At 42.5% G+C, this 286009-nt stretch overlaps 18 protein-coding genes and 1 long non-coding RNA gene across 21 annotated transcripts in view; 11 read left to right on the forward strand and 8 right to left on the reverse strand.

Moving 5' to 3' along the window:
* Window positions 1–20356: 20356 nt before the first annotated feature.
* On the forward strand, window positions 20357–23502 carry rag2 (recombination activating gene 2). Its single transcript, XM_053427383.1, has 2 exons — window positions 20357–20556; window positions 21749–23502. Exon 2 carries the CDS (start codon window positions 21763–21765, stop codon window positions 23359–23361), a length of 1599 nt encoding a protein of 532 aa, XP_053283358.1. The 5' UTR covers window positions 20357–20556; window positions 21749–21762; the 3' UTR covers window positions 23362–23502.
* A 2882-nt stretch (window positions 23503–26384) lies between these two features.
* On the reverse strand, window positions 26385–30523 carry rag1 (recombination activating 1). The gene is made up of 3 exons (XM_053426406.1): window positions 30192–30523; window positions 28969–30101; window positions 26385–28126 (listed from the first exon to the last, which is right to left on the reverse strand). The coding sequence occupies exons 1-3, from the start codon at window positions 30521–30523 to the stop codon at window positions 26385–26387; spliced, it is 3207 nt and encodes a 1068-aa protein (XP_053282381.1).
* An 11357-nt stretch (window positions 30524–41880) lies between these two features.
* si:ch211-256a21.4 (uncharacterized) lies at window positions 41881–46273 on the reverse strand. The gene is made up of 4 exons (XM_053427060.1): window positions 46013–46273; window positions 45661–45883; window positions 43443–43634; window positions 41881–43067 (listed from the first exon to the last, which is right to left on the reverse strand). Exons 1-4 carry the CDS (start codon window positions 46118–46120, stop codon window positions 42811–42813), a joined length of 780 nt encoding a protein of 259 aa, XP_053283035.1. The 5' UTR covers window positions 46121–46273; the 3' UTR covers window positions 41881–42810.
* A 478-nt stretch (window positions 46274–46751) lies between these two features.
* Window positions 46752–54818, reverse strand: accs (1-aminocyclopropane-1-carboxylate synthase homolog (Arabidopsis)(non-functional)). The gene is made up of 16 exons (XM_053427730.1): window positions 54390–54818; window positions 53629–54279; window positions 52340–53094; window positions 52188–52247; window positions 51994–52064; window positions 51834–51903; window positions 51396–51462; window positions 51093–51190; window positions 50831–50908; window positions 50533–50633; window positions 49970–50059; window positions 49815–49860; window positions 49543–49684; window positions 48554–48696; window positions 48281–48434; window positions 46752–47651 (listed from the first exon to the last, which is right to left on the reverse strand). Exons 2-16 carry the CDS (start codon window positions 54257–54259, stop codon window positions 47236–47238), a joined length of 2922 nt encoding a protein of 973 aa, XP_053283705.1. The 5' UTR covers window positions 54260–54279; window positions 54390–54818; the 3' UTR covers window positions 46752–47235.
* A 1319-nt stretch (window positions 54819–56137) lies between these two features.
* Window positions 56138–151755, forward strand: furinb (furin (paired basic amino acid cleaving enzyme) b). The gene is given in 22 exon segments (XM_053427822.1): window positions 56138–56668; window positions 64100–64387; window positions 99218–99316; window positions 105952–106047; window positions 107844–107972; window positions 108651–108727; window positions 132797–132885; window positions 136764–136936; window positions 141586–141798; window positions 144359–144459; window positions 146068–146171; window positions 146948–147065; window positions 147316–147495; window positions 147687–147814; window positions 148346–148428; window positions 148430–148475; window positions 148682–148684; window positions 149439–149503; window positions 149505–149594; window positions 149597–150049; window positions 150051–150119; window positions 150121–151755. Coding segments are annotated over 21 exon segments (2526 nt in total). The 5' UTR covers window positions 56138–56668; window positions 64100–64210; the 3' UTR covers window positions 150154–151755.
* LOC128445062 (uncharacterized) lies at window positions 110731–112905 on the forward strand. The gene is made up of 4 exons (XR_008339239.1): window positions 110731–110837; window positions 111721–111774; window positions 112026–112161; window positions 112722–112905. It is a non-coding gene; the product is annotated as an uncharacterized LOC128445062 (long non-coding RNA).
* A 5747-nt stretch (window positions 151756–157502) lies between the features above and the next one.
* On the reverse strand, window positions 157503–174278 carry man2a2 (mannosidase, alpha, class 2A, member 2). Of its 3 annotated transcripts, XM_053426222.1 has the most exons (24): window positions 174153–174278; window positions 172005–172932; window positions 171407–171664; window positions 170311–170455; window positions 169075–169246; window positions 168723–168850; window positions 168402–168575; window positions 167778–167964; window positions 166863–167040; window positions 166349–166551; window positions 165980–166162; window positions 165649–165763; window positions 165453–165523; window positions 165190–165355; window positions 163962–164198; window positions 163615–163737; window positions 163217–163331; window positions 162613–162746; window positions 162366–162507; window positions 161897–162030; window positions 161550–161627; window positions 160868–161062; window positions 160651–160764; window positions 157503–160234 (listed from the first exon to the last, which is right to left on the reverse strand). In XM_053426222.1, exons 2-24 carry the CDS (start codon window positions 172134–172136, stop codon window positions 160082–160084), a joined length of 3537 nt encoding a protein of 1178 aa, XP_053282197.1. In that variant the 5' UTR covers window positions 172137–172932; window positions 174153–174278; the 3' UTR covers window positions 157503–160081. The 3 variants fall into 3 exon arrangements, with proteins under 3 accessions (XP_053282197.1, XP_053282194.1, XP_053282196.1); XM_053426219.1 differs by lacking the exon at window positions 161550–161627; XM_053426221.1 differs by lacking the exon at window positions 161550–161627 and having other exon boundaries at window positions 174096–174226.
* A 2940-nt stretch (window positions 174279–177218) lies between these two features.
* Window positions 177219–184086, forward strand: unc45a (unc-45 myosin chaperone A). Its single transcript, XM_053426223.1, has 19 exons — window positions 177219–177379; window positions 177504–177696; window positions 178566–178741; window positions 178850–178939; window positions 179031–179198; window positions 179512–179680; window positions 179779–179949; window positions 180194–180365; window positions 180492–180792; window positions 180874–180968; window positions 181130–181271; window positions 181380–181520; window positions 181710–181837; window positions 181918–181984; window positions 182089–182202; window positions 182286–182401; window positions 182748–182865; window positions 182954–183109; window positions 183229–184086. The coding sequence occupies exons 1-19, from the start codon at window positions 177356–177358 to the stop codon at window positions 183499–183501; spliced, it is 2814 nt and encodes a 937-aa protein (XP_053282198.1). The 5' UTR covers window positions 177219–177355; the 3' UTR covers window positions 183502–184086.
* A 454-nt stretch (window positions 184087–184540) lies between these two features.
* LOC128444229 (RCC1 domain-containing protein 1) lies at window positions 184541–186963 on the forward strand. Its single transcript, XM_053426569.1, has 8 exons — window positions 184541–184826; window positions 184969–185184; window positions 185276–185441; window positions 185543–185664; window positions 185758–185862; window positions 186283–186453; window positions 186538–186567; window positions 186686–186963. The coding sequence occupies exons 1-8, from the start codon at window positions 184634–184636 to the stop codon at window positions 186841–186843; spliced, it is 1161 nt and encodes a 386-aa protein (XP_053282544.1). The 5' UTR covers window positions 184541–184633; the 3' UTR covers window positions 186844–186963.
* A 37-nt stretch (window positions 186964–187000) lies between these two features.
* LOC128444230 (calcium and integrin-binding protein 1) lies at window positions 187001–189392 on the reverse strand. Its single transcript, XM_053426571.1, has 7 exons — window positions 189225–189392; window positions 188792–188826; window positions 188580–188679; window positions 188256–188409; window positions 188051–188169; window positions 187311–187399; window positions 187001–187211 (listed from the first exon to the last, which is right to left on the reverse strand). Exons 1-7 carry the CDS (start codon window positions 189273–189275, stop codon window positions 187190–187192), a joined length of 570 nt encoding a protein of 189 aa, XP_053282546.1. The 5' UTR covers window positions 189276–189392; the 3' UTR covers window positions 187001–187189.
* Window positions 189393–191323: 1931 nt separating this feature from the next.
* On the forward strand, window positions 191324–199613 carry terb1 (telomere repeat binding bouquet formation protein 1). The gene is made up of 20 exons (XM_053426407.1): window positions 191324–191360; window positions 191461–191601; window positions 191764–191895; window positions 192331–192462; window positions 192704–192764; window positions 193000–193118; window positions 193281–193409; window positions 193507–193659; window positions 193745–193876; window positions 194007–194132; window positions 194341–194480; window positions 194564–194943; window positions 195039–195106; window positions 195191–195259; window positions 195646–195882; window positions 196822–196908; window positions 197595–197660; window positions 198601–198677; window positions 199074–199229; window positions 199338–199613. The coding sequence occupies exons 1-20, from the start codon at window positions 191324–191326 to the stop codon at window positions 199371–199373; spliced, it is 2478 nt and encodes an 825-aa protein (XP_053282382.1). The 3' UTR covers window positions 199374–199613.
* A 2017-nt stretch (window positions 199614–201630) lies between these two features.
* LOC128444512 (nematocyst expressed protein 3-like) lies at window positions 201631–204862 on the reverse strand. Its single transcript, XM_053427035.1, has 2 exons — window positions 204705–204862; window positions 201631–203274 (listed from the first exon to the last, which is right to left on the reverse strand). Exon 2 carries the CDS (start codon window positions 203265–203267, stop codon window positions 202335–202337), a length of 933 nt encoding a protein of 310 aa, XP_053283010.1. The 5' UTR covers window positions 203268–203274; window positions 204705–204862; the 3' UTR covers window positions 201631–202334.
* Window positions 204863–219242: 14380 nt separating this feature from the next.
* On the forward strand, window positions 219243–224689 carry neto2b (neuropilin (NRP) and tolloid (TLL)-like 2b). The gene is made up of 12 exons (XM_053426409.1): window positions 219243–219267; window positions 220179–220235; window positions 220346–220504; window positions 221052–221300; window positions 221401–221448; window positions 221566–221693; window positions 222554–222655; window positions 222847–222973; window positions 223238–223351; window positions 223850–223980; window positions 224061–224153; window positions 224243–224689. The coding sequence occupies exons 1-12, from the start codon at window positions 219243–219245 to the stop codon at window positions 224687–224689; spliced, it is 1680 nt and encodes a 559-aa protein (XP_053282384.1).
* A 1201-nt stretch (window positions 224690–225890) lies between these two features.
* si:dkey-30c15.2 (uncharacterized protein LOC558938 homolog) lies at window positions 225891–231529 on the reverse strand. The gene is made up of 12 exons (XM_053426988.1): window positions 231369–231529; window positions 231203–231246; window positions 230827–230890; window positions 230345–230476; window positions 228614–228718; window positions 228304–228353; window positions 228089–228208; window positions 227938–227983; window positions 227726–227797; window positions 227425–227578; window positions 227217–227299; window positions 225891–227132 (listed from the first exon to the last, which is right to left on the reverse strand). The coding sequence occupies exons 1-12, from the start codon at window positions 231399–231401 to the stop codon at window positions 226977–226979; spliced, it is 1059 nt and encodes a 352-aa protein (XP_053282963.1). The 5' UTR covers window positions 231402–231529; the 3' UTR covers window positions 225891–226976.
* Window positions 231530–233107: 1578 nt separating this feature from the next.
* Window positions 233108–238315, forward strand: LOC128444482 (ADP-ribosylation factor 4). The gene is made up of 6 exons (XM_053426989.1): window positions 233108–233321; window positions 234145–234225; window positions 234327–234436; window positions 235632–235703; window positions 236651–236776; window positions 236899–238315. The coding sequence occupies exons 1-6, from the start codon at window positions 233255–233257 to the stop codon at window positions 236977–236979; spliced, it is 537 nt and encodes a 178-aa protein (XP_053282964.1). The 5' UTR covers window positions 233108–233254; the 3' UTR covers window positions 236980–238315.
* Window positions 238316–240060: 1745 nt separating this feature from the next.
* zgc:77752 (uncharacterized protein LOC393862 homolog) lies at window positions 240061–243801 on the forward strand. The gene is made up of 12 exons (XM_053426987.1): window positions 240061–240251; window positions 240355–240435; window positions 240625–240743; window positions 241054–241191; window positions 241284–241555; window positions 241664–241966; window positions 242066–242311; window positions 242389–242505; window positions 242600–242701; window positions 242802–242882; window positions 242954–243064; window positions 243167–243801. The coding sequence occupies exons 1-12, from the start codon at window positions 240061–240063 to the stop codon at window positions 243287–243289; spliced, it is 1884 nt and encodes a 627-aa protein (XP_053282962.1). The 3' UTR covers window positions 243290–243801.
* Window positions 243802–244187: 386 nt separating this feature from the next.
* Window positions 244188–249579, forward strand: odf3b (outer dense fiber of sperm tails 3B). Its single transcript, XM_053427430.1, has 8 exons — window positions 244188–244319; window positions 246362–246504; window positions 247977–248091; window positions 248184–248387; window positions 248553–248654; window positions 248745–248866; window positions 248954–249094; window positions 249171–249579. Exons 2-8 carry the CDS (start codon window positions 246490–246492, stop codon window positions 249261–249263), a joined length of 792 nt encoding a protein of 263 aa, XP_053283405.1. The 5' UTR covers window positions 244188–244319; window positions 246362–246489; the 3' UTR covers window positions 249264–249579.
* Window positions 249580–253514: 3935 nt separating this feature from the next.
* On the forward strand, window positions 253515–258258 carry rabl2 (RAB, member of RAS oncogene family-like 2). Its single transcript, XM_053427034.1, has 8 exons — window positions 253515–254137; window positions 254226–254255; window positions 255118–255197; window positions 255352–255431; window positions 255705–255816; window positions 256250–256347; window positions 256554–256637; window positions 256931–258258. The coding sequence occupies exons 1-8, from the start codon at window positions 254031–254033 to the stop codon at window positions 257009–257011; spliced, it is 672 nt and encodes a 223-aa protein (XP_053283009.1). The 5' UTR covers window positions 253515–254030; the 3' UTR covers window positions 257012–258258.
* A 49-nt stretch (window positions 258259–258307) lies between these two features.
* Window positions 258308–286009, reverse strand: part of shank3a (SH3 and multiple ankyrin repeat domains 3a) — a 162175-nt gene continuing 134473 nt past the window's right edge. The window contains exons 16-26 of the mRNA XM_053427020.1: window positions 281199–281274; window positions 279960–280013; window positions 278425–278507; window positions 276994–277118; window positions 276559–276694; window positions 272647–272727; window positions 271930–272057; window positions 271623–271728; window positions 270366–270892; window positions 267924–270010; window positions 258308–263316 (exon numbers count right to left, since the gene is read on the reverse strand). Coding sequence (XP_053282995.1) covers window positions 262746–263316; window positions 267924–270010; window positions 270366–270892; window positions 271623–271728; window positions 271930–272057; window positions 272647–272727; window positions 276559–276694; window positions 276994–277118; window positions 278425–278507; window positions 279960–280013; window positions 281199–281274 — 3974 coding nt within the window. The 3' untranslated portion in view covers window positions 258308–262745. The remainder of the gene's footprint in view (window positions 263317–267923; window positions 270011–270365; window positions 270893–271622; window positions 271729–271929; window positions 272058–272646; window positions 272728–276558; window positions 276695–276993; window positions 277119–278424; window positions 278508–279959; window positions 280014–281198; window positions 281275–286009) is intronic.

The raw sequence follows: 286009 nt of genomic DNA on the forward strand, positions 1-286009 counted from the left end.
TAAAAATTCATCTAATGTACATTTTGCTAGCACCAAAGAGGCGTTTTTTTCCCTACCTATAATACAGCCAGCCACTAGGGGGCTATCAGGATGTTTTGGCTTCACTTTTGGGGTCTGTTATTTCCTCCATCCTTATTTAGAGTCCATGGCGCATACATATATATTTATAATCAAAATATGTGCCATATCAATATCACAGTATCAGAGCTTTTTACCTTATACAGCAACGCTTTGGCTAAGTCATTTTACAGTTCCATAATAAAGCTTTGACAATATTATCCACTATACAAGATAAGATAATCGACAGTCACCTCCCTTTCGATGATTTTGTGCACCAGCGGATTCACATCTAGTAACGTAGGTGTAGTAAGTGCAGCTGCTTTGCCGCCGCAAATAAACATACAGGAGAGTCAAAAATATAAATCAGCGTTGAAGAAGGACAATGAGCCAGGTAACCTTTTCATAGTCTTCTAAAAGGTTAACAAGCAGCCAATAAAGCCCGGGGCGAGGCCACTGTAGGCTCATTTGGAGAAGACCAGGAACATGCAGCGTGTTGATCAGCTACACTGTTCTACCTACACCTATAAAACCCTAACAGCTGCCTGTCTCTCCCTTTCACGCACAAATTGTTCTAATCTTGTTTCACAGCAGTGTTTCCGAGACTGGGGATTTTCTAAGGAATAATAGGCTCTTATCTTTAAATGTGCTATAATATCATTTGAATTTATGCAGATGACCGTGTTTATCGCAGCGGTGGGACTCCACGGCCCCTGCCGGGTTCCACTTTACCCTTGTGCAGCTGACTCGGATGGTGGGCAGAATTCCTGTGGTAAAATGTGTGAGTGTGGACAGTGGGGGTGTGTCCGGGAGACAGAGCCCATTGATTTCCATGCGGATGGATGAATAGATCAAATGCTTTTGCTTTCTCTCCTCAATTCCCCCAGCCTTCGTGAAGGCTAAGGCCAATCAAATAGCCACCAATTGTGTTGGTTTTTCAGTGAAATAGGGGACCAAGCGGGAGCAGGTTTTATATTAATCAGAGAGACAAATGGTAGAGGGCATGCGGGGGGGACTCCTGGGGGAGAACCTCTGCCTCTATAAAGAGTAAGTGGAAGGAAAAGCCTGCAAAAAAAACGAGGAATAAAGAGGAGGAGTAAATATTGAAAACCTAAACGGCACATGATAGATGCAGGTTTTACTGTTTAGGATACCAAATGCATAAAAAAGCTGCACACAGGTAAAATAATAATAATAAGAGGAAGAAGAACGATGGAAAGAAAAGGTAAGAAACCACGTGCATGCACAGATTTGGAGAAATGAAACTGAAAACAGAGATGTTACAAGCAGAGAAAGTGGGAGATTACTTGGTGTGAAGAGATGTGCAATTTGCCCGTGTAGCAGCCGCAACATAATAAGAAGGTGATAACATCGGGCAGCTTTGCTTGTTGCTTCAGCAATAACATCTATCCATCATTCAACATGCTTCCTTCACAGTTTACCAATGTGTCAATCACTCACCCATCTCACCAGAAAGTGAAATCAATTATCTTACCAGTGCCCCTCCCCCCCCCCCCCCCCCCCCGAAGCCATTGACCCTGTTGCTTTTCCGCATTTACCATGAATATGAAATTCATGATGCAGATTACATTCCTGATTACAGACCTGCTGTGTTCCTTTTACATTGTGAATAGTAGGTAGATGTAATCAGGGCCCTGTGGCAAAGGGCCCCCATTTAGTTTGTGCAAGAAGATAGCGACAGGGAAATGAAAAACTCTGTCTCATTTCCTGTCTGCTGCGGCCGCTATGAGGTTTCAAAGCACAAAATGTTCTGCTGATGATACATATCGCTCAGCCTTTGCACTCCAACCGTAAAACCCAAGCACAAAATTGCTTTTTTCCCGCTTTCTCTGTCGGCCACCATGAAGGCCAGTGAAGAGGAGGGCTTGTTGGGGGGGCCATTATGCAAGAAGCTGAATGCATCTTACAATTTCCTTTTGCCCGCAGCTCGTGGCCCAGGCCTGGGAGTGTTGCCCACCAGGGTCACAGTAAAAGCCATAACTGAAGGCCTAATTAGACCAGGGGATATATGGTTGTGTTTGTTCCATGTCTGCCACAGGCTTCATAAATATTGTAAGTTTGAGATACCCAGGCACCAGACGGTTATTAAAAATGAAAGCATTGTTTGACCTCCAAACGCAGCATGCACTTCCTCTCATTGTGCCTTGCACTACACCTGCATGGGGGCCTCCCTACAAAGAGAAGGATGGGTCCACCTCGAGGAGCCCCAGCATCATGTCAAAGATCCCCGCTCATCACTTTGGCCTGACAGGAACAAGTGTTGATTGTGCAGAGCCTGCAGAGAGGCACCAGGGAGAGGAGCAAGCGATTAAGGCTGACAAATCAGCCTCCAACTGTGAGAGAAAACACGATACGAGTATATGGCCGACTGCCAGACTAAAGTTCTGGATTATAGCCCTGTTTTTCCAGTTTTTATCAGAGTTTAAGCAGTGTATGTGAGTAATCTTTAATGGTTAACAGGTGAGAAGACAACTTCTCAAGGTACAAATGTGTTGTAAAATATTTCTTAATGTAAAAAGTCCAAAAAACAACAGACTAGCGAATAAGTTTTGTTGCCTTTTGTTGACTTGTGTCAACAAGACTCATGAAGCCTTGGGCCGCCAATGTTACCCACAGTATTGTACATGTGTTCAGCTGCTGGACTCGTCTAAATTAACATTTAATATTAATGTATTTTAGGAGGAAGGCTCCATTTGTTTTATAGTTTAATTTCAGAAATATTGAGTTATTGAATATAAATTCATGCTAATGTTTCACATGTCATTAAGTTGCATTTTGCTTGAGCAAAAGTATCTGAAAACTCCTCAGTTCAAACTGTAGAATTTTGAATCTGTGGTGTATTTACTCCAAGTCCCATTTTTGAAAGTACACAATGGTAAATAGCTGAATATAAATGTGCCCGTACAGGTTTTTTCGATAGTATTTTGTGTTACTTAGCAGAAACTCATGTAGTTTTTCTCTGACTGACAGAAAGAATGACTGAGAGCCTTGGAATATAATTAAGAATCAATAGGACAAATATGAGGGTGTTTAAAAATGCCTCCCAAGAAACTGCGGAGAAACCAATTAACCCAAAATGTTTTTGTCCATAAAAGACATGTGAATGTGCAGAGAGTCCTTAACGACCGGCAGCAGAAGCTCCTGCTCTATTTACCTGTTGTTGTTTGGATCAGTGTGAGATTCCTGGATAATGTGAATTATTGGTCTTTGTGCAGGGTTTGGTTGTGTTTATGGTTTGATGGAGGCAGTAACAGTGAGCCAGGAGTTGTGTTGTGAGTCTAATTCAATACCGTGATTGGAGCCGTCTACTTTATTACCTCAGTGAATGACCTGCTCTCTCCCTGTTCCTCTAACATTCAATCTAGGGTTTTATATAGGTGTTATCTCACCCTGGCACAATAGCACGGAGGATACTGGATACTCTGGGATGTGCAACAATAATATGAACAAATGATGTACTCCAAACAGAAGGGAATCGAATCCAAATTAAAGTGTCTTGTTTGTGTCATTGTGTGGACACTCACACACAGTCCACGTCCACAAACTCTATTGTGTCCATTGTGTCCCTGACTTTAGGGACATTGCATTGACTTCCGTTCATTTCCTGGAGAAAAGTTCAAACTAAACTTAATCATGACTACTAATTGCATCAGTTGTTCTACATTAGGGACATCGACACAGAGAGCTTGGGACTCCACAGACACACAGTTGTTTGAATTAAAGTCCACTTGAAGGACATGCTCCATAAATTCACAGCAATGAAGATGATGGCATACATGTATCTCATACTTTCATTGGGTCAAGAACTATCCGATTTTAAGATAATCACCCAAAATGTATTTAAATGGAGTAGCACACACACGCAAGATTGAGCAGCTATCCTTGTTAGGACTTTACATTGACTACCATTCATTGTGGACAGCTTAACCAAAACTATATCCCTCACCTTAACCCAACCACAATTTACACCTTAACTCTGAACTTAACCAGGACAAGAGAAATGACGTGTTGCCTCATTAAGACCGAGCTTTGGTCCTCATGAGGTCTACTGGTCCTGACAAGGTCTGTGATTATATTGGGAAAGGTCCCTGAAGAGGTGACAAAAGACGAGTGCACACACAAATCTCCGAATGGAAACAGTTTAACAAATCATAGTCAAGTGCAAATAAGACCTCATCTAATCAACACCACCGGCTGCTATAAATACTGCATACCTGTAAATTGACATCATCTGTTATGAGGGATGCGTGCAAAACTGTCTTCATCAAAGTTCACCTCAAACTTCTTTGACTCCTGTGCTGCAGTGCTGCCTTCCAGTGAGTCATCAGGTGCATTTGTATTCCATTCACTGACTTTTGAATCCAATGGTGAACTGCTTTTTGTCGATCTATAACATTTTACTGATTTGTATGATTAATTGAGATTTTAGCCATGCTAGCACCGTCCCTCTGGGAATGAAAATGTTGCTTCTTTAGTCAGTCGGTCAGTCCACCACTTTTCAGACTGAAATATCTCCACAACTACAGAATGGTTTGCCTTTAACTTAATACAGATATATCTGTGGGGCACACAGGATGAATCTTAATATCTGTTAGTGATCCCCAAACTTTTCAACGAGCACTTCCAGCAGGTCGAAGTTTTCATTCATCGTGTGAAATATCTCAACACCTGCGGGATAGATCAGCAAAATATTTTGTAAAGACATTCAGAGGTTTTCAGGCGGTGAATCCTAATGACTTTTGTGATCCTCTGACTTTCCCTCCAGGCTGACATTTGCAGTTGTGAGTGAAATGTCTTGGCGTCTAGCGAGTGCACCGCAGTAAAACTTTGTACGGACATGTTCCACCTCAGGATGGATTGTAGTAGCTTTGGTGGTCCCTTAAATTCCCATCTAGTGTCGTCCTCAGGGTAAGATACTTTGTAGCAACTACTGTAAAGAATTTGTTATCAATTTCCCTTAAAAGATTGCAGATGTTAAGGTTTCAAACATCAGCTCGTTAGCATGTTACTGAGCTGATAATAGTAGTAAGGTTTACTATGGTTAGCCTCTGGGGGCAATTGCTCGATATCTTGGGGCTTTTGGAGTAGTGGATATCTGATCCAATACATCACACAAGTCGAATGTCTTTAGATACAAATCACAGATGACAGTATAGCTAATCTCTACTAAAAATATCAATGCAGTTAAATTATAGAATAATAATGATGCATTTTGGTCAATGTTTGTTTCTGGAGGCTACAAAAGCCTGGTAAAGCATCATTGGTCAAACAAGTGATGGCAACCAGGCCGTACATTTGACATCTATGGGTTGTTGTTGTGGGGGGGGGGGGCAGACGCAGATTCTTATGTAGCTTTGCCTCACACAACTGTCTTCTGAAAAATACATGCATGGCTGCACAAGGTCAAGTAAAGGTTGTGTCACAAGTCGTTGCAACAACTGTCATCTAATCCACTTTGATTCACGTTAATGACCAAATCATTTGCTTCGTATGTAAAGGTCAAATTTATTAGTTATTAGTTATTAGTTATAGTTATATGTTTTTGTAGCCATCAGTCGTTTGATAGTATTAAGTGGGAGAGAGAGGCATTCTGAATTCCGATGAAACTTTGTGAAGGGTTGGGGCATGACCAAAGGGCTACCGAATAAATTTAAGAGTGGATCTAGAAACCCCCCCCCCTTCCCTTTCTTTAACATGGTGAGGCATGGCATTAGCCTTGGTGGAGGTATGTGTGTATATCCCACATAATACAAGCTGCCATTAAAATAAATATTGAATTTCATATCTCATTAAAATCCTGCTTTATAAATCACCTTTCAAGGGAAAGAACCATTTTTTAGCGAGAAAGTGCTGAGTAAAATCACTGCCGATGTTGACTGGAATTTAAAATACTCTCCCTCTGTTGCTTATCTGCCGTCTCCCTCCTGTCTCCCTACTGTTCAAACAGGTAAAGTAGAGATGGGGAGCTGTACAACCAAATTGAGTTTTCAGCAGCAGACATGGACGACTACAGTGGCAGTCTGTTTGTCCCCTAAATCCCACTGATCCGCCACAAAATCCAGCCTCGACCGCAGAGGGCTCCGTCTAGGGCCCAAGGCAAGCCCTGACAGGTGGTGTCGTCCTGAGCATTGGCAAGGTGACTGTCTGCCACTGAAGGACAGTGGGGGTAACTCCTAAAATATTGCTTTAGAGAACCACAATCTGCCGACTGAGCCACGTTTCTCTCTCCGTATTTCTCTCTCTCTGTATTTGTGCTTTACTATTATGTTTTTATAACCGTATTAATACATTTCAACAAAGATCAAAGTTTCCTGATCTTGAATATGTGAATGTGTTTTAGTGGGGAGGAAATCAAATTACAAAAGCTACATTCAAACAAGAGTAAAAGGACTTTTCCATGTATCACAATCACCACAGTCCATTTATCTAAAGCTTTGCATAACATGACAGGCCAGATCGGTCCATTATGACAATAATGCAAAGCTCATTTACACCAGTGGGGCTTCTTCCCCATTTTCAAAGTGATGAAATGGATTTCCCATTGAAACTATTTTAGGCCAATTGCTTGGTTGTCTTCCTCTGTTTGTCTAACAACGTTTCCTCCCTCAGTCCTCACTGCTGGGAGTGTGGATGCTCACACATGTGCAGGGGTGTGTGCGTGTGTGTATAAGTGTGTCCAGGCCATGTGTCTGGCGGTGTGCGTGTGTTCAGTGTTGCAGAATTATGGTGGTCTTTGTGCAGCAGCCACCATAACTCATTAGTGCAGTGGGACCACTGGATGAGGCTCAGTGCTTCAGATGTGGTAACAGTGACACCCACAGGACGAGAAATGTTTTGACCTTCCCGCCAGAGGGAAACAAATTCCTGCTTCCCTCACTGATTATACCCCGGGTGCAAACAGTTCATGGAGACACATTGAGCAAGGTCGAAATAATAAAATATTAATGGGACCAATTTCCTCATCCCCATCTTAAATAGGCCAGGAGGAAACTTCCTTAGCAGGAGTGGCCTATCACTAATGACATGATATGGTTTGTATACTCCACAGTAACTTCCAGTATAGTCCCACTCGCATAAAGCAACTCTGTTCTTTTATCTGGCATCGGGGTAACTCTTGAAGAGGGTGAGCCCGGTGCTCTCTGCCATCCTTTTTACGACCAGATACATAATCTGGGGAACTATTAAAGTGATCATCAGCTATAAAATATTTTTGGCTTATGGGGGACAAGTGGGATATGAGAAGTGTGCTTACTAACATAAGTTGGCTGTAAACATGACAAGCCAGGTCCTGGAAGGCAGGAGGCTCTGTGATTTGTGCCTTGGGGGAGGAAATGGTTCTCTGGAAGCCTGATTGCTATGTGTAATTTCCTCTGTTCAAATGAGTGTTTTTAATTATTTTATTGCACACATAAGATCTGGTAAGTTTGCTTCCTGATGGCAGTGGTGGAGAGTAACTAGGTACATTTGCACAAAATGTGTACTTTTACACCAATAAAACATTACATTGAAAGCTATATTACATATTCAAATAATATATTCATATACAATATTATGTATTACTTGCTATTAAAGAACCTCTTTCACAATACATCATTAATTATAGTCAATTAATATACAATGCAATAATACACTAACCAGGGCCAGGCTGCTGCATAATGAGTACTTATGATATTTTGTACATTTTTGCACTAGAACAAGTTTGAGTTTCTGAGGGTTTTTTTTCATAGTGAGATTGTTGTTTTTGTTAAAGTAAATGAGCTGAATATCTGTCAACACCATGAGAACACAAAGGCACCGTACAGCATTTGTCCTTGTTTGTTGGAGTCGCTCTAGACATCAACAGCGGATCTGGGATGGGATTAGGCACATTACGGCATCGGGAAGATGAAGTAAAGTGAATCATCTGTCACTCTGGTTTCCATCTGCCTATGAACTGGACAAATTACTGTGTCTATCATCCAGACCTGACATCAAACCAGGCACGTAACGTCTCCTGTCGCCTCCTCGGTTTCCGCATGTCATCGGACACATCCCTCTCTTACCTATTACAACAATCCTCATCAATTACCCATCTGGCTGAGCTAAAAGTTTGTTTGCTGTGAATGTCCTGTGAATGCCAAATGTCGCCTGCACCATTTCGGCTGTGCGTTCTCCAGCTGCTGTCTGCTTGGCAGTACATCCAGCTTAACTGGCTAAATGGCCGTGTGGCTTGTTGAATTAGGCTGGTAAATGTAGTATTGCCATAAGCCAAGGCCCAGTGTTTGTCAGTGGCAGGGTATTTAGCTGCTGAGCTATTTAGAAATGCATTCCAGCAGATCCAGGCCATCATGGAAACACTGCTGAATGCAAAAACATTTTTATGTGTATAGTGCATCTGTGTTGCTCTGTCTTACACTGATGGCACTTTAATCTGACCATTATCCAAAAGGGCCAAATATACTGTACGTTATAAAACAATCGAATGGATCTGGTGGGGAACAGTTACTGAAGTGTGAGTGTGAGGGTTTGGAAACGGCAGGAACAGCTGTGCCAGATGGAGGCCCCTGTTTCTGCTCCCCTGTTTGATTTGCTGTCTCGCTGCCTCATCACCTGGCTGTTACTGTTGGTGCCCCACAAACAGTGCACCTGCACAGGGCATAGGGCTCGGGGGGTGCCCTTTTATCTCCATCCTCAATCTCTCCTGTCGGGGTAGCACCAACTGAAAGGCTGTGGTCACAACCCTTAGTTCTTTGCCACCACAGGCAGCGGCACCACCTGGGGGGAGAATGAGCCTCTGTGACCGTTCCGCAGGGAAGCAGCAGCACTCGGGTCTATTCGTCCGTGTAGAGTCACTTTCTCACCCGAACAAAACAGTGGCACACAAATTCATGACAGTATAACACTGGGATTAATCGGATCAGAATATCTTGTTAATTAGAACATTTTTAGAATCTCTCTAAATAAGTTGTATCACCTTTGAGAGTTAAGTGGGAGTAGGAATTAAACAATGTCGCGTGGGTGTATGATCCATAGAATGTGTCCCTGTGCAGTTCAGATAGATTTACACGTATAACGCCTTAAAGCGTATAAAAAATGTTACCAAGGAAGCGTGTCAATAAGGTCACTTTATACTTCTCCTCTGAAGGTTTAAATTAAACCTGAAAAGCTCTTGTGCTTTTGGTCTCGCTGCACTTTGCTGTCCACTAATTGAATGTCAGGTGGGTTCTGAGTAGGCTAATGTGAACACACTCCACTTCATGTCTTAAAGTAACATAAAGGCAACATGCGTGTTTCACCTCTTGCAAACTTAGTTTTTCTTTAACACCACAGAAAATTGACTTTACAGGAAAACCAACTTCCATGTTCATGCAGGCGCATAAATCTGATGACACAGAACCCAACACCCTTTATATCATAAAGCAAACTAAGATAAAACCAAAAAAAAACCGTGTCAGGTCCCTGCAATGTAACATCATTAGTGAGGTGCTAACACAGACTTCTACCCTACATTCATTTAGCTTACACATCCTATTTGCCTTCACCTCCCAGGTTCCCAGCCATTGTAAGTCATTAGTTTCTACAGAGAAGCACATGGATACAGACTAGGGTGACATGAAATTAATTACACTGCTGCATGTTCACCCAGTGGGCTGGGTATCATTTATTTAACTAATTTAACAAATATCTTCACAATTTACCAATAAATAGCATATTTCTCTTGTAAGGACAGTTTTGATTGTATTTTTCTTACAACTAAAATAATGATTGAATGGTTTTATCATGAGCACATGTGTGTTCACACTAGAAAGGGCCACAACAAAATGAACCAGTGAGCGGTTACATGTTCAAGAGGCTTTTTGGTGGAGTGACTGCCCTTAGTCGGTAAAATACAGTAGCTTACCGCTAACACACTAGCCAGCTATAGAACATGCTAGTAGTAGTCAGTCCCTTGAGATTAATGCAATTTTCTCTCTAACATGAACTCTCTAAAGGCATTTTTTTCTCAGTATTTTATTTCACTCAAAAAAAAAATTTTTATTGAAGAGGTTAAAAAGCTCTCCGGATTAAAGACTTTACCAACTGCTCACAAGGTCGGTACTAACTTTGCCAACTGCTTGGTTACTAACTGCATAACAAGTTCACACAATTTATTCTAAAGATCCATTCATGCATCATTCTTTGAGTCATGTGTGTACTCCACTCCTCTTTGTTTTCAGTTTTATTAAAGATTTATTCTGGATGCTGCAGTTTGCCACTCTGCTGATGCTAAAACAATAAACAACATAGATTTACTTGACAAATTCATTTAATTGCAGCAAAATTATCTAATTCCTGTAAACCAAGCCATTATTCTGAAGTGCTGACACATTTTTTGAATGTGGCTTTTGTATTTTTGAGTGACAGGTGGTGGGCACACACTCGCTATCTGCAGTGAACATGAGTTGAGTTGTTAGAAATCCATTCTCAAAAGGAGCTAAACTTAATTACCTTGAAGAATAAAAAAAAAATCTCTAGTCTATCAGCATTCTTTTTTCATATTTTTTTTCAAAGTTAGCTGAAACAACAAAACAAACATTGTTTTTATAGCTTTTTTTATCGTCATAATCTTTGGAGGTTGCCAGGTTTCATTACTGCAGTCGGTCGTGCTGAGACATTTCGTCTCTGTCCTCAGGCCTCTGGCAGCGAGGGTCAGCTGCAGCTGCGTCAGGTGGCAGAAGCTGGTGAGTCGGTGCATCATCGTTCTCACCTTCCCAGTAGGACACCGGCAAACGGAGCACAACAGAATGACAAACAGAGGACAGGTCATCCCGGCTCCTTCCTCCAACTCTCATTTGACATGACAGATAAGCCATTATAGGTACATAACGTGTGCATAGAAATGTAAATGTTATCACCTCGAGTCACTTCAGATACAGTGACATAGTAATGAATGCTGCCACCAGAGGACACTTAATTTCATCCAGACACACATTGCACATTCAGACGTGGAAAGTCAAAATCATTAAAGGCCTTTTCCAGAATCCCAGATTTGGAGTGACAGCTCCTCTCACCTGGCGAAGCTGTTGAATTCCTTCAGATTGAAACAAGCACAGCGTTATACAGCAAATGATTATCTCATTGCCTTTGTTCCGTGTGATTATCAAACGCAATTCAGGAGTGTGACAATCAAATTAGTGGAAGTGAGAGCTGACTCACTGTTCAATTAAAATCAGGCTCCAGTTGTTTCTGAGAGGGTTGCTTGTCAGTGTAATTGAATTGTATCACCGGGAAACCATGCGTGTAAATGATAATTTTGCAAATTCATTATTTTTTACCTTCTCAGATTCTCAACCAGTGGACGATGCGGGCGGTGTGTTTTTTTAACCTTTAGGAGATGGAACGAGCGCGAGCGGAGCAGCCTGCCAGACACGACACTGTTGTTTGACTCAATCTGTCTCTCGGCTCCGCCCAGAGACCGAGCAAACAGCTCTGTCTCGCCGGGAGAAATCACCGGCCTCTGCCAGCACGGCCGCGCTGAGAGAGAGAAGATTCCATCAAAATGAAAAGGCCTTATTAGTCGCGTCAAATACGAATATTCACCATGGTAAAGCGCACAGAACACAGATAGCATTACAGGAGGGGCATACAGCAGGCCATATCAACAGCTCAAAGTAAAGGGCCCCAGACAATAACTCGAGGGATAGCGTGATGACAGACGTGTGAAAGGCTTCACAGATGACGTCTAATCTGTATTAAAAGACCTGTGCCGGCTGTAATCACCTCTCTTGTCACCGCGCTAATGGAATCCAAAAGCAGATAACAGACACGAGAGAGCGAGGAGGGTCAAACGCGGCGCAACACACAATAAAGCAAAGAAAAGACAAACTTCTGATAATAGCCGGCTGACAAAAATACCGCGAGAAGTGTGAAGGCCCAGACAGAGGAGGCTGAAAGCAGAAGGCATCTGTCAAAGGCAGGGATGGGCTATACCATCATGTTCTCCCCTGTGTTCATAAAAAGGAATTTCAATCAATCTGACGGAGCCAACACTATTAAATATTGACACTCTCCTCCTCCTGCTCGCCTGCTAAGTCCTCCTCCTCCTTGGTTTGGCAATCCCAGACATGATGTTGATCATAATTAAGGAGCCCGCCCCCCCCCCCCCCCCCTCTTTCTCTTTCACTCATTTGTGCCATTATAGGCTGCCAGCATTTTCCTCCTCACAAGTTAAATGAGGCTGCTCACTGGAAACATCACTGGTAGACCACAGGCTGAAATAAACAACTCCAAACCGCCTCATTCCGATGTTCAAACTATTCTCTTAGTATCAAACCACCAACACCATCCCTTGGACATCATACTCACACATTTAGAGATTCTAGTCACAATCAAATCTGTGAAATCATGAAGGTTTTGAGCAGAAAGCTGGGGGAACTGTTGGTCTTCTCATCCATTTTTATGGTCTCAACCTTACTCTGTGGCTGAGGGGGTGGAGCGGTCGTCCTCCAACCTGAAGGTCGGCAGTTCAATCCCCAGTCTTCCCCATCTGCATGCTGAAGTGTCCTTGGGCGAGGAGATGCTGAACCCTGAATGGCCCCCCCATAGATCAACTAATCGCTGCTAATAGATGCACCGTATGAATGTGTGTGTGAATGGGTGAATATAAAACTGTTCTGTAAAGAGCTTTGAGTGGTCGTCAAGACTAGAAAAGCGCTTTATAAATGCAAAGCTATTTACCATTTACTATGTATAGTGCCTTGAGATAATAGCATTCATTATTTGGCGCTGTACAAATAAAGTTTAATTGAATATAAGAGTTTTTTCTCACTTAGGCTTAATGAAAAGCAACGCATAGACGCAAGAAACTCTATACATTTAAGAAGACAACACCACTACTCACCAGTAACAGTGGTGGTTCACACATTTTTTGGAACTTATTGAAAAAAATTGTGTAAAACCTATATCTTATTGAAGGAGAATACATTTATCATGACTCTTTTCCGAGGAGAAGAGGAGCTCGTTCAATAACTGCTAACGGGGAGAAGACCCAGGAAGCACTGCAGTTCATCTTCCATCTGCAACACCTGAAGTTTCCCACAAAGCACGGGAGGAAAATGACTATGGAAACGCACGCTTGGGTTCCTGCGTCTAGATGGATGGATGAATGAATGCTTGGGTGGATTGTGTCATGATAAGCTCCGGGTATATGCACCTCTTCACCTTGAAATATGAAGTGTATTCTTAGCCTCCCTTGTCACTCCTCCTGATGAGCTGTCTACTTTAAAAATGGCTTCCGCAGCGTTGACAGAGCAAACGCACACAGAAGCAGCACAGACACACACGTAGAATAACTAACGCTGTCGTTTGTTTAGTTTGGCTGTCCTTTAAATTCGTGTGGCTTTTCTGTGCTTGCAGGCAAAATCCATCAGCTCAACATGTTTTGGTCCACAGGTAGCGGCTCCACATGTTTGACACGGCTGCAGATGGGGAGTCGGTAAACTGACAGCGGGTCGGGGGGGGGGGGGCTTAGAGGGTTTAACAGTGTCACAGAGGAGGGACGAGTGTCACACTGAGCTAACTCTGACATGCTTGTCCATGTGTCAGAGTGTCACGGGGCATCTTTCCCTCAGTGCTGCTTTGTCATCCACCGTGGTCATACTAAATTGAATATCAGAAGCTTATTTTTTATTCTCAGCATGTCATGGTGCACTCACGCGCCCTCGGCTGTCAGCTCAGGCCGTTATTGAGCAGAAATAGCACCGGTAGAACCTGAGACGTTTGCAGGACAGCACCGCAGTCACGTACAACTACTGAGGTTTGGACATTTCCCAGAATTGTGGGTGTGTTGATGACTTCAAGCACCAAATGGACGTAAAATAAGGTAGAATAAACAATCACTGTGGTTGTCCTCTACCCAGAAGGTCGGCGGTTCGATCCCTGTCTTCCCCATTCACAAAATTGCCTCTTCTCATGGATAAAAGCCGCTGCACATATGCACTTTATGAATGTGTGTGATGGAGTGAATGTAAAGTGCTTAAAGTGGCCATCAAAACCAGAAAAGTGCAACATAAATACAGACAATTTGCAACTCTTCAAATGTGTTACATCCAAACCACATTTCCGAACATCTATCTGAAAACAGCTTTGTTCATATATTTATTAAAGTGTGTTCTTTGTTGCATTATCACGTTTTGCTTTGACAATGTCAAGTGTAAATCCCCCAAAATGGCCCGAATCTGAAATGATCCACACAAGCTGAACTATCCAGGTGCCAAATGCTGAGCAGCCATTGATTGTGAGGTGGAGGCAATTACTCTGTGTCAAAGAGACACAGGCACTTTCCAGAATGCCTTCTTTCCCTCTGCTTTTACGCTTACAGCAGCGTATTCATAATTACACATGCTAATCAAGGTGGGACTTCACAGTAAGCCATTCTATTAAGTCAGCATGTCTGAGAGGCAACGCAGTCAACAGCCAAATCGCTTGGCAGACATTACAGAGACGACCCTCGCCGCTCCACAATCCTCGCCCGCGGTCGACATCAAATCACACGCGTACCCTTGATTTAGAAGGTCTACGTTACACAGAGCATGTTCTGTAGGAGCTATTAAAAACCCACCTGCCATCACAATTAATGAGTATTGCCAGGTTTTTAAGTCGATGATCAGGATTGGAGCTTTGTAATTGAAGATGCAGCGAGACTGAAAAACAGGTCAGGATGAACCTTTAATGCTAATAACAGGGCAGCTACTCAATCTGCATGTTGATAATGAATAAAAATGGTAAAACCGTCTATTTAAAAGTAATTGACTGCAGCAATCACACACATAATATGCATCTTGTACTTTCTCCAAGCAAATCAAACGACTCATTTCCAAGGCTCACTGCGGAACTATGGCCTATACTTTCATGGATTAAGAAGTATTTGACTCATATCGAGTTTTCCATTGCTTTCAGTGCAAATTGTTAAAACTCAGCGAATGTAATTTGCTGTCGGAGCCTCGATTAAAGGAACCATTCTCCGTGAAATAGCATTGTGGCCGTCTCAAGGCTCATATCAATACAGCACGGCAAAAAAAGGCTACCTCTCTTATTTCAGCATGAGCACAAAAAAGTGAATATAAATTGATAATAATGAAGATTCATACGCACATTAAACAACACTGTTGTCAAATAACAAGAATGCAATTTCTATGCCCTTCCCAAAGGGCACCTCCCCCAACATGCAAATCTGAATTCTAACCAAGGTTGTGATATTATACAGGTTAAAACTTACCTCAGTGAGTGTTGATGCCTGAAATCAGGCCTGTGATCAGCAGTGTGTTAACATGCTCACTGGGACAATGATAAAATGCTGATGAGTAGCAGGTAGGCCTTTATCAACCAGTGTTATAAGTTTAGCATGTTAGCCTGCTGCCACTTCCACTGAATAGAAAATACAACTGAGGTTGTTAGGATTGTTGTGTAATTTGCATTCAGTCTTGACTTTAATTAAAATGTTAGCCAGATGGTATCACTTAAATATAAATGATGTGATCATTACATATATCCTCTGGTGACGATGAATGTGTGTAATCAAAACTTTAACTTCAGCTATCAATTTCTAGTTTTGTCTCTTATAAAAAATATGTTGAATAATCCTGTTCCTTTTTGAGATGTTTTGGTCTCCACCCTGTGGGGATGGAGGATGCAACGCCCCAACTTGTGAGGGACTAAAATAGATTAAAGAAACTTTTATTTTATTTTCTAGTTTGACAAGAGTTGCAAAGAAGTAGACCTGGCATGAATACATTTTTTAAATATAATATTTCATTGTACGATCAATTTATTTCCCAAGCACTTTTTGATGCACCACTGTCATAGAGGCACAAACTGAGAGGGTTGTGGATGTCAGCGGTAATAAATCATTTGATATATCATTGGTATTCAAATCGATACTCAAGTGTAAAATTAAGAATTAAATAAAATGAATTGTTATTATTGTTGATAATAAAAGTATTGCCTCGGATTTGTGCAGATTTATGATAAAACACTTTAACTTAAGATCAGTTTATTTCAGGGCCAGTTTTAAAATAAATGAAACTGTTTTAATCCCTCCAAATTTAAAAGCTCTGTCAGACTCCCAACGTCCACAAACCATCTAACAAAAAAGGAAACAATTATATACTTCATTTAATAGATCCACAAGCACAATTTGAATTTCCTTCAAATGAATTGCTTCACAATTCAAGCAAATAATGTGCTATTAATTAAACCGCCTGTTGAGCGTTAACTATATTTAACCCTGTAAATAACACCAGGTGCAGGATCAGGACTTGCAGCCTCGCCTCCAGTGCTGTAGCATTCATTTCCACAGCTGCTACCTGTCAAACCATCATTCATTACAATAACATAATAAGACACTCAGTGAGGGAGAGTTGTAGGAGAGGAACAATCCTTCATCATCCTCTTGTCGTGCTGTGTACAGTGTCTAGCAGCCCATAACATTTAATCATCATGATCAAGCGTCGTTATTGACTGGAGTTGTTACATCCAGTGTCCGATGTGTTTGGACGCTCGGCAGCCTCTCGCGCAGAACTGCTTCTAACGCTGAGGGATCTAGTGCTCACTCAAGTGCCTTTTAATCTTAAAAATAATCAACAGTGAGATTAATTGGAAACCAAATACGGGATCCTATCCGGGACCATCGGTTTCACTGTGCAGTTTACTGATGTATGGTATCGATTGCAACAGGGAGCCCTCTAATCAGAATCATGGTAAAATCTATAGCTGGCGTAGCCTGAGGTCCTGTTCCTGCTTCAGTGAACACGTCTGAGGTAAACTCCCCTGTGCTGAAACTCTCCGGCGCTCCGCTTAAGGAAAATTGAGACTCACCGCAATGAGGAGGACTGCGGAGATAAAGCGGAGGAGACAGAGGGAGTTAAGCAGGAAAGCACCGGGACAGGTGATGAGGTGGAGATGAGGGTTTCTCCGGTGAACTAACGTTGCTTTAGTGTGAATGAACACTGCTAGATGCAGGCTTTTCTCTCGCTCAGAGTTTCAATCCATCAAGCTTCCATGAAGCAATGGAGGATCAATAAGGTGCTGACCCCAACTGATCCACAGGCACGATCAAGTCACACAGCTGTCCCACTGTGGAGACCTCGCACTCGCTTCTCGCTTTGTTCCTCCACGGCGTCTTGATCCCACTGTGGCCCTATGGCAGGGCCGCAGCATTTCTTGTGGGCAGAAGGCAGTTGCAGGGTGAGGGTAGATCTAAGCATATGAGCTTCATGCTTTTGGTTGGCTGTTCAGCGACTGCCCCAACCTGTGAACCGTGACACTGTCCTGACTACAGCTAAATGAAGACCTTTAAAAAGTCAAAGGGTCTCCAGAAAGACTCCGTGGTTTCCACCAGCACCTGGTCTGGTGCCAGTATATCCGAGGCAGTCTGTAACCCTGGCACCCTGCCACGTACCAAGGCAATCAAACCGTGCCGCTCACCTACACACAGAGAGAGGAGAAACACATTTAGTGGAGCAAGGAATCGAGAACAATAGCAACAAGAAGAGAGAATAAAAGGGATTTGGAGCAAAGGGACACTTAGGGACACCAAGGATTCAACAGCACTTTTTCTGAATAAATTCCTTTATATTACAGAAAATTGCTTTGCCAATATGTTTTTTTTTAGCTTTGTCCAATCCAGGATGTAAGACAGAGCTAATGGGATGATCGTTCAGGCTTAAGTGCTTGTACAAGTGGAAGTTCAAGGCCCCGGACTTTGGCATAAAGGATTTGTGTGATGTGTCGTGTTTCTTCAATTGCTCTCCTTTTAGCTCTGTTTTAGTCTCCACCTAAAATAGTTGCCTGCTCATCAACATAATAAGCTGAAAGATGCTAAAAAGCTCTGCCGGGCTGGGAGGAGCTGCGGCATTTCATGCAATCCTGGAGCCCATCTGCCATTGTCTCATGGTCAGTTAGCGTCTGAAGGCACCAGCCAATATTTTGGAGCTTACGGTGTAGAATGTGAAGATTTGGGTCAAGGCTCTTTTTGCCGTTCACTGGAACTTGTACAGTTTTAGCTCCAGACGGTTGCTTGGCTCATCTAGAGAAACAGCTTTCTGCATCTGAATGCAAATGGACTAAAAAGCTGATATATTTCGACCATTGTGTGTTCGACCAAAATTACCTGTGGGCAACCAAAGCCTGCTCAAACGTGATTGGTCAAAGTAGAAACGGTAACCAGACGGCTTCCAGCCACAAACTCTTTTTGATCACCTACAGATTCCGTCTGTTCACATTCACATGCAGAATGTGTTCACATGTAATGTTCATCATCACTGCAAAAATATTGATTATTGCAGCTTTATCTATGAGCTTGACTTCGCCAAGAACATCTAGATTCCTCAGCATATGCATTAATCTGAAAGCTAGTTGCAGGTTGCCAGGAGCAAATAGTTTAAGAAAATTAAATCTCAACAGTTGTTATGCTGCTTGGTACATTCAGTTAGATACAGTCAATAGAAAAAACACACGTTTTGTCATTATGTTAGGACGTGACAGGAGGTAGCAACAAGACGATAGACCAGAGTGAGGTGGAAGTACACCACCGGCACCACTCACCACAAGGGGAGCAATTACCGTAGCATTAAATAGTGATAAACACTGCTGCACCGTGAACGTCAGGACATCAGAGCTGTCACCGCATCATCCGTCAAGCCCACGCTTCAGGGTAGACGCAGCCAGGTAGTGATACATGACAAGGGACAGAAACAGGTGCTGCCGTAGATTCTAATTACTTTGTTCTATCAATTATGTACAAATCCTTGCATGGCCCGGGGTCTGCCGCACGCTGCTGCGCCCCCCCCCCCCCCCCCCCTCACTCTCTGCACCACACCAGCTGCGGCTACAGAAACTTTTCATCCGTGCTTTGTGTGGATGCCTTGAGGTGAATCAAAAGGTTCATTTTTTTATCCAAAGCTGGATTCATGCAGATGGACCGGTTCTCAAAAACTAAAGGAGGACAAAATAAAACAAAACAAAATCCATTCTGCATATATCCCACTGACATCAGCATTTATGCAGCGTATTCTCTCCAGCAACAGGAGTGCCATTCTTCTCCCCTCCACCCTGTAAGAATCGGTTTAGACACACAGGTGCTCTGCTGTTTTGTGTTTTCAAGCTGTAACGGTCTTACAGGCACTTGTGGTTTCTCGCCTTTGTTTTCGCACACTCCTCGAGTTTTCTCTCTGCGCTGCTCAGGCACAAAAACATTATGCTAATGAGCTGATAGACATCTGCTTCCAAGCCCAGCTTTTCTCCGGGTGTTTAGGCGTGTGCGTGTGACTCATATAGGTGGATGCGCCTTTACCCTACGATGGGTCAACTCTTTTAAAACAGACGCATACACGCGGGAGTGTCAGACTGAGCCAGCTGCTCATTGTTGAAGAATGATGTTTTTGCTTCTCCATTCAACATCATGCTATAATAATGACTTCTGTTCCGTGTGCTGCGGGAAATAATGACTGTAGTACACCCTGTACAGTCTGTCATTCAGCCGGGAAGTCAAAGGCTTCACTGGAAGAGACAGTGTTGCCTCTTAAGCTCGAGGTTTACTGGGTATTACAGTGATGTGTCCAGTGAGGGTATGGATCTGTGTTTGTGTGTGTAAGGAAGGCTCTGTGTATCAGGCTTTTTCAGCAAGGTGTTAGAGCCTGACAGTGTTTAAAGGATCAGATCAAGGATCTTTCCAAAAATAATCAATACCATCAGGGGGGAAAGAGAAGGATATAAATCAATAAAAAAGAAAGGAACACACATCTAATATCTGCATAAATGTAGAAATCTTTGTCTGACTGTGGAAGGTACATGTTGAGAACCGTTCCTCTTATCTGCTTCACACTTGCGTTGTGAATTATTAAGAGCCAAAGGAAGAGCAGTGTCGAATTTGGTTCAATTTCTGCACGTAATACGTCAAATATTAATAAAAGTTTGAATAAACAGGGAACAAGCGCTTTGTAGCAGTGGCTGATTTTCATAATTTTAATTATTTATTATTTGTCTTTAATACTTAATGGAAGCCACTTTTAGACAAATAAGAAATTGTTTAAATTAAATGTTCATTTTGAGAAAAATAAAGGTTTATTAGTTCATAATTACTGGAGAGAAAATATGTCTAATGTAGCCATATAGGTTTAAAATTCTCATGGTTTTATATATGTTAGTTGTCAAGAGACAAATCTCTCTCAATAGCCTGTTATATATCTTCCTTGGTGTACCTTCAATGAAATCCAGCATTATCAGTGGAGTGACTCACATAAACGCATTCAAGCAGCACAGCTGTGAGAGAGCAGCAGTCACACACCGTTAACCTCGAGCTGTGGAAGTGTTTGTGAGTCAACGGAGCCTCACAAACTCCGTCGGCGTCGACTTTTTGTCAAAGTTTGTCTGCGTAAAGAGTCGTTTAGTTTCATTTTGGCGATCTCAAGATTCACATCCAAGTGAGAGAGCTCGAGCGCTGCGTCAGGTCGTGGTCGTAAGGTAAGAAAACTAAAGATTATGATTGAATCACTCTTGTGCTATTGCTACTTTGGGATCACTTCAAAAGACTGTAGACTGTGCAGCCATCCTGTTGACCAGAAGATTTACCTGTAGTCACTGAAGTTACCACAGCAGTCATGACAGAGCTGGTAAATAAAAAACCTAATTACATTATGTAGTTGTACAAGTCAACTGATGTTATGTGAGTGAGGCTCAGCAGCTGCTCCAGCTACTTTCAGAATAACCTCTAAAACCTATGAATAATTCTGAGATATAATCTCATTCATTAAATGGGAAAACATATTCGGTAATTTTATTTTGATCCATCTTCCTTTCAAAGGTGCCAATACCTAATGCAAAAAAGAAAATCCATGCTGAGCTGTCGTCCAATAATATCATACTTGTACCAAAAGATAATGAAATCCATTTTCCAGTAGAATCAGGCTGAGTGCTGTGACACTTTACAAACATTCACACAAAGTTACAGTGTGTTTGCTCCCGGCTCGCGGTGTCAATTCAGGCTCTGACTCGGAGATGGAGAGAGTTTTTGATACGAGGTTGTGTTTGTGGTTGAAAATAAGTAAAGTGAACGTCAGAGGAGGTAATTACGTATTGTGATCTTATCTTGATGCTTCTGTTTGACGTTGGTAATAAAAAAAAAAAAAGTCAGCATAACTTTCTGTTGTCAAACCACAGGAGCAGCAGTTGCATTAAGTAACTTAACCTGTGTGTGTGTAACTTAGCTTCATTTAAAAAGCTTGGCTTTGATAAGCTCTCCATCCCCAATATGATAGAATGTGTCATAACAATAATAATAATAACTATATTTACATATAACTTATCTTTAAAATGTCGTCAAGGGTTTTACAAGGAAGAAACAACAGGAATAAAAACATTTAGCTGAGAAAATAGAGTAATACAATAGATGTAATTGTATAAATTAATTAATCAATAAATAAAAGTCAGCGTCAAAAGTTTTAGGATGAGATTTAAAAGAATCTAGAGAATTGAGACTGAAATTCCAGTTTAGATTCCTCATTTTGTTTTACAAAGTTGTTCTATAAATGTAATAGGTAGATCTCCCACATGATGCTGTAATAAACAGGAAGTAAAACTCTCAAACCCCTGAATGAAAACAAGCAACAGCTGAGTGACAGATCGTGTTTGTGCTGTTGTTTTTTTTTTTATGCAGGCACCTGTTGGAAAATGACTCTGCAGCCACTGACTCCAGTGAACTGTGCAGGCCTCCTCCAGCCTGGCTGCTCTCTGCTGCAGCTGGACGGTGAACTCCTCCTGTTTGGCCAGAAGGGCTGGCCCAAGCGCACGTGTCCAACAGGAGTGTTCGGCATTCGGTTTAAAAATGGCGAGATCAAGCTCAGGCCCATCTCCTTCTCCAATGATTCCACCTACCTCCCCCCACTGCGCTGTCCGGCCGTCTGCCGGCTCGACCCGTACGACGGGCTTCCGGAGAGTTATCTCATCCACGGCGGTCGCACTCCAAACAATGAGATCTCATCGAGCTTGTACCTGCTGACCATGGACAGCCGCGGCTCCAACCGCAAACTGACAGTATGCTGCAAAGAGAAAGAGCTGGTGGGAGAGGTGCCGGGGGGCAGATACGGCCACTCGCTGAGCATGGTTCAGAGCCGGGGGAAGACAGCTTGTGTTTTATTTGGGGGTCGATCGTACATACCTGCAGGGGAGCGCACCACAGAGAGCTGGAACAGCGTCGTGGACTGTCCTCCTCAGGTGTTCCTGTTCGACCTGGAGTTCGGATGCTCCTCCGCTCACACTTTCCCTGAGCTCAGTGAGGGGCTCTCGTTTCACGTGGCCCTTGCACGCGAGGACTGTGTCTACTTCATTGGAGGTCACTCGTTCGCCTCCGACTCCCGCCCCCCTCGGCTCTTCCGTCTGCATGTCGAGCTCTTGCAGGGCAGCCCCCTGGTCTCCTGTGAGACCCTAGACACTGGCATATCCATCTCCAGTGCCATAATCACCCGCACAGGTCCCACTCACACGTACATCATCTCAGGGGGTTATAAGGCGGACTCAGAGAAGAGGACGCAGTGCACCACAGTGAGTCTGGACGAGAGAGGGATCCACTTTGAGGCGTTAGAATCCCCCACCTGGACCCCAGATATCGTCCACAGTCGCACTTGGTTCGGGGGCAGCGCAGGGGATGGAAACATCCTTCTTGCAGTACCTACCGAGGGCAGGGCGTCCCAAACAGATATGCATTACTTCTATCTGGCAAGATTCCAAACAGAGGGGGATGGAAAAGGAGAAGCAGGAACCCAGGGCTGCAGCCAGGAGTCCACAGATTACGAGGACTCCACTCCTCTTGAGGACTCTGAGGAGCTCTACTTCGGCCGTGAGCCGCACGAGCTGGAAGACAGCAGCGGCGAAGAGGACACCTACAACGAAGAGGACGAGGAAGACGAGTCCCAGGCGGGCTACTGGATCAAATGTTGCCTGGGCTGTCAGGCGGACCCCAACACCTGGGAGCCGTACTACTCCACCGAGCTCCACCGGCCTGCCATGATCTTCTGCTCCAGAGGGGAGGAGGGACACTGGGTCCACGCTCAGTGCATGGAGCTGACTGAGACCCTGCTGGTCACCCTCTCTCAGGGCAGCAAGAAGTATTTCTGCCAGGACCACGGAGGCCTGCCCCTCCAGGAGATGACCCCCACTCGACAAGTCATGCCCCTGAAGCGCACCCCCATGAAAGTAAAGGACAAGAAAACTCCTCCAACAATCCAGATGTCCCCGACCAAAAAGAGCTTTTTCAGAAGACTTTTTCACTGACTCAATCTTCACATATATGTTTTCTGTGTTTAGGAATATTTTCCTACTAAACTCAAGAGATTAAAGGATGCATGTAAAACATTGAATATGCCGTTTGTCAGAAATATGAAGACAGAGGAAGTGAAATAACTGTATTCATATACAACGTCAGTATGTTTCATTTTATTTTACATGGTTTCAATAAATAAAAAATGAACATTTAGCAAATGTACTGCATTACAACTACCTCGTTTTATTCTGTCTCACATTAAACTGATGATTTGTGAATGGAAAATGCACTCTGTGACAATAAAAAAAAAACATCAACCTCATTTTGTGTGAAGTGTTTTTATGTGTCAGTGTTTCTACTATGCAGATTTAATAATTCATTAATTTATATTCAATAAGAACCACAGTGAAAATAAGTGATTGAATGAGACCTTCCAAACTTTTCCAGGAATAAATTAAATTTATTAAATTTTTGTTAATATTTTTTATTGTTGCATCATTCATAAATCAGTACAACCACAAAATATAATATTTATTTCCATGCCCTATCATTTTTATGTTATTTTTATAGGATAAACAGAAGATAATAAAATAAAAAAGTTAATAAAAATTAATTTACACTATAAATGCATGTACACATATGGATGAGTGTGCACTGAGTGTGTTTGTGTACCCAATATCCACCACTTCTTCTTTTCAATTGATGTCATATTCTAAATAAACCTCTTCTTCTTAGAAGAACATTTCTAACTCAGTAAGTATTTCTCTTCATTTCTGAGATTTCCTGTTTCTTTAATGGGTTCCATGCAGAAACATCAGGCCAGACGGTGGACTGCCCCTGTCTGGTTCCCTTACGTATTTTTAGACCTTTTAGGTTAACATTGACCTTGTGTCTGGATTTTTTTTTTTTTTACAGTTTTGTAACCATAAAATCAAATTTTAGGATGAAAACCAAAGGCTTTTCTTGTATTAAAGATGTGGAGCCAAAGTAAATGTATTTTCTGATTCAACTGTGTCACAAAGCTTTTACATTTAGACATTTAGGGTTGACAGATAAATGGAAAAGGAATCAAATTGACTTTCATCTACTTTTCAAAGGAATAATAATGGATTGATTAATACCTATTGAGCTGTATGAGGTTAAATCTGTGATAAAAATAAATAATTTAAATTCTCACTAAAATGAAAAATGCATAGTTTTTTCCTAGAGATTTCAAAATCTTTATGTGTGGGCGTAAATTTAAATACTGTAGTTTGTCTAGCAGCAGTGGGACCATGTTGTGTTATCGCTCTCTGTATAATGCTGTGATAATAATGCAATAGTAAAGCAGACGATCAATTATAAATTGTTTAATAAAAAACAAACCAGAAGATTTATTCAGATTCTGTCTTTATTTGTTTCATTCTTGTGGTGAAAAAGACAAAAGTAAAAACAATAAAAATCAAGCTCCTTCCTCCACAACGGTGATTCATCAAAACAATGGTAAATTAATTGTGTGGTTCAGAGGAAATACAGCGGAATAATGTGAATACTATAAAACATGTTAAACCAAATAACATGTGAAAAAGTAGTGGACTTTCAGTGTGATACTGCACCATATGCAAAATAATCCTGCAGTGAAGATAAACAGTAGCTGATATTTAGTGTAGAATGAAAAAATGAGGAAGTACATGGCAAAAAAATGAACACTCAGAATTTTATGAATCATCCATCATCCGCTACTTTAGAAATGCAATTCATTACGGCAGAAAAAAAACAAATAAGAGACAAGATGCAATATCATCCACTCAAAACACGATGCCACTGCACAAGTCTGACAACGATCCAATGAAATGTGAATATTTCACAGCTGTCACACGGTTGGGGCCAGGACAGTGAAACAAAATCAAACATTCAATCAAGTAAGAAAACCAAATTGCCTGTCACGATTCCAAATGGTGAGGGCAGAAGAAGACAATATAATCAATCAATCAAACAAATAAAGTTGCCAACAAATCCGTTTAAATCTGCTCTGTGTGGCTGCGGCACATCCCTCTCCTCTGTCAACCGTGGCAATGAAGAAATATCAGCAGGAAAAGACAGAGCTAGGTCATAAACCAAACTTAAGAAAAATCCCTGCCTGCTGCAGAGTCCATGGGGTATTAGGCTCCGTAATGGACCACACTGTATTTTTATGGTATCAACAAAAAGGTCAGTATATGCTTTATTTTATGGGAAGAATACGTATAAGAATCATCTATCCTCCACTGTGAAAAAACTAAAGGAGATAAAAATTGGTTTCAAAGTGACCTGGCGTCTCTTCCTCCCCTACGGGATCCCACGATAAAGCGCTAAAGTAATCTTTTTCAGAGGGCACTCACGAAACAAAGAACATTTGGGTCTCAGTGATTGCATTTTACTCCAGCTCAAATGATATATTAATACAGTGGCCACAAATGTGGTCTTTTTAACACGATTTCCCTCCATGACTTACAGTGCTTTCATCTGTTTCCATAAATATCACTACTATATAAATTCATAATGTATCATACCCTTGAAATTCAATAAACTGGACCATATTTCACAGATGGTGGGGATAAAGACAAGAACCTCCCCGCTCGGAGCGAGCAAAGAGAAACCTGTGTGTTATTTCTATATTCCTCTGCTGTACCATCTTTGCTAACAAACCAAAGGCAAAACAGATTGCTGTGAATAGAACCTTCTTAAATGCAGCTCAAATAAACACATATTCAAAATGTGATGTGAGAGTATCATTACTTCCCAAGTTCTTGAAATGACTCTTTTCCAAAGCAAGAAATTGGTTATTTAATGAAAAGGTATTTTCTTGTCAAATCCAGAAATAAATGATACTCCACGATTTCATCACTAAAACATCGGAAAATGTCAGAAACTTGTGGCTTTAAGTCCAACTTCTACTCAAAGTATAAACATCAATCAACAAGCCTTTTTTACTGACGGAGGTAATTCACGGACTAGACAACTATTGCAAAATCAAAACAAATGTCAGTACTTCAGGTTCACATTCAAAGAAAATTCAGAAATCATTCACTCTCAAATTCTCATCATCCTGTGTCTCCACTGGGTTGATGCAACCCTGCAGAGCTTTGGCTGAGTTTTTGTGCGCCTCCATGAACTTCTGCAGGTACTTGGAGGTGTAGAGCCAGTGATGTTTCAGCACGTCCTCCAGTTCAAAGGTCTTCGACTGACGTGCGTTCATCTTCCGGAAACGCCTGAACAGTTTGTTTCCCGACTCGTTCCCCTCGCTGGCCCACGCTCCGATGGATCCGTCTCTCTCTATGATCTCAGGCACGTGGGCCAGGGTCTTGTGGAGGTAGTTGGTTATCTTGCCGTTGTACCTGTATTTGAAGGTAGAGGACAGGAGGTCGGCAAAGCGCTGGGAGTTGAAGCTGTAGCGGCACAGCTGGTCGGGGCATTCCTTGGCTGGACAGGTGGCGCGCCACACAGGCTTCATCTGGAGGTAGAGCCTCATCAGCTCCCTCAGGGGCTCCCGCCTCTCCTCTGAGGGCACCAGATCACACACCACCTCCACAGCCTCCATGCTCATTAGCTTTCGGGCATAGTTCCCATTCATCCTCATTACTGGTTTGAGCTTCATCTTCTTCCTCAGCTGTTTATCCAGGGCTGCCCTCCAGCTGCGCCGCTCCTCCCGGCTGGGCTTGACCTTGTCGTACACCTCCCCGATCTCGTCCTGGAAGATTTTGTAGAACTCAGTGGCATTGCCAATGTCACAGTGTAACGCATCCATTGTGGGCTGGGTCTCCAAGAAGGGCTTGGCCGAGACGCCTTTGACTCTGTCCCGCAGCTCGTCTGCAGACTCAGAGAAAGGGTTCGTTCTCCATATTTCGTAACGGTCCAGGTTCTCCTCGTGACAGCGGGTGATGGAATGCAGCACCATGTTTTGAGAAGCCTCGGCTCGGCTTGAGTCACACAAAGTGCAGATGTACGTGGAGCCCGAGGCCTCCAGGCCCTCCAGCTCTCGCACCATCTTCTCATCGTATCCCGTGCCTCGGAAGTGGAAGCGGAAAAAGCGAGGCAGGCCACCGATGGATAGGATGAGCCTGCTCTCTTTCATTGCATTACGCTCGGCGACGATAGGCCTCAGGACAGCTGTGAGTGTCTCGTGGTCGGACTCATCCACAAACATCAGGCAAAGGGGCTTACAGGACAGCTCTGAGTTTGGCTTTGGCTCGGTGAAGATGGTGACCTCCCTGTCTTCATCGTCGGCCAGGACAGAGACAGACATAACAGTGAAAGAGAAACGTACAACCTTCTCGGGAACAGCCGGTCCTCCGCCATGCTTCTCGCTGACATCGCCCATTCCGTCACAGCATTCCTTGATCATGACACTAAAACCTGAGGTGCAAGCGCTGTCTTCCATCCCAGCCTCTCTCAGCCCCTCCATGATGTCCTCCTCCAGGTCCTTTAATGCTGACACCAGTGACACATCATAGCGAAACCGCCGAGTGATGGTCTCAATCGGGGAGTCGTCCACTGAGGATGTCCATCCAGAGGTCCCGTTAATAATACCAACATGGCAAGAGGTGGACACGTTTGAAAGAGCCGGCTGCCATTCAAACTCGTGAAAGCCAGGGAGAAGCTCCTTCTCTGCAGCGCGGAGGGTGTGCAGCGGCTGAAATATCTGGCGGCCACTGGTCGCTTTGACAGTCCGGTACATCTTGTGATACTGGCTGCAGCTCAGGAAAGTGTTGACCCGAATGGCCAAGCACACAGCAGGATGCAACCCCAAACCTCTGCCTGCAGAGAGGGAAACAGACAGAAAATACATTTTCAAAAAATAAAATAGAACCATGAAAGGGAAGCAAGAGGAAAGGACTAGAAAACGAAGAGAATTATTTAACACCGAACTGTTGAAGCCCATTTCGAGTGCTTTGAAACGAACTGCAGTATCGAACATTTCCTCGTTCGATATCTTGCATTTGGAGCCATTTATACCATGAGACAGAATGAATCAGGGATTTAACACCCAGATGTGAATGCATCATTGTCAAAAGCCCACAAGCCCATGATTACAAAATCCAATATTTCCTAATTTCCAAATGTTATAAGGGGACAGAGAGTTGAATCAGTGAAGATGGCGAAAGTGATGTATTGGCTGAAGATGAAAACAGACACCAGCTGGCTTCTGTTCCCCAGAGAGGGGCACGGTGCTGCCTGTGTAATTTGCAGATACAAGAGCCGCTGATGTTGTTTTGATTCTAACAGCCCCCTTCACAAGAGTTGTTATTGTGCATTAAAGAGAGTGTGAGAATGAGAGACTGACAGGCAGGCAGACGGAGAGTGAGAGTGGGAGAGGATCGGGGAGGGAGGGATGGGCGTGTAGCCGCCGTGGTTCAATAGACAGAGATGGACAATAATGAAATGCTTTTCAATCGAAAAAAATTGAGGACAACTTTCTCCCCTCTTCTCAACAGTAAACTTTTTGTCTCATTGTTATTTATGCGATGACTGTATTCCTCAGGGGTAGGCGGAGATATTAATGAGCAAACACCATCATCATTTTTATTGGTTGGCGGCCCCTGGGTGTTAGCTCTGCAGGGTTATATTGATTGGACAAAAGGCTCATAATGCCTGCTTACCTTGCAACATGGCCTCCAGCTCATCTGCCTGCCGGTGCTCGTTTATGGATCTCAGCGTGAGCAGGAACAGGGTCTGACACACGGACTTCAGGTCGCCACCTTCCTCTTTGTCTGTGAACACCCTCACCTGGTTCTTCAGGTCCCTCAGCCGATGCTTCTGGGCGCGCCGGGTTAGCGACAGCAGGTGCTGACGGGGCCGTCCCCCTTTATTGGCAAGCAGGAACTTATCAACTTCTGGTGACTGCTTGTTTGCGTTGTTCTTATTTAGCTCATGGTCCAGAGAGTGAGCGTTGAACGAGTCGAGCCTAACGCGCTCGCCACAGCCGCCCCTGGGGCAGAGCAGAGGCAGAGAATGCAGAGCTGATAAGAAGGCTTTGGCGGGCGGGGTGAGCTCATAAGGGGCACAGGGCAAGTTGCAGGCCGGGCACTGAGGTCCCAGAGCGTGGTTGTATTTTGCAATACAGCTGCGGCAGAACAGGTGTCCACAGGGGGATTGAACCGGATCAAAGAGCAGGTGGTCACACACCATGCAGGTGAAAGAATACAGGAAGTCCACAGGGAGCTTCTCAGAGATCAGCTTGGTACTCAGGTGGTGTTTCTGGCAGTGGGAGATATTCTCCACCCACAGCTCTCTCTGGATGCTGGATTTCCTCCAGCCCCTCAGCACGGGGCGGGGATGACGCTCTCCGAATGGTTTCAGAACCTTCCGCTCTCCGACAGCGATGTGGTCGATGGGCTCCCACCTGCTCCTTTTTGTGAGGCTCTGGACTCTGGGAATAGTCTTCCTCCTCTTCCTCCCAGTCCGCTGGAATGAGCATTTCTTGGGTGAGCAAAGGTGGCAGGAGGAGGAGTGGGGATTCCACTCGGGGACTCTTGTTCTGGAGAAGCAGCAGAAGCCCCCTCCTCTGATGGCAGCCGTCCAGCAGCGATGGCAGAAGGACAGAGGGTGGACGGACTCCGTGTCCTCCGTCACGTCCACTTTGAAGACTTTGAGGATGACCTCTGGCCAGCTTGTGAACTTGCAGCCCATTTGCCGCAGGGCACCTTTACTCGCATCCTCCAGATCATCATGAACTTCATGCGCTGGACCTTTAACTTTCCTCAAGGCAATTCCACAGAGACGGCAGAGACCCCTTCACAGATAAAAGCAAATGTTGTGAATTTCTTGAAAAGCACTGTATATAATTTGCTGTGGATGATATAGTACAGTGACATTTGATTACCTGAGGTGGTTCATGTGGGTTTCCATTTCCTCCAGCTTCTTATCTACCCTCCGACCTGGGCCCTCCACATTTTCCTGGCTTTTTCCCCCAAGGCACAATTTCATAAGACTCCCTGGACCCACACCATTATCTAACTCTATTTCTGGAGCTGCTGGAGGTGAGATCTCTGACAAGACTTCTTTCTCCGGCTGTATCTCACTGGGCATAGGGGCCTTCTCCATGGACTTCATCCTAAACAGCTTAAACTTCCACTGAGAGAACTTGAGCTGGGGATGTTGAAGCTCAGCCGGCATGGAGGATCTGGGGCCATCCGTCTCCATCTTCTCCTCCATCATAGCGCAACTTAGTTCTTGGACCCTGGAGAGGAGAAAAGAGATTAGTGTGATGTATTACAGAGGTGTGAAAATAATTTTAGCAGTCCACGAGAAGCCATTTAATGGATGTAGAGGAGAGATGTAAAGGCGTAGATCTTCTTTAGATATCCCAAGTGGCCTCTCAGCATCAAGCCCATGACACCATCTAACAGCTTTATTTGATTCCTGCTGAATTTATACACTGAGTGCCCTGAAATCGCACTAAACAGAGAGTAGTGAGCCCTGACCCAGACTGCTGTATTATACCGTGAGTGACATTTAGATCTTGTGTAAAATGCATGAGACAAGCACTAGGAGATCGATACAGCCCTAAATCTTCATTTCTCTCATCTCCAATCCCATCGCTCTGGGAGCATTTGTGACTTTCTTCTTTTGACACAGCGAGTTTGCTAAATGGGCAACCTTATCCGCGCAACGCTGTCAATCATTTCGAGGTCGTTCCCTTGGCTGGAGAGAGAATTGGAGCCTCGGGAGCCTCCGGCTGGCATTTTAGATGTGGAGGAAAAAATCAGAGACACTGGCAACATGTTTCATAATGCATGGACACTGACCGAACAGGAGTGGAAACACAACAAGAAATCAGAAAGGATTATTCCAAACACAGCGCGGTTCAATCTAGTATTTGTACTTCAACAGCCAAGTGCTCTTATTTCATCTCCTCCCGTACCATCTAGGCTCCATTACCAGCTCACACAATAAAGCAGTCACTCTTAGAAACGATCACGTCTATAGTTGAGTCTTACCATTGCACACCTGTAGTGCACACACTGCAGGATCCAGAGTCTAGCCATCCTTTTAGTCTTCTCACTACATTTTCTCCCTGGGAGGCTCCAATCTGGCAGTCTCCTTCATTTCCCCCCTGCTCTCTGTGTGTACTTCACTTGCTGAACTCTCCTTTGAGACAAACAGCTGAGGCTGTGTGCATGCGTGTCAGCTGGGCTCTTACCTTGTTTTTCAGTCTCAGCTGGCGTCGGCTCCCCTGGGGGTTCTCTCTGCATGGGAGCACAAGGGAAGCCCTGGAGCCGGGGCCCTGCGCGTCGCCTATACAACCGTATACGTTGGAGTCAGTCTCAGTTTGCAGCATCTGTTTGCAGGAGAATTCGTGGCTGTGAACGGTGGGATTGCTCCTGTGCGTCTTGTATTTATACCCTTCCATTGACGGGATCCCAACAGTCGATTCCTGCCAGCTGATGCAGGCAGCTGATTTGAGAAAAAAAAACAAGGTCGACCCCAAAGCACAGTTGCAAACATGTGCACGTACAGAATCCAACAGCACACCCCAAAACAAACAACTGTCTACCAAACCACAGTTATCATCAGCTGGAAGCACTTCTTTGTCACCTTCATCTCCCCCCTTTCTCATATCCATCTGCAGGCTCACCTCACCCAGGTGGCCTCGCAACCGACAAAAAAGGGAGACACTCATGAAAACGGCTTCTAGTGCAGAGCTCACAAAAACAGACAACACAGAATAAATGCTTATCCCACAGGCAAACAAGAAGTGTGCCAGATACTGTGTTAAAGTATTTTCATAACTGACGTTGTGAATTTAGGATGTTTAAAGCACCAAACCTTTAAACACAGGCAAAAAAAACATCCAGTGCATTAGCTTCTTGTTAAAGTGGGTGATGATCTTTGTTATTTTTGTTTGTATGAGTCACTGTCAAGCGTCTAATTGAGGCCACATTTTAAGGGCAGTGTTCCCTCGATCAACAACAACATCACCGACTAAAAGCATCTTTTAGTTATTTTCTGTTCTTGTGATCTGTCAACATACTAAAGAAATGATGGTAATGTCTCAAACAGACATGGTGGCGTTGTGCCCGTGGGTACGTGAGAAATACAGAGAAGATGTTTAGAAGACTGACTATGGATGTGAGTGTGAAAGGATCCACACTAAAGATAAAGGATGGATAGACTAAATGAAAAATAGAGAACATGTAACTACAGTAACTGTGGGGATGAATGAACAATTAATTAATTAACTTCAAATTATCGTCATTACTGTATTAGTGAGACCTTACACCCTCTTTCAGTGTCTGTAAATGATTCACAAGTTATTCATGTGTTGGCTGCCATGAATAAAAATCCCAAAGGCTGGGACTGAAGTGAGTCGTATCAGGTTCAAAACCTATTAGCACTGTGTGTGTTTTCATTTGTGTGTGTGTGTGTGTGTAGCTGCGGGAGTGTGAGCATTCATGTGGCAATTTCTGTTTTGATAAGTGAGTCTTCAAAGCAACATGAGGCAACTGCAAAGAGGCCACGCACTTCCTGAACAGCTGAGGCATGGGTCAAACCAGATGATACAAACACGGAATGTGTCATATTGTGTCGCTGTCATGTTGTCGTCTCCTCCGAGTTTTCTGCTCTCTTGTCTTCACATTTCATTCTTTTCTCCCCAACACATCCTCTGAGTGAGTTTTAATCAGACGGCATCCTCCGATATAATGTCTCAGTAGGTACGGGGAGTATTTGCCCAAGATCTATCGTGTTTGTAATTATCCGGGGGATTAATCTGGTGTATTCGCCACAGGAGCCTGTTGCTGTTGTGCTGGAATTGCCAGCCAAGTCATTAGATGCACAGTCAGTGGGAACCAAACAACAGTTGGATGTCTCCCACTCTTGTCAGCTTAACAGGGGAGCTGGATGGATACTGTCAGGCCTTGCTGCCAATATTTGTTTCATGGTCAAGTGTGGCCTTTAAAAGTGAAAATAGCTATTTGAGCTTCTTTTTTTTTAAATTTTGCAACATGAAAACTTACTTAAAAGAAATTCTTCAGAGCAAAAGTTAAGACAAAAAAGTTTCTACTTTTCTAGCTATTTATCCATCAGACCCATCTGGGAGCTGGGCAACGCTTGATACATTACATATCCAAAAACAAGCAAATGATGGATTGTAGCAAGATTTTCCAAGTCTATTTATAGTTGATATTTAGATTTATGACGGCCAGGTATCCTGGACGTGTTTCCAAGGTAAGCGGCACACCTAGCTCCACGGTCGGGGACGGAGAGCTGCAGATGTCTGCGTGACAAACAAGCAGTGACCCCCCGAGACCCTCGCCGCTCCGCACCTTCTAATTGACTTGTTATTGATCAACTCAAAGACAGTCTGATTTATGGGGGAGAGGACTTGTGGAGACAGCCACCTGGCATGGAGCGAGGTGTTATGAATGTGTGGAGCGGGCCCCTGGGGACTATAGGGGGCTTCAGTTGAGGGAGGACATACAAGTATACAAGTTTGCAATGCACCAACAAACCAAACCGACAACTTGCACTATAGGTTGGTGCTGTGTTTTTTTTCCTTCTTACAGGTTGGATCCAAACAACATGTGCATGTGTGCTGGTGCGTGTGCAGGGGCAGGGTTGACTGGAAATGGGACAGTGCATGTCTTTTGAAAGGGGGGGGGGGGGGGGGGGGTTGGAGTGAAAAGAAAGATAGGCTGGGCTGCATGATTGTGTGACAACAAGCAAGAACCAAGACCAAAAAAATATAAGGTATTCCCACTAATCCATCCTTCGGGCCTGTGTGTGTGAACCGCAAAGTGACAGACAGACGGAGAGAGGGAATGAGAGGTGAAAGACAGAGAAGGGGGATATAGTTGTGATCTCGTGTAAAGAAGTTGCACAGGATAACAGGCTTAGCTCCGAGGGGAGAACACAGAAGGGCTTAGGGCTGATTGCAGGCTGTGACAAGGAAAGGAGGAGAGGGATCAGACCTTCGGGGCAGAACTTTGTGAGCTAAAGGTCCCCAAAAAAAAAAAAAGATACTCCGACAACTCAAATCACACAGCAGCTTAACGAAAAGTGTCAATAACAGACACGGACAATAAAGTGGGTTCCATAGCAGCATTGGTATGTTCCTCGTGGGGAATGAAATGTCACCGTCGTCCACATTTGAATAAAATGATGAGATTTCCAAATGTCATGAAGAATGCTATCTTCGTGACTGTACAGTATATCAAGATAGAGGGGGCCCTTCGCTGTCACATTTCCACGAGTGTTATGAAATATATTGAGCATTTGGTATGCACAATTTAATTACTCCCAAAAGTGAAGCCAAGTAAAGTTAATCGCCCCCTGGTGGCTGCAGTAGAGGTCATAGCACTTCATGTGGGGGGAATGGGGCATCGAACAAACTAAAAAGTCCACATCAAATATATATTTTTTCAAAGATGATTTCTGTTTCATCGATGCTCAATTTTTTTAAAATTATTCCAGTAAGTTTGGTTATACTTTGGGAATTGGATTCTATAACTATGGGGGGGAAACATTATGATTGACAGCTGAGACGTTGAGCACGTGTCTGTGGAACCTTCACACTGCTACTCCTCGTCACAGTGACCACTGTGCAGACTCTGGCTCCAAATGAGAAACTGAAGGTTTGAAATTACAGCTTCACAATGCGAGGAAGTGGAGACGCATCATCCATCTTTATGAACAGTCTGTGCTTGTGAATACGCTCACAATGATAAGCTGATTTTTAATGTTTAAGCTTCGTTTAGCTCGTTAGCATGCTAATTAGCACACATTATAACCAATAGAGAAGTGAAGTTTGCCGGCATTTGGAGTTAAAAAAACGTGGTTGATTTTAAAGCCTGATCTTATGACCTGAATCTGACCAGTGATGAATAGATAAGCGATCACCAAAGATATTAGTCTGAGGAGATTTCCACCGAGTGTTACACAATATTCAAAGCATTTTGATATGCAAATCTTAATGAGGCTTTCATAGCATGTTCGAGAACTCCTGCGGGCTCGCCCTGCCGATTGTCAGCGAGTGGCTCCCCTCTGTCCGGCTCCACCATCCCTCACCTGGAGACATGATTTGGCAGATTACAACTCAAAGAGGTAGACTTCAATTCGTGGCTATCCGTCAAAGCTAACTGCCAGAACAAAGCCCTCAGCCCACTACTCAAATCCCCCCTCGTTCATCTTCCCTCCCCCCCCGTCTCTCCCTTTCAAAGTCTCGTTTCGCTCCCCTCTCACCTTCACCTCCAGTTTTGTTAATAATCAATTACGTGATTATTCCAATGAGGTGATTAATAACCGCCTCTCCCTCCCTCCGTGCCGCAGGTTTGCCTGCTCATAATCACACAGTGACAGCCGGGGAGGGGGGGGGCGGGTTCCATCTTGTGGCCCGGCGTGACCCCGGCGTGACTCGGGTGCTTCGTGTTGTCGGCTCATCCTGACTGATGGAGCTTTAACAGAGAGTGGAGATGCCCCATAACAGCATCAGGGCGCTGACAGCCTGACACCGCAGTATCTCCCGTATCCAGCTATCCAAATATTCATTTTATTGGATAGTCTTGTCTCGGGGCCGCATTAATTCATTCCAAGTCTTGCATTAAAACTTTCCCTGAGGCGACGCAGAGTTATTTTCGGTTTTGAACAGGTTCCATTTATCTCCTCTGTTCGGGCGAGTTAGACAATATGGAGAACAACTTAAGCTACAGCGACTGTGAGTGTCCATTTTTAAGAACCTCCTTCTGGAAGAAAAAATTAAAAAACAAATCCTATTACCATAGCGAGATAGGCCGTATAAAAGTCGATAAAATGCAGAGATTGCAGTGTGCGTACATTGTAAGACTGTGCTGCAGTGTACAGTACAGCCCCGTGGAAAAGTGAGACCTGTAACGGAGCCCGACGATCCAGACGGATGTTGATCCACTCGCGGTAAACCAAATGAAATTAAACCCTAAGCTGGATTCAGGAGCAGTGGAGTGGGGAGACGGGAGAATCAGTGTCTTTAATCAAAAAACTATGCTCTTTAATTCTGTGTTAATTAAATGCAGATCTCCCTGATTGAGGAGCGGTCCTCCTGACGCCAGCAGACCTCCAGTCGCATAGAACACCCACTCACTGGATTTGTCTTGTGCTTAACCACGAATTAGTCCTCTTCTCTCACACTGTCTGGTGCTGGTTTACACAGAAGGCCCGTCAGCTAGGGGATAGTGGCTCGCAAACAGATTTTAAACATTCAGCATCCTGGCGGGGAGGATTGTTTTGTAACACCTTAATAAGTGGGCGACATCCGCACAGTTCTCAAGTGGAATCCGAGCAAAATATTGGATTCTCTGTGCCGAATTTCTATTTGTCTCCTCGGTGGTCATTCTCCCACTCACCCTCCCCTCTCTTCCCTTCCGCAGCCCCCCTCCATCAATGTAATGAGCGAATCATGGCCACTAGGGAGGGATGTAGAGAGAAAAATTGGTCCCATTATGTGTCAAGGAGTGTGAAAAGAGCAGCGCTGTTGTCTGTCAACTCTGCCCCCCCCCCGAACTATCCCTGGTCTTAACTTCCAAGCGAACACAAAGAGCTCCTCTACGCACACATATATATCAGCTTATTAATTCTCTGTCTTTTAACCAAAAAGTCCATTATGGGAAATGCCAGGACAGCCGTGCCCTCCTCTGCACCAGCTCTGCCAGAGCACAGACAAGAGAACAATGGCCACAGTAACACGCGCTGATCCGAGGCTGATTCAGAATGACTGGTCATAGAGCCGACTTACAGAGTACAGTAATTATAGTGAGGCGATGGCACGGGATGCTCTGGGCAGGTGAGGGGGGGGGCACCGCGGAGGGAGGTTGTTGTCATTTGGCCGGCAGTCCACTTGGAGAGAGGGATGGGTATCGATGTCAGAGCCAGGACGGCGAAGCATCTTTCAACCAGCCACCGCAGCCGCTCACACCCACCAGCAGGCAGCGGTTATTATAGCACCCCCGCCTCCCACAGCAACGTGATGATAACTGCAGGCTTTACGAGCGCAGGTATAAACATGTGCTGGAAAGGTTTCAGGAGGACAGCTTGGAAAGGTGAGTCACATGTAGTCTGTGGACACTGACAGAGAGAGGAGTCCGACTCAGGGGAACTGGGGGGGCGGGGGGGAGGTTTGTTCACTGCAGCAGAATACAGAGGTGCCTCAGGACGCGACTGACAAGCATGTGGTCCCTGTGGTTCGGAGGGGGAACGTAACTGGCCCTGAATAAATAAAGATCACAAATAAATACAGCACCCGCCTGCTCGGCGAGTGCCCGGGGACCCCGCGCAGATCCGAAGGTATTGATACTGCTTTGCATTGGCTGGCCCGTCTGAACAAGCAAGTGCAACAGTCTCTGCATAAGCAAATACATCTCTTACCGATCAGGGAGTAAGGGAACGAGGCGAGGGAGCTCCGCCACGGCCTCCTCATAATAACAATGATAAAAATGCTATCCTTCAATTCATAACTCCCTTTCACTCTCCCGTTACCGACTTTCCCACCGGCTCCCGCAGGAAACACATCATTCTAATATACACATGTTTTTTCATCCCATCACTTCTTTTTTTTTTTTATTGTGAGAGACCTGCAGGAGAGACAGTGAGGGAGACGCAGACGGAGAGAGGCAGAGAGGACGGGACTGTTTATTCACTCAGATGGTCCAACGTGCGTGGAATAGATTTCGAGCTGAAGAGACAGCGGGCCACACAATAGTTGGAGTCAGTGGGTGAGAGGAGGGTGATGCTGTGGAAACCACTTCCTCGCTGTTTCCTCCAGGGGCCAACGCAGGAGAAGAGTACAGTGAGACTTTGGACACTGATGAGTTCACTGCCATCAGTGACCGGTGCAGCGTCGCTAGTGGCAAGGACACATCTATTAAAATTAAATAGTATATTGTACATTCAGCAGGACGGCCGAGGAGGTGCAGTCTGGCTAGCGGCTATGAGAGGATGTACTTAGGCAGCGGTTTCTGAGGGTTGACAGCTTCGTCCAAAATCAGCAGCCTCGTCCGTCGGGGGCTGCATTGGAAGATCGATCCCAGTGGCGTTGTTAGACTTTGGCTCCTGAACTGGATAAAAGCCATAGATTGTCCATAAAAATGCACATTATGACAGCTCACCAGAAGGGAAGCCAAATACTCTTGATCGCCCTCTGGTGGCTACGTCATGAACCTGCCTCCTCCATGTTAATGGATGGGACTTACACGTTAAATACATTATCCTCAAAGATTGTGTCTGACCTGAATCTGGCCGATCTCAGATGAAGACAGGGGATCATCAAAGATATCAGAGTTCAGTCTCCACCAAATTTAATAGCAAATTATACGGAACCATGATCATGTATGTACCAGAATATCTTTAAAATGTTGTTTCATCTATTGAGTTAATATGGCGAGATATTTAACACAAGAGAAAAGTGTCAAACTTTCATTACTATGTTACAACCATCTTTGCTCCATGCAAGGTCACGATGTAGTGCCAACACTTCTGCTGTTTGAATTCAATGGTAAAAGTGCTACACTAAGTAGTCTAGAAGGAGTGATTTTGGATCCAGCCTGAGTGAATGAGCGCCTCATCTTCCCAGATCTCATTGCTTTTGAGATTACTCTTTTCCCAGGGTGACTCACGTGTGCTCTTTTCTCTCCCCAGCCTCCTCTCGCTTCACTTCCTCGTGCCATTCACTGTCATTGTGAAAATGCGCGTCTCCACTGACTCCACTGGTAGACTAAAACCCATTATCATAAATATGCCAATAAGTAACTTCACACAACGTGTCTTCCAAAAGCAAGCGCACTCTGTATGCAAAGCAGCGGCACGCTGTTAAAGAAGCTGGCGCCAAGTGATTATATTTGTAATTTAATTTCCTTGGTCACGCAGAGATAAGAGAAGGGAGCGGCTACATTTGGCCGGGAATGAATAGGGTGACAAGAATGGGACTACGGCTTCATTGTCTGGACTGAGATGTCCGAGACGACACCACTTATGAAGAAGGGAAGCGGCTGGCAGATATGGCTGCACACAGCGGGGGGTTTTCATAATTCGACACTGAAAGACACAGACCTCTCTCTGCTGTCTCTCGTGACGTTCTGTCAGGCAAAACCACCTGCACTCTCGAACCCAGTGGATGAATCTAAGTGCAGGATAATCAAGAAACTCTGCAAGCAACGTCTCTCCCCCTCTCCGTCTGTCTCCTTCGCACTCGACGAAATGTAATCAGCCGGGTGGTCTGGGTGAGATGTCAGTCACAAAGAGCGACGGCTCAGTGCAGATTCCACAGGCAAGAGGAACTGGGTCACTGGGAGAGAAGCAAGTGAAGGACACAAGGTGTACTCTCCCCTTGTCCCCCCCCCCCCCCCCCCACAGTGCACGTCCCGTCTTCTTCTCCCTCCCTCTGTCTGCTTTTCCTGAGATTGTGCAACTGCAGACCACAAATTTCCTGACTTGAGAGTTTCCACTTATACTGATGACAACGCCGCGGCGAGCGCCATGGAGGACGATGGAGGAAAAAGAGTGCGATGCAAAGTTCATCCAAAACATCTGACACCGCACAGCATTCAGGGAAAGTGTGAAAGTATTTTGTCGCATCTCTCTCCCTCTTATCTTTATGTGTGTCGCCCCCCCCCCCCCCCCCCCCCCCCCGCTGTCTTGTCTTTCTGCGTATTTCCTCAGTGTTTTCACTTTGTACCCAAAAGCATTAACGTGGTCAGGAAAGTTACAAATACTACTACAGTGAATTATGTAAACCACAGAGAAACAAAGCTGTGAAAAAAAGATCTCTGATGTCTTTATATCATAAGTCATCATGCTCCCACAGCGAGCCACATAAAACTTGATTTCCTAAGTAGTCGTTTGTTTAGTGGTACACATTCTGGCTCAAAACTTCTCTTCTCAAATATGCTCCACAATATTCATCTCACTTTGTCTCGCAAATAAAAGACAAACACATGCACATACATGCAGAGAGCTCCTAATAGATTTATTTACTCTGATTTCATTACTTAAATGAAAAGCATTTCCCCGGGTTTCACTGCAAGAGGTGAAGTGATAAATGTAACACCAGCACCACCAAAAGGTAAAAGGAGGAAACAGCAGTTTTTTTTTTTTGGTTTGTTCTCGTTTCATACTAAATACCAACTTACAGCTCTGAACATCAGATTAAAGACGCCTCGCCTTGGCAGTCGGCTCGTTTTCTTATTTATCCTAATGAACACGACCGCAGACACACAGGAGCGCGGAGAAACACACACTTCACGGGGAGGGGCGACAAAGTGGCTGCGCGGCATAATTAGTAGGACATGGCTGCATAATTGGTCTCTAATTGATATGAAGAGCGCTGGTGTAGCCCAGGCTGTGTTGAACACATGCGGGCAGGAAACGCCGGCGGTCTCTTGGGTATCTCTGTGCCATCTTCTGACTGATGTCTCTGTAGCAAATGCCCTTCAACAATCAGCGCCCACCATCTCTCTGTGTCTATCAGGCCACCTGTCTATCGCCGCGTAGCATCTTCCACCATTCATCTGTCACCCCCCCCCCCCCCCCCCCCCCCCCCTTTGTGCCTAAACATCTCAAAATCTCTCTATCGCCACGTTGACTCTGGGTTGCCGTCCTCTGAAGGCATTCGCGACCTCGAGGTCTGTGTCGCTCAGGAAGGGGAAAGAGCAGCGTTTGTGCTTTTGGGTGGTGGAGAGAAAAGAAAGCAAGGGGGGGGCTTTAAGAGAGGCAGGCAGCCATAAAAGAGTGTTTGCTTTCCAGAGGCCCAGACAGTGGATGCCAGGGGAAATAAAAGCCACTTTAGATGGAGAGGAAATCAATTTTAAAAGTGCTATTATTTACAAAGGTTAGTGGGTTACCTGCGCTCTTAATTTAGCAAATGAGGTTTGAAGAGGGTTCTGTTTAAAAAGGAGAGACGCACGAAAGGTCCCCACACCGTGGAGGGAGTGGAGTTGAAGTTCTGATGGGGATGCTCTCCAGAACATTTGTGTTCATGGATCGCGTGCTGATGCAAGACGACCTTCAAGGACATTCTCCTCATTTACACAGCAATTAAGCGCTACCCTCTTGGTAAATTGAAAAAGAGACAAAAATCCTCTGTGGATTTAATAACAAACTCATTACCAGGGCCCAACAGGGCGGAACTGCCTTTTAATTAGAGCAACACCTGATTAACGCCCAATTAACAGAGCCAGGGCCACTTAATTCTCCCCCACTTTGGCAGGTTGAGAACATAAACATAAGCAGTCCAGCGTCAGAGTGCTTCCTTTCCTCCTGGGAGCGTGTGAGAGAAAAAGTAAATAACGACTTTGGAGGCAATCTGTTGTCTGGTGGTCCACACGCTCTGCAGAGCTGGCAACTGAACACTGGAAATGCACGAGGTAAGCGTTTCAAAAAGGAGTCAGGTGACACGTGGAACCCCTGGTGGGCAGATGTAGGACAAGTGTCCGGGCGGTGAACCATTTTCAGCCTCAAAACCACACTGTCACAAAGTCAAGGATGTAAAAGTTTGAAAACGTTGATTTCCTGCAGCGGTGGAAGGATTTGTAGAGCACAGTCAGATAGAGGACAGTACATTCAGGTCTCAATATGACTGCTAATTTTATTATAGAAAAAACTAGTTATAAACAGGTTACAAATGGTCACAAACACATTTGTACAGTGCATCTGTGTGCAGCACTTCCTCTATCATCACTCACACACAGAGATCCGGGGCGATTTGGAAACTTCTGCATCGAACGGCCGACATTCTGGTTAGTGAACGACCCGCTCCGGCTCCTGAGCCACAGCTGCCCGACATAACCACAAATATTTATGACTCATGATCAGCTTCATACAGGAAACAACAGAGGAGCACAATGTGAATTTTCTATTTCATAATGTCTCCTAACATCTCATATTAAAACAATTTTTAGTAAAATAATTCAAAAAGAAGGTGATCGTCCTCGGTTGAGTTTCACTGTCAGAAGTGTCACGTGGTCATCACAAGATGGAGCTGTTTTAACATTCATCGAGCACGTTGCAGCACCTTCTTCATTTTTCAGGTAAAGGAACAAGTTCAAAGAGAAAACCTGGATGTGTTCCCGGCCCAGAGGCAAAGCTGGACGACCGGCCTGTCTGAATTTCAAATTTTTGCAAAACACAGATCCTACACATCACCTTGACAGGGAGCAGCCCCCATCTTGCATTTGATCTCCCCGCCATCATTATTGGTCCTTAGTGTATTTTGAAAAAGTGCATCTTGAAAACCAACAATGCAGAATTTACCACGGCGGTCAAACCCTGCAGGACGCGTTCAGTCCCTCTGACTTTCAGGAGGCCGAGAATCTCAATTTCTCGAGACACAGTTGATAAGGAATCAGTTTGGTTGTGTTGTTTTTGTGTAGCTAACACGTTCACAATCATTTCCTCCGCCACATCCTTACAGCTGCATTGCATTCACGGTGGCCATGCACCATCTTTGGGATAATGTCTCTCTCGATGTTTCCAGGCTGCTACACATTGCTATAAGAGCGTTTAGCAGCCCTTAGTTGAGTGGTAATCCGCCAAGACTCCACGGCCTTCTCCAGGTCCGGTAGCATGTCCGGCACTGTCGCTTGTTCCACGATAAAGACGGTCGCCTCCACGATCATCAGCAGGACCCAACCGAGAGCCCCGAGCCAATAGGAAGAGCCGAGGACCGAGACGTCTTGACGGATCTCTTCCCGGTGCTGATAAGTGAAAAGAGACCAGCTGAGGAGGAAGAAGAAACCTGACGGAGGAGAAAAACGAGTTAAATCAAGTATCATTGTGAGGGAATAAAAAGTCATTAAGGTCAATTATTACATGCCCTGAGCTTTAGAAACGAGTTTATATGATAATGAACTGCAATTCCAAGGAAAGTAAAAAAGTCTCTTTAAAAACTGCTGCCTTGCAGGGTATGCAAATGAGTAGTACTTGGAAAAATAACTTCCATAGGTGTGTGTTTGACATGGACTACACAATCCAAAAGCTATTTGGAGGTTAACTGGAGCTATTTTTACTACTTTACTTGGAATTTATATATTATTTAAAAAGGTGAAACATAAAAACATGTGGAGCTCAGGGGAACAAATTTCTCACTTTATTCTGAGCAGTACTGTTATACCTGTGGAGGCCATGGTGAGCAGCAGCAGGGTGGTGGGGTAGAGCGCCTGTCCGGCCATGAGCAGAGAGCGGGTGTTGGAGTACGACCGCACCGTCCGAGACGTCCAGCAGAGGGCAAACACCAGACACAGGGCCCCAGTGCTCATGGCCATGAGGAAGGAGAGGACACCGAATACTTGCTCTGCTTCCAGGGCTGGAGGATGCAAAATAACACACACATTTATTCACAGTAAATAAACTTCACTATAAAACTGGCAGAGCTACATTCATAGTTCTGCTAGTAAGGATCAGTGGGTAGAATTTAGTGATATCTAGTGGTAGAGTTGCATGTTGCAGCTTAAATACCCCTCAACTCACCCCCCTCTTCCCAACAAGACAGAGAACCTGTGGCAGATTTCACTTGTCATGAAATCTCAAAAGATCTTAAGTTTGTCCCATTTTGGTGACTGTAGAAAACATGGCGACCTCCATAGCGAGGATGTGAGGATAAAGTGTTTAAATATAAAGGTAAAAGAAATCAAACAATTGTACGATTTAGATGAAACACACTCGTGAAAACATCACTAGGATTGTTTTATATTCAATTTCTGTCAATAGATCCCTTTCAGCTAAATCTTACACACTGGACCTTTGAGAAGTGAACACGATGAAGTGATGACAAATGCTCCCACACAACATGGGTGTTTCTACACCTGAAACCAGAGGAGTAAAATCAAGAGTTTGTGAACCTTCTCTACAAATACAGGATGTTACCTCACACTGTGTTCCTTTCATTCTGAAAAATACCATTTGAATGAAGCAAATGACTCAGCAAATATAGAAAATGTCATGTTGTTTAGTGATCATTACACTAATGTGTTACTCTGACATCACACGACTTAAATTAAACAGCTAACAGTTGAATGAATTGTCATTGTGATACATGTATTGTGATTTAGTCTTTGTATTTCCTATGACTTCATGCTCTTCTGTCAAAGAAGACCAACGATGTCTTCTTGGCTCAAGGGACGGCTGGTTTAAGAACATAATGGAAAACTGTATTGCCATCGTATCCTTATTATATTATAGATGTAATTATTATTTCAGTACCTTTGGTAAATCTAACGATGTAGTATTAGGGCCAATTCAAGACAAAAAGATCGGACATGTCGAGAATAAAGTCATAATTTTAGGCTACGTGTTATTTTGGACGCTGGATATCTGTTACCTGTGTTGAATTTAGAATGTGCAGGATCTTGTTAGGAGAAAGACCCACAGAGACTTGGAGGAATTAGCTTTTTTTCTGTGGAGGAGGAAATGTTTGCTGGATGTCACTGGTTACATCGGTGTGATATTTAAATTGGTTTCATGGTTTAACAGGAAATAATGAGAAGGGTAATTACGTTTTCTTGGATCCAGAAGGAGTGGAACTCTAGAACGTGTTTTTCTTGTTGGTTGTTTCATTCATTTTTCTTTTCCTCTAAATATCATAACTTTTTCCTCATTAAATTGTGACTTTATTCTGGTAATATTAATGTTTTTTTCTCATACTCCGTTGTTGTAATTGTTGTTTATTTATTATATCTTTTATTTTGTTGAATTCACAATGTCCATCATTTATCCACTGCTACCAGAGTTCTTTAATATCTTCCACTAAAAACTTGAAAGGACATCAGCTGTCTCCAGCCTTTACAGGCGGAGGATTAGCAGACCACTATACCTGTGAGGACACAGGGCTTAGATCACATTATATAAGATTGTCTGCATAAAAATCCTGGTGGAAATAGAAACAAATTGAAAGGGGGAACTTAATTTACAATGCCAAGAAACAAGATTTAGTTGAGAATCAAAGACCAGGTTTCGGCTGATTTCATCACATCTGCCTACAGCCGCGTGTGAGATGCTCAGCAGATACAAGGAATGCACTTCACTGCAGGAGCAAGCACAAACACGTTCACTAACCAGTTCTTTCACAAGCGCCTCCTGACAATGATCCTCATTTCAGGTGAAAAATAAGTGGCCCTAAGGCAGATCTCTAATGCAACCAGTGCCTTAACTTACACAACACAACACGGCATGACATATTTATGGCTCATTGTTTATTCCGCCCTTTCAGGTACCCGTTTCTTCAAAAGGTTATCAGGTAAAACTTTAACCTAACCCAGAGAGACAGGTTCAGACAGGCTTCTGGTTATATTTGATGATAGTAAACAGGTGTAACGCAGCTATTTGTGTCTCACCATTGAAGACAGTGCCCTGTTTAAGGCTGGTCTGGTCACTTCCAGTGTTGTTTGACTCTGTCCAGAGCCCCTGGTCCTTCAGCCAGTATGGTGTCCACACTGCATAGCTCACGCACAGGCAGCCCGCCAGCCCCACACAGGACTGAGCAAACCTGAAGCGACTGTTGGAATCTTCCAAGTCCAGAAACCTCATATTTCTCAAAGCACTGACGGACGAGAGAGGCTGGAAAAAAACAATTGGAAATAGCTGAGTTACTAGTGTCAGGTTACTGCATGGGAAAACTAACCCTGTTGCCTTGTTCATATACATCAGCTACATTACAAATATACAGAATAGCAATAAAAGTCTTACCTTTCTTGTCAGTGGTGGAACAAAGCTGTGAAGTCTGTGCACAAGGTGATCAGAGCAGCTCCTGGTGTTTACGACTGTACAAACTACAATACCAACACCCAGGCACATTATGACTCATGACCACTCAAGCCGTCACTCGCAGATCAAACCCCCTCAGTGATGCTCCACCTCCGCTGCAATGGAAACTCCCCCAACCGACGCTTAAATTCCCCCGGAATTCTCCACCGTGACCCACCACTGTAGACAAAGTGAAAGCGTTAAAAGAGAAAACGGTCACTCGATATTTGAGGAAGCAGGTTTTATTAGCTGATTTAAAGTAAGAGGAAGAAAGAGGAAAGAGGAAAGAGGAATTAAAAAAAGGTGTAAAACCCCTTTTATAGTTTAGAGCATTAAACTGCTCAGACATTTGATCAAGTCAAATGCAGCAGCTGTGTGTGTGTGTGTGTGGGAGGTGTCATTATATATGACAAATCATTTAAGAAAGTCCCACTCTCGATTTCTCTCGGTGGGGCTCCGTTTTGTGGCAGTTACTATTTTAAACATCATTCCCCTTCGTCACAACCACCTTCGCTTTCCTTTGCTGCAATGGAACAGCGCCCACAGTGTTACACTTTAATGTGCGCAGGACATTTTTTTGTATGAATATAGATATTATATATCTTTAATATAAAAATATAAATATAGTATTTCTCATAATAATTCAACGCTCAAAAAAAGACAATGATGAATTCCTGTACTGCAGTAGATCATTCACTTTAATGAAAGGACAATACAGTCTGGTAAAATAAAGTGCATATGATGGAAATAATAAAAGATTTACAATTCAGATTAACAGACTATTAAAGTTTGAGAACAGAACGGAACTGCTTTTGGTTGCTTTTACATTTGGCATTCACTCAGAATTTGAACATTAAAGTTTTGACTGTGGATTACAAAAGTTTCAAGGCCTTCTCCTCTAGCAGCTTAAAAATAAGGCCAGCAGATGCAGATAGAAAAGTACTTCCTCGTGTTCTTCCATCCCGGCCTTGGCTGCGGTGCTTTCCTTCTTCCTTCCTCTTCAAGTGGCTCTTAGCTTACGTTTGCTCTTCGCTCCTCAAAAAACAGGAATCGGATTTGACCTGGCTTCAGCATTTTGTGTCGAGCTGCTCTGCAAATAAACGCGGCAAGCGAGTTGGATGCTTATTTGCTCCCGCTCGAAAAAACTGGCAAGCTACATCCTAAACCTACTTACTGGCCCTTTGTAGCAGGGCCTTGAAAACATCTAGAATCTCCGGGTCCTCTCCGGCAGACAGCTCTGGAGTGTTCTTCTCCAGCCAATCGGAGGAGTGGATTTGTTGCCTGAGTGTACCAATCAGAGAGTCCAGACACTCCGCGTGCTTCGATGATTGGCAGTTCAGCAACACGAGCTCCTCGGGGGCCAACAAGGCTTCTTCTGGAACAGGGCTATCCTTCTCCTTCAGCGGGTCGGCTGACTCCTGCCGGGGAGATGGTGTTGAATGAACAGTCGCGGCGTTGTCCGAGTCGCCACTGTCCTCTTTCACTGACGTCTCCTTCTCCTCACTGGCTTCTTTGATGGACTGTGGATGGGGGCTGGTACTTTCCCTCATTTCTTTCAAAGCCGCCCTGAATCGCTTCAGGCCTGAAATAACACAAAACATTCGCAGAACAATTTAACAACTATTATCCAATCAATACCTAGTTTGAGACACAGAGCAGGAGATAGGCTGGAACAACCCAATCTACTGACTGTGTAAATTAATAAAATAGATGCCAATGCCAAGTTTAGGGCAGACAATGAAAACTTGAAAAATAGATATAACCTTTGAAAGTAGGATTTGTCATTTGTTTCTGAAACACTTCTTTGTTGAAATTCTCTTCACATCCCGATAGCCTTCAGATATATGTCTGTGCACTCACTGTAATAAATAGGACGAATCATTTCATTTTGAAGAATTGAAATGATTGGCTGGTGTACCTGTCCCTAACTGACTTGCCTGTGCAAACCCTGTCCATGCTCGCATTGCGCATAAGCCAGAGAGACATACACCTCTGAGGCAGAGACAAAAGGTCAGAGGTTAGCTGGCGAGTCACAGAAAAGTCAGTTGTCGGGTGGTTTATGTGTTTTGGGGGCGTAGCTTTGAGGAGAGTGGCTGATGGGAGGAGGTGGGATGTTACTGGAGGTAGCTAACTGTTCCAGGACTACCAACCCTGGCTTTGAGACACTGAAACTTTGGGCATATGAAGTTAGTATATACAAAAGAAACTGACCGAGTTGAAGGTTGCATTGTTGGTCTGCAAAGACGATGCGGAACCAGCCGGGCACGGAGCAGGAGAAGGCCTGACCACAGCTCAGCACCACCTTGTTTCGGAGGAAACTCCTCCACATACACAACTCCTCCTCAAACGATGAGTCTCTGAGGAACTGCCAACACAGAGACAGAAATCATAAGGCCATTAAGTGTGAGAGAATTCAATTTCACTGAGGTAAGCAGAAGTTAAGAGTGAACAGCCCTGACGTTGTAATCTAAAACATGCTCTCACCTTCCTGAGGTCGGCCCAGACATACAGCGCAGCACGCCGGTCCAGGTAGGGGATGCCCAGACTCTGCAGCTCTCCTGTCACGTAGCTGTGAGAAGCTTTCAGTCGGCTTCTGTTCACTGGCAGGAACTCTTCACTGATCCACTCTGCAACACGAGAAAAATATGCAACGACAACAGAGTAAGTGTAAATTAAATGTTACAAATCTTTGTGCAGAGTGATGTAGCAGCTGAGCCCCACGCTGTGCTCGCGTAATACCAGAGGGAAATGATGATGGTTCCCAGGAACGGGCAAAGTGATGGGGAGCACATTTGAATTATTTTTAAAAGTTGCCATCTGAAGTCATTTGCAATCATGGATTTAAACTCTAAAACAACTAATTGTATTGCAAGTGTGAAATTGGACTTGTTTTCACCAAAAGGCTGAAAGGGAGGATCATAGTTCCTGTTGTGTTCATATGAGATTTTCAGACCGGAACAATAATAAACCACAGGAATAATAATGCACGAGATCTGGACTTCCTGATATGAAGAACGCAGCAGGAGATTCTCTGAGCCTTCGGGCTTCAGGCAGAGATGGCGCAGCGCACAGGAAGGAGGACGCAACACATTAATTCCACTGAGGAGATAAGGTGTTTGTTTGTTTTTTATCAACACTGACATCAGACCAAAAGCTCTTTTATCAGCTACATTGACATCTACTTCGGTATCTTCTGTGTGAGAGATCTTCCTCTTTTTCATGCTGTGATATATTATCATTATTTCTTTTTTCTGTTCGAGTCAGTCGCGTCTCCTGCTGTGTTCTCACACAGACATTATTTTAGTTTTTAGTAAGGGACCGGCAGGAGAAACTCCGGAGATTGTCTGCTGCAGCTGACTCAGACGTTTGCATCCTCAAATGCAGCCCCTCCGGATAATTTCAAGAGATTATCCAGAGGTCAGTGCAAACATGACATGACTACTACAGCACAGGTGAAACACTTGGATCCGTACCTCTGTCCTGAAGCAGCTGTGCTATCTGGTGCTGCGTGGGTCCAGAGATCCCGTGGAATGAGCCCAGCAGGGCCACAGCTTCCACTATGTGTCTGTTCTCGGAATGCAGAGTTCCTACTCTCATTCCTGACATTGCAAAGTCCTGGGAGGGAAGAGAAGGAGTAAATGAGAGGGAGCTGCGAGAGCCAACCCCCCCAGTGGAGAGAAGCACAGATTTAACTCTACTGTCAGCACGAATATAAAATGTCCCATAGCCACAGAACAGGATGTACCTTGCTCAACCCCCACATTACGTGCGTCCTCTGTGGGTCTGGCAAACTGGAATAAAGGACACGTTATTAGCAGCTGAGAGGCAGTCCTCAGACACAGTTGTGATGATTAACGGTCTGATGGGGTAATAATCCAGAAATTAGGATTTGCACAGTACCTGTCTGCACTGAGGACACTGTGGAAGGTGAAAGATTCATCAAAGACCGTCAGCATGTACACCTCGTCCACAATGGCGTGGAGTTCGTTTCTGAAGAGGGTGAAGGTGGAGGGAGAGGCGGCGTCAATAGAGATTGCTTTTATATTGTTACTTATGGTGTACGTTGAAGAAAGTGTAACATAAATGTAAAATAGGTCCTTGGATGTCCTGCGTCAGCGTAAAAGGTGCTGAGGTTTACGGTTACAACAGCTCAGTGCCTCGCAGGGGTCTACGGAAGGAATTAACTCGGGCAAGATCATTTAGAAAACAATAGGTGGTGCAGGAGACTCCTTGGCACATGGCTGCACTTGACAATATGCTGATGGTGAAAGGAGGTGATAAAACTCCATCAAGAGTGCACGATATTCCGCACACGGGACAGAGCTCTCAGCCGTAAAATAAAAAGGAGTTCACACTTGGATGCAGTGGCCTGGCGCTGTGTTTTAAAGGTGCCAGTGGAGTACAGACCAGGGGGGGGGAGTGGTATTACAGCGTTAGATAACAGTGCAGGGCCAAATAAATACCTTTTGGCAAACTCCAAGAAGGCCATCATTTCCGCCAGGGTGTAGACATCAGCCAGAGGATTATGGGGGTTCATTAGTATGACCCCTCGGATCGTCAACCCCTACAAGAGAAAGCAAGTTTTTTTTGAGCAAATACAAATTTATACACTGTATCAAGCGTTTTGTAAGAGAACGGTGCAAAATAGAGGGAGAAAAGGAGCATTCAAAGTGTTTCTCTTTGCCTGAGCATTATTTAAGTGGTACGGTCTGTCTTTAAATATTTATCAAGGGCTTCAGAAAACAGGCACTCATGAAATACCTCTTGCTCAGCTTGTTTCAGACCTTCTTCTAGTTTCCCCACGGTGAGGTGGAAGGGACGACTGTCTTTGCCATCAGCCTACAAATAACGAAATAACAAGTGGAAGGGGAAAAACAGGTTAACTGGGCAGCTGGCAATACGCTCGAGATCGCACTTAAAGCTTCAGGCAAATTGCAAGAAGATGTTACGCAACCAGCACGGAGCATCCATCCCCCCAAAAACACATCATTACTGCGAGTAGATCCGGCTGTGGGTTTCTTACCTCACAGTCCAAAGGAACATGGAAGAGATTAACATCACTATACAAATGCAGATCCTCTGTGATGACGCCGTAGAAAGGAGTGGAAATAAGAATTGCATCTGCAACACAAAAAACACAAACACACTGCAGTGGCACGAAGGACAAAGTAATTTGTGTGATAGCCGGATTCATTCGGAAGTTTATGTTAAAACAATTATCCATAATCTTCGTCCCATTTCTCATTGCCGGTGAATATTTGTGTGTTTTTACACAAAATAAATATGGGTGCATTGTATGTTTATGTTAATAAATTTGCGAACTTACCTTCAGGGTCACAAATTACCGCAGCAACACACGAGAAAAGGGAGCCGCAACCATTCATCACCACAACCTGAACAAACACAGAAAATCGAATTAAGCCTCAGAGGAAGGTTCTTCCTTCTAAAGAAGCCATTCATTACATCTGCAAATTAAGCCGGTCCCCTTTGAACTGCTGAGGTTGTTTAATCTTGGCTGCACTTCGCATTTTAAACAACCATTAATAGGTGAGTCACATGAATTCACCACATCTCGATATCTGCAAAAACTTTCATCTTGATCATGTATCGCACAAACTCTGGAGACTCCATTTCCGCGAATACAGTGAGTGATGTGCCATTTGTTCACTTCCTGTCACACAACTGTGGTAGCGGTTGTCTCACACGTGTTGTTCACACTGCTTATGTAACAGTCCAGCATTAAAAGCGATTATCTTTCACTCACATTTTCGGCTTTGAGCGGCTTCGGAGCGGAGCAGTAGTGAGTCAGGAAGTCGGCCACCGCCTGTCTCAGGCTGAAAGATGGAAATGTTTTTTTTTAAAGATGGTTTACGTTAACTTCAGCAGGAGCCACGGGACAGAAGATCCACACTTTAATCTCTTACAATGTGTGTCCCCTCCAGTCGGAGTATTGCAACAGAGGCGGGTCAATTTGCAGCATGTCAGGCTTGGTCATCTGTGGCACAAACAAAAAAATGAAATTCATTTTGTGAAAGTGGGTAAAATAATTTTGAATAATGCAAAGTGACAAACTCATAATTCAGGGCATTAGAGAATCTGAGCGCACAATTTATCTCACCCGCTCTAGGAGGAGATCGTAGCATAGTTTGTTCTCACTGGTTCCCATGTTGATGACACCCTATGAGGGAGAGAAAGAAGACCACCTGCTTGGTAATCGGAGAAGTTTTATCTAATAATAGCTATTCAACAGCTGCAGTGACTCAGACTTACATGAGGGTTTTTTGTCTCGTGGTATTTGTCCTGTGCATATTGGAAAAACCCTTCCTGGAGAATGCCCTGATGCTGTCGGAACCTATTACCACGATTGGACAGGTAAATGCTAGGGGCGGGGGGCACTTCACCCGTCAGTACTGCTACAACAATCGGAGGCGTTTTGCCGGCCTTGACAGATGTAGGTGGTGTTAAGGTTGTAGCCTCCTGCGTGGGAACAGCCTGAGCCGTGGGAGCCTCTGAAGGCGTCTGAGATAAAGATGACATGACGGCGGCAGCAGCCGTGGTTATCAGTGAGGCTGATGGATGAGCTGGGGGGAAAACGTGGGGGTCAGTCGGCGGAGTCGCAGTGGTCGGAGCAGCCTGTCTGACAGCAGCCAATGCGCCCGTGAGCATGGTGAAGAGGCGGAGCTCGTGCTGGCGCTCCTGTTCCGCCCGTCTCTCCTCCCGCTCCTCCCTGCGCTCCTCGGCCTGCAGCTCCCTCTCCAGACGCGACTCCTCCAGGGAGAGGAGACGTTCCTCTGCCGACCTCTGCCAGTTCAGGAAGCTGACCAGGGCTCTGTCCAGGCTGGCCTGACCGCCACACCGAGCACCTCCGTGGCTCCATGACGTTTTCCCACCGCGGCGACGCTTCCTCTGTCTGGCGGAGGCTGGGGAAGGAGAACCACCTTGGCTGGGCTGCTCCAGTGACACAGGACGACCAGCCAGCTGGATGGCAGCTGCGGCAGAACCCGCAATGTTCACGTCACTAAAACCTGGAGATGTAAAAAAGAAACAGAAACGGCTACATGTCATTTTTTAACTTTATGATGGCTGTCATGGTGATGACACGGTGGCCCTGAGGACTTGACGCAATGCAACATAAGAAAACACAAGCAAATAGACATGTAAATAACACATGTAAATGGAAAAAACATCCTCATCATTTTGACAACATATGCACTGCAAATACTCACAACGCAACCAAATACTCACAACTACTCTTGTGTTGCAGAGTTTGTATTGTAAGTATTTGATTGCGTTGCGAATATTTTCTTGTCTGGCGAGTAATTGGATGTCTGTGTGTATTTTGTAGTACTTTGAGTATTTGGTTCCATTGGGATGCGAGCATTTGCTTGTGTTTTGAGTATTTGGTTGATTGCAAGTGTTTGGTTGTGTATTTACAATGTATGTCTTTATGCAGAGCATGTATCGTCAAATCGATGGTGTTTTCTGTGTTATGTGTATTTGCGTGTGTTTAGCTCTCAGGGCCGCCGTCATATAATAGTCATGGTGCATGTATTGCCAACCTGAAGGGGAGACTCCTGGGTTTGTTGAGCTCTCTCCTCGCCCCAGTGTGTCGTCCAGCCCCAGCAGAGACTGCCCATCGGTCTCCTGATCATCTCCAGATCCGTAGTACATCTCAGGGGGGGCGACTCCTGAGTTCAGCAGGCTCTCCTCCACATCCTCACATTTTATACCCAGCGGGTCGCCTGCTTTAGGGGGCTGACCGAACAGAAACCCACCTGAGGAGGCAGGGCCAAAGGCCCCGGGTGGGACCCCCTGCAGGAAGGCGTCCGCGCCCTGGAAAACCTGCTGGGCGATGACGGCCCCGCCCAGGGAGGCGTAGGTGATGGCGGGCCGGTTCGCCAGCACCCGGTCCATCACGTCATAGAACTTCCAGGACCTCATCTTGTGATTGTCTTTGATCCGCCGGTACTCCAGCTTCATCTTCTTAATCTTCTCCCGGCACTGGTCCCCCGTGCGGAAGATTCCCTTCTCCCGCAAGACGTGGGCGATGCGGTCGAACACCCGCTGGTTGCGGAGCGAGCTCTCCAGCTCGATCTGCACCGACTCGTCGGACCACAGCTGCAGCAGCTCCACGATCTCCGGGTCCGTCCAGTTGCTGCCTCGCTCGTGTCTCCGGCCGCGGAAGTCCATCCTCGGACTGAAGTTGCAGTCTGCGGCACAGGAGGAGAACATGAGCAGTGAGCCCGGGTTATCATGGCTCCTTCAGGAACACACGCAGCGAATCACCTCCTCCATCATTAACGATTAAATACTAGTGTACCTGCTTATGCTCTCCGGCCGTAAATCAAAAGGGCAGCTCTCCTGCTTCCTTCTGTTGTGGAGCGGTGTCTGACACGGGACGTCCACCTCACTGCACACATGTCACGGCTGTTGCTCGCTAGCCCGGTTCGTAACAGACCTAACCGGCGCTGCTTTGTACATCCGGTGCTAAAACCCCCCAGTCATTGGGACGGGCAGCTGCATAGACGGGTAGCTGTGTCAGGGCTTGGTGAGACACGGGGGATCGACGCGCACAGGAAACATCTACATCCGGGTTGACTGCACATGCGTGCTGTCTTCATTCAGGGATAACTTTGGTCCGTGCTAGCGCTGCTGAAAGCGGGCGGGTACACTCGTACCAGGCTGCTGTGGGGTTAAACTAGACCATGCCATACTTCTGTGTGTGCAACTGCTGAAGACGGCCACAAGATGGCGGCCACAGCTAGAGACACAACAAGCTTAACGCTGCTGTGAGGGGAAAACAAGGATGTGTGTGTTTTATACACCGGGATAGCCCGGAATTTCATTTTTTTTTATATCGGGCTGTGAAGTTTAAAGTTCAGAGGTCAGGATTCATCTTTCTGGCTTTCTATCTATCTATTCATCCATCTAAGTATCTATATGTCTAATTATCTATCTATGTATCTATATCTATGTATCTCTATCTATCTCTTTATTTGTCTATCTATCTATCTGCCTGCATGTCTGTCTCTATCTATCCATCAATCCATCTATCAATCTATCTGCCAGTCTATCTGTCTGTGTATCTATCTTTCTATCTATCTATGTCTGTATATCTATCTATCTATATCTATCTATCTATCTATCTATTCAAGACTACTTTACATATCATACGTCTACTTAAACGATCTGTCATCACTGACAATAATTCAACTCCCCCTTCATCTCTATCAGACATTTTCTTATGTATAAGCACTTTAAACATTGACACACTTCTCCATTACATTAAAAACTGTTTCTTCTAATCAATGTCGTAATACTCTTATTTTGTTGATGTTTCCATTTACACACAAGAGTAATCCCTCACATGTGGCTGTCAGAAGTTTTTCCTTCTTTTGGGGGGGAGTTCCTTTCCTTAGTCTTATTAAAAAAACGACTGTAAAAAACATGGCAGCCTCCGTAGAGAGGACCCGCTCCTGATGTAAATATAAAGTACTTAAATATAAAGGGCCCATTCTAGGGTAAAGAAAACAAGTATTTGTACAATTTAGATGAAACACACTTGTGAAAACATAACTAGGATTATTTTATATCCAAGATCTCCTTAACCTAAATCTTACACACTGAACCTTTAAGTGTTAAGAACACAGGATGTCACAATTTGTTAAGCCCTATGAGAAAAATGGGATTTGAGAATATGGGCTATACAAAAAAAATTGTTTGATTGATTGTAATTAATAATTGTAATAATTATTTTATTATTGTACATTTCATTTCTAAACCTTCATAAGAGGATTGGCGGATGACACTTTTGAGATTTCAATTGTGCCTGTACAGTGACAATACAAAAATTATTTATCAAATTTTTATAACGTTATTTTCAAATTTATCTCCCATGCTTTAAAATCGAACAAAAAATGTATAATGGGACCTAGGGTGAGATTGTACGCTCCTCGAGCTACCTCAAAAAGGGGGCCCCGCCCGTGCCTCGGACCGTGCGGTGCTACAAATCAAGCGCACGCGGCGTCTCCGGTCGGCTCTGCACGTGACGTATTTCCTGGAGAAAGGGTTTCTGGCAGTTTGTTTTCACCCCCATCCAGCGGTGAGCCGCTACACTGAGCTGACGCGGAGTCAATGGGTTCTCACACCTTTTTCAGTGATCTCCTAGTGCGTGTGTTGGAACTTCAGGTGTGCGAGTGAGTGACAGCCGGCACACTCCGGTAGAACCTCCCAGGCACACCCACAAGAAGTGAAGAAAGAAGTGGCGCTGGAAGTTCACCGGCAGAGTGTCAGCATGGTGCTGATGGTGGTGACGGCAAGTTGGAGGCGGCCGACCAGTAACACCGGATAGTTGCATTCATCACTTCAGAGGAGGAAGAAGAGGAGGAGGAGGAGGATGGGCGTGTGCGTAAGGCGGTGCTGCTGCTGCTCATCTTCTTCATCCATGTAAAGTTGAAAGTCGAGCCGCAGGAGAAGAAGAAGAAGGAGAAGCGGGGGAGAGTCTCCACCCGGAGGCAGAAGACGAGACAAGGAGGAGGGTGAGGATGAGGAGGCACCGCGGCGGCTCGGTGCTCGTTGTGGGCGTCTGACCAGGCGAAGGTAACCGGTGGATTCCTGTAGTTTTTAGTTGTAACCAAAGCGGGGAGGGGAGCAGCGGAACAGTGGGTGGGAACAATGGGAGTATTTGTAGAAAGCACGAGGATTTTTTTTTTTTGAAGGCATACGCTGCCTCACCAGTCCTCCCAGTCAGGTGGACCCTTCCATCCTCCCCCCTCCTCCAGTCAGGCTTCCTTAAAGCAATTTAAGGTGGACTTCAATTTAGCTTTGATATTCGAGCTGCTCTGATCCGCGCTGCCTCGTCTCTGAACTTAGTTTTTTTGGGGTAAGACAAAGGCATGTTTGTTGTTGTTGTTTTTTTTTGTTGTCTTGACAGTTTGTTGTGGTTAATTCTGAATCAAGCCTCACTCCACTCTCTTAATTTAGATTTATGCTCTTGCTCTGTTCCCTCCCCTATGGTCGCTCTTTAACATTTTCTTTCTCTTCCTTATTCACCCTGAAGCTTTAATACCCCCCCCCCCCCCCCCCCCTCATCACTTACTTTTATCTGCGTAAGGTGGGAATTGCTGTAATAAATATCAGTTAGTTCAGTGCCTCAGAAGCCAGGGGTTGGAATTTGTTTATACCAAACTGCCTCACCGTTCCTCCTCACAACGATATAAAGCATGTGGCTGGTTTTTAAAGGGAAGCACTGCTTTGAAAAAAAACTAATCGTAGAAACTCGGCTTAAAGTGATCAGACTCATTCTGTCCTGTCCTCTGGCTGCTCTTGTTATTGTGTTGCCTCCAGTGCAACTCCCACCGGGATCTCGACGGGGGCTGAAGTCAAGGTCACCAGGCAAACCGCACGGCTCCGAGCCCCCCTGCACAATTGGATTACACTACCTCACCACGTCTGAGATTATCCAATAAAACTAATCTTTGGTTCCCTCTCTTTGTTTGGCCCAAATCCTGCCCGGGCCAGCTCGGAGATAAAGGCTCTTAAAAGGGTTGTTTTTTGTGTTATGTGTAGGTAGGCGAGTGGGGGGGGGTTCACATCCATACTGTGAGAGAGATAACATGTTTTCAGACTGTTGATTTTCCCCAAGCACTGATAATTCTTCAGGTGTGTGCGGACATTTTCCAAGACGCATTAAAACAGGAAGGCAGTGGAGGGAACCGGAGCAGGGAGACAAACTTTTCAGCTGTATAACTCGTCTACAAACTAGGGCAGAGAGCGTTGTGGATGAGCGGAGGTTTGACACAGGGAACAGTGCCAAGGTTCGAATGGCTGTTAAAAACCGGGGTTGGATCTCATTACTTTCCAAAATTGATTATTTCTGCTGGACACAGAGCCGGTGCCCTCGACAACGTTTTTACCAGGCTTTTCCATCTCCGCAGCTGGAAGACGGCAGGAGCTAAGATGGATCAGGCTTTAGAAGTACTCAGTCACGGCGTTCCTGCTCACTTCACACCGTGCCTCGGATCATCGCCACTTCCAGCTGTGAACCGCTGTCCTGACTGAGTGCAAGATGCTGGTGCAATGCTTCTGCTTTTCTCCAATCACATTTTAACTAAGAGCAATTTTCCCTCTCACGGGAGGATGCCTGGCTGTCGGAGGTACTTCACATATGCGGCTCCTCTCTCCCGTGCCTCGTTGTTTTTAATGACAGGACAGTGAAGGATACATGTTGAGTGTTGATTTGGCTGGCGGGCTGCTTCAAATTGAGCATGAGTGCTGCCTGTGCTCTGTCACAGCACTGCTAATGGGAATCACCTGCTCGTCCCCGTCAATATCCCCATTTATGTTCATCACGTCTTTCTCGAGTAATACTACAGGAGGTTCGTCAGATACCTCACATTTGCAGTACTGAACATGTTCGCGTTACCGCAGGCTTCTGCGGCTGTTCGCCAGGCAGTTGCTCGGGAGCAGCCGTGGGTGAAGGGTTTTCCGGGTCATACACAGTTTTCCGGGTCATACACATTTTTCCAGACGGGAAGGAAAAATCAAAGCAGCAACTTTCTTTACTGTCTCGAGCCAAGTTCTGTAACTCCAAGTCTTTTCTGATATTGCTGTACTCTGCATGAAGTAGATCTGGAGCGAGACTATTTTTATAAAATCAAATATCAGAAAGTGTGGAAGTCAGTGCCGTCTGTGCCTGGTGGATATGGTAATGTCACCGCATCAATATCATCAGTGGGAATGGGAGGCAAGCAGATAATTAATCATTTGACTCAACCATAACTGATTGATCTGGGATTTTTGAAGCAAATACCAATATGGATATTTGAGACATGAAATAATGATACCCTGAGAAACCTCCTGTTTTATTTATGATCTCTTTGGAAGGGATCAATCAAGTGTGGCTTTTTGAAGAGGTTTGACAAACATGCTTTTTTCTGAGGCTAGATATTGTCAAAAAGATAGATAGATATTTTATATATACATCTGTAAAAAAAAATGTATCTCCTTGCATATAATGCAGGGAGATATAGTGATTGGGTGGTCAACCTGTAGTAATTTGATTTCCAGAGCAGAACTCATCAACTCTCACTTCATATATTTTAATCATGTAGTTAAGTGGTGCGGTTTGATATTTTGGGGTTGCCGGGGGAAATGTCACCTCCTGATGATGCTTGTTATCTGAAATGGCAGTGCTAGGTGATATAAAGGTAATGAGTGGTACTTTTTTATTGAAGATTTATTATATAAGATATAAATTTATATAAAAAACTGAAGTAGGATTCCCAGAGCCTGACATGTCCGTGGCAAAGAAACGTCATTAACACCTCCACTTACCGGCTGTACCTTCTCTGGCTCTGTTCTCACATTGGCTCACTCAGATATTTTGACAACATTAGGGTTTTTAAGAAAGTTCAGGAAAGTGTCTGGACCAGCTGACTCGGACATTTGCGTTGTCACGTACAATGGAAAATTTCAGCAAAAAAAATAGAAACCAGTTTATATTTGAAATCTGCTAAATATTGATTATTGTATCAACAATATATCAATACAGTATGAATATCACCGTGTTGATATTAATTTATCTAACCCCACTCACATGATCTTCTTACACCTTTCCTTGATAAAAATCTGTTATTAGCTCATAACACCTCTTCAAAGCTTTTGATCTTCAAAGCAACAAGCATGTAGAATATTTAACAATGTCAATGTTGTTGCTCAAGGGCTTAATGATGATATCGAGACAGTAATGAATGCAGTGTTGATCCATCTCCCCTCATCTTTGTATATTAGAATAGAGAGGGGGGTGTCAAAACGACAGGAATCACTCTTTGGTTATTATGTATGACACCGTGTCTTTGCTTTGGCCGCCTATTGAAGTGGTTGAGGGTGAAGGGCGCTGCTCAAGGGTGCTGCTCAAGGGCACCTCAGCTGTCAAGGAGGGGATTGCTCATTATACATTTTGCTGGGACAGAAAGTCAAAGCAAAAGGTTTTGATGGGAGCGACCTGTTGTTGCTGCTGCTGTCTGCCGCGGTTCACTTCCCCGGGAGAGAAAGTCTTTTTTTTTTCTTTTTTTGGATGAAAAGATGAAAATCTTTGATCAAAATCTCCGTCACTTCCACTACGAGATACTGAACTACATCTGGAGGTCTCTTGGTAGCTTAAAAGAGAAAGCACTGAATTAATTCTTTTAAGCTGCTGTGTTATTTTAGCACGGCACAGGTCACTTATCCACCCTTACATTTCCACTGGCTCACTCACGCAAATGTGCTTTTTTAATCCCAGAAGAGGTTATGCAACGGATTTTCTATTTTCATTCTAGTTTGGTTTCAAACGTCTTAAGTTCTCCTGTGCTTTCGAACGTTGTAGTTTCATCTGAGTTTTAGGCCTTTGATGTATATTGTAAGAGTAAACAGTGTCTTGTTAGCTCCTCTTCAGGCTGATGTGGGAGAAGGTGTTTTGGGCGTTGTGTTATTATGCGCTTGTTATTTTTTCCGCAGTGCCGTCTGAGGGTAGGAGTACCCCCACCCATCTATGCCTTTCTCTCTCAGCCTTCTCGGTGACAGCAGACCCCCTGCTCCTGTTTTCGTGACTCCAGCATAGCGTCTAATGAGCTCAGAGGAATGGCTCCACGGGAAGAGTGACAGCCCCTGGTCATGTCTCCAGCACCTGTCCTGCTGCGCGCAAATCACACCCACTCCCTAAATGTGGCTGTGAACGAGCAGATTTATACTTGAGCTTTCTACCCTTTGAATAATTTGCATTCGCCTAACTTCCAGGAAGCAAGGGATAATTGTTAGGGAGGACAGCCCTTGAGTTGGTAAATAGTTCTATAATGTTTCTCTCTTTTTTTTTTTTTTTTAAGCAAATGGATTTTAGGGAGAACTCAAGAGCAGCATTAGCTTTTCTGCAAACCAATTGCCCTGTTACTCTTCAAATGATTCACTGTCAATAGTCATTATGTCAATTAAAGTTAGTAGCGTTTAACTAAATCCTAAGTAACTTGACAAGGCCTGTGTACACTGTCGAATATCAATATGGATTCTCTCATTAAAACTGGAACGTGTTTAAATGTTTTTTTTTGTGGAGGTGTTTAACCTGGTCCAAGTTTAAGCAACGCTGTTGACTTGAATGGGCCCCATGAGGGTGTCCATTCTTACGGTTATTATCCCTTTAGTGCTGATTAAGTTCGACCTAACTTTTACCGCTGGCCTGATCAATCCTGATTGGGCCAAAATGGTGAAGTGACACATGCAGTTCTAAGATGATAAAATAAATGCAGTGTGTAATAAAGTAAACGACTTGCCCTAACTTTGATAATGTCATGATTCAAATATTCATCCATTATCTACATCAATCATCATTTGAGGGTCGCGGAGGTGCTGGAGCCGATCGCAGCTGACAAGGCAAGAGGGGCAGGTCACTGGAGAGGTATCATATCTATATAAAGAGACAAACAGCCATGCTCACGTGCACACCTACAGTCAGCCCATCAGTAAAGTAATTTGCAGTCTGCGGGGGGGCGCAGTTCTGTCGGCCAGAATCGTGATCTGAGATTGTGGAGGTTGGAAATGTTGTTTCAGTACCAATTTCATAATCGTGACAAAAATAGCACTTGGATAGACGCACCTCACCAAAACCCTAAATTCTCTGGGGTGATTGGACTGTTGAGTGGCCTTTTCCCCTTGTTACCTTGTTACTAGATGCCATCTGTTTTACCAGACTTCTTTTAGACATTTCTCAGTACTGCCAAAAAAAAATCACCTTTTAATTGGAATACACTGTGGAAGGACATTATTTGTTTCTTTCGCCTCTGAGTGCCTGTAGAGAGTCGAAACATACTCAGCCACAGACTGTGGAACTCGCTCTGTGGCAAGTTTGCTTTACCTTTCAGAAGCTCAATTGTTTTCCACAAACCGTTAATTAAACTGAACCCCCTAAAGCTTGCAATCTTTATTGCACTCCACAACTTGGAACAGAAAGGACCCCCACACTGCTGATTTGGCTTTTCTCAGAGCCTGAAGGAACGGGGGATGAAAATGTAATTTGTTCTGAGGGTGGCCATGGAGGAAAAGACCACATGGTATTTAGAATTTGAAGGGTTTATCTCCTTTGGAGTCTAATATTGTCGAGCAAATATTATGACAATCTGCTTATTCAATCGTGAGACCTGAGCACAAGGGACAGAAATATATCACTGCACAAAATAAAGGAGAGAGCGGGCTCTGTAATTTCCATTGCCTGTTTGTCCATTTGGGCAAATATATTCAGTGCAGGTGGTCACCGGAAGATGAGTCATCCTCTGAGGATCATTAATGTCCTTTTTCTGATACTGAACTGAAATTGACCTGGCAGCTAGATTTTGATATGTGTTGTGGCCTAATAGATGAAATAGGCCGGTGGTTCACTAAATCTCTATTTATGTGAACCCCTTTGGGAGAGTTTAGATATGTTAGACACTGCCATCCATCAGCGTTGGAGTTGCTGCCAAGGCACTTTGGCTGTAGCAGCTCGCAGGAGCCCATCCCTTCACTTGTTGTCTCTTTATCATCTGTAGATTGTAGTGTTCAAGAAGATGCACTGACTCACTGACTGACTGACAAAGAAAACCTACAAGAACATCTTACTATGGTGATGTGAATAACAACCATTCTACTGCACTTTGTGTAGAGCCCGAACAAAATGGATTTTTGGAGGCTGTTCGCAATTTAGAGAGTAAAACACTGTCGATACCAATGTATCGGCTGATATATGTGAACAAATCGGCTGTGATTTCTTGGAAGGTTTATGATGAATAAAATGTAATTTAGGCTTTGTTTTATTTTAAAGATTAACCACAATTTTCATTTAAATAGGTATAAATAAAAAGGAAACAAATACAACCAAAAATATAAAAATAAATAAATAAACAATATCATATTTTTTAAACATAAAATTCAGATGGATGTCTTTCCTGCATTGATTGTTTCGCGAAATGAAAGTTTTCATGTTGGTGCATTACATTAGCAAACACACACTGATAGCGTTATGTCTGTGAAAGGCTCCTATCAGCCTCTACCTCTCTGTACTTGCTAAGAGGGTTTATATGGGAAATAAGAAATTCCTATGAATTTTTCGAACAATACAACAGACTTAAATGTGTTCTTTTCACGGTGGCTTAGATCGAACCCCTGCAGCCGCTCCCATTTCTTTTCGCATCCGTCAGTGGTGTATCGGGGATTGACTCGCTGATGCCACGTCGCTGGGATCAGCAGTGGGACAGGACATGCATTTATAGCTGCCCGCATCACTTCCCTCTTCATCTTACTCAGGATGAACTGATATAACTGGTGGAGTCCCACACTTTGTCATCTCCGCTCTCATTCAGTTTCGGTTAAGTTACCGCGAAGCTTTTTCCTTTTTATGTGTGACTTAAAGGCTCCGTTTCCTTCGAGCCACAAATCAAAGGCCTGCCGAATGTCCCAGTCTGCTCAGAGAATGATACTTTTTATTTTTTTTTATCACATTTTATTTGACTGTTCAATTAAAATATGATGAACCTTTTAATACGTTAAAAAGTATTTGGTTGAGTATAAATTTAGCATTAGTTTAAAACTCAGCCGTGTCTATGTGAGAGTTTTAAATATCCTCTCCCTCAGACGCCTTGCCTGGTTGCCACAGTTGTACAGATTTGCTCGGAGCTCATTCTGTTTTCAGCAACACGCCTGTTGTATATCATTATCATACATTACCAGCCCTGGTCTGAAAAAGGGCGAGGGGATATTGAAAAATAATTCAGTTTTTGGCCCTGTAGGCCTCGTCGGTTTTGACCTTTGTGCTTTTATGAACAATTGTCTTTTTTTTGCCCTCTGAGTTTGATGGTGGGCAGTGAGTTAAGTGATGATTCATGATAAGGTCTGTGGGCGGGTTGTTTATTTCTGCTGCTGTTTTTGGTTGTTGTTTTTCCTAATGGTGTGATTCAGGTCCACGACTGACCCAGTTATGAAGGCCATGTTTTTGTTTATAGCTACCTCTGTCCTTCTTATCTCTAGGCCACTGGTCTACTTTTCTGCTGTGAGGTAGAGCAGCCCCGTCCTGCCTGGAAGGAAGAGACAGACGAACTGATAGACTGTCCCCCCCCCCCGTGAAGTGTTCTCCCTTTCATGGATGCCAGGGTGGCCCTGCTGCACCTCTGGGCAGTCCTTGTCCTCCTGACAGCTGAGCTGACGTGGATTGATGCTGCAGAGGTCTACACCAACGCTTGGGCTGTCCAGATCGTTGCCGGGCCAGAGGAGGCCGACCGCATCGCCAGGGAACATGGTTTCACCAACCTCGGCAATGTAAGTCCTTTCGAATACTACAGCTCCGGCTTGCAGGTGAACGTTAGAAAATTGTTGTACATCAAAAGCGAGCATCAGAGAGCCTGGCATGACACCTCAAGGGCCATCCTGTTCCTGAGACTGATTGCAAAAGTGTGGCCTCCTCCATTTCAGAACGCCTAAGTGGGGCATGTACGCCTTGCTGACACTCTGGCAGACAGTTGTGTTTACAGAATAGTGTCAGAAATAGACGGGAATAATAAGGCTTTTATTTTAGGGTCTAGAAGAAAAGGGTGCTTTATATAATTTTCTATGTAGGTAGGTAGGTTTTTTTATTGCCAGCACTTTGGCTTCTGTTTTTGGGGCTGGCCAAGTCATTTTAATTAACTGAGCTGTTGTGTCACAAATAGATAAAAACTGTCAGAAGAGCTAAAGAACGGGGGAGGTGGATGGTGGGTGGAGAGGGTAGTGACTTATTGTTCTTTCAGTGGTGTGTAAGGTCCCCTTGAATATCAAAAAGCGTCTGAGACTAAGCTTTTCCACGTTTGTGTTCAGCGGTTGACAGTGAGCAGCTACTTGGTCCCCTCTTCCCCTGTTGCTCCACTCGAGACTTAACTTCATTTGCATGCGTCTTTGTGGAGCTGCCGGAGTGTTACACACGCCAGTGCACAGCCTTCTGGATTACTCCCTAGAAATATGCAGAGGAGGTTGTGCATATTCCTACCCCCACTTCTCCCCATCCCAAATACAGAGGATTTCAAAAAAAATTTCAGGGTTATCTTTGCTTTTATTTATTTTGTCAAGGATAAAGCTTTGTGCAGAGCGCCAAGCCAGATCTGACTGTTGCTCAACATGTTGTCACACAGGTGCATGACAAACTGAACGAGACGTGACGATTCTCATTATTGATAAATCCCATTGAATTTAGGTTTGGATATGGATCAAGGGGCAGATCCAGGATTTTTTTTTCAGATAAAAATCTGATATTTTTAAGAGACAGATTTTTATGACTATTTGCATTTGAATGCAGATCCAAATAAAGATCGTAATCTCATGAATTTACATGTGGTTTTAAAATGGGACAGATGGCCTTGGCGAAGTTCTGATCTCTGCTGAGTGCCATTCTCATTTTAAATTGCATCCAAGGACTTCCCATTGAGCTTTTTGGTAGGGACTTACGTCCTGCTTGAATCTGGAGTTCATTTAGTATTGATCGGGATAGCTGCAGTTGCTACAACAATCTAAAACTATTGTACTGTGGACTGAATGAGATATAATGGACCCTAACGGTCTTTTACTCTTAATTGCCTCTGTAAATTCAAGATAGAGAATCAATCTTGGTGAATTGTAAGGAAAAAAATTCAATATTCTGCTCACAGAGCGCTTACACGGTGCTATAGAGCCAAAGAAGGTACATCTTTTCCCACGACAATTCTTTTTCTCGTATTCCCCCAATGTGATCACCCTCCCCCTTTTTTCTTTTTTTTTTTACATTTCTTTCTCCGGTTTATCTTTCCTTCCCTCATTTCACCCAACCACCAAGACATTTCCAGCCTCTACTCTATTAACTCACTTGATTAACAGGAATGTGTGTGTATCTTTCTATTTGCCTTCTGTAATTAGTGACTGTCTCAGAGGAGTACTGCTGGAGGTGTGCACAGGAAAGACTCCTCCAAGATGCCTGTGTGTTGCTGTATCTTTGATTCCATATGGCTGCTTGTCATTGTAGTGAACACAACAGCGTTGCAGCCACATCCAATACAATTGAAGTAACTGGTGACTGATAAGATGCCTCCAGCCTGCACTTGTGGTGTGTCGTCCAAGTGTCCGTAAGCCCAGACATTCAAATTTGACTCGTAACATCTTCATTAACACCATGTTTTTAGCCTTAATGTCGTCTGATGGCCCTTTAAGCTGCTTAGGTCCCGGAGTGTGAAAGAGCTATGTTCCCCTATTTCACAAAGAAGGTCCCAAAAACAACACCAGTCACTTTACCTCAAACAAGCAACACTTTTGCCCGTGGTTCTGCGTTACCTGACATTGGAGCTCACAGTGGCTGACTCCTTAATTTTGTTAAAACTGAAGAAATGTTAGACTGGAGTTTCTTTTTGCACTTTTGGTGTGAAAGAGAAAGATATTTCAACAGGGGATATATATGTCGACAAATTTGGAGAGGGTGAAGGTGGATAATAAAAGAAGAGAAGGATAGAGAGTGGAAAGAATTGAGATAATTGACACATTCCCGCTGGAAAAATATGAGCAGAGAGACACGAGGACGTGTGGGAGAGACTAGCGAGAGAAAAAGAGGAAGATAGCTAATGGACTTTTGGATGGCTCGAAGGGTGAAATTTAGTATTATCCACGGTGTGGAATAGGATTTTGTGGGAGTACCTCTTCAGTCATTGTTTCACAGAGGCATCCAAGTAAGTTTTATTTTAATCTATAGTCCCTGAGTGGGTGCTGTGAGAGTGGGATGATCTACGGGCTATGTGCAGTGTCTATGCTCCGACAGTGCAGTGTTGGGTTATGTGAGGGCTTGGGTTCGACGAGGGATCAGTGGTTTTTCCCATTATCTTTAGGGGTGTTCTACAGGGCATTTGAAAAAAACCCAGAGAACTGATGTATACACATTAAGTAATGGGGTTTTAATCACCAATGTGTAACAGGATCGTCATGTAACTGGTTTTATTGTTGGCTATAGTGCGGCCTCTGAGGGGCCTTATTGTCTAAAAGTGTTTGCAGTAGGGGGTGTAATGATTTTTAGAGCCCTACCCATTTATAGGTTTACCGATTTAAAAGAAATGAGCCTAAGTGTTTATGATTTCTTTTATTTTACAGAATAAACAACGCATGAACAGATGTGAATTTATCTTTACATTTAACATAAAAAGTATTTATGTTTATTTGGTTTATTAAAATATCCTTTATGGTTAAACTGTAAAAACATCAAGCCACAAATAAATCTTTGTCATTAGGTTTTGTTAACAGCATCGAGTTGTCATCGCCAAATATATACATTTTTAAATAGCATCTTAAATAGTAAATTATTTAACTCCCTAATAATTGGGAAACCGTGGTACAACCATCCACAGTCTCGTATCGTAATACATGAACTTAACCATGAAACCAACCTGCTGCCCCCTCTGCAGCCTGTTCACTTCTCATTACTTGAGTAATATGACAAAACTCGTTTTCATTCCACATCAAACACTATAACACAAATACTCCACATTTCACCTATTTTATTGTTTCACAACTGCATGTGTCTTGTGACTATACTGGTCCAAATGATCCCACCTGCAGTTAAGCTTGTCGCTGTAGCTTAATAAGCTCTAGACGGATTCCAGCCCCTGCAGACTGCAGACCCCTGGGGCACCTTCAAGTCACCAGTGTGGGAACCTGCTGGTCAACCCCCTCAAAGGATCCTGCAGTGTGGACATTTTCCCTCTGGGTAAATAACTTATGACAACGCTGGTGTTATGTTATCGCTGCGGACAGCCTCACGCACAAGGTGTGTCAGTAGTTTCCTCTCAACGCTGCCCCCTTTAATCTGTAATCTGGGACAAATGTTACACTCTTAATTAGCAGAAACACTTGTGACGTTTCAGTTTAATTATTCCTGAGTGGATGTGAGGAGGAGAGTGCTTGTGTATGCGTCGTTTGTGTGTGTACGCATGTTCAATAACAAGGGCTGTAGTGTAAATGTCACTGAGACTTCCTAGTGTGCATCGGCATTTAAGTTGACATTGAGCATTGTTATATCTGTTTCTCTCTAATGTGTTCAATAGTGGGTTTTTTCTTTTCAATAATGCTTTTGTGTTTGCGGGGGAGTTGCAGACCAGGGTTCAGAGCTAAATGTCATGTTGTGTTCTCGGTGAGCCGAGTCAGAATCACTGTTCTTATGCGGATGGGCAGGCTCTGTGGGCGTGGATAGACTGAATCACCCCACACTTTGAAGAAGACATCTAACGCCACTCTGGCTGGCTCCCTGTCCCTCTGTCCCTCTGTCCCTCTGTCTGTCTGTCACCATCGCCAAATTGGTCTCTTTGTGTTCATAGGTAATTTATTTATTTGACAAATGATACCAGTAGGTTGGATATCGATTGGTCTGCTCCGATACTGGTGCTAAAACAATTAGTTTCAAATTGGTCTGGTGTGTAAATGGTGCTAGAACCAACACTTTTTTTCTAAAACAAAACGAAATTTGACATAGTAACTATTAACAGTTTGAGGTATACGTATCTTAAATATTCAAATAGAAATGGGTGCAGTACTTTCATACAAAAATAACATTATAAATAAAACCTAACACAACTAGAATGATGTAACACTAAATAGATGTTTCAGTGCTTAATACAGCAAAAATACTCCAGCTCCAATCGTGATATTTCATACCAACATAGCAACATTTTCATACCATCCCAGCTCCTCCCTTTACACTGGATTGTTTTCAAACATTTCCCACACGTGCCAATGCCGAGATTTTATCGTGCGAGATACAGGCTCAATATAGACTGTTCAGCTTTAGGCATATGTTGTTGTGTCAACTCGAGTTTGAGGTAGCTGCTAGACAACTGTAGGCTAATGTAACGTGCTGCCAGAGCCATGTAGAGAGTGTGTTGCCACTAGAGTTAAATGTTATGTTACCAAGGCTTGTGGAGCAAAGTTTGTGTTGCCTCCAAGCACGGCAACTATTTCAGAGCAAAGCAAATCTGTATCGGAAAGATTTCCGTAGCCAACCCCAGTAGATATATACTATCGCCCTCTGCAGGAACACTCCTCTGACTCTTGTGCTGCAGAGATAACAGGTCATTTCCACGTAGTTAGAAAACATTCGATTGCAGTCAGCTTGTGTCAGATGATTGCTCTGTAATATTCCTTCAAAATCCAATACTCTTGCTCCAGACCCCTGTTTTTCAATTTCATACCAGCACGGCCCCAAATAGACACAAATGAACATTTGCTCTGTGCTAGTTGGAATGTGATTTGGTCCAAGGCCTTTGTCCATTACCCTCGACGTTACCGTGCCAACTATGTGATGCACCAGCCCACTGGCCAGCTCTCCCTCTCTCCCTGGCTTCCCTCATTCAATTCTATTCAAATGAGCTACCCCTGGCATCAAATGTAAAGGAAATAAACACATTAACATACATCTCACTCAGTTTTCTTTTTTCCTTCCCTTTTCTGGACGACCGCCCTGGTGGCTGCGGGAGATGGTCACAACCTATCAGGACTGAGCCCATGCCTTATTGCTTATGAAGTGACAGTGATGCTTTTAAGAATGTACAAGGGCAGCCGGCTCTCTGGGTGAGGAGAGTGTGATTATTTTACATTCAAATGTGATTTGTACAGAGAGCCCTGTCAGATGGGCTGATTATATCAGACAGCGCCGATGCTCTTACCCTACTTTAATTTGCCGTGAGTGCGATTGGGAGGTCTCTCTCTCTCTCTCTGTGTGTGTGTGTGTGCTAGTGTGTGTGTCTTTTTTTTGACTAGCTGAAGTTTTTGTCCTCATTTTAAGGTAATACTTTATTAAAAGGAACATCAGAACTACTCTATCTCTCAAAGTCAGATCTGTGTTCTCTGCCTATTGATTTCCCCCCCAGTGCATTGCGTGCTAAGCTGTTCATATCCCTCCACCTCAACTCATAAACCCACACTACACTGCTCTGCAGCTGCACCTCCACTATTTGCTGTCCTCTATTTCCCCCAGGACCTTGAAGAGGAGGACAGGGAGAGCTCAGAGTTTCTTTTGCTAGATCCCACAAATGTCTAAAGTAATTTTCAGAATGATTTGTCTGTCCTCTTCTTTTCTTTTGTTCTTTACTTAATAGCTACATTTTTTTTGTTCCCTCCTATAATTATCCACTTAGCTTTTTTGCTGAATGTTAATTATTTTTTTTTTAAGATCATGCAGAACTAATTAGTTTTGCATTGTCCCTGCAAACAAGCATTCATATTAAAATTTTAATTTAACACGGATGAGCAAACCAGTTAAAACAAATGTTTGACACCCCGTCGCTTCATGTTTCATATTGATGCCACCAAAATGAATATAATGACCAAACTGACAACATCAACACAACTTTGAATACAGGCTAAAGAGGCCTGGGAGGAGGCAGAGCATGTTTAGTGATAATTGCATGTAATCGAAACGTGTTTGATTAAGCTGACATAGAGATAAGATGTTTTCAATGGCTTCAACTTATCAATACAGCAAGAAACACCTATGAAATGTATCACTTCATATGATGCAATTATACATGTTGAATTACTTTGATTTGTAATAATGCAGCTCTATTTCCTTTGTGTTTTTTATCGTCTGTTTACTGTTCCAGCTGGTTGGGTTATACTGTTATTGTTCTCATTGTTCTTAATTCAGAATATTAATATTCCTACAGACTGATTGATGAGCATTGTCCTAATTTGCTTCTGCCCTCGTAGCACAATTTCTTCCCTGGCGTCATTAAGCTTGCATGAAATGAGTTTCCAGAAACCACAGAGATTTCAAGAGAGCATCAGATCCGTATCTCCCTCTTAAACACTGTCTCTTTTCTTTCTCGTCTTTTTTCCTTGCCCTCTTTACCTCCCTGTGCTCCTCTGAGCTCATTCCCCTGTGTGTAGGGCTGTGACTGTACATCACATGCATACAGCAGCAGCCATCAATTTGGGCAAATTGCTTTTGAAAGTTTATGAAACGGTGTTGTTCCACTTTTAGAAAAAAAGACACATTTTGTGGATCAGCTCACACTCGTGTGAATTTGACTCGCACAGTACTTGAAAGGCTGTTGAGCTTGAATGGTCAATTTTTGTCAGAACCTGCATTTTGTGATCTCTAATCGTTATAAAAACAGCTCGACTACAGAGCGCCCCTTGTTAAATCAATGCATGAACACATAAAAAAAGAGTGGTTATTTTTTTGTGGGGTTGCTTGTTTACTCTTGCACCTAGATGCTGGGTGCTGAAATATTCCCATGGGGTTTAAAATAGATGGATATGAAATATTGAGGTTGTGTATCCGTACATAGAGTATTTTATTAAAAATGGCTTCACACCAGGCTTTTCGGTGTATTACCATATATTGCATAGACTGTTCATAAAAATAGCCAACAGGACAGCTCCTCAAAAGTGAAACGAAAGTATCTCGACCTGGCGGCTGCAGCATCCATGTCCTGGAATGGGGAATGGAACAAACGAAAAAGTCAGAGTAAGCGTCAAATAAATTTTTCTCTTTTTAGCTTTTAGCTTTTTCCTATAACACCTATTTTAGTTCTCAAATTTGGTTTTGATTAGTTATTTGATGCTATAAAAATGGGGTGAAACACTATGATTCAAAGCTGAGACTGACTTGTGATTGGTCGAGCGTGTGCATGGGCAGGACCTCCAGCCTCTGGCTACAAATGCACAAGATGGCGATGTTCGCACCCAGAGCATTTTAATTCAATTTCTGGATTGGGGCAGGAAACGGAGACGAGTCGTCCATCTTTATATGCAGACCATGATTGAGAGATACTTTGTAATCCACTTGTAATGTGCCAACAGTAACATCTAAATAATACTTACAAATTCATCGACATTGTTCATGTTTAAAATTTACAATGAGTGACCGAGTATGTTAGTGAATGATAAGGGACGTACTGATGTCTAAGATCTCAATGAATACCTTCCTGGCTGTTGTTGAGTATTGACACATTCTTTTCTCCCTCTCCGTGTGTATGTATATTAACGGTGGTTAGCCATGTGAAGGTGCAACCCCAGCTCACTGCCTCACAGTCTTTTTACCAAAGCCCCTGCGACCACCTGGCACACCAAACTACCGCCTGCTCTGGCATTAGGTTGCCATGGAGAAAATTGCCAGCATTTTATTTCCTGCGGAGTGACTTCAGAGCGAGGAGCGAGGTCATTTTATCTTGGCAATGCAATATCGCTCCCTGTTCTAGATAGAGAGGGGGTTCACTTGCGGCCGCTATTTGTGCTTAATTATGAAATTTAAACGAGACTACCAAAGTGAATGCACTTTATCCGTCTTTGTTAGGGGCACTTGAGATATTTTTAACTGTATGCCTGCATCATTCTCTTGCTACCACCGTATCCCATAAAATCCACTGGGATCATTTGCTTTGCAGTCTTCTCATTTGCCTCCGTCGCTCTCTGCTATTTTACCTCTTATCCTCATAAATCTCTTCCTTTCTCAAAACCTACGATATTTTCCAGTTTCCTGCAGGTCTGGTCTCCAGTCTCACCGCCTCTGTCTCGTCTTTCCTCCGAGCGGCCCCTCCCTCCCTCCCTCTCCTCCCTTTCTTCTCCCTCCAGCTTCCACTTTATTTCAGTGTTTACTGATCTGAGTGAAGTGCACCTCCATGTCCCAGAGCTGTCTCTCATTTAAATGCACTACTTCATTACATGGAGCCTGCAGCCACAGACCTTTCAGCTGTTTGCAAGAACGTCCTCCAGAAATGGGTTGGTGCTGTGCCAGGGATGTGCAGAAATCATTACTCAAAAGGTACTAGGAACTATGTTTTATAACCAAAGAATCTTTGACCTATAAAAGTGATTCTTATGGTGCCACTAACAGCGCGTTAGGAATCGGTTTGCAGTCAGGCCTGGGTTTGAACAGGAAGAGATTCAGTGTTTTCCTCTGGGATGGAGTTGTAGTATGTGAAGTATATGTAGTGGTGAAGCGAAAATCAGTTTTTTGTGTGCATGTTCATATTTATGTGTGTGTCGCACATGCAAAAACATTTCAAAGTATGCTCTGCCTGGAGGCTTCTATGTATCTGCCAGCTCCAGAAGGCCTCTTGAGGCCTGAGTGCTTAAGAACATCTGTGTGCAGTTATTAACACGGACAATATCTGTCTCGCTCGGGGGCCTCAAGATTGAGAAAAATACTAATTTATTAAATATAATAAAAGTATAATCTTTTCCACAATTATTGGCACTTACTGAACAAGAAAAATGTAATGGCCAGCAGCAAGCCACATATCATTCATTTTTCCAGAACCTGTTAATTTACTTAAACGTAATGACATATTCATTTATGAAATAACCACGTACAACATTCCTTTCCAAATAATGGGTGTAACATTTAAACTGCAATGAGCGAATATTTCTGCTTTCTTCGAGATTGACAGCTTCCCCACGTCACATATTGACTGCATTTATAAAGCCGTTTTCCAGTCTTATCAACCACTCAAAGCGCTTTACAATACAAGTCACATTCACCCATGAACACATTCATACGATGCTAAATATGTGTTTATTATGTGTTTCCATGCCATCCAATGTGTGCGTTTGTTGTGAAGCTGCTTAGCTATTTTCCTTTCCGCAAACAACAACCCAGAATCTTTGATCAGCATCGCTTCGCTCAGTGGTGACATCTGCTCGCTGTTAAAATCACCATGCTGTCATTATCAGGTAGGTAGGAGCGATGCTGCTCATTTAAATTCTATACTCACACATGTGTGAATTGACCTGGATAAGCAGCATACGTACAGCGCAAAAATGATATAAGGTTTTCTAAAGAGAACAGACAGCCCTCTCCTCTCCAGCAGCAGCTTCATGTCACTGTTGGGGAAATGCAGGGGAAACACTGAGGCCAGAGAGAGCATTGTTGTTGCTCCTGTGGATGTGGTGGCTGGATGACTCAGATCAGACCATACAGATCAATCGCGTGGAAAAGGCTTTAGTCTGTCGGACTGCTCTCTGCTCCTCTGAGACGTGGAAGCAGCCATGCGTGTGTTCGTTGTCTTCCTCCGTTCAAGTCGCTTTTCTTCAGGCAGACCTTTTTTCAAAAACTACCCACATTCATAATCTGCCCATTATTGACTTAAGACGGCTCACAGTAAATTGAAGATAGGACTTTCTTTTTGTAAGGCAGTGGCTTTTGTTCACGGAGATGAATGTAGCTACAATGTAATTTGGCCTCGGCCTCAGCTCCCACCACTAATGCTAGTTACTGTCGACAATACTTCACTCCCGCACTGTTACATGCAGTATATGCTGAGTTTTAAATGAGAGTGCAGTGTAAACTTAGCTGTGAATCACCATTAGCTGGACGTAACATTTGCCAGCAAACTTGGAGCTTTTTGTACAGCTGTTGTTCATTCGCTGGTCTGTCTTTATTTACACTCTTATGTCAGAGTCTACAATATTGTATTTGTACTTGTATTTGCTGGTCCTTGGGGAAATTAAAAGAGATTTGAAAACAACAGAACATTGAATATGAGTCCAACAACAGCTGATTCAGCTCCCTAGTCCTTTCACCACCGGCACACTGGTTAGAGGCCCCAGCTCCAGGAAGGAAATTCATTCCAGCTCTCGTGTGCAGCACGCACCATCACATAAATCAGCCTGGGAACATGTGATAAATTTCACTATATTCTCTCAATATTCTAATGTGATGCATATTCAATATTATTTCTTTACATCACAGTTGGCCCAGAATAACATCATATTTTTTTCATGATCTTGTAAGACGTGTTTGAGAATCTTTCATGTCAAGCAACCGGAGAGCTCTATTCTCTGATTTCTGATTTAACATCAAAGATCTCTGGCTCATCATGATTTTATCAATGTATATATATATATGATTTACCTCAGAGAGTAAATGCAAATGTATCAAATAATTCCTGAAATCTCTGTGGCTGTATGTGCATATATCTAGGACTGTTTATCTTATCGGCTTAACGTTTGACATGTGTATCGTTAAGGGTCCGAGGACGTGCATTTGGTGCAATTTGGAAATGTGATAGTTCAACATTAATACTTTGAATAAACAGGTGAGCAGCTACTTACTACTACTACTTACTCTTCAATTTAAGTTAAGATAAGATAAGATAAATGTACTTTATTAGTCCCACAATGGGTGAATTTGCAGTATTACAGAAGCAAGAGTCAAAAAGACAACAATAAGTAATATAAGTGTTAGGAATATAAAAAATAAAGAGAGATATTGAAATGTATGAATGTGATTAAAGTAGTATGCAGTGTAAAAATAATATATATGCAGTTTGAGATTATGCACATGAACCGTTGATATTGCACAGACAGATGAATATTGCACAGTTGAGACTTAAAATGATAAAGTGCCGTCCATAATAATTGTGGTGAATGTAGTTTTTACCATGAGCAGAGCTGGTTGTCACTTTGTGGACAGCTGATTCTCCATTGTCTCTGTACTGAGTCAAGCTCTGAACCAACAGGTGAACAGCTCTTTGTGCAGTAGCGGGGCCGCAGCTTCATGGTTACTTCAGGGCACTTTTGCAGTTTCAGAAAGAAAGCTGCAACCACCACAGTTATGCTGAGGAAGCATCTCTGAGCAGTGAGAGCCCGCGCCCTGCAGAGCTCCAGGGAACAGTTAAGGGGGTTACATTTGTGAGACACTTGTGAGTGTGGACGTCGCCCCTAATTTTCTGCCTCTGTGTGGACTTGTGTGCTACAGCCCTCGTAACAACTCTGCTACGGTGGAGTAAGTGGATTTGTAAGAAGAACAACTACACGGCCGTGTTGTCCACAGCTGTCTGTGTACATGTGTGCGATGGAGAATAATGGAGGCTTGTCTCAGGGGATGATGATGGAGGGGAAAGCACCGCTCATTCACTCATTCCGCTCATCGTTCTTCCCTCCCAGGAACTTTCGGTCTCAAGCTTGTGTCTCTGATCTCTAGTCCAAGGATGCCCACAGTCATTTGTACTCCATGAATTTAACTGTCAAGGTGTCGGCCTGATGGCGCAACACTCAGGTATATGTTTCAGAGTAATCAATGGGCGCTGACCAGTTTAAAAGTTGGTTTAATGTTCGGTCACAATCGCTATGTGCCCCCCAAAAACATTTCACAGTAAATACCACTGAAGCACTTAGAGAGGCACTACTTTTGAATTCCTCTGTAGGCGTGTAATGATTCATTGATTGCTCTGATGCATCAGTTCTAAATTATGCCAATTGAATTCATTGATCTGCTAAAAGAAATAATCAAATTGCTCTAGCTTCAGTAACAATCAATTTGAAACACTTTGAAGTGCAATAATCAAGATGGACCCAATCAGTCCTTTGCCAGGATTAAAAAGCAGAAACTGGCTTAATTAGCGCTTCTACCATTAGAGCCAGCCCTCTTAGTGCCACACAAAGTAATACAAATGTTACGACTATTAGTGCTATTGTCACTACTACTACACATACTGCTGCCACTCTCACAGCCACACATAATATTACCACCCGGAGCATGATGTGCAATCACCAGGGAAACACATTTCTTTAATGTATGCAACAAATTGGTCATAAATGAAAACAATAATATTAATCCCTCCTGAGGCTTAATGCCAACTTGAATATGTAATTAAATCGCCATCAAGCCACAAATCCACCAACCTTCTGTACTAAGCCTTTTTCAATATGCAAAAAAAGCTTCTCATTCATTGCAGCTTCACTGCTAAGCTAAGGGGCTCACCCCTTCATCTGCCTACAGGTGTGGAAAATGAAGAAAAGAAACTACGCCACACTGATCTTGAGTCAGCCTTGGGCTCCTCGCTTGGGGAATAACCTCCAGGCATTAGTATGCCACAAAGGAGCTTCTCGAGCAATGCGGGTGTGAAGAGTTAGCTTATTTACTGCAGCAGACTCGCTTGCTATGACGTACTTCCGGATTAACTTGTACCTACGCTGTGCCTGAGTTACTGCTCAGCCATGTTCTTCTCCCCACAACTAATGAGAAGGGCACTCAAGAGGATGCAATCGTCCACCAAGGCCCACAAATCCCCTGATGAAACCATGTCTAAATTCACTTTGAACTACACACACTCACAAAGACCAGATGCCTGAACATGCTTGCTTTTTTTCATCGTTCCTCGAATTATTCTGTAAGCAACCAGGAAAATGTAGAAAAATGCAGCAATGTTTCAAATAAAAAGAAGAAAAACTAAATTCTGTAAGCGACCCACGATCCGGATCCGCATCAAATTTTAATGAGTTCTTCCATGAATCATTCCCTGCCCCTCTGTAAAATTCAAGGAAATTGTTTTTTTTCAACAAACAAACCTTGGTGAAGGTTTCAATCAAAAGACATTTCCCTTCCACCCTTTTTACGACTTTGATTCTATGATCCTGGCTTTGTGAAAATATTAGAAATCCAACATGCGTCGGTATCAGGAGGGTTGAAATAAAATAAGAATTTGTAATTAAACAGTGCAGAAGAAGTTGAGGGGGAAGATCAGATGCTCAGGCGGTATTACATTCTGCTTGAAGAACTAACACCTCCTTGTATTCCAGCTCCACTAAAACCTATAACAGCAAAGATTGTTCAGTGTGTTATTAAGAAGTTATTAGTTTCCTGTTCTGCTGTACAGCCATGTTCTGTTATCTTTTGTGGAATGTGTCATATCTCTGGATAACTCAACGGTATCTCGGTATTTTCAGAATTCGATTTTTCATTTCTTGAATTTCATATCCTGTTTGGATGTGGAAGTTTTCTTTTAATCTAACATATATATCAGCAGTGATGAAACGTTGTTATTTGATCAAATTAATAAATCTCAATTGCAGTTCGTCAAAGGGCCAAATGATGGTTCATTTGGCCCTTTGACCTTACAATTACTCAAGAATAACTGGGGGTTGACACTTCACGGACCATTTCCTTTATTGATTGTTCTGCCATGTTAGTTTGTGATTTTTAATGGTTGTATTGTTTCTGTAGAGACTGGTGCATCAATCAAGGACCAGCATGCCATCTTTTTGTATTTTACTTCAGGGGATCTTTAATGTTAGAGAAGAAAAAAGAAAAGCCACTGAGCATTGTTTTTCTCCAGGAGCAAACAAATGGCCTCCTGTGTTGAGCTGTGTTTCAGGGAGAAATACCATTTTCATTCTCCATTAATAAGCAAACGACAAAAACTCCAGAAAGCATCTACAACGATTTATTGTCACACAGCCCGGCCCCCTGACTGTGATCCACCAGCTCGCTTTCCTCTCTCTCTTTTTTCCCCTTATCCTAAAGAAATGTCTGATAAGCTGTTATGATGCTGGGAAAAAAAACCTTTTCTGCAGAGCAATGTGTACTTTGCGCCGCTGTAAAGGTAATATGACCTTTTCAGGAAAGCAGCGAGGCGAAGGAAAAAGGTCTGCGAGGCTGGAGATATCAGGCTCCCCTCTGTAGCGTGACACTTGGTCAATTGCAGGCTGATTCGATTTAGAGAGAGACAAGACAGAGAGCGATAGTGAAATAACGAAGCAGCTGGCCCTCTCTGACTCGGCCGGTGAAGCTTCCTCCTGGACATTACAGACAGTCGGCGCGTTCGTTTTTCATCAATAACTGTTTGTAGAGGACAGTGAGCTCGTTCTGTAACGTTCTCTGTCCATTAGTAACCATTTGTGGCTTAAACAGACAGTGTGGTCCAATTCAATTTACACATCGATAAACCACGATATTAAAGCAGGTTATCGGCTTTAAAGGCGTGGCTGATTCCTAAAGCGGGGCTGCAGATGTTTACCAGAGTTCATTCTTTGCCATCGGTTTTTCAATTAAAAGTATTTTGTAGGTCCAGATAGAGTTTTTAAATATAGGGAGAACTTCCACTCTCTCAACTGGGTGGTAGCGAGATAGTCAGACTAAACGGAGCTGTAGCTCTAAAATTTTACATTTTATATAACAACGATTAGAAGATCTTTCATTTTTCAAACTTTTTTTTCTATGATATTTTGGAGCCTTTATTGTTAATAATTTCAAACATCAGAAAGGGGAGAGAGAGAGTGCAGAAGAAATGCAGCAAAGAGCCGGTTTGGAAGTGAACCTGCATGAGCACTCAAGCCTCCATACATCCGGAGCCCACTCACCCATGAGAGCTACTAAGTGACATTCGCAATTTGGTTTTTGCCAGAGGATGTTTTTGTCTGAGCATAGGATCTGGTTTTTAGCACCAACCCAACCATCAGAACCCCTTCTACATTTGCCAGTTTTGTAATTGGCTGTCCAACACGATGATCCTCTTGATCCTCCTTTAGATGGTCATTTGACTTCATTCACATTCCTGTGAAGGAGCGAAGTGCTAGTTTGTTAAGTATGTGTTTTGTCATTTAAATTTCAACTCTGATATATAATCAATACTACGTTTGCGGAAAAATTTAATTAAATGGGGCCTGTAGTCTAGAACCAGGTATAGATAGTTATTTATTCACAGTTTAGGTCCATTCACTCAAATTCATTAAGTACTTATCGCCCTCAAGGTGAATTGCAGCTAATTTCTGTACAACATCATTAATAGAAGGTGGACAGGCTTCTTGTTGACAGGCTCTGGTTATTCTCCGTATCTCTGTGGCTTGTATACCAAGTAGTACCTGACCAGTGTGACTTGCTTGAACAAACATGCAAATTAAAACTACTTCATAACCTGTGTGGATTTAAACATTTGAAATCTAAATATTTATGTAATTAATGGCCAGTGATGCATGCTGCGCCAATAGAGGGTTCTAAGGTGATGTAAGGGTGGATGGGTTGCGTGGGTGCTATCATGCAGCTCCTCACCCAGGGATAGGAGGCGTGTGTAGTAGCTATAATACACCCTCTCAGCCTGAATAATGTAGAAAGGGTGCCTGCCATGTGGAAAGAATACTGTTCACAGCAGAGTTAGAATGCAGAATACCTCCACAGCGTTCGCTCCCGTTTCCACTCTCTCTTCTGAATCCTTTGTGGACAAAAGGTGGAACAGCTTGAGCGCTTCTCTCTCAAATTTTAAACGACGGAGGGGCTTCCACAGATTATATCCTCTAAAATAAAACTGACATTAAAGAATGGAGCAAATGACCCAGAACATACCAGGGGCTTTCTGTTCAAATGGCGCCGCCACCCTCTGGCTCTTAGCTCTTGGTAAAGAGTGTGTCTCAGGGAAACAGTTATTTAGGCCGGGACTGTGGAACGACACCTCAGTAGGCCTAGTTTATCAAATGCAGAAGCTTCTGTCTGTTTTCACATGAAGCCCTGAGCTCATTGTCTTCACCTCCAATGAATTTCTCCTCTGCACACAAAGCCACTAAAATATACCATTATCTTAGACGGCTCCCTTAACCCTGATATAAGACAGACAATTTCCACACATCTTGAAGTGAGTAAGTATATTAATATACACTCTGGGCTTGTGTTGAGGAGTAATATGCCAATTTCTTAAAGGCGTCCTCATTAAGAAGTAGTATAGAATAGTGAGCGCTATAAATTTCTGGTTTATATCATACTGTTATAAGAAATATGACTGCATGATTCATGTCCATTTTATGTGTACCCTCGTAGCTACTGTAAAGCCCCCCCCCGTCTCCCGCCATGAATCATTCCTCCATCTGTGCTGCATTACTAGCACAATGGAGGCTGCAAGCGATTCTATAACAGATGTTGTACAGTGGAACTGATGCAGCATGTCGTATTACAGAACTATTTAATTCCCCAAACTGCAACTTTTAGCTGTGCAGCAGTGGTTTCGTTTAGCCAGGCCATTGTGCATACAGCAGAAGAATATTTAAGCTTGGGCGGTGCAGTAAAATTGTTATTGCTAAACTAGTCGCAAATGTGAGTGGAGTTGTGTAACCTCATTCCGCATGCGTGTGTGTAATCAGATTTGTAAATGTATAAAACATTAGCTTATTGTGTACTGAGATAAATAAGCGTTATGGAAAAACCCATACGCCTGTTTCTGTTTCCAGATTTGCAAGCGTAGGGAGATTTGTGAATGTGCAGACAAATCTGTAAATGTGTACACAGATATTAAATGGTGATTAGTCTTAAGCAATTTGTTCCAAGATCCAGGCAAGTCATTAGTTACAACCCAGACAGGCCTCTCGATTGGCTGGCTTTTGACTTACACGTCCGCTGCAGTGAAGATGTGCACGTGTGTGGACATTTGTCTTCGTGCCTCAATAGCTACAGTCCTCATACCGCAAATGAATGGCGGGGATGTGTGTGATTAATTAGTTTTCCGTTCAATTAAGTACCATTTGCATAGCACCAAAACACATCACACATCATCACAAGGCACTTTACACTGTTATGTCGAGGCCGTACAATATAATATAGAGAAATTCAAGAGTTCCCACAATTAGCAAAAACACTTGGCGACAGTGGAAAGAAAGACAGAAATAACCCTCGAGCAGAACCAGACTCAGGGTGGGCGGCCATCTGCCTTGACTGGTTGGGTTGAGAGCGAGAGAAATGGGGGATAGAGGAGAGGTAGGGGGAAAAGTTGAGAGAGGAGAGAGTAGATCAGTCAGACTAGTTGTTATAATGATAATAGTGATACTTATATACAGCCCAAACTATAATGTTTATCAAAGAGAAAAGTTTAAAAACCAAAGCTTAAATGTAGAGATCTTTCCTCTGATCCAAACTGGGAGCTGCCTCCCATTATACTCTCAGAGACTGGGGGATTTACATGTAAGCCAGCATTTTGAGAGCAGAGCGAACTATTGGGATAAAGTTGGATACAACTATGAGCTCTTTAAGATATGATGGATTTTGGTTGGTAAAGGCTTTTTAGTGAAGGAAAAGGAATTTCAATTCTTTACTGGATTTCACAGGAAGGCAATTCAGAGATGTTAAGGACATCCTGATAGAATATCATCCTGTCTAGTGGTTATACATGTGAGCACTAGTTTTTTAAATATCATTTTGAGACCATTTGACCAAATAATTAAAGAAGGCAGTTTGATGGAATAATATTATATCAGTACAAATAAACTTGACTTGACCTTGACCAGATCGATGGCACACAAAAAGGCTGATTCCGAAATGTGTTAAATTCTGTCACATTTCAGTTAATCAATAAAAAAATATTTGATCACAAAAAAAAAGGCTGATTCCTTTCATCTAGCAGCCTACCTGAGGCAGTGAGGGAAAAAGTTAATAACGATCAACCCAGTGCTCGTATCGCAGTTTCCACATTAACGTTAAGTCACTGGTCATAAACATTTACAATAACTGTTGCTGGCTGCTTATATCTTTTAATCAAAAATGCACCTACGTGTTGATATGCACAGATGGCAGCACGTCAAACAAATGATCAAAATTGTTCACACGCTGTGATGAACATTTTGTCTAATTGTGACCAAACAGAGATTGTTAGCTTTTTCTATATACATCTCCCTTCCTATTCTGCTGCTTGTCTGATTCAACAGACAAACACACACACAAACACACACACACACACACACACACACACACACACACACACACACACACACACACACAGACACAAAGAAAGACTCATTTTACCAATCTCCATACCCGAAAAAAGGAACCAGAATAAACAGCGTGGGATTACTTTTGATATCTCAAACATGAAGATGGGGTTTTTCCTAGAGGAATCAGAAATCAGTTTGCAAAATATGAAATCACAAAGCAGCTGCCAAAGGAGGAAACTCATCTTACAGGTTTGCCCATCTTGGAGAACACCAAGCAGATCAAAGTACGTGTCCTGTTTGAAATCCAATTGACTTTATTTTCCATTTCCCGGCTCCCAGCGTCATCTGTGTCCTGTTCTTTCTATAACTGCTGAATTACAAACACACACTGACCCCGATCTGACCCCATAAAGAAACACACACAAACCTTCACAACTCAGCGGGGGCTGACAGATTGTGTGTGTGTGTGTGTGTGTGTGTGTGTGTTGTGTATGTGTGTGTGAAAGGAACAGACAGGCTCAACACCTACAACAAATTGGCAGTTATTGTGATGGATGTTTCGTGCCGCTGCGATGGCAAATTTTTATAATTTCCACAAATCTAACAATCAATCCTTAATGGAGAAAATAAGCAGAAGTTCACTCCATAATGAAAATAATCATTAGTTGCAATTGTAGGAAAATAGCTTGAAAGTGCTGTACCCCAACCAACTAACCAGTAAAATCCTGCTTTTACATTAATGCTTAATTAACAGTAATGTAATTATACAATACAACAGTAACAGGTAACAAGGGACATTTTTTATTCATTGACTATTATTTTTACTTTTAGTACTCCAAGTACATTTTCCTGATGATATTTACTTTTCAATGCAGGACCTTTACTTACTTATACAGTGTTCATTTTTGTACTTCTACTTTTACTCAAGCAATGGATGCAAATATTACTTAAATTTGTAACTGATAATACAACAAATTATTCTGAAAACTACCAGAGTTTATTTTTGTTTCCATACTATGTAAATCATATACCATTGCAACCCATTAGGAATCTTTCAAAATCCATAAGGAATCCATGGATTCTGATTCTGAATACACATTTGAAGATTCCTATAAACGTTTACCAATCTCTACATATTTAGAGATTCTATGAAACATTTACAAATCCGATTACACACACATCACTGATTGAGATTCAGTAAGCTCTCCATTCATGTTCACGAATAGCTCTTTTCTTACAATTAAGGCCCCGTGCTTCTGGTTTATTTATGAGGCAAACAGTGATTATCATCATAGTGGGTCTGACATGATCTGACCACCCTTCTAAAGCAAAGTGGGAAGTGAATTTTGTTGGGCGGCGATCACACACAGTTTGTTTTGAGCTCTCATGCTCATGGAGGCTGTCAAGAATGACTGAAACTCCACTCCTCTGGTTTTTCATCATAAACCTCTTGGCATTTTGCTGCCAGCTCCATTGTTGTTGTTTGTGGTTGTAGGAGGATTGTGAAAAAAAAAAATTACAAAAACAGCAAACAGTGCTGTGCGCCAGGCTGTCCTTTGATCCAGCCTTCAGAAAATGTCTTTGCCTCTGTTATGGATGTGTGAGAGGAAATTGAAAAACAAAATACGATTTTGTAAAATGTAGTGGTTCGCAGGATGTTAATCTCCTGTTCTATTTTTGCAGGAAGCCTCAACTGCCTGGTCCCGTCCTGAGCAAAAAATCCTAAAGGTGCTAGTCATGTGATGTAGCGTAGCAGAAGGCTTCAGCCATTTATCATTGTTATAAATGCTATCATGGGACCTTGCCCATGCGTCCTTTATAATAAGTGCTCTGTTCTCTGGTGGTTTCAGTGCATACACCCACAGCATGTGACTGGTGGTTTAGTCTCTGTGTGTTCCTGCTGCATTTAGTTTCAACACCCTGCTGCAGTTTCATATGTTTAAACACTTAAATCATAAAGATAAAAGTAATATGGCTGAACTCCGTTTCTCCCTGTCACAAAGGTTATTTCTCTCCAGCTCCCTGTCGTCAGACCGTGTTTGCCTTTCTGTGTAGAAATGATTATAGACATTTCATCAGTAAATCCGTGCCTCTATTGATCAATTTGTGTTGTTGAGATTGAATCGCGGTAAATGCCGTGCCCTTTCCAGTGTGCAGCTGTTTTGCATTGAATAGGACCACAACAAGTAGACCTGGCGTGGCTGAATGCAATATGATTAAGCTCTTTAATAGCTTAATTCATGCTTGGGTGATTTCTTTGACAAATCGACTTAACAATACTGAGACGACCCAGATTTACACCTCACCGACAGTAAATTGAAACACAACAAACAACAACTAATAAATGGAGTGATCAAACAATGTAGATCTTCCAGCCTGCCAGTTCTGGTGTGGGTGGTCGAAGCCTTTTAATGGAAGTGCAAGTATACACACACGATAGTGACACTTCTTTTCCTGTGACACCGTCTTCAGCTGTTATTTTTCTCATGTCAGAATAATATTCGTCTGCGATGACATATGCTTACATGGATAATGCGATTCTGTATTTGTCTTGCCTTTTGTTTCTTAGAATTTGTGCGGTGACTCATATCAGCCCGGCGCTTTGATCAGATTTGGGAGCAAAGCCAGCTCCCATACAGAGGTTATTTCAGGCTCTCGTGAAACTATGCAAAGCTCAACTTCTCAATACACAAACACTCCAAATCTCAATCTCTGACAGTTCTCCCCCCGAGGGTGGAGGTGGACTGCAGCTGCGGAGGTGAATGTCCAACAGCGCTTTGGTTAACGCAAAGAGGCTTCGATGTATCTGCCAGCACCAGAAGGGCTCTGGAAGCCACAGAACATTTGTGCACAGTAATGAGCTGAGGGAATGTCTGTTCAGATTACCTTGGAGATGCCACACGATTTAGAAAAAGAGACATTGACTGAATGAAATAAGAGTTTCATCTTTGCAACAATTATACAAAGATTATCGACCTTCACATTACACAAAAAAAGCAATTGGCTAGCTGCTAGTTAGTTTCCATGAATGCTTCCAATTATTCATCCTTTTCTATAATAATTAACATGCATCCCCACACTGTCGTATTATCAAACACTCAAGTGGTCATTTACATTGATGCAATGACTTTCACTGATAAAAAATAACTTAAATTACATCTCTGTTGTGGAAATCTTTTCAAAATATGATATTAATATCTTTCTGAGGAAATCTCTCAGCTGACTTTGAGATCAACAGCTTCCGTGCATCATGTTGGCTCTTGTGCATTTAAAAGTCTTCAAGAAAACATCATGCAATTGGTGTCAAGCTGGATCTTCCATATGTTTATGTGTTTCCTTTTGTAGCCCTATCAAATGAGTTTGCTGTAACGTTACTCATTAATAGATACCAGCACAAATTCAATAGGGGAATGGCTATTCTCAATCCTTGATCTGCATTGCTAACTTCATTGTTCATATAATTATTGCAGCCACGTGCAGATCTTCTCTTTTCGAAGCTGTGTGAATTTTCCTGCTGAAGTGAGTTTTGTCCATTTGGGTAATTTTCTTTCACCTTTTCACCTTGTCCATCATGTGAAGGTAGAAGGAGATCAACTCCTTAAAGGTTCTTTTCACTGGTGGAGAACTGGAAAACTGCCTTGAAAACATTCCACGTGCCGTCTCCCTTGGTTTCCAGGGAGCTTAAGTGCCATCTTGGTTCTGGGGTATGGTGATGGTCGGATTTGATCTGTTTCTAATTGAGAGGGCTGCAGTGTGGTAATACATTTACCATTGATGCATCCTGATGCTGCACTTTATGAAAATTTCATTATTGAAAAGAACAACAAATTATGAACAGGATTAAAATGGATTGCCAGTTTGAATATAAGAAAATATTGTTTGCCATTATATACACTCAGTCTCACTGGAAACAAATGTCAGCAAAATAAATATTATTCCTGACATCAAAATACTGAGTAAAGCTCAGAAAGAATGAGGAACACAGACATCAGTCAGTATCAGCCCTTCATCTTGTCCTCTGTCCTCCTCCCTCTGCTGCTGCTGTGATTCTCTGCCTGCAGATATCGGGCTGGGGGCATGGAAACCAAATGACAGAGATTATTGTGGAGAACTCTCAGCATAGTTTTAGATACCCCGCCTGGAAAGGAAAAACCTTTGTAAGGCTCTTGGATGAATAAAGCCATTGTGGCTTTTCTCTGAAAAGAGTGTTCGGTTCACCGGTAAGTCTAGCAAGGCCTTTTGTGGTATTATCTCTTTGTGGCCATCAGCTGTGTGTCCGTCCTAAAACCGATCGTTGTGTCAAGGCTCCTCCTCTTCATTCCAATGAACTGCAGGAAAACTGACTTGGAAAGAGAAAGCTGTGTTCCAGCGAGTGTTTAAGAGTTTGTCTCGGCTGTAAAGGCACCAGCGTGTCTCTCTAGAGACAGACCTTCATGTAAGACCCTGCACAAAGTCTTAGATGTGTTTTTCAAAGGTTAATATGAACACGGTTTCTATGCTGTTTATGGCTCCGGCAGCACAGTGTTTTTTGAGTGTTGCGATGTTGTCCACACTCATCCTGCCCGCACAAAGAACAGGCTATGGGCAGCAGTACACGTAAGGGGACCAGCAGCCTGAGTATCAGGCTGCTGGTAGCGCTGTTAGCAGCTGAAACGGGAGGAGAATGCAACGGGAGCCCCACACCCTGGTATAATGAATAGTGATGAGGCGAAGGACTGGATATCTGATGGTTCCAAGATACAAGCTGTGAAAGAAAATGAAGGCAGTGGACGGACAGAAGGAGAGTCAGTGATCCTCTCTCCGAAAATTGAGACTGGAAGTGTAGCAGCAGGTGAAGTGAACAGTGTAAACGCCGGAATGGAGGATGAGGAAATGTTGGAGGATGACTCCCTGTCACGGCGCTCAGATATTGTGTCGCAGGATGATAAGCAGCCATATTCACTGCAGGAGATCAGTTATTTCCCAGATGAAACTTGTGGCAGGCGGTCTGTGGAAATAACCGATTTCTCTCCTGGTGTAGACAGATTCATTAAGTCTGCTGTGGAGATAAGAAAACCGGTTGGATACGAACAGCTGAGTTAACAGAAAAAAAGTTATTGTGTGACAAAACTTTGGGAAAGAAAAACAGAAAAGTTCCACTAGATGCATTTTGAAGAGATTCTTGCCCGTGTCTTTTTCTCTCTGCTCTGCACGGAAATTTTGAGAGTGAAAACTTTATCAGTTGAGGGGATGGAGAAAAGTGAGAAGTGGGAAGGAGGGTTTGATTGTTAACAGTCTGTGTGCCTTTCGGCTCTAGCACCGGTTTACTGGTGTATAATACCCAGATGCACTCATTACGGAATCACAGAATAGACGGACCTGCTGTGCTGTTTTCACCTGTGTCGGGGGGGAGGGTGTGCAGGGACTGACGGACCTCTGCTGTCCGTAGAACAGCCTTTCGTCTTCAGGCTGCGCGGCGTCTTCTCGAACACGTGCAGCAGCTGTCGAATGAATCAACATCTGTGCTGCTTTGTAGAGCGAAAAAAAACCTGGCCCATGATGAGCACCTGTTTTCTCCTGGTTCAAGCTGTTATGGACACATCACAGTCAGCCAAGCTTGTGTGCCTGGAGACCTGCTTTAAATGAAACGAGAGACTGTCCTCCGCTGAATGCTGATGTGCAGTGTGCAGAGAACCCCTTTATAGAACCTGGCTCCACTGGAGTCTGCAGGGTCTCTGCATCTACTGGAAAGACTGTTGGTAGAGATCGGTGTTCCTCTGGGTCTCTTTGGGGGACGTTAGGGATCGAGACGAGGACCCTCCTGTCATGTAACCTGAGTTTCCAATATCGTTCACCAGTCCTGCAGCGAAGGAGCTGGAGGAACACCAACATTGAATCAATATAAAAACTGACATCTTGACAGCTGCCCAAAAGTGAAGCCAAAGCGTCTTTACCGCCACTTATTGTCTGGATGAAGTATATGTCATAATAACCACCTCCTCCAAGTTAGGGGATGGGACACAGACCCCCCAAAAAAGTCAAATTACACATGCAATTTATATTTGTTAGTTGTTATAACATCTCGATTCAAATATTGGTGGAGCACATGTAACGGCAGGACCTTGCCATTGAGGATCCATCCTCGGATTGCTACTGGCTCCAAATATGCAAGATGGTGGTCTTCGTAACAGGGATGTTTTGGCTTGATTTCAGGAGAGTGGGAGGACGCGTCTTCATATGATCTGAAACAGCAGAACTGCATGATTTCTCAAGAGTATCAATCAAGGGGCCTCTGACAGTACACGTGCTTCACATCATTAGCTGGTGGCAAAGAGTCAAGGTGGTACCAGGGTCATCTCCCAGAGGCGGCTGGAGGTCCCTGGACAAACCGCTCTTCTCACGTGAAAAATATAGAAAGAAATCTCAGCAGCGGCTTTCATATTTCAGCTGCGGCATATCACAGCTGTTAGGTGCTGTGTTTTGATGTCCTCAACCGTCTGTGAGTTTGAGGTTCAAGGAGAGGGCATAGGCTTTCATGAATTTGAGCGAGGCCGATTTCAAAGACGTACACCTCATGCGCTCTCATGGTCGCAGCACGTTGTCGCCCTTGATTCTTGTAGAGAAAGGAACACTGAGGTGCAGAGAATCTTCTTGTCGATTCAGATGGCCGCTGTGAAGGGTCTACTCTTTCTTTCAAAGCACAAACATGCACAATGAATGGAAGAATATGTTGTGTCAGACTGTAACATTTGATAGAACTCTGTAGATTCAAACCCTGTCATCCTTTGAGCAGGGCACCATGTATTTTGCTATAGAGGTGTGCAACTCGCTGCCATGATTGCAGAGCTGAGCTGATACTTTGCCCCATCCTTAGATCGCATCTTGTTTTCATCTCATTTTGTTTTTGTGATATTTTAAAGCACTGCCTGGTTGTGGTGTGTGTACGTACAATGCAGCGAAATAACTTCATGCTTCAGGCATAATGGAACATTTTAATTAAACCTTTTATGTATCTTTTAGGAAAATTAATGTAGCATGTTAATTATGCTGTTAATGTTATTAAAGATTGTGCTCACTTGTGTGTGTAATTTAGGAAAAACACACGCACAGGTTGAAAAAGTAAATAAACCAGGCCTTTCGTGTCATTAACTCTCAATAATGCTGCATTTCAATTTGTTTGTTTGATAAGCTGTCATATATGATATCTTTAAGCAAAGTTCCTGTTCAGAGATTTGTGTTATCACCGCAACACGAAATCTAACCTTTCACGTATTTTTACTCATCAGAAAATGTATTGTTTCTTTTATTGAGAAAGAAAATTAGTAACTGTCACCAGGATGATATCCACTTAAATTCAGCATTACTTTAAAAATAACCTCTAATCTCCCACAGCAAAATATGTCTGCCTGTCTGTCTACTCAACGCCAGATAATACATGTGCTCCCTTTTAACAGGATCTGAATTTTGAGATCGGAGAAGCAGAGCGCATGTGACAAGAGGTTGGAATTAGAAAGAATTCATTATCATACATTGTCAGTGGGTGAATCAGTGGTTGGTGATAATTATCATCTCAGCTAAAGCGGTGCAACCTTGCACATGAGGCACTGTCAGAGCAAACTAATGTTCCATATGGGGGAGGTGGAATATACACACGTAAAAATATTATCCTCAGGCTAATCACGCTGCACAGATTAGACGATGTGTCTTTTACATACTGAAGACCTGCCATGGCTACTATGGTGCTGCCTGGTGCTTCATTGGAATAATAATGACCCATGATAACAATAACCTCATTGTTTACAGTTGGAAATAATGCTGTGAAATTAAGATTAAAATGTTTAGTTAAAATGTATACAAGGGTTATGTTGCTTTACAAGTTTCATTTTCCTTTTGAAGATTCAAACACTAATATTTACTCAGTTTTGCCGGCCTTTATGCATAATTTGAACCAAAAATATATATATATATATATATATATATTATATTTAATTCGTTGTAATTAGTCACTAAACAATGTGTAGTAATTATAAAACAGGCACACAATTAAAAGGCTGTTGTTGTGGTGATGGAGAGGTTTCCATGAAGAGCGCCTGCAACCATAAAAAAAAGACTTGAATAAGAGAGGCGTGTCATGCACTTTCTATTGTTGAGCCCATCAGGCAGTGGTCACCAAAATTGCAGGGTGCTGTTGGAGTGCCAGCGACACATCCACGGTACTCCACCCCTCAACCCCCGGCAGTGTGGCATGTCATCAGGACTGTGGACTGTCGGCAAGTGAAGATCGCAACACCCATTTCCTATGTAATATATATAGAGCTCAGAATACTCTGTAAATGTATGCTTGTCACATACAGTCTGAATCTGTCAGGTTTTCCGGCCAGTGGACATTGAGCCGATGGGAAGACGAGAATGATTTTAATAAGGGTCTCAACATGTGGAGGGAGATCAAATGTAAGCACTGAGTGAGTCGGCATTAATAGATGGAGCCAGGGGAGAAGTCACGGGGGGGGGCTGAGTGAAAGACACGAGGAGAGAAGGAATTAAACTGACGAGAGTTGAATGGAATTGGAAGTGGAACCTATTTGCTTCAGTTCCCAAAAACCAGGGGTGATGAGGCCTGACAGAGGCTGCTCCGCATAGGTGATGTGGAAAAGAGCAGCAGGGCTAAGTTACACTCCGCGAATGCTTAATCCAGGAACCCTCACAGAATCCCAGCGCTTTTAAGCAGGTCACCGTCTGAGGAAAGCGCCGGAGGGGACAGCTGGAGGCTGGAGTTGTCTTTCTGTGTTGACCTCATCACACGTGGAGGGGGGAAGACAGAGATTCAGAGGTGTGAATGTGTTGGTGTCTGAGGGCTTGTGGGCGCAGATTGTTCACCGCTCTGTGAGGTTTTAAGCAATAGTGCGAGGTCATTTTTCTCTCGGGGCTTAGTTTTTCTCTCTCGCTGTAGGGTTGCAAGTTGTTGCTGCATATCCGAAGGTGCTGACAGCTTCCATTTTCCGGAGCTGAGCCCTTGAAGTGAAGGGCACGTACTTGGCAGAGGACGTTTTGAAAGTTTCATTTGTGGCAGTCCATCACTGCTGCTGCACACCCACAGCGCGCCTCTGATTCTGCCTCCCCACTCGCATCCATTGATAGATTGACGGATCCGAGTCTGTGAAAAATCAATAGGACAACCCTTTGGGTGCACTCCACATTGATTTCTCATGGTCAGTGGTTACTATACTAACAAGTTGCAGGCTTTTCATTTCGTGGGCAAAAGTGCACTCGTCCGTGGCTCTGCAGCCAACAGGTTGGAACAAAGTCATGTAGGAGCAAAGGGTGATACCAACATAAATGATGGGTGGCGGAGGAGAGATTTTATTTTTGACTAACAGAGTCAAGTGCAGTTTTTGTTTGCTATTCGCTTAAGACCAGAATTTTGAACGATGTGGCAATCAGGGTGACATGCTGCCTCCAGGCATAAAGCAAAGGCCAACAGTGCTCGGGTTGTACAGCACAACACCTCTGAATACCAAACAGTCACATTTCAAAATACATATATTTTTCTTTTCCCCAATTCTTTCTCCAGCTGTCTTTTTCTTTCTGCTCATTTGCATAATGCTATGCTTCATTACCCTAACTCTTCGTCCTGTGCACTCACCATTGCTTCAACATTTCTTTTCATCGCTTCTTTTGATCCAAAGAGCATTGATCCTGTTCATCTGTTCATAATGTCTGTTTACTCTGCTCTGATCCCATTGGCTGGAAAATTAACCCAGTTGATCTCAAGCCTCTGAAGTCGTTTTCATGCATCGTCACGTCCTCTGCTTGTCTTTGTGGATAAGGGAAGATACCTCACATGGCCCCAGCTTCAGGGACATCTCTGTTTATCTTAATGTGTAGTCGTCTACCTCCCATCCTCTCTCCTCTCTCCTCTCTCCTCTCTCCTCTGCCTCCCCCTCCCAACCTCTTATTTCTTGTTTCAATAAATGTTGGCTGCAACATTTCATGGAGAGATGCCTGGCTTCCGTCATCCCTGGGCTTGTCCGACCATTGCGCTGCGATATCCTAGCAGATTAACTGTGTGATCGCTGACATTACTAATGTTGGGAGAAACCTGCCCGGTGTGCTGAAGCATCGCAATTGACTCCATGAATATTCGATGCTCCGGTGAAGCGTAGTTAAAGTTGGGTGTTTACTAATTTGGTTAGCACATTTCCTGAACCAAGACGGGGATTTGAGACTTCGAATCGGCTCACAGGGATGAATTTGAAATTAAGAAGTCAAGGAGTGATCTGAAATATTGAATAAGTCTTGCTCTCTCTGACACACACACACACACACACACACACACACACACACACACACACACACACACACACACACACACACACACACACACACACACACACACACACACACACACGCACATACACACTCCCTCGAATGCAAGGTCTTTTTATCTGTCTCGATCTCCCTTTCTCAAGGCCATAGCTTGGAATTGTTGGTGAGTGTGTGTGTGTATGTGTGTGCGTGTGTGTGTGTTTGTGTGCGTCTTTGTGCACATGTATGAATTACTTTGAACAGCATCTTTTTTGAGAGATCGAGATGTTGGCTGCATATATCAGTGCCACTCTGACTATCGTGTGTGTGTGTATGTGTGTGTTTTGATAAGCTCTCTCTCCCTGCTCTGTCCCTTATCTTCTCACAGAAAAATCTCACCAGAGAAATAAGCTACATCAGGAATACTTCTTCTTCTCCACTTTTTTTTTTTTTGCGTGTGTAGCAAATGCATGAGTTTCACATATTAGGGCCATTTTATATTTTTTGCTCTCATCTAACGTATAACCCGCCACACCAAGGCCTGAGATTCACCATGTTTTTTTCAAGCATAGAATTACACAGAGAGATACCATCGTTGATTAGGGTTACAAGGCGGTGGTCATTTAAGGTGACACAACTGTATAAATTTAATGTTATGGTAATATTAGCCCAATGTCAGGCATCAGTCGGGGGCGCCATAGATCTGCCCTCCTCTGTCTTGTGTGACACATTCCTATTGTAGCCAATTTCATCTCTGCTCATCTGTCCTCGTCTGATGTATTTCTTTCTCCTGCATCACTTTCATTTTCCTTCCTTTCTTCCATTTTCCACTGTGGCCGTATCTTCCGGAATAGGAATAGGTCTTGCCGGACACACTGTAATTTAGAATCTCTTTACTTTGAAGTTCTTTTATGCTTGTTCCCACTGCTGCTTGAATAGCTCTGTATTTCTTATTAAAGAAAATGTATTAAATGGTCTGAATTGGCCTCTATTTTATAAGGGTCTTCATGGGTATTTTGTTAATTTGTTTCTATTCAGCCACATAATTAGCCAAAACTATGTTTTTTTGTTTTATGGCTCCGCTCCCAAGAAAACAAGTCCCCTGAGCCGCTGAGTGCAGTTGAGGCAGGCAACATGCAGAATTAGAGCTCAGACGCAAACAAATAATTACCCTTCATTCGAAAACAGTCAATTATCCTCTGTTACAGAGTAAAATAATGAGCTTCTCCCAACTAGCCGAGCCCCAGTGTTACAGCTGTAATTAGTCCAAAAGATGGCAGTGCAAAGGCTCAATGGACACCAACAACACAACAACACAACAGCAAATATCCCAACAACCCATGCGACGCACAACACATTTGCTGTGTACATACAGCTACACGAGCCTGTTTCCGTGCAGCCCTGTGTTGATGTGTGTTTTGTGTGAATAGGAAGCATAAATAAAGGAAGGGCAGCATGTAAAGAGGGAGGGAAGCGAGAGAAGGGAAAGGGTTGGCTGGCTGTGTAGAAATCAATGAGCTCTGCTGTGCCGCTGACATTTCTATCTGCGATGTGCTAAAGAAGCTGCCTGAGTGCTTTTCCACAAGTACAGTCTCTCACACATTCGTGCGCCTGCTGTGGCATCTTCCATTAAGTTACTGGCGTTATATATATATATGTATATATATATCACAGGCTGCAAATGAATGCAGGTAGTGTAGAGTCAATTACTAGAATGGCTGCAAACTAACCACTGGGGCCAGTGTTTTTCCTTGAAAGATGGGTCTGATTGAAGCCAATTCTGATTTGCCTCATGTGCACTTTTTCTCAAGCTTATGGGAATACACTTAACATTGAGCTCTGTCACAGTCAATATCAGCATAGTGGACCCTTAGGTTCCTGTGCTGAATACGGAATATTTCTAATCAGTCCCCTTGCAGAATGCATGCGAAGATTAAAACATGCATTTGCAATTCACTCACACATTCTGCTTATCTACAGCATCTATACACGGCCACTTCTCTGAATACTGGAATCTGTGTTCATTCTCCCAGCTGGATTTCAGGTCATTGATAAGAAAAAACAGATTCTATCGTGAACCTTCTCCATCAGGTGCCACTTGAGACACAGTTTATCAGGCACAAAGAACATTTCAGCCACAATCATCAATAAGTGCAGTGCATTTTAGTGTGGCCAGTTTAATGAAAAAGAAAACTTTCCCACATTTCAAATCAGTAAGTAACATTATGGAGTTGCCCTTACCACACACACACACGCTATAATGTGAAATAACAACGAGGTTACAGCCCAGTGAAAGCTTGTTACATTTCCCTTTTTGGCACCACTGATGTGAAGCCGCTCTCATCTGGGCCACAAGTGACTGAACAACTGTGGCTGCAGCTGGCTGGGGACCGAGGCAGAAGGGACCAGGTCAGGACGCAGCAGAACATTCAGACACATCGGGACATTTCTGTCAGTCAACCTGAAGTCTAACAACCGCTCTGGCTGAATTCTTCATGTGAGTGTGAGGCAAAATATTATGGTACGATGTGCAGGCATAGACTCTGAAATATATCTATATATATATATTCATATTAAAGGATGTAGACTAACCCAAACCTGAACACTGGAAAGTAAGGCCAATGCAGAAGTGCCTGAAACCTTTGATGCCAAGGAGAGGGCGACTTCTTTGGTCGCAAAAATGGTTTCTTTACACGTCTATAAGAAATAACTCCGCTCCTACTAATATCTGGTATAGCACTGGCGTTTGGCGCTGGCCAAACTCAAAACAGCAGTTCACAAACTAGTCACTAGTGGAAGATGTAAGAGTGTGTGTGTGGGGGGGGGGGGGCACTTTACTGTTATCAACATCGTCTTTAGTTTCATTGCTCAACAGTTAGAAAAGAGTTAAGGTAAATGTTAATTAGATTCCTAAAAATCACATTTGGAACACCGATGTGGTGAGTGGGCTGAAGAGACTGTAAAAATAAAAATGTTGATGCTTCACTCAGCTCCTGGACTGACAGGAAACTTTTGATTGGGCAATTTCGATGTCAGTTCCACTCAAACTGAGCCAACGTGTAGACTGCCACATCCGTCTGTGCACACTCGTACCAGTTCAAAGTTTGTCACATAAGAAGCTTGAAATGTGTGACATTCGCATCAGATGAAGCCGATCTAGACGAGTGTTTGCTTCTTAAGTAATGTCATTTTAGGAGCAGTCACAGAATTCCAGTTTGTCTTGCCGCTGCACAGGGGGGATTCCAACCAAGATCAGACGAAGAGGAATGTCTTTCCATGCTAAATTATTAGTACCACCATATCCCAGTGTTCAGTGTCGCTCTTCCTGTTGTAGATTCACAGATTTATTCCTGCAGTGAATCCCACAAATCAGGGCTGTCCCCCTGAGGAAGCCACAGTTGTATTTGGGCTCTCGTTCAGTCTTTTTATGTCTTGTTCTCACCATCGTCACAAGCCTGCATTCATCAGTGGAAGGTTTCTGAGTGAATTCCCCATTCAGATCATGAATTCTGAATGATTATAGAATGTAAAATGAAAAACATGGACACTGTGAAATGTGCAGTTCACTGGTGGAATGCTCTGCTCTTGAAAGGAAAAAGTGAATCGTAAGTTTTTATGCTGAATTTATTAGTATATATTGTCTGTGCATTAAAAGGGCGACTTTCTCTGGAGTTTACGAGGACAAGTCTACCCTTTCATTATCACCTCTAACTTGACTATAATATTACTTTGGAAGACGTAAAAACAGATTCCAGTCTGTTTTCTGCTATTTGAAGAAGTGTCTTTTAACAATATACTAAAATAATTAATTCAAAAGTACAATTAGTTTGTTGTTAAAGATACTGATACGATACTGGCTACTGAACTAAAACAACTATTCAAAGCATTCGTCAGTTGATTGTCTGAGCCATTGATCTGCAACAACTGATTCAAATCATCGGTTAATTGTTTCACAAATGCAAAAGACACGGATGTTATTATGTTTTTATGTACCTGTAATTTTAGCCAAATTAGCTCTGCAGCCCCACTTCCCTTTGTATTGATTAGCAATTTTGTCTTTGGGTTATTTTTAATTAGATTTTTTTGCTCAAGATTTACCTCCAGGTAACATGAAGGTATACACATGATGAAGATTGGAGCGAAACAGCTACAACATATGAGAAAGAAACTTCTAGCAGTGACCAGCGAGGAGTGTAAAGAGAAGGGTTCCAGTAGTGCAGACTCAGAGCACAGGGTGACTAATGACCCACAGTGCTCTGTTATTATCGCTGGCACATACACACACCCACACACACACACACACACTTAAACACACACGTACCATATAATTCATTCTTGTTCCGACTTTGGAGAGGCGTGACTCAGCTGCACTCATGAGCAGCTACACCAACACTTCTATCTCCATCTCAATTTCCCAGGACCCGTAGACCCCTGGTGTAAATGAGGACATCAGCACTCCAGGAAATAGCTTTGTCCCGCAGAAAAGCCAGCCCGGTGCAGCGCAAATTAGCTTTCTGCCCCGCCGCAATCAATGCGAAAGTGGCTATCATTAATTCGCCGGGTCAGATCCTTCTGCACAACTAAATCTTGCATCATCCAGAGGCCATTTCCGAGAACACTTTTTTCAAGATGAGGGTGTCGGTGAGGTCAGACGCTGATTGTCTTATTTTTCTCCCAATGTGACAAAGTCAGTATCAACTAAGGACCTTGCACTTCAGTGTCGTGCTTGAACTGAGGCGATGCCGGTCGCAGCTTATTTCCTCCTGAAACTGTAAATGGTGTGTCTGGTTTTCAAAGTTTATCAGATTTATTGTTATAGAACGTAATGCGTATTAAAAACCGCACTAAAGTCGACACTGCCCTTCCATGGACCCTTATCAATACACGTGGCAAGTGTGAAGCTTATAAGATGAGCAGCTCCTGCGATATGCTACTCAGAGACAGGCAGAGATTTCTGGAATTATACGATAGAAGATCTCTGCATCTAGCGCTCAGTCGACATGTGTTTATCGGCTTGATATGTAGAAGTACAATGATTAACTGAAAGCAGCCAGAAGCATCTTTAGTGACAAGCAACATGAACTCAAAGGGGAAAACTATAATTTCTGCTTAATACTGAGTAAATGAGGACCAATGTTCAGTCTGATTATATCTCAATGATCTCAGATTTTAAAACCAAGTCTTAATTACAAATATTTGACAAATAGAGTCAAGTTGGCCGACAATGGCCTGGCAGCTCTACCGTGTATCAGTTCTGCCAGACTGGGCCTCCAGGTTCCAGCCTCCAGTCTGGGCGGCTCGCAGACAGCCAGTCGGCAGAATGAGCCTGCAGCCCCAGGAGGACCTGCCATCCTGCTGCGTCTGCGCTTCTCCCCCTTCACACCCATCCATCCTGCCCAGCCGGGCCTGTCAAACCCTGCGTCTCCTCTCCTCCCTTCACCTCTCTCCGTCATCTCCCTCCTCCTTTTTCCCCCTCCTCTCTTCCTCCGCTCCACTGGGCTTGTGAAGGTGAGCCAGTCCCCAGTGGCACAGCTGTACAGATTGCTGTGCTTCCTCTTCAAATGGAGGCTCCTCTCTCTCGTGAATACCTGCGAGGAGAGCGACGGTGCGGCTCCTCCTCGTCCTCTTCCTCGACCTTCTGTTTGGTTATTTTTGTCTTTTTACCCCACACCTATCTCTGGACATCTGTATTATTTATTTTCTGTCTTGCTCTCAGGTCAGCTTAAGTGAGGAGGGCCCAGGCTGCTCAATGTGTCACGTATGAGCAGGGCTGAGAAAACGAAAAGCCCCACGGTTTGATGAAAGCTGTGACCCAATCACTTGTCCTGAAAAGCTCTTTCTTTAGACGGTTGTGTAAGGAAATAACAAGAGCATCACAAAGAAAGCTTCAATATAGCTCTGAAGTGGCTCTACCTCTAATAGATGCATCTAATCTTTTTCCTCAGGTCGTGTCCACCCGCAGCCGTATAATGGATGTCTCCCTCTTGATGCATCTCTTTGTGTGTCTTACATTTTCTTCAGTCTGTAGAGTCTCTCCACGCACTCACAGGTTTGCTTCCTGAATAAAAATGCTCACTTAATTTAAACAAAGATTATCGAACAACTCTCACGATGCCTTTACGGCTCTTTCGGTGGATAAGACTCACGGTTATGGGTGCTAGTAAAATAAAGGTGTTTCGTCTGTGATAAAGTGAAGAGACGCTCATGTTTTAACAAGCCAGAATATTAATGGACACTCGTTTAGAATATAGACGGAAACTCGCCAAGCTGCGATGTCCAAATGTTTGTTTTCAGCCCTTTTCGACGTAAACACATTTTCTCATGTGCACACGAACGCCCCGGTGAGCACTGGAGTGTTATGATGCTATTCTGTCGAAGCAGGTGAACTCATTTCTTTTTCCCTTTGTGTCTGTGCAGGTTTTTGGAGATTATTATCACTTCAGGCATCATGCCGTGGAGAAGAGGGCTTTGTCCGGCCACAGGGGGATGCACATCAGACTGCAGAAAGAACCCCAGGTAAGACTGGTGTCAGCTCGCACACAGCTCATTGCAGCAACAAAAGGCCAGAAGACAGATTGGATTGCACGCAATGAGTGTGTGTATCACAAGAGAAAAGAATGCCAACACCAGTGACAGCTTGTCCACTCTGAATCTTTTTGCAGTCCCCTCCATCTGTCCCTCTGACCAAATCCAAGGTGCTGTGGAGCTGAAAATATGCTAAATAAACTCTCCCATCAAAACAGCCCAACAGCTGGGAGAGTCACTGTTGTTGGCCTTGCTTCTCTTTATCCTTGTTAAACCATTGTTTGCACTTAAATGTTAACTAGAGGGGACGATTTGAATTCATTAGTCCAACATCCCAAGAAAGGAACATCATCCATCCCGGGTGTCACTTTCATTTGGACATCTGGTCCTGGATTCACATTCACGCCCATCCACCAATTTATACCTGGCATACTCTGCAAATCTGTGTAATACAGTGGTTGAGTCTGCATACAAATTACAACAGAATGGAATACAGTTTTTTTTGTCTTGTTAGGGATTTAGCGAGACCTACAGTACATATAGCCGCTGTCAGACATGCACTGAAGTCCGAACATTTTACAGAAACTTTCTGGAATGGCTGTAAAAGAGTCAGCTGCTCCCGGAACTTTTGTTGCTAGCCCCGGCATAGTAGCATGTCAGAGAGAGCCCATGTGTTCACTTGATGATGTTTCTAACACGTGACGAACACAGAGCTGGAACAATACAATCGCTCAGTGTGAGAAAGCCATTCATGAAGAAGATGCTGAAGAACTTGTTAACTTGGAAAGACGTCTAGAATTTAGTGGTTTTGGCTATCGCGCCGTCGCTGGTTCGGATGACATCCTGCATTCTCGATCCACATGCCACACCTCACCCTAATATTCTAGGAAATTTTATTCTAGTTCATGTCTAAAAACGTCTATAGAAGGTAGTGGTCATGAAATCCAGAATGGCATGTTTATGTCAGCTGTATGGGCTGTGTTTGAATATCCTTGAACAAAGTATGTGTAGGTTAAACTTCTTTTTAAGCTTTTCTTTACTGCCCTTTGGTTGAGGTCAGAGGTCTGCACCAGCATGTCTGAAAAACAGCTCAAGTTTGCACTATTCACAGGAGAAAGGTTTGACATTATAAAAAAAAAAAAATCAAATTTGAGAAACGTCACTGAAAGTGACTTTAAACATAACAGTGAAAGCCATTTAAGCCCACAGGTTCCTTGCATATTCAAACTCGTGCACAGACGTGGAGCAAATTTGTAGGATAATTCTGGCTAACAATCTTTGTACTTATTATTAGATTTTATATTATACGCCATCCAGCAGCCTTTAGATCTCAGCATGTCAAGCTGAGCCACCAAAAAGAGAAATTTCTAGATTTCCTCTTTGGTAAAAAGGCATTTACTCGCTTGCAAGAATGGTAATTAGATGTGAAATTCAAAGATTACTACAGCCCTCTGTTGTGAAGGCATCAAGAGATTTACTAATACAACAGACTTATATATGAAATTTTTTATTTTTCTCACTAATCAGAAGCTCACATTATGTGGGTTGTATTATCTAATCATCAATCGGCAGAGGAGAAACCAAGCAAACACACTTTCCAAATGAACTTGCAGCTTCAGTTCTGTGTGGGGTTGTTACAAATATAAATGCTGTTAGAACTAAGAATGCCATGACCCTTCACAAGCTGTGTTCATGGACTTTGTTGCATTTATTCACACCTGAGCCGAGGGAGGAAATATTACTCAGAGGAGAGTGGGCAAAATTGCCATAAAGGTCCTGCTAACAAAAATAGGGATACTCCACAAAGCTCACAGCAAATGGTTTTCTTTTGTTATCAGAAAAAAATAACCTTTCGAAAATAGTTCTTTTGACAGTGACAGCTGTGGAACGATGTTTCTAAGGGATACCGCAGTTATAAGGTTTTGAAGTTTCAACTGCTGCAAACAAAACACTTCACCTACATTGAATTTAATGGCGAAAAATATTCTTTGTTTGACTCCTAACACTCATGGAACATCACATCTTGTTTCTTTCTTAGTGAAAGTCATTTTAGCCTGACCAATATGGATTTATAGGGTAGGTGCCAATACCGAGATTATGGAGTAAAAGAAATTCTGATACCGTTTATCGGTCGATATATATATATTAAAAAAACTAATTGGCAATGATTCGTAAGAAGTTGTTTTCTTATCATCCTAATGACAAACTAATGTAATGGAGGCTTGATATTTTATAGTTTAAGCCTAAACCTTATTAATAATAAGAAATATATAGAGCTAGAATTAAGAGAGTAAACGTGGATTTTTTTTTTTTATGTATCTAAATATATCTGCAAACATTAACATGGACACTGATGTGCCTGTGAGAGGCTATCTGCCAACTGATGAATCCAGTCTTTACATCACCCTTAAGATTTCCCATCAATGTCAACTCAGACAGAAGCTGCAAACAACCATGCACGTACATTTGTGCGGTAGCCATCCTCTCTTTCAGTGCTGGCAACAACCCGCTGCCAAGTTTACACAGGAAACACTGGAGGCAGTGAGCGATAATTGCTGCTATTTAAAAGCAACTTGAGAGGGACCTGGTCGGTGCAGAAAAGGGGGCAGTTAGGACGTGAGAACAGACCTGCTCCAGGGCCATTAGTATCAAGGTGGACCTGCCAAGTAGAGCCAGAGGACTAATCTCCAGCTTCTCCTGAGTCCAAGTCAAGGTGGCGGAGAAGAGGACTGGTGCTGCCTGACAGGTGCTGTGGCCCCAAGACATCATTAGTGAGAAATGGTGACTTTCACCAAGGCAGGTGGTGTAAGGGGTCAAAGTTAATGGACGTTAACTAGAGAGTCGATTATGGAGCCACCGTGTTACTAGTCAGAGTTGTCTGCCTAGTAGCTGTGTGGCTCCATAGCCAACAACAAATGACATTTACTCTGGGCAGTGATGGAGGTAAGGGAATTGTCTGTTTTACTGAAAAGGATTTTAATGAGGCACAAAATTGGATTTTATAGTTCGATGAAATCATGAGGCATAACATGCACTGTTGGAACAGGAGGACAGTTGGTGTGTAGCTGAAATGGACCAGAATTAATCAGGAAGATTGGAACTGAAGTATACTGTGTTTTTATGGTATCTTCTATTTGTAAATACCAAATAGGGTTGAAAGCATCTTGGATTTTAAAACTGCAGCCCTAACATTAGAGACAGAGACATAAAGCCTCATCCAATTTGAGGAGATTTCACAGAGCGATTTCATCTGGCAGGCTCATCTCAGGTCGGGAGGTCGGCAGTTCAAGTCAACATGGTGCTTGACCCTCTAACAATTCAGAGCACCGGGCTACGGAAAAAACAGTTTGCCCCTGGGTTACCTATCCACCCACACAACTGACAAACAGACGAGACCTGAGGCAGAGCACGGCCGCTGCCAAAAAAACACCACAGCATGAGTGAGACGGCTTGTGTCTGTGAGTGCATGCGATCCCCAGAACAAGGGGAAGAGAAAAGGTTCAGCTTCCCCTGCTAAACAGGAAACGGATAAAAAAAAAAAAAGGCAATGAAAACATAAAGGTTGGATTTGGATTAGGCGCTGCTAAGCTTCGAGCTGGTTGCAGTATTTCTCCTCTGTTATCCAGCCGCTGTCTCTGACATTACCTCCATTGTCTCCTTTCCTCTGCTCCGTGGTGCTAACACGCCGCTTATCACCACCCCCCTTTGAATAATCACACAGTGGCAAGATGACATTTGCCGCTGCATAAGCTTTTACCATTATGCCTGTGAGGGCTGTTTGTCATCCCCTTTCCACACCCCGCACCTTCTCTATGAGGAGAGGAATCGATTTGTTTTGGGGTGGCTGGTTTCGTTCAAACCCGCAGTGTAAGTCAGCTTACTGCATGCTGTGTTTCAGAGGGCCTTTACCCTGCATCTCCTCTCTCTCTCCTCCTCTCCATCCTTCTCTCGGTCTCGCCCTTTCTGCAGCTTTGCGACAGATTTTCACCTTTTTTTACCAGTCTGTAAGAGCACTGTGTTTGTTAAGGTGCTTTATGAGGTCGTACTGTGTTAGGAAGAGGCTGCCATTCAATATTAGTTTTTGCTGTCGACGAGTCATGAAGAAATCCTGGATCCATCCCAATACATAGGTTCTTCTTTGACACCAACATTAGCAGGTATACACAGGTTTTTATATATGCAGGTAAACCCTCTAAAAATGGAAATTGACTATTTCCCCATTGCCAGTAGAGGAGTTAGCCTTTCTGTCTGTCCCCCCCCCCCCCCCCAGTGAGTCATGTTCAACGTCATGCACTTACTGGAAATTTCTAGCTCTCTCACCTCGCTGTCTTGCCAGTGTTCCATCTTGTACAATGTGAAGACAAAATGGCTGTTGCGTATGAAATCATGGCTATTTATAAACCCAAGCCCGGGTGTTAAACTCACAGCACAACATTAGCACTGGACAAGGTGCAGTGTCAGCATCTATTATAAAGCAGAAAGCAGTGTGTTCACCTGGATGTCATGTGTTCATCCCTGCACATCGGAGCTGGAGCCAATATAAATCGGTGTCTACTGCAGAGTCATTAGTCCCTGCAGTGATTACCAATTGTGTTAATTCCCATTGCAGAAAAAAGCCAGATGTTAGTGGATGTTAGTGGGGTTTCTTTAACCAGTGGAGAAGGGAAAGTCAGGTTTCATGGAAATTCAATCAGTAGTTTTGTATAATGCTGCTGAAACAAACAAAAGGCCTTGGGTGGAAACATAACCTCCATGGCAGAGGTCATTAATATTTAACTGGCCCTTCGAATGGATCCTGACTTCTATGTTGGGAGCCAATGATTTCCATTTCCTGCAACAGTGAACGTGGGATCAACACAAAATATTTTGCTGTGCTTATTTTATTCATTAAGTGTGACTCACTGGCGGATTAATGGTGTTTGAACAACAGTGGAGCTCTAAAGAAGATGGATCTGGCTTTTTATACACACTCACATAAAGCATTTGAGCAGTCACTTCTAATAACTTGAAGTCTTTTCTTGCGATGTGTTGATAATAACAAAAATATCGACTTATCTTCTGACATATCTCCTCTCTCTATAAACAGATTTATAGATAAAAGCGCAGTCTACAGTGTCTCTGTTACAGACAATCCCAGTGTGGCTCCTTCAGCTTAGTCATCAGACAGGAAAGCCCTCAGGACATCACAAGAGAGATGGAACAAATAGTTTATTGCTGCAGTGGATAACACATGTGTAGCCTTTGCGGGAGACCTCCCTGTTGTCTCATGATTGCTTCTTTGTTCGGGCTTCCAAAGCCTCATACTCTCCACCGTTGTCCCAGACCTCGTGGTTGGCAGTTCTCTGTGTTGTATTTACTCCTCCATCGCTCACTCAGTTTACAGGAGGACATGGATCAGACCTTGTTTTCCTCAGTCGGGTGATCTGCCTGAAATGTGCCACAACGAAAACCATTACCTTAAATGAAATAGATTTAAAGTCTGTTTTTTATCATGATGATGACTGTGCCGTGAGTTGAATTTGCTAATGTTTTATCATTTGCATTAATGACTTTATAAATGAAACACTAAAAAATCAAACAATATCTGTCCGCAGACGGATCGTAATCTGGCTCATGTATCAGCCGTAATTTAGTTCTGATAAAAATGTGATGTGCAGCCGTGCAGGGAGGCCGGTCATGTGCAGTTCTGAATGTAATTAAATGAGATAAATGTTAATTAGTCGAGGGTGACTTGAATAGGGTTAATGGTTTCACTCTCCCAAGCTTAGTCTTACACTATGGGGTGGGAAAACCACAATCTGTAGCTGTTTGGAGCATTTTTCTATTCATTTCCCTCCAGGTCGCGCACGTTACAAGAGCATGTAGTCATATAATCAAGCAAGTAACAAAAGCCTCATTACCAGGATCCAGTCTGAGCGGAACAAGGCCAAAAAGAAAAAGAACGAACTAAACTATAATAAAATAACAAGTTGTGCTTTGAAGATGTGCCGGCTGCTGTAAAGGAAACGAGTTTGGACACGCTTCACTCGAGTGATACCAAAGTGGTTCCAGTTTAAACTTTGTCATCCTCAGCAAAACTTCAGCAAAGGATGCATTGATCACTGACAATAACAGTTCACAGCAGCATTTTTTTCAGGCTGCTGTAGAAGATTAATGTCTGTGCTATGCAAAAACCCGGATACCATTTTTAGGAAAATTAAAGGGAGAAGAATAGCTATAGGTAACCTTTGATTAATTAGTATTATATCAAAGCATGAAACCATATATAATGTTTTTTGTAACCTCACAAACAACTTTACCTGAACTATGATATTATCATTCGCTGCCACCCACCCCCTACCAAGCCGGTGCATATCCCAGCATGCTCCAGGACTTCAAAGCCCCCTACTCTGCATCTCAGGAGTGAAATAAATTAGATTTGCTTTACATCTCTGCCTCTCTGTCTCTGTAAGTCATTACTTGTTGAGCGCAGCTGAGGATATGTTGTCCCACATCTGCAAGCTGTGGGACATTTGCAACAATTTCTGAAATTATAGCCTTGGATATGATAGCAGCATGATAATAGCATGTGACACTGTGGAAACTCAATTTATTTTGTGTGTGTGTGTGTGTTTGTTTGTTTGCAGGTCCTATGGATGGAGCAGCAAGTGGTGAAGAAAAGGAAGAAGAGGGATGTGTTTGAAGACCCAACAGACCCTGATTTCCCCAAGCAGTGGTACCTGGTGGGTGACGGTCTCTGATCTTTACAGCCTAGACCTCATTATTCTGACTTAATGGTTGTATGCTGACAATTGTAGCAATGAGGGGATTTTTCAATACCTGCTTCATTTAAAAGAGAGATGTGGAACCTTTTTTTGTCAAGGGCCATTTCATTTTTTAATAGCATCTTTCGCGGACCATATACATCATTGGACATTTATTGTATTTTTCACTTGATTTGTGTCTCTGTCCTCATTTGTTTGTCGTTATGATTGTTACCTTTACTAGTGTATTTTCTATTGATGCGAATAATGTGATTTAATGTCTGTGAGGGTTGCTGAAACTTAACTAACAGACAACTGACACCCCCCCATGCAATGACTGGAACTGTCTCTCTTCGTCAAGGTGTCTGACGTCAGATGGTAATGATGACACTCACATGTCACATGTGTTACTCTTAATATCCTCATGGCCATTGGTCAAAGAGAAATCAAATATAGGCAAAAAAAGTTTGATGAGGCGAGGAACAATAATTTAAGATATATCTTCCCAAAACCAAGAACCCAAAGCATAAAAACATTGGAAATGAGTGAAAATATCTTCCGGGCCTTAGTGATTGGACCCAAACATTATGTAGAAAGACTAGCTTTGAGCGAAATGCTGTTGCCACTTTCCTGGCTTCTCTCTGTTTACAGACACAACGACCCACACGGTCAGTCAGATAAGCATAAATTGAATTGCTGTTTCCTAGACAAACCCTGTCAGCTGCAGTTTAATCAGTGTCCCCGTCAACACAAGGTTTTCCACAGTCAAATGATAAGTATAATGCAAGGCAACCTGGGATTGCTTGGTTGAATGTTAAATGAAATGTCAGGACAGATCCACTACTAAACGGTTTCACCTGTGAAACGTTGATAGAAAATGTCCCTGGATCCGTCTGTGGAGTTATTTGTAGCTTTTCTCCGAGATGCTTCAATTTGCCCTAATCTTCCCTCTTTTTTCCTTTTTCATATTCACAAATCCTCTGTCACTGCAACGGATTAATGACAACTTTGACTATCCCGGACATAAATCACCAGTGAATAGATGTTGTGAAACCACATGTGCCATTCAGCATTAGAGCCCTTTATCGCCTGGGGACTTAAACACTTTTTTTCATATTTAACAGTTTTTCTACATACTGTGGTTCTGCCATGAAAACAAAACGGTTTATGGTTTAGCTGAGGGCAAATGTCACCACTGTTTTTATCTCTTGGTAGTACAATACAAATAACGTATTTAAAGTCATTCTAGATTGGTTTAGTATGGAACATGGGTCTGTTACCTATTGAGTGGTGCAGGTGAGGTTGTCTGTGATGTCTTCCCTCAGTCTGTCCCCCTGCAACCATCTTCCTCACCTTGGTAAGTCACATACTCTTCACACCTTTCACAGTAGGGATTTTCTGTTGTTCATCCTAATCGCACTTTACCAGTATCTCTGTATCCCATCCCTGATTAGCCTTCACGGCCTCTCAAAGCTTGCAGACTCTTACTTCAGGTTCTGTCTGTTTATTAACAGTGGAACTACATTAGGACGCTCACAATGGGCAGCCTAGCCGGATGCAGCAATGAGGCAACACAATTTGATTTTACGTGTTCATGAAGCACCTCTTATCTTCCTTTTCACATCTTGGGAGATTTTTTCTGTGTTGAGTTTTTTTGCTTTTAGCACATCTTTGTAAATGATTCATCTGAATGACTGACTCCTTTCTGTTGGACTTCTGGGAAGTATCAGTCACAGCAGATTGACAGCTGAACTGCAGATCTGTGTCTGTTCCAGACCACCCCATCGCATCAAGACCTGAATACCAAAGTGGCCTGGGCTCAGGGCTACACAGGAAGAGGCGTTGTGGTGACTATCCTGGACGACGGCATTGAGAAAGACCATCCTGATCTCATCAATAATTATGTGAGTCAAACACACACTGTAGGAGAACATATAAATAAATGAATACATCACCGACAGCATGAAGAGACAGTTAAAGTGGCAGAATTGGTGTCCTAATTAGTTCATTATTACAGACTACGCACCACACTGACCCCCCACTCTGTGGAAATCAGTAGAAAAGCCGTCTATTAAAGGACTGAGTAGTCCGGGTTCGTTTAATGAGGGTTCGTTATTGTGATTGCCCGCTGAATATTTGTGCATCGGAGTGACTGCATGCCCGTCGCAGCTGCAGGAACATGCACAGCTGAAGCAGAAAGTGATGCTGATGTCTGCCCACCTAAAAAGTTGGATTTATGGAGGTTTCGACGGGCCTCCTAGCGACTGGACTCTCCGTGACTCCTGCAGCAGACCTGTGTGTGTGTATGAGAGAGAGAGAGAGAGAGAGAAAGAGAATGTGTGTGTGTGTGTGCGCAGTAGCAAAGCCGTTGTGTGACGATATGTGAATCCTCATTTTCTACTCGCGTGCTGCTGTTTGCATAAGCATGTACAAAATTAACCTCTTGTTGCATTGGTATTTGTTAATGCGCCAGACCTTGTCCGTTAAATGGCATTTTAATCTCTAGGATTAATGGTGGTTTGTTAAAATGGTTCAACGATTTCAAAACGTACGTCCCTAACCCTTCTCCATGTGACCCTTAGGACCCTGAGGCCAGCTATGATGTGAACGATGGAGACGCTGATCCCCAACCAAGATACACGCAGCGAAATGAGAACAGGTAATTCAAGTCAAAGCCATGATCCTGAATTGGGCTTCAAAAAGGCCTTCAAACTTTATTGAAATTTGGCATACTGGTGCACAAATCATTTTATTGTGGGCTTAAGTCCACAGGACCAAAGATAATATGGATTTTCCTTTTTATCAAACAAGCTTTGTCCAACCCTTTGTTGTTTACGACCGGGACTTGCTCGCTGTACAGTAACTGTTTGCTGACAGGGAATGATACTGATGAGAAAGCACCAACTCTTACGGTCCAGCGCTTATGGCTGAAGTATTTACATTTAAAAACCCAATTATAAAAAGTTTGAAAGCAGTAGTGCACTCATTCTGCACAATCCTTCCTTTTTATTTATTTTCTTGCTCCAGTACACAAGCCAAGCTGCTGTGGCTGCATTTTTTGTTCCAGCCGGCACAGCCCCACAGCTACTCTGGCACTTATTTGTTGCTAATACGATACTTGTTTACTTGCCCTCAGTGATTCATGCTCTTCCCTTCCAGTGTTTGGTGATCGCATTAAAACAAATTTTAATGATGGAATACTAAAGCACTAGCGAGGGCGAATCCTAAACCTTCCTCCCCCCCATCCTCGTCTCTCCAAACTCTTCGGTCCTCCGCCTTAGTCCAATCCCCCTGGATCAGATGAGAAGCTCCATCTTGCCTCTGAAATGCATAGCAGGATTTGTCTCAAATCTCTCTCTTTTCTGGGACGACTGCCACTAAGTCTTTCTGTACTTGTTAGGGCCCGAGCACCGAATGGTGAGAGGCCCTATTGAATCTGTAAGGATTTTTATTATTATTATTATTATTATTATTATTATTATTATTAGGGCCCGAGCACCGAAATCGGTGAGAGGACCTATTGAAATTGAAAAGATTATTATTATTATTATTATTATTATTTTTCTTAGCTTAAATGAATTGGCTTTTTGAGGGCTTTAATGTGCTCAAAAAGTTGTAGGAGTTTGCAGTAAATTCGAAGGCGGCGAAAATTTATGTATTCTGGAGTATTTTGAAAAGGGCGTGGCAAAATGGCTCAAGAGCGCCACCTACGGAAAAGCCCCTCATTTAGCATTCACCGATCCTCAAAAAAAACAAAGACTATTGTGTATCATGACTAGATGCACAAAAAAGTCCATCAGTGCATTATGAATAACGCAACAGGAAGCCCGCCAGTTTGACTTTAGTGGCCATTTTGGTCATATTCGATATTTTTTGTTTTAAATACTCCTCCTACAGCTTTCATCAAATCAACTTACAATTTAGACGATCGTCATCACAACAAAATGGAGATCTAAAGTTATTGAAGGATTAAGTTTTAGCAAAACCGTCTGACCGTGGTGTGACCTCAAAGTTTGATTAAACGCCATCAAAACACGGGCTCCTGTATCTTGGACATATTTTGTCCAATCGAGTCCAAACTATACACATAAGACAAGAGTCGCGACCTGAAGACATCGGTACAGAAAACGTGACTTAAAATCACAGCGTCCCCTGGTGGCAACAGCAAATGTCTTGTTTTTCTATGTGTTACAGTTTGATTCACTACTCGTAGGGCCTTCATTAAATCAACGTAAAAATTTGATGCATGTGTTCAAAACAAGATGAAGATCTAAAGTTAACGAAATTGCAACTTTTCATAAAACTGTGTGACCGTGGTGTGGCTTCCAGTTTGAGGAATGCAAACATCTATATCTGGCAGATGTGCTGCAATATTTAGTCACTAGATGGCAGTGTCAGACCATGGATTGTGTTATCTATGCATTAACAGACCGTGTTTACAGGGTGGCCAACTTTAGAGGAGAATTAAACCTTTTACAGCATTGCTCAAACTTTGGTTTTTAGTCTCAATCGCTAAGTTCTTCCTTCATGACAACTCTGAGGGGGGTGTATTTTATTTTAACTCCCTCGTTTAAGCGATATAGATGTTTGAAATTCACGTGACGTCACAGTGTAAGCTGTGCTGTGTGTTGTGAGTTCGGCTTTAACCAGCTACAAGTGAACGCCTCATGAAATGGCTTACACCCACATACCCGGTAAATTACACACTTTGATGTTCTGCTCCTTCTCCTGACGGTCACGGTAACGATGTCTGCGCCTCCGTTTCTGTGGTAAGTCACGTTAAGTATTTTATTTCGATGTGATTCGCAGGGTGCCTTTGAATCAGCCGTGATAGCTAAGGGACGCTAATCCGGGAGCTACATACCAGCTCAGTGTATATCAACGGGTTCGATGCGAATGCCAGCTGTTACCGAAACAACCGCCATGAACCCAGGTCCACCGAGCAGAGATAAGCGTTCGTTTATAAGGATGAATCTGAGACAGGAGACTGTGTGTCGGCTTGTTTTTCGCTAGCGCCGGAGGCTAACTAGCTCGCTAACAAGCAAGCTAACAATATCTTCGCATGGGTGCAGTAACTGTCCTTCGATTCGATTGGGGTTATTACCGACAAACACCGACATGAAACGACATGAGCGGGTCCACCCAGCAGATATAAGCGTTACTTTATGCGGATGACTCTGAGACGGGAGACTGTGTGTCGGCTTGTAAGTTAGCTTTGCTAGCGGGCTAGCGATGCTAACTGAAACCTGAGAAACCTGAGTGTTTAAAGTCACATCTGCATTGCAAGAGCAGCTGTTCAAAGGAGCATTACGTGTCCTAAAGCTCTTTCTTCAGAGTAGTGTTGTAACGTGTTACAGTGAAAAGTAACCGTGTCTCCCACCTTCAGTATTTAAATAGTTAATCTCAGACAGACTTCACTGAATTCTTTTGTTAAATATGAGTAAATCATAGCCTTGTAACTTTACTAGAACAGACAGTGTCATACAGAATTGTAGGCTAATATGCACTACCTATTTCCTAAGCTGAAATGATTATGATCTGATTAACTTTGAATTAATATTTTATTATTACCATGTAAAAGTCTGTTAAGCAGATAACATGGCACATGTATGACTTAACATATCTGTGTATTTGTGTTCAATGTTCCTCTAGGATGTCCAGCGTGAGACACAACTTGAATCCAACCAGACTGAACTCTGACTCCAGGTACAGACCTGTTTTCATTACTTACAAAGTATTGCACATAATACATAATGTGTTAAATTATAATGCAATACTTTTAATGTGAAATAGCTCCATACTAAACATTCATTGTCATGGTAGTGCACGTTTTAATCCAAAAGCATATTCAAATACATAGTTGAATATCCACCGAAAATAAGAATACAAACTTTGTTCATATGTAACTCTTTCTCTATAATTATGACATACTTTCATGTTTCCTATCATTTTATTAGGGACGGACGAGCCTGAAGGACACAGCTGTGATGACCAAGTTCTGTCTCTTATGACAAAGCAGAAATATAAAACACTGGGTTCTTATCTAAAGTGTATCAAATCAGATCTCCACCATGTTGCTGCTGAGGACATCAGGTGCTGCAGTTCTTCATCTATGAAGATGAAAAAACTCACTGTTAAAGAATGTTTTGTGTTGTGTATGAAGCACAACAGATTTCAGATAGAACCGTTGTACTGTGGTCTGGGTTTGTATCCTAATGGTTAAATGCACATATTTTATGTCGCTTTTGATAAAAGTACTGAAAGAAATACAACATTGTAAAAATAGATAAAATGTCTTTCTACCTCATCTGTAATATTCAAGGTGATAATCTCCCACAGAGCTATTGATAACAGTCCACATCAAGTCTCTCCACTTCCCTCGGTGTGAAAACATAATTATATAATTAATTTGAGAACTGTTTACAACACTGATGTGTGGAGATTATAATCATATCTAAACTGTCATATCCACTGTAAAACTCCATGACAGGCTAAATAAACGCGGTGGGAATAGTAATGGTGGATATAATATATTGTAACTTTACTAGAACAGACAGTGTTCATAGAGAATTTGAAAATGATGTACACTACCTATTTCCTAAGTTGAAATGATTATGATCTGATTATTTTTATGTTTCCTCTAATTTTATTAGGGACGGACGAGCCTGAAGGACACAGCTGTGATGACCAATTGACCATGTTTTGTCTCTTATGGCAAAGCAGAAATATTAAACACTGGGTTCTTATCTAAAGTGTATCAAATCAGAAAGCAAAAGATACACATTGTTGTAATAAGTTTTTATTATTTTAACCAACCATAATAAAGATAGAAATGAATTGTTATCCATGACAATGAGCAATGACTGTTACCACTAAACAGTTGCAGGCCATCTTTATTTAAGGGAGGAATTTAGAAGTGTTGTGTAGCTTCTGATGATGATGCAGTCGTCCACGTGTTGACCACCATGTTGCTGCTGACGACGTCAGGTGCTGCAGTTCCTCATCTATAAAGAGAAGAAATGCACTGTTAAAGAATGTTTTGAGTTGTGTATGAAGCACAACAGATTTCAGATAGAACCGTTGTACTGTGGTCTGGGTTTGTATCCTAATGGTTAAATGCACATATTTTAAGTCGCTTTTGATAAAAGTACTGAAAGAAATACAACATTGTAAAAATAGATATGTCTTTCTACCTCATCTGTAATATTCAAGGTGATAATCTCCCACAGAGCTATTGATAACAGTCCACATCAAGTCTCTCCACTTCCCTCGGTTTGAAAACATAATTATATAATTAATTTGAGAACTGTTTACAACACTGATGTGTGGAGATTATAATCATATCTAAACTGTCATATTCACTTTAAAACTCCATGACAGGCTAAATAAACGCGGTGGGAATAGTAATGGTGGATATACCAGCCTTCAACAGAATAATGGTGAAACATAGTTACTATCACATGCAACTTACACGTGTAGCATATTGATATTAACTTATTATAATAAAACATAAAGTCTCAACCAAACATACGACCCTGCAGCTAACTTGCTTCAATCTGTTCATTAGACGTGTTAAATAAACGGTAACTTTTATAACAGTTTTATATTAAAAAAGCCTTGCGGCATGTAAGCATATGATGATAGATAAAGCAATAGGTTTTGTTGTAGTATAGTTTCAAGGTTACTTACCTCTAGTTCATAGAGCCTCCTGCTGGCTACAGTAAGTGAAGCGATAGTCCTTGCCGCAGTGCCCAAACGCATGCAACGCAGAGACGAGCGCTTCTCATTGAACGTTCTCTCTTCACCGACCGCAACAGACTTGAAATTGCCTGTGCTCGGGCCCGTTAGTGCTACAACGTAGCCCTAGTTATTATTATTATTATTATTAGGGCCCGAGCACCGAATGGTGAGAGGCCCTATTGAATCTGTAAGGATTTTTATTATTATTATTATTATTATTATTATTATTATTATTATTATTTCCCTTTGGGGGGCTTTTTCAGGGTCTAGACATGCTCAAAAAGTTATGACACTTTACAGGAAATTCAAGGTCTGCGGATATTTTAGTATTCTGGAGTAATTGGAATTGGGCGTGGCAAAATGGCTCTACAGCGCCCCCTGGAACCAGCCCCTAGGTTTCCACATAACGGATTTTCATCAAAATCTGGATATAGGTGTATCGTGACCAGTCATGAAAAAAAGTCTCATGGAGCATTATGAAAATCGCAACAGGAAGTCCGCCATTTTGCTTTTAGTGGCCATTTTGGCAATATCCCACATTTTTACTTTTACGTACTTGTCCCAGGGCTTTCATCAGATCAACTTCAAATTCAGATGAGTGTCATCACAACAAGATGGAGATAAAAAATGATTGAGGGATTTTTTTTTTATCACACCGTGTGACCGTGGCATGGCGTTAAAAATTGGTTACACGCCATCAAAACACGGGCATCTGTATCTCGGACATACATGTTCCAATCAAGTCCAAACTAGACATGTAAGACAACAGTCCCCGCCTGATGACATCTATGCATAAATGATGACTTAAAACCGCAGCGCCCCCTGGTGGCAACAGGAAATGTCTTGTTTTTTGCTTGTCTTACACTTGGATGAATTTCTCCTCATCCACTGACCTCAACCATGTCAAACTGTATCAAATGGGTCCCAAGACATTGACAATGAAGACATAAGATTACCGTGACTTTTCGTCAAACGCCATATGAATGGCGTGGCATTAAAGTTCATCAACTCGCCGTGAAACACGAAATTGCTGTAACTTCAGTGTTCATGATTCTATCTCTCTCAAACTACATGTGTGTAACAACAGCCCCCCCCTGAAGATATTCATATGGTTTTAAGAAATGGGCGTGGCAAAAAAACTGACCAGCGCCCCCTATAGGGCAACCCCGGCACTACGATGGCCGACATTTATACAAATCTATCGGGACATGTGTCGTTTCATAACAAACAAAAAAATATCTTGGATAGGTATGCTTGACCAAACAGGGAGGCCGCCATTTTGGATTAAGTGGCCATTTTTTTTCCATATTCCACATTTTTACTTGATGCACTTGTCCCAGGGCTTTCATCAGATTAACTTCAAATTAAGATCAGTGCCATCACAACAAGATGGAGATAAAAAGTGATTAAGAGATTGACTTTTCGTCACACCGTGTGACCGTGGCGTGGCGTCTTGAGTTTGATTAAACGCCATCAAAACACGAGGTTCTGTATCTCGGACATACATTGTCCAATCGAGTGCAAACTAGACATGTAAGACAAGGGTGCCATCCTGATGACATCTACACAGAAATTATGACTTGAAATTACAGCGCCCCCTGGTGGCTACAGGAAGTGACATGTTTTATACTTTGATGAACTGCTCCTGGCTGCTTTAAGATATACAGCTCAAATGAGCTCAGTCAAGTCATTGAATCAAGGTCAGAATTGTGACATTTCCTCAAACCATGTAAACATTGATGTTTGGCGAAGGATCATCCTTCGCCAAAGGACACGATGTTTTCATAAGTCCACTGTGCATTGTCCTATCACTACCAAACTTCTGTCACATGATAAGAGTACAAGCCTGAACAGCTCTATGTGTCAATATTTCCTCAGTGTCATAGCGCCACCTACTGATTCGCCAGGAAACAGGAAGTACTTTGTTAATCCACTCTGCATTATCCAACCGGCTCCAAACTACTGACCTATGATCACAATACTGATCTGAACAGCTCCACATATAAATATTAGTTCAGGGTCAGAGCGCCACCTACTGATCAGTGTGAAAATTAAGTTGTGTTAACATTGTCCGATTGACACAAAATTGCTCACGCTGTATCAGAGCGCCTACATGAACAGATATATATGTCTGTGCGTAATAGTAGTGATGGTGCCACCTACTGGCAAACCTACTGCCGCAGAGCGCATTTAACGTGGAGAAGTGCATGCTCGATCGATGATGTGCGCTTGGTCATCGATCGCTCTCTCCACCGACCGCAACAGGCTTCAACGTGCGGGTGCTCGGGCCCGCAAGTGCTACAACGTAGCCCTAGTTATTAGGGCCCGAGCACCGAATGGTGAGAGGCCCTATTGAATCTGTAAGGATTTTTATTATTATTATTATTATTATTATTATTATTATTATTATTTCCCTTTGGGGGGCTTTTTCAGGGTCTAGACATGCTCAAAAAGTTATGAAACTTTGCAGGAAATTCAAGGTCTGCGGATATTTTAGTATTCTGGAGTAATTGGAATTGGGCGTGGCAAAATGGCTCTACAGCGCCCCCTGGAACCAGCCCCTAGGTTTCCACATAACGGATTTTCATCAAAATCTGGATATAGGTGTATCGTGACCAGTCATGAAAAAAAGTCTCATGGAGCATTATGAAATACGCAACAGGAAGTCCGCCATTTTGCTTTTAGTGGCCATTTTGGCAATATCCCACATTTTTACTTTTACGTACTTGTCCCAGGGCTTTCATCAGATCAACTTCAAATTCAGATGAGTGTCATCACAACAAGATGGAGATAAAAAATGATTGAGGGATTTTTTTTTTATCACACCGTGTGACCGTGGCATGGCGTTAAAAATTGGTTACACGCCATCAAAACACGGGCATCTGTATCTCGGACATACATGTTCCAATCAAGTCCAAACTAGACATGTAAGACAATAGTCCCCGCCTGATGACATCTATGCATAAATGATGACTTAAAACCGCAGCGCCCCCTGGTGGCAACAGGAAATGTCTTGTTTTGTGCTTGTCTTACACTTGGATGAATTTCTCCTCATCCACTGACCTCAACCATGTCAAACTGTATCAAATGGGTCCCAAGACATTGACAATGAAGACATAAGATTACCGTGACTTTTCGTCAAACGCCATATGAATGGCGTGGCATTAAAGTTCATCAACTCGCCGTGAAACACGAAATTGCTGTAACTTCAGTGTTCATGATTCTATCTCTCTCAAACTACATGTGTGTAACAACAGCCCCCCCCTGAAGATATTCATATGGTTTTAAGAAATGGGCGTGGCAAAAAAACTGACCAGCGCCCCCTATAGGGCAACCCCGGCACTACGATGGCCGACATTTATACAAATCTATCGGGACATGTGTCGTTTCATAACAAACAAAAAAATATCTTGGATAGGTATGCTTGACCAAACAGGGAGGCCGCCATTTTGGATTAAGTGGCCATTTTTTTTCCATATTCCACATTTTTACTTGATGCACTTGTCCCAGGGCTTTCATCAGATTAACTTCAAATTAAGATCAGTGCCATCACAACAAGATGGAGATAAAAAGTGATTAAGAGATTGACCTTTCGTCACACCGTGTGACCGTGGCGTGGCGTCTTGAGTTTGATTAAACGCCATCAAAACACGAGGTTCTGTATCTCGGACATACATTGTCCAATCGAGTCCAAACTAGACATGTAAGACAAGGGTGCCATCCTGATGACATCTACACAGAAATTATGACTTGAAATTACAGCGCCCCCTGGTGGCTACAGGAAGTGACATGTTTTATACTTTGATGAACTGCTCCTGGCTGCTTTAAGATATACAGCTCAAATGAGCTCAGTCAAGTCATTGAATCAAGGTCAGAATTGTGACATTTCCTCAAACCATGTAAACATTGATGTTTGGCGAAGGATCATCCTTCGCCAAAGGACACGATGTTTTCATAAGTCCACTGTGCATTGTCCTATCACTACCAAACTTCTGTCACATGATAAGAGTACAAGCCTGAACAGCTCTATGTGTCAATATTTCCTCAGTGTCATAGCGCCACCTACTGATTCGCCAGGAAACAGGAAGTACTTTGTTAATCCACTCTGCATTATCCAACCGGCTCCAAACTACTGACCTATGATCACAATACTAATCTGAACAGCTCCACATATAAATATTAGTTCAGGGTCATAGCGCCACCTACTGATCAGTGTGAATATTAAGTTGTGTTAACATTGTCCGATTGACACAAAATTGCTCACGCTACATCAGAGCGCCTACATGAACAGATAAATAGATGTCTGTGCGTAATAATAGTGATGGCGCCACCTACTGGCAAACCTACTGCCGCAGAGCGCAAAACGCATTTAACGTGGAGAAGTGCATGCTCGATCGATGATGTGCGCTTGGTCATCGATCGCTCTCTCCACCGACCGCAACAGGCTTCAACGTGCGGGTGCTCGGGCCCGCAAGTGCTACAACGTAGCCCTAGTTATTATTATTTCCCTTTGGGGGGCTTTTTCAGGGTCTAGACATGCTCAAAAAGTTATGAAACTTTGCAGGAAATTCAAGGTCTGCGGATATTTTAGTATTCTGGAGTAATTGGAATTGGGCGTGGCAAAATGGCTCTACAGCGCCCCCTGGAACCAGCCCCTAGGTTTCCACATAACGGATTTTCATCAAAATCTGGATATAGGTGTATCGTGACCAGTCATGAAAAAAGGTCTCATGGAGCATTATGAAAAACGCAACAGGAAGTCCGCCATTTTGCTTTTAGTGGCCATTTTGGCAATATCCCACATTTTTACTTTTACGTACTTGTCCCAGGGCTTTCATCAGATCAACTTCAAATTCAGATGAGTGTCATCACAACAAGATGGAGATAAAAAATGATTGAGGGATTTTTTTTTTTTCACACCGTGTGACCGTGGCATGGCGTTAAAAATTGGTTACACGCCATCAAAACACGGGCATCTGTATCTCGGACATACATGTTCCAATCAAGTCCAAACTAGACATGTAAGACAATAGTCCCCGCCTGATGACATCTATGCATAAATGATGACTTAAAACCGCAGCGCCCCCTGGTGGCAACAGGAAATGTCTTGTTTTTTGCTTGTCTTACACTTGGATGAATTTCTCCTCATCCACTGACCTCAACCATGTCAAACTGTATCAAATGGGTCCCAAGACATTGACAATGAAGACATAAGATTACCGTGACTTTTCGTCAAACGCCATATGAATGGCGTGGCATTAAAGTTCATCAACTCGCCGTGAAACACGAAATTGCTGTAACTTCAGTGTTCATGATTCTATCTCTCTCAAACTACATGTGTGTAACAACAGCCCCCCCCTGAAGATATTCATATGGTTTTAAGAAATGGGCGTGGCAAAAAAACTGACCAGCGCCCCCTATAGGGCAACCCCGGCACTACGATGGCCGACATTTATACAAATCTATCGGGACATGTGTCGTTTCATAACAAACAAAAAAATATCTTGGATAGGTATGCTTGACCAAACAGGGAGGCCGCCATTTTGGATTAAGTGGCCATTTTTTTTCCATATTCCACATTTTTACTTGATGCACTTGTCCCAGGGCTTTCATCAGATTAACTTCAAATTAAGATCAGTGCCATCACAACAAGATGGAGATAAAAAGTGATTAAGAGATTGACCTTTCGTCACACCGTGTGACCGTGGCGTGGCGTCTTGAGTTTGATTAAACGCCATCAAAACACAAGGTTCTGTATCTCGGACATACATTGTCCAATCGAGTCCAAACTAGACATGTAAGACAAGGGTGCCATCCTGATGACATCTACACAGAAATTATGACTTGAAATTACAGCGCCCCCTGGTGGCTACAGGAAGTGACATGTTTTATACTTTGATGAACTGCTCCTGGCTGCTTTAAGATATACAGCTCAAATGAGCTCAGTCAAGTCATTGAATCAAGGTCAGAATTGTGACATTTCCTCAAACCATGTAAACATTGATGTTTGGCGAAGGATCATCCTTCGCCAAAGGACACGATGTTTTCATAACTCCACTGTGCATTGTCCTATCACTACAAAACTTCTGTCACATGGTCAGAGTTCAAGCCTGAACAGCTCTATGTGTCAATATTTCCTCAGTGTCATAGCGCCACCTACTGATTATCCATGAAACAGGAAGTACTTTGTTAATCCACTCTGCATTATCCAACCGGCTCCAAACTACTGACCTATGATCACAATCCTGAATAGAACAGCTCCATATATGAATATTAGTTCAGGATCATAGCGCCACCTATTGATCAGTGTGAAAATTAAGTTGCGGAAACATTGTCCAATTGACACAAAATTTCTCACGCTACATCAGAGCGCCTACTTGAACAGATATATATGTCTGTGCGTAATAATAGTGATGGCGCCACCTACTGGCAAACCTACTGCCGCAGAGCGCAAAACGCATGCAACGTGGAGAAGTGCATGCTCGATCGATGATGTGCGCTTAGTCATCGATCGCTCTCTCCACCGACCGCAACAGGCTTCAACGTGCGGGTGCTCGGGCCCGCAAGTGCTACAACGTAGCCCTAGTTTGTTGTTTGTTTTTGTCTCTTTTCTTCAGTTTCAAAGCGCGGCATCCTCTTGTGGTTGTTAAATCAGCCTAACAAGTTTCCAGATGATAGAGGAAACTTTAGGAGGAGAATCCAGCCGTTTCTGCACATTTCTTTTTTTACACTTTCACAATGTTTATCTCTTTAAGCTGCTTCTGTTAGACACGTACTGTCGTTTATTTTACGTCGTCTGAAATGTGGCTGTTTCATCTACAGTATTTATTTATTGTGAAGGAGGTTAGCGGGAGCCGGCCTTAAAGCAGGGGCCTTGTTTCTCGTCCCTGCCGGCGGCTCGAGCCCAGCCATGCACAGCGACCCCGGCCCTTTCTGTCAGTGTAGAGTAGATCCCACTCCGTCCTGCTGATGGAACAAAGCACCACTGGAGGGGATTACTCCCTGCCTCTGGTTCACTTCAGCTCCCTGACTGCAGCACACTGCTGCTTCAGAGAGGCACACTTACGCACATAATAAAATCGCAGAGAGCACAGATTCGCACTCACACACACTCTACTACCCATGTCACTGGAATTGCCAGAGCAATTATCTTGGACTGGATCAATTATGGGCATGGAATAAAAAGCAAGGGTGTGTCGGCATGTCTGCGGCGTTGAGCGGCAATGTTTGGAATGACCTGCGGACAAATTATATCCAATGAGTTATGTAAATCACCCCAGAGTAATACAAGCAGACAGTGAGTAATGCTCACAGCCCCCTCACAATGAGATTATATGAATATATTCATAGGACAACAAAAACAAAAGGAGAGTCGGGGGGGACCATTTTCCATAGTCCTGAAGCCAGTTCATTTGTACTGATGACATGTCGAACCAAATGTAAAAACTCGTCATTCAGGTGTTTTTCATAGAGATGCTCCAGACGCTTGAGAAGCAGTCCTGGCCTTTATCTTTAAAGGAGGCAGCAGGTTGAGAGCTGGTTGGAGTCAGGCCAGGTAGTTAATCCATTTGGGATCCATCATGACAATATTTGTCTTGTTTTTTTTCTACTTCTCGTCCATTAGTGTGGTATGGATGCATTGGGTTAGGAGTGGAAGACAGCATGATTGATTCCATCTCCTGTCCACAGCCTGTCAGTAAAACCAAATGCTCCAGATATTAAAAGCCTTAATGAGAGACAAGAGGTCTGAGCAATTTGCACGACTTTCATATAAATGATCAATATTGCATCAAGGATATAAATCAAGATATAATAATAAACATATTTTTTCATTTCTAAATATATCAAGATAGACCAGATGATAAGATCTATGATGTCATATTATCACGACCGTTTCGTTAAAATCTGTAACCATGAAACGAGGATATTGAATTATTATCCGGTCTCGCATAAAAACATTCTGTGGTTTTTAATGTATCTGGAAATCATTAATATTTAATCCTGCTTAATTTTTTATGGATTTAAAGAAATGTGATACAATATCTAAGTTATAATATATACTACAGCTGCAATGTATAATACATAGCCCATGTTAATATTCAAACTGTGTGTAGACAGGCTGAGAAAATAGGTAGAATCTCTGAATGCAATTACAGACAGTCATTACGTTCCCTTCTTCTGATGTATTCAGCCAGACACACACACACACACACACACACGCGCCCACACACACACTAACCAGTTATTAGCTCCTATTGGGAACTTCTCACGGGGGTGCATTAATTGACATCAGAATGCCGTGAATTGCACGGTGACAGCCTTGATTAGAAAATGACTGACATTTTACACAGCCTTGTGTGTCCTTGAGCCCAAACCAATCCATCAGCACCTGAATACTAATACAAACCTAATGCTGAGAGGATGAAGGAAGAGGTGTGATGGCTAATTTGAATGATGGCATTGAAAAAAAAGAAGAAAAGTGTTTATATGCTTCTCTCGCCCTGCGAGATAGCTATGTCCTTGGTGGCAAATAGCTATTTGTTTCTCTGAGCATGAAAGTGCTTCCTCAGCAGAAAAGCCCTGAATAGGGAAAAAGGCAAATGCAGCTGCACCGGTCGCTGCGGGAGACACACATCTCAAGTTAGATTTTGCTGTATTTTTCATTTCTTACAGCGTTAGTCAAGGTCAGACAGGTAGCCCCTGCATTAAACAGCTGGTGGAGGCCCTGCCGTTATTAAGAGGTGAACAAGGTCACTCTAAGTAGGTTACATACTTAATCAAATGATATGTTTAGGAATTTGCATGCTGTGAATTTAGTTTCTGTATGCAAGAGCGTGGTCTTGAACGAGGGCTTCAAGAATTTGTTAATACCAACTTTTGCCTTTTTCCCATAAAGACGCTTCATGAAAGATTCACATTTCAGAAACAGATTAGAACGCTGATCATTTTCTTCTACATCTGTTAACTCGCTATCATTTTTCATCACATCTACGAAGCGTCTCTCAACTCTTTTCTCCAAAAGCGTGATCTTTCATTATGAGGGCATCATTTCTTCATTTCACGGTCACATTTTGCATCGCTCTCTCTCAAAACCCTGCCCACTCTTCTCAAATAGCCGCTGCTCGCATGCAAATGTGCTCCGCTCCTACTCGGAACAGTTTGTGTGCACTCACAGATACTGTTACTACACAAAAGCCCCGTGCTTCACGGTTTGAGTCCTTCTCCTTGTGCTCGGGCTGTTTCTGTGTGATCACAAAACTTCTCTTCTCAGATTTTTGTTCTCAAGTTTTTGTGCTTTTCTGTCTGCACAAAAAAAAAAAAAACATTTTTAATGTAGTCTCATTGAACTGGGGTCTGAGTATTTTGTGTACTCAGCTGACATCAAACAGAAATCTAAATCCAATTTGAATTCCGACTGCAACACCAGTAAAAAGGAAAGTGGCAATGAGCTTAAATGCTATCTCCAGGCGCCGTGTCCTTGTCCAGACGCTGCCAGACATGTGGCTTCTAAGGCCTAAGTGCCCTGTGCTCTGCAGATCCACAGCCTTGCTGTACGACTGCTGCGTGCATGTGTACGGAGTCTGCATGGAGGTTATAAACCTTAGTCGTCGAGGAAGCGATACGGGAAAAATCTGATTGAAGGAAATGGAGAGCACATATCACAGAAGAAAGCAGCATCGTATACAGGAGCACCTCTCTTACAGTGTTTGACACATTAGTCACAACTGCTCTGCATTGACGTGGCTGCCGACACATTGTCGAGCTCCGTATAGTGTGAAACTCGCTTCTTCAACAATCTGCTCAGATCTGCTCTGTCAAAGTATTTTCAAAGTTTTTTTTGGTTCTTTTTCGCAGCAGTTTCAGGGGCAGAACACATGTTCGAATGAAAATACAAAACAAAACACTTGAGTCTCTGAATTGCATCAAGTGTTTTTCTCAGTGCTATCAAATGTTCAGGAGAATCAGAACCTTTAACTTTTTGCATTTTATTGTGTTGTTGATTTATATTTCAAAATGAAAAGGTTGTTTCAGTCTACACCCAATAATCTGTAACAATGACAACATACCAGTGAGAATATAATTTTTTGGAAAAATGTATATTAAAGATCAAAACCTGAAATATTTGATTTTGTACTGACCATGAGACACAGAACCTGATTGTTTATGAATGTTATGGTATCTAACTTATCTGGTGCAATACTTTAAGACTTAAAGACCTAATAATACATGAAAAAAATACCTAAAGAAGTTCAAATTGATGGATTTAACAAATTCTCCATCGACCTCCAATATAAAACTTTGGAGAGGAACAGATCAGGGCAATGGTGTAGAGCCGTCTCTGAAACTTTAAAAACAAAGCTCCAGAATCCTGGAAGGAGAACCACCTCCCATCAGTCAGACCAGGTGAAGCCACTTTGAGTAAAAGACCGATAACAGTCTGCGTGGAGTGTTACAAAGGTCTCTGAGAACATGAGAAAAAAAGAATATCTGGTTTCATGAGACAAAAACTGAACACAAAGTACGTTCTATCACCTGGTTAATATCCATCCCTGTGGAGGGATGTGACAGGAAGACTGTTCATCAGAATTGAGGGAGGAATGAATTAATGCAGCCAACGGATTTCCTTTCAAAGAAAACCCTCTTCTAATTGCATGTGATCAGAGACTGGGCTGATGATTCATCTGAAACCACATACCTGTAGCCAAGACAACAATGGAGGGGCTTTGGACAAGTCTCTGACTGTCCTTCGATGGCTCGGCCAAAACATCTGTGGGAAACCAGACGCTGGCAGCTCATAGATGCTTGTCGTCCAATCTGAGGGATCCTGAGAGGATCTGCCACAAAGAAGGGGGTGAACGCCCAAATCCAGGTTTGCAAAGCTTGTAGCTACTTAACCGAGGTGTAATTTGTGCTAAGGACCCTCTATGAATAATTTCATGAATGAGAGATCTCAGTTTTTGATTTAAATCTCTTTAGACATGTTTTAACTTTGTCATTAGAGTTGTGGAGAGTAAATTAATAAGCAAATGAGCAAAAATGGCAGTGTTATCTATAAAGATTTACTGAAGTTCTAAATCCTGAAGCTTCTGTAAATAAACAAGCTCTTGTTTGTTTTCAGCGAGTAAACTGAACGCACTTTAGTCCAAACTCGTGTGAGCCTTTCGAGTCTTCATTTGTCAGCCGAGCCCGACACTTGACAGTTTCTGACTCAAGTTTTCTCCGACACTTCAGTTGACTTTTGACAGTGTGTGTGGGAAAAGGAAAGCGAGAAAACAAAAACAATATTTTCCACTATTTACTCTTACACCATCCCCTGCTGCAGATAAAGGCCCTGAGCTGTTTACTCCGAGTTTATAAATTATAGTTTACAAAGCTGCCCCCTTTTGTCCAGCCTGAATAATGCAAACTCACTGTCCCCTCGTCTTGTTTACTCTAGCGGGGAGAGGCTTGTTTATTCTCTGGACAGCCTGACAGACTTTGCACAGGTGATGTCTGCGGGGGGGCCTCGCTCTTTAACCCGACTCCTTTCTGTTTGCTCTCTTGCTTGTGTTGTTCACTACAGACAAAAGCAGCAGATTGAAGGCTGCTGTTTTCTAAAGATTGTTGACTAGGTTTAGTCCTTTGTTGATCGAAGCGTAGTCCGAGGCCAAACCTCATTCTACAAGACATTACTGATCACACAGAGTCCGTCGATATCACTCTGCTCAGTTGACTGGATACCCATGAAAGGGATGTTTAAAGCGCTCGTGTCAGCGCTGTGTGAAGATTGGCCTGTGTAGACATGCGATGGGGAACGATTTGTTTACTAACCAGTTAGGTTGCTGAAGTATTTGAAGTTATTAAAACACCCTTTATTGTTTTTGCAGACCTTTATCTAATTTGGTGTCGGGGCTTCTCTCTTTTCAGGCACCTCATCATTGAGCAACACAGACATAAATATTTTCTCTCCTGAAATAGTGCTCCATATAACAGAGTAATACTATATTTATTCAGAGAGTAGCACAGCTGTTACCGTGTTGCCTTACAGTAAAGAAAAAAAAACAGACATTGATTTCGAGCCCCCTCCTTTGAGGAGTTGGATTTATTCCCTCCTTGTCTCCTTGGGTTTCCTCCCACATAAGGACTTGTCATATGCACTGGAGGTTCTATATTGCCTAAAGGTGTGAATGTTACTGTGTCTGTTTAATGATGACGACTTTTCCAAAGTTCTGCCCATTGTGTTCAAGATTCATCACCGGTAGTAATGCTCTTAAAAGACAGTTATTCAAGGCATTTTCTCAAACCTAAAACATTAAAAACTGAAACACATGATCATCATCGGAGGCAACGTGGCCGTGTTTGCCCACGGAATGAAAAGATCTCCACTTCTGTGTAACTATTAGAACAGACCTGCCTGAGGCTGAGCTGAGCCGGGCTGAGCAGAAAATAGCCTAATCCTTTTGGCAGCTGCGGGGAACGGACCCTTTTCAGTCCATCAGAAAACTGATATAAACCAACAAAGCGATGCACAGTGGCAGATCCTGCAGTTTAACCAGGCATAGCTTAGACATCCGTCACACTCTGTGATGTATGTTTTAACGCTCCCGCTGCTTGTACAGCACAAACACTACATGACTGTTTTGCTGTTGATGCATTCATCCTCCGTCTGTAAACAGATATTCTCAACACCGGAATCCATCGTTCTGCTTCAAGTCCTGTTTGAGAAGGAATGAGAAATAGAAAGAAAGAGAAATAATGTGTTTTTCCTTCTCATTTGCTCGTTGGTCATAGTACAACCTACTCATGAGGTTAAGTTTACTCATGATAAAGACGACCACTCAGCCTGTTAAAACAGTCATGTCCTCTGTGCCTCCAGGGGAGCTCTCTGAAAAATGACTAATGATGAAACCAATGTTATCTCGGTTTCATCTTGACGTGATGGTGTTTGAAAGACAGAGATATCTGGGAGAAAGGGAGCGTCTGATGAAATCCTGGTCATTTTTCACACTGAGAAATGTCAGATCCAGTCTTTTTTGAGCTGCTATGATTTTCAAAGTCTGGATATTTTATGTCTCTGCGGTTTTGACTGTTGATATTTGACTATGACTCTCTATGGGAGACAAATAAATCAGTGGAACAACGTTTATAGTTATAGTTCTTCGTTGAGGAGTTACACGTGTTATCACACCACAGGCTCTCTGTGGCTAGAGAGGTGGAGACATCAAAAACTGGTCAGCATGGGTTTACAACGTCAGTCGAGATTGTTGAGCGTAAAGAAAAAAGAAAAACTGTGAAGATTGAGTCTGATATAGATAAAGCCGTTATCTCCTTTCCAGAAACAGCCATTTCCACTGCAAACCTTTTGCTTCCCACAGTCCCAGCTCCCTGTCACGGTGAATCAAAAGGACATAAACACCTCGACTGCCTGGTCGGATATTCAGTAAAAAGACCAAACCAAGCTTCCCTCCTTCACTAACATCACAAGATAAATTATAGAATGAAAACAGTTATTGTTGGTTTTATGGTTAAACTATAAAATTAAGCATTCAGGCTGTTATCACTGAAATAAGGACCGTACACAAGGGAAATTACGTATGATTCATTTTCACAATTCAGCATCACTCTCCGTGCGAGGGGGAAAAAGGGTAAATTGCTAAAACGATACCTAGAATACATATATATATATATATATATTAAAGCAGGCAGTAAAACACAAATCATAGCCTTCCTGATTGGTGCCTGACCACGATTCGTGAGATTGCCAGTAGCCACGAGTGCCGAACATCGCTTCAGAGCTCCTGGGCGACTGGATCTCGGGGAAGGTGGAATAACATCGTACGCACACAGAGCGACATACATCCACTTATCAATACATAAAGGCTTCTCAACAGTTTTCAAGGGCGTCGTTCTCGCACTCGAGGAAAAAAAGATAAAAAGAAATGCATGTAAGTTACCATCTTGCATAGAAACTCACTTACACTGCAGGCAGGCAACAAGTGAGGCGTATTTCTTTGTGAGAACAATTCTTTACGAATGCTTTATAAACATGCTTGTAAATAAAGCTTTGAACTAGAATGCCTGTAGAATTGTCATATTGCCAGTTATATGGTAAGTGTTTAATGAAAGCAATAGCTCACTCTGGGCCATGGTGGATTGTGTGGAGCGGATCAACGCCCCTTCTCATAACACTTCTTAGCCTGGGGTGAGTTATTGCATAAGCACAATAACCCCTTGTCAACTATGAGACCTTATTCTGATGTTGAAAATCTGACACTGACCCCAAAATGAAAACCGACACACGCTGGAGCTTCCTATAACCCGTTGGGCAAGTTTAGAGCTTTTCATCTACTGAACCACATCCATTAAAGTGTGATATCAAATTTGACCTCATAACTGCTCACTATGTGTTTATAGTTTATGTACTGCATGTGAATGTAAGAGTACATATTTTGGTCTTACAATAATACCAAAACTGATGCAATAATAATCAATAAGGATTGTTTTGCAGTTATTCAGTAAGTGAAGGAATGCTGGACGTGTCTGTTTGCATTAATAGAAAGCACAGTCGCCCGTATTGACCCTGTATGGCTTGTTGTTACAGTACATTGCATCATGCCCAGAGACATTGTGTTCAGTGTCACGACTACACCCCCCCAGGAAATGACATGCCAATGACTTGACCAAATACGGTCCCTTGTCCTCCGCAGGACAGATAAAGACATTACAGCGCTCCGTCCCGTTTGCGTCTCCTGATAAGATAAGGCGGGGTCACATTGGCTGCAGTGAATAGAACGTGTCTGGTTCAGCAGCCTGTTATCTCAGCCTCGAGCTTGGTTGGGCTTTTCTCTCCACTGCTTGTCTTTTGGACAAATCGCGTAGTTTTTTTTTACAATCCTGCAGCTCACACACTAATGACTCAGTTTTTGTGATTGTTTTTTTTGTCCGAGATGATGCAGTGCTATTTTTAGATGCCTTCTGTTGTCTTGTCTCTTTGTGCAACCTTGAACTTTTCTTGTCAAACTACTCTTAAGCCCAGCCTCATTTGTTGTCGCATCTGTGACCCTTTTTCAATCTACTTCAGATGCATGAAGAACGGAGGCGTTCACTCGAGGTTCTCGGAAATCATTTCATTTCATGGACATTTGACAGATAAGATTGTCGCTTCGCCCATAAACCCTTTTCTGTGCTAGGGCGCGTCTGAGCCTCCCCCGATATATTAAACTGTCTTAGCTGAATTCGGTCCAGGCCAATCACTCATTCGCACACATGCACATGCAGATAGTATTCAAATCAGCTGTTTCTTGATGTGTACAGCGTCTCTATAAATGTCCTCCCCTATCTCTGACTCTGTGTCCACTCTGCCCGTCCTGGCTGAGTCCCCCTGGTATGAGGATATGTGCTGTACTGTTGGACCAGAGAGGCCTTTTATGAAGCTGTGGATGAAACAATAACATGAATGCATAGACATTACCAGCTAAAGGCATCACAGATCCAACACCTCTCCTCTTTTGATTCCTGCTGGTCTGTAATTTGGTTCGTTGAATCACAAACAGATATTTGAATAATGTGCAAATTCAAAGTATCTTTGTTTCAGGAGTGAAAGCTGGAAGGGAAAAGGTCTTTGTTTGTTTTTGAACCAAAATCATTGAGAGTTGAGGCTTGAATTTGATATTTAATTTCTGCACATGTTGTTTTCTGGACCACGTCTCTGATCTGGCCACAGTCGTAACTCTGCATGTTTTTGGCCGGTGTGAATGTTTCCAGGTTCTGTTCCCTAAAGGATGTGACAGAATATGAACCTATTAGAAATGAATTGCTTTCCAAATGTTAATGTAAAGAAAGCTGAATCACTTTGATTTGCAGCAAAATGTCCTACTACAGCAAACAAGTTCAGGCCTTTGTACATTTACCATCTCAAATCACAATTTCCAACAAAAATATCTCTAATATCTCTCTAATTTGATCTTGCTCTGGATGCCTGTGCTTTAGACTGGTTGTGCAGCAGTGACCCGTGGCTACATTTATTCAGAAGAGCAGGCACTTGATGTTTTGGATGTTTTCAAATATACTTTCATCTGCATTTGTTTTTCTGTTTTCTGCTTTCTGCTTCATTAAAATCTAAAAATGCAGCGGGTCGAGCTGTGCCAGGTCGGTCCTGATGAGCACCGACGCTCAGTTTTTTTTCTGTGTTCAAACACTCTGGCATATCCAGCCGCGCCATTAAATAATTTTTTTTTTTTTATGAAAACACTAAAGTCACTCACTGGATCGCTGGTGTTAGCTGCATGAAGTGACTGACAGTCTCCATTCAGCTCCCAGTCTGCAGCGTGTTGTGAGTGATTTACGCGTTGAAGAGCCTTTGGAGGCAGTCAGCCAAACCTTTGTCAGACGCCCAGTGGTGAGCTAAAGTCTAATGAGTGGTTTGGTACTCGCCGCTTAGCAATCCGTGCTCAGTAAAAGATCTGCTCACCACTTCCCGTGCAGACGGAGATGTCCTGCTGCACGGTGATCGACATATCACGAAGCAAATTAACTGAAACTGGGTTGTGCCCCAAGCTTCTCTATACTCTAGATGTTTCTTTAATAGACAGCTAAATTAACTGATGTGTAATGAATCCCTCGTGTAAATTAGGTTGTTACTGAATGTCAAGTTGCATTTTGCTCTGCATTACTTTCCCCCCTTTCAAACGCTGCAAAGAAATGGCCTCCCCGTTCAATAAATCCCAATCTAACCCCTGAGTACATATATTGTTCTTGGGGGAGCCATCATCGCCGCCGCCATTAATACAATATGAAAGGAGCTAGTTAGCAGTGAAACTGTGAAGTTTAACCTCACGATAGCAATGATACCATTTTAATTAGGTTTGTGATATATTGCACCCTGACATATGTTGTGCCGAGGCCCTTCTTTAGGGGGATATCAGTCAGAGAGAAATCAGACCTGTCTGGGCCATAGATTGCTTATGTAAAAGTCAATTTAATGCCTGTAGTGGTCGCGGATCACGTCGTGAATGATTTGTTAGGAAGAAAGATTTAACAGCAAAAATGATTTTTCGTTTTCCCAAACCATCCTTTTTTTCTTTTTCTTCTTCCTTTGACGTCATAAATAATGAGCTTTAAGACACAACGGAAGAAAGACGGGGAGATTGGACAAATTAGACAGAAGACATCGGTGATCTTTCGCTAAAATGTGTCAGTGTGAACACAACTGAGAATTAGCGGGTGGGTCGTATATCACAGAGACACACAGAGTCTAATCAGGATCCCAGCTGGGGGCGGAGCCGTGCTCTGACCCTGTGAAACGACTTTGTCCTCAGCCTCATCAACGCGGAGGTTGGAAGATGAAAAATAAAAGGAAAGTCATTTTTTGGGCTCTTCCAAAACAGAACTGTGGATGTAATTAGCTCCGTTCCAATAACTTTCACACAGAGACGGCTGAGACACTGCGAACCTCCTAATCAGATATCTGCACTGTAATCAGGAGACAATCTTAATGACCTATGTTAAATGCCAAACACTCAGTGCACTCCATCCATTTGCAGTCTGATCTCGCGGCAAGTCGATGTGACACATTCATTCCTTTTCACTAATGATTACTTTTCTCAGATTCAATTGAGACTTTTCATCGTCCTGGATCTGTGGTGCTTTTCGGAGTTGAAGTTTTTAAGGTTGTGAAGTCTCTGTGTGTTTGAAACCCCCGACAGCCTTATATAGGGAATTTATGAGGGTCTGAATAGTTTACGTCCTTCAATTACAAGTCACATTTCATTTGAATGTTACGTGGCTGGTGACTGTCAAAGTAAAGTTCGCTTTAGATTGGACAGTTTGGATTGGAAGAGCCTCCATCCTGTGAACTGAGCAACTGGAGAAAAGAGTTCCTATATTTTTGATGAGAAACCAGAGAAAAAGTCTGTCTCGTATGTTTATTTAACAACTCTTGCAAGTACAGCGTATTGACTATAGTCTCACAGGTACTGCATGTACTGCAGTACAAGTACAAGTTGTTATATCGCAGAGAGGACCTAGTCCCTGATGGAAACTCATAAACATTCAGTGCTTAACTTTACTTTCAACCCCCTGAAAAATGTGTTTATTGAGTTGAACAATCAAAACATTAATGATTCTGCTTCTATTCTGTATTGATGTTGACAATTTTTCAGACCAAATTATTCTGTGTGTGTTTGTTTTAAAAGCTGTTTTTCCAACAACATGTCTGAACAATCGGCCGTGGACTTTCACGATTGACTCGGTCAGACACAATCACAACAACAGGAGAATTACGTATAATTCTGCTGCAGAAATCACCTGTTGTTGTTTACAGCACATCGACATAGTGTCATCACCGAGAGCGACAGACTTTTCACATTCACTCCCACTGAATCAGTGCATGTCTGAAAGCAGCTTAAGTGTGTTTTGATTATTTAATTGACAAGTGCTGCAACAGAAGCCAACTGAGCTTAAAGTCTGATCGCCGCAAATTAACTATAAAACATTACCTTTATCTATATATATCTATAGAGGTATAACTATACACTATAACAAAGACAAGGCTTTCTATTCCGTTAAACATTAAAGTGCAAATGGGACTTCTGGCTCTCAACACATCTTTGATTGTGTAACTCTGTGACAGGTTTTCCTCTCTGAATGTGATGCCTGTTATGATGTGAAGACAAATAAATCGATACGTGCTGTGACCGTAGAGGTTGGCTTTCTCTTCTTCTGTGTTTCTATAAGTCATGAATTCTTTAACAACTTAAATAAAAAGCCTTTTATGTGAAAGGCACTTCAGGCTTCCTGGCAGTTATTGATGCAACTTACAACTGAAATCTGCTCTGGTTGTAAAAGCTCCATTGGATTCATGCTTCTCTTTTGACTGTGCTGTATTTTTTGTAAAACTACAGTTATAGTATTGTTTAAATACTTATTGAATTACAAATTTTCATGTGCCTTTATGTTTCTTTTCAATATTCTTCATCAACGTGTGTCTGCCACTCTTTTCTCTTGGCAGACACGGGACGCGATGTGCAGGAGAAGTCGCGGCTGCAGCCAACAATGGTGTGTGTGGTGTGGGCGTGGCTTATAATGCTAAAATTGGAGGTGAGTGAAAAAATGTTTGATTTACGATCATGTCAATCAAACACAGCTTAATATTCAGACAAATAAAAAAGTATATGCACAATAATATTTATGCTTGAACTAATTGATCTTTTGATTGATCCTTGTAATCTGGGACCTGATTTAGCCAGGTCTCTATATTTTTATATATATTTCCATGGATTTTGAAGCTGATAAGCGTTTCTTTCTTTTTGTGACTGATTTATTCTGTTGTTCAGTGCAAAGGGTAAATTGTGCTGCAGAGACAGACACACAATGAACTGTCCTTGATTCATTGCCACTGAGGAGAATAGCTTTTGATCTCTATTTTCAATCTATTTCTATTGGAAATGAATGGATAGTTCCTTCTTATTGACTGTTGTGTGCGTGCGTGCGTGTGCATGCGTGTGTACGTACCAATGAATCGACTTAAAGTGCTTTCAAAATCAATTCATTCCTCTGGCGTGCTCTTCAGCTAAAGTAAAGAAAAGTTAGTTTTCTCCCTCATCAATCGCATAAATATTTGATCATGACCTCACCGCAGCCCTTCCATGATCCGGGTCTTACGACCGCAGAGGTCTGATGGAAAACTCTCCTCAGTTAAAGTTTACCAAAAATAGCACCTAAAGAATTCTCGGTCTATGAGAAACAATTTTCACTGGTTCGTTGAAACCAAGATTAAATGGTTTGCCCTCAATTCTCAGTGTCATGTCTGGAGGAAACCAAACCACTGAGCTCTTGGGAAATTTCAGTCGAGCAAATTTTTTTTTTTTTTTTTTTTTTTTTTTTACCCTTTTTACCCTTCCTCATATCTGTGCCTCGACACCATCGTGTCTCTGAGGCGGCTGCTTCCACCTCCTGGTTTGTTTTTTCCTCTGATGTGAACAGTCCGACCTGATTGAGTTCCACATTCAGTCCGATCTATTGAGTTTACCTTCAGATGGACGAGTTGTAGAAACGTCTCAGAGATGGTCCAGTGAATCTGGAGGCACCCGAGCTAAATGTGTCACATTGAAGTGTCTGAATGCAATTTAGCTTTGTCATCATGGACTGCTGAGCATCGATTGACGAGGGATTTTGTTTTCATTTTAAAAGGCTTTTGAACATCAAAGGCAAGATGAATAAACAACATGCAATAGGGGAATTGCGATGTGCTTGACAATTCACATTAAGTGTGATGGGATCTAGTGAATACAAGAGGGATGAAAAAAAATCACGCCTCAGGAAGTGATGGATTCAACATGAAGCGATGACGATCTGAATCTTCTAATTCATAAAAAGGAGAAAAAAATGAAATGCTGGCTACAATAGTTAAAATGGGCAAAGAATTGGTGAGTTTGGTTCTGGAGCTTAAACAACCTCACAGACACTTCAGGATGGATTTAATGAGTTTCTTCAGAATTTAATTTGATTTTGGTTTGTAAACACATTCTGCTCTGCACAGTCATTTTCTTTGCCTGTTATTTGAGTTTAGCTTCAACTCGGCTACATCGTATCCATTCAGAGACAAAAAAAACTGAGCAATGGCTCAAGATAAATATATTTAATAATTCAAAAAATCCACTTAAACTCAATCTGTATCAGATTGGATAGAGGAGGACGTTCTTCTCCTGCTGCTTCAAAATGTGATGTTGTCAACAATATGCATTCTGATTGGTTAGACGTGAACTTGTTGGAAGCAGAACCTTGGAAAAAGTCCCAAAAACTAGAAGTCAAGATATCGCTCAGCACTATCACTGAAAACACACATTGACTGAATACACGAATGTTAATAAGGTGCAAATTAATCGAAAAATAAAGCCTTTAGAATGTGCAAAGACCTAAAATCTGCATCATAACAAAATGTGAAAAAAGTGAAATGTTATGAAAATGCACTGTAAGCATCTACCTTTCTTGGCATCATGATATTAACAATCACAAAGATTTAAACGCCTCATTATTGAGACCCTGTCACATAAATGATATGGGTTTCATATTTACGTGTGAATCTGAATCTCACCCCACCTTTATTTAAAACTTTCTTCTTCTTCTTTTTTTCAAATTAGAGAAAACAAAGCTCTGCTTCGTTGTGACCTCGGTGACAAGGGAGCGACACAAATTAAATATATTAATGCCAATAAAACTGCAACCCAGTGAACATCTGTTCATAGCATCTGCCGGAAAACTTGTTCATAATGAGACTGTCAGAGTTGAATCTTGTTTAAACAATAATAAAGCTATCAGCATGTGCAGAGATGAACTAAGGAAGAAGATATGTGGAGGTTCTTCTAAATTTAACCTGTGATAACAAAATAAATCTGGAGGATTTGCTTTCCTCTTTTTATCCATATTTTTTTTCACTTGATAAAGTATTCCCAAGAAGCTTTCTGTAACTTTTGTCTCCAGACGATCTGTCAAAGACACAGCGGCAGCCAACAAGCCTCGACGTGGCCCGTGGCGCCCGAGAAGTCCCGTTCACAGATGTTACTCATAACTCTCCTTCTTTGTATTCATTACCATCCATCTCCCGACGGAGCGCCGCTCTCGTAAATTACTCCGCTGTGAATCTGTTCACGTCATGGGGTCAGTGGATTGTTTATAAACAGCTGTGATTCCTTTCTAAGTGCTGGCACTACGTGTGTATACCAGCTCTAATGTTTTGTGGGGAAGCCTAAATGTGCGTCTCCTCACTGAGAGGTGATTGGTGATTTGTATTTAAACCCTGTAATTGACCCTACTTGGCTCACTCTGTGTTTCCCTCCACCCACTGTACCTGTTTCCCTCCGCCAGGCTCACAGAGCTGCTTCTCTACCTGCTCCCTCTGACTCACCGGAGCAGCAGGGAACTGGCACAGCAGCGTCTTAATAAGGAAACATCAAACTGCAGGAGGTTGATGAGAATAGTTACGACGGTGATTATCGTTACTGCTGCAATACAGCGCTCACATAATGACCACCGAGCAAACCCTGTGCTTTATGTCGGATGTTTACCTCAGTAAAGTTTATTTTTTTGTGGCTACTCAGTATTCAAGCTTGTGTTATTGTGAATCTCCCCATGCCAGCTGAGTAATTCCTGTTTTGGCTGCGTCCCCACTGGCTTGTGTTTGCTCCTGCTGGGCAGGCAGGTTGTGTAGAATGGATTATCGAAGTCTCAACGTGGACGCCGTCAGTTGTGTTGTTGCCTCTGCGGTCTCGGGGTCCTCTCCTCCAGTAATGGGGGTTATTTGATGGTGGATCATTTCATGCCTCTCTGCAGTCATTAATGTTCAGGGGAGTGATCTGAGGCCGCTCACTTCAAAGGCTCAGGCGGGGCTGCGTTCAGGTACGATGAAAGGAGATATTTGGTGTAAACCCTGTGGACACCGGTCTATTAACGGCTCTGTAAACTCTCAGCTCATTTATATCGGTGTGTGTGTGTGTGTGTGTGTGCATGTGTTCTCTCCTCTGCAGTCTGTTAGTTTGTCTATGGGGTGGTCAAGAAACAGCCTTTCTAGTTTTAACAACAATTTTTTGTTTGCGTGACACTAAAACAGTGTTGTTCCCTCGGAGTCGCAGAGTCGTGGCTGAAGCTTTGTACTCTACAGTCTGAAGTAAAATGGAAAGTCTCTGAAGTCTTTGTCTTTTCCTGTGAAGTCCTTTCTTCTGCCTGTTTTTCTGTTTTGTTTTGGGGCTTTTTTTGTGTGTAGCTGAAGAATAATAGGAACTTTCAGTCCAACCAATTAATTTCACTCTTCGTTCGTCAACTTTTCTTTTCTTTGTCACTTGCACTGTTTTGCCACCTCTCCACCCACCCGGGGCGAAACTTCAATTGCCCGCCGCCTCTTTACCATCTGTCATTCTGTCACTTTGCGCTTCTCTAGTTCGCTGATCTAATCTGCGCTGCAATGGGTGTTTGTTTTCCAGGAGTTCGGATGCTGGATGGGGAGGTGACAGACATGGTAGAGGCTCATTCCCTTAGCCTCAATCCACAGCACATCCACATCTACAGTGCCAGCTGGGGCCCGGAAGACGATGGCAAGTCGCTGGACGGCCCTGCCAAGCTGGCGAAGGAGGCTTTTCTCCAGGGAATCACCAAGGTCAGTCAGGACATAAGTTTGGACTTTAAAACTTTATATCCTCCCTGTTTTATAGAGGCGATATTTAACTTGCATCCGCTCTTTAAAGAAGTACTTTGACATTTTGGGAGATGTGCTTATTTTCTTTATCTTTGAGACTAGATGAGAAGATTCAAGCTACGTCCAGTAGCTTGGCTCAGTATAACGACTTGGGAACTCGAAGGAGCAATTAGCCTGGCTATGTCCAAAGGTTACGTACCAGCACCTGTAGAGCTCACAGATTAACACATTATATTGTGTTTGTATAATGCAGCAAAAACCAATGAATGATAAGTAATGGTCTCACGTGATGCCTGATGGTTTCTTTTCTATTGTTGTTTCAAAGTCGATTTCTCCCTCTTTGTTTGAGGTGAGGACGTGGGTTAGTTTGGGGTTCGACATAACAAAGTTAACTGGTTTGGGTTGAGGATCAAGTTTGGCTCAGCTTAACGTAGGGAGAAACATATATTAATGGGGAAATAGATTTTCACACATCAGGTAACTTCCTGGAGTTTCCAGTGACATCGAGCACTGGCCCCAGCCAACAACGTATGAACACAGTCCTTTTGTTTGTCAAATGAGATATGACAAGATCATCAATGAGCCTTAGAGCTGCTGGTACACGGAGCCCAAAGAGCTGTTTCCCTCAGTGTTCAGTCTGTTTGTTGAGATACGTTAACCATCTGCTGGCTCCAGCTTTGTATTTACCTTACAGACAAGGGAGCGGTATCAAACCTTCTCTTCTAACATATGTCCCAAAAGCCAAACTATTCCTTTAAACTCCATATGAAGTGAAATGTCTGCAGAAAAGCAGCTGGTGTTCAACAGCGTACAATATAAGAGGTCATTGATTTCATCTATTAAAACAAAAAATCTCTTTGTGCGGAATGCATTGATGCGTCTCACTGTTTACTTTAATCTCCGATGATGGGGGAACAGAACACGATCTAAAAGCGAGAACATAATCAACCCAAGTGTGGGAGTGTTTTAAACAAGAGGCCTAATAAAACGGTGCAGTGCACTCTCTGTAAAACTGAGAGGAATCCTGCACACTGTCCTGTACACAAACTTTACTACATGCACAGCCTGTCGGTCGTAGGGACCTTCATCAGGTAAACAGTGAGACGAAGGACATTCAAACTCATATATAAGCTACACCTCCTTGAAAGCAGCCAATCAGAGACAAGAAACCATCAGGCTCTCAGACCCCGAGTCTGTTTGCATTTAACTCATTAGAAGAGACGAAACCAGAGCTCAGTAACTCGAGGCTAAAATACCAACCCTATAACCCTTATACTACACGATAGGTGGGAAAATGGTTATAGATTTTTCCCATAATGTAGATATTTTTTCTTGTTACGTGAATCTAATTGGTTTTATCGTGGCAATATATTATTCTAAAATGCCTTTCCCCTCTTTCTAATTACATGCTTTTTACACATTATAGTGTGATGACTCTCAATTTTTTATTAGCTTCTTACTTATCCACGTAAGTTTTCATTTTCTACCTGGAGTTGATTAGTCGTCTCTTCTAATGAGCTAAATGCAAACAGACTGTGGGTCTGAGAGCCAGATTCTTCTGTCTCTCTCTGATTGGACGCTTTTAAGGAGGTTCACTGTCCAATGTATTTTTGAAGGTGTGCATTGGCCTTTTTAGAATTGATTGAATTAGTTTTTTAATAAAATGTATGAGTGAAAGTTTGAAAGATTAACGTTGGATGTTATGGTTTCTTATTTATTGGTAAGTCCACCAGAAAGTTAATTAGTTACTCAAATATCAATAATTGTTGTGAGATTAATAAATAAAGAATCATTGTTAGTTGCATCCCTCTGCAATATTAGTCTGTTGTGAATATTTTCCACATGTACAATCCTACTGTGTCAGTGTGTAATGGAGGTTCTCTCTCTTGAGATGTAGCTCTACTACAGTGAAGGACAAACCCAAGGATAGTTTGGTAATTGCCCCTGACTAGTCCTTCAGAGATGGATCGAGTTAGACATTAAAGAGTATGACATTTTATCTAAGGCTAATATCGTCATCTCTCATGTGTCAGAAGATCGCTACATCAAAAGACGTCAGCGGAATGAGGAACGTGAGAAGAGAGAAAGCAGAAACAGAGCAGCCTTGACTCATGCAGCTCAGCAGTCAGACTCAAAGGCCACGCTAACCGGCGCATTAATGAATGAAACTGCTAATTTCTGGTGGAGCAGAATTATTCATGTATCACACTCGCTGTGAAAATGCACCGCTTATCTTGATGAGGAGAATCTGCCTGACAGCAGCACACGGGTTCCTTTTTTTGATTCAGCGCGTGTTCCCCTGACAGTGAGATAACCCTCAAGCAATGAAGTGCTGCTGCCTCCGTAACCTGCAGCAAAGTCGGTGTCAGGTCATAAATTGGGCTGGAAGGTTTCAGCGTAGTAGCCACAGACTGCGAGGCTCCGATGTTGATGCAGTGCGGCGCAGGCAGCAGCGTGCGTCCAGGAGAGGCTTTTTTATTTCAACTTTATCAAGGCCTGTCACATCGCCAACACTGGAAGGGATGAAGTGACGGGAACAAATCCACGGATCAGGACGTACTTCATTTCTGGATCCGTTTGGGGGGAGAAAAATGTTCCTACTCAAACTTCCTGACAGATCAATCATGGTTTAATCAAAATAGTCATGTGAGATGTAGTTGTAAATTGTACATTGATATATATAGTTTATCATTACCCTGATTAACTTCACCAAGACGGTTCTGTTTTCACCCCTTCCTGTTGGTTTGTCTGTTAGTTTGTTTTGGGGTTGGTTGGTAAGTTAGTGGGTTGTTTGTATGTTTTCATGGTTGGTTGGATTGATTCATTGATTGATTGATTGATGAAGCAAAAACTACTTAACAGAATTCTACAAAGCTGGGTGGCCAAAAAAGAAACCTTTAAATTTTGCCTCAGCTCAAATATTCCTGGGATCAATGCAGAGATCTTGATTTAAAGAAAGTGAGGCAGGGGAGGTGTGCACTCTACTAAAGTGCCATGGCAGTTATGAATTGAAAAAATCTGTAAAGTCATCAACCTCCCTTGGTGAGAGCAGGTTGGTGCCGTGTGGTTTTATTCCAAACACACAGTCTGAAAACAAGTTGTCATTTTGTGTATCTTTGGGTGAAATGTTTGCATCTCCTTCTCTCACCTTATTAGTTTCTTTCTTGCCATGAAGAGGATGTAAGAGAGGTGCCTTCACCTTCTTTTATCGCTTCCCATCACCATACGTGCCTTGTTTCGTTCTCTAGAACTAAAACGTTTTCCGCCCACTTTGGTTCAAACTGCAGCAGAAGTGTGAGAACAGTATTTTTTATCTTTCATTTTCATTCCGAGCATCACAGTGTCTGCATCGCTGCTTTCACGTCTTTATTCGTTTTATTAACTTTTGAATGATAGGATGTGATGAGTGTTGAATTGAAATGCGAGTTGTGAATAAATTATGTTAAAACCTATGTTGTTTTATTTGGAGCATTTCAAAAAACACAAAAGTGTTTTTTTCCAAATAACAGATCAAAGAATAAGAGATAATGAGCTCTAACAAACAAGAAAAACATTTTCTAAATTTATATATTTACAGGAAGAAAGTGCAATAAAACATGACTATAGGTAGAAAATTATAACTAATAAGTCTCCAAGACCTTTAAGTAGTGAAGTCATTCTGGCACCAGAGGCTGCTTCAGAGCTGAACAGCCCTGACAGCAGATGCCCTGCTGCCCTTTTCCTCCGTCTGCATCGCGGCCCCCCCGAGACGGTCAGCAGGAACTGGTCAGCAGACCCCAGGCTACCATCTGCAGCATGGCGAGAGAAAGGTCATCCGTGTGGGGGGGCAGACCAAACCATGCCTTTAAAAATAAGCAGTGAAACTCAAAAATCAATTCTAAAGGTCAAAGGTAACGAATGCGGCGAGGACAAAACCAAGACAATGTGAACTTCTTTTTCCACAACTTGGGAGGACCACGAGGGCCGTGTGGTTGTTCAGGCTGAGAGCCGCACATCGATTTCCATGGCCAATGAAGAGTTGCAATAATCTAATCACCTGGAGACAAGTGCATGAAAAAGGTTTTGTGTGTCTTGGAATGAAAGGAACCAACTAATCTTTGCAATGCCCCTTAGTTGACAAATGACACCCCTGGTTACTGTAATAAAACGGTTCAGTGCCCCCCCCCCCCCCCCCCGAGTCATAAACCACCCTGTGATTTCCTGCCTCCTGTTGACTGTGCAGAGCCAACTGGACTAAATGTGTGTCCCATGTATTTGGTTTATTTCAGGAGCATGCCGTCTCACGGCCAGATGTCATGATGTCGTTTGTCAGACCCCTAAATTATATTCAGCTTGGGTAGATTCTGTAATTACATTTCTTCTATTTGTTATCTGATGTTCTGCCGCAATAATTCCCCTGTCATTATGATGCATTAATAAGAGCCGGGCCTGCAGCAGCTCAGTATTTCTGGAAGAAAGCACATAAATGACAAAGCGTTTAAGAAGTGAGACCAACGTCTTTGTCAAAGCCAATTTTTCACACTTAGCACAGCTCTCATTACTTTATCCTCTCTCTTAATACACGTGGATCGCAACTGTGTGAACGCACTGTGTGTTTGTGTACCTGACAGGGACGCGGCGGACTGGGCTCCATCTTCGTGTGGGCCTCTGGCAACGGTGGCCGCGAGCAGGACAGCTGCAACTGTGACGGCTACACAAACAGCATTTACACCCTGTCCATCAGCAGCACCACGCAGGCCGGCAACGTGCCCTGGTACAGTGAACCCTGCTCCTCCACGCTCGCCTCCACCTTCAGCTCCGGAAACCCAGGGGAGAAACAGATAGTGGGTGTACACACACACACACACACACACACACACACACACACTGAACATATCAGCTCTTGTGGAGGATTGCTCTTATTCTTCATATCCTGAGCACACTGTAAATATTAGCACCACAAAAATAGCAGACAAATCCTGCACACTGTCAAAGTTTTTTAATGCAATGTTTCGCTGTGAGACTTTTATCTGGCAAATAGTTTGTGACAAGGAGAAGTCGTCTTAAATCATTGTAACCATGCAAGCATTTCCCAGCATGCAATGACTAACAATACAGATACTTCTTAAGGCTCCAAAGGCTGAACTGCATTTTCAAAAGAATAAATTCCCAAATATGTTTTGGGTTGTATTTGTATATGAGCCTGTAGGGATTAGAGCCTGATATAACAGATATATTACAATTTATGTTATATTTTAAAGAGTAAACAATTCAGAAGATGTTTACAAGTATATTTTCGTATTTAAGTTCTCAATATCTGGCTGTATTTGTGTTTTCTTTTTAATCTTGATTATATATAATAAAGTTATGTTAGAGCTGTAAAATATCAAACCTTGATCCCGACACTTTGGCATATGGATTTGTTTTTGTACATTAATTTCTGCGTTGGCCCCAACAGCCATATATCTGTGTGACTGTAGTAGAGATACATTTACAGAGCGTGTGTTGAAACAACATCCATTTATAAATAGATCCTTCATAATAAATCTAATACGACTGAAAGTTCAGTAGGAGCAAACTCAACACAAGATATGTAACCACACTCAGTTCTCCCACTATTCTATCAAGACTGCACACGTCCTTATATTCTATGTGCTCCTAAATGAATCGTTTTGTATCACACTTTGAATAGTCATCAATCCGATAGATGTTGATGCTGGAACATCAACAATAACTGTGTTCAACTGTACGTACCCATTAATCCTGTTCCTCTCAAATCAGAAATAAGCACCCGACTGTCGGAATCACAGTGACTGATGTGTGACGGCGAGAGAAGCTGACAAACAGAGAGATGTCTCAGGCTTCCTTCACGCTGCGTGTCGGCCCAATAAAGACTTGCCTCCGGGACAGAGAATAACATTGAACCACCACAAATCTGCCATTCCCTCCGAAATGCTCCAGAGGCGTGCTGCAGGCGGCACAGCACAACTCATCAGATGGGCCAAATTGAAGTAATTTTAGAATATACCACAGCAGCGGCATTGTGTTGGACGGATAAGGAAGCCTGGGTCCCGCGAGGTCACCCGTTAATGGCTGTGTGTGTGTGTGTGTGTGTGTGTGTGTGTGTGTGTGTGTGTGTGTGTGTGTGTGTGTGTGTGTGTGTGTGTGTGTGTGTGTGTGTGTGTGTGTGTGTGTGTGTGTGTGTGTGTGTGTGTGTGTGTGTGTTCGTGAGCTTGCAGCAATTAAATGATCTGCCGTTCACAGTCCTAGAAAAAAGAAAATGTAGCTGTTTGCAAATGACAAAACTCACTAATTGCCCATCATGCTTTGTGCACAACAGAAATTCAAACACAATTAATATGTATGTGTTTATAATATACTTTATATTAGAGCTGACCGATTTGCCGTTAATGATATTTTACATCAGCTGATATGTTTTTATGAAAACAATTTACAATAATTCCTAAAATGAGCTTGTGAATGAGGAGGCGGCTCAGAGCAGCTCCAGCTGAACCAGGAGTTGGATTGCTGTAATCTGATTACTCTTCAGTTTAAAAGCAGCAGGGCGCTGGAGGAGACTGACACATGGAGGGAGACACATGATGTGATTTTTATTTTTTCATGTAATTTAATTTTTATGAAACTGAGAGAAGAAGAAAATCCTCACATTTGAGAAGCTGGAGCCAGAAAATATTTGTACTTTTCCTGATCAATAATTTCGATGATAGCTCCAATATTAAAGGTGATGACAACAATGAAAACAATTGGGGGGAGGTAATGACTGAAATATGATTTGCCTTTGTGTTATTTGATCCATTTCTCAGATCTAAGAGTAGGCCGAGTTGGACATCTTACACATGACCTCTCGCTGTTTACGCCTCTTACAAGCAGACATGTGATGTCGACCATTAGCGCCACAATCTGTCAGGCCAAAAGTTGCAAACCAAGAGTATGTCACCGGTCCTCACCGCTCACCGTGCCCTCTGGCTCCTTCCTCATTTCTGACATGTCCTCATCGTGACCCACACAGGCCTCATTAACTCTCTGGCACTGCCACAGACGGAGAGAGGAGTCGTACCCAGAGCGCTCACACACTGCGTCTCACCGCCGCCCGTCCTGGCCGGGCTGAGTTGGCTGACATTCACTGCCCCAGCTGTGACCCTCTGGCAGCGATCCACATCCTTCAGACTACACCTACCTGCTCCTCCTCCTCCTCCTCCATCCTCTTCCTCTTTCCACCTCCCATCGCTGCAGGCACAGCTCCCATTGTCCCGAGCCTTCCTCTGACTTAAACCTCCACCTCTCTCAGCGTGAACCTCGCCCCTGCTGCTGAAGTTCTGAAACCCATCGTTTCATATTAACCGTGTTTCTCTCTGCTCTTCTCTCCCGTCTCCCGTCTCCAAGGTGACCACGGACCTCAGACAGAAATGCACAGACTCTCACACGGGGACGTCTGCCTCCGCCCCACTGGCTGCTGGGATCATCGCTCTGGCTCTGGAGGCCAAGTGAGTGAGGACAGTCTCCTATAACGAACAATAGCCTCTTTATTTTTAATGCTTTTACATTAGAAAACCATAAGAAGGGATTTATTTAAAAACTCAGAAAGCTGCATTCAGGTGAAAATAAATGAGGGTTAGTGTCAGGCTCCTGAGAACCACTCATTCAAATCACTTCCCTGGATCCTGAGCAACACAATCTGCCCAGTTTGAAGTCGAGGGGGTGACAGCTGTCGAGGACAAAGAGAAAGTAGATTACTGGAGGCGTGTGTGTGTGTTTACGCGTTTGGGAATTGACGCTGGGTCCCGAGTGATTTTTTCCTCGGAAAATAAAGCTTTGGATAATCAGTTAATTAGAACGACGGAAAACGGCAGCTGCAGCCAACACAGATGTCTGAATACCTGTGGGGCAGCCGATGAAGACTTTCACTGTCATTATTGGTCACGCCGGACTCTCCAGGTGGTTTCTGCCAGCAGCTCTGACGTGTGTCCTCCATTATCTTTGGTCGTATCATGTCTGCGCGTTATGTCCTCTTATCAAAGTGCAAAGCTCCGCTCTGCATAATTTGCCTCAATTCCACATTGGCCCTCAGCTGACAGGTGTCGGATCCGAGCCGCCAGGATTAACCTCACCGCCCGGTTCCAGTACGTCCCGGCTTTTATCTCTGCACTGTCACCTCTGGTATCATGAAATGAAGGGCAGAGACTGACAGAGCTCACACCATGTAGTCCCTCTCAACACACACAGACACACACACACACACACACACACACACACACACACACACACACACGCACGGCCCAATAACAAGCTTCCTGGTTTATCAGACTGGGATGCCACTGGAATTCACAGAGATGGAATCATTTAATAGGCAGAGTGTTTTGGAGAGCGTTTTATTCGCTCTCGGCTGAGGTGACATTGACTTTTATTTTATTTTGGGTGGGGGGGGGGGGGCTGCGGTGTTGGTGGTGGTGGCGGCGAGACTCTAATGCAGAGTGGCAGAGGTGATGTGCCAAGGCGCCGTCCTGCCTTTCTATTCCTGTCGGCCGTGGCGTTGCTCTCGGTGAACGCCGTGTGATTCATGCGTTTTATTATCTTAACCCACAGAGCAGGTTTCTTTTCCTCCTAGATGACCTCAAAGCTCCTCTATATTAAAAAAAGTGTACACCCTGAATCCCAGACCTCATTAGAAAGAATCATTACAGAGAAGTCAAGACTCAGCCCTCAGTGGTATTGTATTCCCTGTTCCACTGTATTCCCTGTCCTGTTCTAGACAATAGCTTATAATGTAGCTTTAATACTGGTGTTAAAACCTTAATTTGAGCCCATATCTTTGTTCTGCTTGACGACATCTCCCTCCGGGCCTCCTCTTCTTCTCAGTGTAATATTTCTGACATGTATTGATATATCCTGTTCTGTGAAGCATCAGCTGGATCCTATTTCAGGTGCGTCCACAGACTCCTGACCTTTCCTGCGTCCCACACCTTGTTGCTTTATTGTCGTACAGCTGAAGTCACTGGAACCAGGATTCTTCTCATTATGCGCATAATGCACAAAGCTATTATGTGACAGAAATTCAATACGGTCGCTCTGCTTTCCTTCCTGTGTCCGTGCAGCATGAACCTGACCTGGAGGGACATGCAGCACCTGGTGGTGAGGACGTCCCGGCCCGGACACCTCAGCGCCGGAGACTGGAAGACCAACGGAGTGGGACGCAGAGGTAGTGACTTAGAAAAACAAGCATAGGCAGTATTGTATGGTTTTATATTTGGGCCTCAGGCTACAACCATTCTGCTCCATTTATGGTTCCGCCTGCTGTCCACATTCAAGATTCAAGATTTGTATTGTCAAATGCACAACAATAACATTGAGCAGTCGCTGGCAATGAAATGCTCGAGTCACAGGCTCTCTTCTAGTAATGCTCAAGTAATTACATCCCAAAAAAATCTAAATATATATATTTACAGATGAACAGAAAAATAAAACAACAATAGTGCAGTTTGTGCAATAGTGGTTCTTTTCGGTCATGACGTAGAGAACCACTGATTTGTCAGGCTCTTATCACATGACCCCCTTTCAAATGAAGGGGCCTCGGCTTCCAGTGTAGAACACAACATGGATAAACAACTACAAGCCCCAATGATGAACCTGATTCCTTTACAGTAGCAAACACAAATATATTCTTCTTTCTCATTAACTATATTTAGCTTGTGTGACATTTTACACATAAATACACAATAATACGTAAATGTAACTGCGAACTGACGGAGTATTGCAGAGAGCTACAGTTCTTTATTCAGAGAGGACCTGATGAAGGTTAACTTCACTTCACAGGAACATGGAGGTCGTTTATTCAGTCCAGGATTGAGGAGCAAATATAAAACCTTGGTATTAGTGGATTGTTGCTTGATTGTAATTTCTCTCTCTCTCTCTGATGTTTTGTCGTCACCACCACCCACTCCTTTTCATCCCTCCATCCTTTTCTTTCCTTTGCAGTGAGTCATTCGTACGGTTACGGGCTCCTGGATGCTGGCGTTATGGTTTCTTTGGCACAGAACTGGTCGACACTGGGGCCACAGAACCAGTGTGTTCTCACCATGCTCACAGAGCCGAGGTTAGACGTGACTCCGAGCTCTGTGTGTGTCTGTGTGTGTGTGTGTGGGTGTGGGTGTGTGTGTGTGTGTGTAGCGTCTAGTCTCTTTGATTCTCATTATGAGCACTTGCTGTTTTGTCCTCCCGCTTAGCCTGATAGATGTCACCGCATTCCCCCTCGGAGCCGGGATGCTTGCGTAAATGTGTGGCATCGTGCTATTGTCTATTGTCCCCCCCCCCCCCCCCCCCCCCCCCACTTGTCAAACCTGCAGAGACATCGGAAACAAGCTGGTGTTCAGCAAGAGCGTGGATGCCTGCTGGGGACAGCCCGAGTACGTCAGCTCTCTGGAACATGCTCAGGCTCGACTCACTCTCTCCCACAACCAGAGGGGAAAATTGGCCATTCATCTCATCAGCCCACTGGGCACACGCTCCACCCTGCTGTTCCCCAGGTACACAGGGGAAATGCACCACTGCCCACACACAACAACAACACTCCAGACCTGCTATAAATCCCTTTGTCTCCACACAGACAAACGTATGCACAAATACTCGAGTACTCTCGATGGGAATAACACCCTATTTGCATCTGAGCACAAAATAACAGAGAAAACCCCTTTTCTCTCTTTCTTCCTTCTTCCAGGCCCAACGACTTCTCCTCAGAGGGATTCAACGACTGGGCCTTCATGACCACCCACTCGTGGGACGAGGATCCTCAAGGGGAATGGACCCTGGAAATTGAAAATGTTGCGGCTAACGGACACGACTATGGTACATTTACGCCAACTCGAGGCTGTGTGCATATTTTCACGCTTCCCTGAGTAGCCTCTCCTCAGTTCTCCCTGTTCTTCTGCTCTGTTCCTTCTTTGATGGCAGTTTGTTGGTGAGCAGCCAGAGCGGCTCTCAGCGCCACAGATTGATTCCGCTGTAAGAAAAGTGACTGGCAACCTTTTGATTATCCGTCAGTATCCTGAGAATTTCCTTGTTATATGGAACAGACGGTCTGCATTTTCTTTCAAAAGGCTAACCTCAGCATTATGGTGAAGAAGCGTTATCTCGTTAAGTCCTAGAGCTCTTCTGTGGCTTTGTTTACTCAGAGCGGGGGGGGGGGTGGGGGGGGGGGGGGGGGGGGGGGACCTCTTTTCCTCCGCTGGTGCTGATCCTGTTCAGTGATGCTCACATCCCTCGTTTCCTCTCCTCTCCTCCGTATGTCCTCCACCCAGCCAGTTTGCACAGTTCCCTCTCTGAAAAGGGCTAAATTGATATTCTCCTCCACCTTCTCCCTCTCCCCTTCTGCCTCAGGTGTGCTGACTCAGTTCACCCTCCTCCTGTGGGGCACTGGTCCCAGTGTGTTCAACCCCTCGTCGTCCGATTTCCCTCGACCGTTCCAACAACAGCTGCAAGACCTTCGACGCCCAGCAGATCTGCATCGGTGAGATCACTCGAGCCGACACACACACACACACACACACACACACACACACACACACACACACACACACACACACACACAGACACACACACAGACCAAAGTTTAACGGGCTCATTTGTATTTGCGCCGGCTCACAGTCGAGGTTATAATTAAAAAAACAGGCTCCAGGTCAGACTGCTTTCGTTATTTTAATTTGTGAAAAGCAGAATGTTGTGAATACAGATCACTTTACAAGGCTGTTTATGTGCTCCGTGAAAAAGCACGTAGCCATATGTCATGTTAGTGTGAATCAGAGTGTGGGACGTATGGAGGAGCAGCAGGGGGGGGGGGGTTAACCTGTGTTAGTGCAAGAGCTGCTGGGCTGTGAGCAAGTCGATGACTCCCTCATTGAAAGGCAGAGGAGGTCCCGAAGCATTCAGACATTTTCTTCTACAAATCAAATCTATATTGTAAATATCTAAAGGTCACACTTTATGCTACTGATGTGATTTTCTAATAACTTCCTAAAAATAAAGTTGAAGGTTCCTGAGAAGATCTGGATTTGGTGATTTATTATTGAAAGAAAAGGAAAAACTTTCATTCCTTCTTTTAACACATTTAGTGTCTTGTCTGTGAAGTTGAGATTTACAGGCAGTAATCCAAGGCAATAAAGTTTTTCACGTAAAAACTTAACATTTACATGAGTTTAATTTAATCTCACTTTTTATCAGCCATTAAGGTTTTATCACTGAATTCTACATAAAAACTTTGTAAATCACCAAATATTGAATAGTAAACTCTGAGTTTGACTTTGATTGATTTTGTTAGTTAACAACAGAAAATATTATCAAAGCAATTCATCAATGTAAACTGAAATTTTATATATAATATTATATATTTATCAGATCAACTTTTTTTTGTATATTCACAAATCCAAAGTTTTCCTGATCACCCTTCTTTCCCTCTCCCTCTCTCCGTCCAGAGTGCAGCCCGGCTTCTCCCTCTTCCTCCAGGGTTGTGTGAAGTTGTGTCCGCCGGGCTTCACGTCGGGGCCCGCAGCTGCTCAACCTCTCCCTGGAGAACTGGGTGGACCTGTCCTCCATCCAGGCCTGTCTCCCCTGCAACCCCGCCTGCCTCACCCTGCTCCGGCCCCCGGCCCCACAGACTGCCTGTCCTGCCCGCCTCACAACCACCTGGTCCTCACCTCCTGCCTGCACCAGAACCAGGTCCAGCGTAAGTCCCCTGTAGCCGGGGGACTCCTGGGAGACGGAGCCCAGCCGCACGAGGAGATCCCGGCCCGCTGTGGACGACAACGGCCAAGAGGGCGAGGAACCCACCGGGGCTCAGCGTCACTCCTGTCCACCCAGCTGCCCGCCGTCGTGGCCGTGCTCAGCTGTGCCTTCATCCTGGCTGCCTTCGGCGGGGTCTTCCTCCTGCTGCAGATGCGCTCGGGTGGCGCCGCGCTGGGCTGGAGGACCAAACTGCCCTCTCTCTTTTCAGAGACGAGGGGGGTGCGGGTGGGCTTCGGTTTTGGCTTCGGCCAAGGACGGGAGAGGAAGACGCGGATATGCTACAAGGGGATCCCCACTGTGTGGGGGGGATGAGGACATGATCGCCTACGAGTCTGAATCAGACGGCGAGGAAGTGGACAGGAACGGCGAGAGGGACACATTTCATCAAGACGCAGAGCTCCATCTAGATGAGCCTGCGTCTGCTGGCATGGGGACGGCTCCATGTGTCGGTGTGACTGTGAGGAGCTGAAACAAGAGGGACAATCCCACAGACCCTACATCCACACTACTACGCTTTTATTTGACACGTCAACTCCCGGCGCCCAAAAAACTCTGGAGTTTTAGAGCAAATAAAACTGAGAAGATTGGAAACGCTGCCATCACCCGTTTTAGTTTGAAAACTACGTGGCTGGGTTTTAGTCTGCACCGGGCAGAAGCAGAGCTGACGTAGACTCTCACCGCTGCTTGCTGATTGGGTCTTTGCTGTCACAACGTAGCCTTTGCTGATTCGTCAGGCTCCTGTTGTTTTCATTAACAGCCTTTGTGCAGTTAAATTCTACATTTCCCCGCTTGTATGTGTAGGAGACGAGCTATAATTCGAGCAATCTGGATGCCCGTGTCCAGAGGGGCACGCACGCCTTTCTGTTTCCACCCGATGAGGGCGAGTGGTCACATGATCTGCGTTTGCAGGCACGTTGGAAAAGTTGTTTTCAAACAAACAAAAACGTAGTAGTATGGATGTAGCCAGACAAAAACAAAACGCAGGCCTTACTGTCCCATCAGCACCTCACCCACTCTCATCCACATCCACTGAAGAGTCAAACATCTGGATTTCCTGTATTTATTTGCATTTATTAATTTATCTCATTAATGTTCTGATTCCAGATGTATTTATCATTATGCATTTGAGAACTTTTTTTGTCCAGTTTATCAAGGTGGTTTAGTATTGTACTTCCTTTACTTCAACTTGGAGGCTTGCAATAAACAAAAGGTCAAAGCAGCAGCAGCGATATCCTGATATCCAACACTACATTTCCCATAATGCAGCTGAATAGCATTGTTCGATTCTGCCATGTCTGGTAAATTCCCATTTAAGTCAACTCTCCAAAATCACAAAGCCAGAGCCAACAAAAACCCCAGTGACATTAAGAATGAATGTGACAAACTCCAGGTCATCACAGATCCAATACTCTGTCTTTGTTCCTGGTTTTTTTGTATCAGACACTTGACAGATTTCTTTGGGCCCGAGGTGGTGATGTTGACAAGTTGTTATTAATCTTAGGAAAGCTTCTTCATCCTGCAGCTGTTTGATGAGCAGCAAACTGTGGAGGATGTTCTGCTTTCAATCAGGCCACAGTGGAAACTGCCATAAAAGCACAGACACATCAGATAAAACATCATATTGACTTATCACAGCGTTCTGCTGTTATTTGAGGGAAGCAAAAAAAAATATATAAAAAATCTCTCGCTGACCTTTAGAGCATTTTTCTTCCCGGAGCAGATATTGATCTTCGGGGCTTCTCTCCCAGAACGTCTTCATCAGGGTAAAGCTTGTTTCCCCCTTTTTCTATTGTGAGCACCGTTCAGTGACAGACGAACACACGCCTCATTTCCTCCATTTATAACAAACTGAATCAAAAAGAATCGAATGTGATTTAAAAAGAAGAACTGATCTTGTATTTGCATTTTCTATGTTTGTTTTATATCCTTTTTTATTTAACTGACGATGGATGTTAATATTGTGGAGATTCAGTTTCAAGCTGGAATAAAAAAAACGACTTTGGCTGTTACATGTGTGTCTCTGCGTCCGGATTGGAAAACTCTTCTTTCTTTTTAATGAATGTTTAAATTCAGCCGCTGACACACGGGCAGGAGAGCAGCTGGTTCATTACTTCTTCATGGCCGTGTTTCATTGTTGCGAGCGTGTCTCCCTTCACTCTGGGTTGCCAGCGGTGAATCTTCCCCCTGATATCCAGTTGCCAAAAAGCCTTCAAGACACTGTTCTCTCCAGCCTCCAATACGGCGACACCCACCTTCCCCTTTTAAAGTTTAAATGGACACAGACGGAGGAGGTTAGAAGGAGAAACGAGGACACCCTGCAGCAGCTTCCCTCTGAAACACTCTGTACACAGGCCGGTTACTAGGTTCATGGGTGAAGATAGATTCATTCCGTGGCCCTGTAACTACATCTCCCTGCTGAATTCACTCTCCCTCGCGCGCTTCACGCTTTGCATTATAAATAGCGCATATGTGCGAAAGTAAACGTGTGAATTTTAAAGAGTTCGGAGCTTTTTATCTCCTCATTCACACCTTTGTCACATTTTTTCTGCTAAGTCTGGTTTTCATGTATTTCATTTCTCCATAAGCCCTGTAGCTTGTATTAATTAGCTGCCATGTACAGAACGCTGCTGCCGACTAACTGAGCTTGGCAACGAGAAATTCTAGAATAATTAAAACGGCACCAAGTAGGATGGCACGAGGCAGAGCGCACGCGTCTGCCAAGGCCCAGCAGTCACATTCAATTCAACCAAGCTGCACCAAATTTCACACACTTATGAGTTCTTCAAATGTCGGATTTTTTTTATAAAATCAAGATCCAGGAAATAATCTCGGGGAAACTGGTGAAAATGTCAAAAGGCGACCTTCTGCAAAATGTGATAAAGCTTCTTTGTCCAGATCCAAAATTTAATGGCCCATTTACATCCTTCCAGCAAGTCTCATGGAAATCAGTTCAATAGTTTTTGTCTGATAATACTACCTTTTACTAAAAGTACAAAATAAATAGACAAAACTTTAAGGTGAAAGTATAAGTACTACATTAACTTTTCTGCTGGATGGAAGGATGGAAGCTCAGATATCCAGTAGCTCCCAAATAAGACACAGACCGGCTGCTTCTTAACAGTGGAAACAGTGAAAACACCGAGTTTCTCTGGTCACAGCTGCTCAGAGATCAGCGCAGCATTTTGATCAGAGCAGAAGCTCTACAAATTTGGTTTGTACCGAGCTTCTGTGTCCGCTTCCAGTCTGACCTGCTCTCACGTTTTGTTTTTAATATTTCGTCAACTAAAATATGCGTCACATCCGAACTTATTGAGCAAAGTGTTTTTATAGAACTTTGAAACATGTTGGACTTTACTTTGAAAAAACTCTTAATCTATACAGTAAATTTGTTTGATAATCACTACATTGATAATTTGAGAGGTCCTGAACACAGCCATATCAGTCTCACTCTGAACTTATTGAGCAAAGTGTTTTTACAGTACTTTGAAGTATCCTGAAATGATATATTCCACAGTTGAAATGTTGGACTTTACTTCTCCAGATATATACAGTAAACATGTTTGATAATCAGTATGTAGATAGTCACAGGGGTACTGAACCCAGGCATATCAGTGTCACTCTGAACTTATTGAGCTAAGTGTTTTTACAGTACTTTGAAATATCCAGAAATGATATATTCCACAGTTGAAATGTTGGACTTTACTTCTCCAGATATATACAGTAAACATGTTTGATAATCAGTATGTAGATAGTCACAGGGGTACTGAACCCAGGCATATCAATGTCACTCTGAACTTATTGAGCTAAGTGTTTTTACAGTACTTTGAAATATCCAGAAAAGAACTGATTTGATTGTACACATGTTGGACTTTACTTTGAAAATGATCCAACTCTATACAGTAAAAAAATGTGATATTAATTATGTAGGTAGTCAGAGAGGTCCTGAACACAGGCATATCAGCCTCACTCTGAACTTATTAAGCAAAGTATTTTTGGAGAACTTTGAAATATCCTGAAATGTCCTGATTTGATTGTATGTCAACAGTTTATTTTGAAAACTGGACGTAGGCCCACGTCTTCTTCCTCTAACTTCTAGTACTCCGTTGCCGTCCCCTTTCTGGGCGGTTTGGTTGCGTCTACCTTAAGTGTCAGTATATGAGCGCAGTAGAATTTCTGTGTCGGCTGATTTGACCACAAAGATGCGAGTGTCGGCTGGCTTGACCGCAGTCTCTTCCGTGCAGGTCGCTGATCTATAGTGTCAGACCCACGGTCTCGGTACACTAACCATGGATAAATCCCCAAAAAGAAAAGTCTGGGAGTAAAATAGAGAGTTTAATTCTGCGTGGACAGATTAATTTGCTTTCACTGCCAACTTGGCTTACCTGGAGTCTTTATGTGGGGAGGAATTGGCAAACAAAAAAAAATGTAATGTTTAAAGACATTTCCAGAGCATGAACACCAATGTTGTGCAAGTTCACTACTCTCATGAACAAGTTCAAAGTTCAGTTCATACAAGTAAACATGAATAGTTCCCGTTCATAGATCACCATTTAAATTCTGAACAAGTTCATATTTCAGTTCATTTCATAGTTTTAAGGTGGACAGTGAGAATGAAAGACTTAACTTGTTAAAGAAAACCTTATCCACCACTACCCCTTGCCTTTACTGTCGGAATGTTTATCAGACAGTGTGTAAAAATCCCTCAGATAATAATAAGGTGCATCGGATCTCGGATGTAGTTGCTGAGTCTGCGTCTCTGCTTTCTCTTGCCATCTGTATATGAGACCGAGAGCTGTTGTGTTGCAGGTATGGCCTGCCCCTTTAAGGAAAGTTTGTAGTGTGTGACGTAGTGCACCAGGGTATTGTGGGAAAATACGCTAAAAGTGTGTTTATAAAGAGAAGTGACGGAGCACCTAGAGGTGATGCGAGTGTTGCTCCTGCTGTAGATCCGAGAAATAAAGTGGCCGCATTCCAAGTAAAGAAACATCTCCTCCTCCTTCTTCACGGAGCGGTCCGGACGGCTGGTTACCGGCCAGACAGCGAGCCAAGATAACCAGTGACAGGGACGGCTCCTGGTACAGGCGACATATGATTTATCATAACGTGACACATGCAATGTAAAACAATACATTAACGTCACACCATCATCCTCTAACCCCGGGACGCACCGGAGGTAGAAGCGCTGTGAAAAGCGCTCCGCCTCCTTTCCTCGGGAAAATGGTAAATACTTTGGCTGTTCGCACCGGCAGCGTAGTGCCGGGAAGAACCAGGAAGGCCGAGGCCACACACACAAGCACATCATCTCCTGTGTAGGGGGTGGCGGCTACAGGCTTGCGTAGGTCAGTCACCTGTGTAGACCAGCATCATTTACCCCTGAACCAGCGCGGAGAGATGAATTAAATGGGGAAACAAACAAAAAAAACTGCGCGCGCACATTCTGCGCAGAAGCCCAATGCGCAGGAATTGCGCGCAGCTTTTTTTTTTTTAATTAAATTTTTTACTGTTTTTATATTTAATTAATTTAAATTAACATTGTGTAATATATTTTGCAATTAATAGAAGAAGTTCTCTCAATTTTAAGTGTAACATATTACCAGCTTTAAAATGGGAATGTGTAGCATTCGAACCCGGGTCACTGCTGTTAGAGACCAAACGCTTTACCGACTAGGCCACTTCAGCTGATGGGTTCCATCCGGAACTAAGCACATTAAGTCGATGGACAAATTATCGTGTGCATATTTTTATGCTGCTTTTAATAAACACTTCAGAGAAAATATTTTCTACTTTACTACATATATCTGACAGCCTTACTTAAAAGTTACTTTAATATTTTGGGCTTTTAGATACTGGATGAAACCTATTGTTAGAGAATAACCCAGTGGGGGGGGGGGGGACACTTGGACTACGTTGCTTGTTTGGTCTGCATATGTGTGCCATGAGTGATTGGTAACGTAGTGCGAAGTCTAGTTAGCTGGTTTCGGTTAGGCTAAATCGCGGACATTTTACGGGCACTGAGCAACGACATGGTGAAAGCATTCGATTTAGACAGCGTCTCTCCTGAGGAGAAAGTATTGAAATGTCCCGAGGGTCAGTGAACAGGTAGGGGTGGGGCACGTGACAATCTAGGCCAATGGCTGTAGGGTTTTGTGGGATGCCAGACTCTCATTGGCTGATGAGTTGGCGTATCAAGGGTGAATATGAGGAAGGGGAGTGAAGAATACAGTGGTGGATGATGATAGGAGTGTCAGAGTTACGAACAAGAAGTGTGTCGTGTTCGCTGGACTTTAATAAAGTTACACATAAAGAGAGAAGTTTCCTGTCGTCTATACGCGAGGACGCTACAATTGAGTTGCGTTCAGTTCATCGTTCTCATAAAAGTGAAGGTGTTCAATGAGCGCGTTCTTTTGCGTTCGTTCATGCTCAACACTGATGAACACAGCATCTGCTGAAAAGTAGCAAACTGGAGATGAGCAAAAAAAGCATAGTTCTGGGTTTAATTTATTTCAAAGTAGGCCTACACCTGTATTTTGTTCTCCTCATAAAAGTTTGGTGTTTTCCTTTTTTGTAACAGGTAAAAAATAGCAGTTAGTTTTTTTTTTAATTGTCGTTCTATAATTTAATAAATGCAACAAACTATAGTTTTTATATATGTATAACTATATATATATATATAACTTTATAACCTGTGTTATCTAATATGTTTTGCAGCTCCAGACAGATTTACTTTGGGAGAAGAGGGGGGGAAAATGGCTCTGTTGCATTAGGGCAGGGGTAGGCAACCTTTACTATCAAAAGTCTACTACATCATTACGGCCGAGTTCTGGTGGTGACCTTTTCTGAATGATTCTCATCATTTCTTCTCCAGTGATGCTGCTGCAGGTTCACTCTGCTGTTCCTGAAGGAGGCGGTGTCTAATGTTACCTGTCTGCTCTGATTGGAGCAGTCAACCGATTTGCCTCAAATTATTGTGAACATGAAACAATGCCCTATAAAAATGTGTTGGAGTTTAAAGTACAGATGTAGCGGAGTAAAAGTACCTGAAAAATGAATCTACTTAGGTACAGATACGTAAAGAAAAGTGCACCAAGTAGATTAATGACATAATAACATCCCATCAATGAATCCTGTTGAAAAACCCTCATCGTCCAACCCTGACAAACAACAGGTAACAAACCGGGCCTAATAAACTAAATAGATGCAAGATCACAAACTGGGAAAGACACTCCATGGTTTAAAATCCCCAGTGACGACCATGAGTGTGGCCGGTTTTAGTCCCATCAGCTGGACTCTGAAGTTTCTGTCCCAAGGCTCCAGCGGCTCGGACGCAATCTGAGCCACTGGAACACTGGCAGAGTAGAAGCACGGCGTGTCCCAAGGGGGCCTCCACAGGAGTCACACCCTCCATCACTACCCCCCCCCCCCCCCCCCACATAGCTGTGATCCCTCTCTCTTCTCCCTCGGTTTACGGAGCATGAACATGGAAACACTTGTGCTCGTCCTCCGTCAGCAGCACCTTCTCCTCACAGACCATATAAACGTGCTCAGCCACGTTAACAGCAGCTTCTCGGAGTGGGACACCACTGAGACCGAAGCCTTGGACAAAAGGCTGACATCTCCCAACACCTCAGAACAGCCTGGCAGAAGCTGGAGCTACTGACTCAATGTTGCCCCCTATTGATGCAGAATCAGTCCGACCCTTAACAGAGGCTGGAGAAAAATAAGAAAATCCAATAAATTTCAGACAAAGACAAAAACCTTGTATTTGGATTTTTTGTATTCACGCCCCGTCTCCGCTGTAGTTCTACTGCAGCTTTATTCTGTCATCAGTAAAACAGAGACCTCAACTTCATATATTACCTATGAACAAACAAAACAAAAAATGACAGCCCTACAACAGATATCAAATAAAAAGACAAAAAGAAATAGACATTTATACAGAGAGTCAGACGCCTACTGAGGCAGCAGGGGAGGGATGGTACGAGGTCATAGGACGACAGGGGAAAGTGCCAATCATGATGCAGCGAAGTGTTTTCTGACTGACATGTTAACTGCAGCCGGGGGGGGGGGGGCTTAAACTATGTGGCAGAACAGATATCGGGACTGGTGGAGGAGCAGCAGAGCTCCTGTGGAAAATGAAGATGAGCGGTTATGGCAACAGGGGAAGACTAGTGGTGCAGTACAAACTGTGACACAGGTTTGTCTGTGAGAAACGTCCGGCCTCAGCGTTCGAACAAAGATGATGATGACCGCACACGCACACGGCTCAGAGAAGGGTCCGGACTATTCTCTGAGCCTTGTCAAAGTTGCCTGAGCTGCAACAGCCTCAGAATAATAAGCACAGTGGAGCTGAAGGTAAAAAAAGAAATGCAGCTGATTCAAAGAAAACCTCTTCCTCCTGTGTGGCATTTAATCTAACACATTTCCAAAGGGTCAGTTCACCCAAATTACACCGAGCAGGATTCTAGTGGAATGTAGCCATGCAGAGAAATCCATCTCTGAAACTTGCACATTGAAAAAAAAAAAAACATTTGTTAAGAATTCAACAGCTTCGTCTCCGTCTGACTGACAGAGTCTCAAACATAGCAGCTGTTCTATACACCTCTATGTAGTGACTCTAATAAAACAATCATGTGCACAATGAAAGAAGCAGGAAGTGTTAGAGCTACACACACACACTCAGCCTTCTACTGAAGAGACATGTTGACAAATATGAAATCAACTTTTTCCCAAAATTCCAGGTTTTCCCCTGAAGACTTGTCACATATTGTTCAGCTGTGCCAAGCTTCTCATAATTATCTATGTGCAATGCATTGTGGTCCATTAGTTTATGTCCACAGCTAACAAAAGTATTTTTTTCTAGCTTATATATGGTTTGCCTGGAGAACACTTGATTTGGTCAACGCTTCAGCAGAAACACTAAAGATTAACAGACACAGAATTAGTTTAGTCCTTTTCTGCAGACTAGTTTGTGTCACATTTGTTGAAATTTTAAACTGCACTGGGCAACAACATTTTTATTCCATTCGTCGCCATTATTTAGGGATTTGAAAAGATTATAATAGTGTTGCTGTGATCAAAAGAAATTAAGTTCATCAATTGACATCTGCTAAGCAAAAAAGCCAAATCTTCTGCTGTTTCCGCTTCTTAAATAAGAGTTTGCTTTACTCTGTTAAAAAATTCCCCTCAGGCTCCAGAGAAATGAATTTCCTAACACTCCAAAGTGTCTGTACAGGAAAACAAGACTTTATATTGCAAGTTGGGTGAACTTCTCCTTTACTTTGACTAAACAGGAAGTTTCTTTTCTTCTACAATGATCTGACAAACCGCTCGACACAGACAATGATCCATGATGCCTAACAAAACTATGAGTGGTCCCTGATAGTGTTGACACATGCCAACACAAAATTAAGAGAAACTCAAGTATTCACATCATCATTCTCTGCACACAAACACACAGATGTATCTGAATTGTGGTATATATGAGGTATAGGACAGGAAAAGAGGGGGGGGGGGGGGGGGGGGGGCAAGGTCGTTGAACTATCTACAAGAAAACAACCAGGGGACAGAACAGTTGTCTGATATGATTCATGGTCACATTGTCGTCGTGTGGGGCCCGACCTGGGACTCCGGCAGCTTTAAGAGCCGTAGCTCGGGTCTCCTGGCCGCTGAGATGGAGAGACCACACATTCTCTTTGCTGCATTCGAGTCTGTCGGGTAAAATTAAAATAAAACAAAAACCTCTGCAGTCAACAGTAGATCTATAAGTACAAAAAGAACAAACTGCTGTGATGTGTGACTTCACTGCCGTACATAAAATAAACAAATTAAACTTAAAAATGCATACACCATATAAAGCTCTGTAAATTGCGCTCTGATGTGGCACAAGTCTCACACCCCCCACCCATGCCCCCAACTAATCATTTGGGATATTTACATTCAGTAGTTCAGTCCAGGATGGAGCGAAGGTAGAAAAGGTTCTTACAAAGCAGAACTAAATGAGATTTCATGTTCGATGATGGAGATGAACAGATACCAGCTCGTATCCGACGACTGACTCAGTCCTGCTCGTATCAGAGCAGCTGCAAGTTCACCAGGGTGTTAGCTGCTCTCAGAGATGTCCACAGTAACAAGCTGTCGCCTGCCCCCTGCTGTGCAGTCAGTCCTGTTACAGTGGACCCTCCCTCTCCGAGCTGTATTGTTCGTTGTTCTTCTTGACAAAACGGAGAGACCACAGACCCAGTCCGCCGCCCCAGCGTGGGACTGGTTCTTGGTCCAAGGAGTCTGCTGGGTTAGTTTTTTTTTCCTTTGTATTGCCTCGTTTGGTGTGGACGGCTCTTAGCGCAGTTTGAGCTTGAAGGCGGAGATCTCCATGGGGTCGAGGCTGATGGCGGAGTCGTTGGTCAGAGGCGTGCCGGAGTGCATCAGGGTCAGGGACATGGGCTGGAGCAGCTGCAGGTCCAGGTTCTTGAACAGTCCCGATACACTCAGCTGCACGGGGAGAGAGAGAAGGGAAGGAGAACCAAGAGCGCTTTAGAATAGACATCGCATTAAAACTGTTAGACTTTAGAAATACTGCGTATACTAAAGTTTTGGCAACAAAACCTCCTTAAAGCATCAACAATAAAAAAAAAAAACGTTATCCTAAAACAGCACCTGTGAGTATTCCATTATTAAATCACTATTAAGCTATTACATCCATCATTATTATTGGTGCATTAACATTAGAGCTGCTCTTTAATATTGAACTAATTTATACAGTTTGAGTCAGTAAATCATATTTTATTAACTCATGAAATGTTTAGTTAGGAAAAGGGACATTTACTTATATCTGTGTACAATCAAACATATTAGAGTGTGTGTGTGTGTGTGTGTGTGTGTGTGTGTGTGTGTGTGTGTACTCTGACCTGTCCTTGAGTGGTGGTGCAGTTAAAGCCCAGATTCTGAGCCTCAAGGCCACAGTCCAGCGCCAGACGGTGAAGAATCAAGGCCGCGTATGGAGACGGAGAGTGGGGGTCCTCCTGTTCACACACACACAAAAGTAATTGGAAACCGTTCATTTGCAATGGTTGATGGGATGCGTAGTTCCTTCACTCTTTGTGTACAGGTTGGTCTGCCCCTCACCTGGCTCTGGATGCTGCGCAGGTTCAACAGGTGGAAGTCGCAGGGCAGGAGGGACTTGAGAGGGGCGAAGGTCTGCAGAGGAGGGATGCCGCGTCTTTTGGGCAAGACGGGCAGCGCCAGCACCTCGTGGTTCAGGATGGCGTTGGTTATGTGACTGAGTATAGACGGGAAGCTGGTTGTTGCACTGTCCATCATCTGGAGAGGAAAAGTCACGGATTAAACCCAAGGTGGTTAAGACATCAATGACTCTAGAAGCTTTACAGCCTGTTCACCATGAGGAATAGGAGGTGTGTTCCTAATTCTAGTCCACAAACAGCAGCACTAATCAATCTCTATGGGGTCTGTTCCAGCTGGGGCTCTATGTTGTCATATTTTAAATGAAGAGTATTGCCAACGCGATGCTTGATGTTTGTGGCGAGCCACAGCAACTTTCATCCCATCAGCAGTTTTATCAGAGCTGCGTTATAAACCCGCAGCCAGTGACTCCCTGTCCTCTGCCGATGTGTGTTCATTTACTTGATAAATTATATCATTTGTTTCCGTCAATGGCACTTGTCGTAAAAGACGGAGCACTTTTTCTACGGCTATAAGGAGGAGGGAGGTAAAATATAGGAGCTGGATCTACGGTGCACACTATGACACAGGCTACCAAGCATCCCCACTGTTGCCACGGCATTGTTACCTCTTGAAATCCATCAATCAAAAATTTGGAGAGGAAAGAACTAAACAAGGATGAGAATCTGGCAAAGAAACCTTCATACTGGAGGTAATGAAGTGGAAAAAGAAGAAAAGTAAAAAAACAAAATTAGAGAGTGGAGAAGATAAGACAGATGGGGTGGTAATGAGTACTGGAATGAAAAGATACAAAAACAGGAGTTAATAAACAAAGAATGAAGGACAAAACTCTGTTGTTAAAAACCTTGATAAAAGAGAATAATTCAGGACCGCAGAGTCGGACGTGATGTGCTGAAAATTATCAAAAACTCTTGCCCAGCTTCACCAAGCGCCTCTGCTGTCGATCTCACTGACCTGGTTGCCCATTGATCTCCTCTCCAGCAGCAGTCGGAAGTGGTTGACGGTCTTCTTGTTGTCCTTCAGGCCCTGGCCGAGTCCACGATTATCATCCTGCATCAAGCGCCGGTCCATTATCACTTCAAGCTGGCCTGAGAGAGGAGAGGGAGGAGAGGAAGGAGGGGAGGAGGAGGGACAACTTTTACACAAAAGCATTATAGAAAAAGTATTGAACTTGACGCCCCCATCATTCAGGCATAATGATAAAAGGATTAGTTCAGTACACAAACGTGTAGATGGGAATTGCTTTGCTTTCTGAAAACCTCTCGAGGGAAAGATAATTGCTTCGATACTAATCCATAAAAAGGCAGAAGACCATAAAGACAACCAGGGTGCATTTACGAGACATCTTTCATAAAAAAAATAAAAAAATGTAATGAAATCGAGAAATGACATAACATCAAATAAAATGCAACAAGATACGCACCGCTCTCCAAGCTGCTGACGCCCAGAGACTGAGCCGTGTGCAGTGTGAGGCGGTGGTGGCTGTCCTGGATGTACGCCTGGCTGGGCATGGGATAGAAGTTGGCCTGCAAGGGAAGCTTCAGATGGTGGCGACGAGGTTGCATCTACAAGCGGTGATCAAACGCAAATCAAGTATACGTAGTTATATTGGGAGAGAATAATAAAAGAAATGCAAGTTACACTTCTCTACTGAGCAGAGTGGGATCTACCTGGAAGCCGTTGAGGTCTGTGTAGAAGACATCTCCACTCTGGATGTCGGTAACCAGGCGCATGGCGAGCTCCTTATTGGTCTGATCTCTGATGTCCACCGTAGTGGTGAAGTCTACAGACAAACCATCCACCCCTGAAAACATAAACACTAAGTATTCAGAACTCGAATGGACACTCCGAGAGCAAATGCCTCTGACAAAGTTAGAGCAATGTTTCCTATTAATTCTCTGGCTTCTGGTAGAGTTAACCTAGGGTAAACTTTGTCCTGCAATATTTGTAATTTATTGTGTTCCTTCCTGACCCATAATGCATCCTAGCCCTAAGTTTCATGGTTATCCTCAAGTAGTTTTTGTGAAATTCTGCTGTAAAGTAAATGTAAAGATGAGCAGATGTTCAAATATTGGACAAATGCAAAGCAAAGAAAAAAGCAGCAACACTGTCAGATGACAGGGGAAAAGTCCCTAATTGAATAATAAACACTCATTTGGTTAAACATATTGTTGAATTGTACCATCTGGCGCCTTTAACTGAACATTAAAAAGCTTCGGGGGAAAAAAATGCCATTTGAAGAGATTCCAAACTGCAGTTCTGTTCGTTTATTACCTGGCACATTGTGGATGCGAACGGTCTGCTGGAAGTGCTGGTAGTGTGCCACCACCTCGGAGAAGAGGGGCCCCTCCACAACGCGCACCACAGGTGATTCTTTCTGGTGGTAGGGCTGAAAGCAGGACGACAGAAAGAGGAATCGCGAGCTGAATGAGTAATACAATTTGATTCAAGCAACCATTGAGTAGAAGGAGCCCCCCCAGCAGAATGAGTAATAAGATACGAGCAGAGGAACAAATCCCCTGCACTCCTGCATATTGTGTTGTCTCAAAAATCAAGGAGATGACGCAGCACCGCCTCTCAGCCCTGAGCTCGCCCAGCATGATAAAATGACACAATCCACAAGGGAGGCTTATTATCAAAGACTTGTGAGAACTAAACATCTGAGAGAATACCTTGGCTTTTCCGTCAGGTAGAAAGAGGTACGCTCCACTTTTGTCTTTGGAGGGGCGAGTGCCGTAAACCATGAACTGCATCTGAACCTTCACTTCCTGGGGATCATCTTTATGCTTGATGCTCTGCAGATGAAAAAGCCACACAGAGGAAGACAGAGCACAGAGTGAAAAAAAGACAGAATTACAAAAGAGATGAAATCATATTTGAGGAGCAACAAGAGAGGACGTTTTCGCTCTGATCAAACAAACTCAGGTTGTTTTTTTTCTCTCCTACCAAATGGAAGTTAACACAGGAGAGCAAGTCCTTAACTCCGATGTTAGGTGAACAGAAAACAGGACACACAAACCTCCAGCAGACCCGTGGTGCCAGAGAAGCCAAGTGTGAGAGCCTGACTGCTGATGTAGAAGGTTTGAGGGTCAGCCTGCTGAGAGCGGACAGAAAGCGAGTCCGTGCCCCGAGCACTGACCCCCCCTCCAGACAGCCTGAGCAGCGTGTCGGAGCGGAGCGTCATGGGCGAGTCCGGAGAGTCGTAAAGATGGAAGACAGCCAGACCCAGAGGCGGCAGGCGAACCATGAACGATGCCTGCACAAAAAGGGATGGAAGAACGGCAGGAGGAGTTTAAAAAGATCCCAGCGGTGAAATTTTCAGCTGGAGTTTTATAGCTGTGGCTTCGTACTCCTTGTTAATCAGATCGGGGAGTGTTGACCACGAGGCATTCATTAAAAGTTTAAAGCAATTAAACATTAGCGACAGTGTGTTGTAATTAAAATATGATGAGATGAGACTGTGTTCTCCGTCATCTCATTCAAATTCATTAGTTTCCGTGAAGAGCTGGAAGTCCTGCCGGTTTCTTTATTACCACATTTCCTCAAATAGTGATCAGGCTCTTTATTTACCTCAGGTGCAGGAGTTAACAGGTCCTTGAGGCAGGATAGTTTTAGAAAGAGGTTTTAACTACCAATTCCTCATGGTTAAGTATAATTGGTTATATTTCATGGGAAGCCCTGTTAATAAGACTGATGTATAGATCACTGTTTTGCCCCTTTAAGAGCTAGAATTTGCCATTATAATTTCGGTGAGCAGGCAGGAGTGAGTAGCTGACTCATAGTTGCAGCCAATACCGTCAGAGAAATGTTTAACTGTCGATTAGTTTAAAACACTTAGATGACAAGAAAAAAAACGGTGGTTATCTCCAATATTTAACAAGGAAGCTTCAAACATTAAGAATTCTGAACAGAGGTTGGTGTATTCAGTCTGCAGTCAGAGCTGTGGTCAAGACATCGATAGACTTTGTTTTGTCTCTACATGAAAACCACTTAATGGTTTGCAGCCAGAGCCTAACAAAACTGATCACCATGTGTGGCTGCAGGGGGCGCTGTTGTTCAGTAAATGTTACTCAATGTTGCTTTAAGCACATAACGATAAAGACTTTGTACAAAATGTTTGGTGAGGGGAACTTGCTGCATGTTGGTTTGTTTGATGTGCTCTTTTTAAACAATTAAAATACATTAACTATTATGGCATGGTCATATTAGACTCAAACTCCAGCAGTACCATCAATTGTGTGTCTTACCTCAAATACTTCTGCACTCATTTGACTGGCAGAGCTCCACTGAGCACTCAGCTGCACGGGGAGCGTCTGTCCATCCTCCGTAAGCACCCGCACCCTGACCGTGTTGACCAACACAGTCACCACACACAGCCTCTCATGCTCCACAGGGTTGAACAGAACCATGTACCTGCCAGAGAAAAGGGGAAAATAAATCATGAGCTCAGGATGGTGGGAAAGAGGAGGAGGTGGACGAGATGAGAGATGCATTGGGATGTAGATGATACCTCGGCCCTGCTGGGTCCAGCTCGATTAAAGTGCGCTGAGGAAGAGAGTCTTGAGTAGCACGCCGATCATCCTACAGATCAAAAAAAAATATATAACTCAGGGAACGGACTATAATCTCAATAAAAGGGCCAAAGGAGCCGTTTTTTAAAACTGCATTATACCACAGAGGACGAATCAGATCATGTTTCCTCTTACCGTCTCCAGGAAGGGCTCGGTCTGGTAAAAGCGATAAAACTCTTTGTTCTTCATGACCAGGAAATGAGCAGCATTAGTGATTACCCTCTTCAGACCAATGAGCGACCGCAGTAATCTAGGGAGGAGAAGGAGGAATCAAAGGCTTACTGCAGCCGTCACAGCAGATGGCTTTTCAATACCTTTCCTTCAAAGTATTGAGCAGGAAAGTTTTAAATGGCCACAGAGGCAGATGATTAAAAAGTTGATGCAGTGTTTCATATAAATTAAACTCTAAAACAATTCAATGCCTCCAATCCATACTGTAATTTAACTTTAAAAGCCAGATCCTTACTTGGTGCCGTAGTCAACGACAACATTTTCCTTGGCGGTGCCAGTGATGGCGTCGTGATGCTGGAAGAGAGCAACCGACTGCCTGGCGTCGACCAGCAGAGCATAGTCTGAAACTGGGTAGCGTCCTTCCATGCCCACATGTCGAGCATTCGCAACTGCCAGACTGTAAAGGATCTCGGCCCCCCTGAAGGACAATGACAAACAGTTAGCATGGAATCGATCTTTAAAGAAAGACGTGGTGGCTTCCATTATTAAAAGTTGTGTGGACATTATAGCTTCCTTTCCTCGAGCCCACATAAAATGCAACAGTACAAGAGCACTGCAAATGATTTGTCAAAATCATTAGCAATGTGCGATTAATCTGGCCCACCTGAGGTGCGACTCAATCACCCGGTCCAGGCTCTTGTAAAAGGGACGAGAGGTGAAGTAGCCGGTCCAGTAATGATCTTCACGGTCTGCATAGGCAAAGAAATCTCCACTTAGCACCGGGAAGTCTGGAGGTCTGGATCCCTGGGCCACTCCCTGTGCTTTGTATACAGCATCGAAATATTCTGAGAGCGTCCCAAACTGAGCCTGGTGACAGATGACATGTTGGGGGAAAAAGGCAAAAAAACACAAAGACTTTACTGAAACACAGCTGAACAGAAGAAATAAACGGCTCTCATTGTTATTCATGCACCTTCCCTCCTGCATCGCATCTTCTAACACTGAGTCCTGACAGCTTCTTTCAGCAACTTAAAATACCACTGCATGATTCATTATCACAAGAAAGCGTGCTCGCGGAGATACTCCGAGCACCGCATGCTGACATGCATGAGAACAAAGAGAATACACAGATATATTTGAAAGCACAATTTGTGACAGATGACAAATTATCCTCTTACCTGTACGTGCAGCTCTGGGTGAGAATTCATGTAGTCAAACAGCTTCTGGTAGTTGGTGAACTGCTGATCCCACTCCAAGGCCTTGTCGTAGCGGAAGTCATCTCCCAGCGGGACCAGGAGCACTTTGCTGCGGTAGAGTTTGGACTTTTTACGGTACTGATCCAGGAGCAGATTTGCCCTGAATGAGAAAGAGAGGGTTTATAAAAAAGGAAAATAAAATTAATTATCTCTTGGCATCCAAACTGCCCTGCTTTGTTTGTAAATGAAATTTTTCAAGGAAATCCATCTGACACTGGAAGGAGGAGCATCAAATTAGCCCTCGGGTGTTTTAGCATCAGCCACTGAAATATGTACTGGGGGAAGTCTTTTAGCTCAATGTGACTGTGATAGTATCTGCAGTGTCTGTGTGTCTCTCCCTCAGTTCATCTGCCCTCTCTGGCTGTTGTCCCTGGCACGGGTTCAAGTTTAGTTTATTTGTCGGGGAGCAGTTCAGAAAAGACCGCGCTCCAACAGCGGCGAACAAACTGCTGTGAGCAGCTGGAGACACATTTCACATAAACATGTAACAAACAAAGGACTAATTGAGATGAATGTGTCTTTTAGTTGGAAAATAAACTGGACTTGTGGAGAACTATGCAATGGAGACACTCAATCCCAAACATGTTTTATGCTTTTGTATGTCTTGATATTTCATCTGACAACTTTAACACTTGGGCTGTAGCTGACAATGATATTTATTCATGATAGTTTTCTCAGTTAACCGATTCATTATTTGATCTATGACACCTCAGTTCTTTGCTCCATATCATGTGATTGGGATCTTGAGTTACATAACTAATGAACAAACTATATCAAACAGAAGACTTCTTTCAATAATTTTTCAATAACCCTAACCCTAACCCCTAAATCCCTCACCTCTCTGCTAGGTTGGCCTCCACCACAGGTTTTGGTGGCACTTTCCAGGGGCAGTTTATCCGACCACCCGGTAACCTCTTGAAATCAAACTGGCAGCAGATCTTGGGATCGGGTCCGCAGGTGTGAGGCACATCGTAGCTGTAGAACGGCATCATGTGGCAAAACATGTCCGTGCCCGATCCAGTGTCTGTCAAAGCAATAAAGTAAAAACAAACAGTATTAAGACATGTATTATTTAAATACACATATAAAGCATGTTCTGCGTAGGGCTGATATTTATGATTTCATTAAAGCTTGTGCAATGTGCTGAATAATGCTGGATAAAGCAGCTGAGGTTAATTGACAGTAAAATCAATTCTTTAAAAGAAGTGGCTATTACTTATGGACAAAATATTCAAGGTATTTTCCATTAAGAAAAAAATGGGCAGTAAATCTTCAGCAGGCATCCCGTTCATTATGAAATGTTAATGAAGATAGCTTCTCTAGAGTCATTACATACTGGTTGTCCTTCCAAAATTTCTCCGTCTTTCAAGGGCCATAACAAGTAGCATGACTCATTCCGCTATGAGCCCAACAAAAATGAGCGTATGAATCAGATGACATTGCTGGCTCCACTCCACTCACCCCAGGCCTGCCTCCACATAAACTCCAGGCTGCGGGTGGAGGCAAAGTGTTTTTTGATGGAGTAGTGGACTCGCTGAATCAGCATGCTGGTCAGGTTGGCCTTCTTCAGAAGATAGGGCATCGTAGCACTGTGACCAAAGGGGTCTACCGCCCACCCACTGCGCGGGGTTATACCTGCCAGGAGGAGGAGGAAGATGTATAATCAGATAAAAATGTATCTTGCAAATTAAAACATTCAAGGACAGACAGAAGAGTATTCTTCTTTCACTGTCACTCTCCTGTGTTTGAATGGCGAAGGACAAATTCTGATGGATCATGTACCCAGATTTCTCTCAAGCCACTGATGGCCTTCGATGAGCTGGTCTATCATGGCAAAGTAGTGAACGTTGGCTTCATCCGTCATCACCCAGCCTCCTGTCACAATCTCAAGCTGCCCTCCCTGGATCAGCCTGTGGAAGAGAGAGGATTAAGAAAGCAAGGTAAGGATAATCCAGCCCTAACAGAAAGAGTCACTTTAGCCAGATAAGCTATTTTTAGAGTTTCCACAGTGCGCCAGTAGATACTGGGCATTGTGTAAAAACACAGTATTAAATGACCATCAAGGACGTCTCAATTAATTCTCAGAGGGGAAATATAAGGTAAAAGTGCTTTGCTTCACTAAGCTGTTTCTCACTTGCGCACAGCCTCCTGTTTTTGTTTGTCTGCAGTCTCCCACCACTTGGAGAAGAACGAAATCTCAGACCAGATGAACTTCCTGCGAGGATCCTCAGCCAACTTCACCACCATGTTGTTTAAAATGTGCTGCGTCTGGTCTGTGAAGTACTTGTCAAAAGTCTTGATCCAACCTAAGAAAATAAATATAAAGTAAAACAATCTGCACAACAGTTGGCGCACACACTATCCGCTACTGTGACAGTCTAACAACCCCCCACTCCCACTCACAGGCTGATACAAAGGCAAACAGACAGGGCAGGTACAGAGAATCAGCACTGTGTAAAAAGTACTGCAACAGATCAAAAATAAAACTCATATTTAATTCAGGTAGAGCTGTTCTCAGAAAACTACTTAGCAGAGTGGTACCAAAGAACGTGACCAAAAGTCTCTTTCACTGCAGTTTTAGCGTGCAACCGTGTGGAATATCACAGCTTATAAATATCCTGTGAAAGGCTAATATGTTTTATAGAGATCAAGCTTCCACATCATACTCTAGTCACGAAGAATCATAGTCGGTGTCATTCACAAGGTGATTGTAAAAAAAGATCAAGAGCTCGTATTCACTTGTGCAGGACGGGGCGATTTACTGCAGCACTTTTAACATTCTGGGTGTAACACCTTCACATAATCTATAAACGCTGGACCCTGCTGCACAAAAAATACCTGAAGAAAAACTTTGCAGCCCAGTTTGAATCAAATTTAGCTCAGAGTGAGGTCAGTTCTCTCTGGTGTTGGGCAAACTTTGCAGGTCTCTACAGCCTGTCAACATATCAATAATTGTCAATTTACCAAGCATGTGGCAGGATGGTGAAAATATTTAATGAAAACTTCAGTGTAAAATCTAATCTGAGCCAACACCACCTATAAATAGCCAAAGTTCTCCGATGCCAATATCTTTGTAATTCCATAGTTTGTAGCCGAGCCGTCAATCATGTCAGCATTATGCTAATAATAAGAGTACAAATGATTTGAATGATTTCTACACCCCTGTCACGAGGCTCCATCACAGGGTTGGCTTCACAGACACTGGTTTGTCTCATCTATACCAACAAGGCACTATTTTTAATCTCTTGTTTAAAAAACGCTTAAGGCTGTTACTTCACAAACCGTTTGATCAGACAGACAGTCAAACAACCACATGAGGCATTTTCAACATCTGGTTTCAGTGTGTGGGTCTAACACCCTTGCAACTCACCTGGATCATTGTGGGAGTGAGGGACCACAAAGACTTGAAGAGGCTCCTTGTCCCACTCGTCAGGCTCATAAGTTATTTCGAAACCCTGCTTCCATACACCACCGTCCGGGTTATCAAACTTCACGATTGAGTAAACATCCAGCATCTATGATGAAACACAAAATTATAATTTGCTCACTTATAGGAGCCCAAAAACAAGCATGAAGTAACCGACCAACAAAACATGTTTCATGTATTATTTTCTTACACATCAGTTGTGCTATTACAGACACAATGATGAAATTGCAAAGGGCACACAGGGAGAGATTTAAAAACTGGGTGACGTGCAGGATTAAGTACGTATATAACTAAACAAACCTGATGAAATAGTTACAATTATGACATCATGGAGTTACAATAAATTTAATTTGTGTTTTAGGAGACATTCGTATGCAGGTTCATTTCTATGAATGTATATGTATGGGAGAGAAGAGAGAAAGAAATTATAAAAATAAAGAAGAACTATAATGAATATATAAATGCTTTCTCATAATTGATTCTTTCAAATGACATGTTTCCTAATATCGGTGGGCATGACAGGGCTGGAGAGCTGTTGATTCAGATAATGAAGGGGTGGCATGCGGGGGGGGCTGGTGTCACCGTTGGTAGGGGGGATGTTATCAGGGCGAGGTGGTGTCTGTTTTTATGGATGTGTACTTTTTTGTGTTACATGAATGAGTATTATTGATAAACTGGATCCTGCAAGGGTGGAGCGAATCCATTAATCTTTCTGCAGAGACGTTTTCAGATAGTAGAAGGTGCCACTGCGGAAAAATATTTCTGTCTTAAGTTAGGTAAAGTGACCAGAATGGGTTGTTCTCATGTCAGTAACCGGCTGAGGATGTGTGATGATTGTCAAGACTGTTTAATGGTCAAGTGTGTGCAGATGCAATGCACACATCATGTGAGTCCTGTATTGGGTAGATTATATTGGTTGAAATGAGTTTGTGTTGCAGTTTGGAGTTGGAGGACATAGATAAACTACAGATGTGGATCCAGTAACATATAAGGTTTGGCCATTTAACATTTCATCTGAAGGGGAAAACTAGTAGAGCACCTGAACGTCGGCTTGAGCACCGCTGTCTCCAGCTATCTGGCAATCCTGGGGTTTGACAGCGAGGAAAGTGGGGCGACCATCAAATGGCAGTACCCAGGAGCCATTGGCACTTCTGAATGGCAGGTGGCCACTGGGAGACACAGCTCCTGTGTCTGTGAGCTCCATTACAGAGTCTTTTATGTGGCTGATGATTTGGTGGTTTTCCTCCAGGAGCTGCTCCAGCTGCTCTATCCGGTTCTGGAGAACTGAGATTTGGCTCTAAAACACAGACAAAAATAATAACTCACGCAGCTGTGTAACATAATAAAACATCTGCTGATACAACCCGACATATGTCTCTGTTACATTGAACAGACCGAAATTTAAAGACTTGAAATTAGATCATCTGTAATGAAAGATTCTATGAAGATAGCACGTGGCGATAATCATAAGTGAATATTAAAAAAATTTAAAAATTGTTCGTTTTGTAGTTTGTTTCTTCGTTGATGCAAATCATGGTGTGTTACCACAAACATGCAAAAAGAAAAGCTACAGACTTTAACTGCAGAAAAAGGATTTATCACAATATATGAACCTCAACAACAGCAATTATTCTTACCCTTGGAAAATTCCCTGCATTCTGTCGCCTTGCAGGGTCATGTTGGACTCGATCCAACATCAGATACAGAGAGAATACAGCCACACAGAATATGGCCCCTCCACACACTGTCACCTGTTTCCTCAGTTTCATCCTCCTCTGGAGCCGTCTTGTTTCCGGGATTTAAATTTGAAAAATAACCTTGACTTGGGTGTTTTGTTCCACCAGAGGGGGAAAAAAAGTCCTTGAAATTGTGTTCCAGCAATCTTTCACAGTGCAAAATATATGACGGAAAGTAACCAGCTACAACGGTATTAATGGTTCAGTTCCACTCCTGCAATGCCTCCAGACACCACTCAACATACTGGAGACCAAAGCGAAGGGGGCTAAAGCATTGGGAGCAGTGGACAAGGATACTAAATCAGCAATAGCTGGCAAAAAGTATGTCAGCTTTGGCCAAACCACAGCCACCGGTGGGTTCCTTCAAAGTAGCCCTTGTGCTCAACCATCCAAAACCGATGAGATTGCAGGAAAAGGAAAAAAAAACAAGTGCCACACAGAGGGGGCTTAAACAGGGAGCTTAGTGTCCCTGCAGCATGATGTGCGTCTCTGTGGGCCTGCTCTCCTGGTCCAGTCCCCACTCCCACAGCAGACTAATCCTCCAGTACAGCCAGAGTCCCCCTTGGCTCAGTTGGCCTCCAGTGCCATACAGTTTGCCCACTATGCTGGGACAGTGCAAAGGAACAGGCAGAGAAAAAAAAATCCAACTTGACTCAGAGCAGCAGCTTTTGGTAATCAAGCTTCAACTCTGCCCCCGAAGCAGCTCCAGGACAATGAGACAAATGTCTCAGTAGCATAGAAATTGCATATCTACAGTGGCAGCATGAGCCGTGCTTCTGTCCTCGATGGAGAGTGCCAAGTTGAGATCACATGGGAGGGTCTTCTTCAGCTGTTAGAAAAGAAAATGTAGATTAATGGAGCATGCAGAGCAAACGTATTCTGGCTTTCAATAGCAGGCCTGACAGGAAGCGAGGCGAATGGGAGCTGTGGAGGAAAACCGAGTGATATCTATTCTGATCGGACCAGTGCAGTCAACACAAGGAGGCATCAGGCTGAGCAGAGTGGTCTGAGTGATCCTCACAGCACCAACAAGGTGTTCCCGTTTCCCCCTGTGTGCAAATCCAACCCAGTCTCTAATCGGCTCACTTGTCAGGCTGGGACGATCCTCAGCATTACCACAGGGAGTTAGGGATAATAACCTGGCACTTGCCTTTGCTTTGTCTGACTGTAAAAGAGCCTCAATGTCAACAGGAGGACGATTCTTGCTCAGATCACCTGGCCATGGTTAGGAATCCATCCAGCATTAAGAGGCTTCAGGTGCCTGACAGGAGATCACCTCCACAGCCATAAATTCACGTGACAAAATTACACACAACTGATGTCAAGTTTCTCACATAAAGGCTCGTTTGCATCAAGTGGAAACAACCATGAGAATCCCCCCGATCCCTCATGCAAACAGTCAACTTGGGGTGAATGACTGACGGGTGAGTGTCCGTGTTTAACTTGACTTGGAGTCAGCTAATGCTGGGCAGCTAGCCAGGCGACCGCTGCGCTGCTGCAAACTTAAGAGCACAGAAATACCCGCAATTAGACCTCATCCCAAAGTCAGCTCACACACACGACAGCTGGTTTAGGCATCTGGCTAATCATCCCATTAGCCACGTTAAGCGAGGGTACACAACTTTACCCTAATCCCAGTTACTACAGTTGTCAGGAATATGCTGCTAAGAACAAGCTAGCGCTAGCAACCAGATGTGGCACCGGGGAACCGCATCGGCTCGCCTGGTTTACGAGCTACAATCGAGAGAGCGGTGCTAGTAAGTGAAGGTTAACACCGGGAGAGTGGTTCGCCGGTGAGTGAGTCTGTGTGTGTGTGTGTGTGTGTGTGTGTGTGCGTGTGTGTGTGTCAACGATGTGTGTCCGTGGAAAGCCTCGGCGGGTCTGTGACCGACGTTAACAGACGATAGCAAGAACTGGCTTGTCAACATTAAGACGTGGCTGATTTCTCCGGGTAACCGCTGACTTCGCTGCTAAAGCTCGTCGAACACTCACGCTGCGTCTCGGCAAAATGTCTCCGTGTGCAGCAAAAGAGGAAAAACAGGACGTTACCCATCAGAGGAGAGCAATCCGGAAGAGAGCAGTGCCCAGCGGTGTGTGTGTGTGTGTGTGTGTGTTTAGATCCGGGCTGACAGATCAACTGAACTAGCTGCTAGCGCCACCTCTATGAGCAGCGTGCCGCAAAGCATCATGGGAGGCGAGGAGCTGCGCATCGGTCTGTGATTGGTCCGCGGCCGCAGAGCCTTTTTAAATAAATGCTCCAACCTGTCATTTCTCTGTACGATGAAACACAGTTTATCGTCTCATACACACGGTGTGATGTCAGGCATGAGTTGCGTCTCATTTTATATACGCACATTACATATTTTATCAATAGATTTATTTTTTTTAGATATTTTAAGTACACAAGATAGTGGAGTGGACGCTGCGTCCTTAAAGGGATAGTTCTTACAAAAATTATAATTCCCTCATCATCTATTCACCACGGACGGATGTGAATAGGCGGGGGTAAACAACGCTGCAGCCAAATGAAATACAAATGAGGTAAATGGGGACTGATTCTTCAAACGTAGAAAAAAACAAACACAAATAACACTAATTGAAACAAAGATAGTAGTTTAATGAATGGCTGGGAAACTGTGTCTGGAAAATGAATTGCAATATGTAGGTGTCTGTTGTTTACCAAAGCAGACTTACCAGTAATTGAACAAAAAGAATCAGACAGCTGTGAAACCAATAGTGTTACTTTGTTTGTATGAAAAGTGCTACACAAATAAAATCGTATTAATTGACAACTGCATCTTGTTTGATCATCTGCCCTGATATAATAAAGGTCCAAAAAGCAAAAGCCCAATAATTAGATAAGCCCAGACATGACATATGTCCTATAAGGCCACTTCACCACACGTGTCCCCAATGAACACAAAATAAATGAATAATATAAGCCACACAGAATAACTTGATTTAAAATTAGCCATGAAGACTGCTAACAGGAGTAAACTTGCCCAAGAGCAGCTGAAAAGGCTCATAAACAGGATTATGGATCAATAACTAATAATAAACCATTTGAAATAGGTGACTTTCTCATTAATGTTGTTTCATTTGTCTGGAGTGTGAGGGTAACTGGGGGATCCAGAGAAGAATAACTGAGATCCAGTTTTGTCTGCAGAGGCTTTTGTTACGGCTGGACTCGCTGCCTCCCTGTCTGAGTCACTTGCTCAAGCTTTGCAGCCTGTTTTACCACCGACACATAAACACCAGTGACCTGACTGTGTAGCAACCACTGCAGGGAAATGACACCTGAGAAGCCGGGTGTGGAAAGTGTAATGACGTATTGCAGGAGAGTGTCAGGATTTCAATATTTTAGCTAGATTCTCTGTCCGACTGAACTCTAAATAAATGAAGATAGAAGCATTTCAAATTATAGCTGTACTCTTAACAATAATGATAGAAGCAGTTTGAGCCAGATAAATGGCCTTCACACAAATGATTAATAATAACCTTTTCCTTCCTAGTGTTTAATCTTGAAATTAGAATGTGTGAGCGCGAGAATGTGTTTCGTTGTTTTGGTTAAATTGTTTTGAATGTCTGTACAAACAGAACGTTGTTTTGATATAGCAAGAACACAATAATCTTTTCTCCAATTGTCAACACCGTTGGCCCACATGCCATCAGCTGTGTCAAGGCCTTGGGAGCGGCTCCTTGTCACTTCCTTATTCCAATACCCAGAGGATGGCCTACGCCTGCGCACTTTCAAGGAGGAAGAACCAAGATCTACTGTTATAAAATAGACAGGCGCCGGCTGTTTGATGCGTTCTGATGGGTCTTGTGTTCTGATGCGACTTGTTGGATGCCCATTGCTTTGCTGATTGATGCTTCCTAAATAAATACTTGATTGAACAAACCGAGTTCGGCTCATCTTCTCATATTTAGGATAAACCAACACGCCTGACATGAGTCACATTGTTCTTTTGATAAATGGTTATATAGATTTCTGTGCTTGTGGAAACAGGAGGTTAACAGTTCCATGATAAATTGGCAAACTGTGTAAGGAATGACAGGAACAGATGGGTTTGGTTTTGCTTTGGTCACAGGAGACTGATGAGTTTTGATAGGATCGACAAAATTATTTAAATAATTTTTTTTTGCTGCAGAAAAGTTAACCAGAAATGACAGAATCATGCCTTGCGATGTAAAAAAAGAGTTCTGATGAGAAACAAATGTTAACACAGCTGCTTTTGGTTTTGATTACAGACTCGGGCTCTTCTCTCTGGGTGCCCGGTGCTGTCACTGAGCCTCGTGGATCTCCTGTGGATCTGTTATGTATGAGGTCTCACAGCAAGCCCAGCCCTCAGGAGACACAGCACATATCAGCCGTCCATGCTGGGTATTCTTCTCAAGGTATAAAGCTGCTGTGGTAATGTGAGCATCTTACCAGGTTAAGCGGAGAATGGGGCCTGAAGGTAAGCACCTCATCTCCAGAGCAACCAAGGACACCAAACAATGGCGTCTGACTGTCCTGGTAAACGAGAGTCCCCCGGGGACCTATGTCACTTTCTTTAGTGGTGGGAAACAGCCACAAAGTGATGGTGCTTGGTATAAAAGGCATGTGTGTGTGTGTAAACATACAATATTTATTTACTATCTTATATATATTGTTTTTGCAAGAAATAAAAATACAATGTGCCATATTTGACCTTTCGTCTTAAAAGGTGACGGACATTACAGCATCATCACTCATAAATTCTTTATTTCAAATACTCAAGACGTACTTAAAATATACATATAAGGAATTATTTGCAAAGGTTTAACTCATTGTACACAAAGTATTTAAACCACACTTAACATCCAAATATACATTGATACACGTGTTTATAATGACTTAGCTTTCGTTGTATAGGTATGCTGGTATTAAAGTGTGTGTGTGTGTGTGTGTGTGCACGTGTGCTTGTGTGTGTGTGTGTGTATGTGTGTGTGTGTGTGTGTGTGTGTGTGTGACCTGAGAAGAAACACAAAGAAGAAGTGACCAAATACAGCAGAGACATTCACACTGCTCTCTTCCTTATATGGTAACGAAGCGTGAGGCAGGGGGCGGGGCTGGTGCGTTTACGTCCTCGACGTGCTCCGGACACCCGGAAGCGTCGCAAGCTGTAACATGTCTGACTGAAGTTTGCTGTGTTTGTGTCCATCAGAGCTAAATTAAACCACATATTCTCCATTTCAGGTGAAGCCGTGTTGTGCGTGGCGCCTCCACTATGAGTGTGATCGAAACAGAACAGGTAAGGGAGCGATCAGTTAGCTGCTTTGTCGGTTTAGCTCAGCATGTTTCCTCCAAATCCTCAGGCTGGAGAAGTTTCCTGTCCTCCTGAGAGACTGTTGCTGACTTGTCTATCTTGTGTCCAGGGGCCCGTCGCCCTGAAGGAGGAGGGGAACGCACTCTTCAAGGCAGGGGACGTGAAGGGAGCTGTCCGCTGTTACACCCGAGCACTGAAGCTGAGTGACAGCCCGGCGGAGAAGGCTGTGCTGCACCGCAACCGCTCCGCCTGCTACCTCAAGCTGGAGGAGAACAGCAAGGCAGAGGCTGATGCATCCAAAGGTGGGACACATACCTGCAGAGGACACTGTGCAGGTCTTTAGATTAGAAGAGTGTGAAGGGACGGTGGAGCTAAGCCTGCAGCAAAGCCCACTTTTACCTAGTTTCCAAGAATCTACCCATCCAGATAGTTAAGGTTTGGTCTGTGCCACATAAACATCCTGAGGTAGTGTTGCACATATAATAGGCAGAGGTAATCATGATAATGCAAACTTGGTCTACAACGAACTGTCTTTTCTGTGATTGAAGAAAGTACTCCAAACAACTGTGTACAATAATATTGTCTTTTGCACACTCAGTCTACATATTCTTACACTCATAGTATGTTATATATCTATTGTATCGCCAAATACTTATATTTATACCCGTACTATATATCATATATTATATCATACTCTTTATATATTCTTTGTATATATAAGTCTATATACACATATTTATACATGTGTACATGTTGTTATTATTATTATTATATTTTACTATTATTATTATTATATATACTGTTGCTGCTATTATTACTATATACTGCTATTATATTGGTATAATTACTTTCATATATAAATATATATTATATACTATATATACTGTACTATTTTTTATATACTGTCTAACAATAACATTACCATCATATCATCAGTACTATTACCATCATCTGCCACTGCACCTTATCTACCCATTTATCTTGTGTTTCTGTTTTTATTCTTTCTACCGCAATATTTTATATTTTATATTTTATTTTTTATATTTTATTTTTTATTCTAATGTATTGTATTTTATTGTATTCAAATGTACCGGCTGCTATGACGACGTAGTATTATATATATGTTTTCTTATAAAAAATATTCATGAGTCATGTTTGCCTCTCTTTTCAGCTCTTGATACTGACCCTGGGGATGTGAAAGCCCGGTTCCGGAGAGCTCAGGCTTTTCAGAAACTCAGTCGGTTTGACCAGGCCTTTCTGGATGCTCAGAGGTGTGCTCAGCTTGAGCCCAAAAACAAAGCCTTCCAGGATCTGCTCAGACAGCTCGGAGCACAAATCCACCAGAAGGTGATATGACGTTTTAATGAGGTGGATGAAGGATTGTGGAGGTCTTGTATTTGGAGCTGGACACTGAGGAGCAGCCCCTTATTGATTTATTTTCTCTTAATCCTGTAGTCGAGAGAGCTAAATTCCACAGATGCACGAGTGCAGCAGATGTTCGCCCTCCTTTTAGATGCCTCCGCGAAAGACTCAGATCGACAGAAGGTAAGAATGGCTCATAAGGCAGAGTCCTAATTTATTTCCCTTCTTTTCTCTAAAAGTGTTTAAATTGTTCTTCTTTTATCTTCAATTTCAGGCTGCTCAGAACCTGGTGGTGTTATCTCGAGAAGATGCTGGAGCTGAGCAGATCTTCCGTAATGACGGCGTGAAGCTGATTCAGAAACTGCTTGTGTCGAAGCAGGAGGAGGTGGTCCTCTCAGCTCTGAGGACTCTGGTTGGTTTGTGCACTGGCCATCAGTCCAGAGTAAGTGTAATTATGTCTTCTCAAAATATTCATTGCAACATTTTTAGCAGGGATGTGAACCTGTATTTTATTCCATAAAACATGAGATATATTCATAAGATGCCCTTCTTATTTGTATTAATGTTTCTTTACATATTCCTACATTATTGTTTCTTTTCATGGTTTATCTGCTTTGCCACAACTTATCAGCAGATGTTCACATATATATTTATCAAGGTTCCTGTCTGTGAGGAGATCCTATCCACTGTGCTAATAGCCCACACTCAATTTCTTTGCTGTTCTTCAGTGCTGAAGTATGTTGTTCTATCTCCAGACTATGGCGATTGTGAATGAGCTGGGAATGGAGCAGCTGTGCACAGTAATGGGATCAGGGGCCTCCACTGTGTCTCTGGCTGCCTGCCACCTGCTGCAGGTGATGTTTGAGGCTTTAACAGAGGGCATGAACAGAGAGATCAGGGGGAAAGATGAAGCCATACTTCCTGGTGAGTTTGGACTTGAATCGTGTTTATATTCATATTTGTGTTTATTAGCTTTCTGTCCTGTGCTTTCAAAGGCAATTGACTTTGTGAATTTGACACAGAACCCTCCAAGGAGCTACGATCAATGTTGAAGCATCTATTGGGAATGCTTCCAGCACCTAATGTGTCAGGACCAGGCAGAGACAGCGCCATCAACCTCCTGGTCAAACAAGTACCCCGCAAGTCTTTGAAAAATCCTGACAACTCCCTCACACTATGGGTGATAGACCAGGGTAAGAAACATACACTCATTAGATAAACTAATTCTTTCAACCTTGTGCTTTGAGGGAAACAAAATAGCAATAGAGTTTTTCGTTAGAATTGCAGTAAGAAGGAGTAGATGTTTTTTAAAAACTTTTTTCATATGTCTAATGAAAATTTGGCCTTGGCTCAGCTATTCCAAGCCCTTGACATTCGGTCACCAGTTTTATCTGGCATCGCTGCAGCTGGATTAATGATGTCCTCGTCCTCCTACAGGACTTAAGAAGATCCTTGAGGTGGCTGGGACAGTCGCTGAGCTCGCACAAGGACCACCTCTCACAGACAACTCCCACATGAGCTGCTCCGTCCTGCTCAGCAAACTCTACGATGACCTACAGAGTGACAAGGAGAGGGAGAACTTCAATAAACTATGTGAAGAATACGTGCAGTGAGTTAACCACTGAAGCCTGCTATTCAAAAAATAACACGAAAACAAAAAATAGTTATTGTATCCCATTAGCCCAAAAATTGCATCCTATGAATGATTTTCCTCCTCTGATAATTTTCTGGGTAGGCAGTACTTCAGCCGACCCGGCCTAGATGCCAAGTTGCGAGCCATCCAGACAGTGTCGGTGCTTCTCCAAGGGCCGAGCGACGTGGGTAACAGAACCCTGGAGATGTCAGGCTTGATGGACGCAGTGATTTCTCTGTGTGCCTCCGAAGATGTAATACACCAGCAAGTAGCAGTGGAGTCTGTTATACATGCTGCAGGCAAGGCCAAGAGAGCCTCCTTCATCACAACCAACGGAGTGGCACTTCTGAAGGACCTCTACAAGAAGAGCGAGAATGACAGGATACGAGTGAGAGCCCTTGTGGTAAGTCCCGCATGTGGCTGGATTTGAGATCTTCTTTCATAAAATATCAAAGTTAACGCTTTCATGTGGCCTATTTCACAGGGTTTGTGCAAACTTGGATCAGCAGGAGGGACTGATTTCAGTATGAAGCAGTTTGCAGAGGGATCCACACTGAAACTTGCTAAGCAGTGCAGGAAGTATGTACTGTGTCTTGACGTTGAATAATTAAACTGGGTTAAGATTCCGAGAAGTGCGTCATGCGTTTGTCTGTATTGTTGAATAACAAGACAAAAAACAAAGGAATGGATTCTTTGTTTTGGAATAAGAAGCAAGCTGCACCTCTCTCTCTCTGTGTTAGGTGGCTGTGTAATGAGTCTCTGCCCCCCACCTCCCGCCGGTGGTCTGTGGAAGGTCTCGCCTACCTCACCTTTGATGCTGATGTGAAGGAAGACTTTGTGGAAGACAAGAGCGCTTTGCTGGCCATGTTTGAACTGGCAAAGGTTGGCTACTTGTGATGCATGCTCTTTAAAATGCATTCTTAAAGACAGACTCCTCTTAAAAAAAGGGGTATATTTGTGACAGCCATGTTTTTCTTTATGTTTCTACAGTCGGAGGATAAGACTGTGCTCTTCGCTGTGGGCTCCACATTAGTGAATTGCACCAACAGCTACGAAGTAGAGAAGCCGGATCCTCAGATGGTGGAGCTGGCCAAGTATGCCAAGCAGCATGTGCCTGAGGAGCACCCCAAGGTGCTGCTGACATACTCCCTTTTTGTAGATGTAGATTTAACATTACAGGGTGTTCCTTCAGTGCTGCACAGTAGCTCCACTGCTCAAACTTCAACCTCTTTCTTTAGCTTTTCTTAAAATGTATGTTACCTGCATATTTTGTAACGTTTGTATGTTTTACTTGAACCTTTTTGTCTGTTCACGTGTCAGGATGCACCTGCCTATGTTGAGAAAAGGCTGGGGAAGCTGTTGGAGTCTGGCGTAGTATCTGCGTTGGTGTGTATGGTCAAACAGGAGAGTCCCGCCCTCACTGAGGCTTGTAGAGAGTGCATCGCCAGGTAGGAAAACGGCAGTGTGCCTGTTTTTTTGCTCACTGTTCTCTCTGTAGAATTGCTCTTAATGCCCTTTTTCACTGCAGGGTGTTCTTGGCTTTGGTGGAACGACAGGAAGACAGAGGCACAGTGGTGGCGCAGGGTGGAGGAAAGGTAGACGCACGATGATAGATTTACATTAGTTGAGTCTGTGCACTTACCTGGATACTTTGCTATTGGAGTTTTATATGACGCAGTTTTACTGTTTTCTCACCCAGGCTCTGATCCCATTGGCAAGCGACAACACAGGTTTAGGGAAAATCAAAGCAGCACAAGCCCTGGCAAAAATAACCATCACATCTAACCCAGAAATTGCCTTTCCAGGAGAAAGGGTAAGGATAAATTGAAATTGGTTTCTCTTAAATGATAAATGTATAATGTCTTTCTAAACCATTGTTCTTTTTAATGTTTGTAGATCTATGAGGTGATACGACCACTTGCCAGTCTCCTAAACCTTGAATGCACGCTGCTGCAGAACTTTGAGTCACTCATGGCTCTCACCAACCTGGCCGGCATCAGCGATAGACTCAGGTTGGCCACTAGGGGGAAGTCTCTCCAAATAATACATGTACAAAACGGGTCAGCTATAGTATGGGCATGATAACAGAATTATTAGCAAATCCAAATCTCATATGAATTATTTTTCTACAATGTATGAAAAAAAAAAGTACATATTAATGCTATTTAAACTTTTAATCACACTGGATCCTAGTTTGTCTCATACAGCTAAAATGCTATCAAATTTTGTATTGATCCTATATTTGATTAGATCAAAACTTCTCTTTGTTTTTCATGTATCTCTAATTCTGACATCACAAATGCATATCATTTCTTAGATTAGTAACTGTTTGTATTGATAACTTATATTGTTTCACAGACAAAAGATCATAAAAGAGAAGGCTGTGCAAAAAGTTGAAGGCTTTATGTTTGAAGAGCACGAGCTGGTCCGAGCCTCTGCCACAGAGTGCATGTGTAATTTGGTTTTAAGCACAGAGGTAAGATGCATTATATTGAAAATACATATTTGGCAAAAATTTATTAAAATGTGAAGCTAACAGCAATGGGTATTTGGTGTGTCCTCAGGTGCAGAAGATGTACCTGGCAACAGGGAACGATCGCCTGAAGCTGCTTGTTCTCTACAGCGGAGAGGAGGACGAGAGGCTGCGGAAAGCTGCTGCAGGAACTCTGGCCATGCTGACCGCTGAGCAGCCTGAGCTCTGTGCCCGCATCCCTGGAACAGTAAGTACACCACTGCAGCAGTTCACTGCCACAACACTTAAATCAAGTCCAAACCGTCACATACTACAAAAGCTAATTTTTTTTATATTTTGGCTCACATTACTTCCTGTCGTCCTCAGACCACCCACTGGCTTGAGATCATACAGGCGCTGCTGCTCAGTGATATATCTGACCTCCGTCATCGCGGCGCGGTCATCGTTCAGAACATGATGCAGGCGGAGAAGAGCCTGGCTGAGACACTCATGGAGAGTGAGGCTCTGGAGATCCTGACTGTCCTGGCAAAGGGAGGAGAAGGCATACCGGAGCCCATTATAAAGGTCGCTCAGAACTGTCTGGACAAAGCTGTGGAGTACGGCATCATCAGAAGCAGGGAGGGGCGGGAAAAGAACTGAACTCTGAAAACACTGCTGCTGTGTGGGGATGTGCCTTGAGAGTTACAGTATGTGGGACCAGTGAAGTCATATTCACTTTTGCAGGAGATCGGTTATTTGTTTGGAATAGATAAAGGCTCATCTTAAAGTGCGAATTTGTCAAAAGGCAATAATGAATTTATTTAAAATCATATATTGGATAAAAAAACTGACATATTCTAATGTGGCTATTCTATGAGCTTTGACTGCCGTTGACATTATATCTTTATCACTGATTGTATCCATCGTCATGACAAGTACAATCCTGCACTTCCAGCTATCGTGCAAAATCAACTTGAAAAACAACGAAGTGTAATTTTATACATTCTTTACTTAAGATTGTAGTTTTTATACCTGTGTTATTGTTATTCCACAAATATTCTCTGTCTTTTTATTTCACATTGTTCACACTACTTTACTGTTTTTTTTTTTATTATGTTTGACCTATAAAGACCAAAACATTTCATTTTGAATAATTCACTTAATAGTGTGCAGTGTTTTCATTTTTAATTCACTACATTCCCACAACTTTAACTGTTTAATAAATTCATATCTGTACCTTAAGAATATTGTCACTTCCTCTCTTTGTAGGCACTTCCAAAGCATGAATGTTGAATCGACTGTATATGAAATATATGTATAAAGATTATGATAAAGCACTTAATCATAACATACATTATCTCAGGGCAATATACATCGTAATACTATACAGTATAAAGAAACCCAACAGTTGAATGAGCATGACGACAACAAACTTCCTTAGGTTGATGGAAAAGGGGAGAGATGATAGAAAGAGGGAGAGAGGGAGAAAGGGAGAGAGACCAGTTGTGTAACCATCATACTTAACATATGTTAGACTGGTTGTTGTTATTGATGATAGCAGCCTCAGATAATATTAGAAGTACTACTAATAATTGTTGTTATTATGACAATTGTTAGTTCTCTCAGAGTTGAATGTAGATCTATCAAGCAGCTCTTCACATCAGTGCGCATGCGCTGTAAGTCGCCGCGCAGCGCCACCTTCCACGCGGTTCAAACGTTGCGGGTAACTTCGCTGCCACGGATCAGCTGCGGCAGTTTCCGCAATAAACAAACGGAGGCGACGCGTTTTTCAATGCGGTGGTTTGGATTTGGCTTCAACGCGTTTGGACAAATATGTGACCGCGGGAGATTGAGTGAAGCGGCCGGAAGCGACGTCACTGAGGAAATCAAAGTGCTCCGTCCAACTGAGCTCGACTCCTGCTGCTGCTCCAAGATCAGTGGAGTCAGGGCGAGCTGGAGTCGAAGAGCGACTGTGCACGAGGACGGTGAGACTGACACAGAGATACTGACACATAGGAGCTGACACAGAGATACTGATACAGGAAGCATAACAAACACTCTTAATATGGCTGTTAACTCCAAAGATTGCTCTGTGTGTGTGTCTTTGTGTGTCTGTGTGTGTGTTAGGTGACAGCTGTGTGTGTGTGGCAGGGTTCGATGCAGCCTCCTCCTCTCAGTCCTGTGGTGTTTCACTGAGCCTTGGCTGTAAAGATGCCTCCATCAGCGAACAGCACCTGACCCTTGCTTTCCCCGACAGGATCGAGTCCTGGGACCTGCAGAAGAAAGACAAGACTCCATCATGGAGCACGGAAACAAACACCCAATCGGAGGGCAGCTCTGGTTGTGTGTATTTTAATATCTCGTACATAAACAGGTTTATAACTTGACCTGTCAGAGGCTCAACAGTAAACATCTGGCTGCTGTCTTACTCCAGGTCCACTCCTGAATCTCCCATTGGTCCCTGGTGGCTATATGGCAACCAAACCTCCTCTCTTCCGCTCCCTGTCACCTCACCTGAAAGCAAAGAGTCTGGCTCTGGGAGGAGATCATGCCGTCCTCCTGTGTGCCTCCGGAGCCGTGTTCACGTGGGGACTGGGCAGGTAGAGCGAACACTCACATGCACGTCGTCTTCATTTACAACTGCAGGTGCACCCTTCTGAAAATCTTGATGTTTGGTGCATGTTTGTGTTTGATTTAAAAGTCACGGTCAGCTGGGACACGGCGGCCTCACCTCTGAGGAGGAGCCCAGGGCAGTGGAGGCCCTCTGGGGGATGACCATGAGCGCTGTCGCTGCAGGAGGCTGGCACTCTGTCGCCATTAGTGGTACATGTTCTAAAAAAAGATGTATGCAGTGAAAAGAGTTACGACCCCTTCAACTTTGGATAAGAAAAACCTCTGATGACCTTTTCTTCACAGATGGCGGTGACCTTTACCTGTGGGGCTGGAATGAGAGCGGTCAGATCGGACTTCCATCACGAGGTCTGAGGAAAACGATGCAGCAGCAGAGTAGCCAACAAGCAGGTCTGTCCGTCTCCTTCAGGAATGTGAAATAAAGTTTCACTCCAAAACACGATCCTCTTATATTTCTTCTTGCCTGAAGTGACGTCCATAAATCCAAAGATTTTCATCCTATCTGCTGAGGTTCGCTTTGAATCTCTGAACAATAGGACAACAAATATTGGACCTGGTGGATATATTATATTTCATAAACTAAATGACATGAAACATTACTTTACTGTGGAGAGCTACAGCTGATCTCACGCCCCTACAGTCTGTTTAAATTAAAGAATGTCAGGTACAGGTATGGCAAAGGCTTTAGCATTCATGGATGAACCACCGCTATGACTCTAATATAACGTCCTGTTCAGTACTGTGCTGGTTTGCCACTTAAGCGTGATATTGTCATGCTAATAGCCGGGTTTCATTGACTGTATTGAACAGGAGCTTTGTGCCAAGACGCTGATGTGAAGAGTGGTGAAGATCCACAGGAGGGAGAGAAACACGAGGACGTATTCATATCCATCCAGGCTTTCCCGGCTCTGCTGGACGTCACCCTGTCTTGTGAAATCAGGACAGTCAGCTGCGGCTCCCGTCACACAGCTGCTGTGACAAGTAAGGACTCTTGTGACAGCCTGTGTATTAAATTGCTTTGCATTTCTTGATAAGTCATATTAATCTCTGATTTTCTCATTTCAGCCACAGGGGACCTCTACACTTGGGGCTGGGGTAGGTTTGAATTCGGAACCTGACTCATGAATACATTGTATTGTCTGTGAAACTGGTCGTTGCCGCTGCTGCAGTGTTAACAATCCCCTGACCAACTCTCCTTCTTTTACCATTTCAGGAGAATACGGTCAACTCGGACATCAGACGTTAATCAGTTCCGATGAGCCCCAGTGTGTGGAGTTCTTCAGGGAGCAGCAGATGCGTGTGGTTGATGTGGTGTGTGGGACGTGGAACACTTTTGCTGCTGTTATAAAGGAGGAAGTCCCAACCTCTTAAAATTACAAAGGAATCTCCCTCATAAACATGAACAGTGGACTTTGAACAAGATATCGGGAAGTGTAGGCTCTCACATGACAAACCTTAAGACTTGAGATTAAATATATTTTGTAATACAAACGTGTTGTTTGTTTGTTTGTATGAAAAACTTTGATAATTCTGTACTTTTGGTAAAACTTTTAATTATTTACAGGTATTTAAAAAATCTGCTTTTTAAATTTTAAAAACAATACATAAAAACAGTTAAGGCAATAAAATCCAGAGGTGAATATAATTTAAGGCAAATATTAAATTGTTGTAATGTGAAGGAAAGGGGATATGCATCTCCGCAGCCCTCTAGAGGTCTTCACAGGACAATCTTGAAAGAACTGTGGAGAAATCCAAATGTAAGGTTACAGTTAAAGAGGGAAAAAAATGGGTAAAATAACATATGTAACAATAATTAATAGTTTGATTTGTTATCTTACCTGACAAAGTCTGGTGATCTTGAAATCACATGCTGAAACTCAGAGAGGTTCACAGTTCCGTCCTTGTCAATGTCGGACTCTTCAAGGATCTGAAAAAGGGAAGAAACTGAATCCACTGTCTTCAGCCTTCATCTAAAATTGCTTTCACACATTTCAATTCAAATAACTTCATCAATCCCACAGGGGGTTATTCATTTGGAACAGCTTGTAGAAACAAAACAAACACAGCGAGGTACAAATAAGTATAAGACAAATTAATAACAGTACAAAAAGTTAAAAAGTGGATAAAACGATAAGCTACAGAAAAGGAAATGGTTTAAAAGATCGATACATACTGTTTAAACATGATCGCAGATGGGATAAAGATTTAGAGTAGCAGCTATTTTTCCAAAGAGGATAAACGTAACGATATCCTCATGGTAACAAGGAAACCTCACTAGAACATGTTCGGAAGACAATACACTCTGTGCTCTCCGAAGGATTTGCTGATGACAAAAGGAACTTTTCATTTCACGTTAGTGACCTTAGAGCAGTTTTTAACCACAGGCTGTTTCCGTCTTAAACTATGAGACTGTGAAACCACCAGCAGATGAGAGAGAAACACAGGAGATGCCCACTAGATGTCCAAACAGGGCTGGCAGAGAAGGACTCTAGTTCGCAGTGCAGGACAATTTTTTAGCTGCCCACATTTCACGATAGCCTCGGTGTTCATTTCAGATTTAATGCGTCAGTGAACTCACATTGCTGATGAGCTGTCGCATTTCCTCTGAGGTCAGTCTCGTGTCATCAGTCTCCCCGGTCAGACAGTTAACCAGCTTCTCCAGATCGCCACAATCAAGGGTTCCATCATCGTCAAAGTCTAAAACAATATATCACTGTAGTTATTACACCGATTTCCTAACCTTACATCAATTACCAGCAATGTGTTTTAATTGAGTTATTTACCAAATATGCGGAAGGCGTAGTGGGATTTGATCTCCAGTGTAGCAGAGTCACTGAAGGCACTCAAAAGATCCAGAAAGTCCTCAAAGGTGAGGCTTCCATTTTTGATATCAGACGTTGAAAACACATGGCAGATTCTGTTCCTGAAAGGGTTGGACTGGGACAGGAACAAGTACAAGGGTCAATGTGGTTTATGAGCACTTCAGCGTCTTCTTCCAGAACACACAAAAGTGCACAACAACCTTGGTTAAACAGCGCAAATAAACCATGAAGAAGTCCACATAACATCCATAAATCCTCTTTTTAACCCCTTGAATGTGTGTTTACCTTGAGTTCTTGCAAAGTAAGGATAGTCTCCATTGGGACCCGGATGTTTTGAAGGTCTCTCTCATCTTTAGTGAGCAGTTCAGAGAATTTCTTGTGAGCTCTGATTATGAGAAAAAGGGCAATATTTAAGAATTCATGGCAACCAGCACTGATAGATTGATGGACATGATTTGTTATTATTGGTAACATGTTGCATGAAGCTGCTCACTTACAGGAGGATTTCTTGTTTTGTCAGGAATGTCAGCTCCTGTGAGGAAAAGGATTAACAGAATTAAAGCAGTCACAGATTAACACCAAACACTTACAAGTCAATAATTTTATGAGTTGATTTCCTATATCCTGTTTATATATACATTTCCTCTATCTTTCTATTGCCTGTCAATCCATGATATTAGCAGCATTAGCTTCCACTTAACAAGATTATTTACGAGTGCCCTCAAAGTTTAATTTTACTTCAACATCAACAACTACCGACGACAGATAAATCACCTGGTGACAAGGCTTTAATGGTTTTCTTTAGCTTCATAGCATTAAGCTAAGATAGTTTTAACGTTGCGTGGAAAAAGCAGCTCGCAGGTTTACACAACTCGTTTTACTTCCGTGACACGATAACACCAGTTTCATGACGTTGCTTCGGGCACTTACTTGGTATTCTGCGAGCCGGTCCTTCCCAATTTGACTTGCAGTAGTTCCCATGGCGAGTTTTTCGACTTAGACTTTCTTTAAAACTAAACTACTTCTAGTTGCTTTTGTATCGTTTACTTCCGGTTTCTGCTCGGCCCATTCCTCTTCCCTGTGTTCAGCTACGTAACGGTCTCCACGGTGACGCAATGTCAACAACAGCCGCCTCCAACAGGCGACGTGTAAACTAACACAGCAAATATAAATAAACAAATTATTTCATATTCATCCCACATTATATGCTTTAACATCACATTTTTGTAGCAATTTCTCCTAAAAAAATATAAAATGATCCTTTATTCCTCCCACAATGGGGTTATGTGCTGTTGTAATAGGGAAAATTAATATATAGACATTGTCAAAAGTAATAAATAAGTAAACGTGCAATATAAGAGCAAGGAGATATAAAATTTAAATATGAACTGGGGTACTCCTGTGCAGTAACTCTAAATGCAGCCTGTTGCATGAAATGTTCAGATTTCCTTTGTGTCCTGACCTGAGTAGAGATGGCATCTCTATGTTTATGTCCAGGTATTTGTTACCACTTGAACTGATGAGCTGTTGCATTGTATAAAAACAAGTTAATTATTTCATCTCACTGCTCCCATGTTTCCTTTTGTTCTTCTACTCCCACATGTTTACAGACATCTTTAAACTGTATCGTTATGTCATATGATTACATATTTTTGTGGCCAAAATGAACAAACTGTAAAAAATATATATAAACTAAATATAAGAAAAATTAAATTGAATTAAATAAAAATTAAATTAAATTAATCCTACGCAGTCCACTTCTGCGCAGGAGGTGCGAATTTGAACATGTTAAAGCCCTCAAAAAGCCAATTCATTTGCCTGAATAATAATAATAATAATCCTTACAATTTCAATAGTCTGTCAGTGCCAGTCAGTGCTCGGGCCCTAAATATAACATTTTAATCATCATATATACAATGTGAGCATAATATGTGTACCGCATTTCACATTCTAGCCATTGAATTGCACATATAGGAATTGGTATTAAATGGATAATAAATATGTAAACAAAAATATCAAAGAAAAAAGAAAGTCTCCAGTCTTTACTTTTCACAATTTATTTGTGTATGTATAATTACCTATACCAATATTACACATTTTCAAAAAATAACAGAGACTTGTAGGTCAAAACTTGTCTCATATCATATATTGATTATCTATCTATCTATCTATCTATCTATCTATCTATCTATCTATCTATCTATCTATCTATCTATCTATCTATCTATCAAATTATTTAACTATCTATAGACTATATTCACATTGTTTATAAAGAGTATGTAAGATATTGATATTGTTTGTAACCGATTTGATTTAAATTGTTCAGTAAATTATAAGAAACTTTATATTGGCCAATTAAAAACAACACTGTATAAATGAGAAAGTACAGAATGCAAAGTACAGAGAAACCAAAATAATAAAAGCATCACAGATATGATCCAAAACTAAATGGTTTGTGAGTGTGATCACAATCAATATCCTCAGTGAATCGTCATATAAATGACTTGACAGGACAGATGAAGAATCTGACCTTCAGCTTTGTTTCCTAGCAGATATTTGTTAGGAGGAAACAACACGTGTCTTGTCTGGTGAATGAATTAAACTTCACAAACTAAAATTAGTAGTGATGGGCCACGCCGCTACTAACGCAAGGTGCCGACGTTCCATCGCCGGTGATTCATGGGAGGCAAACACCACAGCTAACTTTGGCTAAAGCTAAAGCTAACATCTCTGTCTCTTACTTTAAATTACCCACAGAGTGAGCACGTGGGCTTTTCTCACTCCTGAAGAACACTCTGACATTAACTTGGAGAAAAATTATACTTTGAAAGAGCTGCAGGTTTAACCGGAGCAAACGTTAGCTTGATAAATATTAGGGTATTTAGCTAGGCAGCTAATTCGTTAGCACTGAATAATGCTAGATCTACCAAAGGTGAGGACTTCGCGATGATATTATCGGATTGATAAAATAGCCACACTGTTAGTTGGATGACATTTAATCCTAATCTAAGAGTCCTTCAAATTATATGATGGATACAACAGGGGCTTACAGCACCAGTCGCACTGGTAAGTGACATTTGCGGGAAACCAGCTGTGCACATTTAGTTTGTATTTGTACATGATCGTAGCTCATGTAACTAAACATTTCTTTCCGGTACAACATGAGACTTTGCTGATTCCATCTTTCTGCTTTCAGCCATTAGAACAGACCTCAGCCTGCTCCTTGAGTGTCTGAAGTTTCAGATGAAATCTCCTGAGCTACAGAAACAAGCTCTTCTCACCATTCACTCAATCTGTGAAAACAGAGGTAACGCTGCTCCATTAATGTTTCATACACTCACTATCTCCCTCCTACAGGCCCTCCTGTCAGTCCTGTTTGTTATCTGGAGAGCAATCGTTGAAGGAAATCATGCGTAACATATTGACACAACACATTTCAACTGTTCCTTTCAACTTCTCATTATTTCAGATGACAATGTGGACCTGCTGAGGGAAATGGGAGGTGTGGCATTTGTGTATAACCTCTCCAAATCCACGATCGTTCATTCGGATGTGAAGGAGACTGCGCTTTTTACCATCGGCACTCTGGCAGGGACCAATGGTAGGTTGTGTGTGTGTGTGTGAGAGAGAGAGAGAGAGAGATATTTAAGACCTTTGTTAAATTGTACAGCAGAATATTTACTGGTCAACAGGCAGGAAATGGCCTCTAAACAATCTTTAGTAAATAACTTGGACACTGAAATAAATCATAGGATACTTGCAAACCCTGCTATTGTTTTCTTTTCTGTAGAGTATAGGATACTAAAAGCTGCCCAGGACAGAAGACAGCTTTATTGCGCTGTATCCAGATTTTAAACGCGGGTGTCAGAGGCTGCAGACCTGATATGAGATGAATGAAAGATGTGTATTTTATTTTGAAAGCGTACACAAGCATGTATAGTGTTATTTCTGAACTGAATTGATCCAATGTGGTATTTTCAAATGAATGAATGTTTAACATATTGTTGATATTGATGTTTATCTTTCCTTCTGCTAGTGTTTTGCAAGAATTCCCTGTGCAGAAAGGAGACATTTACAGACCTGGCTGGTTGGTTGATGAATGAACACCTCCCACTGACACAGAAGAGAGTGTCCGTCTATTTGCTGTCTGTGTTGGTCGCCAACAACAGTAAGATAAAGACCACCTCAGCTAGCTCAGTGAATAAAGCTACAGGATCAGATGCTGATAATGTATAGTTTCTTTCTCTAACTTCACATGAAATTTTCTTTTAATTTCTTTTCAGCTTATGAGAGCAATTTCAGAACAAAATGTAGTGCTGAAATATTGTACATTTCATATAGGATTTCTGAGAGTGTGATGATGATCTTACTTTTTAATGTAGACCTCTGTAACCTGTGTTCTCTTGCAGAATTAGGACAGTCCTTAGCTTTAACCACTGGCTGCGTGGATATTCTACTGGACCTATTCAGGTACTTATCAGTGATGTATCTATATAGTTCACACAATGTTTATGTTTATTTTACTCAAGTTAATAATGTCAAGTGGTTGTTTTTTGTAAATCAAGATGTATATTTTAAGTTTTTCATTAATTTAAAATATATGCAGGGTACAGTTGCACATAAAAATATTCCTGAATAGCCTGGTTAAAAATGTAACATTTACAAGGCGTCAGAATCATTTTTTTTAGTGTATATTTTTTTGCAGGACTACTTTTCCCCTTTCCAAGGAGGCCACTGCAGTTATAGCCAACGCTCCCCACACTTACCAACTCTGGACATCTGTGTCTAGTGCTATCTGTGGATGTGTCAACAATCCTCAGAATGGTAATGTCATCTCTGTATTCTTTCCTTTTACAGAGGAGTTAGTATGCATAACATTATTACCCTTTTCATCTTGGACTCCAACCATGCGACAGTGCATTTCATGGTATCTGCAGCAAGAACAAAAACAGCATTCAATCCATTGATATTTTTTTTCTCTTCCAGAGGAAGCTCAGCGTATTTGTGTTGCAGCCTTTCCTATGATAAACATCTGGCTTCAGCAGATTGCTCTGGCACGCACAGAGATTATCCAATCAATTTGTTCCTTCATAGCAATGACTGTTGCCAACAACTGTAAGTAAACGTTTGGGCCTAGCTTGTAAACTGAAAACAATGTCCAAACTACAAAATGACTTACTTACAATTACAAATCTCTTGTTTGTTCCTGCAGGCTATGTTCAGGAGTGTTTTTCTGCCTCGGGGGGTTTGGAGACTCTCACTCGTTCACTCCTCCGTCTCGCCTCTGTGGCAGATACGAGCTCGTTGTCGTGCCAACTGTCAGTCATTATTTCCAAGACCCTGTCAGCTTGCGTTAGTGATAACTGTGTGTATCGCTCCCTCACACAGTAACATTTCAAATGAGACAACACAAATTGTTTCCTTCTCCAGTGACAATCTGCTCTTTTCAGCTGCTCTGGCTTCAGGTCTGGCTCAGTATGGCATCGTGTCCCATCTCCTCTCTCTGCTGGGCAGCCCAAATCTGGAGCTTGAGGACAGGCTTTCAGTTTTACTAACCCTGGGTCACTGCACCGAGGCTTCTGGTGAGACGTCACCTTCATATTTTAAACATCAACAAAAATTGTGGATGTGCTCTCCTTATCTTGTGAGCCCAGCGGGATTATTTATGCTATCCCCCAAAAATTCCACAACCGTGTTTCCTCCTGTCTGTAGAGGACCACCAGTCCCAGTTGGTGCAGTGTGGAGGCCTGCCCCTTATTATAACTTTACTCACAGAGGACACATGTGAGGAGGTCAGGAAGGCTGCTACATTCATATTGCAGACCTGCAAACCGGCCAGTAAGTTTATGTCATAATAATACAGCTACTTCACAATCATTGTAGCTTCCTCATACAAGACAGGACACTAAATTAATGAATGTAGACCTTTTAATTTACCATAGCCATGCACTTAAAAGAGGATCCATTTTTTTTCATGACTGAATAATTTGTGGAATAAATATAGAATAGGTAGCTCTCAAAATGGCGTGTTTGTCTGCATGTGAAGCTGTGTCCTTGGTGCCTGGTCTGACGGCAGGACATGGGGAGGACAAAGACGTGGAGACCCTTGCACACATGGAAAGCTTCAGGTGCACAGCGCAGGAGTTGCTCAGCAGGATAAACCAGCTAGAGGAGAAACAGGCGAAGGTTAAACATGCCTTCACACAGATTACTGCATTTCAGTCATTATATAGCTTGGTGGCTCATGACTTGCTATTGTTCATCTGAAGGGTGTTCAGGACGAGCAGGAAGAGAAAGACCCACCAACTTCAACTGAAGGGCCAGTTGCTCCATCTCCGTCTCCAGCCTTACCTCTACCTCCACAGCATGGAAAGAGCATTAGCACCATCCCCACATCATATAGACAGAGCAGCTCCCACATGGAAACAGACGGTGAAAACAGAGTTAAACCTCAAACTGGTAAAAATGTGGTTTTGAAGGAGTTTGCCAGAAAACTCAGGAAAATGAGTTCCAACCTAAGTTGTAAGGAGGAGAAAGTTGAAACCAGTAGAGGAGATGAGTGGTATTCTGAGTGCAAGGGTCCCAGAGCCAAGCTGTCGCCTCATGCATGGTCAGGAGAGGGAGCCAGAGAGCCACATACTTCAGTCAGGTCAGTAGAGTGAGTTATTTTTCAGACAAATGTAAAAGGTTGGCTTTCAGTTCAACAGATTTTCCTCTGTTTTTGTTTTTCCTTTGTTTGTCTAGTCAGTTGTTTCAGCCCCCAGCACCTGTGAGGCACAGTACACCAATAGAAATTAACTGTGCCAATGAAGGTATGAGTCACAGCTTCATGTCTTTGCTGTCTTTACTGTTCTTTCAATGTGTGGTTTATACAATGTTTGTGTTTTAATGTTCAGAGTTACATGCCTATGATGAGGGGGAAATCAAAGCAGAGGAACACTCAGTCTCTCTGTCCCGATGTGCAGGTAGGAGAACATGAAGCTTGTTCTGTCTTTACTTCACTGTCATTTAAACAACCTTTCTCAATCCTATTTGAAATTACCTTAGTATGAAGAATGAACCATTATCTTATGTATGTAGTTTATTTTTAATAAAATTGTGACTAAATCTGAACACCATAAGACCCACTTCAGAGTTTAACCAAAGTCAAGACATTTTATGTAAATTTTGTGTTTATTATTATCTTGTATATGGCTTCCTGGAGAGGCTTGGGACTGGCCGAGCTTAGGCCAAACAAACAATCACCGATATAAATATGCATCTTAGCTTTAAGGGTACATTCACCTTATCGATGTAAATTCAGCTATCGATCTTGAGTCAGTTACCCACATCTCTTCCCTCTCTCCTTCAGGCTGTGTGTTGCCTTTTGACAAAGTGACCAGTCGCACCTTTGCATCTCTTCAAAGCTCCCGCCATCACAGCTGTGATATGCACAGGGCTCTCCAAGCAGCCACAAATCAATTCAGGGCTCATCACTGCAGCCTTCTGTTCAGGAGAGAGAACCAGGACCACAATGTGGAGCTGACGCACCAAAACCCTGAGAGAGTTTCAAGAGCAAGGCCACACAGAAGACAAGAACACCGGAGTGGTAAGAGGTTTTCACCAGTAGTGTCAGTCTCACAGTCTGATAAGATCTTCACATAAAGCACAAGAGGACTATGGAATTGATAGTTGCTGTTAGTAGAGCAGTTTACCTTTGTATTTAAATCTGTGACTCAGGAGGTAGATTGGTGTTCCACTAACCTCAAGCTGTGTGACTGGGTGATTATGACTTGTACTGCAAAGCTCTAAGTGGATAATACTAGTAAAGTCAATTTACCATTTTAGAATTGTAGGTTGACAGCTCCATTTTTCTTACATTTCAACCCTTATTCAATCAATTTAGCATTTAGAACAACCACTTTATCATAAAACAAGGAAGTAAAACAGATGTTATTAATATCAACAGCTGTGTAATATTTTTGTTTCACACATATCAGTTATTTTAACTCTGGTTACTCATGGACACAGAGTCTTACTCACTTTGCATCAGCCTTGGTTAGAAGGTTGTTGTTTGCCTGACAACTGGATCACAAGGTGATGCAGAAGGAAGGAGTAAGTTCTAAATGGGAATGGATACGTTTCACTTTTGGTCAAAATTCAATGGATTCTTCCAAGTATGGTCACCCCACAGTGTTTCCTTGTGGTACGAGGTACCTGTGTTTGTGTTTTTTTGTGTATTTCCAAGTTTTCTTTTGGCTCTTCAAGTTTTAAATATTGTTTTTCGCCGCTCACTATAACCTTTTAAGGCTTGCATTAGCTGACCTGTTACTGCAACATGGGCTGAATAGTACTGCATTTGGCTGGAAAATATAATATACTGATATAATCTCAGTGAATATACTTCAGACAAGATAAATGTTTAAGCTTTATGAGATATGATTGTATGGGTTGTTTAAAACAGTTTCATGGAACAATCAGTTTAATTCTGATTAGCTCATAGAGAAATACGTATTGTCATCTCTAACTACTGGTGTCTGATCTGCAGTGTTCAAGGTCTCCCTGACTCCCATATGTAAAGAAGCAGGGAAAGTCAAGCGGTGCTTTCCAGAGGCCCACAGGAAGATGCAGCATGGTAAGAAGCAAGTCAATTTTACATGCATCTCTATCACAAGAGTGTCTCTTTTGTAATATGATAACTAGAATTACACTGAGTAGAGTGCATTCCAGCACCAAGGGCCAACAATGTCCTTGGATTAAAACAAGAATTATAGCGAAGGCCACATCCCTTCTACACATTGGAGTTAGTTGAGAGTTTTTTGCCCTATGTGTTAGAGTACGGCAGCGGAAAAAATCAATCCTACCATGAAATCACATTAAATGTTTCTAGATTAGTATTTTTATTTGGATCCGCACCATATTGCTCGAATGTAGATATCACATCCCCTTAACTTCCCCAATTTAAGATCCAAAAATAGGAAAATTGCTGAAATGTTAAAAAAACGAAACACTTCCTGGATCTGCCAATTTAAACAGATCAGTGCCAATAGTCAATGTTTTATTACTTGGTCCATGACCCATATTTCCAAGTTTTGTGGAAATCCATTCAGAGGCTTTTGCACAATCCTGCTTACAAACAAACAAACAGAGGTGAAAAGCAGTTCGGCTGTTGCAGATACTTGCTCCTCAAAGCTAAACCAACTATTTGAACTCTTGCAAGCTGTTGCCTGATATTATTAGATATACGCTATCGCTGTAACACACATGTACAACATTCTTCAAGTGGGTTATTTGTGTGTCATCTTCCTCCACATTTCATAGGCATCGCTCTGACTCCACTGCACAGAGGAGCTAAAAAGAGGACAGAGACTTCTCAAAACAAGTCTGGTATGCATGTGGTGTTATGTTCTTCTATACTTGTCATGTCTGAAAAAGCAGCTTCTACCTGCAGGTAAATATGTTTACAGCAAATCAAATTAAGTGTGTGTGTGTCAGAATGTTGAGATTGAGCGCCTGTGGTGGGAGCTGTCTTCTGCTGTGTGTTTTTGGCAGCAGACAAAGGCAGAAGGAATGTTGAAATGTGGCCAGTGTTCTCACAGTGCAGGCCAGAGCTGGTAGAGACCAGTACAGCTGTATTAAGCTGTGTCACACTCTATGTTTGTTGTGTGATTGTGCACGTACGTGTCTGTGTGTGTGTGTGTGTGTGTGTGTGTACGTGTGCGTGTGACAGAGATTGAGAGGATGTGTTCTTATGTTTTTGAGTTGTTTCAGTCACATAGCAGTGAAAGGAGTGACATTGTAAGGTCTCTGTCAGACTTTCTGTGACCTAAAAGTTGCCACAGACGGAGCTCAACTGTATCTTCAGACCTCTCAGGCAATTTTTTTTTCCAATGCTCATTCTGTGCGAGTCTACACTTAAAATAGTTTTTTCTTCCACAGCAAAACCCACATTTTCATTCTTGCTCTGTACAGCTCATCTGTTTTTTCCATCTCTCTCCACCTCCCATAATGTATTCGTTTTTCCCCCTGTCTTTATACTGCCCCCACCTCCCTCGTGTTTTCCTGCCTCCTCTTTCTCATCCGCCATACGTCTCTTGCTGTATTTTAGTACAACAGCTGTATTAGCCAGAATGGGCGATGTAATATCGCTGTAATGAGGAGGATGGAAAGAGTGAAAAGATACATGTTTTTCTTTTTATGTAAAGGCAGTTCTCCTTAGTAAGAGAATAAGAGTTTTAGATATTTGGCCTCCTCTCAGTCTTACAAACACACACACACACACACTCACACACAGACACATATGCAAACTGTTTTCTTTCAAACACAGAGAGAAGAGGGAGGAATGATCTTGGACTTTGTGTCCTCGATAACGAGCCGAAGACTACCACAGATCCCTGCTCCAATGTAAGAGTGTGAACGAATATTATCTGTCAAAAATGTATATGTTTTATAGCTTGTTAGGTTTTCCAGCAGCTTTTTATCACCCTGACTTTGTGCTGAAGCGCATTAAGTTTACTGCCAGTAGTCAAAACTAAGTACCTCTACCTACAGGCCTGGCCAATGTGTTTCTTCTACGCTATGAAAATATGCAAAAACTTTCAGTTACAGTTTAACTCTGCACACGCAGTGTGGTTCAGATAGATTGTGAAAGTATGGACTACACACACAGGGCACGTACATGTGCAAAGTACCATAGTGCATCTCTGCACACTGCATGTGTAAAATGATCTGAACTCTCCTTTCTGTCGAATCCTTTCTCAGAGTTTTGACTTTTTCTCTCATTTTCAATATTATTCTCAGAGAAGGAAGAGGAAGGACTTCTGCCGTGAGGAGGTGCATTACCTTCTGAACGGAGTAAAGAGATTTGGCTTCTCTTGGAATTCCATCTTGTGGTCGTATCCCTTCCAACCTGGACGAACCAATATTGACCTAGCCCAGAAATACAGGCAGCTAATGGTAACAAGAGAAACTCTGGAAATAAAGTGCTGGTGCTGGTGTTTCAAGATAAATGTTAAATGCATTAAAATGAACTGCCTTACCTTCTGCTCTTGTCTTTGCCTTCAGAAACATAAAACCATGGGTGATGGCGCAGACCATTAATAATGGTCCTCTGGAAGTCGACGGCTTTGAGTCATCTAAAATACTTATTTCAAGTTCAAAACACTGTTTGGTTGTACAGTTGTACACACTCCATATACCTCTAATTTATTGAGCCTGATATTTAAAACTTTGTTTTAAGTTTTCTCTGTCTTTAAAATTGTTTGTGCTGTAGTTTGTGTTTTGACAGATACTGTAAATCGTTTGTTTACATTACATTAAACTGGTGATTGGGTTTCTTAATGTTTCTGTCAATATCTTCACTGTCAATAGCTCCCTGTACTGGATTCATGCAGACAGACTTTATTTCAAATGGAAAATGTTGCTGCAGACACTATAATGCGTGCTTATAGGATAAAGCCACTTGAGACTCAGAAACCACTGGGATGTTGTGTAAGAGTGAATTGCTCCAGACTCAGAGTGGATTAGTTTTACCACATTTTAAATATTCACCATTTGAGTTAAGTCTTCTTGTTGTTGCACCATTATTTGATGAATCACCATCAGGATGTGCAGGAACACTGTGTTGTCATATGTTCAACTGCCAGATTTGATTGCACAATGTTTTCATGTTGAGGCAGAGAAAAGGCCGAGCATTTAAAGCTCTGGAAATCATCTACATCAATGCTGTTTCACTACAGTCTGTAGGCCTTGTCATAGTTATCCACCAGTTTGAGGTCATAATTAATATAACCTACTAAACATTTTAAAAGTTAAAAGTAGTTTGTTGGCAATTTTCTTTTCTCAGTATAGTTAACATATCAGCAGAAATATGACATTATGAGTTAGTGACAAGGAATCTGTGAAAAACATTATCCATTTCAGCAGTTTTACTAAAACTTGAGTTGCGTTTGCATTTGAGTTTGACAACTTCTGCTTTTCATTTTTTAACAAGAAGAAAGTTTCAGGACGAAAACATGAGGATAACTAGATCGCATCCCTCCGCCAAAGCTAACACCCAATCGTGAAAGAAAATTCCTGGATCTGACCCTTAATCAAACTATACCCCACCCATTCCCCAAATTTCAATGAAGTTGGCTCAGCTGTCTTTGGCATAATCCTGCCAACAAACAAATTCATGAAAATATAACCTCCTCTGCAGAAATAGTTAACAAAGCAGCCCTCTACTAAAACAACTTTACATAAAAAACACGTTTCTTTTACTTCCTTGATCACAATCACAAAAACAAATCCCAAGTTGTGTTGTCTTTGTTTTTGTCCTCGGGCTGTCACAGTGCATTAAGAGACAGGAAATCAATAAGGACGGGGGGGTTGACTCGACTGCAGCACATTTGTTTATTGAACTGAAACCCTCTGGTATGACATGAACGCATTTACTTAAGGACGACTTGACTGAGATCACTGGCTGCAGAGGGCCTCTCCCTCTCCACGGAGACTCATCGCCGGTGTGTTGCCAAAGCCATGGGACTTACCCGTCGGCCGTGCCCTGTGGCGTAAGCGGTTAAACTTAGGTGTGACCAGACAAGGCATACATGTTTATCGGAAGTGGGACTTCTTATGGATTATGGAACTGGAGAAGACAGGGTGATCTCCTCATGCAGAATAAATGTTGTCTCCACTCTGAGCTGGATGTTGTACATCTTGCCGACGTTGTGGAATTCTTCTCCTTTCCGGCAAATTGGCCAAGTCCGGTTATTATTTTAGGTGTTGAATTTGTAGGCAGGCCTCTCTTACCAACCAGCTCACTATTCCAGTCAAGACACAGGGTTAGTAGTTCAGTGAGGGCAAGAGTGGGGGAGGGGGGGGGGGCATATGTGGAGCAGATTTCTCATGAACTGACACGCAGTCACACTGAGGACTTTTGACCCAGGCCCCCCGAAAAAAGCTCCTTCCTCTGGAAAGAATGTGGCCTCGTCTCTCCCCCTCCCTCCTCCTCCCTCCTCCTCTTGTCCTCTTTCCCACGAGACTGCGAGAAGCCGCCGTCTCTATTACACGATCTGAGCCGTGTTGACTGTAATTTAACTTCCATGTGCACTGAGTGTCCCATACGTGTACGAGCCTGTTGTTCAGGGTGCTGTGTCATGGAGAAATCTCACTGTTGCTCGAGCGTGTTCGTTTAACAGATCCCTGCCTGGCACTCGTCACTTGGTTTGGAAGGGAGCTGGGTCACATTCCACGTTCAGTGTGATGGGACCAGAATACAGCTACTGTACATCTGGAGCTAATGAATGTAATGTATCGCAACATGGAGTAAGATCATTTCCTCTACATTAAAGAAACTGAATGCATGGACACAACGCACTTGAAATATTTTTATTTCCACAACCAAGGCACGAATTAAATTCTAAAAAAATTACCTGAAAATACAACTTTCATCCCTGTTGGAGGAATATTGCAAAATCCAAACAAAAGTGTTAAGCAAAAATGTTTATTGAAAACGTGTATATAATCAGATACATAAATGGTCTCCATCTTTGGTTGCATTGCTTTTGTCCCTTATACCTGTCGTTTTGAATTAATGGTTTATCCACTTCAAAAAACTCATACTTTTCCCTTTGCACTCAATAAACATGATTATTTACTACACTACTATATAATTTTTAGGTTTTTATAAAGCAACAGCACCTCTTTCTTCAAGTCCCTATGAGAAATACATTTAAATTCTTGCACTGGGAATTTTGCATAGAGGAAGATCTCTGTTGTCCATCAAGAAACTTAATTGAACGCCTATCCCCTGTCCTGCTTGAGCTCCTGTTCTTATCACCCACAGATAATATATGGCAGTAAACATGTATCCAAAAACATCAATGAATCAGTCTTTAGACATCACTATGTTCACTTGGCACATTTGGTTCATTTTGAAAGAGAAAATTAACCGTTTCCCTTTATTAGGCTGCACACATGAGCAATGAAACTTTGTATTTGTGAAGTCAGAAGTCAAGAAAAAGGTTAAAAAGTGTTTCACAGAAAAAAACATCTATTCACTTCTTTTACTCATGGGATTCAAATCAGCTCGGTAGACAGGTTGACGTCTGTGAGGGGAGCGTCATCGGGGATCAGGACATCGATGGGGATGAGGTCATTTTCTTTCAGATCCAACTTTTGCAGGAGTCCACTAATGTTTTCCTCTTCGACATGACTCACGAGCTGCTCCAGATTCTCTGCGGCCTCCAACTCCGCAGGTTCTTCCAGGGACTCAGACTTTTCCAGCTCAAACGTGCAGATCTCAGCAGTGTGTAGGCACTCCCCGCTCTCTGGGATGTCTGAGGGCATGTCTTCTTCGACTGGGAGAGGGGTGGGGGCTGGGCAAGGAGGAGCATAGACAGGTTCGAGCCCACCAAAGTAACACAAAGGTGGCGAGACAAGCTCAGGGTAGGACTCAGTAACCATGTCTGTGGCTTTCTCCAGAACATCAGCCGGGACTGGTAATAACTCTGAGGTGGGCTCCAGGACAGCTTCAACTTCCACCTCGGGACTTGAGAGAGGCTCTTCTTGAAGAGTAGGTTCTGGAGTTAGGGAAATCAGAGCTTCTGCAACCGGCTCTGGGGCTGCAACCGGCTCTGGGGCTGCAACCGGCTCTGGGGCTGCAACCGGCTCTGGGGCTGCAACCGGCTCTGGGGCTGCAACCGGTTCTGGAGGAGATGGTTCGCTGATTGAGTCCAGAAGGTTGGGTTGGGCTGGAGCTGGGGTTTCCTCTTTGACAGGCTCTGGTTCAGCATCTTTAAGCCCAGCGTGGACAGCAATAGCCTCTACCCCTTGACACGCCAGCTGTGTCACACACTCGCCCACCACCGCCTCTAGATTCTTCGGCTCCACGGCCTCTTGGGTGCACGGTATCGCAGCCTCTTCTGCTGCCTGAACAGCGGCCGGCTCCCCTGCTGCAGCCTCCTGCTTAGGAACAGGCTCGTCTCGTTTTCTGCTGAATTGGTTTCCCATGGTGAACCTGTACAGAGCGTAAAGAAATGACAACCACATTATTTTCAAGGATTAGATGTCCAATTGTATTCTTCAAGTGGTTGCAAAAAGCAATTTATAACCTTTGCCAAGGAGGTTAAATCCGTTTGGTTTGTTTGTAAACAAGATTTCACAAAAAAAACTGCTGAACAGATTGCCATGACACCTGGTGGACAGACACCGTATGACTCCAGGAAGAAGCCATTACTTTCTGATGAAGATTCGGATCAGGACGGCAGAACCAGGGAATGTTTAAATTGTAGTTGGTTTAAAAGTCTTTCTAAGCCATGGAAAACCAAACTTTTTTGTTGCTTAGCACTGTTGTGATGCCTCAACATACAGTATGTTGTGTTAACCAGCATATCAGCCACATGAGAGTATTGGAGCTTTATTTCAGTTTGTGGGCGTGTTTTTTTTAGTGAATGTTTATTTGTTTAGTTAAATCTGCAAAATCCAATAAACATATTTCTGAAAAAAAAAAAAAAAAAATTGCATGATCACTGTGACCAGGGAATAATTCATGATATTTTTTTAAAACAGGCATAGTAAGGGAAATAACTTCGGTGCAATATGGAGCAGCTTGATTAGATTGCAGGAGACTGTTGGACCTCGGTGGACAAGTGAGCTCCACTGAGGTTTTTGTATTGTCCTTTATTTAACCAGGAACGTCCCATTGAGATAAAACACATCTTCTTTAAGAGTCCTGGTCAAGATGGGCAGCAGTGAATTATATTATAATTAAGTATAAAGTCTTATATTTTGTGTATAATTCCTGTGGTTGCTGATTGCCTATTAAGTTGACACTTTATTTGCACAAAAGCAACATTATTCGAGGTTACAAAACAACAAAATCAAAGAAATAAACCTACCTAAAGCTGTCAGGATTGATTTCATAAGTTGTGCAACGGATATTCCAGTCTGTGCGTTTTGGGACATAATGTTTTCTTGAGCCCAGGGGCTGCAGCATGTGGTACGCACACTGTGCTCTGTACAGCGTGGTCCATAAGGTGAATGTGTGCGTTTGATTCCTTCTCTAAATTGGCACCTCACCTCAATAAGGCATGAATCAGAGACATTTAAACGAGATGAGCTCCTATTAAAGACAAATAAGAGGTTTTGGTCTCCCTGTGTTTGTGAGAAACAACCACACCTTGTTCCCAATGTACCGTCCGTCACAACCTTGGATCCACATGCTCACAAACAACATGATGACACCATAAACCCACATACGAATAATTCTCAATGCAAACACAATCTAATTTTTAATGCTCAGAGCAAAAGGAACAAAGGAGCTGCAGCAGACGACCCCGCCTCCCTCCCCGTGCTGAACAAAAAGTCTAAACCCTCCAAAGTGCACAGAACAACACGCGCATAGACTCAAAGTGAAAAAGAAATCACTGTAACATGTGTGTCACCAACCTTTTCAACCCTTTTTTCCCGTTGCAGTGAAAATGAGGAAACGCTGCAGATGGGCTCGCACTCGACTCTGAGAAGAAGGCACGTCAAACTGTCTGTTTAAGAGCCGTGCGCGTTCACGATGATCACAATGCGCGGCCCTGGGGCTGCGTGCGCGAACCAGAGCGACACTGACGTCGAATCATAAAAGTAAGTCAACTACAAACAAATCAAACTGCACAGCTGCTGCGCTCAGTCCGACTTTAACACTCAGTATTTATGCTATTTGTTACTTCAGAGTGATCAACATTACACAACGCTGGACTGGTAATTTGTCTAAGTACAATCTTTGTTTTTCAGTTTTAGTTTCATTATTATTGTGATTTCTTGATGCGTCACTGCAGCAGCATAAACATAGGGTCAGCTGATCTGCTGGAGGTTGAGTTGTTTAAAACCCTGCGACACAGTTGCTGCTGCCACACACTCACAAAGGTGAAGTTGAGAAGAGTTCCACTTTATTCCTGACGATGAAAGCGTAAGTTCACTCACTAATACTGAATTTACAGGTCATTTGTCAACTCGTTTTTCTCTCCGTGAAGAACCATCCTTGTAATCAACCTGCCATGCATTGATTTCTGTTAATATAAATATTAAATCCACAGGTCAGAGGTTATGGGGCCTCACCGGGCTGAAGCCGGCTCCGTCCTCTCTGTGATCAAACCCACCAGACACTTCATATGGATTTCAATGTGTCACCTGTTCATCTTGACTCAGGTGTCTGCCTCCTTGTTTGTGTCTGCTGCTGTGTTCATCCGCTCCGACGACTTCTTCATCAGCCCCTTTCGAATGTGTCTAACACACGAAGACGGTGAAGTGTGCCGCTCTGCTTTGTGGGGAGCTGAAAGTGAGATAACCATTAACCACCTCTTAACAGTGGTTATCCTGGGTTTGTACATTCCTGTGGTGCTGGTGCCCTTTTCCCTGTTGGCCATTATGTTCGCGGCCTACACCAAGGACGGATCCCTGCTATGGGTTAGCGTGCTCTGCCAGGCTGCGTCAAGCCTCCTCATGCTGACCGGCATCATCGTGTTTTTGTTCCTCAATCTGCCATTTCTGGCCTGGGAAAACATGACACTCTGGTTTTACAACTGTGTGGCCGTGCCGGTTGAGCTGGTGATCACCACTGTGCTGACCCATGTGTTGAGGAGGAGGCTATAGTCCGACTGGTCTGACTGGAAGTAGTCGCGTCCAAACTGTCCCTGCTTCAGCTTTACCTAAGTGTGCATGAAGATTGAAAAAAAGGACGTGATTTTCATCTGTGAACAGAAGGAAAAAATGAATAATCAAACCACCAACCAACAACCAACAAGCAAATTTGAGTGGAACTATTATCATAACATTATTGTTCGACCTTAGTTGCAACATGCAACTTCACCACTAGATTTCACTAAGTTCAACACACTGAACATTTAAGCTAATGAAAACCAAAGCAGGTATTACAGATGATTCAACGTTTGTATTTACGTTACATTATTAATTGTGAATCGTTGATCTTAATTTTTGTTAAATCTGTGTTTTGGATTTCCCTCATACAATGACTGTGCAGTATTGTGGTCAGTATATTTTATTTTCACAATGATCAGTGCTTTGTTTATGGAAACCTCAGGTTTCAGCTTTGATTTCTCAACTTAACATCCGCAGTGATTTATTTTAACATTAACAAAAAGTTTAAAAACAACTTTATTAATTCATGTTACATCAAAGAAGAAATGCTGAATTTAAACGTGAATAAGTAGACGTTGTAGTTACACTGAATACTCAGGGATGCTGCGTTTATATCATAGTCTGTGCTTAATAAACATCTTTCAAGTTTTCACGTCTACCGACTGAGTTTTCATCCCCACCGACGCAACATCGTTGATCTCAGACCAGTGGAGACGGGCCCTTCTGAGCTGTCAGGCCCCCGGAGCACCATACCCTTCCTCACAAACTAATATTCACCATGTCAAGATATAACACTTAGGCTAAGCAATAGACATCTTTACATGACTGCTAAGGTAAATGCTGTCCCATTTAAATAATGTATAATGATGATTAGAATATTTTAAAGGAGGGGAGATGTTACATGGAGTTTGTTGTCACAGATTGTTCCACTGCTCTACCAGAGAGAGAGAGAGAGAGAGAGAGAGAGAGAGAGAGAGAGAGAGAGAGAGAGAGAGAGAGAGAGAGAGAGAGAGAGAGAGAGAGAGAGAGAGAGAGAGAGAGAGAGAGAGAGAGAGAGAGAGAGAGAGAGAGAGAGAGAGAGAGAATGTATATATTGAGCAGTAGTCGGAGCATCGGAGGGAGCAGGATCAAAACGAGACAGACAGCAGATGATGTCGCTTCCCAAACGTAAGTAGACCACAAATAAAATTAACTAATTTGAATGAGTCATTTTACATCGTCAGATTCTATATTAGTACTTAGGTTAGATTTCCGAGTGATTATTTTGGACTGGTCATTTATGCTGACAAAACTGGTTTCACTTTTGGTTTCATTTTGATGTTGGTCAGGTGACCATGAGGATTCAGTACATAAACATGTTCAGCTGATAAACCTGAGGTTAAGCTCCTGTCACAGTTATTGCTGAATCACAGGTGTGTTGTGCTGTGAAGTCGAACAAGCATCCTTCTCAAAGTTCATATCTGAAGATTATCTACCAAATGATCACTGCTCTGTGTGTCCTGCACCGGGTGGGTTAAAAGCAGAGGTTACATTTCCCTTCCATTGCATGAGTGTGCCTTTGCATGTCTGTGCATGTGTTTGGGATAAATAAATGAATCTTAATCTTAATATGATAACACTGTTTGTATAATGCCTGACCAAAATCATGTTTGACAGCCTCAGCAGTAATGCTTGATTTCAAGCTCAAGCTTCTTGATCTGACTCTCTGCACGTATGTTAAACCAACAATCTTCTCTGTCCACAGATCCATGGTGTAATAAACTCACATATCAAAGAAAGGACAACTGAGGCCCATTGATGTAATTATTTGATTCACCACTGTGAACACTGGTTAGAAATTCAGGTATCTGGGCAGAAGATTTTTCTTCACCAATAATGATGTAAGTTCATTCATAAATTACTCTGCCATTTTGTCAAAAACTTGTTCTCTATGTTGAGCACTATCCTTATAATTCCTGTATTTCTGTCAACATGAACATTACATCTACAGGTCGGAGGTACCACAGTCTCACCAGTCAACACATATTCTCTCTATGAACAATTTCACTGGACGCCTTATATGGATTTCAATGTGTCTCCTGCTCATCTTGACTCAGGCGTTGGCCTCCTTGTTTCTCTTTGCTGCCGTGTTCATCCGCTCCGATGATGTCCTCATCAGCCCCTTTCGAATCTGTCTAACACATGAACACGCCGAAATGCACTGCACCCCTTTCAGTGGAGCTGTGTTTGAGGTCAAAATTATCCTGTGTTTGTACGTTCCACTGGTGCTAGTGGCCTTTTCCCTGTTGGCCATGCTGTTCGCGGCCTACACCCAAGATAGAGCCCTGCTGTGGTGCAGCGTGCTCTGTCAGGCTGGGTCAAGCCTGCTCATCATGACCGGCATCATTGTGTTTTTGCTCCTCAATCTGCCCTTTGTGGCCTGGGAAAACATGACCCTCTGGTTCTACATCTATGTGGGTGTGCAGGTTGAGCTGGTGATCACAACTTTGCTGACCAGTCTGACCTCAACTCCAAGTGCAGTGCCTGTTGTAAACCTTCCTAATAATACTATGGAGCTACGTTAGAATGATTCCGTGTCATTCATCCTCATCAAACAGTTGTACAATATACTGTTATTATGTCGTTGGTGTGTAGAGCTTATTAGGAACAGTCTATGGTGCAGACTAAAGTGAGAAAACTTTGTGTCCAACCTACCTGGTTTATCTGCAATGAAGATTTTACAGTCAATGCCTGATTTACTTAGCTGGCGTTATTTTAATACAGTGCATGTTATATATTCAGACTGTAAAGTTTTCAAAATGAAAGCTCTGTAATTCAGCTGAATATAAAGCATTGCAGCATCAAAAGAGATGTTAGGCTTTTTACTTTGTGGACAAATTGTCAAACAGGAAGTGATCATATGACTGTTGTTGCCATGAAAGAGATCTGCACATATCCTGTAAGGTTTGACCCAGTTGTTTAGCTGAGGATGTAGAAGAACAACTACACATGTACAGATCTACAGTGCTACACAGAGTGTTGGTCGCCACATGCGCAAATCATCAGGTGAAAAATATTTCCCGTACAAGCTGTAAGCCATCGTCCTCCTGCTGCGCTGCATCTGCTGGCGTCTGTGAGCGCGCCACCTGTTTGTCAGCCTTCATGAGACCACCGGGGTCCTGAACCGGTCCTGACCTCTGACCCTGGAATCCCTGGTTCTCGGTGTACGGTAGCGTCTCCACATCAGTAATGTCCAAGTCTGTTTCTGAAATGTATGTGTCCTCCTGGGCGTCGGTGCAGTCCGAGGACTCCTCTTCTAAAGACTCCAACACGGACTTTGCTTTTGTCTTTGAAGACGCAGGTTTCCCTCTGATCGTCACATTGGCATCAACCGCTTTGTCACCAACCTGCAAGACAAGACATTTATTTTTAAGAAAGTGGTTCAGGGAATAACCTGCATTTGATCACCTCTGCAATAAATGGTACGACATATGATTACGATTTTTTGATCTGTGAAGCACATATTGGGCCATACATTACCCTCTGGATCAATAAAGTATCTAAAAGTAGACAAATCATTTTGAATACACTTAAAAAAGTACAAAGACTATGCTGTGGCTTTGATTTCCACACAAACAGCAAGATGCATTTAATTCAATATTCTTCACAACCTTTTATTTTTTTTAAATGCCAAAGATCGTCAGTCTTCCTCTGACCACTAAGGTCGGTCGATATAGAAACAATCAGGAACAAAACCAGTCGTGAGAGTTGTATGATGTACGGCTGAAGAGGAAATAAAATCTCACTTTCAATTTATAAATACAAATTGATTTAAGAGTTTGTTTTCCATGAAATGCTTGACAATAAATGAGCTGAAAGAATTCCATGGTTGGTTTCATTTGTCTACGTTTTCTAACTCGGTTTCCAAAGCCTGGAAAAGAAGACCAATCACTTTTCAATCGTCAAATTTTAATTTACTATAAGATTTGTTTTATGTTTCTGTCAGAGATGACTCAATTCTATTTGTATTAGTCCTAATTATAACAAACATTTATTTAAATTTTATATAAATATTTAAATAAACATGATGAAAAATATGTTAAACGTAGTAATAATATTATTAAAATGCTGTTGTGAGTGAGGATGTAAGTTGTAGTTATATATATCACACAATGTTTACATTTCATTCGCTCATCTGTCAGGACAGTTTCCTCCTCATTCGTACATGCGTTACCTTTAAAGTGGGAGAAAGCAGCGGCACCTTGTGGTCCGGAGGGAGAGCAGCACCCTGGCAGGCGGTGTCGGTGAGATACGACACAGCAGCTTCCACAAGCTCTTCCTCGTTCATACAATAGAAAACAGACCTGAAATCACACCGACGAGATTCTGTTCAGCGGATCAAACCACAGACCGGACTCTATGTCTGTTGTTTTTATTCATTACCTCGTTGCTTTGGCTTTTCTGCTGCTCGTCTTCTTCTTCTCTTTCACCGGCGCTTTGTTTGACATCCATGTTGGAAGAGTCCGAGGATTCGCCGACATATTTGATTCACCAACACGTGCACTGCTCCACAGGCGCGTACACGCGAGGCTGTGTGGATATCAAAGGCTGTGCTTAATGATAAATAACAAACACGATCGAAGAGCTCAACGTGTTCGAGGAGACACTGCATGGGCCGACGGGGTCTTCATCGCCACCTAGCGGGCAAACAGCGAAATGCAGAGCATGAAAATGTTTAACAACACCAACATTTACACAGCAGTACTTTATTAATCTCCACCACTGATATCTACCTAATCCAACTGTCATGGAAACATCATACAAACATAAAATAAATATGTCATTAAAGGGACTCCGTACAAGAAGAACTGTTCCAGATGTACTGACACCACAGGTTATTGTTATGTGACGGAAATAATCTTGTTTTTAGATTTTAGTCACTGAGCATTGTTTTCAAATGTCTGTTGCTTTCACCATCCTTACTTATGTCTGTCTCCTAGAACGACACACACACACACACACACACACACACACACACACACACACACACACACACACACACACAGTGAGAGAGAACAATTTGTCGATGTTGGAATTAATCAGCGTTGCAGCAGCGTGGTTTGTAATTAAAACTGTGTTGCATCGTCTTATCATCCAAAGTCCCATCTCTCTCCCTTGACTGTCTGTTGTCTCAGCAAATTTTTAAATCAAACTATCTTTTTCTTTAATTAACTCTCCCACTCAAGTATTTTTTGCATCTAACACACAAATGTATTGAGTTGAGTCTCTTACCACTAATGCATTATTTCCTTTTAATAATCAACAGGTAGTATTATATAGATTTGTCAGACAATAGTACTTGTTTGATCCCTTGAAATGTATTTTTTAATAGTGAGGACACAGATAAGTGCTGATGGTTTCTAATTCCTTGCCCTTTGCTCCAAAGTCCATGCTTATCTCGCCAAAACCCGACAAAACCTTTCCTCTCCTTTGCCCTCTTCTCTCCTCTCGCTGTTCTTTTATCCCCTTCTTTCCATCTGTGGTGTTCAGAACAACTTTGTATCAGACTCTCACTTTCTATCACTTTGTGCCCAAAGCTGCCTCCTCTCCCTCGGGCCTGTTTTAATTAAGTCTCTAAAGCCCCTTCCTACATGTGCTTAGGCCTTGATTGCAAAGACCAGCTTTATATATTTGACTAAATTAAAAAGTGGGGAGGAAAAAAAAGAGGAAATCTCAAGGCACTGAGCGTGTTAACACCCAGCTGCACGCACGATGTCATTTTCCCTGAAGAGCTCGAGTTTAGCTCATTTTAGGAACAACAAATAATCAGAGGGATGAAGGAGTGACGCGTGAATGGAATCACCACAGATTGTTGAGCGGTGTCACCATATTGTTGTCATTTTCAGCAGATGCACTTAGACATAACTATTATTCAGAAAGCTTTTTTTGTGTTTTTTTCCACTCTATAGTGATTCCATTGCATAAATAAAAATTCCACCGACACTGATAATTATTAGACAAGAGGGTCCCACACAGCTGTTTCCGATCCATATCTTTTTTTTGGTTCCTTACTAGACACCAAAATGAAAAAAAACATAATTTTCTAACTTATTACCGTTGCTTAAATACGATAATTTGTTATGAAAAACTCTTTGAGGACCCTGGTGGTGTTGGACTCATCCTCGTCCAGGCTTGCTGCCACAAACCCAGATGAGGCCGTGCTAAGAAGATTTCTGTTGCTGCCGCAGTAAAGCTTGTCGCTGCTTTACTCGTCTGCCGTGTTTGTGGGTCGAACATGACTGGAATATCTGATAAAACTCAGTAACATGAGCGCATTAGTCCTCTGGGTTTCTTGAACATTGGTTCCATGCTGATCAGGATGACATTTTACCCATGAATATTGTAATGAACTAATCATATTTATAATTGCACGTATCTGTCTGTATATTACTTTTTAACAGGGCAGATGAGAAGCTTTAAGGTCGAGACCCGAGTGGTCTGAGTCGAACCGGACATGAAAGACTTGCTCCTCTGGTTTTCCATGTCCTCCTCTCACATGTTATTCTCTTTCTGAACGCCCTAATTGGTGAGAAGCAGACTAATCGTCTAGTTGTCTTCCTTGGCTTAACCCTACTTTGTGTAAGGGTCATTCCCATTGGCCATCTGTCCCAGACTGGTCCTTGTGATTGGCCATATGTTGTAAAAGAGCGAGGTTTAGAAAGCGCAGAATGTTTCAATGCAATGAAGATATTCGAGTGGACATGATGGCGACGGTCTCATCTGTTGGCAGAGACACAACATCCTCTTCTTGTGGCAGATCCACGTTGGTGATGTTGTGTGTGCACGTGTACCAGTGCACGTATCGGGTCACAGATGCAGACTTTGGGATCATTTAATCTTTCCTCGTCTCATCTCGACAGACACAGTCCAACACCCGAGGAAAAGGGGAAGTGACCTTTAAATGTTACAGATTTTTCGCTTTCATTTAACTTTGATTGCCGCAAAACACGAGGGAGTAACTCATTCCCCATTTGAAATGTGTTCCAAAATATGTAGAGCTGTCGATCCCAGCTGTCATCCAACGTGACTACGTACTATTTATTGATGTGCAAAGCTCTATGTGTGCTCAATTAGAATTTGCACCTAGATATAATGAGTGGTTACTTTGTTTGTTTTTGCATAAACATATTGTTGATGGTAAAAAAAAAACGCAAAACAAACAACTTTAAATAAACATTTATTATAGGTTAAATATTCCAACGAGTTCTATTGTTGATATAATAACAGGATATGAATATGCAGGCTTGAACCCTCCTTCGGTTGCCACAGGTTCGATTCCGACCCAGCCATTTACTGCATGTTTTTTCTGCTCTCTCCCCCATCACACTCAAAGAATATTCATAGGAGCGGATGGCATTGTATTGCATGACATCATTTGTTATATTTTCAGATAAGTAGAAAGTCTTTCATTTTATAATTTTGCTGAGATAAACAGGATTTGCTAGTAAAGAGAACACCCTAAGATCCGTTCATCGACAACCTGCAGATCTGCTCTCCTCGCCCCCACAGGGTGCTTTGCCAAATATGCTTTAGTCACAGCTTTTCTTTATTCCTGGCTCACGTCGGATCACTGAAAATGAGAAAGATGCCTCAAGGAACAAATTCCCTGATGATGCATCCGGAATAACAAAATCTTTTCTACTCAAAATATTCATTTACTCTCGGATGCAGTTTATGTTCTGATCTCACACGCTGCAAAAGGCTAGAGGATGAAATTAGAGTTTAGATAAATTGGTATCTAGTTGCATGTTTGCAAATGGGAGATTAGTGGCAACTGTGTGTGTGTGTGTGTGGGTTGGGGGGGGGGGGGTTGTGTGTGTTCGTGTGAGTCCTGCTCGACATCTCACACAACAAACCATATGTGAATTTGTATTAAGACAGAGAAGGCATCGCTCTGTGTCGGAGCAGATTATGGAGATTGTAACGCAGAGAAGAAGGAGACAAATAATGTGACGACAGGATCGACAGTAAATTTGGAACCTTACATCAACCAACACTTGTTTTTTCTGCCATTTGACGAATTAGGTCATGTTTTTTTTCTTTTAATTTCCTTTCTTCTTTCTTGGTCTAATCTGTTGTCATATAGGCCAGAGAGATAAGACTGGAGTTCAGCACCAGCTCCTCCTGCTGCATGGTATCACATACAGTATTTGTAAATCTGTCTGGGAAGAGGATCATTATGTTAACTCCCGGTGGCGGGGTCTCCCGGGGGCCTTCTGGCTTCTAACGTCAAGCCCTGTGTGGATGATTAAATTCCAAGTAAGTGTAGATAACGTTTTTGATGAACAGCCTTCAAGGAAAAAAAGAAAAAGAAAACTGTTTAAGAAAAGGTATTTATTTTCTCCACCATGTGATTGGTTTGTGTCTCCAGCTGAATGCAGGATTTAGACAGGAGACCGTGCACGAGGGCGACTGATGTGACGTGATCTACAGATGTAACAGTAAAAAATCCTGAGGGGTGGGGGAGTAGAGTGAGGGAAACACAAATCAATGTGATGAATGATAAATGAGAAGTCACTGGAACACAGTAATCTGTTCCAACCTGTTAAAGTCGGGAGCTACTGTGCTTCCTCATCAACAGTAATGGGCCAAATCCACAGGGATTTCCTGCCCATCACAGGCGCGTGGTGGCATCTTAATGACTTTTCCTCTGAAGCTGATAAAAGTGCTTTGCTTTTAAATTCTTCAATCTGTTGCTTTGTTACCGAGCAGATCGAGCAGCAGTGGCAGGGATTCAGAATGAGTGCTTGGATTTAGAGAGCTGTGGAGACCTCCACCATATTGTAACGCTGCAACTGCATTAAATGTACCACCATGTAATCCCTGACCTCAGAGATGACCCCTGTCCTTAAAAGATTTTTTCAGACCAATTCATTTCAAATATAAGACACACAAATGCACGTATACATTAAGTTTTGAAGACTGTACATGCTTGTGTTCTTTCAGAGTAAAGAAAAACAAAAGGAAAGAATGTAGGGGACCGAACGCCTCACCCAGCAATGTCACCTGGCTCACTCAACTGTAAACTAAGCCAAATTAAAGATGTTAATTTTCTCCTTAAGCACACACTAATAAGAGCAATCACTTGCCTGGTTAAGACTCCAATCAAAATGCTAATTAAAATCCTGGTGCCTGCAAATGAACAATTCAGGATTCATTATGCTCCATCAGATCCTCTCGGCTGTCTCTGCCTTCACTGGAGTGGTTGCTCAACCTCACGCCAGAAAAGGTTTGGACGTCACAGAAAAGATGTCTGATTATCTTCACATGACCGCTGACCTCTTTTCTCACGTGTAATGCTCGGGTCTTATTTACAGCTGCTGGACCAACGCTGGTGCTTTTGAAGATTAGGTGATGAGGGGAGGTTTGGGGGATTGGCATTGAGATGATGTTTCACACTGCAGTTGTTCTTTGTTATGAGCTTCAAGGTGCTGCAGTGATATCAGTGTCATAGAGCCCACAGAGCCAGTTACCGCCCTGTGGTTGTATGCCTCCGCCAACCAGTGCTGTTTCAAACTACAGACCTATTTCCAGACTCATATCAGGGCACCGTGACCTTTAACCTGAAATCTGATCAGTTCATCTGTGAGTCCAAGTGACAACTGGTCAAAATAAGAAGAAATTCCCAAAAGGCAGACTCGAGATATAATGTACAAAAAACTAAAAAACTGGATTTGTGAGGCAACTGTGAGCTTTAAACTTTGACCACCATACTGTAATCAGTTAATCCGTTATTCTAAATGAAGATTTGTGCTGAATTTTAAAAGATTCTCTGGAGGTACGCTTATGATAATGCGTTCACATGGCATAAATGGGTTTTGTAAGGTCACAGTGACCTTGAGCATTGACCACTGAAGTCTAATTGCGTCATTCTTCAATCCAACTGATGTTGGTCCCAGATTTAAAGAAATTCCTGGTGTTTCTGATATATCACGTTCACAAGAGAAGTAAATCAATGTGACCTTGACTTTTACCCTCCAACCACCAAAAGAGTTGAGGTGTTTGTACCGATTTTGAAGAATTTCCCTCAAGGCGTTCTTGAGATATCATGTTCTAAAGAATAAGACGGACATTCAACTGGAAGAAATTCTGTTTTCATGTGACTAAAAAAGGTCCAACCAATGTTTTCTCTGCGCTTTTTTTCTATTTTCAAAGTATCAGCAGCTGCATAACAACCTCTTCTGGAGCTTTTTACCCTTTGACATGATTTTCCTCCTTTTTCAAATTTTTGAGCATGGCATTCACAACTTAGAAGACTTTCATCAGCTTGTTGAATAGTTAGGGTCAGCGTCAGCTAAATGAAATGTAATGTAGTTCTTTCATAGAGATAGAGAGAAGTGAAAAATGATTTTAAGAAACATTTCATTCAGAGCAAATATTGGGCTGCAGGATGTGGCAAATTAAATAAAGATAGAATTTGAGATTCAGGAATGTCCCGGTATTTAAAAATGTTTTTCTAACACGACAGTAACTCACAAAAGAAAACAGTGTCTCCGCTGGCCTTAGGTCACCACAAGCTCCTCTTTGACTTTCCGTCTTTTTCTAACCATCTGCCACACATCTGCTTCCTGTGAGCCTCAGACGAAGGAGGCGAGACAGCAGCCTGGCAACAGATGCAGATTTTAATATGGGGGGGGGGGGGGGGGAGGGGCTTGTCGCCGACCGGTCACTCGCACTGTCTCTCTGAAGTTGGACTGTCGCTCGGCGCAGGATTAGGCACAGTCGCTGCGATCCTCCCGAAACCGAACACACCCTGGAAAATAAAAGATTCATGTTCTGTATCTCTGAGGCAGCACTTTCTCCTCATAATCAATCACTAGGGAACGGGTCATTCTTTAGAACACGGGCCCAGATGATGCAACTTTATGATGGTGCATATATTGTGTGTGTGCGCTGAATTCATTTACCCCCAGGTTGTTGCTGCAGAAGAAAAACTGGTGCCACCTCACTGAATAATGATCACCCTGGAGACTTTGAAAACACGGCATGATGGGCTGCACTGCTTCGGTTTCCTGTTCCTTTGTGGAGTTTGGTGACTGTTGCTTTTCCTTGTCACCTAAACAACATTAATGTGAGAAAGAGGAGCTAAAAGAAGCAGGGAAGAAAAGAAAACATTATGATCATGAAAAAATGAAATGTTTTCTTTGACTTTTTCAACATGAATTAAATTGGTAAATCTCATCACATCTGCTGTTCTAAGTAAGCACTGCTGTAATGTACTGAAGTTCATATTCAATTTGTACTCTATCATTATAGTACTTTTGTTTTCCATTTCCTATTACTTTACACTTTGTCATCACCACACTGATCCAACACTAAGATATGTAGTTTAGTAATAAAACACTTAAGGGGTCAATAAATATATTTAATTTAAATATATTTAGCTGATAGTGCTGTTGTGCTTTTACTTAAAGCAATGTGACTGCTGAAAGAATTAATAACACTGTCTTTCAAATACAAAAGTAGAATTGTCATTCATCAATTGTCAAGCTAAAGACTTAGCCGAAATGTTTTGGTTGATATATGGAGGATGGCATTCTGTTTAGAAGAAACAACTAAAGCTGTTTATGGCAGTGATCATCCAAGAATGAGGCATCAGGTTGGGTTTCTGGAAGATAACAAATCAAAGAAGTAGTAACTCTTGGCTTCCATTTTCATCGCTCAGCAGCTCACGATGTGTCCCTACAGAGAAAGATGAGCGTGTTCTCTCCACCGCACAGAACTGCACAGGAAGGCAATCTGTGTTTGATTTATATACCCAACAAGCTTCTTGGCACAGGTGCCCTGTTTGTGTGTGTGTGTGTGTGTGTGTGTGTGTGTGTGTGTGTGTGTGTGTGTGTGTGTGTGTGTGTGAGTGTGTGTGTGTCAGCTAATTAAATTTAAAAGGTTTCCAAATGTAAATCAGCATTATGCCAAACAGGCTGTGTGTGGATTGTCATATCACTTAATACACATGTTTGATTGTGCGCATGCTCAATCAGCCCCCCCCCCCCCCCCCCCCCCCCTTCTCGCACCAACTGAGCCCAATCTTAAAACCCGAGCAGCCGCAGACAGATCATCTGTTGTGAGAGAGAAGAGTCAGACTGATCCAGCCTTGAGCTCTGCAGGAACATCTCCCTGTGTATCTTTCTACGCGGGGGAAGTCCGATGATAAATCAGAATTTCATCAGCTCTTTTTACTTCACACGCCAGATGCCTCTCTCATCTTGACCAATGGGATTAGGGTAAAGAGGTGAAAGTTGGGTTTTGTAAATCTAACCATGGTTCTTTAACATGCGTTAATCCAGACCGTCGAGTCAGCGGAGCAGAGGGATGTGAGGGACACAGAGCTGGTAAAGTTTCAAATCGAAAGCCAGAGAAAGGACTTCATCTGAGAGGATGACTGTAGGTGAGTGACATTATTCATTTTTGCACGATTCAGGACATTTAGAAAAAATGTCTTTTCTGCTCTTTGTGTTAATGAGAATTACTGATGTAACCGGAGAGGGAGATAGAGTCTAATCTGTGATCATCTTTCTGTTAGATGACTCCTGACCTGCGTTGTTCTTAAACTCTGCCGATTTTCATTGGGGCAAAAATGCTCACAAAGACCATGAGGAGTTTACAGCTCTGGTCAAATCTCTTGAGTCCATCATGTGTGCAAGTGTTTTATTGTTGTTAATATTGAATGTGTTAACTGTTGAAACTGTGTGGCTTCTGTTGTCCAGGGCTCCCCTGTAAAAGAGAGCTTTGACTTAAATGGGACTAACCTGGTTGAATAATAATAATAATAATAATAATAATAGTAATAATAATAATAACTACAGTAATTATAATGATAGGATAGTTTAGGGAAAAAACTGTATGTACATTAATCAGTGATTCATTCAACTGTCCTGAAAAGTGAGAGCACATCAACTCTGCCGAGACATTTTTTAACTTTGGAAAAAGCCAAATTAATCTTGTTTGTTTTCATTCATGGTGCTGAAGTGACAGCTCCCGATGCTGTCTTATATATATTTAGCCTATATAATGACTTCTGACAATTGTGTTTGTATAATATTATCTATTATCATTGTTAGTATTGTGGTGCAGAAGGGTCCACGAAATGAAAGAACCTAATTTTTAAGTAAAAGGGAGAAAAGTCTCTCCCCCCACTGCATATGCATGGGCTGAGCCAGTGTCTGCACAGGAGGAGGATTTAGGCTGCTTCTGCCTAAGTTCCTCCTCCACACACACACACACACACACACACACACACACACACACACACACACACACACACACGCACTCACACGCACACAGAAGGATATAGAGAGCATGCTCTCCATGGACGTTCTGAGATGTAAAACGAAGTCCACAAAACCCCCAATTTTTTCCTGCTTCTTTACATTGCCACAGTTTATGTATTTTTGTATATATGTACATGTGAATGTAAATGTCACTCCACTCCACTCTGCTCGTTAGGGGTTCATTAGTGTATTTGTGATGCTACCTTAGTGCAGATTCTCATTTGAAGTTTTCTAAAGGTCAGTCATAGTATCACATTATTATCATCAGGGATACAGGATTATTTAAAAGTAACTTTAACGTAAGATGTGGCAACATGGACTAAATCATTAAGAGACCCATGTGAGCAGCTGCCTGGATAAAAAGTCTTAAATGTTTTAAACTGGTCTTTTCTTAGATCGTCAGCTGTCACATATAACTGGAGTGGGGATGCTTTAACTACAAATTACCACAGCCATTACAGCTGCTGTTCCATGCTCGGCAGTTTGTCATTGGACGTTTACAGCAACACAGCAAAATGCCAACATGTCAACTTGCCACTTTGGAGAAAACTCAAAGCAAATTTCAGCGGCTTGGTGCCCTCGGGCTAGAAGCTCTATTTAGGTCATACTTTATGTAATGATATGATTTCATCAAGAAAATTTAATTTGTCATTAGACGTCCTTGCAGTCAGCAGATTGCTGTGCACGGTGATACATGTATAAACCTTTTTTTTAAAAGACTAAAAAGAAAAAGAAGGCTGCAGAAAAAGAGATCAAGAGTCACTGGAGCAGATGGTGGAAGCAGCAGGTCATTATTCTCCCCATGTTTCTGAACTTATACCTCTGGCCTGTTATATACATGGAGATGTTCAGCAGAGAGAGCAAGTACACACACATGTCCTGATATGCCCCCTCTCCCTCTTATCTTTATTCCCTGATCGCCCCCCCCCCCCCTCATGTATTCTGTGTCATGTTTCTTTTACAGTTTGGATATTTCTCCTGTTCATCGAGGAGGGATTTGCTCTGGCACAGAAGACTAAAGGTGGGACTGACGCAACAAGACTGTACATTTGACTGTATCAGTAAAGTCTTTTAATTTCTTCATTTGTTTCACCGTCACAATGTCTAATGTGGATGTCGTTTCACCTGCAGATGGAGGTGCTGAACCCAAAGCAGTGAAACCCTCTCAAAGGCCGCAGCGCAATCGTCACTGTGGAACCTGGGTCCGGAACACGGAGGGGGGCTCCTTCCGCTCCCCCAACTACCCGAACACGTACCCTCCCAACAAGGAGTGCCTTTATGTGCTGGAAGGTAACCAACACTATGAGCCTGAGTCACTGCTGCAGTTTCCTTACTATTCTTTTAGGGGGGTCGTTAAAGAGAATCTGATGGAGAGAAAACATCCCCGTCATCACTGTTTCATTACAGTCGGCTGTTACTCCATCCGTCCTCAATGGCCTCCGCATCGTTCCCATATTATCTTTGGATTTTATTACGAGGATGTTTTATCTGTCTTGACAACAAAGCCAGTGTCTGACAAACGCATTATGTGCAATGCACGTTTTCCCTCTGTGGTTGTTCAGGTACAAACAGGCCGTCACTCTCCGACAGTGCATTCCTCATTATCTTGCATGCAAGTTTATATCAAACTTCGGTGTCATATTGTGCATCGCTCTCTTCATAATTGCAACTGGAGCCCATCAAACAGAGCTCACAAAAGAATGATCTTGAAATACTTCATGAAAAACCAGCAATACAAGGAAGTCTGACGTTTTTTATATATTCTTTACTGCCCTTTGTTGGTATTGTATTGCTGAACTGTTGCAGTGGAAGTGACACACCACCACTCTTCCCTCAGCCCTGCCCCGCGAGAGAATAGAGCTGCGGTTTGATGACTCCTTCTACATCGAGGCGTCGTTCGAGTGTCGTTTTGACCACATCGAGGTGAGGGACGGCCCCTTCAGCATCTCGCCACTCATCAATCGTTTCTGCGGCTCTGCCAGTCCCAGAGTCGTCCTCTCCAGTGGCCGCTTTATGTGGATCCGCTTCTACAGTGATGAGGAGCTGGAGGGGATCGGCTTCCAGGTCCACTACACCTTTACTGCAGGTGATTCAAAATCCCAGGGGGCGGGTTTTCATCATATTTCTCTGCTGTCATTGACCAATCAAAATATCTCTCTGTGACCCCCCCCCCCCCCCCCCCCAAGACCCTGAATTCCATCTGCATGTGGGAGGACTTTTAAACCCTATTCCAGGTAGTGCCACCACACTTGAATACTCTCAGATTCTTCTCTTTTTTAAAGAGTTCCCCCTCAAACTCAAACCTTAATCTCCTTATTTCCACTTTCTGTGCCTCCTTTGTTGTTCTTCAGATTGTCAGTTCGAGCTGTCTGGTGCTGACGGCCTGATCCGTTCCAGTCAGGTGGATGAGGAGTACAAAGTGAAGCCAGACCAGCCGGTGGACTGCATCTGGACCATAAGAGCCCCAACAAACAACAGGGTATTTTTTTCACTTGATGCTTGAGCTTAAGTATATTAATCAGTATTTGGAGTATTTTTTTTTTAGTCAGTGTTCAACCAAAGTTACCAACTAAGATGGCTCTTAGTAGATTCAATACCTCCACCAAGGCTGAACAATCCTACACACAATTCTCTAGTTATTATCATAGAAATATGAAAGAAAAATACGTTATGACATTAGGCCAAACAATCACTCAATTTATCATCCAAATAAATATCGGATGAATGGATAACAAAAAACTATAAGTGAATTGATAACTGAATCATTTGTTGGCTCTAATATTGTCATGTTTTTTCACTTGGCTGATGCACAACAGCTGTGAGTCCCCTTCCCTACATCATCAGCACACAAGCATTACACAAAGTGCAATGCCAGGGACTCAGTGATAAAAGCTTCAGTAAGAAATAAGAAGAAATATCTCAAATTGACAATGTAGTGGTTGAAAAGACGAGTCTCCAGCCTTCACTGCATTTTAAATCTTTATCCCGTCCACATCTGGTGCGATGTCTGTTTGTTCATATCCTTTACACAATCATAAAGATGAAGCATGTGGACTTCAGCTTCAATAAACCCAAAATAAATGTGCTTATGTATTTTCCAATAATTCAGACAGTATCATTCCACAGCTTGAACATATGTGCACATGAAGTCCAAAGCAAACACAGGCTTTTAATCCTGCAGTTTACATTAGAACACATTGAGTAAAGCTGTTTGTAATTATTGATATCTGATCCTTTAATGCAAACTTTCCATCAAATGAGAACTGTTCCTTTTATGAGAAAGCAAAATACATTAAACTGCATGAAAAATGTACGGATTCTCCTCATTCCATGTTCCAGATTTACTTACGATTCTTGGAATACCAGATGGAACACTCGAACGAGTGCAAGAAGAACTTTGTGGCTGTTTATGATGGCAGTCATGCCATTGAGGACCTAAAGGTATTACTCACAAATTTGTGTTATGTGCTATATAGCTATTGTCTCTTAGCGTGACCTGCTTTACCTGTTGGATATAATTATCTATCATTCTCTCAGTTTCTCTCTGTGCAGCGACTGTTCTCCGAACCTTGGCCTCAATGAGACGACACATCTGAAAGCTGTGAGAGAAAATCATGTGTGGTTTGTTTCAGGCCAAGTTCTGCAGCACAGTGGCCAACGACATCATGCTGGACACTGGTGTGGGAGTGGTGAGGATGTGGGCCGATGAAACGAGTCGTCTCAGCCGTTTCCGGATGCTCTTCACTTCTTTTGCAGACCGTGAGTTTGTTTTTTCAATTTTTTCTGTTGTCTATTTTAGCCTGTCTAACAGCACTCTCTTGGCTTCTATCCAATAATGCAGATTTATAATAATAAAATAGAAGTTGTAGATAACTTTAAATTAGAATATTACACCATTTCAATAAGCAATTAATCAAATTTAATTCCAGATTTGAATCTTGCCAAGAATCACAAGAAATAGATGAATTTACCCTCACCATAAATGTCCTTGTTGCTTTGTCAGCTTTTTTGTTTGTGTTACAGCTCCCTGTGCGGCCAGTGCGTTCTTTTGCCACAGTAACATGTGTATCAACACTTCTCTGGTGTGCAACGGCATACAGAACTGTGTCTTTCCCTGGGACGAAAGCAACTGTAAAGGTAATCCGCTTTTGTAAATGCACTTTGTAATTTTTCCATCAAGGAGTTTATATTTCCAATCGTCAGCTTGTTTGTAACAAGATAACACAAAAACAATTGAAAGGATTGGGTATGTGTTGGGGAAGATCCCATTGAATGTTGATGTTGTTTTTAAATCAAATTTTCCTTGATTTCTCAAAGATGAGATTGTTATGGGGACGGATATTTAGGAGTGTGGGAAATTTGGTGAAGATCGAAACACAAATCTGGATCCAGTGAATTTCCAGGTGGTCTCATAAGGAAACAGCTGGGCCTTGGTGGAGCTCCACTGAGTTCGCTTCTAGTTCTTCATTTAAATTGTGTTGTGCTGTGAAGCCTCTGCATTGTTCCTGGCAGCCAAAGATACAGACGGTCCTGCAGGGATGGCAACGAGTAAATGAGTGATGTACTCTCAGTGCCTCTGAATAGCTGTCGTGTGTTATCACTCTATTCATCCCTCTCTTCATCTCCATTATCCAGAGAAAAAGAGCAAAGGTCTTTTTCACCAGATCACAAAGACCCACGGGACGATGATCTGTGTGTCTACGGGAGTGGTGCTGCTGTTACTCATCATCTCCATCCTGGTCCAAGTCAAACAGCCACGGAAAAAGGTAATTGAGTCACAATCCTGCCACAAAATATCGGTGTGAACGTATTTGATTTACTAAGTGTGTTTAATTATACTTTAAAGGTGTTGGTACGTAAGAATAATCTTTTTCACCGGGGCGACCTCCAGGAAGGGTTTGACCCGCCCCATTATGAACTCTTTACTCTCAGAGACAAGGTTAGTTTCAATACTTTGATGGATTATTGATTATTATTGATCATTACCATGTTCTTTCAAAACTGAAAAGGTGATGTTATTGTTTTCAGGAAATGTCAGGGGACCTTGGGGAGTTTTCTGAGGAGCTCCAGTCCTTACATGCGCTCAGGAGATCCTCCTCGGGCTCCCGCTGCATACACGAACACCACTGTGGCTCTCAGGCCTCCATCAACTCCATCAAAACCACTCAGGGTGGACACAGCCTGGGCAGGGGGTCCCTGGAGCTCCCCCCTTTCAGAGGGGACATTCAGACCACCTTACCTCCCTTCAGGGACTTGAACAGCAGTCTGCGAAAGAAGAGCTGGCCTAGTATGAAACAAGGCCGAACGCAGGGCCATCACAGCGGGGATCGAGCGATGGGACGACAGGACAGAGTGATGGAGGAGGACGAAGAGGACGAGGACGACGGAAGGTACGATGTGTATGTGCACAGAGTGGGAAGCCGGAGAGGGAACTATGAAATGGCTCAGCAAAGATCCTTGTCCATGGACTTCTGAGGAGACAAGAGGTCGGTACAGCAAAAACAACCTTTCCAAATCAGTGCCACAACCCGGGAGAACTCAAACAAATACAGGAGCAGGGAAGAGACTCTTCCATCCAACAGGTCCTAATGCTGTTTATTGTTTAAGTGCTCACATTTTTCTGTAAAGCCAGGAGATTTTGTTGAAGTATGTTTGAAATCAATATTTTGTGTTCTAAAAGGACGAGGAAACATGATTACCTTATGACTAAAACAGAAAATATCACCTCAGTTTTTTTGTTTAGTCTCTTATTACTTGTGTTCAAATAAGAATAAATATCATGATGTCTTGTGTGTGTCCTGAGAAGTGTGTGTTCGGGAGTCTTTGAATAGGTGTTGTCAAGCAGGTAGGACCGGAGGAATGGCCCCTGGCATTAGGTGAACTCATTGTGTTATATAATGGGACTACGCAACACCAAACAGTCCACTCGCACACCTATCCTTATCAAACACTCTAGTCTGTGTTTTAACTTTCTCTCTTTGTTGACTGTAGGCTGACTGAGTAGCTGATGGGTTACCAGATGTTAACCTTTTAATGTGGAGGACCAGACAAACTTAAGATCATAGGTTACTGTTGAAGAGCAAAAGAATAAAATGTAATCGGCACTAAGACACGATGAGCCCCAGGGCTAAACTAGAGTTTCCTTGTGTCTGGTAACAGAGTCTTTATAATAAGCTGTATCAGATTGCTGAGGTCAGTGAAGATCTGAAAAATGAACCTGGAATTAGAAAACTGGGAAGAGTCATATCTAATTCCCAAGATGTGTGTATTACATTATTTTTTCCTCACTCAGGTGCAGCTTTTTGAGATCGTTGTGCCAAACGACTTATATAACCCAGGAGCTGGAGGACACGAGCGCATTTAGAAATCCACAGTTGTTTAGCCAGCCAGGAGTTTAGCCAGTGAGGCTGCAGGTTTCATCCGTCATATTCAGAAAACTCACCGGGCAGATAATTAAAGGTATTCGTACACAAAAGCACATGAACTTGCAGCCCTGCTGCTACAGGACAGGCTCCGCCTCTGACAGAGAACCCTGTCTCGTACTGTGGGTTTTGTATATATGCAGCTGGAACACAGGAGAGACGACCTAACGCAGTTGCTCAGGCTGAGCTGAGATTTATTAAACTCAAACGGGAGCAAAAGTCTTCAAATAGACATGAGTCATATAACAGGGAGTGGAGGTCAAACGGCGAAGCAAGGTCAGGAATCGATCAGTCAAATGGGGAAACACACGGGAATCAGGTAAAACCCGGAGAACAAAGACATGAAGCACTTGTTGCAGATACTGTTCTTCACAAATGATGTGAAACACGAGGATTTAAATACTGAGCAAAATGAGCAAATAAGAAACTGAAAAGTAGACTAGAAGTAAAGTCACAACAGTCATTTCTAAATAAATCAGGAAACAGTGTGGACAGACGGTCACTGAAGGAACAGATGGTGACTGTGTAACTGTTCTGTTTTATTACATCAAACCTCTAGATGTGTCTATGTTGCCAGTGAACAAACTGTGCAGAGATACTACAGAACACCAGATTTACAGTACAGGACATAAATAAATGACTGCACACTGACCTATAGAAGCTTGTGGTCAACTTGTGTGTGTATGTGTGTGACCATATGTTAGAAAAGTCTCTGTATATGACCTCAGTTGTACAAACCACCCTTTATTTTATGAGATAAGTTATGCTTGCGCACAGACACAACAAACCACACACAGTGTTCCCTGAGCATTGCTCACTGCTCCAGCACAAGCTCGCTCCTGAGGCTGAACTCTGAGTTATCATTGGTGACATGTGCTTCTGAAACGACAGAGATGTGAAGCAGATTTCTGAAACCCTCACAGTTTTTTTCATCTTTCTTATCTTAAAACCATGCAGAGCGACAGTTAAATAACAAGTCAGCATTAAAACAACTGGTTAAATACGCCTCAAGACACAGTACAAATACATTTGATAAAACAAAAACAAAATCACACATCACATAAATTACACAAACTCTTCACGGAATCTTTTAAAATCGTATATAAAACAGTTCAAATAAATACATCACAACTACCATGTTCCCATTAATAATAATAAAGTGCGATTTAAGCTACTACGACTTTATTACATGACCAATGCATCTGTTGCAGTCTTCATGTTTCCTTCTTTTCTTTTCCTCTCCAGTCCATTTCCTGTTTGCCTCATGTTTCAGTCTTTAGTTGTCATGAAGTCATGAAGCCGATGGTTGTTCCAGCAATTTCTACCTTGTGTGTTTAGAGTCAACAGGATGAGGTCCTTAGCGATTCATCAAAGAAGGCCAGGTGGTTGTGCGCCACCAGGGGGGTGTTCTCCCCTAGAACGGCCTCAGTGAAGTTTGGTCGTCTCCAGGCGTAAACCATACTGTTCAGGAAGCCTTGAAGGGACACACCAGCCGCCTGAAAAAGACAAATCAATAACTATTTGCAAACTGAAACATCAGATAAAATTCTTATTTTCTCTCATTGGGTGAAATCTTATACCTGCATCATATAAAGTCCAAATAGACTGTGTTGTTCAATATTTGTCCATTTGATGAGGGTGGAAAACAGAATGAGGACAAGAGCTGCAACACAGAAGAGCCAGCTGAGGTTGAGTAAAAGTCAATGAGATGAAATACATGATCTTTAAATGTGTGTGTGTGTGTGTGTGTGTGTGTGTGTGTGTGTGTGTGTGTGTGTGTGTGTGTACCTGGTGCCCAACAAACTAAGATGACCATCACCATATTTCTTGCTGTAGAAAAAACTGTCTTGAATCGCCTTCTCGAACGCCCGTCTCCTTCCACTGGAAAAAGACCCTGATGCTGATGTCTTTCATACCATTTACCAACCTTAAAATAAATCACCTGAAACAGGAAAAAAGCAATGATTACTTTTGATCACACAATATACTGAATAATATAAAAATAAATACACTAAACAAGCCTTTAAATAGCATTCTGAAAAAAATCAAGAATTCAAATCTTTAAATTGTGCAGTTGCTTATGACTTACAGAGCAAGACAGCATCACTGATATCACCACAACGACCAGAAATATTTTGATGAAGTTATCATGGGCTTCATCCTGAAAAAGGAACATGTTTATATAATAAATACAATTTGCAACCAAATCTGAAAAGGAAACTGTTTTGCATTTCACAGCAGATAAAAAATGTGTACAAGAGATTTGACAGCACATGTATAATGAGAGAGTTTCTTTCTCACCGTATCTGAGCAGGAGTCTCCCCAGACGTGCAAGAACAAAATACAGCTGAGGGAGAAGGGGAAATTAAAAGAGTGAAAAACACAGGAGAAAAGATTATTCCACTTCTGTAACGTCTTTGGAAGAAGTTTATTTTGAAGGTTGTGAGCTCACCTGCTGCAGTACTTGCTTTCATTATGGAAGACCTGTGACTGGTCATTGTTTGCAGTCAGCAAAGCTGTGGTTATGAAGGAAGTGAGCACGTATGCTAAGTACAGAAATATAGGAATCAGCCTGTGATATGGGAGAGAAAGGGACAGAATTAAATTCAGTTCACCCTGATGATATCCATATTTTGGAAAGGTTTAGTTTCAAGTTCCTGAACTTACCAAACTAAGGCATATACAGGCATCGCTACAATTTTTCTTCTACACTGGCTCTGTAAACCAAGACAGAAGGTAATGAAAAATGATGAAATGATAATGACTCTTTATTTCCATAACAATTATTTAAAAAAATACAAAATAAATGGATATAAAACAACACAGGTCAAAATGAGTCAAAACAGAAATAAGAAAAGATGACATAAAAGAAAATATTAAAAACAAACACGATATGTTAATACGGTTTTCCCCAAAAATATATATACTATAATATTTTTTGACAAATCATAATCCACAAATACAGTCTGATGTTTACCTGCATGCCCTCATCCTCTGCCGGTCTCGTTCTCCATCCTTGAATCGCGTTCTTTGACTGCCATGCATAAATGACCACCAGCAGAAATGAAATAAAGTAAAATGTCTGGAACAGAACAGACAAACACATAGACAATATAAAGTCAGGCAGAATGTATGATGAAGATGAAATATGATAGTGTAAGTACATCTCTGAAAAAAGTTACAAATATTTGCTTTCATGCATTAAAGGTTCAGTGTGTAGAATTTACTGCCATCTAGTGGTGAAGAATTATGTTGCAGCTGAAAACCCCTTCACCTCACCCTCCCCTTCCCCCTGTGGTCGCCTTCAGTTGTCATAAAAACTCAAAAGGTGTTTAGTTTGTCCATTCTAGGGTAAAGAATACACCATTTCAAACAATTTAGATGAAACACACAAGTGAAAACATCACTAGTAATATTTTATATAAAATTTCTGCTAACAGATCCTTTTCAACTAATGAACCTTTAAACGCCAAAGGGTTCAATTAAATGTAAACTGCTACAGCTGTTGATTTACTCGAAAACGTCCTTGTCCTGAAATCTAAATTCAATGTAAAGAGGAGTCATTCACAGTTTGTGGCAACAGAGATGTTCATCAGTGATGTTCAACAACATTTCTCAGGTAGGTGACTGGCATTTTCTCTGTCTTTATGAGAACATTCTTTATGAGTCTGTTTGAGGACATTTTTACTATTCAGTTTAGTTTTACAACCGGCTCATAAAAAATCTGCTCTACTTTCATCAGAACAGTCAGTTACCTGTATTTTATTTTAAAACCTTCTTAAAAAAAACATGTTTCAATAGTAAGAGTGGTGACCTGTTAAAGTTTATTTATACAGAGATTTTGTAGAATAGATCCGTAAAAGAATTTAGTACAGTCAGCATTGCTTCCATTTCAACTTTGTCAGAATTTGTAGTGTTTTAACTTAGATATCCTGTATATAAATATGTTTACAGTACACTACATGTATATACAGCAGCTTGTACAGAATGCGCGAGCTCTTTGAGGCCCCTGCTCTAATTAATGTTTCTCTAATATTATTTTTCATTATTAGTCTGATGTGGGCTCATATTATTTTATATATTGTGTGACTTAATTCCATCAATTCAATTCAATTTTATTTGTATTAGGCCAAATCCTAATCTACATTACCTCAAGGCCCTTTACATAAAGGGTCAAGACCTTTACAATGTATGCGCACTGCTGTTTTTGTTCCAACATCTTTCTCTGTTTGTTTCATGTAAAATCAACCTACACTCTGCCCTTAACTCTTATACAGGTAAAATGTAATGTGAAATATTTGCAAAACTTTGGATTTCATTTAATGCAAAGGGATCATAACTTTTTTTGATTTTAATTAAAAACTATTTATAATTTTACAGCATGACACTTGCCTCTCGGGCTGAAGAAACAGCAACATTAACGTAACCTGAGACATCAAACAGCTCACAACTTGACTTTATAGATGCAATATAAGGAGTATTTTACTGGGATGACGTGACACTGCTGAGTCACAGTCCCAAGTGACCCAGTGAAAATCCCTAGACCATCAGGGGAAGTACCGTAAAAACCCTGTTGGATTTTTATTCAATCCAACTCTCTCCTTCTCCGCAACTTTCTCAACGACCCCATCAGCACACAAAAAAACGGATGATGTATTTCAAGGGGCAACAGCTTTGGTCTAGCAGAGTGAAAGTGACTGTTCCTCACCAGCGACAGTGGCAGGCTGTACTGGCAGATGGGGACATTGCTGTGGATTCCCACTTTGTTCATGACACTGGTGGACATCAGGATCAGAGCAGCCAGGAGGTCTGCCAGGGCGAGCTGCACGAGGAGGTGCACCTGCACACAAACACATGGAAATCAACATGTCGTCTGCAGCCTGTTGTGCCACTGAACACAGAATAACTTGAACATTTAGGTCTGGCCAAGACAACTTGCAGTGAAAAGCCAAACAGTCTGTTTGAATTCAAGCAAGCTGCACCAAACTGCAAAAACTCATAGATATCAGTCCCTTAGATATGAACGATTTTTTAAATCCTGTATTACAAACATAAGAAGGATTATTTGGCAGTGGTGACAAACTATCAACATTTTTCTTGATAAATTTCAACTGTTTAACTAGCCATGGAATACATTTAACACCAAGAATGCAGACAGGCACGAAGACAAAAACACACAACTGAACTCACCTGTTGTTGTAGATGCTTCCTTCTCACTATGGAAACTACCAGGACAGAAAGACTCCCAACCACACTGCATTTAATCAGAAACGTGTGAACTGTTAAATCATGTCTGCAACACATTCAATTTAATCAGATGATTCTTGACCATCTGTATAACATTTTAAATTTGTGAACTGTGTGAGTGAGCAACAAGGCAGTGCTGAATAATAAAGTTTCTATGAGGAAAATAGGTGTCAGTGATTTTAACAACAGAAAGTGAAGGAATTCATAAGGTTATCACCAGCCTGTCTCTTGTTAAGTTACTGGTTTGGCAGATGCAACTCTTTAAAGCCAGTATGTAAACTAAAGCATGAAAGTGAAAGAGTGTGAGGAAGCATATTACCTGGGAGTGAGTAACACTAAGTACACGGTGGTGAGAACGTCAATCTGTAAAAAACATAAATTTAAGAAATGCATGACAATCGTTTCCCCCCTAAAACCTTTTCACGCAAAGAAGCTGTTCATTGAATTTCTGTGATTGGCAGTGAAGTAAAGAGAGTAACACCTACCTGATCTCCACTCAGTATACCATTCATGTCCATGGTTAATATCCAGTTATCAGTCTATCTAGTGTTCCCACCTCTCTCCATAACAAACCTTTGTGAATAAGTTTTCCCATCAGGGCACACTCATATAAAAACCTGCACCTTCGTCACGTGCTGCTGCTTTGACTCCACCTGCTCTGAGCCTGTGTGTTGGCCTTTGTCCTGTGGGTGGTTCAGTGGCACTTCCATGCTTTTACATGGGAATCCCCAAGTAGAACGGGAAAATTTGTTGTCTTACCAACTGTCTCAAGAAATTCAAACCATTAAAGGAGACAAAAGAATGAGATTTGGAATTCCCTGTGTACTATTTGGATAATTACCCTGCCTTGGCTGTTAGGAACATGTTTCCTGACAAAAAAAACAGATGTAGATACTTTCATTTCCTCCGCTGCCAGGCTACATGTTTATAATCTGCTGTCCTGAGAATGTCTTAGTAACTTGTTCCACTGCATAGGATGATACTGGAGTGGCTCCTAATTTAAGACTCAGACGACCAGATTACTAGATTCACACAGCTCACGTATGGATGCATTAAATTAAGGGTACACATTACTCAAATATAAATTAAAACGTAGAAGGAAAAATATGAATGTAGAAAAGTGTAACTAAATGAATGAATACATGTAGGAATAAATAAATACATGTAGAAATAAATACAGAGATAAAAAAAGAAATGAATGTAGACATAACTTAATAAAAGAAAGAACTAAAGAATGAATAAATAATTTTTAAAATGTAGAAATGTGTAATGAAATGAATGGATAAATGTAGAAATTAATACAGAAACCGAAATACATAAATGTAGACATTTATTAACTATTGTATAAATATATAAATGTATGAAAAACAAACAAATAAATGAAAAGTAGAAAAACAAAAATAGCCTTTTTCGTCACAAAATATCAATTTATTTACTAATTCATGTTATTTATTTGTTTGTTTATTTATACTTATGTCATGTAACGTCCTTCATAGAATTATGATTATACCAAGCACACTCGTTTGATACACGTTTGCAATGTAGGGACATCTGGTGGTAGAAACCGGGCCTGCATTTAACAACGAGGACGAAAACAGTTTTCACGATATGAGGAGGACGTTTCTGTCAGAGTCTGGCAGTGAGAGTGAAGAAGAGGTGGAGATATATATGTGTGGATGTATAAATGGATTTGTTTACGTGTTTGCATGTGTTTATGTTGTGTATCTTCGTGCATTATGTTCTGTATGTCTATGCATCACTGAAGCAGCAGACAATTTCTAATTAACTTCAAAACATCAATAAGGACGTGAGAACCTTGCTTCAAATTTGATTTGTTTTCCAGCCGTATTTTGATTGTAATTGATTTTTCATTTTTATTGCATTGCATCACAATAAAAGCACTTTGCACTTGGGACAGCCCTTAACCCAATCCTTCTTTTATTTTACGTCTTTCTTTTCATCTTTAGCACAACATCGTTGTTATTGTTTTTACCCTTATTGATTTTTTTTTTTTTTAACCCAATCCTCCTTTTATTTTACCACTTGCTTTTCATCTTTAGCACAGCATCTTTTTAACTGTTTTTTATTCTACTTCATTTATTTTTATATATTTTATATTTTTAACCCCAATCCTCCTTCAATGTTCCGTCTTCAAGGAAACCGGAACGCGTCACTGTCTGTCCACGCGTTTCGATAAAGTTGATTCAAAGTGATGACGTAGCTGATTCCACGTTGGCCCGGACGTGGCAGTCGCGGTGAATCAGAGCAGCAGGAACCGAGAGAAGCCTCCATCACCGCCTCTCTTTTGCCGGAGCGAACCCAGCAGCGTTTCTCTCCCCCCACGACAACACTCGCCTGTCCCCGCGCAGCCATGGGCCTCACGCTGACCTCTCTATTCGACCGGTTCTTCGGTAAAAAGCAGATGCGGATCCTGATGGGTGAGTGATGGCTTGCGAGTGCGGGGGCTAGCGCTCGTTAGCTTTAGCCGCGGCTCGACGGGAGGTAGCTAGTCCCCAACGGGCTGCGGGCTGACGGCTTCTGGACGTGTCAAACTTTCCCAAGTCAAAGAAAGAAGGACACGGGACCGGACCTGGGAGTTAAAAGTAACGCGCGTTTGTTTCGATCCGTTGGGAGTTTTGAGAATTTAAAGTAAAGGCACTTTTGACAAGCAAGTTTTCGGCTGATGGGAGTCCGGGTGTTTTTAAAAGGGAGTTCGGCTGCTGACGGCGACTTTGTCACGGAAACAGCTTCAAATAAACACCGAATTACTTCAATGCTTTTATTTTGGACTTTTGGCTTCGTTAATACAAAGTTGGACTGATGCTGCCGTTTGTCTTTTACTCGATAATTCTTACTGAAATAATGTTTAATTTTTAAGTGAACAACCATGTTAGATTGTGACTCATTACAGTGCTGCCTTTTTAAAAAAAAACTTTATCCAACTAGTTATCATGTAACCAAGTCCTCGCATTAAATGGACGTAAGTCACTATTGACTCTAAAGGCTACTTCCGGTTAGTACGGGACTGACGTGTTGTCACTTGAACTATTTGTTAGCAGCTGTAATAACGATGGATTGGTTTCCCCGGCTCGTTAGTGAATCATTAAGTGTCGGTCCAGGTGATTGGCTTCGTACAGTCACGTGTCCTCTGCCGTGTGGAGATCTGTAGGACAACGCTGGTTATGTAATTCAGAGTTCATGTTGTTATCTGTGGCTCTCGTCCTCCCCTCATGTAAATGACCATATTTCTCTCCTCTGCAGTCGGGCTGGACGCTGCAGGAAAAACAACCATCTTGTACAAACTGAAGCTTGGAGAAATTGTGACCACCATCCCAACCATTGGTAAGAGATCACCAGTCATTGTTTTTTTAAGTGTTTCTCACATTGGCAATACACGTGTGTTGTTAAAATCTGTTCCTTCTCTCTCTTTCTCCCCTGCACAGGTTTCAATGTGGAGACGGTAGAATATAAAAATGTTAGTTTCACTGTGTGGGACGTCGGTGGACAGGACAAGATCAGACCTCTCTGGAGACACTACTTCCAGAACACACAGGTATGAGAGGGACTGTCGCTCTGCTGTGTTTAGAATATGGACAAGTGTCCAATCAGCCACAGATACTTAATGTCACAGTAATGTTTGTGTTATCATTCTAGTACTTAAAGTAGATGAAAGTTCTGATACTCCCTAAAACTGTAAAAGTTACATGCAAAAAATACATGTTAAAGTTAAGCATTTAGATTTTTAGAAGAATATAGTTTAGTTCTATATTATTAATAAACTGGACAATGGGGACTTTGGACTTTGTTTGGAGTTTGCATTTCTCCAGAGTTCATGTCTGAAAACTGCTCTCAAGCTACCTACGTAGCTGGATTGCTAGCAAACTGCAGATCACAGATGACTGTCAGTAAACCTGTCAATCCCGTGTCTCGTTTAGCTCACATGACAACACCTTCCTCTCTGGGGTCAATGTTGTAATGTAAAAAAGGGCGGAGACAAGTCGTCACAAGTGTGGGGACACGTTACATTAAAGCCTTCAGAGGTGCAAGCTGTGGAAAGGTGACTTCACATGGAACAGCAGCTCGACATCACTTAGGTATGAACCTGAAGAGAAAACATGTTGGAGCCATTGATGTTCTTCTTTGTCTTCTCACAGTTGACTGGAGGATCGTAAATGACTTTAGGTTCATACCACAGTGATGTTGTGCTGTTGTGTTAAGTGAAATGAGCCTTGCACAACTTTTCGTTGAGGTTTTGACGTAAAATGTTGACACACTTTTATGATTGTCGCTCACCCGACTCAGAGAGAGAGAGAGAAAGAAAGAAGCAGTGGTCGAGAGACCTATATACTGAATGAAGAGAGGGAGCAAATACAAAGCGGTGAAACAAAAACAAAATAAGTAATCAAATGGAAAACCTTACAAATTACATTTTAGGTTATGTGAAAATGACACTTCTAAAACAATACATATACATCTATGTATAAAAAAATAATTTAAAGTGTGTTTATCATATTGATTAGGATTGGTGCTGTTATTTGTAAAAAATATTTATTAAAGTTGCACTTTTATAAAGGGTACTTTCATTTCCCCAGATCAAATTTTGTTGTTGGATCTAAAGCAACACTTGACAATTTCTCAAAATAGTTGTAATTTATACATCAGCAGTGTTTTTAGTACCGGTGCATTCATTTCGTTATCAAAATTCAGAAAAGGGTAAATCTAACCACTCTACTGTCTTATCCATCCAGGGCCTCATCTTTGTAGTGGACAGTAACGACAGAGATCGAGTGGAAGAGTCTGCAGAAGAACTCTCAAAGATGGTACGTATTTATTATGTGAAGCTCAGTAGGGCTGGTTAGTTATCGTCAGTGTGCACTGAGTCTTATACTGTGACGTGGCTAAATTAGAACAAATAGTGTTATTGTTTGTTCCTCCTGGAATGACCCTCCCACACTCGTTACAACAGCAGAGTCACACTCTTGTCTTCAGTCGCCGGCTGAAACTTAATCTTTGTCAGTTACTTCCCCTCAACTCCTGTTTATATCAAGGAATGTAAAAGCTCTGTATTGGATGACTATTTTTGTAGGTAAAATATGACCTACTAACAGACGAAGGTCAAGTGAAACTGAAAATCGTTTTTTTTTTTATGTGTTTAAGAAATATAAAGACCCTGTATAGTAATTGCATTCTTACATTTCTTTGTAACAACCAGAATTATAAATGCTATAGTAAACTTCCAGCTCCTGTATCGTAAATCTTATTTAACCCTAAAAGGGGAAGGAACCACCTTTTAAGTGTTGACATGAAGCCAATGTCAGTGCGGTTCACTAACGCAGCAGAAATTATCTTGTTCTTTTGTGTTGCCCTAGGTTTGTTTTGGTAGTGCTTAGTGCTGACTTTGTTGTACTGGTTGTTAGTAACTTGTGTATTGTATTCTTCATCTTTTGAAATACAATCACTTACCTGCCTGTGCGATTCATTTGGGTCATATATTCCAACCTATGCTTGCAGATTCTGGAGCGGCTGGTATTGAATATTATTGTTCATTGTATCCTACATTTCATTCATTGTGCAGAAACCCTGTTTTTGCATTATTGCTCCATTGAGCCCCAGCTGGTTTTGACGGTCCCTCTATCCAGTCACTTGACTTTTTTCTGAACCATATCGATGTAATTATAGTTAAATTCTTATAATTTAATAATTTCTTTAAGTGTCTTCAGGCAAACACGAAATCTCATTGTTCCTCTTCTCTATTTTCTGCCTCTAGTTGATGGAGGACGAGTTGAAAGACGCAGTGTTGCTGGTGTTTGCTAACAAACAGGACCTCCCCAACGCCTTATCAGTCAGCGAGCTCTCAGACCGACTTCGCCTGCAGACTCTCCGCAACAAAAATGTGAGTAATCCGATCAGAGGCATGATCCCTACACCTGCAGTAAAATTCAAATCTGTAAGCATGTGCACAGAGTGCTATTGATGTTCTCTGTAACTAAAACCATAAAATCTCTGAACCCACAGTGGCACATTGAGTCCACCTGCGCCACCCATGGCACTGGGCTGTATGAAGGAATGGACTGGCTATCCAAAGAACTTTCCTAGGAATGAAGAACGGCTGGACAGAGAGTGAGAGAGACTGAACACCACAGCACAGGAGAGAGAAGGCACAGACACTCATACAGAAACATTTGGTCTTCAAGCACCGATGTTCAAAGAGGGACAAGGCTGGTGGACAATATAATCATCTTTGGGAAATTTTACTATTACTTGTTTCTTATTTTGTTATCAGTGCGATTAACATTATCTTTTCACTTTCTGTACTTTTCTCCATTTGTTACCAAACTCTAACGTGACAACAAGTTTTAATCCAGTTACACATTGAGCAAATGGCTTAATATGGAAATTTATCAGAAACAATAAAAAGCAGGTGGCTTTTCCAATCGACATTTTGGCTTCTGGCGAGGCAGCATTTGCAGTAATCAACCACTTGCCTCATTATTGGACTTCTATTCATTGTTGAGCCTAAGTTGGGGGTGGGGGGGATGATGATGATAGAGTTTTGGGGATGGACATCTTTTAAGCTGCCACAGCTGCTTGTGGGCCTCCCTTGCAGACCTGACGCTGTTCTCTTCACTGCTCTGCCCTCGATCTCATGCCAAATCATTTATCTTCAGGCCTGAACGAGACGGAGGATTGCAGTGATTTATTTTGATGGTGATGTGGAACCACGTGGCCTCTCTGTAAATGGATCCAAAAAAGGAACATTGTGCCTTCTGGTCCCTCTACACAAATCTGACTAATCCTTCCCTCATCTCATTCGTAGGTCATGCTCCCTCCCTAAGATGCATTCGTGACTTTTTTAGCTTTTGAAAGAGAAAATATTGCAATAGCATACTTCCACTTATGCTGCAGTTTATGGTGAGGTGCTGCAGAATCAAAACATCGGTCGAATATAGATGGTTCCATCGCAACTTGACTGTACCATTAACCAGGAATCGATCCTGTTTGAATATTTGTGAAGTTGTCCTCACTCCTCTTCCTTTCTTTTTAACAACCACGATGAAAACTGATCCAATAAAAATCTCGGTTCCTGTATTGTCTCTGAAAGTAAATCTTATTTAACCCTAAAAGGGGAAGGAAGCATCTCTAAGTGTTGACATGAGGCCAATGTCAGCGCGGTTCACTAACGTAGCATGTTCTTTTGTGTTGCTCTGGGTTTGTTTTGGCAGTGCTTAGTGCTGAGTTTGTTGTACTGGTTGTTGGTAAGTTCTGTATTGTATTCTTCATCTTTTGAAACACAAACACTTACCTGCCCATCGATTTATTTGGGTCATACATTCCAACCTACGCTTGCAGATTCTTGAGCTGCTGGTATTGAATATTATTCGCTACAAATATTTTACAAAAAAGCTCTGAATAAAGCCAGTGTTTAAAAATATTATTTGTGTTGGACTCAAGTCATTGTTTAGAATATGCAGTGGTCGTCTCACCAGGATATGAAACGTTAACCCATTTAATATATAAAACATTACTTATTACTACATTCACAGATGTGGGTCATGCTTCTTCACTTTCAGATTCATCACAACACAGTAAAACACAGTTTGCACCTTCTACCAGGAACTAGCTGATATGAAGAAATTATGTTCTGCTGTTTCCTCTCCTTTCATCATTGACTTTGTTTAAGCTGGAGGCAAACTAAACTGCTTCTGTGGTCATGCTGAAAACAGCCCCAGGAAAAAAGTAACAGGTTTTAATAAGCTTTAACGTGTCTCACTTAATCTTGCACTTAGGAGCAATACACCAGAAATGCCCTGCTCTGTGTGAGACCTTTGCTCTGACTACTAAAGATACTGAAACAACACCGAGACGAGAGGCACAGAGAGAACACGTCTGCATGTTGATGTAACTGGTTCTGTTAAATAAGGCTACATGTTAATGTCAGTAAATGTTTTTTTACTGAATGTGTCTTTAAAATGTTGCTTTTAATCAAGGTGAAGAAACAGACTTGCATACATAGACATTCAGAATAATGTGGTTTCTGCTAAATTGGACATGTTTACAGGACTGATATACATGAGTGTGTAATTTAGAGCAGATCTAAATAGAAATCCAGATCTTGTGAATTTAACTGTGGTTTCATATTGGGACAGTTTTATGGGAGTTCTCCAGCCTACTGAGTGTTTTTCTAGTTATAAGGTTGTTGTAGGGAAGATATGACTTCGACAACAAGAAAAAGCAGCACTTTCATATCATATACTATTTTCTGTGTGTTGGGCTGGAGGAAGATGTAAAATCCTTAAGGGACAGGAGCTAATATCACTCACCTATAGAGGAGCACTATGTGTTGCCACCTCCCTCTTTAAATTGCTATCAGTATTATACTGCTCCCATCGCTGCACTGCAGGGGGCGACATGTCCACAGCCGCATGCAGCAAAACCTGCTGTGTGGTATGTGTAATTTCGCTCTGACTGGGTCATTATATTAAAAGGAAATGAATAGAAATGTTTTTTTTATTAATTAATTCCAATGTTCAATGCTTCTTTTAGAGTCATAATTCCGCTCATACATTGTTTATTTAAACCTGTTTATAGAAGGAAGGGAAACTGCCGATGTGTTCTGATGACTCCAGAATACCATGACCTCTTCTTGTGTATGTCAACAGTAGCGAGCTCAGTTATCAGCATTTGCTACGCACCACAATCTAAATAGCCATGCACACCAGCAGCAGGTAATGGTGTCGTTCATACACAGTGATTAGAAGTGAAGGTGTGATCATTATATAATTGGCTTGTGGTCGTGTGTGAATGTCTCTTCTAATGTATTTATGACAGTTAATCAGGATTAGTGGAGCTGGGTCAGCAAACCCAGTGTGAGTGTGTATCTGTCAGCAGAGACGAGCACATGCTGCGTTCGGCCCCCTTCCTCTCCTTCTCGGTTCACGATGATATATTCATGGGATTAAAACCTTCACCGTCCAACATAATCAGAAAGGTACGTTTCTGATTTGATTCATGCATTTTTAATCATTCAATTTAATCACTGATTACTTCATTATTACCACGAGCTGTATCTTCTTCAAACTGCAGAAACTCAGTGATATGAGACGGCGAGTTAGCCCGGACGAGACATAGCTCCTCATATCTACTCTGTGGTGGTTCAGGCTGAGCTTGAGGTGCAGGATGATGCCGACCTTGACCCCGCACATACCGGTACCACGGCCCTCCTACTCCCAGGCCAGGGAGAACCTGGTGAGGGCCATCCCTCCCAGACTTCTCTGTCTGCTGGCCTGTGGGGGAATAGACTGTCGCTATGAAGGACCAGAGTGCTGGAAGTTAAGCCAACAGGTCATCCGAGGCCTTTTCTCTTCCTGGTGAGAATGTTCGACCACACCCTCATGGATGTTATTTGCTTAAAGGATCTAGGAAAAACATGATGTGGTCGTTTACTGATCGTGAACTTCATTTTCATGCCAGGGTGACGGATGATATAATTGCCATGGCACGACCATCCAAACATTTAATCGAGAAGTACAACATCATAGAGCAGTTTCAAAGGTAATCACAATTTTGTTTTATTCCTGCAAATGTTTGTGTGTCTGTGCAGTGTCTGGATATGCCTGATTCATGAGAACATAAAGGAATTATGAGCCTGCATATTATTTTCTAAGTGAACAATCAATGTTATTTCTAAGACAACAGCACTAGCGTCTCATGTTGTCTTCATACTTTTTGACTTTTTCCCAGGTTGAACATCCGGTCAATCGTCAACATGCAGTTCCCAGGAGAGCACGCTCACTGTGGACCCCCCCTCGACCCTGAAAGTGGTTTCACGTACTCTCCACAGATCTTCATGGACAATGACAGTGAGAAATACTCTGACAAATACTCAACATTTAAGATGAAGTTAAGTGTTTTTATACATTATCGTACATCATTAATGTTAAGATGATCAGAACTGCACTGACTGCCCTCTGTCAATCACAAAGTGGGAGATGTGAATAAATAGAAGCAGTTAATATATGAACAGATATTATAGGAGACAGCTGAGTAGTGGTTTGTATCTATGGGACACTTACTAATAAGTTACACTATCTTGTGTGCTGTGCCCCTACAAATACAGTTTATCCATATCGTTTTACATTATGTACCTAAATGCACTCCTGTGTTTTGCAGTTTACTTTTACAACTTCGCGATGCCGGACTTCGGTGTGTCCTCCCTTGTTGGGATAATTGATGGGGTGAAGGTTTTGGCGTTTGCAGTGAGGGAGGGGAGAGTGGCCGTGCACTGCCATGCAGGCTTGGGCAGGACAGGTAGGATTCAACATGCATCAGTCGCCGTGTGCACATGTCTCTGTCACGTCCTGTACGTTCACTGCTCCTATCCATGTGCTCTCACTGCTCAGGTGTGCTGATAGCCTGTTACTTGATCTACACCCTGCGCATCAGCCCAAGCGAGGCCGTCCACTACGTGCGGATCAAACGGCCTCGCTCTATCCAGACCCGGGCACAGATCAGCCAGGTGTTTGACTTTGCTCGCCTGCTTGGCACTCAGCTGATCCAGTATCCAGACCTCAGCCTGCGGCACGGAGCCCCCTTCACCCTGCAGCATTACCTGAACCGACAGTCACTGCTGCTGCACGGCCAGGAGGGACGCACCCTCAGACAAACACCAAAGGTGAGGACTTGATCATTATACCACACTGACTCTGTGCCATGACCATACGTGACTACACACTGCAGAACTCATTTTTCATCTCTGACTGCCACTGGACCATCTCATCAGGTGGTGTACCTCCTGTGTGTGCGCATCTCCTGCCTGGCCCTGGGTCTCCCTGCTCCTCCAGAGGTGCAAGCTGAGCTGGAGAAGAGGTCAGCACTGAGGACCCTGAGCAGGACTGTGAGGGAGACCCTGGTGGCCAAGCAGTACTTGCCCTTGCAGAGGGAGGGTCAGAAGGGCTCGTGGGAGGGCTCGGGGTCGGCGTCCTCGTGGGACGAGCCGCTGGGATTCTTGGAGAGGAAGAGAGACGTCCTGCTGGACAAACGCAGCTACAGCGACTCTGACCTCAGCAAGATCACAGTGAATGAGGTCAGATTTCACATTATGCATCCAGCAGTATTTAAATAAATGAATAATCCATACAGCATCATCAAGCCTTTTCTCACTCTCTTACATTCTGACCTGAAGGATCTGGAGCTGAGTCCATACTGCACCGCAGCTCTTGGAAATGAGAAGCACTGGTGTGTGCAGGATCTGGTGCGGCCTGATCTGAAGCCGTTCAATCCGGTAGCTGCCAAACTTTCACCAGGTCACCAGATCTCCAAACAGGAGTCTCACAACATCCCAATGTCCACCATGAAAACCGGCAACAACTGCACTAAGAGGTTGTGCAAAGCTAAGGTAACGTTTTCCAAATACAGCTCCAACATTGAGGTATTTATGATTCCTGCTTAAGAATAAAACTGAAAATTTGAACGCGTTAAAACATTCAGATTTTTGTCTTGTGGAAGCTGTGTAGAAATCCACAGAATCCGGGCCCAGCCTCAGTGGCCCGGGCTGTTGCTCAGGCGCTGGCAGGCCAAGGTACTCCAGGGGAAACCATACTGCAGAGATCGGCTCTGCTGCAGGTAAAACAAGATAAAACACTGGTGAGAAGCTCTTTTTACATATCATTTTAAGTTTGTCCCCTGATGCCTCAATAATACTGTCACTTTTCAACAGGAGGAGCTGAACAGTAGTGACTGTGGATGGGCTCTGCTGGTCACTGAGTCAGACCCTCACGTTCTCAGTTGTCTGCTGTGGACCTGGCTGGAAAGATTAAGGGTCAGTGACACTGAACAATATGCCGGTTACACCAATGTGTCCAGGAGAGGCTTCACACACTGTGCTAGAAATCTCTCTCTGATTCTTAATCCTAATCCAGGAGCCGGTTCTAAGTGTAGAGGATGTGCACAGGTTGTGTATTGGAGCAAAAAACAGGAAGTCTCTCAGTGTGCTCAAGAAGGTAAGGACATCGGCCAGGCCCAGAATGACGAAACTTTGAGAAAGAGTTGAAGAGTTTTTTTTTTTTTTCAGCCACAGAGACACACCATCTACTGCCTGCTGAGCTGTGTGAGCACAGTGACCAGCTTGTGTCCTCACAGAGAGGAGGAGGTGCTGCTGCGGCTCATCCGAGCGCTAACAAAGGTGAGACACATGTGGAATGATGGTGTTTCAAAGCCTCTCATGTGCTTCTGCTCCTGGAAGACTCCTATGTGTGGAATTCTGTATTTGTTTGTCTGTTTTTAGCGTCCCCAAGAGGAAATTGGAAACCTTGCTACTTTGATGAAGGTCCTGAAGGCCAGTTTGAGAGAAACTTTGCACCCCTACAGTCACCTGACGAGGACCCGCAGCACCAGTGCTCCACTCTGAAGAACGATGACAACAACCTGAGGAGTCTTTATTTTGAAATTAGTCAGTATTTCATCCTGGAAACCCGATTGTGAACAAAATCAAGAGGTGTAATTTTTTAACTTGTATTCATTTTTTTTACATTTTGACTTGCAAGAACACAGCAGGTGTTAAGGTGAACTCCATTTGTTCAGTTTCAGGGTGTGGACTCACTGTCACGAGCCTGCATTGATGTTAAGTATACATATACTTACATTATATTAAAACATCTGCAGTGAAAACAATGATTTTTGCAGCTCTACGTGAGGGAATCTCCTTCACAACCAACTGTTGCAACTTAATTATAATTTATTTATATTTATTAAATATAACAAGTGGACAATTCATGTAAGTTCAAAACCAGCTGTTTCTACTGCGTCTATATTGTTAGATAAAATAAAAAATACAAATACAAAGAATATCTTTGATAACTATGATCTTAAATGCTCTGTCGTTGTGTTTGTGTTTTCGCTCATTCTTTCACAGAACTCCAATAAAACACAATAAATTCATGTCAGTGTCAATCAGCAAAAGGGAGCGAAAGATGAACAAATATTTCGAGCATTTGTCAGATTTTTTTTAATTGAGTCTTAGGTGATGAACTTATGCATTTGCCTTCACATTTATATAATTTGTAAATAATGTCACAGATTGATTGAATCTTTCTGGTTTGATCTAATCTTTGTGTCATGTCTACTTTCACTCGAGTGAAAGCTCCTGTACTTTAGTTAAGTGTGACCCCTGTTACAGCCTTTTTTACTAAATTAATCATTTACACCATTCTTACCGTGTATTCACATGCTGAGAATTCCTCCACTGTTTAAACACACACACACACACACACACACACACACACACACACACACGTATTATGTATGCCTGTCAAAGAGTCATCTCCATAGAAACATTGTCGCGGTGAAGTTGACTACCAGTAAACAATCTGAGTTTGGGTTGTGAGGAAATAAAAGCTGCCACAGACGGCCACCGGCAGTACGATCAGGAGTTTTACAAGGTAAACATATTTATAATACTCATTCATCTATTTTGTCTGATATTATTTTATTAATTTAAGTTTATTTAACCATGAAGTCTCAATGAAAGCAGTCACTGATTTCATAAGCTTGAATATCCTCTGCAGACATCTTGTATTTGTGACAAGGTACATTTGTTTACTATATTCACTTTACCTGAAAATTTAAATATATAGAATACACCAATAGATGATGATTTAGCTGTTTTATTAAATAACCCCAAAAAAATATCAGTGACTGATTTTAATGCTGCTCTGGTGTAAGTCAAAAAAATTGTTTCCATTAAATTAGCCAATGGAATAATTTAGGATCTAGAAAATACAGAGAGACATTTACTTTATATGTTTATGTCTTAATGTTATGCCCTGAAAACTCAATATTTCATTGAGCTATATGTTTTCATGGGGAAATATTTGGACTTGAAAATTGTCCCTGAAAACAACCCTGCTATTTACGGCCCCAGCAACCAACACTGCGAACAACCTATTGCTTTTAGTTTGATTATTTGGGGAAATCAATTGCATTTTTGACGGCTTGAACATTCTCAAAAATTCACCAAACTTTGCAGGTGTGTCAGTCATGAAAAATGTACGTATTCTGAAGTAAATTTAATTGGGCCTGGCAACATGGCTCAGCAGCGCCCTCTAAAATGCAGCAAATCCGTCTGGTTTAACCAATCTTCACGAAATGTCAGTACACACGTGTATCAAGACTGGACAAAAGAAAAAGTCCCATTCACCAATTTGATTAACATTACAGGAAGTCGGACATTTTGAGTTTTGTGGCCATTTTGGCCTTTTTACACAATGTGTATTTTAACGTCTGTACTCCTCCTCGTCCATTGACCACAACCATGTCAAACTTTGTCAGAAGGGCCTCAAAACATTGATAATGCAGTCTTATGGCTGTGAGATTGAATTTCAGTGGACTTTGTTCAATCTCTGTGTAACAACAAAAACACTAAAACTAACTCAAAGTTTTAGTGTACTGTACGTCACACGGTCAGATTTTTTTAATTGAGGAAAAAGCAGCCATATGCAGTGATACAGAAAATTGTGGATGTAATACATTGAGATGTATTGAGATGCATAGTTGTGATTCAAATCATTGAGTGCTGAATCGTAATCGAATCGTGAGGCTAGTAAAGATGTACATCTCTAGTGTAAAATGGCCAAACCGGCCACTAAATCCAAAATGGCCATCTTCCTGTTGCATTAAGTGTGTCAGGACTTTTTTTCAGTCTGGTCATGATACACGTGAGTACAGAGTTTCGTGAAGATCGGTTAAACCAGACAGGATTGTTGCTTTTTAGGAGGCGGTGTTGAGTCATTTCCAACAACCACTTCCAATTACTCCAGAATACTTACATTTTCTCCAGACCTAATGCGCTCGCGATGTTTGATGAATATTCTAATATGTTCAAGCTTTCAGCTTCGCTCTGACCTCATTGTTTCTCTCCTGAAGTTTTCTCCAGTCTGTCTCAGCAGAGTCTTCTTGTTTTTCACAGACCTGGATATTCAGCTGTTTGAAGAGCTCCAGATTATTGATTTGCCAGATTCTCTTTCTCCTGTCTGAGTCCTGATTCCCACTCACTTGCCTTTAGAATAATACGGTCATCTACCACCTTTTTCTCATTTTTCGTTGTCGCCACTTCCTCACTGGGCTCCTGATAGTCATCGTACATAATTAATCTTTCTTTCATCTTCTGCAGTTCTTGTCAGCTCTTCTCTTCATTCTCGTTTGCCCTCAATTCTGCAAGGTACAGCGGAAAGTTTATCAGCTGTTTGTCATTCTTCTCGTGTACCATTATAGTCTTTTCCTCGATTTACTGCACTGTTGAGTTTAGATGTTCAGGTGATTACTCTGAATATGTTAACCCTGTTATACACAAGCTGTCCGAACCCCTTCTAATGCAAAACATGGGTCAAAACGTAACTGTATTCATTTCCTTTGTTATCTCATGCATGGCTGGGTGTTTCTTTGCTATATTCTTTTATATCTTATTCTTCCTTCTCTGATTTAGGAGAACTGGATTCCAAGACCAACTCCAGCTTGATCCTGTAGAACATAGTCTGGGTCCTCAGCATCAGTGATTTCAGACCAAGAATTGCCTCCTCCTCTTCCTCACCCTGTTCTTCAAACAGCATCAATATGATCATATCAACCGTAAGTCTGAAATGGTTGCGACCAGCCATACTAACACTCTGGATAAAGAGAATCCAAATCATATTTTCAAACGCACATCTATCAGTCTATTAAGTATATAGTTATATTACGAGTTTTATTCTGTTGATCAAGCTATGATTAGCTAGCCTGAATAGAAGCTAGCTAGCTAACAGCTTGTACATATTTCACTTTCTCACTAGTAATGGATTGTAATATAAGACTTACTTGCAGTTGTTCGGTAGTGAATACATACGGTATGAGTCAGTTTTGACCCATGTGTTAAAAGTAATTTGTGGTAATCAAAAATCTGGTATATAATGAGTGCTTATAATATTAAATGATAAAATACATTTGTTTCAAACATAAAGCAAAGAAACAGGAAACGAATACGGGTCATTTTCAACCCATGTTGTGCATTGGAAGAGTAAAGGTACAAAAATTATTTTTGTGCAAAAAGTACAAAGGAAGAATTGAAATAAGGATTAATTGGGGAGACCTGAAATACTAAATGGATAAATTCATTCACTGAAAAGATATAGAAAATAAAAACTGAGCCGATGCAAAGGTATATCAAAGGGTTAAAAATGAAAGTGACTATTTCCCTCGAAACGGGCTTTATACAAAAGAAGACTTCATAGGATTCATTGAGCGAAAGTAATTCCTTTTTGTCAGTTTGCTTTAGTGTCACAGTGTCAGTGGTCACAGATTCCTTTGATGTGTTCGACTAGAAAAAGTTCTGAAGGGAAACAAGAGCGGGTTATTGACCTGTCTGTTAGCCTGTTTTTGGTGATAGAAATAGCAACACCTACTGATAAATGGCGGTAAGCCTTGTTTTACAACTTTAAATCTGATTTACATTCAATTTTCACCATGTGGTCTACACTTTATGGTGTGGACTGTAATGCTTGATTAGCTGGTGTGGTCCAGTGCTGCGTGCCGGACGCGGGAAGCTACATGTTTATCCTTCCCGTGATGCACAAAACGTACTCAACACAGAGCCGTTCCCTGTTGGCCCTCCCCCACGGCCACATTAGGTCCCGAGATCGCAAGTGCTCGGGCCCACACAGTTCTGCTAGCAGCTCTAGTTTTAGTCTGTATCTTACTGTTGAGGTTAAATGAGATTGTTTTATGAGTTTTATGACAACTCGATTTAAGTCTATGAGAAAGTTTTCCATCAATGTTGGTTGTTTTACTAAAACCCTCAAAAGCTTTGTGTTTGACAGCTTTGAAAGTGACTAACAGTTTTTCTCAATGTACTTAATAATATTTGAATCATCCACTTAAATACCTGGAATTATATGTTTTCTTGCCTCAACACAGCCCTAGATGGCATTCTGTCACTTTTTAAAATAACTTATTTCCCCCCTACAGCAACGCCGAGTGAATGAGTGACAGCTCATTTTATTACTCCTTTTATTTTATGACACGAAAGAAAAAAATACAAATGTGCTTTCATTCACGATCTCTTAAAGGAAGTAAAAAATTCTGAAGTTTGGGTTGGATCATGGAGGCCCCACAGACCAAGAGGACCCATTGCTGCCCTCTATGGAAGCCCAGGGCCGAAGTATGCGCTGCCTGGACTCACAGGTAGAGTCAACATTTCCATCAAGCCCTTTTCACCTCGAACACAATTTTCATTTTATAACTGACATTGTACGTTCTTGTTCCCTCCAATAAAGGTGTTTCTAAACATGACCCTACTAAATTCAAAGCACCAATGTTCAGCTTTGGGACACGTCATGATCTGGGAATGTCGAGCTGCTCCCCTGGACCAAAGTACCTCATCGACTCTAACATCACCAGAACAGGGAAAGGCGGCGCTCCTGTGTATTCACTGCACAGCCGCTCAAAGGAGCAGGGATTGTTCCAGGGCCCTGGACCAGGTCAGCAAAACCAATTAGACATTAGAAGCAGTTGGAAATGAAACATTGTTGATCTCCGATACATGTGAACAATATTCCAGCCCTGTGATGCAGACTGTTGTCATTTGAGTTTTTCATCAGATACATTTTACTAACAAATATGAACTTCTATTGGTTCTTCTTCAGGGCAGTACTCCCCTGAGCTTTCAGGAAAGATGACCTATAACTCTGCTCCTGCTTATTCTCTGTTTGGGAGAAGCAAAGACTTCACGATCAACAAGACACCAGGTAACATATTGGATTTTTTTGGTCAACTTTAGTTTTTCAGAACTTTCATGGTAGAAAGAATATAAAGTTAACAATGGTCCCGTTCTGCAGGTCCAGCCTCGTACACACTGCCCTGTGTGCTGGGACCTGGAACTGTGGTCACAGCTACAGCTCCCGCCCACTCACTCCGTGGACGCAGCAAAACTGGAAGCTTCCACGAGGACCTGACCAAGGTACATGTGCACAATCATGAAATCAATTTTTATAGAATTTATAGAAATCTTTTGATTTACTCTTGATATCTTTCATCTCACCTCCAGACTCCTGGCCCCGCTGCCTACAAAGTGGTGGACCCCTGTACTTACAGTCAGAGACCACCACGGTTCAGCATGACCGGCCGCAACTTCGCTCCTGGGGAAACCACACAGAAACCAGGGCCTGGTTCCCACTGTCCTGAGCGGGTAAGAGACCCTGTTATATTTAATAATCATCAAGGAGGTTTGGATGTCGTTCACTTACTAAATGTTTTCTTTCTAGGTCACCCAGACAAAACCTAAAGCTCCGAGCTTCTCCTTCGGGATTCGTCACTCAGAATTCATCTCACCCCTCATTGTCATTGTGCCTGAATGACAACACAAGATCTCTTATGACTGGAAAGAAATCACACAACAGCGTCAAAGAAAGCGACTCTGGATTCCTTACATCAGATTTTATCACCACAGATTAAGAGCTTGTTGTGTTGGTAATTGCCACTTTATCAGGCTTATGACGCTGTCTGTGTTTTTAGTGTCATGACATTTGTATTAATTCAACACGATTCTCATGAAAGTCCTTTTCAAACCGCCTTATTTTTTATAGTCCAGCTTTTTCTTCTTACTGTTTAATTCACATTCTTGGTAGATATTTTGGAGGAAATTAACTTTGCGAGACTTCTGAAATAAAAAGAACTGACCATAATGGTTTTTGAAGTACATGCTTATTCTTTTGTCGAAGGTCAAACAGATCTTACAGCATGCGGTCAAGTGAAGTGAACAAGACCAAGAAATGTTTGCGGGGGGGGGGGGTTCTCTTTTATATAGAAAGAGGTGATGCATGTACGTTATTCTCTTGTCTAACTCTTTTGGACCTGCCTGCTGCTGTAACAAGTGAATTTCCCCCGATGTGTGGATAAATAGAATTATATCTAATCTAACCTCAGAAGCAAATATATGTGTGTGTAAAGATAAAGTGTGTATGTGAAAAAAGAACACCCCCAGGAGATAAGATTGGAGGAGGCAGCACAGTGATTCCCAGTGGCTTCGATGTCTGGATCACTCAGAGACCGGTGCCCGTAAATCTAGTAGATAAAAGTCGTGATGAATCGGCCATGAGGCCGGTCACCAACGGACATCTTGTTAGGTCACACATGGTGCGGTCACCTTGTCACACATGATACGCATAAGCAGAGATAATACGATGGTAACATAAGCAGGGACAAAGTATTCTTGATTGTAAAGTTGACATTACAGTATCTGCAGAAAAATTACTTAAGTACTCATCATAACATCAATTTAGGTTTAATACAATTGAAGTGAGCCAACACACACAAAGGTTGCTTTCAATGATATACCTGTGTTTTTAAAGCAAAGGCCTTTAATCTGGCAGATAAAAAAAAATTGTATGTAACAGCAACAACTGAATTATTTCAACATCACGTTAGAATTTTATGAAAAAAAAAAAAAAATTGGTGCTTTGACTTCAAAGCAAATCAAACAGATTTGCCACAGGCCTCAATAATCAGCTAGCTACTCAACACAAATGTTGAGCACAAATAGGCTCCATCTAGTTTAGGGCTGAAAGACACTGTAACACGAGGAAATCAATAAGCCGTCAGCTGGAGAAGGAGAAACATTTTTTTACAGGTTAAAACTTGTAATTGCTGCCAGAACTGGTCTCTATATAAGGTGGTCTTAAACGTTTTTCAGGCCATGGTCCCCCAAACTGATGGCGAGATGGAGCAAGGACCCCCTACTACATTGCCTTGCATAAGTATTCACCCCCCTTGGACTTTTTCCCATTATGTACTGTTACTAACTGGAATTCAAATAGACTTAAATAAACTTTTTCCCGTTTGATCAACAAAACATGCATAGTACTTTGGAGGTGCAAAATACATTTTATTGTGACACAAACAATAATGAGAACAAAAAAGTTGACATCTGTTGGGTGCATAAGTATTCACCCCCCTGTGTCAATACTTGGTAGAACCCCCTTTCGCTGCAATTACAGCTGCAAGTCTTTTGGGGTATGTCTCTACCAGCTTTGCACATCTAGAGATGGAAAGGTTTGTCCATTCTTCTTGGCAAAAAAGATGAAGCTCAGTCAGATTGGATGGAGACCGTCTGTGAACCGCAATCTTCAAGTCCATAGATTCTCTATTGGATTGAGGTCTGGGCTTTGACTGGGCCATTTTAAGACATTAACATTCTTTAATCCAAACCATTCCTTTGTAGCTCTGGCTGTATGTTTAGGGTCATTGTCCTGCTGGAAGATGAACCTCCGCCCCAGTCTCAAGTCTTTTGCAGACTGCATCAGATTTTCTTCAAGGATTTCCCTGTATTTGGCTCCATCCATCTTTCCCTCTATTCTGACCAGTTTCCCTGTACCTGCTGAAGAGAAGCATCCCCACAGCATGATGCTACCACCACCATGTTTCACTGTTGGGATGGTGTGCTCAGGGTGATGGGCAGTGTTGGGTTTTCGCCACACATAGCGTTTTGCATTGAGGCCAAAAAGTTCACATGTTTGCTGTGTCTCCCACACGGCTTCTGGCAAACTCCAAACGGGATTTTTTATGGATCTCTTTCAACAATGGCTTTCTTCTTGCCACTCTTCCATAAAGGCCAGATTTGTGGAGTAGACGACTAATAGTTGTCCTGTGGACAGATTCTCCCACCTCAGCTGTGGATCTCTGCAACTCCTCCAGAGTAACCATGGGCCTCCTGGTTGCTTCTCTGATTAATTTTCTCCTTGTCCGACTCTTCAGTTTGGGTGGACGGCCTCCTCTTGGTAGCTTTGCGGTTGTGCCATATTCTTTCCATTTTCTTATGATGGATTTTATGGTGCTCAGAGAGATGTTCAAACCTCTGGATATTTTTTTATAACCTAACCCTGCTTCATATTTCTCCACAACTTTAATGATGTAATGATCTCCAACAAACTCTGAGTCCGTCACAGAACAGGTGTATTTATACTGAGATTAAATTGCAGACAGGTGGACCCTATTTACTAATTATGTGACTTGCAAATGTGACTTGTGAATGCAATTGGTCGCACCAGATCTTTGTTAGGGGTTTCACAGTAAAGGGGGTGAATACATATGCACTCAACACTTTTCAGATTTTCATTTGTAAATAATTTTGAAATCCATGTAATATTTCCCCCCACTTCCAAATGATGCACTATTTTGTGTTGGTCCATTACATAAACTCACGATGAAATAAATTTTAATCTGTAGTTATACCATGACAAAATGTAGAAAAGTCCAAAGGGGGTGAATACTTATGCAAGGCACTGTATATAAATTGCATAAAATAGCGTTTATATTATTCTGTGCCTAGTGCCATGTATAAAAATAGCTACCCTGTTATTGTGCATTCAATACTACCCTTGTGGGTAGTAGCATGCTAACATTAGAAAGGTGGCTCAGACACCTCGCAAATCCTCTCAGACTTATTTTTCAGTTACAGTAATGTTTTTTTTTTACATTGTACAGTGTCTATTTCTCGGTAAATTTTTTAAAATCTAAACAAAAAAAAGTAAAACAAACAACTTTTAGGTACAAATACGACCATCTACGGAGTTTGGTCCGCCATCTTTTATTTTTGAGCTTCGCACTCTTTAGACGTGAGCATAAACGCGATCTGATTGGCTAGTGCCTGTGCTGTCGTATTTGCATGAAAGGGGCTGTGAACCGGTGCCAAGCTTGAGAGAGCTCCTGTGTGTAGCTGAATGTGTGCATTGCTGACTGAAAGATAATGTCTTCTGCCTCAATTTATCCGTTCGCTACAATATGTTGGATTCATGTCAATGTGTAGCTAAAGACAATATATACAATTCTGGTTCTGAAGAAGTGCATTTTGTGGAAAAAACAATTTTGAAAAAAAAAAAAAATTATATAAAAATGTGTCTCATCAACCAAAAATTTCGCGACCCCCCTGCAGTACCCCCGCGGACCCCCTAGGGGTCGCGGACCCCCTGTTGAAGACCACTGCTCTATATGATAGAGGAGGTAAATAATCATGACATCTATTTGCAGACACTTTGACATGATAAGACTTAAATGTTCATCAGAAAATAGGTGTCAAAGAAATCAGTGTTGGCAGCATTTTTATGTTATGTGTGTTATTGCCTATCAGAGAAACAAGGAATAAACCAGGAATTCAACTGGAATAAATCAAAAATACTGATTCAACGTTTGTGGCCCAGTATCCCACACAGAGGGGGTTTCCATCACTTCTGCAGACCCCACACCTCACTGTCATTCAGTGCAACTAAAAACCGTTTGGTGTACATGCATTATTTGGTTTTGACTTTGATGTCATATTATTATGTAATAGGCTCCATCACTGAGTTTCAACACAGAACAGCAAATATTTCTTCTGGTGATTTGTGAACCTGAAATAAGAGAATAATTAAAAAAAGAAAAGTATTTTTCTCAGTGAAATGTTTCAAAAATATTGCTGTCTAGCTGCTTTATATATATATATATATATATATATATATATATATATATATATATATCAAATATAAAAATAATTTACTATTAAATTAAAACTTTTGAATGTGTGATTGTGGACAGGCACTTCTGAGGACATCAGCACACGCAGTGGAGAGGTCCTTCAGGCGTCCCCGTTGCGTAGGAACGAAACCCGTCGGAGACTCGATGCTTCATCTACAAACTTTGAGTTCCTGGATTCACAGACGAGAGGAGGACGCGGGACAAACTGTCCTCGTGTTATTAAAGAGTCGCTCATGTTAAATACTCTGAGATATTCACATCATGTCTCTTTGTTGACGAATGATTCTAGTTAGCGGTGCTTAGCTAACTGTTAGCCTCCTCCAGCGGCTGTGAGGCGGAAACGTCCAGCGCCGAAGAGACACTTTGAAAAAAGAAGACAACTGGGACCAGAGGCCTTCTCTGTGATGTCCTCGCTCTCTGCTGGAGTCACTGTTTGTAGAGGTAACGACCCACGAGCCGGGGAGATGCCCGATTTCAAACCGACGCTCTGCTCAGCTAACCGGGGACAAGCCAGCTAACGCGCCCCGTCGTGGAGGACGCGGCTCAGGACACCAGGACAGACAGAGAGGCTCCCGTTGATCCGGTGGCTGCAGTGGAAGCTGTGGTGAACGAGCAACATGGCCGGGGACGCGGACAGTCTCCCGGAGCTGGACCAGGAGAAATACGATGCGGACGAACAGGTGAAGATCATCTGTCTGGGGGACAGCGCGGTGGGGAAATCCAAGTAAGTGTCGGTGAGCTGTGATTTGACCTTTACCTTTAGATAGATGATGTGTTTCCTGTGTAACTTCATGCTTTGTGTCTCCCTCCAGGCTGATGGAGAGGTTCCTCCTGGATGAATAGTATCCTTCACTTGATCTTCTCTCCATGTTACTGTGGTTCTCTTCTCTACACACTTTCTCTCCAACATTGTTTATCTCTGTCACCCAGGCCCGTGTTGACTTCCTTTCCGGTGTTTGTGAGATTTATAAGATTTATGATCAGAAGGCTCTGAGGAGTTTTTTGTCTTGTGTCCCAAGATGTGCACATAAATGACAAAAGAAACAGACAAAAACGTCACTAAACAACACAGCATAATCATAAGTTAAATTGATATGATCACTCCATTTAACATTTGGTGCTCAGTCCACCCAGGGAGAGCTGTTTAGATAGACAACTTTATCACAGTCTGTTCAGGCCTGCAAGACTCTTAATCTTCTGCTTGATTCCCAAAACTGATATTCTTTAAATAAGATATGAGTGGTTGGATTTTATTTATAGACATATAACAGAGACATCGCTGTTTTTGAACAGGTTGCATTAACAATTTACAGAAGAGCTTGAAACCTCAATCTTAGACATGTAGCACTCTACCACGTCAAACTTAAAGCTGAGACTCTACTATATGAATTGATTCCATACTGCATTTGAACATTCTGTATTATGATTGTTAAAAACAAGACCAGGCTCCGTTTGCTTGATCGATCTCCTGAGAAAGTAAAGTCAAAGTGAAGCCCTGTGGTTCAGTTCCTGTTGTTTAGAACGTGCTATATAAATATAAATCTGACTTGTCCCGACTGCATCAGCTGGAACAATGTGTGTATCAGTTATTTTCAGGATCACATTGTATCAAAGCTGTTACGGTCAATGTCTGCACATCACTGGGTGTTAAAGATCAAGCACGTCTCCAACCAGAGAGACAAAGATCCTTAACTCTCTGCACAGTCGTCCCCAGCAGCTGTCAACCTACGCGCTGACTCTCTACAAACACACAGCCAGTGTAGGAAACAAGACAGTAGCAGTGGGTATGTATGATGATGTGCATCTTCTACCAGTGACAGAAAAATCATATCTGCCCAGTGACACTTATCTTAAATCTGCAGCCTTAGGAGCATGGGTCAGACTCTGAGCTGCTTCTGCAGGGACAGACGTCTTTGACTTTGTTTTTTTGATCCACAGATTTCTGGGACACAGCTGGTCAGGAGAGGTTCCAGAGCATGCACCCCTCTTACTACCACAAAGCACACGCATGCATCATGGTAAGACTCACTGCTGGCTGCACGGCCCACGTCCCCCTCAAGGGACTGACAGGAAAGAAACCAAAAATTCTAATAATCAGAGATGTTAGGAATACAATGGATGGCTGTGTTTAAAATATACATGTAAGTGCACATTTTGTTGTTTGTGCGCTTGCTCGTCCTTGAGGCGTTTACCTCATGAAGGTCCACCAGGGCTCTTCAGACGGCTGCTGGCACCAGTCGACCTGAGCTGAACTCGGGCTGAACTCTTCTGCATTCTACTTTCTGTTTAAGGTTTTTGACGTTCAACGGAAGATCACATACAAGAACTTGACCAACTGGTACAAGGAGCTGAGAGAGTACAGACCGGAGATACCCTGCTGTGTGGTCGCCAACAAAATCGACGGTGGGTCCGGCTGCGGAGAGTTTATACATCCACCAAGGCCCAGCAGTCCCCTTAAAATCAATCAAGCTGCAGTACAGTACACACATCTAAGTTAGTCCCCTAGATATGCCTGATTTATTCCACCAAGATTCCATTCTCTGGGAAAAGTTGTGACTTTAAATAATCATTCTATCTTGTGACGTTAAAGAAAGTTGAAAAAAATATATATTAAATTCATACGCCGCAGAATTGTATTTGTCCTTTCTGGGCCTATCCTTCCACCAAGTTCTGTAGAAATCCATTCATTAGTTTTTTGTGTAATCCTGCAGACTAACAACCAAACCTCCCTTGGGGATTTCAACATGTTATTTTTGGATTTGTGTTCATTATTCACAAAATCACAAAGTTGACTCTAGAATTGCAGATGTAAAGACGTGTTTCTTCTTGTGTGCAGCTGATTTGAAGGTGACACAGAGAAGCTTCAGCTTCGGGAAGAAGCAAGGACTCCCGTTCTACTTTGTGTCCGCGGCCGACGGGACCAACGTAGTTAAGGTTTGAACTTTATTCTCCTGCAGTCTCAATGGTAGTGATCCAGGAGTTCAGGCTCATCAGTAGTTTCACGGTTCACACTGTGTCACTTTACTACCACACACAACTCTCCTTTTATAACTGAGTCAAATGAGTTCATCCTGTAATTTAGTGTAAGCTCATCAACGTTGTCGACCACTTAGCTGCCTGATCGTTTTCTGTCACAACAGATGTTCAGAGAGACGATCAAGAGAGCGGTGGAATACAAGCAAAACCCCAGCGACTTCATGGATGAAGTGATGCAAGAGTTAGAGGTACACGTCTCGGAATACTCAAACAGTCTGAGCTGGCATGGGCACAACTTCAGCTGCTGTACTTGTAACTGAATGATGTTTGAAGAATATAAAAGAAAAAGGTTGTAATACCTCTGAGAAATCCCATCATTTTATCTGCCATGGTTTCCTTGTCTATTTTTCGTATTCTTCCCCAAAACCTGCTTCTTTAAACTCCTCACAATTCACTTTTCTATTGACTTACAATCAATAATCTGCTTTTGTTTATTACCAAAACCATGTATTTAAGTCTGTTTCTCTCCCTCATCCTACAGAACTTCGACCTGGAGAAGAAGGAAGAGAATTCAGAAGCTGATGAAGATGGATTAAAAGCAGAGAGTCCTGAGTTGGCCTGATTTGAGTTTTTTACAATTCCTCTCATCTCATGGATAATTTCTCCTCCTCCGAAGTCGATGCTGCAAATAGACCATGATTTTAGTGAAAATGTCCGAGAGCTCTGATTCTCTGTGACGCTCTTGACGTAATTTTGGTGGTCTGCTTTAATCACTATTGAATTGTTGCTACTACTGGAGCGTGGCTGACCTCGGGTTCGAAGTCACCGTCCCACAGACAGGAACCACACCTGGTGGGATGATCAGGATCGGTGTTGTAGAGCAGGTTCCTTTAGCATCCATTTCTAACATCGTCACTTTTAAACTTATCTACTTTTGTAACAGGAGAAAATCCCTTAGTGAAGCTCAATGTTTGTTTCAGCGTGAATTACTTTGTGTCATGTAATGTGAAGCATCGAAAAACCAACTTGCACAGAGCAAGGAGAACGTGTGATTATGAATTTGCTGCTGTTCTCCGTGTTTGTCTGTAGTGTTGTGAGCGGTGTCAGCAGGGAGCCGTGTCTGTTGCTTTCATTCTATTATGTAAAGTCTATTTTTTCAGTGTCCTTCAAATTATTTTAATTGTATCATAGAGACATGTGATCATGGCTCTATTTCCAAGAGCATGTTGTAGATGCAACTGTCAGTCTATCAAGGTGAAAGCAGACTGTTTGTAAAAATGGACGACACTACGGCTCCACAGAAGTGAAACCACAGCGTACCGACCCCCCCGGTGGCTGGCTGTTGTGTAAGTCATAAATTCTGCCTCCTCCATGTTAGCGAATGGGACATGGAGCAAACTAAAAGTCAAATAATTTCCCCCCAAGCTGGTTTGTCATTTTAGGTCTTAACTTGACTTAAAAAACGTGATGATCGACAGCTGAGACTTCCTCACAATTGGTCAAGAATGTCTTTCGGCAGAGTGTGTGTGTGTGTGGGGGGGGGGCACACACGTGTCGTCCATCTTTATAGATAGAATGTGTACGAGTGGACATATTCTGAATCGTACTCTTACATAGGTCGCATCCTTGTGTAATGTTGAGTCTTCTGTGATGAGTTTGAGGTGTTTGCACATTCATCCATATCAACAGGAACGTTGCTGTGACGCTGTTTTAAACCTGTTTTCTGGCAGAAGAATCTGTGTGAAGGGTGAAATACATGATTCAGTTATTTCTACATGTTTAAGATGTACACAGAAACCCGGGATGTATATTTTCTGTTTGTATTTGACTGTATTGTGTGAAATTTACAATAAATCACACTGGAACATAGTTTGAATACTGAACCACTAAATTAGCAGGGACAAGAATTTGACGCAGGTCATGTTTTAATTATAAATTTATTACATAATATAACAAACATATATCTCTGTGGTGGAGATATCCTGGGCAACATCTCAGATCTTGCCTCAGACTTCACTGTCACCCTTTCTCGGAGTATTACTAGGTAGCTTCTTGCGTGCTCTAAGTTCAACTTGTTTTTTTTTGCGTATTAAAATCGTATCAGTAACGCGTCACTCGCTTGGAGAATAGTTTGATGATTTTCCTGCTCGTCAGATGCCGAGAAGGGGACGTGATCCCTGGGAGACAAGGCTGAGGTGTTGCAGCGATACGTCCACCATTCTAAACTTCACAGTGCAAACAAGGAGAAAACCAACAATGAAAGAAAAAAAACCTTTCATGATAAGATCACTGGTTCCGGTGGGTGACCGGAGCCCAGTGGGTTTTTAAAAACTGCTCCCCCTACACTATGTAGATTGTGCTTTGTTGATTAGAAAATAAGACAAAGATAAACCCCCTCGTTGAACTTATTTGACCTAATGACGTGTAAGTCTATTACACGCTGCTCATTTTGCATCTGTTAATTTGGTAAACTTACACAACAACCCAAACAGGTATTCACTACAGCATTGTTGCTCCTCAGCACATCAGCCTGTGTGAGTCCAGACTGCACACGTCATCTCTTTGTATTTATAGGGGAACAGTAAGCCAAGCCGGATAATAACCATCATCACAGTAAAATCAAGCAGTTTTGATACTTGTCTCAAATGTTAAATAGAAACCATGTTGTTGCAAAGCTCACAGGTAAGATACATGTGTATATATAAATGTATCATATACACATATATCCTGCATCTTCACAAAAGAATAACAATGACTGTATTTCCACCTGTCGGAAATACTGAAGGATCTCACAAATGTCTGTAGTTCTCAAGATTTCCAGGAGATGGCACCATATTATTGAGTCTAACAGCTCAAGAATGCTGTAACTAAGATAGTCCTAAAGCAAAGACAAATATACAGTTCAAAGTTTATTTTTTGGCACCTTTTTTTTCTTTGTGTCGTTTCCTCCTCACTGGGTCACCTCATATAGCATAACCCCAAAAAACTCAGAAACCCAATGTCTGAAAAAGGAAAAAGGAGTGCTGCCAGACAGAGTGGAGGGTAAGGAGCGCAAATGCCATCTGGGAATGGGCGTACAAAACAGTGACTGTGCGCAGGACTCAGCTACACACCTCCAAGGTGAGTTACAGTAGAAAATGTTAACAATGGTTTCATTCAGTATCCCCAGGGTGATCGCGCTCCCTCTTTCTGCCCCTCCCTTCCTCTGGGGCAGGACAGTCCAGTTCTGAAGATGCCGCTCAGAACGAAACAGGAAAACAATAATGTTCGGTCAGGAGTCGGAGGTGAGTGTGTGCATTGTTCTGTATACGTGTGTACCTATTGTCTGTGTGCGTGTTTGTGTGACACAGCCACTGCCGGGAATCTCTGATCGTATCACAGTAAGGCTATAGTGGACTAACTTCAGTGATGTGAACCCTAGTAATCAACCACACACTCTCTCACTGTCATATGTGTATCCTCATCGACACTCTCACACACACACACAAAATGGAAACATGCATCTGCACACATACACACATCTGTAAACACGCCGAGGAGGAGCGACCACACACAGATTCAGGGAATCCAGATGCACGCATGCGCTTGAACGATGGGGTGGCTTTTAATGTTAGCACCTTGTCACCTTGTTTTGTGCAAATCATCCCCTAGTTCATAGTTCAGAGTTCAAAAGTTCAAGAGTTCATAGAAAGAATAAAATCTGCTCACCTTTTCCACAGGTGATTAACTATGCATATATGCCAAACATTCATATATAGATCTATATACTTTTTGTTTTTCAAAAATTTATATGAAATCTATCGTATATACATTGCTTGTGATCTTTAAAAAAAAAGAAAGAAAGAAGAAACATTTGTAGTTTGTTCATTTTTACAAGTGTCAGTATGTTTAGAATGGACAGGATATCAGTTTTTTCTTTTTCTGTCACTAAAATTCAAATGAGTGAAGAAATTTAAGTATCATGTTTCACACGCTACAAAATCAACCCCCCAGTGTCTGAGGGTAACAAATCAACACACACAACAAAAAAATTATAATCAAACAACCCTTAACAAAAAAAAGTCCAAATGAGTTTGAGGACGAAAACCCTGGAGTCAGAAATTAAAATAATCAGTGAGGTCACAGTGAGGCAGTGAGTGCTATTCCTACAACCCAGATACCACGTTATATTCACAACCTGCTTTTACAAACTGTTCAAAAGAAGAGAAAATGTAAATGTACACAACTCACCGCCAGGAAGGAGTGCCGTGGCGTCCTGCTGCTGTATGGAGGTGGTTTTGTGGTAATAGAAGAAATGGATAAAATGCTTTGTTGTCGTGAATAAAACTCACTGTTTCTCACTGCCAGCAGAAGCTACTCATGAGTACAATTATAGATTTTATATTGTTAAAGGAAAATTCAGTTTCAGTTTTTTACATTTACAACCTGGGTCTTATGTTTAAAGCTGCTGCTGTTAATGATATTTTACTCACTAAGTAAATTGCAGAGATACAGAGAAGCAGCGATGTAGCAAGACACTTCCAGGTTGAAAAAATACTGAATTTTCTTTAAGACCTTACAGAAGCGTTCCCATCCCCAGGGCCTGATGAGCCACAGACACATTTCCAGTCATCTCTTTTCAGATTCTGTACGTCCAGGTCATTTGAGGCCTTGTGTGGCAAGTTTTTTTGTCGGTGAGATTTTAAGGGAAATAATAAATTTAAACTTTATTTAATCAGGTTCACACACTTAACTTGTTCCCTTATATAGGACAATTTTATCCTTAAAAGATGTCTGCCGTACGTCCTTGGTCATTTCCTCTCTGCAGTTGATGAGAAAACCCCCAATGTTTCCGTTTCCTGACCTGCTTTCAGACCTCGTGCAGCTCAGTCTGAGAAGCATCCTCAGGGGTCGCAGGGATGGAAATTTCTTCACTAGCCGTCTAACGTTTTTCACAATGCTGTGGTGTTAAAATGTCCTTGCAGGTAAGAATTTGAAATGATGATAAAACAGCCAAAAAACCCTCCATGCTAGTGCCCCAAACTTCCATCTCTGAGTGATTAACAGGAATAAGATGAAGATCCCCCCCTCCCTGTCTAATCAGTTGGATAAATCCGAGATGCTGGTGAGCTCTGAAGCAGAAGAGGCGGTGGGGATGGGTGTCACCTGCGGCCTCAGCCTCACATTACGGGATGCCCTTTAGTATGAAGGAAGACTGTAAGAAAAATAAAAACAAACGACAAACTCTCTGTTCAAGACCATGATGCAACTCGTCATGCTACGGTTCAAGATAGGGTGACCATAAGGAAAATTTTATACCTATGACAAAAAAAATCATTTCCATATCTATGTACTTTTTTCTTTAAAATATATATATTTATATATATGTATATAATTGGTAGAAATGAGTAAACTATTGGTGGAATAAATTTAAAGATTTCTCTTTGCCCTCTATACTAAAAACCCAAAACAGGCGAAGATTAATTTATTACATTTCCTCTTTGCGACATTGTCTTTTCTTCTGAAAGCTATATTTAGATACATATATATCATATTATATAATACCTATATATAATATTCCCTTTGGAAAAATCAAAAAATTGATTATGAAAAAAGCCACGATTGTTGGTTAAACATTCTCCAAATATAATAGATAGCACAGTCTGGGTACCAAGGCGGAGGGGTTTTCTCCCGTGGTTTACTTGGTGGAGCTCCACCTCTGGGCTCGAAAGTCTTCGGTTTAAAAACAACAGCAGGTTATAGAGACGACACACCTCGTCAGAGCTGTGTCAACACTACGTCCTTAGTCCCGTGTTCATCACTGTTGATCTCTGTAGAAATTATTTGAAAGGCAACTGAGCTCTGTGTTTGGATCAAAATCTCTTCCTCCTCCTCCTTTACTCAAACTGCGAAGGCCTTCAGAGGCCTGGTGGATGGCGGGATAGAGGTAGAGAAGGACAAGAGGGAACAGGGACAGAGAACGTGTGGGTGTTAGTCAGGGACCAACTGAAGCTTTCATAAATCAAATGTTAAATTGGAGCTCATGTAATTCTGCTTGGTAAAGAAACACCAGAGCCCATTTTGAAGTCTGATCTGATTGGCTGTGGGCGAGGAGTTGGGCAGATACAAAGGGCCGAGTAGAGCGTTGACTCCTCGTCTTCAGTGCAGTGCCAGGTTCAGGGTATTTATGCAGGATGGGAAGGAAAAGTGTCACTAAGGACCATAAGTAAACATTAGTGATGCAGAAAATAAAAGCAGCCAGAGTAAAAGAGGAGCGTTAATTATCTGTTCCCTTTTGTGTCTTTTCATTAGCTCTGTATCTTCCCAGTTCAATCCGAATCTTCCTCTCCAACTGTTGCTCTGTCCCCAGGCAGGGGTCAGCTCTCCAGCAGCAGTTTCAGTGCTCGTTCAATGTTCATGCGATGTCCAACTCGTGTCACTCCCAGTTCTGCAAAGTCGTCCTTGGTCAGAGCTGGAAGATGAGAGCCTTCGATCTCGTGTTCCTGAAACCCTGCTCTGTGCTCACCCAGGTTGATGCTATCCAACCAGTCTCCGACGTCGTACTTGTTCCAGAGGTGGAGGGGTTTTTGGTGGAAGGGCCGCAGGGCTAAAAGTGGGGAACCCAGCCCTGGTGAATGGGAGGGTGACGGGGAAGGGGAGCGAGAGCGGGCACGGGCGCTGGAGCTCCTCATGACAAAGCGGACCTCTTTAGGCTCCTGGGGCAGGCTGAGGCTGGAGGATTTGAGGATGGTTTGCGGTGGTGTTGTTGGTGAGGGGGGCAGGCCGTAGCCTGAAAATCTTCCAAGAGGGTCGCCCCGATCAGGCGAGCCTGAACCTGGGCTGAGGGTGCGTCGGGTGACGGGATAACGGCTACCAGGGCGGATGGTGAATGTGGTGCCATAACTTCGTTGAGAAATGGTGTGGAGCTCGCCTAGGCTGCTGAAAAGTCTGGCGGGAGACAGAGACAGAGAGAGGGATTCAGGAAAACCACGGAGATGAAAGTGATGAAAATGAAAATAGGGTAGAAGAAAAGAAGATAGAGCTTTAGCAACGACTAAAGTGTGAATCAGTTATTGTAGGATAAAGAATACTGACTGTTAGAAAGACCAAGCTAGTTTCACATCAAAGCAACATCAAAGCAGGAAGATAGATTCAATGGTAGTAACATTATGAGAATATTTCAAGCGCAGGGTACAAATCTTTTTACTCCTTAGGCATGAAAAATCACTTTGGACTCACATCATGATTTCAAGTTACACATGAACTGTACAAGAAAATAAATAACATTTGACCATTAAATTGTAATTCACGATCCTCAGTCCTGTAATGAATTTAACCTACTGCCTGTTACGGAACACTGTAGCCTGCCTGACGTGATTTCTATTAATTACTCTAAATTTGTATATTTAATGTGATACAAATACATTAACACATGCATACACATGTACAGTTCACACACTCAACTGCTGCTACTAAGGACACGTGGAGGCACACGGAGAAGAATCTTTTCCAAAGCCTAATTCAATTACATAATTGCTTATTTACCTTGGCCGTCAGCTGACACTCACTTCAATACATGGGTCTGCATTTAGAGAATCTCATTGACAAATCTCATTAGTAGCTGCAGCATGTAGAGGAAGGGCTGAACTAATATAAACTCATACTGCAGCAACAGCCACTCTGCCCTCTGACTCAACAAGTGCTGGTTTATCTATAGTTTCTAACCCTCTTTTGAAAAACAATAGAAGTGAGAGAGAACTATGGATACTGTATACTATTACTATATACTATGGAGGAAAGGATGGTCAGAAAGGAGAAGCGTGATGCATTAGAGGTTTAGGCTAACATAAAAGTTTTGATCAGCTTGATGCAGGCAGGGAGACACATTAAGGGGAGGCCTAAAGAGTTGGTGCAATGGTGTCCGTTTTATTCATGCATGTTAGTAAGTGTCCCATGTTCAGGTGTTGGCGCAGGATTTCCCTCTCCTGTGTTTGAAACTTTTGACATGGGTGAGCTTTGAACTAAAGAGTGTAATGGAACAAAGGTAGGCAGAGCACAGGCTGGAAAAAATGATCAAACTACAAGGGAGCCGACGGATATGAGATGAGCTCCATGCGCACTTACACAGTCGTCCTGCCCTCCTGGGCGCACAGTCAGTTCTAGACCAATCAGATCAGAGCAGCAGGGCGGAGCATGCAAGGTGAGCAGAGAGAGAGCAATGGGAGAGAATGTTAGCATCACACCATGAGACGCAGCCTTCCAACCAGACTTCAACCGACTCTGCTGTCTGTGACAAGTCTTGTGTATGTGCACAGGCGGGACTGTGTGAGTGTGGCAGTAAGAACACGTATGCACATACAGTGTGTATTTAAATGTGTGTTTGGTGGTGTTGCTGCAACATGACAAAGACAGCAGAGTAGGCCTCCGCACTGGCAGGTCTGACCACTGGGCTACATGATAGAGAAATGCGCAAACTATTCACATATCAAACACTGCACAAAGAAAACAAAAACACAAACAAACAAACAAAAATTAAAACAGGAGGGCACATGTCCCTTCACTTCTGTGGTTGATTTTGAAATGACGTGGGCTTAAAGAACTGCAAAGTACAAATTATTAATTGACTTTTGTAAATGCTGCCTTATATGTATGTGTCTATAAGTATTGGCTCATAAAGTAATACAACATATTCTTCTTTGTTTTAGCATGATTTAAGTAACCTACAGTATCAAATAATAAACAGTCAGGGAACCATGGCCATCCTCAACACAATCACCGAAAAACAAAAACAAAGTTATGCAAATTACATAAACAGAGAAGAACAGAAAAACCAAAGAGCAAAATTGAAATAAAACCAAAACCACAGGTTTCTAAACCGCCCAAAGCTATGAAACACAGCATGTGAACAAGGTGGATACAAGCGACAAAATACAGCAGCATATGATGTTTCTGAAGGGGTTTAAATTAGGTACAACGTGCCTGGAGTGGGTGATGGCAGAACATTACAGGGGTGCTGGGATGAAGTGGAGGTGAGCAGACAAAAATGCGGAGATATAGAGAGTGAGAGAAATAATGGTGTGCATGTTCATCTTAGTCACAGCCGAGGGCAATCAACTGTCAGAATGAAGATGGCGGGGATGATTTTGATTGCACCATCTCTGGGAAGAGTCCAGTCAGAACTGTGTTACATGATATGTTCTATTTAATATCATGGTCACCTTCTCCATCCAGGGATCATGATGGTGTTGTGGTACAAATCAATGAGTGAGTCACATAATGGCTACAGTACACCATTAATTTGTGGTCACCGAAGCAATGCATTGGGAATGTAAAAGATGCTTATAAGTCGTTAACAATGAAAAGTTAAAGCTCATATGTTTGTTCTTGTTTTTAAAGAACCAGTGCTTTGAATAACAGTGATGCATTAACAGAGGCACTGACGGTAAATATTGCCAATTTCCTGACCAAGCCGATCAGGAAAGACCATTAATTAGATGTTCTCATTTGATCAGTCCTAGAAAATAATATGTCTGAAACAACTATATTAGTAATTTTGTGGACAGATGGATTGAAACAAAAACGTGAAAATTCGGTTTCAGGTCGGTGAAGTTCCAGACAAAAGCTCCATCTGCGATCTTCTCAATCTTAGTTCGTCTATGTCTCTTTGAGCTTCATCTTGATCAGCAGTGAAGTCAAGTGAACGTAAAAGTTCCCACACATTATTCAGAGATGAGTACAAAGCAACAAAAATCCACCAGAGCTGCATCTGAACAATACTTACAAACTCCTGAGCTCTTTTATAGCCGCATGCTAAAACGGAGACAGATGAATCACAACATCTCTCTTAAAAAGAACATTAACACTAACATCAGTTTATGTCAATTTCATGGCTGATTAAAGTACAACGGACAACCCCAAAAATATTTATTCTCAAGCATCAGTTTATTACTCCCCACTAACCCACCAATCCATAAAAACACAACCGGGCTGAGGCAGGTTATTGTTCACCTGAGAAAAATCCTAAAGAGTAGATCAAAACAGAAACTCATTTATTCGACAGTTACTCCCTGTTGCACCTCAGCACTACTGACAAGGTCGGGACATTGTCTGGTCGCCTTGTCATTACCAAAGCCAAGATTGTGCAGGGATGGTTTTAACATGACACACCATTATAGTTCAGTCGTGTTGAAATACTTTTAATACATCCTTAAATCTTTGAGCTTATCACTGACATCACTCTGGGATGTGGGGAGAGTGATAAAAAAAAAAGGAAAGTACAGTTTCTACATCAGTGACGGCTACAAAGAGCTGTGGATATAAGGATGTATTATGTGTTATTTGAACAAGGACTCTAAGGTCAAGGGAAAACTGTAAGGGAAGCTACAAGCAGGGTCAAAGGTTAAAATCCAACAGTGAGAGTGTGTGTGAGATGAGGAGAAGCTTTAAGGAAGTGCATGACTTCAAACCCGGTTACCTTGTTTGCACCAACATATTATCTACTACACACCCACACACAAACTTTTTGACAACTACTATCTACTGTATGTACTTAACAACACAGGTCATTTAACAGGAGGCCAACCTGTATCTATGGAAACAAGAGGATGAGATCTGGGACCAGAGCCATCAACTGTAGTACTACTGTATACCGTATCACTAAAATCAGTAATTCTGGCACTACAACCTTTTATTCATTGCTCATTCTTCTTTTGAAAGATTCTGAAAGACTCTCGTGGTGCAAACAAGGTAACAAATAATATTTATAAGAAAATCAATCAAACAAAACTTATAAAAGGGTTGTTCTCTTTCAATGGGATTAGTTGGCTGGTTAGGACAAAAATATATTTGAAGAGGTTTTGTTTTACCCTATTTTCTATAACCATAAGGTTTACTCTCTTCGGTGTCCTCATATCTGCAGAAATATAAACAACTTGATTGTTTTTTCAGGTAAGGTTAACAGACATAAAAAAAACACTTCAGATAACCCTGATGTCACTGCGTAAACAAGTTAGTCTTTGCTTCATGTGTTTTATATCAGTCATGTTGCAACATATTGTATGGTCAACAAAAAGGTAGAGAGTTGATTTTTGTCTGCAAATCCCTGTGGTGCCCTCTAATTATCACTGATAATCACAGCATGGACCCACAATAATTATTCACATATTTTAAATGTGAATAAAATGGTATCATGCACCGAAATAAATCTTTAATGGCTTTAACTTGGCCTCTTGGTATCTTCCTTTCAAGAGAAATATACACAATTTCCGACATAAAAGATATTCTGTATTTTTGTTTTCTGTGTTTGAAATCTTTCATCAAATAAACTTGTATTGCAAGTAGGCATTAAGTAATGAAAAATGTAACTTAGTGTCAAGTATTCAAATTGAAATGAATAAAAAATCATTGTCTGAGACTTGGCACTAGAACTGCTTTTTCTGATTGTAAAAAGCAATCAAAAAAGTAATTAATGATTCATTTCAGTCGACGCAGCCATTTGTTCTATCACTCAGTGTTAAACACAGTTTTGCGGAAGATTTTACTTGATTTGTTCTTACCTGGCACCTGCCACAGGTGACTTCCTCCCTGGGTCAAGTGATGCGCCCAGTGGTTCCTCTCCTAGTGATCTAGTGTCTTTATTTAGCTGCTGGAGTCGTGAACTGAGCTCCCCTATAACAGATGGTTTTGCTCCGTCATCTGCACCCAGCCCCAGTCCAAGCCCACCAAGATTACCCAAACTCCCAATACCTAGCCCCATTCCTGGCCCACGGGGCTCCACTGGGTCCCCCCATAGCTTGGACCTCCGCTGGAAGAGGTAGCGTGGCTTGGTGGGACCTAGTCCAGTCACTGAGGCTGAACCACCAAAGGGGAGCCCAGCTCCTCCTGCCGCAGCAGCAGCCAAGGCAGCAGCCTGTTGCTGTGACAGCAGCTCGCTGTCAGAGCTCTGCTTCAGCAGAGGGTCCCTGAAGGTGACAGGGCCTTTACTGCCACCTATCTGGGACTTAAGTCGAGGCTTAGGAGGCACTGGCGGCTTGTCGAGCACAAAAGTCTGTCCTTCGGCATAGGAGGTGTGGGTGGTGTGAGTGTCGGCAGGCTCGCCGCTTTCTGAGGACAACGTGGACATGCTGGAAACTGTGGAGACGGTGCTGGTGGTCTCGAGATGGTGGTCTCGCTCTCTGTCACTTGAGCTGCGCGTGTCAGCCTCCTCCACGCCTGAGTCGGCCGCAGAGCCAGACTCGCCCACCGGTGGGGGCTCCCGAGGGTAAAAGGTCTTCCCTGAGACAGCTGCTGCATTGGGTGGTGGTGGGGGCTTGGGAGCCTGATGCTGGGTGGGGGTCACAGTCGGGGTTGTCGGGGTAGAGGGAGTTTGGGATGTTGGTATTGCAGGGGCTGTGGGAGGTGTGGAAGGTTTAGCTGGGGACACTGGAGTCTCCTTTGCCCGTGCCAGTAGCCCATTAGCAAACTCATCTGGTGGTGGAACGACTCCAATCTTCCGTAGCTCCTCTCTTGTTTCCTCATCACTTGAGGACAAAATTACAGGAGGCAGGGTCACTGTGTACGGATCCACATCTTCCTCGGAGCTTCCCTGAACCAGACTCTTGTCTTGGGCAGGACTTGCAGGATGCTGAGTTTGAGGCAGGAGCTTGGGCTGGGAGGCTGTGGGACTGGGAGATTTAGCCAGTGGACTTGGAGATTTGCTGGGCTCAATTGAGGCAGGGGCAGGGGTCTGTTCTGTTTCTGAGCCTACCCCAACAGCCTGGCCATTACTGGTGGCGTGAACCATAATGAGTCCTGCTGTCTTTTGCTGCGATGTATCCATAATACTGATCAACATACTTTTTTTATCCTCTAGTCTTTTCTCCTCCTTTCTCTCCTCTACTCTGGCCTCCATCTCCTGCCGGAACGATACAGGTGACTGTGAGGGGGCCCACTGCTTAGTGGGCTGGTGAACTAAAATGGATGCTGGGGAGGCTCCAACTCCATACCCTGCTGCCTTGGTGTTTTTGGGAGAGAAAGGGGGAGATGTAGGTGCCCCTTCATGTGGAGACTCTTTGGTCTGAGCGTCAATGAATATTATGCCCTGGCCTACCCGCTCCTGTTTAGTCCTAGGCTCTGGGCTGCTAGTTGGGGACTGGGTCAGTGCCCTCTCCCTTGCGGCCAGCGCAAGAGCAAGTGGTGAGTTTGGGTCCAGGGGTTTTCCTGTGAGCGGATGAATGAAAGTGGTCCCACTAGGTGAGGGGCTCAGGGCCAAGGCAGGCGGAGGCAGGTGACCCAGCTCTCTGGTGAGCAATCGCTCATCGATGGAGTGAGACTGAGTCAGGGAGGGGGCATCGCAGCTGGTGGAAGATGCCCCCTCCATGGTACCAACAGAAAGGAAGACTGTGGATTTCCTCCGTTCTTCTAGACGGCGCTCACGATCTTTTACAGCTCCAGCAATTGCTGCAGCAAAGGGGCCCTTACCCTGAAACATCATCTCTCCCTGGGCACGCAAACGTTCTCGCTCTGCCATCAGCTGCTGCTGGTAGTAATCTGCACGGCTGGTGTGTGTATGCCCCTGGGTATATTGGTGTCGTCTTGAGGGTGAGCTGTCTCGGGAGTGGGCAGCAGCTAAGGCCAAACTAGCTTTTTCTTGTGCATCTTCCACCTGCCGTAGTAAAAAAAAATTAACCAGACATGTAAAGGTCAAAAGATCCTTAGTACTCAAGATTAAAGGTTCAGTGTATAGGATTTAGTGAGATCTAGTGGTGAAGTTGCATATTGCAGCTGATTACCCCTCACCTCACCCTCCCTTTCCTAGCATGAAAGAGAGGGCCGTAAGGAGGACCAGTTCCCGATGTAAATGTAAAGAGCATATTTTGGGGTAAAGAAAACAACAATTCTTACAATTTAGGTGATTACACAGTATTATCTTATATTCAATTTCTACCAATAGATCCCATTCACCGAACTATTACACACTTGACCTTTAAATCGGAAATCATACCAAACATGCAACATACCTGTAGTTGTTTTACCAGGGGACTTTTCTTCCTCTGGGGCTTGGTAGGTGTGTACAGTCCAATACTAAATTGACCCACATTAGCATAAGGGTTGTCAATAACCCGACCCTTCCTTTTGATGCGCTCAGGTGGAGTAGCAGCAGAGGGTCGGGGGATTTCTGTAGGTTCTACGGGCAGATGGGAAGAGTCCTGGAGGATGATCATGGAGCGGGCTTTTTTCTGTCTCTCTAAGTGAGTGGCCTGCCGCTGAGCCGCCTCGTAAGGCAGGTCCAAGGAGGTGGGCTTGAAGCTGGAGCGTCCTCCAGGCTCATGGCCCTGACTTTGAGTCCTAGATGGTGGAGGAGGGGGGCAAAAGGCCGGGGGAGGACCAGTGTCTAAGTAGTAAGGAGGAGGAGGAGGTGCTGTCTGTGGAGGTGGCGGGATGGGATGGGGTTGCGAGTGGTCTCGGAGGCTGTCTGTCATAGAGGAACTACGGGGAAATCGGTGCTCGCCTGCCAGGGCAGACAGTCGATCCTCCTCAGTGGCACCTGATGAAGGGGATTTAAAGCAAAGATCATCTGGTGATGGAGTGTAAGCTCACGAAAAAGTACCATTTCACACAAGCCCAGCAGGTCCACAGCTTCATGTAAAATACACTGGAATGCATCCATTTGTTAATCTGTTAATTCTCAGAGTTAATTATATTATGTATTATGTATCTCAAACCAACCTATACAATGCTAAATAATGAACATGTAATTCTTAATTTTGTCTTATTAAACTTATTTAGAATGTAATTCCTGATTTTGGCTAATTTAACAATTAGTTGAACATTCATTTAATGGGTTAACTTGAAAACAGGAAACGTTTAATAATACAGAGAGTATTAATAATGAATGGGTGTATCTACTTTGAAAGAAGATTGTGCTTGAACATCTGCTCTGCAAATCTGTTCCTGTGAATATTAAATATGGAGATTTGCACATCCTGAACATCTAATGCAGTCTAAGCATATATTTGTAACTACGACAACTGTCAACATGTGTTCATCTGTCAAGGGGAAATTATTATATATCAATAGGTACTTTAAAGGTGATTGATTGGAGTACGGATACAACCTCTGTTTTGCTGCTGTCTACATGTTTTTCAATGTGGTTGTAGTGATAGAATTTATATAATATTATCTATATGTGAAAGTATTACCTATGAGCATACTGTACATAAGATACACTATCATTCACCTTATTTGAATATGTACAGGATGGGTGATAGTTTTACCAAAAGACTTTGTCCTGGACATCCCCTTTGGTAGTGGTATGTGACCTCTCTCCATGCCTGGGTGAAGACCTCCATGTAGAGTCATCCCCTGCCTCTCAAACAGTGACTGCGGCACAAAAAACAAGTCATTAAAGTCAATTATAATTATTTAAAAAAGCTTCCAAAGCTGTTTAGAATACGCAGTAGTGCATGCAGACATGTGTGCAGTGTTGCATGTGATGTGGCTCAGGTCTTTTGAGGTCATGTGTTTGTATATTAGCATAATGGCATATGCAGTCTGCCAGTTGCTGTGTGTAGGTGCACTCACACTGATCTCTGCTGGTGTTATTCTCCTGCTGGTAGGCCGTTGTTTGACAGTGGCTGCTCTGTAATCTGCCTCCAAGGGCTGAGAACGTAACATAGACTCTTGGGATGCCAACATTTCGTCTAGTCTCTCTATTGAGGAGGAAATAAGGCAGAACTAAATACCAACACATTAAGCCCACAGAAGCATTGTGCTGTCATTTCTGAAGGGTAACACAAAGAATTAAAGTGAACTGTGATTAAAAAGAAGCCTACTAAATCTAGCTATACACTACAATGTGATGTCATGCTCTGTGGTATTGTACCACATATCATTCATCTCAATGTGTGTCCTTGATGACCACTGGGAGAGTACTACGAGATGAAAAAGGCACAGAGAGAAAAAGAGAGAAAGTGGGGAAAGAGGCCACATGTTTCAAGTGTTCTGCTCTTCTGTTCTGACTAACACTGCTTAAATTGAAACAGCAGTGATGAATTATTATGACGATCAGAGGGGTGACAATTTCTTGCCTCAGACTCACCTCCTCTTCTCCTCCGAGCAGAAGCTTGGTGGGAAAAAGATAGCGTCAGCAGAGGAGGGAAAATGACAAGAACAAGCCAACAGAAGTGACTATGCTAAAAGTTAGGAGACACACCAAGCTAATTACAAGGGGAAAGCAGAACTGTGAAAGAAAAGGAGGAGGAGAATGCAGAGTTTGGATGCCAGCTCTCTGGCACTCACCCAGTTCCTCGAGCTCAGCGGTCATGGACTTGGAGCGCAGTGTCAGGGTGGTGCTAGGAGCTCTCTTGGGTGGTGGGGGAGCTGCGGAGAAAAGGCATGGTGTTGAGGATGAAGTTGAGGGGGATGAAAATCCTTTGGTTTTGCGGCTCAGTGCTCTCTTGGCGTCCCCCAGACGACCGGCCCAACCCGTCTTGGCTGCTTTGATCTGATCGAACTCAGATGAACTGGACGCTTCGCACTTAGTCAAGACCTTGTTCAGGCTACGATTGGAGCTCAACTTCTTCATGTTTGGTTCTATGTTGGTCCAGCGCCTTTAAATTGTCTGTCTGTCTCCAAGTATTTCAGTTTTTTAGTCTTTGTGCTGCAAGAATTCCTCTCTGCTGAGGAGCCCAGAGGCAGTAAATGTACAGCTCAGTCCTCTCTGTAACATCCCTGGCTTTCTGAATCTTCCACTCACACACAGAAGTGAATTTGTCCACTGCAGTAGGCAGAGTGCAAAAAATGAGTGAGGCAAGGAAAGGGAAAAAGTCGTCCATCTTACTTTAAATATGCTGCCTGTCTGGAATTAAGCAGGTATGCATCAGACAGAAACACTCACACACTATCTTACACACACACATGCATATCCTACCACATGTAGGACCACATGCAGATACACAGAGAAAACTCCCTGAGGGAGATCATAATGAGGAGGGCTGACAGACGAAGAGATGACTATAGATTCAACAGCTAAAGAAACTGATTTGCTGCCGACTTTACACCCCAAAGCTCATGGGAGCCTCCAAATGATGATACACAAAGCAACTGGGCTGGTTTCAGCCCACTCAAAGCAGTTAAGCACAAAATGTTTGTTGCAAGTGTAAACTACAGTTACAGGTTTTAATTAGGTCACAGTAAACGCTGTAATCAACCAAATAAAAAAATAATGCAGTAAAGTACTTAAGCATGCTCAGTCTGCAGTACAAATGTAATGCCATGCAGGTGAACGTGATCATAAAGCTTCATACAACAGCAGTCTGTGCATGCTTTAACAAACCTAACTTTCTTATCAAATCCCAGACATCACAAAAACTAGATCAGCTCGCTCTATCCAGGCTCGACCAGCTAACAATGCACCAATGTGGAGCGATAGATCTCTAAATCCCACAGATGCCCTAGCGCCTTGCCAGAGCCCCACTATCCTGCTGTTGTCAGCAGCTGCAAATCTAGTGTACATACGCCATCCCGGGTAAAGTCCATATCACACATCTTCAATTCATCACCAATCTGCACAGTCTGGTACAGTAGCAGGGAGTAGAGGAGATGGAGGAGGATGGAGAGAGAGAGAGAGAGAGAGAGAGAGAGAGAGAGAGAGAGAGAGAGAGAGAGAGAGAGATGCTTTTGCTGTAATGTAATGCTTAATTCAAACGTGCTCTGTAGTTACCATGGCAACGGTGGCAGTAGTGAGGGCTCACATGGTGCAGAGAGTGTGTTTGCTTGGGTGTGTGAGAGTGTGTGAGCATGTGTCTGGGTATTTGTGCGAAAGTGCGGCACAATATGCAGAGTGTGTCCCACTGGAGGAGCGGTGCAAGGGGAGAGGGTGTTCAACACAGCTTAGCAAGTTTGAGACACGAGTGGAGAATCTCTTTCTCCCTCAGCTCTGAAACACTAAACACACTCCATCTTGTCTCCAGCTGTTTGCACTTGAATCTGCCCGTCACAAGAGAGGATCTTATTACCGCTGTCTTTTCAATCAGCCTCAGTCATTCCACCTCAGACCAAATGCCTGAGGACTCAGCAGCTTAGACACAAGTAGAGAAAGGCTTCAATGGAGGCAAAAAGACAATGACTTTGTAAGACAAGACAAGAAGGAACTGGCATAGATGACATAGATTTTCATATAGTTTAAAAGGATATACCCAAATGGTGTTACACTGCACAACCACGTGTATATACTGAAAACAATTATGTGTATAAATCAAGACTTTGGGTATGCAGTTAGTGCTTTATTAGGAACACCATACTAATATTGGTTCCTCCCTTTGCTCTAAAAACAGCCTCAACTCTTCATGATACGGATTTCCACATCCCAAAGGTTTTCTATTAGATTAATATCTGGTGTCTGAGGAAGCCACTGACTGAAGTACACTGAAATCAATTCTGAATTATCATGTTGGAAGTAGCCATTACAAGATAAGACCATTTTGCATCTGTGTATCAATAAATTGAACAATGCACAATACAAACTAAGAAAACAAAAACTTTCCCCACATCATTACACCACCACCACCACCACCTCCAGCCTGGACTGTTGACAAGGCAGGGGGGTTCCATAGATTCATGCTGGTGACGCCAAATTCTGTCCCGACCATCTGTGTGTCTCCGCAGAAATCCAGATTCATTCGACTAGGCCACATTTCTCCAGTTTTCAGTTCAACATGTTTCTGAGATGCTTTCCAGCTCAACACAGTTGTGAAAGGTTATCTGAGTTACTTTAGCTTCTCTGTCAGCTCCTGGTAGTCTGACTGTTCTCCTCGGATCTCTCTCATCAACCCGACCTTTCTGTACGCAGAACCACCGCTCACTGGATTTTTGATCATGTTTAGATTTCTGAGATTATGTGGAAAACTATTTCTGTGTAGAATCTAGCAACTAGAGACTTGGAGTCTGCTGGTTGCCTGGCAACTAGTTAGAGCCAAGAAATGTCTGGCACCTAACCACCATAAACAATGGGTTGTCATTTTTACATTCTGTTTTTAAAAAGCACATATATAACATCTTTAATTAGTCTACCTTCAGAGATGAGCCATGCTAGCTGTTTCCCTGTTTGACGTCTCTGTGTTACGCTAAGCAGCTGTTGGCTGAACAGAAATTTACGTATTCATTGTTTCTTCTGACTCTGTCAAGTGAAAAATAAAAATTTTCAACTTTTTACTTTACTTCAACTGACAACTGAGCAATTTCAGTTCTAGGGGAACGGTAAATGTGAGCTGTAGGTCAAGGCTAAAATAAAAAGCCGATAAGTGGATCCTCAGTTAAGATTTTTTTGTGTATGTTCAGGCATCAGTCATGTGTCAAGAAATAATAAAACTAAGAAACGATTATAAGACAACAGAGGTGAGGGACAGACAGTCAGGTGGAGAAGAAATCGCTTAAGATGGAGAAAGAGAGATTAAGATATACTATAAGGCTTAAAGATTGAGTTGATACAGTACTGTTCCTCTGAAACTAGGTCAAACCCATTTATCAGTCTTTGTATCAAAGTTAACACACACACACACACACACACACACACACACACACACACACACACACACACACACACACACACACACACACACACACACACACACACACACACACACACACACACACACACACACACACACACACACACACACACACACACACTCCTGAGGTCAGAATGGCAGGACTGTGTGGGAGCTGAGTAATGGTGAGACGTGGTTGACATGGAAACCACAGGAATTTACAGCAGAGATGAACATGTCCGAAATCACCTTGAAAATTGAGGCATACATATTTTAAACATAAATAACTTGTCTCCATTTAAACAATAAAAAAATTCATTAACAAATATCAGAAACATCCTGAGAAGTGCTACAATCAACAAACTTTAATTAAGTCAGTGTGTAAATACTAGAACATTTTTGAATTTAATTATAATTCATTCTAATGAATGAGTTTGATGATGGTTGAGTCAGTCCTCAAAAAAAGAACAGATGATTATCACATGAAGCGGCTTGTCACATTCCACAATATCGGGGGTGTTTTTGAGGTGGAAAACCAATAGATGAAAAATATAAAATATTCCATTACATTTTAAAAGACACAAACATGGGAGAATATGAATTTAGCATTGACCTTTTCTAAAGGGAGGATGCAGAGGAGCTGGTTTATCCCACTGGTCTTTACCTTTCTTACGAATGACTTCCTCAGACTCGGGTTTGCGTGTGACAGACACCACCTTCATCAGCAGCCTGTTGCCCCCTTGCCGGATCAAGGACACCACCTGCTTGTGGCCCACCTTCACTACATTCACCCCATTTACCTGAGAGAAAACACACAGAATGAGACATGCTGACACAAGTCTAACCTTGTTTCCTGGAGAGCTGCTGACATTAAAGCACCATAGTTACCAAAGTCTAGACAGTCAGGGTGAGATGCATCACACGATTAAACATCCTGTGCCTCTTTGCAGAGACACAGGAGGGACAACTCATCACAACATCAGGAGCACTACAGGACTGCAGCTTCCTGCACTTCTTAGTTTCCCCTCTGCATTCATCGACATTACCAGTGAGTTCATCCATGAGATTAAAAAGCAAGTGAGGAGCTGTCCTTAATTACCTCAATGAGGAAGTCTCCTGTCCTCAGACCAGCCCTCCAGGCCACTCCCTCCACATCAACAGACTCCAGGTACTGCAGGGCAGGGAATGCTGGGGTCGGAGTGAACTCTTCAATGGGCGTCTCAGCTGAGAACAAACACACAGGTGAAAACCCAACCCGGAACAGTTAATTAAAATCTATTGCTTCCATCTGAGTCATTTTTGTTCCTTCACTAAATGACCACCAAACGATCACAAACAAAAAATAAATTGCAGTTGCAGAGAATATTTGAAAAATGTTTGCTATCAGTTTACGAATTTTCAGTTTTTATTTCCTAGGATTTGATTTATTCCACAAAAGTTCCCTTTCATCTGTACCAAATAATAATTTATTGATTAATATGTTGTGTTTAGTTCAATAATAAATATATAAATAAATACTAAAGATGTTAGTGTATTAAACGGGAACATTAGAAGTAGAGGTGCAACTATGGCCTGCTGCACCTGAACAGTCATCAACAATCATTGATTTAAGCAGGGTCACAGAAAAGCATGTGCACATGTCCACAGCTTCGTGCATGTTTTAACAAAATACACACATGCACGCAAACAGTGCACAATCACACTTCATGAACACGCTACTATAAACTCCATTTAATTCTGGAGCGAATCCAACTAAATCACTGACACATGAGTGCTCAATGGACCACTGCAGTGTGTGTGTGTGTGTGTGTGTGTGTGTGTTTGTGTGTGTTTAAGGTAAATTGGGAGTAAAAGACAGAGGGAGTAAAGGGAACAGTATGAGCCAGGATCCATGGCAGTGAGTGATGGAGCAGTACCAGACTCCCGGCAAGGTGCCTGAGAAGGGGTTGCTGTGGTAACCATCCTGAGCAGGGGAGCTGGCACATGCATGAGTAAAATTAATTTGCGGCGATGGAGATGAGTAGAGAGATTAAAATGCTGAAGGTAAGAAAGTGATGGTGTAAAAATATTTTTTGAGAGCATAATGGAAAGGAATGACATGACGGAGGTGGAGGAGAGCAGAGAGGAACAAAAACAAGATAGACAAAGGAGCGATGAAATGAGAGAGGAGAGTAAGGAGAAGAGTGTCTCGTAAAGCTCAACGCCATGTGCGGGGAACAGATGGGACAGCTAGCTGACAGCTCAGCCAAGGATGACGCCACACACACAAACACAGCACAAACACAGAAAGAGAGAGAGAGAGAGAAGCCTGAGTGCATCTACTGTAAGTATACAAGCAGAGTGTTGACAGAAGCTGGTCGTGTTGTTGACTCACACAGTAACAATCAAGAGACTCACAGTCTGTGAGTCAGAACAACGAGCTACTTCTTAGTTCAAAACTCAGACAAATGTTGAAAAAAGGTAGATATAGTGAATGTTACTTTTTCGAGGTGTGTGTTTGTGCATATGTGTATGTGTGTGTATAGCTCACCTTTGGCTCCTCGCAACACAAAGCCAAATCCTTCATTTTCTTTTTTCTGCAAAACAGCATTCTTCTCCTCTATGATATAGTCACTGTGAAGGAGAGAAAAGAGGGAGAGCAGGTATGAATCCAACACCATCCCCACAAACACACACACAAGCTGAGAGTGAGGGGCGAGAGGTAGAGCAGGAGAGTAAAGAGGGTCAGTCCATGGGGGTTGAAAAGTTAGAGGATATAGAAGCGCGCGCACACACACACACACACACACACACACCTTTCCTGTTAACCAATCAAGTTAAAAGCCAAGCCAAGACACCACAGCTCAGGATTCCCAGAGGTTATTGGGAGAAAGAGTCAGAGAGAGGTATAGAGACAGGAAACAAGAGTGAGAGAAAGAGAGCAGGCGAAAGAGGGATCCTTGTGATTGAAGAAGAGTGAATCAATCCTCCAACTGATCCTTCAGATGAGACTGCAGCTGAGGAGGGTGTTAAGGGCTCCTGCTAAAGAAACTGACAGAGATGGCTTCTGTGCAATATTATTCCCTGACTAATGATGAAGGGAATCAGAGGCAAAAGAAGGTGAGCAGTTCATCACTGTCTGATTGAGTGTTGAGAGGTAAAAGCTGTTAATTGATGTTAAGTCTGGGAGCCAAAACCAAATCAGAGTTAGTAAAGCATTCAAAATAGCATGATGGCTGGTTGTGTGAGGAGAAGAATGATGTATATAAAGATGGACGGCTCCCTAAAAGTAAAACCAAAGCATATTGATCTCCACCTGGTGGCTGGCTGCAAAACAGGTAATGAACGCTATCTCCTTTATGTTAGTGGATGGGACATGTACCAAATTAAAAGGTCTAACTACATGTACAAAAAAACATTGTAGTAAATGTAACAAGTAGAACAAAAAGGGTGTTTCTTATGGTAAATTTGGTATTATTCACTTTGATGCTATGAAAATTCGGTAAAATGTAATGATTGATAGCTCAGACTTATTCGATACTGCTGCACCATCCCCTGATGGCTACCGCGCGGACAGTCACTCTAAATTTGCAAGTTGGCAGCATTTGTATATTAAAACTTCATTTCTAGATAGTGTCATTCATCTTTATATACAATCTATATTTCCAGATTTAATCTATATTTATGATGGATACAGGAGTGGATTGAGGAAAGGGTTAAGTCAAATGGATGTGAAAAAAGGCTAAAGACAATTTTCATTTTCAATGTAGAATATAATATCATTAGGGTGACCTGAACATCTCAACCTTCATGTGTAGATGACTACAATCCAGTTTTCATTAACTTAAAAATGGTGTGGCTGTTATGTTGCGTGTGTCTTCACAACACACTTGGACTGAGAAGACTGCTTTCAGTTAACAGCCGGAACACCATCACAAGAGTTTTGTAGTATTCTGTGATTTTCTCCATTAAACGTCATTCCTTGTTACGGCAAAGGCAGGTGTGGAGGGCAAGTGTTCATGTTGCAACTCAGTGGGTGGCTGCAGTCTCCATTAACTCAGTAACACACCACTCTCTCAGACTTACCAAGGGAACACAAAGCTCCTGCTGCTGGAGTCTGGAGACCCGTAACAAACCTTTCTGCAGGAGGGAGGCCAAAGGTGTGTTTTCATAAAAAGCTATCTATCCACTTCTGCACAAATTGTTATGCATAGAGAAACTGTGTTGGTTGAGCATCAGTAAGATGGTTTGTTTCTGTCCAAACCCTTTCATCCACTAGACTTTCATCTCTGCTCTAATGCCAGATTAATGCAATACGCTCACTGTCCTCCTTCAGAATCTCTATCCACCTACATGACTCAATGAAGAGAAACTATGATGTAAGAATTTCCCCTTAAAAAAAATGTGTCCTTTGACATTTGTGATTCTAATATTTCTGAGACTGCAGTTCAGATACCATCTCGAAAATTGTAGAAAGTAACTCACTCACTGTCCTACAGTATCTGGGTTTCATGGTAGCATGTGCAAATTATATTTACTCAGATATTCATGTTATATCTATCCCTTAAAATTCCAGAGCTCTATCTTTCTATGATTAAATGTGGTGGCATTTATGCTGTTGTACTTCTGGAAGGCGACAAGATTTTTATTTTACTTTCAGGTCTGAACATAGCATACCTACCTATAGCAATCACAGCCTGTACAAAACCCAGAGCTCTGGGGATTGAAATTAAATTTAATCTGTCTAGAACCTGGACATTCCATAAAAAGCTGAGAAAGTGGATGGAAACAATGCTCGCTCAGAGTAGCTCCGTCACTCTTGTCTGACATCCCATGTCATTAAAGCAAAAATTTGCATTATAAAAAAAAACTCACAGCGCTTGCTTTTCCACTCTCAGCCAACAAATCCGATTTACAGGAGCGGGAGCACTCACAATAAATTTCAGTTTGAGACAGGGAAAGAATTCAATAAGAATCCTGGCAGAAAAATGAAGATATAAAAGGCACAAAACTGTGCATGTTCCAATTCCACAGTGTTAAGGCTGTGTGTGCACAATGCACAAATACTGACACATACAGACAAAACATAGTGTTAAACAGCTATATAATATAAATTCTGTTTAACTGTTAGAGCTGGGTGCAGTGGCTGCATGATGTCTATAGGTGGCGGCAGCTCCAAAGATCTCAAACAGATTTTTACATGCACTTCATCACCCCTCTTAAGGTAACATAATGTGACCTACATTGTTTGTGCAATACAGTATGCACTAATCCACATGGCCTGCACACTGCAGTGGCACAGTGTCTCAGAGCAAGCGGCTGTACCTGTATGAGGTGAAGTTGTCATAGGATCCCACAGTGTAGTGTCTGAACAGTCTCTTGGTGCGGTCTTCCCGAGTCTCTGCAAAACAAATGAAAAGCATTTTAATTTAATCAGACCCTCCAGTACCTCCAGTTGCTCTGCGTCATATCTTAAGGCCAATAATATGCTCACATCAGACATAAAAAGCATCTTTACAGGTTAAAAATGACTAAATGCCTTCACACTAAGTTAGTGTGTATTTAAGTTATAGATCATTTATATGTAGTTTATTTAGATGTATTTATGTTTACAAATATACATGTTTTTGATATTATTTTGAGAAATTCAACATTCAAGAGAAAATATTTATAAGCTGTAAAACAAAAAACCACAGTTGTTGATTTCCTTAAGTGTCTTAACTCACAGATTGGTGAGTCGTAATACAATCAACTTTTATTCTCATGATTTCATATCAGAGGCTCTCTTGCAATTAACCACTTTGTCATCCAAGGTTTAAATTGCTAGTGCAGTGTCTTGGAAGGAAGGTCAACCCCATTTCCCGGTGTATGGGGTTCTTGCAGTGTTAGAGGAAATAAGCAACTTCTCAAATGGCACTATTTTAAATGTTATTATGAAAGAACACAGTTTATTTTTCTGAATTACTTCCACGTTTGCTTAAATCTTTTCAGTCCAAAAAATGTCAAAAGTGTGACTGGTGTTTCTACCCATTAGTATTAAACTGTAATCAGAAATCTAATTCAGTTATCACAGAGAAGAATTAAGTTACCACAGAGAAGTAATCAGAATTAACACGCTTCATTTGTCATAACCTACCAGAGTATAATTGTTCCATGGTATTTTTTTAATTTTGAAACAATTCATCAATTGCAAAATTCTTTAAAATGTTTCTTTTGAAGTGGAAAGTGTACTAGACTAGGCTTCATGTTGAGCACAATTAATAGTGTGTGTATGTGTGTGCATGTGCACAGTTTCCTGTCAGCATGTGGGTGGATTTATCCTCAGGGACTGCAGATAAAGATTGATGCCCTCTCGCCATCACAATAATACACGTTGCTCCTCCACTAAACAACAGTCTGCTGACTACACAGCCCAAATCCCTTTCAGGTCACACGGACACGCTTTAAAAAGTTCTAAGTGAAACAAATCAAGACATATGTGAGACAACACAGGACATAAAGTGTGTCTCACAAGAGAGGTTGCACATATATTGTTTTCCGTTCCTTTCTACTATCTGAGGCCATCACACCTCTACCTCCAAATAAAATGTATTTGATTGTTATAATATACATTGTATACAATATTATCATGAGTACTAATACTGATTACGATAAAAAGGTTCAACAGAGACCTAACTCATAGCAGCAATAGTAATTTTGATGCTGCTGACAAACAAATACTTCTAATAAACACACACAGACCTAACTTGTTACCCACTGATCGACCTACCTATTCATCTATCTGTACTGTACATATGGATTCATACTAAATAACCTTTGATTTGGTGAAGCTGTGGGAGTGAATGGTGTCCTGCTGGTAATGTGAGACACTGCATGTAACCATAAGTCTTGTTGTACAATATTTCTGCGTTTCCTATCATTTCTGACAGTCTGCTATAAGGTAATAAATCAAACTGCTTGAGATGTCCTGTATATATGGGGGAAAAAAGACACGTAAAGAGTGAAAAGGAAAAGAGATCAAAGTAAGTGAGCACTGTTGAAGTGGCGGGCCTCCTCAGCTCTACCTTAGCCTGTGCAGCTGACAGTGAGTGACTGACAGACTGTCAGCTGCGGAAAACTTGAAGCCCTGACGACTGCGTCCACTGTCACTTGGTGACACAACAGAAGGAAATTAGGAATCTGCTCCAAAATACAGAGTTCATGTTTAACTTTGACCTCTGGGAATGGAGAGACTGGGTTCTTCCTCTTTCACCTGCAGTCCCATTTTCATCTGCTTTTTAGATTTTTTGTTTATCGTTTTTTCTTTTAGGTAGGGCGAGGAATCCTCAACATTAAACCCGGTGGATATTAATGAAGTTGGGAACACCTTTGCAGAGGGCTTTTTCCTTTTGGCAAACACAGGGTTTGTAGGTGTGTTGGCAAACTGCCAAGATAATGATGTTATGCCAACATTGTAATCAGCAGATACAGTAAGAGGTGTCACTGTCCCCTTCTTCTAATGAGGCAGGGATTCTCCGGCTTTCACTGATGCCAAAAGAAGTCAAGTGAATTTTTTTAATGTGCTCTGACGTTTTACTACCTGGATGACTGAAACAGCTGCACACAGACCAGAAATGGGCGAATAGAAGTAGAAAGGCATATTGATGGAACGTGAACTCATGGAAATGACTGCCACACCTTTCAAAAAGATACAAAAAACATGTAAAAGTGTAGATGAATCAAAAGTGTGTCAAAAGACTGAGATGTGTTATTAAAGGGGAAAATAGAGTTAAGATCCGGCTGGTATTCATTCTGTGTTATCGAAGGTTACCCTACATCTAGTCGTGGGGGGAAGGATGTGGCATTTTGTTCACACTAGTTGCCAAAGGGAAGATGAAATAAAAGGTGTTATTTGCAGAGATAGTTGTAGATGAGTGACGGTGTCTTCCTGCATATTCAGAGTCTGTCTTTTACAGCCGTCACTCAGCTTTCTCACACACCTTCATTTTCATGCATCATCAAAATGTCCTCACCTCAAAAGAGGACAGAGAGAATCAGTCAAATGTTAGATAAGTTTGGGAGATTGTGAGTGCAATTTTTGTGTCAGTTCTGTGAACGTACAGTATATGTGTGTGTGTATCTGTGTGCACGATTTGTGACACCAGATGCAATCTAATAGTATGAAATGCAGGTCATTCATCACAACTGTCACCTATTTTGTCCAGCCCAGGAGCATCTAAAGGCAGAGCTCAGATGGTACAGATAACCTCAATCCCACACCCACCAAAGTGTATGGACTATTATTAAAGGCTGTTTAAGTTATGTACATCAGATCATTAAAGGTGTAATATGTCAGCTATCTCTGCTGTAGAACATGTTTTCTTGCTGTGAGCGGGTGGTGGTGACGGTCGCTTGCCGAGTTCAGCCATCGCTGCATTTACAAGACAATAGTTTCTAATATGCTGTCTGAGCAGCATGGTTTCCTCAGGGAACACTGGATGCCGTAGTGACTTGCTATTGGGAAGTAACGAGATGGGCGGGTTGGCTCGTAATTCAAACTTCAGCTTGAACCCAAATACTGATAGAAACATTGCAACATTGTTTTCCACAGCTGGAGACAACTCTTGAAGTGAGGGAGATTGGTAAACAGCTGTTAATGCTAATGTAAGCTAAAGTATGTTGCGGAAAAGGCATTTTTCAATATTTTCACTATATTCCCATCTTAAAGAGAAAATCAGGTGCTGGAAACTGTCTCCTACGAGTGTGGGGAATTTGGCGCATCTTGATTGAACTTAAGGGGACTGTTGGCCCTTGGTGGGGGAACGTGCTCTACTGAGTGTTTCAAGTGATAACTCATCCACAAACATGTGAGAATAAGCTGTTAATCTCGTCTCTCCGGCGATAGCTGCAAACACAGCTGTCACTTTTAGCACATCAAGCTACATGTCACGCTGTAATGTTGATGCTCTTTCTGCTACTCTGCTTAACATGCAACGTCTCAGACTTCTGCTGTAAACATCTGTGTTTTAGCTCACATTGACAGATTGTTCCACCCTCACTACCCTTGTCTGAAGGACGCAAGTGTCACATCACATAAACACACACACGCACACAAACACAACACACACACACGACCCTGATAAATAGAATTAACCTGTGCTGTTTTACCACTGATAAGAGCTGCAGACAAACATGTACACAGGCTCACACAAACACACACACTTAACAAGTGTGCCTCATTGACTTTGTATTCTTTCCTTCCAAGCCCCCAATCATCCCTCCTTTCCTTGTCTACTTTCTCTCTGTCTAATTACATTCGTGTTGTGCATTTTAACCATTTTAACCAGGTCAACAGAAGCCTAAGCAGGGGGAGTAGTAATCTCTGCAAGCTCCTTACACCTTGAATACTAAAATACTTTTTTAAATGAATCTGAACAATGCTGGCTTATGGAAGAAAAAGGTATATAGAGAACGACAGAATCATTCTCTCTTTCTTTCTCCTTTGTGCTGTCACACAATGCACCTGTCATTTCCTAGATCCAACAGGGAGTCATTGGACCATACAGGTGGATACAGAGCTAACCCACTTTCACGCAGCACAGAGGACAGAGCAATGTCTTCATTTTCTATTCTCTCCTCATATTCCTTTTATCTATCTCAGATTTTATATTCTCTACAAAACAGTCATTCTCACAGCAGGACAGAATGTGACAGAGGTCACTATAGGAGAACAACAATCAATCCAACAGATAGGGGGGAAAAAAAGACTATAAGCAGGTGTATAGTGAATTCAAATAAACAATGCAATGGTTTGGATAACATTCAGCATCAAAGGCCTCTGCAACAATTCAAACCAGTATTCAGTCAATGCAAGATTTCACAAGTATAATTTATGAACCAAATGTGCACAGTTGGGATAGTTCACAAACAAACTGGACCTTTGTCAAACTAAATACTGAAGACGAAACTCTTAGCTTGGTGCCAGCTGTTGCAGCAGTTCTTCAAACAGTCCAATGGATATCCTGAAATAATCCTGAAGCAGCTGGTGCACAGTTAAACCTCCTGAACCAAGTAGTTCTCCTCTCTTCATTAATATTGGGTGTACCGAGATAGTTAGTCATTTTCTGCTTGTCCTAAAATAAAAAGGACCAGATCAT

Source organism: Pleuronectes platessa, chromosome 7 (genome assembly GCF_947347685.1).
Source record: "Pleuronectes platessa chromosome 7, fPlePla1.1, whole genome shotgun sequence".
Lineage (NCBI taxonomy): Eukaryota > Metazoa > Chordata > Actinopteri > Pleuronectiformes > Pleuronectidae > Pleuronectes > Pleuronectes platessa.

Bases quoted from the DNA above. Each gene is read 5' to 3' on its own strand.
- rag2 (XM_053427383.1), top strand. From the start codon at position 21,763: ATGACTCTGCAGCCACTGACTCCAGTGAACTGTGCAGGCCTCCTCCAG.
- rag1 (XM_053426406.1), bottom strand. From the start codon at position 30,523: ATGGAGGAGAAGATGGAGACGGATGGCCCCAGATCCTCCATGCCGGCT. The intron at 30,102-30,191 runs GTAATCAAATGT...TTATCTGTGAAG, and splicing joins ACCCACATGAACCACCTCAG to GGGTCTCTGCCGTCTCTGTG. The intron at 28,127-28,968 runs GTAAGCAGGCAT...CCCTCTCTGCAG, and splicing joins GCTGGAGGCCATGTTGCAAG to GCAGAGGTTTGGGGTTGCAT.
- si:ch211-256a21.4 (XM_053427060.1), bottom strand. From the start codon at position 46,120: ATGTGCCTGGGTGTTGGTATTGTAGTTTGTACAGTCGTAAACACCAGG. The intron at 43,635-45,660 runs GTGAGACACAAA...TGCATCCTCCAG, and splicing joins ACAGGGCACTGTCTTCAATG to CCCTGGAAGCAGAGCAAGTA. The intron at 43,068-43,442 runs GTATAACAGTAC...CTCCTCCGTCAG, and splicing joins GCTCACCATGGCCTCCACAG to GTTTCTTCTTCCTCCTCAGC.
- accs (XM_053427730.1), bottom strand. From the start codon at position 54,259: ATGGACTTCCGCGGCCGGAGACACGAGCGAGGCAGCAACTGGACGGAC. The intron at 52,248-52,339 runs GTAAGTCTGAGT...TCTCCCTCATAG, and splicing joins ACGAGACAAAAAACCCTCAT to GGTGTCATCAACATGGGAAC. The intron at 51,904-51,993 runs GTAAGAGATTAA...TCCATCTTTCAG, and splicing joins GACTGGAGGGGACACACATT to CCTGAGACAGGCGGTGGCCG.
- man2a2 (XM_053426222.1), bottom strand. From the start codon at position 172,136: ATGAAACTGAGGAAACAGGTGACAGTGTGTGGAGGGGCCATATTCTGT. The intron at 160,765-160,867 runs GTGAGGGGCAGA...GTGTGTGAACAG, and splicing joins TGCGCAGCATCCAGAGCCAG to GAGGACCCCCACTCTCCGTC. The intron at 160,235-160,650 runs GTCAGAGTACAC...CTCCCCGTGCAG, and splicing joins GCACCACCACTCAAGGACAG to CTGAGTGTATCGGGACTGTT.
- unc45a (XM_053426223.1), top strand. From the start codon at position 177,356: ATGAGTGTGATCGAAACAGAACAG. The intron at 177,380-177,503 runs GTAAGGGAGCGA...TCTTGTGTCCAG, and splicing joins GTGTGATCGAAACAGAACAG to GGGCCCGTCGCCCTGAAGGA. The intron at 179,199-179,511 runs GTAAGTGTAATT...TTCTATCTCCAG, and splicing joins GCACTGGCCATCAGTCCAGA to ACTATGGCGATTGTGAATGA.
- LOC128444229 (XM_053426569.1), top strand. From the start codon at position 184,634: ATGCGGTGGTTTGGATTTGGCTTCAACGCGTTTGGACAAATATGTGAC. The intron at 185,442-185,542 runs GTAGAGCGAACA...TTGATTTAAAAG, and splicing joins TTCACGTGGGGACTGGGCAG to TCACGGTCAGCTGGGACACG. The intron at 185,665-185,757 runs GTACATGTTCTA...TTTTCTTCACAG, and splicing joins GCACTCTGTCGCCATTAGTG to ATGGCGGTGACCTTTACCTG.
- LOC128444230 (XM_053426571.1), bottom strand. From the start codon at position 189,275: ATGGGAACTACTGCAAGTCAAATTGGGAAGGACCGGCTCGCAGAATAC. The intron at 188,827-189,224 runs GTAAGTGCCCGA...TTTTCCTCACAG, and splicing joins ACCGGCTCGCAGAATACCAA to GAGCTGACATTCCTGACAAA. The intron at 187,212-187,310 runs GTAAGATAACAA...ATTTCTCCACAG, and splicing joins AGATCACCAGACTTTGTCAG to TTCTTTCAAGATTGTCCTGT.
- terb1 (XM_053426407.1), top strand. From the start codon at position 191,324: ATGGATACAACAGGGGCTTACAGCACCAGTCGCACTG. The intron at 195,107-195,190 runs GTATGAGTCACA...TTTAATGTTCAG, and splicing joins AATTAACTGTGCCAATGAAG to AGTTACATGCCTATGATGAG. The intron at 199,230-199,337 runs GTAACAAGAGAA...CTTTGCCTTCAG, and splicing joins AGAAATACAGGCAGCTAATG to AAACATAAAACCATGGGTGA.
- LOC128444512 (XM_053427035.1), bottom strand. From the start codon at position 203,267: ATGGGAAACCAATTCAGCAGAAAACGAGACGAGCCTGTTCCTAAGCAG.
- neto2b (XM_053426409.1), top strand. From the start codon at position 219,243: ATGCTCTCCATGGACGTTCTGAGAT. The intron at 223,352-223,849 runs GTAATCCGCTTT...TCCATTATCCAG, and splicing joins GGACGAAAGCAACTGTAAAG to AGAAAAAGAGCAAAGGTCTT. The intron at 224,154-224,242 runs GTTAGTTTCAAT...TATTGTTTTCAG, and splicing joins TCTTTACTCTCAGAGACAAG to GAAATGTCAGGGGACCTTGG.
- si:dkey-30c15.2 (XM_053426988.1), bottom strand. From the start codon at position 231,401: ATGGACATGAATGGTATACTGAGTGGAGATCAG. The intron at 231,247-231,368 runs GTAGGTGTTACT...TGTTTTTTACAG, and splicing joins GTATACTGAGTGGAGATCAG to ATTGACGTTCTCACCACCGT. The intron at 227,798-227,937 runs GTGAGAAAGAAA...TTCCTTTTTCAG, and splicing joins GAGACTCCTGCTCAGATACG to GATGAAGCCCATGATAACTT.
- LOC128444482 (XM_053426989.1), top strand. From the start codon at position 233,255: ATGGGCCTCACGCTGACCTCTCTATTCGACCGGTTCTTCGGTAAAAAG. The intron at 233,322-234,144 runs GTGAGTGATGGC...TCTCCTCTGCAG, and splicing joins GCAGATGCGGATCCTGATGG to TCGGGCTGGACGCTGCAGGA. The intron at 236,777-236,898 runs GTGAGTAATCCG...CTGAACCCACAG, and splicing joins AGACTCTCCGCAACAAAAAT to TGGCACATTGAGTCCACCTG.
- zgc:77752 (XM_053426987.1), top strand. From the start codon at position 240,061: ATGATGCCGACCTTGACCCCGCACATACCGGTACCACGGCCCTCCTAC. The intron at 240,436-240,624 runs GTAATCACAATT...ACTTTTTCCCAG, and splicing joins ATCATAGAGCAGTTTCAAAG to GTTGAACATCCGGTCAATCG. The intron at 241,192-241,283 runs GTAGGATTCAAC...CTCACTGCTCAG, and splicing joins TGCAGGCTTGGGCAGGACAG to GTGTGCTGATAGCCTGTTAC.
- odf3b (XM_053427430.1), top strand. The intron at 248,092-248,183 runs GTAGAGTCAACA...CCTCCAATAAAG, and splicing joins TGCGCTGCCTGGACTCACAG to GTGTTTCTAAACATGACCCT. The intron at 248,867-248,953 runs GTACATGTGCAC...TCTCACCTCCAG, and splicing joins TCCACGAGGACCTGACCAAG to ACTCCTGGCCCCGCTGCCTA.
- rabl2 (XM_053427034.1), top strand. From the start codon at position 254,031: ATGGCCGGGGACGCGGACAGTCTCCCGGAGCTGGACCAGGAGAAATAC. The intron at 254,256-255,117 runs GTATCCTTCACT...CTCTCTGCACAG, and splicing joins AGGTTCCTCCTGGATGAATA to TCGTCCCCAGCAGCTGTCAA. The intron at 255,817-256,249 runs GTGGGTCCGGCT...TCTTGTGTGCAG, and splicing joins GGTCGCCAACAAAATCGACG to CTGATTTGAAGGTGACACAG.